We start from the raw sequence: 225376 nt of genomic DNA on the forward strand, positions 1-225376 counted from the left end.
GCCGTGGCCACTGAGTGCTGCACGTCGCCCGTCTGAGCGCGGGGGGCCAGGTCGTTGATTTCTGCCCCACTCGAGAGTGAAACCATCATTTTGAAAAGCCTGAATACAGAACAGAATCCACAGAGCCGAGCGGTATGATTGCAGATAAATTCATACTTATTTGAAAATAACATGTTTATTTATTTCTGAAGTGCTCGAATGTTAACACGCAGAAATCTACCTGTGGAAAATCAGGTATCTGAAATCACACAGGTTGTCAGTGTCAGCCCCCTGTTGTCAGACGACTTGGTTTGGTCCTTTGTTTGGCAGCGTCCATAAAAATAGGCTCCACCTTCAGTTTTGGACGCCCCTCGGTTTGCCAGATATGAGAGCAGTTATCAGGTCAAACCAACAGGTGTTGCAGCGATGGAAGCGGGCAAGAGAAGTGGTTCAGATAGAAGTGATTGTACTCGACCTAAAAAGCTTCTGCATGTTTCTAATAAGCTCCACGAGCAGAAACGTGCTCAAACTAGGATCAATATTGGAGATGTTTTTGAAAAATGGAGAGAGGTTAGAACACAGAAAGGTTTACAGACCGATGCAGAGCTGGATAAACACTGAAGCTTCAGAGTCCACCACATGGAAACCTGCGTGAGCATCAACTCTCTACAATATTTAGAATTTAGACTGAAATACCCATTTTAAACACTAGGTGTCAGAGTTACATGTTGCTCCTTTAAGTGATGACGATGTGTCAGGAAGGATTTCTTTTTCACATTTTGGATATTTAATCATAAAACTGAGAAAGCATTGATGCTCCCTTCACTGTTCTGCTTCTGAATCTTCGTCATCGTGAGAAAACTCTGCAGCAAAGACTGAAATCCATGATTTCAAAGATTTCAAATGTACGTGTTCACTTAAGGAAAGAATATTCTCTCTCATCTCTCAGGCAGTCTAAGACTGGGGTGAGTTTTGTGTTGTGTGAGCAGGTGTTTCTTTATTCAATCAGAGTTCTTTTCATCTCAGAGAGAAGCTGCAATATGAGTTATAATAACTGAGAGGGAAACTGTCACCGCAGTCTGAGCTGCAACATGATCCACAGAGACAGGAAGAACCACACAGTCATGAGAGACTGTTTTCAAATAATATCCATGTGACCCTCTGAACCACAAACAATACCAGAGATTCATTACAAGTTAAAAAATATTAAAAGCTTATGAAACAAGTGTCCTCAGATTTTGATCCAAATATTGCAGAATCTAATTTCGCCCGGAGGTGACTTCACCTTCGAGCCTGAAATAATGATCATTTTGTTACTGGGAGTTTCATCATTTATCTTCATTAAGGAGCAAATTCAACTTCCTGTTTTTCTAAATCTGTCAGTCAGCTCGTTTCATTTATGTCGCTAATCACTACCGCCATGTTTCGTTTGGGGGACAGTTTCCAGATTTGAAACATTTTTCATATGTTCACCCACAAGTGTCGGTATTTCAGGCAAAGAACTGTTTTCTGTCTGTTCTGATAAACCGCTCGAAGGAGTTAAACCTTAACTGGAACACGCCCACCAGGAACCTCACTCAAATTTCCCTGTGACTGCAAACAGAGCTGGCCATTTGAAGGAAAGTGGGCACTAAGGAGGCGGAGCCTTAAAGAGACAGTAACTGAAATGAAGCGTTTCAGGCAGAGGCTGAAATGAGAGATTTTACTGACGCCAGCATCAGATAAATAAGGAGGTTTTTCAGCTGCTCAAAAGGTGTCCCAGACTGACATCACTAATGGTGACAGTGGGTTTAATAGATCTCCTTAACCAACCACCATCAGCAAACACGTCCTCATCTTCACAGCTGTCACTCAGAATGTACGTGATAGAAGCAGACTAGCAGAGCTCAGCCCTCCCTTTCTTTTACATTAAAGAAGAGAAAATGAATCGCTCACATTTTGGTTGAACCTGCAGTAGCAACCGAACCTAAAAGTTACCATAAAAAACACCAAATATGTCTGAATGGGCGGATTTATTGTAGAACCCAAGCACTGAATCAGTTAGCATTAGCGTTAGCTCCCTGTATTCTTCTGTGGCTCTGAAACTTTCTTTGACCTCAAGTTATTTTAAGAACACACTCACTTAGAGAGAGAGAGAGAGAGAGAGAGAGAGAGAGACACAGAGGGAGAGAGGTCGGCTTGTCATGTCTGTCCTCAACCTCACACCTGGCCTGCACACACACACACACATGCACACGCACACACACACAAATGCGGACCCACATACAAACCTACACACACACACACACACACACACACACACACACACACACACACACACACACACACACACACACACACACACACACACAATAATATTCACTCATATGCACACTCATGAAAACACACTCACATGCACACACACACTCACATGAACACTCACACACAGATCGATAGAGACACACTTGGTATTTAGCAGCATTGACATTCCTCTCATGCGCTTTCCTTGAAGCCCCTCATGGCGACGTCTGCCCTGCTCCTGCCCCGCCGATGCAAACACCCAGCGGCCCCCAGGCATCAAATGTCACGGCCTGAGGACTGAGTGCTCAGAACGCCTCAGCACAGCACGGCTCTGTGTGCCTCAGGTCCAAAAAAGACCAAACAGAACCTTCAGTTTGTGACAGAGCAGAGGAGGCTGACGCGCTCCCCCTGTGCGCAGAACATCATTTATAACTTCAGATCTATGATGACCTGTCTGTTGTCGAGGGTTACAGGAGCATGCTGCTCTGCAGGAAAGTGCTTTTACATGTTAGTGTTAGCTTTAAGATTCATTCTTGCTATTAGATGCTATGTAGATTTGGCTCAATGGAATATGTGACGGTTTTTCAACATCTTACAGATAACAGGGCTCTGGTTGTCTTTGGCGTTTTTTTCTCCAACACAGCTGAGACTCAATGGGCTTCATCCAGAATCAAAACTCCTTAAGAGGGTGTAAACCACCTGCCCTCACAGTCCCACAGTGTTTTTAAATCTCTGCCCAAACCAGATAATCTTATGCGTTAAAAATGACTTAGACGTTTCAAGAATGGAGGTTTAAGTTCCCTTCTTATCACGAGGCAGATATATAAGTATGTGTGGGTTGCTTTCCATCACAGGCACATGGAAGTAACCCCCATGGGTCCTCTCTGTTCCTCATCACTGAACATTAAAGACCACAGGCAGACCTGACCGGGCTTCAGAAACAGTTTGAGTGGATGAGCAGGTCCTGGTTCAGGAGGATTAACGTGCTCCTTCTCCTAAAACAAACAATATAAAAACTGATGAGCACAGCAGACATCACTCCGTGTCGTCATCTGTCCTTTTAGAAACTGTGAAGAGTCTTTGGAGCAGCCACAGCCAATCAGGAGGCAGCTAGTCTTTGTTTACTTCAGGGAGTTTTACCAACAAGAAATCCTGACCAATCAGAGAGCATTTTCCTCACGCATCACACATGTTGGTCCACTTCAAATGTCCCCGTGTGCACACAGGCCAAACTTGAGGTAATTATACAACAATGAAACAAAATTGGTCGATGATTCAGACCAGAGCAAACGATCTACAGGCTTGAAAACGCCCTTGGAATAACAATGTGAGCCTGTCAGGGACAAAAACAACAAAACAACTTGGATCAGATAAATTTGCCCTGAAAGATTTCCTGCAGTCATGACCAACAGTTTCACTGCTGCAGGCTGAAGCAATCTACTGGAGCAACGCCAAATCTGTTTGTCCCTGTCAGTCATTACTGCAGGAGGCCCAGGAGCAGAAATAACAACTATTCATAATAAACATTACATCTAGAAATGTCTTTTATAGGCTGATATGAACTTAATACAATCAGTAAGTAAGCAGTCATCATGACAGAAAAAAAGGTGCAATGTTTTTGGGCTTTATTTTGTTTTGTTTGTTATATTTAAAGACAGAAGGAGCAGCAGGAGGATGCTTTCTCTTCTTCTACTCTTTAAATAAATGCAGTTCTACAATGATAGAGATTAATCTGAGCCAGCTGAGGATCAGGTTATTGTCACAGCGCAGGATACTGAGACGTCCCAGTGTGTGAGTCATACTGATTTACCCACAGACAAGGCGACCAACACACACACACACACACACACACACACACACACACACACACACACACACACACACACACACACACACACACAGTACACAACAGTGTGCACACATACACACTCATAAAGTTCAGCATACGAGCTGAAGTCTCTGTGGGGTTGACCAGCTGGCAGCAGTTATCTCTCCCCACAGAGCCGCAGCGCTAATCACACATATGGATCTCTGTGTAGCACACATACACACACACACACACACAGACACACACACACACACACACACACACACACACACACACACACAGAGCTTCCACACTGTACAAAAAAGCAGTAAGGACATCAAACGTGAGGAACAATTAGTTATGGGTGGACTAACTGGTCACTGGCCAACACACACACACACCACATGGTCGTAGGATTATAGCAGACCTCCCGGGGAGCTGATCCGTCTTGCCCTCAGCTGACAGACACACGTCGAGTTAAAACGAGGAGATTAAAGAGACAGCGTTAAAACTCTTCTGTGATTCTTCAAGAACGCAAATTTATATTTTATTGTTTGAATCAACCAAAACCAAAACACCAGATCACATGTTAGAGAGAAAGAAATACAGAACCCAGTCAACCCCAGAAGATAAATTAGTAAGAGAGATATGTCTGAAATAAAAAGTTCTGCAGTTGAAACCACGTATGGCGATGGAAAGGGCGCATGTGTGAACACAAACAGCTGAATGTTTCTCTCTTCACTCAGAGTTTCTCCTCCAGCCTCCTCGTGTTTATTCTGCAGAAAGTCAGAGTGATCTGATGTGAGAACGCAGCAGGATATAATCAGGAGAATTCACCTGGAGCGAGTGGGAGGGGGTGGTGACGTTTATTCCCTGTGATCGCTGCACGACCATAGACTGTCTGCAGGGATAATCTCCCTCTGTGAAGTGCATGTGTGAACAGAGAGGTCAGGAGCAGTCCTCCTGAAATTATCTTGATATTTGCCTTCTTACTGACCTAAAACCTGCAAAGGCTCTGAAATGTACCCCTGTACATGTACCGGCTTCCTGATGAGATACTTCTGGATCAAAGTGTTGGATGGACACACCGACGTCGGCGGCATCCTGCAGCTGAATGAGTCATAAATCATTTAACTCCACAGTGACAGTTTGAATGTTGTTGGTGTCACACACAGACCTCTCCTCCCTATAACCCGCTTTATTAGACCCGTCTGTCCTTTAGTCTCATCATTCACCGAATAACAAACTGTGTCACCTTTTATTTCCTTTTCTCTCTCTTTCAAAATAAAAGTCTTTACATGTGTCAGTTTAGAACTGCTTAATCATTCTTTAACAACAGAAAAAAAGCTTTTTTCAGCTCCAGTTAACACAAATTATGGAAGTTTAAAACACACTGGGAGATTAAATAATGACTGTGCTGTGATTCATAATTCATGGATTTCTGCTGGTGCTCTGAGCTCTCGGCAACAACATTTACACCGAATAAATCCAGAGAATCTAGCATAATTTTTCATCTTGTTTTCACTCAGTCCTGACCGTGAATGTTAGGTTTAACAGACGCACAGATGGATGTACGTATCAATAAGTCCTCCAACCTATACGGCCGTAAAGTTGATTTCTCCCGAACATAAAATACGACCTCCAGGTAAATTATGTTACTGCAGAGCAACGCTTTAAAAATCAACCTGTTTGCTAGAATTCACCTATATTCCCATATAAATTCACCTCAGGTTTAGATACCCTGTACCCGGTCTGTTAAAGCGTGCTGGAGTTTATATCCTGCAAACGCTGCGTGACCGGTTCGATCTTCATGCATCCTGTGCAACTTTTGTTTCAAAGCTGAGCTGGCCGTCGTCGATTTTCTTACATGCCATCTAATCACAATGGAGAAGAGATTAATTAAGGAAAGCTATACTGTCGTACAACAAGTAATTAAATTATTGGAAGAATGTGCCACAGATCTTTCTGCATTAAAGGCGGAGTCAGGAGCATTTTGTGTTGCAGCTTGTTGGCCCCTCCTCCTCGGCTTATCACCCCCCCATAAGCTCACACTCACTGCAGGAAACGCATCCAATTGCTGAATTTGATCAATTCCTAAACTCACAAGTACGCTGCCATTGGCTGGTCAAATGTGAGTTGGTTGCATCTTTCATTCATCTGACCAGCAGAGTTTTAAGGAGCGTTTCAAAGTTTGTCAATCAAACTTAAAGCTGTGTGTGTGTGTTTGTTCGTCATCTGTCGGGTATCCTCCGTAAATCCGCTGAAATCCTTTCCTCTTGCCATATTTAGATCTGAGGTGTCAGTAAATATTTCGTCTGGCTCGATCCTCGTCCACAATTATCCTCGTTATCCTATTTGACAGGCCTGTGATGACGTCAGCTGTCTCCTGGAACCCTCAACGTGTTCTTAAAACGTGTGATTTAGTCGATGTTTCACCATGAAATGTGTCGCCGTCCCTCTCTGAAGGTGACACCGGGTGCGTTCTCTGACTCTGTGCCGGTCTGTCGTAGTCTGATGTGTGGATGCCTGCAGCACAGGGCGGTTAGAAAATTTAAAATGGGAGTTATTGTTCGTCATTAAATTGTTTGACTTGAATTTGGATTCCCACAGACGAGGTGATTTAGAGGTTATTCAGAAAGCCGAGGTTATTATTCCTGAGCGTATCACAGCTGAGAGCACACGGGCCGGGAGAAAAGACTCACAGATAACGCTGCGTTGTTCTCAACTGAATTACCTTCTGAAAACGACATTAACTCAGCACCTCCAGCAGAATGAATCCCACCCAGCCAGAGTGCTCGCCTTTGATTCATTTACTCTCCGTATCACTTATGCCCATTACCAACTTCCAGCTTAAAATTACTTTCAACTTCAGTTTGGTCTCTGTGTGAAAATCAATCAGGCATGCAGCTCCGCTCTCTTCATTTCTGACTGAACTTCCTAGAAGGAGTTCGTTTCACTTTCATTGCTTTCTGTTTGTGAAGAGAAAAGTTGAAAACTCTCTTTTTTACTCTTTCTTCCCTTCCTCGACTTTTTTCACAAACTTTTCATCGAGCTCTCCAACTTTTGATTTGTTAGTTTTCTTTTTAGGAAACACTTTTGGCCTGAACAGAACACCACACTTTCCCAAGCATTCCTGTTTATATTTTATAATAGTAAAACGTGCACCAACAACATGTCGGGTCCTGTGATCCCAAAGGACTCAGGTTTAAAGGTCACATGTTCTCCTCCTCATCAACCGGTGTAAAGAAGTCTCAGAGCTCCTCAAAACATGTATGTGAAGTTTCTTGTTCTAAATCCACTCTGATCCTGTATTTGATCATGTCTATAAACCCCTCTATTTCAGCCCTGCTCAGAACAGGCTGTTTCTGTGTCTGTACCTTTAAATGTAAATGAGCTGTGTCTGACCACGCCCCCTCTCTGGAAGGGCTTGGGTGTCGCCGGTTTTCTGGCTCCATGTCCTATTGTTTACGATGAGAAGGCAGACTCAGAGGGCAGAACAAACACCTAGCTGTGGGAGTGTCACCCACCTGGGGGAGGGGTTACTGCCCTTTGTGATGTCATGAAGGGAAAATCTCCAAACGGTATGTTTGAGCACACATTTTCTGAAAAGTGGAGCAGGCAAAAGACAGAGAGGATGGACTTTTCATATATTCTTACAGCATCTTACATATAAGGCTGAAGATACGGAGTACCTGTGGGGTGGAGGGAGAGAGAGACTTGTCTGCTTTGTAATTCTGAGAATTGTGATGAGCAACCTCAGTCACCTGATTTCCAGATGGACGCCATCAGCACTGTCCCCACTCCTTTTCTCCGACATGTTCCTCCGTGCAGGGACGTGACAGTCCAGGACTTGTTTCTGTTGAGCTTTGCAGGATTCAGTGTCGACTTCTAAACCTTTCTGTCCCAGCTTTTTTGACAGACGTGTTTGTGTCTGTGGAGTGACAAAGAGAATTGTGGCTTGTTTCCAAAACTGTCTTTCAGTGTTGTCCCCGCTGCTGTGTCGATTCTGTCACATCCGCTCTGCCTCCACACTGCCCCCCACTGTTTATGTGCATACTTGCGGGCTTGTCAACATAAATCCTTTTAAGGCATGCACAGCTGACGCTCCAAACAAATGCAGGGAGCTCTGGGCAGCCAGCATGCACACATGAACGCGTGTCTTCAGCCTTGTGAGGGAAACGGACCTCAGATCATTAAATGATTCACTGTATCGCTAAATGGACGTGTGATGAACTTCAACCTTTTTTCATTTATCTTTAAGCTGTAAGTCGGGGTCACTGGGGGCTGAAGCTGACGCAGCTGTCATTGGACGAGAGGCGGGGTCACACCCTGGACTGTTCACCAGCCAATCACAGGGCTGACATCTAGAGACAGACAACCAGCCACACTCACATCTAACTCACACACCTAACAAGCTCCGGAGTACCCGGAGAGAACCCACACATGCACGGGGAGAACATGCAGACTCCACACAGAGAGGCTCCTGTCAGGCGGGGATCGAACCAGGACCTTTGTGCAACCGTGCATACTACTAAAAAGTTCAGTTCCATGACTTAATTAGTCTATGATACCTAAAAAGCATCATATCAAACAGAACTCAAGATAATTCCTCATTGAGATGTTAGAATAGTCAGCAGCCTTGAATGAAAGCTGCAAGGAGTTAAAAACATCAACAGATGATTTAAGATTCACGTTGGTCCCAAATACAGTAAAATCCAAAACGACTGCGATGGGATTAAAGCGACACATAAACACTCAGAGAGGGACGACGCATGACGGTGATGAAGGTAAAGAATACAGGGAGGAAAGCTGCAGCAAACATCACACAGTCTACAGCATGAGGGGGTGTACACGGGGGTGTGTGGTATGTCAATCATCCCTCTGTGTGTGTGTGTGTGTGTGTGTGTGTGTGTGTGTGTTCATACAGTGTGTGTATTTGTGTGTGTGTGTCCGTGCAGTGTGTGTGGGAGCTGCTGTGGGCTGCAGGGACAGAGCCTGAACACGATGTGGGCTGAAGTGAAACGGAGGTCAAACTGTGTTTAAGAGGGAGAGAAAGAGGAAAGAGAGACTGACATTATGGAGAGAGTGACGTTCAAAGACACACACGCATATTACAGGGTTAGCTCATAGATCTGTAAAGAACAACAGGTAGCCCTTAAAGGGACGGTTGTGTATTTTTGATGTGGGGTTGTCTGAGGTCTTTATCAACAGTCAGTACATTAGCCAGCGGGGATGTTGGTCAGCTCGGCCCCTCTGTTGAGAAAACAGCGAGGAGAAGCGAGGCTATATGTTCTAGCAGACGGGAACATTTGAGCCGCGTTTTGCTTCAGCCTCAGATTTCTGACTCTATCTGTGTCCTATCTCTAAATAAAGGGAGAAAAATAAACCTTTAAAAAATAATAGAAGACGAAAAGGGCACCAGTGACAATGAGACATCATGGAAGATTTGCTTTGAGCTGAAGTCTGACCTTTGACCTCTGACAGCCTCACAAATAGCCCTGTGCTGCAGGGTCGCTCTGTTTTCGCATGTTTTCTCTTTCTTATTCTCAGTAAACGTAAAGCTGACCGGACGGCGCCTGTTCTGTACAGTCAGTGTTTGTGCTCGTTACGCTTCATTTAAAACCTCAAGTTTGTTTGTGTGTGTGTGTGTGTGTCTGTGTGTGTGTGTGTGTGTGTGTGTGTGTGCGTGTGTGTGTGCGTGCGTGTTAATCACATTCGCAGAGTTTGGGCTGTAAGCATGTGAAATAGGTCATACGTGACCCTGCAGGGCTTCCTCGCTGGACGCCGCCCTGACCAGTGGTCTCGTAACGCCGCAGCTCGACCGGAATAATGAGCAGCCGACGGGGTTTCAGACTTTCAGCGCGTTGCATAATGTTATTTACCGAGCGTCTGTCTTTGAAGGAGGGAAAACTTGCTGAGATGGTTGTTGGAGAAAAAGGAAGCGGAGGGGAGGGAAGTCACGGGGGAAATTATGAATATGAGGAGTTTCACGCTGAAGACGGATATCGACTGTTTGAGAAACTCCACACGTACTCTGACAGATTGACCGCCGGCATGAAAGAGAAAAAAATCCCTTCAGAGTGTGTTTCTAGGAGCAGCCTGTCCTCAAAAAAACAATAACTCTTAAAGAACGTCCTTCCTCTTCCTCCACAGCGCTCATCCTGTGCAGGTCGCAGGGGGCCGAAGCTTTACCCAGCATGCACTGGGAGGATCCAGACAGGTTCTGTTAGGGAGCGTGCGCATCTAATTTTAGAGGAGAGAATCTTGATTGTGTTCATAATGGCATTTTAAAGCCGCCTTCTTCTTCCTGCAGAGTATTGGAGCGCACGTTTCTTTGGCATTGTCGGGGATTCCTGACTCGTAATTAGAGCGGCCCAGATTATCGTGGCTCCGATTCAAAACGCTGCAGATTTGTCAGCTAAACATTCACTCTGTCAACACTTCCCCTGCACAGTGTAACAGAAACAGGCTTCATGATTAGTTCTGCTGCTCCCGCCAAAACTCCAGTCCTACCTGTGTTATGTAACGTGAAGGAAAAAGAAGCACCAGATGATTTTGAGCCTCTTTTTATGGGCGGATTGTAAACAAGTCATCGTGTTGGGTTTTATTTCAGGATGATGAAGACACATGGAGAATAATTAGATCAAAACAGAAAGCACGTTTCCGCATTACTGCACTTACCAAATGCTGCCAGGATTCTTTTGACCTTTCTATCGTTTTAAAATGGCTTCAAAATGTATAAAACCGTGTAACTGCGGTTCTTACTTTGTGCAGCTCATGCCTACTTTAGTAGAAGTTCCACCTGATTGGTCCAAAATGCAGTGTGAGAACAAATGTGAGATCTTCAGTTTGCCACAAAAACCTGCATGTCGTGCTGATTCAGGAAAAATCTACAGTCTGCATCACACCAGTCTCCCTCGCGTACTGTTTCCCACAATGCAAAGCGTGCAGGTCAGAGATTGACATGACGGACAGCGACGTCCATCGTAACAGAGGAAATAATCACAATCAGAGCGACTCACACAAAGAGACCACCAGTTATCTTTCTTGATTCTCCAAATCATGAAAATCTAAATGAATCTCTCCAGAGACCAGAAACCAGTTTTCTGCATACTGCAGAATAACCACCGACTGGAGGTCACACCGCATCGAGATAATCCAGACAGGAAGTGATGAAAGCGTGTGAGAGAGATTCTGCTACAGGGTCTGTGAGTGATGGCCGTCCTCTTTAATGTTGACCGTTTCTCCATCTGCAGTGGCCATTCTGGAGTCAATTGGGGCCCGGGGCACAACATTAAGAGGGGGCCCCCCCCAAACAGCCTCGGGCCGACTCAGGAATGGCCACTGCAGATGGAGAAGCGGTCGACATTGAGGGGAAGATCTTAGAGGCCACAACCATGAGCTCTGTTTAAGAAGGAGTCAATGATCCCTTTTAACACTTTAACCTACGAGTGATGTCACTCAAGTCCTGAATGTTTACCACATTCTGTCGCTGTATAAGTCAGTCACATTTAACTTGTCTTAATTGGAGAATAAAGAACCCTAAATACATCTTCTAGAATAATATCTAAAGCTCACAGATTGTTCATGCGACTGTGACAAATGAAAGAAGATTCATTTCTAATGTTTATTTAATGAGTAGCTGCAGACTGACTGTGTATCTGTGATTATTATCTCCTCTCTGAGTCTGCACCAGAGGAGGATTTCTTCAGGGTCTGTTTTTACTCCCTGTTCTCTGGAAGAGGATCCTGCTGATGTTGAAAGAGGAAAGATTTCACTCGGCTGATTGGGATTCTGCAACAGCACCGTTAGAATCTACGCCTTCGCGCTTACACATCTTCAGTGTCCCAGCGTGTGGATTCACTTTGCATCACGGCGCCGGCTGACCGCTCCGCCTCCGTTCATGGCAGGTGAGATGTGACGCGGGCTTGAGTATCACGTCTTGAACTGACAGTGTGTGGAGAGGATTCTCTGATTATCATTAACAGCTCTCCAGGCGCTCTCCGAGGTTCAGACCTGACGGCGTTACTGCTGTCGACATGCGTGACACTCTGACACTGTTTGTCCCTCACTGACCTCCACACCCCCGAGCAACGCTCTGACAATCCGTCTGCAGCGACAGGCTCACTAATCGGATAAAGACCTGCCTCCTTTAACACAAAGACGCCGTAATTAGACGGCTTTATGAAGGGCTCCTGAGGGACACACACACACACACACACACACACAGTCAGGGTCCTAACAAGCACACACACCAACATGTTTCAACCATTTTTACTTTGACATATTTGACTTTAATAAATACTAATTTCATATCGATCTTATTCAGAAATGGTTTTATTTCCATCTTAAAGAGCGTTTCTGTTTCAGTTTTTATGGACAAGTTTTGTGATTGTAACATGTGAACCATTACGTGCAGTTACAGATTGAGTTTTTTTCTTTTTGTCCCTCCTCTGCTTCCATAGCTGAAGTCAGAGGAGTGTGAGTGCAGCAGAGGGGTGGAGGTGACGGCTTGTGCAACACTTACAGTATTTGGCTTTGACTACAGTGGGAGGGGATCCTCCTCCTCCTCCTCCTCCTCCTCCTCCTCCTCTCGAAGACCATTTGACCTCTGAGTGTGTGTGTGTGTATGTGAGTGTGTGTGTGTGTGTGTTGGGGGGGCTTAACGGGGTGTGTCTGTGTGTGTGCTCAGAATGTGAGCTATTCCTGACCTCAGGGACAGACTTAACAACGTGTGTGTGTGCTTTGTCTAGCCTCATTAGGAGGCGTGTGTAGTGGGAATGAGTAGGGGGGCCGGTTGGAGGTTTGTTTGTTTGGGTGGGTGGGTCGGGTCGGTCGGGTGGGGGGGGGGGGGGGGGGGGGGGGGGGATTTCCAGCCTGTTGAGTGTGATCTCCAGAGAGAAGCTGTGATTGGACGGGAACAGTACGGGAGCCGGCTGATCAATATTTGAGAGTGCGCTTGTCTCCAAAATAAGATGGCTGTCATGTGAGACGGACGAGCGGGGGGGGGGGGGGGGAGGGGAGGGAGGGTCCTGGAGGAGCCCCTCATTACTGAACATTAGCGCTTCATTAGCTCTCAGAAGAGCTCTGCTGCAGAAAAGTGGGATTTTGGGATTAAAGCATCAGTGCTTCTGAAGGATGTTTGTGACTGACTGCTGCAGAGAGCGTTTCCCACTAGACAGCTCTCACGGCAGAAATGTTTCATTTAATGTGGACTAAACGCAGACGATACTTCTTAATTCTTCAGATCTGTGCGGCGGTTCCTTCATTTAAAAAAAAGACGATAATCCTCTGATCACTTTCACAAAGACATGTCATCGAGGAATATGAAAACCAGAGACACATTACGGATGAAAACCTGCGAGAACGGGAACATGATTTAAAGCAGTCCGAAGCTTTTGATTTGATTTCTGAGAAAAAGACAAACTGGAGACGGGACACAAGAAGAGAAACCTCTACATGTTCAGGATGGTGAAGGGACAAAAAGGACGACTGAGTTGTTGGATAAGAATTAGTTTGCTTTCGCTCTCACACTCTCTAAGAATCAAAACAGGTTTTTCATCACATCAATATCTCTCTGTATTTCTTTTTCAGATATCTTGGGAGGCCATTTTTTTGCCTTTATTAGATCCGACAGCTAAGGAGAGACAGGGAACGTTGGGAGGAGAGAGAGAGGGAGGGGACGACGTACAGCAAAGGGCAAAGGTCGGGTTCGAACCCAAGGCCACTGCAATGAGGACTACAGCCTCTGTACATGGGATGTGCGACATAACCGCTAGGCTATCGGCGCTCCGTCTTTGTTGTTTTTTTGAATAAATGTTTCCTGTTCTCCAGAATGTTCTTCTCCACTCTTTAGTTCACATTGAAATTCTGTTCGACTACACGCAGCGTTGATAGAAAGATAAATATTCTCATTATGGCGTCTTGTAGAGGACTCTGCTGCTTCGAGCGCCACAACCTTTTGGTTGAAACTCCTCGTTCCTCGATTAGAGCTCCAGCGACCTGAAGAATCTGAGAGGCTGGTTTGAAATCTGTTCATCTTAACGACCACCATTTCTCTTTATAAATGAAGCCTCTCATGTCTGCAGCAGATGGGTTTGTAAATAACACATGAAGAAGAGTAAGGAAGCCGTGTGTGCTGCGAGTATGAAATATGCACTGCATGCATGTCATATAGATTCCCTAAGAAGGTTAAAAAAAAAAAAAAAATGCCTGCATGAATAATTACTTCTTCATACCAACGGCACATGGACTCTGCTGTTTGACTCAAACCTCTTCTTCTCACGCGTCAGACCTCTCTACTTGGATGTTTGGTCGTTATTTAGCTCGTCTTGTATCTGAGATGAAGCTGCTTTTCTGTCCCCAGGGACTAAATGGGATCTTCTGATGATCTTCTGATGGTGTCGTCACTTTTTTTGAGCTGCTTGATCACGTTTTCTGTATAAAACCAATTCGCTCTCTGCAAAGTGTTTCACATCCACACGCCCGACCCTTCAAATACATCTTTATTGAGACCTGATTTGTCACCGACTGAGCTTCTCTTTGCTTACAATAACACGACTTCTACCACTCTCTGTAAATGTGACGCCACCGTTTCCCACAACAATAAAGCAACTCAAAGAGCGACACAGGGTCCATGTCTGGGCAGGTTGTCAGTCCTCTAGGTCAGGTCATGTGATATTTGTTATAAATACGTTTGGTTATTTTTGTTTGAATGATATGAGAGTATAGTAGAGAATAGTTGTGTTTATCTTGTGAATATTGATGAATATTTACTGTCACTATTCCTGTATTATTTTGAAGATTTGTTGTCATTCTGTAACACATGCGTAGTCATGTGATCTGGAAACAGGAAGTGAAATGTGTTAGTTACACTCTAGTGATGGCGGGGCAACGCGGTAGTTTTACCGTGGACACGGGAACATGTGCATCAAGCCGACTCAACGCCTAAACTTTGTCATGTGTTCACTCTGGAGGGGTTAAGAAAGAAGTATGTTGATGAAACAGAAGAATTACTAAGAAGACAGAAGATAACCACAACCATTTGGATCAAGCTTCAAATAATAGGGCGGGACCGATACGAGATTTTTGAGACCGATAACGGAACCGATATCTTTCTTGGATCTGCCTCCGATCTTTAAAGAGTGACAGATAACTATACAAACACATTTATTTTGTTGATCCCTCAAACGCGGTTATCAAACACCTGTGGAAAAGATTTTCACAGTTGAACAAAAGCCGTTAAAGGCCAGAAAAACAGCAGTGCACTCAAACACTCACTTAGAAATTATTAAAAAAAATTAAACTGAATAGAAATAAATAAGAATCGAATAAATCTGCTGATACCAATAGTGACGTCACTGGCTATGCTATTAAATATCTGTTCCTGGATTTCTTCGTCAGTAACATTTGGATTTATGAGGCGCAACATGCCCAGGGATTGGTTGGATGATTGACAGATTATAAACTCACAGTTGAGCCCTGAAGCACGCTCTGGCAGCGCGTGCAGGAATCACACTTATAGTGAACTTTCTTTTGGGCCAATTTAGTCAAACACACACACACACACACGTCAGCAGAAAAAACACCCACCGACTCCTTTAACTTGGCAGAAAATCATTCCCTGTGTCTCTATCCTCCTCTGGGCGCGCTCCCATCTCCAGTAAGCGCGCACATGCGGAATCCGTCGGTCGCGCGCCTGGCACGGCGCCGCGCACTCCAGCCCCTGTGTGTAGTAACCAGAGCAGAGTAGCTCTCAGCTAGACATGGCGGCGGACCCGAAGCCGGACTGGCTCTCCTGCCTTCCCTCTTCTTGGAGTTATGGGGTGACGCGGGATGGACGCATATTCTTCATCAAGTAAATATCACGCGGACACGTGGATTTATGGATACGCACTGCTTATTTCTCCGACGCATTTTTCCTGTTTGTCTTTTTTCGGCTTCTCTGTTCACCTTTCCCCCGTTTTCTTCCACCAACAGCGAAGAAGCAAAGAGTACAACCTGGCTGCATCCTGTTACTGGAGAGGCTGTGATCACGGGCCACAGAAAAACTCCAGGTAAACAATCTTGAGAATGTTTTTTTCTTCAATCCCTGCTAAAATACGCACTCGCACGCGCGCACTCCGTGACTGGGAAAGGTTATCTGCGCGTCACGGCGTAAGAAAAAGGGGGCGACAAGTTGCTGGGAGAGCCGTGGAAGACGATGAGGGGGAGATTTCTTCTCGCTGCAGCAAAAGCAACAGCCTCTTGTGCTCCTCTCTGCTCTCCTCTGGCGGACCATTACGCACGGCGTCCCGTCCCCCCCCCCCCCGGCCTCCCCCTGCTCGCTCCACCTGGACACTTTGCGACACACTTTTTAAAAGTTCCGTCACGTAGGCGTGTGCCGATTTCAGAGCCGATTCCCTGCAGTGACATTTGACACATTTCCCCTGAAATCCGCCCATTGCTGCAGAAACGCAGCGTTTCAGAGCCCGTATCTGCACCGAGCTGCTTTCACAACAATGCAGCGCGTTTTGTGCGTCGGTGCAAAGCCGCTATTCTAAAATGAAACACACATCTGCCGCGAGAGAAAGAGGGCGGGAGGGCATCTTTATATTGCAGGCTGCAGATCAGTGTTCACACAGCTGGAGGCTGAGACAGGATGATTGAGTAATCCTTGAATATCTCCTCCGCTTATTGGGGAGGGGGGGGGGGGCGGAATGCATTAAAGAGCACAAGCCAATTGAGCTATTTGTAGTCCAGACACTACATTGCTGTGCAGGTGTGTGTGTGTGTGTGTGTGTGTGTATTAAAAGGCTTTATTTCTCTGCTCAGCACCTTATATATCTGTGTTTTCTCCCCCCCCCCCCCCCCCCCCTTCCTCTGCACTCACAGATTTACCAACAGGATGGGAGGAAGGATACACATTCGAGGGAGCTCGCTGCTTCATCAAGTGAGTTGAGAATGTGGAAAAAAGAAAGAGAGAGATGGTCTGAGTCTGAGGTGGTGAGGGGCTGCTTTGTTTTGTTGAGGCAGAGATTTCCCTCCACTCTCATGTTCACCCACCTCTGCCTGTGTGCCTGCTGCAGGAATCCACAAATACCTGCTTCTCTCTCACTCACACACACTCACAGAACACACACACACAGAACACACACGCAGAAAATCTGTGAAAAGACTCCGTTTTGACTTCTTCCTGCTGCTGTTGAGCCTTTCTCCTTCTATCAGTCATGCTCTCGTCCTTCACCTCTCTCTCTCTCTCTCTCTAACACACACCCTCTCTCTCTCTCTCTCTCTCTCTCTCTCCCATCTCTCTCTCTCTTTCTATCAAACACTCCCTCTCTCTCTCTCTCTCTCATGGAGGGATTTGCTCTATGCTGTATGTGAGACACAACTTTGACAAGCGAGTGTGACTCAGGCTCCTCATTGCTGAACAGGCTTTACTTGTTGGCGCGCTGCGTGTGCGTGCACGTGTGTGTGTGTGTGTGTGTGTGTGTGTGTGTGTGTGTGTGTGTGTGTGTGTTTTGGCGGATTATTAGTGACTCCGACTCCTTGTGCACGTTTGCTTACATGTATATTTTGTGGACCTGTTTGACAACAGAAAATGCCCTGCAGCTCCAGGCCTCTCTCACACACCGACAGCTGGCACACACACACACACACACACTCTTTTCGTTGGGTCTACCTACTTTGCCACCTAGTTCTCCTGCTCGTGCTGTCTGAGGCCATTTTGAGAGCAGCAGCTGACACATATGGTGAGCTAATATAGCTGCTCTATAAATAGCCTCAGAACCGCTGCTCATTGGTATGTATGAATGCATGCAGGATGTTTGCACACACACACACACACACACACACACACACACACACACACACACACACACACACACACACACACACACACACACACACACACACTCTGCAGGCATGCATACAGGTAAACACACTGGAGCATGTTTCTGGGGGTTAAGAGCTGGCGTGCAAACAGAGATACAGGATCAGATGTGACAAGTGGACAGCAGCACTGAGGGCAGGTGCGAATGAACACCTGAGGGAGTGTGGGGATCAGAGGAGGACGGGAGAGGAGTTGGGGGGGAGAGATTGTGTGCAGCTGCAGGGATTGACAAAAACAACCAGCAGGATTAATTAAAAACAAAGTAATTTGGAGAAGCAGAGGCAAAAAAAAAAAAAAAGCCTTGGGGAAAATGCTCAGCCACCCATCTGTGTGTTTACATCTTTGTCTTCAAGTTCCCATTGAGTTGTGTGCAAGCATCAGACATGTAGACCATAACAGATTCACAGCAAGACCCAGAGACCAATCATCTGCCGGAATAATAATCTGCTGACCCCAGCTTCTCTCTGTGTGTCTGTGGTTATTTGGTTTAAGACATCTTAAGTGATGTGTATCATACCTGGAGTTAAAAGTAGCTTTTGACTCAGGGCCCTCTAAAAGTCTGAGTCACATTAAGGACAATTCATTGATCAAGAAGGGCGAGGCTTTGTCTTCCTCGGAGGTTGTCAAAATTAGATTTGCACATGCAAACTAAAATCCATTTTGTACACTTACTGGATCGTTTAGACGAAGGTCTTTTGGTCGGAGAAATTGTGCAGCTTTTCTATCTTAGGGGGCTCCAAGGAAAAATGTTAGAACCCACTGCATCCCCCTGCAGTGTTCTGCGGCATGTTTTTCACATCATGTCCGACCTCCTGAGACCCCCGCCCCTCCCCCCATCTGACAGTTGATCTCCTGCTGTGAGAGACGTTTGTGAAAGAGAAACTCGGGCAGGTTTTAGGGGCAGCCTGTCCTCAAATCTCCTACAAATGTTCAGGATTGCATGTTTGTAAAGGGCTTCCGTTTGTATTTTTACTCAGCTGGTCCATGTTCCCAGAGCCAATGACACATCAAGGAAACTGGCCCACACTTAATCAACATGCGGTGAAGTTTGGGGTCTCTGGTCCCCGTCTGGCTCTCTGGCCTTGGCAGCTTTTATATCTTCATGAATCAGGGTGCTTTCCTTGGAGGAGAGAACTCAGCCGTCTGAGTCTCCGTCTGCAGCATGAACAGCCTGATATAAAATACAGTCCCCGTCCTGAGATGGGCTTTTTATTTACAATGCTTGGAGATAAACAAAAATCCACAGGAGAGAGCGTCTGAATACAAATCTGAACGATAAATATGTAAATAAAGAACTCCAAGTTCTGAGTGTGTAGAGGAGGATTCTGCCTTCAGCTTATTTCTTGATGAATAGTGATGTACTCGCTCACAGATGGACCAACGCTCTGTGACGAGGGGTCGAAGGTGACTCTGATTGAAATGAAGATCTGAACCATAAATGAACTTTTCCATCGTCTTTAGGACCTGCCTCTTGTCATGTCAAGTTCTTTTTATTATCATATTGTCATACTGGTGGCGTTACACACGGACACTTGTTCCTTCACTATCTAAACGGGCTGTTTCAGTGTCGAGGGGAAACGTGCCAACGCTAGAAATAGCTTCTTCATAGTCCGGAGTGGCCGCTGCGTGATCTCAACACGCCGCCATCTTGGCTCCTTATAACTAAAAATGTGAGAATCAGACCTGAAAAATGAGAGTTTACTTTTGCTTTGTCAGTCATGGATAGAGCAAAACATGACTTCTCTTTCTCCTTCCCTTTATGCATCCACTGGGTGTTTACCATATCTGCAAATCTTTCTCCCTTTCTGTTGTTTTGTTATTCCTCATCATTGTTTTGTTTCTTCTTTCTTTTTTTTATGATTTATTTTTGGGGCTTTTTTGCCTTTTATTTGTTTGGACAGTGGATAGAGTACCTGTCAGAGAGCGAGAGTGAGGAATGACATGAAGGAAAAGGAGTCGTTAGGTCGGATCTGAACCGGGGCTGTCCACTTGGAGAAAGATAGCCTCCACACATGGGGCGCGACCTAACCGCTAGGCCATCGGCGCCCCATGTATTGTTTCTTTTGCCAAACCATGTCGGGTGCAGAATTCTGTGCAGTCAACAAGTCGATATTGCTTTCATTTCTTGTGTAACCTTTTAGAGGTTTATTTTGGACTTTTCATGCCTGTCTTATTTTAGAGACAGGAGGACGATAGAGACAAAAAGCAGAGAGAGAGGAATTACGTGCAGGAAAGGAGACACAGGTTGGATTTGAATCCGGGCGGCTTGCTTGGAGGACTATAGCCTCTGTACATGGGGTGGCACATTAACCACTAGGCTACCGGTGCCCTGGTATGACCTTTTTGAAACTAGGTTTTACAGTATTGCAACTGAATAAAACCAAATGCGTCAAAAAGAGAGACGACCTCATCTAAACCCGAGGAGAGGCACCGACACTCTGCCTCAATGTGTTCTCTTTCTCTGTGCATCGGCAGACAACATGAGATTTGTATGATGGAAACATTTTTGTTCGATGTGTTCACTGTGAAGATGTGCATGGATAGAGGACGTTGGGTTTCAGACTGATGCTCACATACTGCTGATTTCTGTTATTGGCTGACTCAGATTCACATTCTTCAACACAATGAGCTTCATTTGTCTCCGAACAATTAAGCACAGTCTCATATTCGAGGCACAGCGCTGCTTCATCACCACTTCTTCAAATCCTTCACATTCCTCCAGAATTCCTGCTCGGTCACTTTTTCTATCGGCTCATTATTGGACTCGTGGCCTCGCTGCTCCCTCCTCACTGATGCTTCTTCCACCCTCTGAATGCCCGCTGACAGGCGGCCCCTCCCCACGCTCAAGCCTTCAGGGTCAAACCTCTCCAGGCTTTGCAGGTTTCCTTTTTGAGGCTGTTTCTAACCTCAGTCTCGTTGTTTAGTCGCTTTAACAACTTTTAACGGAGACATATTTGAGTGTTAACGACTCCTCGGCTGAAACTGTCCCTCTGAGACATTTAAGATTCAACATTTAGTTTAGAACCTCTCTGACTCAACAGGATGCTGCCATCCTGATTTCAAGGCGCGCAAACCCTCAGTGCAATATGAGGAAGAGATATTACTGCTGGTTCGTGCTTTGTGATGACTGTGTCTGCAGTCTGAACCACAGTTTGTTTCAGGGAGAACTGAAAGACGGACGAATGACTGACCGACCACGTTTTAGTGTCATGTGTCTCATTTAGAATCTGATTTGCAATCTCCTCCGAATGCCTTTCGATGATTTTTCCTTTGGTTGCTGAGATTTTGAAGTGCTGCCAGGGTGTTTAGCTCTGCACGGCTGACTAATTGCTCCTGCAGCCACCCATGGAGCGTGAAAGGAGTCCTGGCTTTGGAGCGAGGCTCTCGTGTGTCGGGGTAGAGAGTTGTTGTTGATGTGTTGGACCCAAAAGTGTCAGCAGTGGGATAGATTAAGGAAAGACTGACACTTTTCAATCAAGGCAAAGACACTAAAAAACCTACTTTATGCTAGTGGTGGGCGATATAACGATCTTAGATCGTCAAGGAATTTAATTGGCTGACGATCTGCCAAAGCAGAGAGATCGTAGAACCGGGCTGATGTGTTTATTCTATCATGCTGCAGTTTATGCTCCGACACAGACGCGTCTCCCCCTCTTTTGCTCCGCAGCGGTGAAAACGAAACTTAAAACTGAAGTCCGCAAAAACAACTCCAACCCGGTTTTATGCAACTGTTCTGATATTTTTCCAAACCGACACGGCGTGAGCGACAGTTAACTTATCCGCATAGTGTGCATAGTTAAGTTTACATCTCAAATAGCGACACAAGAAACCGTTTAACGAGCCCGAGAGACGTTAACAGTCTGCAGAGAGTCAGACAGAGAGGAGCTCAGACAGACAGTCAGTGGAGATATAACCCCGGTGTTTAAAATGTTGCTGTCGGTGTTTTCTGCTCTCTCTCAGTTTTTAAAAGTTACTATCAAGCTTCTCCACCCGAAGCTCACCTGTTGTCATTACCAAATTTATAGGGATTACACGAAACGACATTACAAAGCAGCAGGCAGGTGAGAGTGAGTAACCATGGTGACTGTCAATCAACGATGTCCCACCCCGTCTGTGAATTAAACTCTTATGTCAGTAAAACTTAGGGTGCGTTCGAATTGTCCCTCCTATCTCCTTTCACTATCCACTTTACCTCCCCCCCGGAAGCAGTTAAGTGGCGGCCATGATAAGAGCCGTTCGAATTCTCTAAAAGTTAAGGAAAGGTGGGTCAATGCTTCCTTTATAACCTCCTTTAGCATAGGATACACTGGACCATCCTTTACCAAAGGAGATGAGATATGCCGCCCCACAATTCCTTGCGGCCGCAACATTTAAAGGGAGTCGCGCACCCGACCGTTCTTGAACATTAACAATGAAGTGACACAGATCATGTAAGAGATAAAAAGATAGGAGACATTTTTATCAACATGTGATGTTTTATTCAACGTATTTCATTCACTTAAGAATGCTTTGTGCAGTTGTACATTTGTATGCTTAAAACATTATGTGTAGGCTATATCTTGCATAAATTTAACAATTAACTTAATATTTATGTTGATGTTGATTTCTGAGTGGACAGGAAGGTGATGGTTTCACTTTTCTTACTTGTAGCTTACTTGTTCTTACTCTATATTTATTTTATATCAATTCCAACCTTGTGGTAATTAGGATTATTTCACCGGTAAGAATGCACAGGGGAAAGTTTTTTAGATGCACTTTTTGTAGTCCATTTTCTGAACATTGTAGTTTCAACACGGCAGACCCACGTCATTAACCTCTGCCGGCCCGTCGCATTTAATGACGTGGCCTAGTGGAAATGTGGTCGGATTGTCAGAGCAACGAGATCGCCTTTCCCTAAATCCTTTATGAATTCTCCTAACATCTTTCCTTAACCTCATGACGTTTTCCCCCGGGGTTAAGGTAAAGTGGATAGTGAAAGGAGATAGGAGGGACAATTCGAACGCACCCTTCCTTTGATCATGTGTCACAGAATGAACAGATTCTGTATTATGTTTGATTATATATAAACAAAACTAAAGTTAGTCCAATGATGTCATAAAAAAACTCTGCAGAGCTAAAATAGAACAGAAACACAAGAACTTGAAGTCTACATGTTTTTAAATGAATAACTGCGTGAAAATGTTCCTGATGAACGTAAAAAGAGGACACATAACTAAATCATAATTTCAAAGTGGTGCAGAAAACCTTCAAATTGTTCATAAATTTTGATCAAATTGAGGGAAAGACATTTCTGTTGCTAAAAATGTTCTGGGTGAGACCTCCATGTTTTTCAAATATAATAAACTTGTCAGCTTAGCTTTTGTGCATTTAAAAACATTATAGAGGGAAATAAGTTTGGTTGAACTGGTCAGTAACTTACAAATTTGTCTAGAGATCAGTATGAAAAAAATCGTGATAAAATCGTGATCGGGATTTTGCCAAAAGAAAATCATGATATGATATTTTTGAGATTATAGAGCAGGCGGGGCCTTTGTGTGCTGCCCTCCTCTGACACACTCGTTGGTGTTGTTTCCTTTGACTTTCCGTTTAGTCCGAAAGCTTTGGAGGAAACATCTTTGAGACGATCAGCAGAACTACACGTCTCCACACTTCACCACTTAGCTGTTGTGGTCGCTTTGCGTGCTGGAATCTGGAACTGATCGGCATGTGACCCACTTCCACTTTCACTTCCACCAGACAGGGTGGTGAATCTAATGTGCCTCCTCGGTGCTGTATGACACTGTAGTTCTTTAGCTTTGGTGTGTTTCATGGTTCTGCTGGTTACACAATCGAGGGAAAAAGTCCATGTGGTGTCTTATTTCTGCATCAGGAGGAGCTGGAGAAGGTTTAGAGCTGGAACGTGAAGCAGCAGTGAAGTGATTGGGCAGATAATTTATTAATGTTTTATTAGTTTGAGGAAGTTCTGCTAAACTATAACTTCTTAAATTTAGGATGTATCTTTAGGTTTCTTTCCTCTGTGACACTAAACTGATCTTTTATTTGTGAACAAAAAAATACATTTGAAGACTTCCTTTTGGACATTATGCAGATCTGACGTCTTTAGTCGCGCAGGTGACCTGTGGGATCGTGGTGCTCCAGACCCCCGCAGTGTGATTTTGTGGCATGTTTGATATTTGGGTCGTCCGACTTCACACACTCGCTTAGTGAGAGCAGAGCCGCGAACCAAATTCCTTTTGGTTTTTTCAAAATCTTGATCGCAACTATGCCGAAACTGTCAGTCAGCGTCTCCACATCGCCATGGCAACATCAGGCATGCCTGTATGACGAGTCTTGCCCTCCCCTCCGATCACAAAAGACACGTTGGCAGGAAATATCTTCAGACCTCCAGCTGACAGGGAACTTATTTAGCTGCTAGTTAGCTTGTGTGTATGTGCGAGTGTGTGTGTGAGACAGTTTCTGACTGTATTTGAGACTTGAATCCAAGACACCTGAATTACAGATCTGACTTCAGCTCGGTGCTGATGTTACTCGTTCAGTGTGAGCACATATATCGTGTGCTGTGGTCGTGGGTCGTAAACGATTCAGTCGTACAGAGCGAGCTGACTTTCCACCACATGACTTTTATTCAGTTGCCCAGCGTATGCCGGGCATTAGTTATACGTACACCACCTGACATGTGCAATGCTGCAGGTGTTATGAGCGTGTTCAGGGCTCCATAGAGTCTATGGTATTTGATGTTTGTCCTTGAATTTACACAGGTTTGTCCCTAATTTAGTCTCCAGTGCATCCAGCCTCCAGAGCTGATGTATGACTGTTGCTTCGTCTGTGTTTCTCTCTCTCTCTCTCTCTCTCTCTCTCTCTCTCTCTCTCTATCCCTCTCTCTCTCTCTTCACTCTCTCTTCCTCTCTCTCGTCCCTCTCTCTATCCCTCTCTCTCTCTCTCTCTTCACTCTCTCTTCCTCTCTCTCGTCCCTCTCTCTATCCCTCTCTCTCTCTCTCTCTTCCTCTCTCTCGATCCCTCCCTCTCTCTCTCTCTCTATCCCTCTTTTTCTCTCTTCACTCTCTCTTCCTCTCTCTTGTCCCTCTCTCTATCCCTCTCTCTCTCTCTATCCCTCTCTCTCTCTCTCTCTCTCCACTCTCTCTTCCTCTCTCTCGTCCCTCTCTCTATCCCTCTCTCTCTCTTCACTCTCTCTTCCTCTCTCTCGTCCCTCTCTCTATCCCTCTCTCTTCACTCTCTCTTCCTCTCTCTCTCTCTCTCTCTCTTCACTCTCTCTTCCTCTCTTCACTCTCTCTTCCTCTCTCTCGCTCTCTTCCTCTCTCCCTCTCTCTCTCTCTCTCTCTCTCTCTCTCTCGTCCCTCTGGGTGCTGTTAGCAGACCTCTGTGTCAGATGTGAAGGAGTGACTGTGGTGGGAAAACAGCAGATTTGAAACTCGCCCAGTTCTCATGTCGGTTTATTCACGAGGGGCCATGTGAATTTTATTTTAATGACTATTTTAGCCTCCAACATTAAAACAATCTGACTGTGAATGTGTAGCACGCCGTGTGACAATGATGCCGCTTGTTTCAAGTTGTCGAGGGCGTCCCTCTCTGAACAGTGGCGCCTTTCTCTTCTGACTTTAAAATTAAAGTCATGCTGCGAGGAGATGAACAACACCTTTATCTGATGGCACAAAGGAAATGAAAGGTAGCGTTTATTTAGGAAGGTGCTGACGACTGAAACAGCGTCCTGATGATGATGGTGGTCTTTATTTAAGTCTCATTCTTATCTGCTGTGAATGAGACGTGTATCCTCATGAACTGTTCATGTTCTTTACCGACGTCTCAAACATTCAGCAGCCGTCACCTTCGCTCTCAAGGACTCGTCACGTTTTATCAGGTTGGAGGTTTCTAAACCCACGACTAAGGATCACTTGACGACTGTGTGTACATTTCTTTCAAACTGATGTAGTTCATCGCCCTGACTGCAGTACAGCGCCCTCTGTGGCAGCTGTTTGTTGTCGCTGAACTCACAGCGCTCTCAGTTGAAAACACTTGACCAATCAAAATCAGGACGGTGCGGGACTTCTGATATCAGCTTAATTTGTCTACAACAAAGTGCGGAGGACTCCTTTACATCGTCTTCTTGTTTTCTTGATGAATTAAATCAAATATAAAACTCACGGAGCTAAAGCACACCTAACCGACGTTACAGAGGGAAGCAGAAGTTAACTTTAGTAACCTTGGCGACAATGAGCGATGGTGAGAAGCGCTCTGAAACAGAGGTGGCGAGTGCTTCCAGCACAAAAAGCGCCGTCTGTGGACGCAGGTCAAAAATGGACTAAACCTGTTACATTTATTTTTGTTGAGTTCTTACATTACCTCAGACATTTCCAACAGTTGTCATAGCCAGAGAAATCCTTCACTCTATGGTTGCGATGGAACGTGTTGGGGCGACGCCATGACAGACACGTCATGTTTATCGTTGCTGTGGAAACACCGGATGTTACGCTAAAGGCCGCTGCACAATGGAGAGCTTTAAGAGCTCCGAAATATCAATAATAACTTGCTTTGCATAATAAGTGTACAGCAGGAGAAAGAACACGTACAGATTATCATTTCAAAACAAAAAAAGTTCAAGTCAAAACTTTCCAGCAGACGATCACTTTTTTTGTTTCAGTAAATTAAAACGTCGACAGTTAAAAGGTTTTTCTGTCAGTGACAACAATGAGGGAGCGATCCAGAGGACACGAGGATAAAGAAAGCAATTTCTAGTGTGAGCTTCTACTGAAAGCTGCCGTACTGTTGCTGTTTGTGCTGCTGTGATAAAAACATCATGTTGATTATACCTGGATACATTAGCTCGTCTCTAAACATATTCTCTTCCTCAGGTCGGTTTTGCCTGGTCGTCATGACTACGGTCAACTCGGAGGTCGTTTTAACCCCTCATTTTAAGGGTTAAAAAGTGAACTTTGGGTGTCAGCACGATCTCTCTATATTTTCTGACTCACCTCACAGTCCTTCTTCTAACTGATTTTCAGTTTGCAGTCGACCCTCTGCCTGAATCCGTATAAATGCAGCAGAAACTCCACGCCAGGCTGAGGCGTGATTAGTTAGACTCAAGACGGGATCATCCTGTAATCCTGTGAAATCATCATGATTGTGATTTTTTTTTTTTCTTCCCCATAATCCCGCAGTCTAATGAACACCAGCGTCACAAACAGTTCAATGTTTGTAGATCTGCCAAACTGTGACATCCCTGCTAACACGTTTCTGTTTCTGTCACGAGGCGGGACGCTTTAGGAGAGTTTTCTCCAGCAGTATTTTTTTTTGTTGTAAGAATGATTTTCAGATCCTGTCGTATCCTCCAGCTGCAGGAGGAAAAGTTTTACAATGTTTTTGGGTTTTTTTTACACGCAAGCATCCAACCTCTGGATTTAAACTCTACAAGCTATTGTAATCAAACCACCCTGATTACATCCTGTTGATGCTCATGTAAGGAAACAAAGAATACACAAAACTTCCAGTAAGACCCTCCTCAAGGTTTTGGGACTTAATGAAGACCCAGTAGAGTTTAAAAAAAAAAAAAAGAAAAAAAAGAGAGATCTGTTTTCAGGGTTTTGTTCAGGAATAGTCTCAGTTCGGTTTTCCTCCCCTCTGTGCTGCAGCTCGGCAGGAGTTCAGAGAGTGACGGACAGAGTCGGATGTAACGCTGCGTGTTTACATCATGTGGAATGACTTGCAGAGATCGCAAAGATTCCACTGTGTGACCTTTTACGTCATGGCACGACTCAAGCTGGTCGAGTGACATCGGAGCAGCTGAATCCAGAAAATGACGCACTCAGGGTGACGCCACGTGTTCCTATTTGTTCACCAAATTATTCCAAATCCAAAAGTTTCCACAGAAATCAGAGTTTCCTGTGAGAGAAGGCGTGTGTGTACATTCCTTTTCTATCAGATGTGTGTGTTTCTGTGTGTGTGTGTGTGTGTGTGGTGTGTGTGTTTCTGTGGTGTGTCTGTGTGTGTGTGTGTGTGTGTGTGTGTGTGTGTGTGTGTGTTTTTTGGACCCTTCCTCCTCAGTGGCTGCCCTCCTCACTCTTCGCAAGTCTCAAATCCCAGGAGAGATCTCCGGCTTCTCTTTGGTCGTCACTCTCTCTCTCTCTCAACCCCTCTTTCTCTTTCTCCCCTGCTAGTGTGTGTGTGTGTGTGTGTGTGTGTGTGTGTGTGTGTGTGTGTGTGTGTGTGTGTGTGTGTGTGTGTGTGTGTGTGTGTGTGTGTGTGTGTGTGTGTGTGTGTGTGTGTGTGTGTGTGTGTGTGTGTGTGTGTGTGTGTGTGTGTGTGTGTGTGTGTGTGTGTGTGTGTGTGTGTGTGTGTGTGTGTGTGTGTGTGTGTGTGTGTGTGTGTGTGTGTGTGTGTCCTCTCTGTCTCTCCTCCTTGGCTGGAGCTGTTTGATGTTTGCTCCCTGCTTCACCGAGCACTCCCTTAAGCCTTTACCAGCTCGTCCTGTCTCTGTGTGTGCGTGTCTCCTCGCAGGACCTATCCTCTGAATCTCAATGTGTGCATCTGTATGTGTGTGTGTGTGTGTGTGTGTTTGTGTGTGTGTGTGTGTGTGTGTGTGTTTGATTGCACACTTTAAGCTTGACCTCTCCTCTGAATTTGTTCCTTTATTTGTGATGTTTTTTGCCTGGCAGGTTTCAGACGTGTGACTTTTCTGCTCCCACACTTGCTCTGTTTATACGGTTTTGTGTGTGTGTGTGTGTGGGTGTAGGTGTGTGTGTGGGTGTAGGTGTGTGTGTGGGTGTAGGTGTGTCTTACTTCTTCTCTGCTTGACTGTTGACATCCTAAAAAATATTCGCCTTGATGCGATTAGATTCCTGAGCTATCTTTCTGCTGTGTGCACCAAATCACTTAATATTCAGCTCAGGACACAAACACCTTCTCACACACACACACACACACACACACACACACACACACACACACACACACACACACACACACACACACACACACACCCCTGAGTCGTCAGCTGTTGTGTGTGTGTGCGCAGCTCGGGGGGGGGGGTTTAATTCCCGCCCTGTGTGTGCTGAGGTGTGCGGCTGGTCTTGAGCAGATTTACAGCAGCGGAGGAGCAGAGGAGGTCTGTATCCATGCACGATGAGAACAGCTGATGGAGGTTACCGTGGTGATGTGTAGCCGAGGGGGAGGGAGGAGAAGGACAGGACACACGCAGGACGACCGCTAAGCGCTGCGTTCAATGACCGCAGGGAGCTGACAGGAATCCTCGCTGCAAACATGAACGATGACAAGACAGCAGAGAGAAATGACAGATTATTTAATTCCCAACATGTGAACCGCGCTTTGAATATCTCGTTCATGTTTTGTTGGTAGAGATGAGATTTTTAAACCGCGGTGGCTGACGAGGACAAACGCACTGAGGAGAAAAATCCTTAAGAATGCAAAAAGAAGCCAATCCAAAAATAAATACAACAAAAGTATTTGTTGCATGCTGCAGAACGCCAAAACAAATATCTAAAACAATGAGCTGCAAATTCATCAAAGATTCAACGTTCAAAATACACAAACAAACACATACAACAAACGCTGCACTGAATGATTCTCTTGTTGCCGACGAAGCAGCGGGAGCAACTTGGGGTTAAGTGTCTTGCCCGAGGACACATCGGACATGTTGCTGCAGGAGCTGGGGATCGAACCCCCGACCCTCGGAGAGATTTCCAATCCACCTGAAATCTTCTAGAAATCTTCTAGTTTTGACCTTAAAAAACAAAATTATCCGACACGTAATGTTTGCAAACAGTCGCTCTAGTTTTTCCTTGAATATGCAAATTAAATCCCCCCCTCTCAGCCAATAAGCTGCAGGGGCAGTGTGTTCACTTCCTGTCTCTCGTGTTATTGTTACATCAAACAGTTTGCAGAGAACCTACCGCACGCATGTACAAAGAAACCTGGAGCTAGTCTGGAGAGTAACAACCTTATCACAGCCGAGGATGTTAATGAGCTGCTTAATGCCAAAGAGCTCTGAGAATCAGTGAGAACAAGGCATGGGAAACGCTGGATCCTTGTTTTCCTCTGGACACATTTTTATCTTCTTGTTCATCTTCGACTCAAAGCTGCGTTAACAAAAAAAAAAAACACGGAGCACCGGCCTGCCGTCGTTGGCTTTGTGTTGTAGCCAAGGGAAAACAAGCAGATAAAGGTTTGTGCCTTTCTGTCAGAACAACATGTGGCATGCTGCTGCGATGCATTGTCTGTTGTTGAGGTCTAGAAATTGCTTTCTTTATCCTCGTGTCCTCTGGATCGCTCCCTCATTGTTGTCACTGACAGAAAAACCTTTTAACTGTCGACGTTTTAATTTACTGAAACAAAAAAAGTGATCGTCTGCTGGAAAGTTTTGACTTTAACTTTTTTTTTTTTTGTTTTGAAATGATAATCTGTATGTGTTCTTTCTCCTGCTGTGCACAAAAAAAAACAACAACTTGTTATTGATGTTTCAGAGCTCTTAAAGCTCTCCAACATATAAAGTATGTGTTGTGGAAACATGAGAAAAGGCTTCCTCTCCGAGCAGCGTGGATTTGAATATTTCCCTCTGCTAGCGTCACACAGCGCTCATGTTGTGTGCAGACAGAGCCGGGGAAGACTTGAAGGAAGTCAAAAGGTTCAAGAGGTCAAAAAACGACATCCTTGGCTGCTGGAATCTGACTTTACCCGCTCTGACTTGCAGCTGACCTTTGGCCCTGGCGGTTGGACGGTTAACAGACGGAGGGGCTGATTTGTGGAGTTGTCAGTTAGCCCTGAAGCTACGAAGAGATGAAAGAGAGCAGGAGAGGTTATCAAAGGCTGAGTGAGCCGCATGATGCTCGGCTTCTATACATCACACACACACACACACACACACACACACACACGTGAGATAAATAAAAAATGAGCAGAAAACGATGCAGGAATGAACCGAGAGAGAAACGGAGCGAAAGGTGGAGCTGACACTGAGCAGAGCGGAGGGCAAGTGGTCACACGAGGCCACCCCAACTGTCTCTGGCTGTTTCTCTCGCCCCTTTTTTAACTTTGTTTACATGCCTCTCTCTCCCTCTCCCTCTCTCTCTCTCTCTCTTTTCCCCACTGTTTTTGTGTGTGTGTGTGTGTGTGTGGTTTAGCTTGGCAGCTGTTCAGATCTCGCTTTGGAAACGCCACAAAATAAACAGTTAGAGTAACATGAACGTAGCCTCGTTGCTCGCCGCCCACCAGAAAGCCCGACTGCGTGCATCTGCCGCTGCTGCTGCTGTGTAAAACTCAATGATGCTCATCAGGACAGTAAAACTCTGCAAAGTACTCTTCTACTCCAAGTGCGTAAGTGCTTTAGTTTGTGTGTAGAGGCGGGAAATATGGTTAAAATCTCTGCTATTTTAAGGAAGTGGGCTCTTCTTCAGCAGACTGTTGGCTGCATGCGTGTCCACTTAGCTGCCATGCTCAGATCACCGTTCGCAGTATCTGATATCATTTCAGAGATGAAGAGTAAGATGTTTATTTGAAAGCCAGAAACAGCCGCGACATCACTCTTTTCAGAGCCGCCAGTCTCCATTGACAAAAATAGAGATTCTACCGCGCAAATGACCTTTACTGCGACCTTCAAACGGTTTGTTTTTTGTCTTACTGTGTGTTGCGCAAATTGTATGTGGGATCTAAACTAACTTTTTGGAACACCAGGGTCACACAGTAACACAACCAAACAAATCGAAAAAAAGGCCCCAAGAGTCCAGTTACTGTCCTGTGTCCTGCAAAGTAAAATGAGTGTTTTTGTAAATGGAGTCTGGTGGCTTTTAAGAGAGTGATGTAGCAGCTATTTGTAGGTTATAAGGATCCTACTCTTCAACGTTTTTACAGCAGCGGTGAGACTGAGCCGGCACGGTGAAGCTGTGAGATGTAAAATCTGAAACACTTCTTTAGGAGAGGCTGAAACGCTCCTTAGAGGTGAACGGCGGCGTTAAAGGAAGAGGGCAGAGCGGCGGCATGCAGAGACACATTCACCAGCACAGAACAGGTTTGGAGAGCAAGCGAGGATTAAAACCACTGAGAGTGACGGATGTGTCTGGTTACAGCGAGCAGGGCTGTGTTCGTATCTGCTGTGTCGCCGTCTGTGGTCGACGAAATGTAGCCCCGTCATGTCCGACCACATTCATCAGGCGGCGGAGGTTTCAGTCTGTAACACGTCCGTTGGCCACAGAGGAGCCGTAACTTCCAGACGAGGCAGCGCTGTTTTATGAGTTACTGCGACACGAAGAGACGCGTACTGTGATTTATCTGTCTTGTCTACAAACAAATAAACCATAAAACACAGATTTTACAGCATTCCAGGGGAGATAAAAGTCTTTTGCAATTTGAGAACTAAAAGCAGAGTTAGTGAGGGGGGAGGTTTGTGGGGTCGTGTATAAAAACTGTCTGAACCAAACAAAACGCTTCTTCTCGGTTTCAATCAGCTGCTCCAACTCTGCTGGAATGCAAACTGTTCATTGTGTGCAATTATTTGCCTTTATGGGCTTTCATTTTTTTTTTTTGTAATGCACATAATCATTTAGCAGTTTTTTTTTTCCCCGCGTCACTCTCACTGGGGATTCCTCTGCTCTGAAGCTAAAAGGGGCTGCGTGATGGTGCAGGGGTTAGCACTGTTGTTTCAGAGTGAGACGGTTGCTGGTTTGAATCCCCCGTCGGACAGGAGACAGTCTGCATGTTCTCCCCGTGCATGTGTGGGTTCTCTCCGGGTACTCCGTCTTCCTCCCGCAGTCCAAGGACATGCGCGTTAGGTCAACTGGTGACACTAAATTGACCTCCAGCCCCCCTGAACGGGAAAAGCGGTATAGATAAAGCGTCACTCTCAGTGCTGTAGCTCATCTCAAAGTGTGCATGTGACCCTCTGTGTGATTTGCCTTCAAATATGACCACGACACCTCACTGTATGTTTCATGAGCTGCAGGAGAACTTCGTGTTGTGTTTTGTTTGCCCTGACTTTTGCCTCCAAGGCTGCAGAAAACTCTTGCCTGGATGCAGGTGGACACATTTATCCTTTATTCTATGTTTTTCTCAGATTCTAAAAGCCTTATTTGGTTGTTTTCGTTTTCATTGATAGGAATTCTTGGGGCACCTTTGCAGCCATATGATTGCAACGTTAAGACTCCAATCTGGAACCTTTGTTGCTTTTCTCTCTGACCACATTAACGTTCTGCATACTCCCCCCCTCCCTCTGTCCGATTAATAAAGTAAAGAAAGAAGGAAAGCTAAATTCTTCGACACTTTGTTGGATTTTAGACTCAGATTTCTTCAGAGGATCTTCGAGATGTCTCGCCCTCCTTCTGCCTGATGGGTAGATGATAAGAAGTGCAACAAGACAGAAGAAGACACGACTCGGGGGGCCAAAGAAGATCTTCTCTTTCAAGTGTTGGAAAAGAAAACATGTTCGTAAAGAGCGTGTGTGAAACCGTGACAGTGGTGTTTATTTAGATAAAGGAACCAAAGAGGGAGATCTGAGGCCTCGTTTAAGGGAAGCCTGAGGTCGAGTCTTTAACTGGTTTTAGCTTGAGCTCTGAATCTTCTGTCTCCCATGTGAGACTCAGCGGTTATCACTGACTCAGAGGGCGTGTGTGTGTGTGTGTGTGTGTGTGTGTGTGTTGTGTGGTGAACAGATCATATGATTCAGGGAGAGATAGGAGGAAAGGAAATGAAGAGATTGAAGGAGCGAGAAGAGACAGAGGTGAAGAGGACATGTCACTCAGTCACACACAGTGCAGGTGTTTCCATTTTAACAAACAGTGCTGACAACAGTGTTTGTGTGTGTGTGTGTGTGTGTGTGTGTGTGTGTGTGTGTTTGTGCGTGTGTGTGCTTCCTCTATTATCGCTCGCTCTGTGATATCATGACTGTAGTGTGTTTTTTTTTAATGGGACAGAGACTTCCTAAGTGGGTCGTTTTCTGGGTGGAGCAGGACTAGTTTCTCACACAATCTAACACACACACACACACACACACACACACACACACACCCACACACATGCAGCTCTGCATTAAAGAGTTTTCAGGAGTTACTCGATGTCCTGTGCGTGTGATCTTTGTGCTCTGACAGTTTGTTGTCATGTGTTCGGCTCTTTCTCACTCGACGTGTTTCTTTCAGAGATTCATGTTGAGAGATCAGAACGTTTGATGTTGGCGTCGTGCCTGAGGGGGAACAGAGCGGCTGCAGGAGCAAAGAGATAACCTGTCATTAATGGCATTGATGTCATATAAAGAAATCTTAATTTATGAAAAGCTCCTCAGTGAACGTCCTGTGTTCAGCAGAGACTCGTGTGCCATCCTGCTGACATATTTGTCGAGTTGATGCAAACTCCTGGATTCCCCTGCACGCTCACGTTTCAAACTTCGACTCTTCAGGTGAAGAGTGTCGCTGCACAGGTGCTTTCTGATTCAAATCTCCTGCTGAAGCGAGGGGTCTTTGTGCACTTTCCTAAAATCAGAGATTCAAACTGATCCTGCTTGAGCCGGGTTATATGAAATATTTGGAAGGTAATAACTGTTTTTAAAATTGCAACGATACCAACAAAGAAACCTGAACCTGAAACCAGCGCTGAGTTTTCAGTTCAGAAAGTGAGAGATATGATTAGCATGACGAATGTTTGAACCCCAAGTTTAGTTTGTCCTGCAAGAACTGCTAGAAAAGAGTCCTGAAGACCCTAAAAACCACAACAAAGATGCAAAATAGACTTTGCACTCTTAATAAGTCACCATCTTTTGTGCATGGGAAAAAAACTGCTTCACTTGTTTCCCAGAAGGCGTCATGATTCCTTTTAATACGATGAATGAGTCAGACTTTTCTTCGAAGATTAAGCGACACCTTCCCTCCCACAGGTAGAAACATGTCTGCGAGTGATGATGTCAGTGTGTCTGACGGCAGGAAGTCTCCGAAAATGCATCACCAATAAATCGCTTTTGGATGAGCAGCCACAGAAATAGAAATCGATGTGTTTTGGTGTCGATCCAGATCGGAGAGTTCCCCCATTAAACAATTATCGATCGGTGCAATAACTGTGAGACTAATTGAGACCGGGCTTTGCTTTGAATCCTCAGAGGGGCGTTTGCCAAGACGAGAAATCAATTCAACCTCAAATTGAAGCCACGAGAGTGATGTGTTCGAGTGCTGGAGTAAATTGGAGAATTATTGCCTGTTGATGAAGTTAGATCTCTCCGAGTGACTCTATTCTTTTTTTTTTTTTTTTTTTAAAGGAGGAATTGCTTTTTTAATTAGTTTATTTTATTTGGTTGTTTCACTTCAGGAGTAAATTGTTGAATCTAACGCTGAGATGTTCATGGTCGTCGGTGTGTGTTTGGCTCTGCATGCTCTGACTCCGCCTCCTCCGACTGTCTGCACGCTCATCTCTGACCCTAAAACAGGAACGACCCCCGCTGCTCACTCCCTGAAGACGCTGACCCCGTTCAACCCGACGCTCTCTAAAAATCATAGTCCTGTTATTCCGGCTCGGTTGATCTCAGGCGTCCAGATCTGAGCATGTAGGCCGCTGAAACCCAGAGGGAGGGGGGGTTTAAATTCTGTGATGCAGCGCTACGGGTTGGATGGCGTGAGCACACAAATACCAGCAAGCTGCAAACATTCACCATCCAGATCCATCCATCCATGTTTTCTCCCTCTTCTCCAAGGTCGGGTCAAGGTGGCAACCCAGACTTCCTTCTCCCCAGCTCGTCGTCCTGGGGGGATTCTGAGGCGTCCCCAGGCTAGACGGCATATATAATCCAGCGAACTCTGGGTCTACCCCGGGGGGGGGGGTCTCCTCCCAGTTTGGTGGCATTCTCAGTCACACGTAGAAGTTGAAGTCCGGCTCGTCACAGGTTCTGTCGGCCTTTCCTGAAGCTGTTTTTGTTGTCTGCAAAAAAACTGCAGCAGAATGAAATGTGTAAACATATTTCTCCTTTTAGCATTTATTCAACTGTTTGACTCGCAGACCTGCATCACCGCAAACAGAAACATGCAGTTTCTTTCAGCTTTTATTCTCAGGAGATGATTTATTGACAGTGAATAAGAAACTTTTTATGAGTCACCTGGAGAGAGGAGAGAGAGAGGAGGAGTGAGAGAGGAGGAGGAGGCTGGATTGATTGAATTGAGTTTGAGTCTGCTGCTCAGTGATGAAGAAATGTGGAGACTCGTGGAGAGAGAGAGAGAGAGAGGGAGCGAGGTCGACTTTCCGACAGATTCAGACTTCAGGACTGAATTATTTAAAAATGCAAATTCATGAAACTTTGCTTTGATTAGTTTGTCACGTTTGTGATATTTTGTTTAGTTTGTTTCTTTATTTGAGTCATAGCTGCACGTTTCAGTCTCTATTTAATCCTGCTCACCTCCTGAAGGCTGCTTTTCTTTAGACCAGTCGTGTTTCGGGTCGACTTTCTTCACTGTGATTTAAGATCTCAAACTAATTCAACACGAACATGAGCTTCACTGAAGACTTTTGGGTTCTACCTTCAGTCGTTTAACAAAAAAACAAACGAAAACAGGATGAGAGGCGCTATCCTCCAAGGAAACAACATGAAGCTCCTCCATGAATCCATATATTTCACTCTGATCGTCTTTTTCAGCGTCAGTTTTCAGAGTCTGTAATTTTGCAGAAAAAAAGCGACATATTTTTTTTTTATATAAGATCTAGCTGCAGGGATCTCAACTTGTTTGTCTGAATAAATCCTCATTATGAAGTCTCTAGACAAACTTTTTAAATATTTATTTTCAGTCGTTTCCTCTGAGCTTTGACATCGACCTGTTTATTTTCTTAAAGCATCTTTTCAGAATCAAACGCTTTAAAAGGCGTATGGTCGGTGGGGTCGATCCATTTTAAAAAAGTTTAAATCTTGTTATTTAGCTCTCTCTCGTCACCGGATTATTCGTGTTTACCTTTCAAACATATGTGGAGAGGGTTCAGTTTCAGGTCACATGTTTCAGGTGTCTCATGTCGTCTGACTTTGTTGACGTTTGGATTAAAGACGAAGCTTTTAAGTTCTTCCTGTTTCCTGCAGACTCTTTCGCCCCGAGGGCACGAACGCCCGACGCCCACCCTGACTCGTGACGTCTGAACGACGGCTCGGTGGTATAACTGACAGCTCTCTCTGCACAAATGCTCAACGATGCATCAACAACAGAGATAAACAAACAAACAAGCTGCAGAAGTTCCTCAAGATGGAGGACGTTTTTATCTTTCCAGGAGAAACGACGTGAAAACAGAGTGAATTAATCCCCTTCTTAAAGACTTTCAGGGAGTGGGTTTGATTGACGGAGCTGTGAAATGTCTTTGTTTTTCTTTTAGTTCCAACCCTCAGTGGTTCACACACACACACACACACACACACACACACACACACACACACACACACACACACACACACACACACACACACACACACACACACACACACACACACACACACACGGCGTCATCCCCCGGCCTTTTACTGCAGCGACGCTGTGATTCCTGGTGGAGCGAGAAGAAAGCTTTCTGTCTGCACTCGGCCGTCCTGACCTCTCTGTCTCAGCCGCTCACTAATGCACGGGGTCAGATTGAGAGTGTGTGTGTGTGTGTGTGTGTGTGTGTGTGTGTGTGTGTGTGTGTGTGTGTGTGTGTGTGTGTGTGTGTGTGTGTGTGTGTGTGTGTGTGTGTGTGTGTGTGTGTGTGTGTGTGTGTGTGTGTGTGTGTGTGTGTGTGTGTGTGTGTGTGTGTGTGTGTGTGTGTGTGTGTGTGTGTGTGTGTGTTGTCGGAGGTGTTTTGTTCCAGAGTAATGTGAGGACGTTCAGCCTGCACACAGAACAGAACGGTACACGATGAATCTCAGAGACAGAGCTGCCAAAAAATCCGACCGAAACAAGGCAGAGTTTTGCTCGGATGATCATCGAAGGGACGGTGTGAGCGCGCAGTGCATTGTGGGGGATTTTTTTTCGAGTGGCTGAGGTGGAAGTCTGCTTGATTATTCCAGACAGTTTCAAAAACATTCTACGGAAGTCGAGGTGGAGCGGGGTCGTCTTCTAATTGGTCGGTTGTTGGTTTGATGCTGGATATCAAAGTGTCCTCGGTTGCGCCTCTGAAACGCGGCGGCTCAGCCATCAGTGTTAACAAGTGACCTGCAGAGGAGCGCTTGGAGGACTAGAAAGGCTTTAACAAGTGCAGATTGTTCACCATATTGTTCTTAAAGCTTTGAGCTTCTGCAATGATCGGTTGGTTTGGTGACCTCAGCTGTGAAATGTTGTTCAACTTGGCCAAAAGATTGTTGCCGTTGACTTGAACGATCTAATTTAGAGCCGCTCAGATGGAAGACCCTCACCACCCTCTTGATGCAGAGTTTAGTCTTCAGCCAACAGAACGGGAAATCAAACGTATACCTCTTGTCATTGTTTGGACTCTTCACCGGGCCGTGGGGATTTTTTTTCCACTGCACATCAACGACGGACTGTTGGACTTCATGTAACGTGTCTAACTGCATGCTTATGACATCCATGAGACTCTACTCCGGATCGATCTGCCTTCAAGGGTCTGAACTAACTCCTCACTGCGTCGCCTTCTGCAATGAGCTAGCTAACTACGTAGCATCTGATAGCACCAGTCTACTCAAATCTATCTATTAACGGTTGTGGTCAATGTATACCTAACATAGCAACAGACTCTAAAGGGGTTTCTGAGAATGTGTTGGCTCCATGTTGACATACACAGTGTAATGATGTGGTTGAAGTGTGGAATTTCACTCCTTCAGCTAAAAGGGTCGAAGAAAACAGGACGACATTCTGTCCTCATTCTGAAAGAGCACGTACCTGAAGTATTCCATCCGTCCCGTCGTGCAGGAAAACAAACACTGAGACCGTGTTTCAATGCAAAAGAGAGAGAGAGAGCTGATTTAATGGGGTCCTGGTGACACACACACAGACCCTCTGCAGACAACATGAACTATCCAAGGTGGAGCAGCTTAAGTGATACCGCGGCGTGACTTTGAATGACCTCTGCATCGTTTCCTGTGCGGGGCTGTGTGTGATATGTGATTCCAGGCTCTGTTTGTCTCATACCTGCACCACCTGGAATAATCCTGACATGTGCTTTGTGTTTGTGTGAGTGTGGTAACAGACTGGAGGTCAGTGTAGGAAACACACACACACACACACACACACACACACACACACACACACACACACACACACACACACACACACACACACACACACACAGGAGGAGACGAGTGCAGGGCTGGAGTCATGCAGCAAAAAGAAAAGCTGAAAGATTGAAACTCTGATACATTATTCCTTATCTGCTCTCTCTGCTCCAGTCGGGAGGTTTGCTCAGCCCCTTTCCTCTGCGGCCTGATAAGACTTTTGGAGGGAATAGATTTTGAGAGGTGGCGGGTTCAGAGGAAGCGAGGAGGAGGTCTGTGTGGGACTTCAGAGGTCTGTATTTCCACCTTTAAAAAAAAAAAAAAAAAGGAATGATGAAAGTGTTGGCTCACCTCGGAATAAGTGTTGGGACGGGTGTCTGAGTGCTCCCTGAGTTGAGGATTATTCTCTCTCTCTCAGCCTGGATTTGGTCCGTCTTCATGCTGCTGCTGATGTTGTTTTCTTTTTCACCTTTTCTGCTGCAGAATGGGAAACATGAAGTGTCCGTACTGCAGGAGCACAAAGGACACATTATCTGTTATCACTACAAGTCTGTGTTTTGAAAGCTTTTTGAAGCAGCAGACACGACATGTTGGACTCAGTTTTCTAACGGGTGTAAGTTATTCTGAACCTGGATGGAATAATTCAACTTGTGTTGTGCACATAATGAGCTCTAGTATTCAATTTGGGATATTGAGATCGGATCGAGGTCGGTTCCTGTTCTTACAGTCAAAAAAAAATCATTATTTGTTTAGCGCCAATTCATAACAGGTGTCTCGAGGCGCTTTACAAAAGAGCATATGGGATAAGATGCAGGAAGGATCTCTCCTTTGCATGCCTCACGTTCCTGTTGTCCACACTTCCTCGCTGCTGAGGTGGAGGTCGGAGCAGGCCGCGCATGAATGAGGTGGCTGTTGGGGACGACACAGTCCGATGGTGGCGGCTGGGCGTCAGGGACGTCGGGTGGTTCTTACTACAAACGGAACGAACTGCAGCACAGTCTGAAAAAGAGCAGAACAAGACCCACCTCTTCAAGCGGTCTCTGTATGGTTGTTTGGTCCACACCAGGGTTTGATTGACAGCTGAACGAAGCGCACTAACTCTGCAAACAGACTCGAGTTTGTTTAAGTCGTATATTTCCTGCCATGTTAGCCAGTAGTGGATCTTCATTAGACCCTTTAACCAAGATGAATGTCCACGTCACCTGAACTCTCTGATGCATGCACAAGTACAGGTAGTGTTAGTCTACTTGAAAATGTTCAGCCGCCCTCCACAGTCTCATTCTGTGGGCATAGTCTGAGCCTGGCTCCTCATTTCTTATCTTGCAGATTTACATCCAGCAGAGTATATATCTTTTTAAATATTTGTGTCTCCAAGGTAAAGTCTATAAAAGCCCTCAGAGACACAGAACACATTCTCCACCACGAGGTGAGAAAAGCGGTTTTAAGTGACTCTTACTTTTTTTTTTTTTTAAATCATTGAAAGCATTCACGATGTGAATAAACGATCAACGTTCATCTCCAGTGTCAGGCTGGTATGACTGTTTGGTCCTCATTAAAGGGCTCTCCTCAGGAAGTGAGGTCACAGGAAACGCACTCATGTGTTTCCTGGACACAGTCTCGACACACACACACACACACACACACACACACACACACACACACACACACACACACACACACACACACACACACACACACACACACATACATACCCCCCCTGTTTTCATCTGTCCTCTCCTGCGTGCCTCGAATGCAGAATTCTCCATGTTCACCACATTTTGTTTACCCTCTCCCTGTCAGGACACTGTGGTTGTTCTTTCTCTCTTAACACAAACACACACTCTGAGTATTTGTGTGTATTTTCAGTGTGTTTGTGTGTGTGTGTGTGTGTGTGTGTGTGTGTGTGTGTGTGTGCAGCCTCTGACCCTGACAGTCTGTCTGCTGACAGTTTGTCCTCACCAAACTTTCTCTGTCTGTCTGATTGGAATCATCTTAGAACACTTTCCTCATGTTCCTCACACTCTCTGAGCCCAGAAGCTACACACTCACACACTCATCGTCTGTCCCCGTCAGGGTGTAACTCTCTGCTCTTCATCATCACAGTTTGTTTCTGCATAGCCTGATATAAGAATAATGCTGGTGTGTGTGTGTGTGTGTGTGTGTGTGTGTGTGTGTGTGTGTGTGTGTGTGTGTGTGTGTGTGTGTGTGTGTGTGTGTGTGTGTGTGTGTGTGTGTGTGTGTGTGTGTGTGTGTGTGTGTGTGTGTGTGTGTGTGTGTGTGTGTGTGTGTGTGTGTGTGTGTGTGTGTGTGTGTGTGTGTGTGTGTGTGTGTGTGTGTGTGATGCAGGTAGGAGTCAATCCATAAATAATGAATAATGAATATGTGTTATCTGAGTTGTTCCCCTGGAGTTGTGGCCGACGTGGTCTTCTCTGTGAGAACATAAAAACAGCTGAACGGATCCTCGCTGAGCTCGGAGTTTATCAGGACTGTCGGCGTCCGTCGGGAGGGATTTGAATGCACCGTCGAGCAGTTGGTATCTCAACAGTAAGCGAGGATTCTCTCCTCGGCCTCTGCGGTGCGACTGCTGCTGTCGAGTTATCACACCGATGTGTCGACTCTCGACACTTGGATGCACACTTCAGGCCTTTTTCTGCACCCTGCGTGTGTTCTCCTGTGTAGCTGATGACATGATGATGATGATGATGAAATGTCACTAATTAAGATCCACATTCAAAGAGAATAACGAGCTAGTCACAACTCTACAGCTGTACGTGCAAGTGTGAATTCATTCAAACTGCATCACAGACACACGATTGTATCGCTGTGCAGCTGTGGCTCAGTGGTAGAGTCGATTGTCTTTCAACAAGAAGGTCAGGGGGTTCGATCCCCCAGTTCCTGCAGCCACATGTCTGATGTGTCCTTGGGGAAATCACCCCGAGTCGCTCCTGCTGTTTCATATTGACACTTCACACAGCAGCCTCTACCATCAGTGTGTATGTGTGACCTGCTCTCTGAAGTCCCTTATTCTTGTCTTGAACTTCTGAAAAAAAAAAAAATATTATATATATATTTGATATTATTGGGAGTTTTCCAAACAGGAAGCAGCAAACGGATAAGAAGGCAGATATGGAGGGGACTCCCTGGATGATAGCTATCACTCCGTCTGCACTGATTGTTACGCGATGTTTGACCTTTGATCGCTTTTCAGCTCACAGTGTTAGCTGTGGCAGCGGATAGCTCAGGGGAAAGTTTGAAATAAGGAGAGAGGAAATGTCTCGCTGGGTTCCTCGAGGTTGTCACATTATTGCCTCAATCAGGTCAGAAATAAAAATAAAAAAACCTCTGCAGGCATGGAGAGTGGCTTAAAGCTGCTTCTGTTTCGGCTCCATTGTGTGGTTTTTTTTTTTCACATGAGCATGAGGGGAAATCATCTCAACAGGAATTCTCTTGTCAAAAGTGACCCGGAAAAACCGTATTGTCTCTCTTCAGTCAAAGTCTTTCAAAGTGTCAGCGTGAGGAATAACAGCCTGGAGCTGAAAACATGAGCTCAGGATGTGTTGAGAGATGTTTTCTCACATGCCTGCTTAATGATTTCCCCAAAAAAAAATAACGTTGCACTCCATGAATCCTCACCTGAGCAGGATCAGTGTAATTATTCTGATGTGAGAGGCGACACATGATGTGGAGTTGGCGGTGTGTTTTCAGTCAGTCGGTCTGACACTCCGTCTCACACGCAGCCTGTTAGTGAGCCAATGAGTCTCAGGGCTTGTCTCTTTCTATGAACCTGCAGTCAGGCAGACGAGCAGAACGCCGCTGACACATTTACCCAAACGCCGCTCTGAGGAGAGAGCGAGACGAAGAGTGTAAGCCTCCGTCTGCCGTCAGGGAGAAGAACTCACACGCGGCGGAGGCTTTCGCAGAGCGCGAGTTATCCGCTTGACGAGCACAGTTATCACTTTTGGGAGACCCAGGCGTCGCAGACTGCAGGTGAACTGTGGGACGATGTGAATCATGCTGCATGAGTGAACTGTGAAGAGGCACAGGACATGCAGGAGTACACCTTAGCTGAAAAAGAAACCGATTTTGAAGGAACCCTGATGATGAAAGTATTTGTCGACGGCCTCACGGGTGTGAAAAGGGTTTTCATGTCGACATTATAAACTAGTTTAGAGGTTCTCTTTTCCCCAGTCGTCACTGGTCACAACAGCAGACGGTTACATTACAGAAGCCCGAACAAATCAGACGCAGTAATCAGAAAGCAGGATACGAGTATTTAACATTTGTCATGTGTACAGGGAAAAGAACGACCAGGTTTATCTCTGTGTGCATGTAAACAGCATATCCTGAATAAAAACCAGGATAAGACTCATAACCGGGAATTTCAACGTCCATGTCAGAGTTCACTAACCCGACTCTCTAATGACTCAGAAGAAACTTAAAACCTCGGGACAAGTACAAACTGTCTCAAACTAGAAAGAACTCTGCAGAAGTTTAAAGTCCTCCTAAACATGGCCGTACAAATTACATCTGTGTGTTCTTTGATTCACAGGCTCATATCTCTAATATGAGAAACTGTAGAAATGTGTAGACTAGAGACCCGCTCACACCTGCAGGCGGACGGACGGGTGAAGTTATTTCTGCTGATTTAGCTCTGAAACAAACACACACAGTCACAGCCTAATCATAGTCATCCTGTCAGTAATAACAACATGTGGATTAATATAAGGGTGTGTGTGTGTGTGTGTGTGTGTGTGTCTGTGTGATGCCGAGTCAGCAGTCGTGGCTGTGTCATTAGCGCTGCAGTCACTGTCGTGTGTCATCAGCTCTGATTGTCTGCAGCCGTCCGTGTGACAGCAGCAGCTCGTGTCCTGAGCTGACGTAACGTTACCGAGGAGAAAATGTTCTGATTCAACAAACTGCCGGTCTGTGAAAAACAATCTTCTGGTTGTTTGTGTTGGTGTATTGTACCTGCAAACTTAGAATTCATGGGGTTAGAAATCCGAAATGTTTTGAACGTCAGCATGTTTTTTCAGTTTTCGGTGCCTCTATCTGGACGTAGCGCCTCGGATATATTTACAGTCTAATATATTCTCTCCTCTATTCAACTTTTTTATGATCTTAAAGTGTACAAACAAACAATAGATGAGCAAAAGACGAGAGAGCTCAGGTGTCCAAGGCGGTCTGGTGTTACAATGCTTGAAGTGTGAAGTGAAATGAAACTCTTGTGTTTGAATCCTAACGACCGACGATGTACTAGTGAAAAATAAATGTTACTTTTAAAATGTGGTCAAAGAAACAACCTTAAGGGATCGGTTTTGAATTTTGATGCATCTCAGTTCTGAGTCCAGACAGTTTATCTTTTGTTGCACAGACGATTGTTGGTAAAAGTTGAGGTTGTCAGAAGTTTGGAAACTTATTCCTGATTGTGTTGACTTTAAAAATAAGAGCATGACTTTCTCACTTTTCCTCAGGCTTTTTATTTCCACCTCTAGCTGGCTTTTTAGACTTGGTACCCTACTTGAGTGTATGCTTTAAAAAAAGGAGGAAAGAAAATAAGAAGGTCGTAGACCATTTAGTCAAATTAATCAAAACTGATGGTCATGAATAAATCAGTAACTTGGTAAAATTAAACACGAGCCTCTGATGTTTAGTGTGATTTAAAGATAATCATGATTACAGTTTATACAAAAACAACACACAGAAGAAAAACTGAATCTGTGTGTGTGTGTGTGTGGGCGGAAGATCAGCAGATGTTCGACAAAGTTCACATATTCATGAGTAAACTCTTTCAAACTTGCATGCTGTAATTTCCTAAATGTCCCATCTGGCTCCCCGTCCCTCCTCAGCGTGCCCCTGGCTCTCACATGGATGCCGATGGTGGTGGGACTAGTCGGTGCGATGGATGCCCGCTGGCTGCAGAGAGAGAGAGAGAGGTGGACGTTTCTGCTGCATCGGCTGAGGCTCTTCTTCCTCAGCCATCTGCTCGTTCTCTCTCTCTCTCTCTCTCTCTCTCTCTCTCTCTCTCTGCCTCCTCGCTAACATCGATGGAGGGAGTTACAAAAAAAGGAATCAAACACGCAGGGCTGCCGGCGCTCAGTTCGTGTCAGGACGGATTACGTCACGTTTACACCCGTGAGGCGGAGAGGCTCCGACGGTCACAACAAATCACAGGAGCTCTGTTACAGCCGAGGCCTGCAGGTTAATTTATACAAAAGAGCGACTCCAGCAGGGATCAGTTACAGAGATCCTGAAAAATCAAAACATTGCAGGGAGCTGCCCCCCCCCGGAGTCAGTGCTCATGCAGGTTGGACACTGAAGCTTTTGTGTTTAGCCAGCTCTGCATCGGTCTGTAAACCTTTCTGCATTCTGACCTCTCTCCATTTTTCAAATGGATTCTTTCTGCAGGCTGAAACAATCTACTGTAGTAACTCCAGAACTTTAAGACCCTAAAAACTTTAAAAGGTCGAGGTCATGATTTCAAAGGTCATATATTCTCCTCCTCTTCAACCAGTTAAAATAAGTCTCAGAGCTCTCCAAAACATGTCTGTGAAGTTTCTTGTTCTAAATCCACTCTGATCCTGTGTTTGATCATGTTTATAAACCCCTCTATTTCAGCCCTGCTCAGAACAGGCTGTTTCTGTGTCTGTACCTTTAAATGTAAATGAGCTGTGTCTGACCACGCCCCCTCTCTGGAAGGGCTTGGCTGGCTCGGGCTTTCTCGCTCCATGTCTTATTGATTACAGTGAGAAGGCAGACTCAGAGGGCAGAACGAACACCTAGCTGTGGGAGTGTCACCCACCTGGGGGAGGGGCTACTACCCTTTGTGATGTCATGAAGGGAAAATATCTAAACGGCCTGTTTGAGCACACATTTTCTGAAAAGTGGAGCAGGCAAAAGACGGAGAGGATGAACTTTTCTCATCATTGGGGGGTTTGTAGACAGAGTAGGGACACATGTTAGAGTTAGAGAAACATGGTGAAGTGGACTTTACAATATTTGACCTACTGTTGTTTCCTTTAAATTTAAAGGAAAGCTGTAACCGTTTATTCCTGCCCTTTCCCCGTTTTCTTTCTACTGAGGAGTTTCTCTTTTTTAACTTTCCAAGCCGCTGCAGTGGGCTAGCAGGCTAATCCACACCGCAGCTCCCCTGTGCCTCGGAGCTGGCACTCTGCCGTCTCTCTCCTCTCTCCGTTAGGCTAATCTCCCATCATGCTTCAGGCAGGATGAATAGGTAATCTACTAGTGAGGCTGCCCAGGATTACAATGATGGAGAGGATCTGTGCTGTTCTGTGCCAACATTATGAAATTCTCTCATTCCACGCTGGCAGCATCCGGGCCTCTCTCTCCGCGCTAATGTTCCCAATCTGCGTTAGAAGAGCCGAGCTCAAGCCCAACAATCCCCTCTTCATTGTGTGTTTGTGTGTGTCCGTGCACACTAGGGTGTGTGTGTCCGTGTGTGTTTGTGTGTGTGTGTGTGTGTGTGTGTGTGTGAGACAAACATAAACATGAATAGGATTTCCGAGGTGAGCCTGCTGCTCTGGAGTCAGAGGAGGCTTATGTTTGGTTTATGATTATGAATTTAAAAACGGCAGCACAAACAGGATTGTGTGAACACAAAAGTTTGCTTTTTTTTTTAATGCGACTGTTTAGAAATGTTTCTGTTTTTAGAGCAGCAGGAGCGGACAGTGTACTCAGGCAGCTTCAGTGACACCAAAGTAAAGTTTTCCTCTGTTCCAGTTTGTCCCTACACACACACACACATACACACCCCTAAGTGGATGATGTGGAGCCGGTGTTATGGAGCATTGTGTTCCCCGCTGCAGAGTGTTCCCCTGCCTCACACTAAAGCCATAAATCGGATGAAGTAAGCAGAGCGCTGTTGGTCCAGATGCAGGTCGAGCTGTGAGGACAAATACCTCCACTGCTGCACAAATACTGATTATTTTAATGCCGTTTTCGCTCCGAGGACACAAACTGGGCTGAAGGCGTCAAGAAGCGCTGTGAAGGAGGAAGGGAAGTGAGCAGCGAGGCCGCGAATCACACGTCATGTTTGGTCTGAAGGAGTTTGTTTTCTGTGCACACAGCTGCACTCTGAGGACGGACACTGAACATCATAAATGTTTCATTTTGTTCTGAGATATCTGAGCAAACACACACCAGCTTATTGCAAAGAATTCACACCAGAGTTTTATATCAAAAACCTCTTTATTTATCTGATACTGGCGTCAGTAAAATCCCTCATTTCAGCCTCTGCCTGAAACGCTTCATTTTCAGCTACTGTCTCTTTAAGGCTCGCCCTCTCCACCTGCCCACTTTCCTCTGATTGGCCAGCTCTGTTTGCAGTCGCAGGGAAACTTGAGTGAGCTTCCAGGTGGGCGTTTCCCCGAAAGAGCTGTCGGGGTGGGCGTGTCCTACAACTTCGCTCCAATACATCATGCCAAGTGTCTTGCCGCTGTCTGCTAGTTATAACCTCACCTAGTTCAGTCACTGAACTTTGACCTCTAGGCCGGGTTTGTAATATTTGGGTCTTCATGAGAAATAAGTAAAAGTTTCCTCGTTGTGCGATATCTCCCCACAGTGCGTCTTTCCACTGCAGGCAGCTCATCACACAGACGTCAATCATGCTCTGTCAGGTATCAATAATGTTCTTGGTGGTTATAAAACAACATCTGCCAGCCTGTTTTCTTTTCAATCCGTGCACATCCAATGTCGTTGTCTAATGTTCCAGTCAGGATGCTCCCCTGGCGACTCTTTTTCAGAGGCTCGTCTCCGCCCTTGTTCTCTCTGTGGCCTTCTCCACATCATAAACATGTTTTTTCGGCAAACAGCACAAATCTGCACGGGCTCATTTTTCAAATCCAGCGTGTGGAACAGAACCTGCAGGTCCTAACACTTTGTCACTGCGGTTGTCCTTGTTAAAAAATAATTTATACAAGGTGACAGAAAGCATTTATTCCCAGCGGCGGGGGAGAGGAGCAGAGGAGCTCGCTGCCTGTCTGTTGTAAATTCAGCCTGCGAGGGTGTGAATGTACTTAATGTGTGCAGAGATGCGATCTGACAGGATTAGAAATAGTCTGTCACAGATTATGAATGGATTAGTTTGCAGCAGTGAATATTATAAGAGGAAACGTGATGAAAGTAACTGTGTTGGAGATCTGAGCTCTATATCGGCAGAGAAACCGATCTGACTTCACTCCCTCTGAATGATCTCACCTTCCCCCCATTAGCAGCACTCAGGCATCATTTATGTGGGACTTTGTTAGATGTTTGTTGCAGGTAGCAGCCTGTTAATTACTTTTAATTATTCAGATCATCTGAATGATTACCTGCTTGTTCATGCATGTGTATGAACGTGGTCTTATTTGTTAAGTGTGTGTGTGTGTGTGTGTGTGTGTGTGTGTGTGTGTGTGTGTGTGTGTGTGTGTGTGTGTGTGTGTGTGTGTGTGTGTGTGTGTGTGTGTGTGTGTGTGTGTGTGTGTGTGTGTGTGTGTGTGTGTGTGTGTGTGTGTGTGTGTGTGTGTGTGTGTGTGTGTGTGTGTGTGCGCGCGCTCTGCAGGTGCTTCTTTACCTGATAGCATCATCTGAATATTTAACCGGCAGGCTGCTCTTTGCGCTGCTGTGTTGCGTGTTCAGACTGCAGAATGCCGCTTGTTAACATTCAGTTTAAAAGTGAATCATGAATGTTGCATGAAGAACAAACACACGGCGCCAACAGGTCACCTGATGAAGAAGAAACAGAACAAATCATGCGTGGACGTGGCCTTTCAGCTGGGTTATCACGGCTCATCATCATGCCTACTGTCAGAGCTCACTTGGGCAAGAGGGAGACTACATTTCCCACCCTGCTTTGCATACATATATTTACAGTCGCACAGACTTCACCGCCATGAACAACCTTTAGTTCCTCATCCTGCAGCCCCCATGCTCAATAAATCAAAAAGTGAATTCATCCGACACTAAAAATAGTCCCAACAGGAAACGCTTAATTTCCTCCTATTTCAGGAAGGGTGTCATGAATCCAGCGAGCAGGTGTGTGAGGTAGACTCTTCAGCCATAGACCGACTGGCAAGAAGTATTCAGGGCGCCCAAGTACGCTTGACCCCCAAAGTCCAGTTCGTTTGACTGGTGTGAGTGCCCTGTTCTTCCTTGGTCCTGACCAAGGGGCAACCTCCGGTCTCGAAAAATGAAGCCTATGCGGAAGTACAAAAAACTGCAGTTCCTCGAGGTTCCGCTTGAGGCTGGCTGCAGAAGCGCCGGAAGTGCCATAAGCCCACAGCCAAAAAAGCCCGTTTTTACCACAGGAATCAACATGTTTACAGCCTGGTTCAAAAAACGAGATGTATCTGAGAAGTTGACGGCCCCTTCTCCTCACACTGTGGGGGGGGTGAATTTTTTTATAACTCATCGGATTTTATTCTATTAAGGAAAACGACTATGCCCATATTTGGTTGTGTCAGATTTGATTGACAGCTGTGCGCGCTGCATCTGTCTGTCAGGTCAGCAGGTCAGGAGGCTAACAGCTTGATCCGTCTGATTTCTCCTCTTTCTTACTTCGTTTGGAGAGTTTTTTAACACATATCTGACAACATACATGGCTTGCTGTGCGGTTAACAGACCATCCAACAAGTTGATGCTTCAGTTTTTTTCGGTAAGTGATATAGTAGTGTTATATTTACTGCTTACTCATGTGTTTATATTTACGGACCTAGCTTGTTTAGCGTTAGCTTGTAAACCAGTCGGCTAACTGTGTAGCTCATTATTTACATTATTTACATTATTTACGGTCAATGGTTTAGAAATGTTTGTTGTTAAGATGTTGTTGTTGAAAATAATGAGTTTGTGTGATGTTAGAAGCTAAAGGTTCACCTCGGTGGTTAACCACAGACTGTAAATATGGTTATCTGACGTTATGATGAATGTTATACTCCACGTAAATGTGGACATTAAAAAACAAACTGTGTGTAGTAATTATCCGTCAGTAACATAAACTGAACTGAACCTAATGTGCTGTCTTAAGATTTGAGCAAACTGTTAACAACTTTAAAAAACTTCACTTTGTAAGAGCATCTGTAACCATTAAGAACTATATTAATAACCATATTAATTTTCACTGAACTCATACACAGAATATAGCTGTAGAAATATAAAATATAAATAACATGGAATGAAAATAAGATTTAAAGCACATAGATATAAAGTATAAGAAATAGTTTGAAGAATACAGCCATGTACTGAGCTCATGTTAATAATAAATGAGTTACTGTATGTTCTGTACTAAAGAACAGAGTGTTGGGACCTGTTAATGATTTAAATAATTCAGGTTATATTTGTTTCATGTTAAGATGAAGTACTATCCACAATAAATTGCTTCATTTTTCCTCACACAAAATCTGAGACCATTTAATGTGGAATATCATTGTGTGAGTGAGAGATGATGATTACAATAATGTTTATCTTCTTAACTTTGAATAGATGTTGATTACCTGAATACTTGACCTTTGTTGTCTGGGTAGTACACTGTTGAATTTATAAATGTGTTCTTACACACAGATGAATACAGAAAAATAGATGAGAACAAACAAAATGATTTAATGAATAACTGATATTTTCTCTCTTTCTTTGCCATCCTGAAGACCTCTCACTAAAAGTCCATGTTCTCCTGGATCCATGTCACATGCTCGAGCTTCTTCAGAATGACTTTTCAACAGTCAAAGTTCTGGTGAGAGAAGATGGCCAGCAGATAAGACAGCAGTACATGAAGGAGCTCCACAGGCTTCAGGAGGAAGAGGAGGGTTTGCACCTTGGAAGACTGTATTCATGCTGTTCAAATAAAACTAGATCTCCTCCAAACAACTTGCAATCAAACCATTTTCTTCCCATTTTAAAACCCTTTGTCCAGTTTAGATGGGAGAAGTTGATATTATGTGATATTGATCAGGGAAGACTACATTTCTAAATCATTTTTAACTGTGTTTTTATTCACAAGTTATTGATCTTATTTACTCTCCATGTATCTTGATTTAAGAATGGGGCTGTGTTTAAGGGCAAATTTTTGCAATGACTCTGTTCCATCCCACTTTCAGAAATGAACTACATTAGTATTTATCAAAAGAATAAGAAGTTGTGTAAAAGTAGACTTCCTTCCCTAAGCTATTGAGTTGAGCATTAATCTGAAATGTATACTCATAAGTAGACATAAAGGAGTGCATTTATATAGAAATATTTATTTAATCTGAAAAACAACATTAAAAAAAGTCTGTTTTTACAGCAGAGATGAACATGTTTACAGCTTGGTACAAAACAAACAAATAGGTCTGATTAGCTCATGTCTCGATGGACACACACTGTACGGGGGGGGGGGGGGGGGGGGGGTGAATGTTTTGATGAAGGATAAGAGTTATTCACAATAAGGCGTGTAGCTGACCAGCTTGACAGGTGGGCGCAGTGTAATGGTTTGTCAAAAGGCTTAAAACCCGTCTCAGCTCTCAGCCTGTGGGTGTCATCACTCAGGCCATCCGGGGGAGACCTCCCTCACAGCGAGCTGTTGAAGAGAAGCAACTGAAGTCCACCTCAGAAGAACCAACAAATGCAGATGTTGTTGAGGCTCAGGTTTCTTCCTCTGTCTCTGCAGCTCTCTGGGCACCTCGACGGACCAGTCACCAATAATCCACACTGTGTCTATAGGAGAAATACAAAGGTGTTCAATTAATGCCTCAGACAAGACAAAATGTACAGTTAACTACATGTGACAGCTCAGGGTGTTTTTTTGTTATGAGCCACATCTGCAGGAATAATATTGAACAAGGTAGCTGCAACTCATCATAATAGATGCCAGTCTTAAACACTATTTTTTCTAATACTTAAAGTTTTTGGTGTGAAGCTGACACTGTCCACAGACTCCATGACTTCACAGGGTTCAATAGAAAACAAATATCTTATAATAAATACTAAATAATTATTTTTCAATTGTCATGTTCACCTCATCGCTGTTGACATCAGTGAATATAAGACTCAGACATTCCTCTTTTTGTCAGAACAGTAACATGAACTGTATGCTTTGTAATATTGATTTCTTCTGGATGTCTCATTTATTTACAGTTTATGGATAAAACTTTGTTAATGTATTTCTCTGCTAACACTGACAAAGTCTAACTTCTCTAACAAATAACTCATAAACATAATTGTATATTTAAAAAAGTGTAGTTTTAAGACTTTAATTAAATATTTGTGTTGAATATAATTCGTTTTAACTGTGTTGTAGAAAAGTTAAATGTTAACTTACTGTTTGTAGAGTTTTCTCAGGACGAGCAGGAATAGTTGATGATAGCAGCCTAGCTGTTAGCTATGCTGTGAAGTGGACTGCTAACGTCGAGCTGAATGGGCGGAGCTAAGTCCCGCCGGTCCCGCCTTACTGCTGTCGCTAGGTTGATCCGAAGTTAGGTTGAGACTGCAAATCCAATATGGATGCGGCCGTCGATTGGACTCATTTTCTGCCTATGTCACAGACGGGTCAGGGTTCGTCCAGTAATATTTACAGTCTATGGTCCTGACACGGATGGACTAGATGGGGTGCTGAATTTTGCTCATGCATGCTCACAAGCCACGGGCGCACAACGTGGAAACACTCATCGAGAAATTTTGAAGTGTTCTGTCTGTATCTGACCAAAATGACTGAAAATAAGCCTCAAAGTCAGTAAAGTATCTTGTCACGTTCTTTGATTTGGGTTTTGTAGACTTGACCGCACGTCCCTTATTTTTTTTCTTTGAGTCCGTCTTGTTAACTGAGCACGCTTCATTAATACGTAAAGCCATGCAGGTGTTGTATCACAACATTAAATACAAATGGTAACCGTGGTTAGTCTTGGCGCAGTGTGAGTGCAGGCCAGCGGGGGGAATGGGGCTTCGGATACATTCGGATTTGTCGACAAAACAATAAAAAAAAAAAAACAGACTACTTAACCTTCACATCAAATGTTTTTTTTTCCGACACAGCTCCGTTCCAGCCGTGTTTGCACTCTGCAAATTTGATGCTCTGCATTTTGATTGGCCGGCTGCAGAGTACACTGTGGTTTAAAAATCACGTGATTGTTTTTCACAGCCTCTATCACACTCTACAGGTCGCCGCGATCCACACACTGTCCTCTGTTCATGACAAAGCAGAGCAGGTTTGTAGTAAACGCAGCTCCCGCTTCATTCCTCACACTCGATGTCTCACCCTGCATGTGAACAGATGGACTCAGAACAAAGTGAGTGAATTCACACAGGATGTAGGCTGAATGTAAAAATCTACTGGACTGTAGATATTTTACAGCATGTTTACATAGCATGTTTAAGGAGTAGATTCCCCCCCCCCCCCAGCACATTTCAGCCATTCTGTAGAAAAGGTACAAACGCCTAACAGGAAGAAGGCGTGTAAAGTGGGGGGGGGGAAACGGGTCAGGGCCGTGATGCTTCAAGAGGCAGAAAATGTAACAGACGGTTGAAAAATGTTGAAAGATTTGAGGGGTAACAACGTCCAGGAGCACCTTACCCTCCACGAAGAGGATAACAAAATCAGACTCCGAACAAAGGTAGATTAGCTACTGAGCTGATGGTGCGTGATCACTCTGCACAGACCGGGGGCAGATTTATGAAGGTAATTATTATTATTAGGTTTAAGATAAAAAGCGTCTTAAATGGTGAGTTGTTTAAACATTCAGCCCGCACAGTCGTCATGAAGAGAGAAATGAGCTGTAGAGACCAAAACTGTTTTTGTACCAGACTGTAAAAACATGTTTATATCTGCTGTAAAGATGGACATGTTAACATGGGGCTCTATGGGGACTGACTCACTGCAGGAGACAGACTCTAGTGGACACTGGAGGAACTGCTGTTCTGTGCATTTTTGCATGGGCTTCATTTTGCAGGCCTGCAGGCTGCTGACTGGTTTCTTATGGTCATGCTTGACTGAAATGATTGAGTTACTTTAGTTAAAAGGGATTTTAAATATACAGTAAGTTGTAGCAGACCTTTGCATCATTGCATGGCACATTTACTTCAGAAAAGGATCTGTACGCTCTCTAAGCTCTGTTGAAAACATGAAGTGTGTTGCATTAACTCAAATGGGCGTTGAGGCCCCGGTCAGAATAACCACAAAATGTTTATCACGTGATTCAGTACATGATGATAGCTCAGCGTCGTGCGTGTGTGTGCGCGTGTGCGTGTGTGTCACTGCCATTAAGGGACAGTCCTCCACCCGTCATTTGTGATGACTATCCAAGCAGATCCAAGGTCAGCTCAAGACGTCCACTTGGCATAATATCCGTGTAAGCTGCCAGCTGATGAACGTCTGTACTGAAGATGAGCGCAGCAGCCTGTGTGATCTACTTACATGATGCTGTTCGTGCCAAACACACACACGCCACACACACACACACACACACACACACACACACAGGAGATCAGTAACACACACATTCATTTCTGCTCTAGCCTAACTTCTGGATTTCTTTCTCCCAGTCAGTCTCACTATGTCAGAAATCTTTGACTGGGGACTAAAGTTTTGGCTCAGGTGTTTCAGCGTGCAGCTGTAGATCAGTGTGCAGTCGCTGCAATGTGACCTTTAGGGGGAAAACCTTATCAAGGTAAAGCATGTGAAGCTTTTTGTAATCAGACTGCTATGTTTTGCATCTTTCAACACTACCAGAATCCATTGACAGAAACACACATTTAACCTCAGTGAACATGAGGGGCCGCTGCTCTAAGGTGGGCACTGATTGGTTACTCTGTGGGGTTTGGTGTTTTAGCCCGTGTCCACAGATGGCAGCGCTCACCACCGGCGTTTCAGAGCGCGTCTCTCCAGCAGCTCCTTGTGTTCAGGTTAGGAAGGTTAACTTCTGCTTCCCTCTGTAATGTGGCTCAGACCTTTTCAAGAAAATGTCACCAAGAAAACATGAAGACGATGTATAGGAGTTGTGTCCTGACATCAGCAGCAGCTCTACAACCTCCAGCCCCCCTCGACTCCTGTTCGCACGATGTAGTTAGGAATTAGACAAACCATAATTAAGCACCATTGAGTGCAAGAGGAGGACAAAACAGTCCTTTACTCGAGCTGCAGTCACCTGTGTCCTGCATTGTTGTGTTAGCATGCTAATGTTAGCGCTCTTTAGTTAACTCGTAGCTTCACATTGCATGTAAAACTGAAACAGAATGAGCGTGATCTAAAAGCTCTTACTAACATCCAAATAATCAGTGAGTATGTTCTTCTTCTTCTTCTCTCTTGTCCTTGACTAAAACAGCTTTTATACACAAGGGGAGGAGGAGCTGGCCGTCCCGTTCATGTAAACATGGCTCTGACAACAACACAGCCAGCGGGACTCGAGCTTCTCACTCATTGTAGACAGTCATGACTCAGAGACACATTCACACAGGAGATACTGGATTTATGATTTATTTATGGGTAACATGTCACACATTCTGCCTTTAAAGCCTCTTAAACACACATCTCTCCGTACTCAGATTAAATGAATTAGCACTTCTTGGTGCTTCTGCTGCATCAAAGCTGCATCATCCTGGGACTGCTGTCACATACCCCCCCCCCCCCCCCCCCCCCCCCCCCCCCCCATCTCTTCAATCTTTACTGCTTAATAAGACATGAGATCAGAAAAACATCCTCTTTATGAAGTGAGAGATTGGGGCCTTCCTGTTCCTCCCAGTAAAACACCACATGCCCTTGGGCTGACTTTGAACAAGTTGGTCCCCGTGCTGCTCGACTGTAGCAGCTCCGTCTCTGTCTCTGTTTGCAGTCCGTGGAGAGAAACACATCTGCCGCTCAGCGCTCCATTCAGGTGAAAAACAAATGTTAGCGCGCTCTGTACTCATTAGCATTCCCAAATTGAATAAGCAGTGCATTAATAAGCACAAAACTGCCGTGCTCTCTGGTGCAGCTGTAACACAGGAAAGAGATCCTCCGCTCTGCAGGGAGCGGTGGTGCAGCGTGCTGCTACATTTCAAAGTTTACCTTCTCGATGCATCGGAATAAATTTAAAGAGCGTCACCATCGTCTCATGGCTCTGATATCTGAGCAGCTGAACTGTTAGTTCAAGTTTTCTGATAGAGATTCAGGGTACATGTCTGCAAAGTTTGAGGTGGGTGAAAATATCACTGACCTTTCTGTACAGGTTAGAAACATTCAGGTGAGCAGGAATCGATCATTGATTAAGCTCTCGCTCTCTCTCGCTCTCTCTCTCTCTCTCTCTCTCTGTCTCTCTCTCTCTCTCCTGCTTATAAAAACACTTCAAGGCTTCAAGTGTGGAGCAGGTGGGAAGATAGACTCAGTTAAATCATGAAATATCCATTGAGTTTCAAGAATTCAGCACTTGTTGCAAACTTCTGGTCTTATATATCAACTCTTCATCATAGATGTCGGTAAAAAGCACATATTTCACCTGTATTACTGAGCAAAACAAGATGATATTAGCAAGGTAACATTTTAGTGTGCATGACCTTCTGAGACGCCCTCTGTGGGAGTAAAACATCCTGGAAAAGGATGCAAATGTGTCACATCGTCCTTTATGTTTGAAATGTAAATATGTAAGCTTTAAATGTCACGACTAGACCTCCGCTTCTCCTTCTCCGCTGTCCGGCTACATTCCTTTCCTGTCCAATCTCCGTCCAGATCTTCTGTTGTAGTTGTCTTTTTACCTAACGTAATATCGCTTCATTTTTAGCTCTGTAGGTCTCGTTATCTTCCTCAGCTGCCCGTGGCGTTGTGTGTGTGTGCGTGTGGTCGTTGGTGTGGCGTGCAAGGCTACAGCTGCACCCTAATCCAAGTTCTCACCCTGCAGGGGGGTTATTGTGGTCGCATGTTGACGACTGAGACCTGAAGATGTCCTAGCATGAACACTGTACCCTCTGTCTCTGTCTGCATATCGGACATCGACCATAACGGAGCCTTTAAGAGTCGTGCCCTGAGGAACCCCGCCATTAGTCGTGCTAGTTTAGCTGATCAGAGTCTCTACTGGCGGTACCGCTAACTGTTGAGTTTGTTTGTAATAATTGCTTCAGGCTGAATTATTTGTAAGCACATGCGAGACTAAGATGAGTATTATTTGCTTCAGCCTGCAGACGTGCACACGCTGTAACATTTTAATACAAAGCAGAATGTGTATTCAACGAGAACCCAAAGACGGAGACACTTTGATTGGAGACTTTCTCTGCTATCACTCAGGGACGTTTAGTTCATGTTGGGAGCACAGATGTGTCATCAGAGCTGGAAAGACTCTGATGTCATGTCGATTTTATTTTTTTGGTTTGGGAAAAGTTTCTTAGATGCAGCAGCTTCAGACGGAGCCTGCGCTGACCTCATGATTTCCCCCCTTTTGTGTTAATCTGTTTGCCACTTATTTGTGACTCGTGCATTCGGTTCTGCATGCGTCTCGCCTGTTGGTGCACCAGCAGAACTACCGACCACGTGCTTCTGCGACCAGTGTGTCGGGGCTACATGTGCGGTAAATGTGTCGTGGGAATAAGCGTAGTAAAGCTGTAGTAACACATGGAGAGAAAGGACGTGCGTGGTGTGAAACCAACGTGAGGCTGTTTCTGCAGAGATGATGATGTTCAGTTCAGCCCACGCTCTGCAGGCGATCTGAATGCACAAGTGATGTCTATTGTTTGTTTTCAATATGCTGACACACACACACACACACACATCTAATGACAAACACAAAACAAACATCCAAGGATGAGCAGAATTAGCCACAGTGCAGGTATTAATACACACACACACACACACACACACACATGCTGCTGCATCTGGTTCAGATTAGCATGACTGCAGATTGTCAACAGGATTTGTTCTGTTTGTGATACAAAGATTTACAGTACATGGAATATGTACACTGTGTGTGTGTGCGTGTGGAATAATCTCATTACTCACTGACAAGAATCATGAAAAGACATGACTACAGATCCAGTTGAGAGTTTCTTTTTCCTTTTTAAGTTATTTTGTAGACAAAGACATGAAATCACATCCTCAGAAAAATCTTAGATTATGTAATAATGCTTCATTTTCTAAAGTGCAGCCGACACTGAAATGTGTGTGTGTGTGTGTCTCATGCAGCACAAATATATCTGCACTGTGAGTCCCCGTTTGTCCTCTTGAGAGAGAAAGTTGCTGTGCTGATCACGTTTCATGTCTTGTCTTATGATGCCGTATCTTTAAGTTGTTTTGGGTCGCATGTTTCCGGAAGTGATCGGCCTCATGGGGTGACAAGATTAAAAGACGAGGAGATATCTGTAAATCTTGCTTGACTTTGAAGTATTGTTCCAGCGCCAAAACGTGAATAAGAATGGAAACCTTATAAAGGTGAAGAACCTGTGAAAGGCGGGATAACTGTGGATGTCTGCAGAAGCTCGTGATACCCGGATGTCTCTGGGCTGATTTGAAAAAAAGCGTAAAAGAAAAGTATGATGTTGTGTGTCAGGTCTCCTCTTCATATGTCCTCCAGCTTGCATTTTCTTAGGCTTTAAGTCGTTGATGCTGAAGCTTCTAGTGAAAAAGTGATATCACTCTACATGATCTGATCTAGCAGAGAGGTCCAGATATTTCACTAATCGATATCTCTGGACTCTCTCTGCGTCCCACCATAGCATAGGGTCGTCATGATACCAGAATTTAAAATGTAGATACGATAAAAAGTGACAACCAGACAATATCGATACCTGTTTCGATACCACGGTAACAAAACAGAAATTGTATAGGCAACAAATCGGGTTATTGTCCAGTTTGTATAACCTGAACTTGCCAGCAAACTCCTGCACACTTTCTTAAGGCGCACTCACACTGGTCAGACGAACTGGACGTTAGGGGAGAAGCGTGCTTAGTCACAGTACAGATTGCCCCGTGTGAGTGCGTCCCCTAAATTGCACTTGAAAGAGCGCCCGAGCAATCGGTATTTGGCGCCTCGACAGTGCTCAGGAAGTGACCTGGCTCCTCTCGAGCTACCAGACCAACTTCCAGACCTGAACGGGAATCCCCTCCACTTCTCAAACCCAAGTCCCTGCAGACTTGAGCTACGTTTCTTTTCCTCACTAATGAAACAAGAGAGAATCTGCTTCTCGTCAACCCTTTAACTAAATCTCTGAATTGGGATCTCAGAGTTGCAGAGGTTGCACATTTGCTGCAGGATTTCTGAGGCTTTCTAAAGAATCGGCTCGAGACGTCGTGTATTCCAATTCCACGGATATCAAAAGAGACACATTTCTTCTCCTGACCAAACGCCGCCGGAGGAGGGGGAACTTGTAAAGCAAAGAAAGGAAGCAGAGATTGTATAATGAGCGGAGGAGGATTAATAGGAGGAGAAGAAAAGGAGTTAAAGAAGGAAATGAAGCAGCTCAGAGGAAGAAATCAGCTTTTGTAACAGATGATAATGTTCTTCTGTGTCAGCTTAGTGTCACCTCCCTCTCCTCCTCCTCTATCTCCTGCTCTTCATCTCGATCTGTGCTGTAATCTTTCTCCTCCCCCTCCTCCTCCTCCTCTTCATCTTCCTCCCCCTCCTCCTCCTTCCCCTCCTCCTCCTCCTCCTCCTGCTCCTCTGAATTAGCTGGCATTACATTTTCCTCACCCGTGGGTGTCTAAATATTGTGAGATGCCACTTCCTTCCTTGGCTGATTGCTTTATATAAGAGGTGAAATCTGTGTGTAGGCAGAGGAACAGTGGAATTAGGAGCGAGTCTTAACATTGTTCCTGCAGAATAAAGGAAGCACCTGGACTAATGACTTTATGTAAGATGGTAAATCTGTGAGGGGGAGGAGAGAGGATAGGGATGAGGAGCGCAGAGGTGAGCAGAGGAGGAAACCAAGGATTAAAAGAGACGACGTTAAAGGATCGCTCTGACATTTTAGAAAGGTGAAGGATCAATTCAAGTATTTCAGAGTGGAGGTTTGGTACATTTGTAAGCTCTAAAAACTGTCTGAAGAGAAACTCGACGTCTGAAATCCGTCCTCTGAAACCGACAAACATCGTCTTTTTGTAATTTGGCTTTTCATGGATCTCTGTAGACGAATACCTGCCGATTAATCCGGTCGTTACAACTTGCCGTTTTCACAACTGCGCTCCTGAAAATATCGAGATAATTTCAGGAGGACTGCTCCGGATGTTCTTCTGACCTGGTTGTTCACACATGCATCTCACAGCGGGAGACTATCCCTGTCAGACAGGAGGGGAGGTGGTGGGGGGGGGGGGGGGTCTCCTGAGGTAAGATGTGATGGGAAATAAAGGAAAGAGAATTTTTCAGGCGTTTTCTGCAGGTGTGAGAGCACTAGCTGTGATATTTTTTAGGCCAGGTGTATGATTAATAATGAACACAGCCCTCTGCAGTGTCTCTGACAGCTGCATGGAAGAATAGTGAGACCACAGGTTGAGAGAAAACAGCTGAGCACAGAACTCAGTCAAACTTTACGAGTTACACGTTGGTTGCATCAACCATTTCTAATATTCAGTGTTCAGATAATCATCGAGCTCAGTGACAGCGACTATTTAAAACAGAAGCTCAGTGTCCCAGACTTTCCACTAGCACATAACGAATCCGAAACTCAACTTTTCCATCCTGAAGCACAAACTGGTTTTATTTTCCATCTTTACTGAACGAGGAGATACGAGACAAGAAGCTCCAGTTGAAAAGTTTGAGGGAGAAGAGGCCGGGAAACTTTTAAGAGTCATTTCTGAAGAGCAAAGACGTCTGAGAGGGGGGAAGGAGAGGTGGAACATGAGACGGAAGAGAGGCAGAGAAGAGGGGAGGGCAGGAAGGGTACAGGATGAAGAGGAGGGTCCTTCTCTCAGGAGAGGAGGAGAGAGTCACTTGATGAGGAGGAGAGGAGTCATTTTGGAAAAGAGTCGAGGACAGATAAATGTGTTGGTGGAGAGGAGGAGTTCCAACAGGAGAGGACATAAGTAGCACCACTTGTAAAATCAAATTGCTGAATTGAGTGGAAAGGCGAGGGAGAGGAGAGAGCAAGGAGCCGAAGGAGAGGAGAGAGGGGGAGGAGGGAGGGAGAGAAGAGAGAGAGAGAGGGAGAGGAAAGGGCAATGAGTGAAGGAGAGGGGAGAGGGGGAGGATGGAGGGAGAGGACGGAGGGAGGGAGAGGAAAGAGCAGGGAGGGAAGGAGAGGAGAGAGCAAGGAGTGAAGGAGAGGAGGGAGAGAGAGGAGAGAGGGAGAGGAGGGAGGGAGAGGAAAGAGCAAGGAGGGAAGGAGAGGAGAGAGCAAGGAGCAAAGGAGAGGAGGGAGGGAGAGGAAAGAGCAAGAAGAGAGGGGGAGGAGGGAGGGAGAGGAGAGAGCAAGGAGCGAAGGAGAGGAGGAAGGGAGAGGAGAGGAGCGAATGAGTGAGGGGGATGAGGGAAGGAGAGGAGAGAGGAGAGGATGAGCAGGAGAGGAGACGACAGGAGGAGATTTGGAGAAGGAGGAGAAAGCATGTGCTCTGCTCATGACTCGTCTCTTTGCCTTAATCCGCTCAGATGGTGTGTGTGTGTGTGTGTGTGTGTGTGTGTGTGTGTGTGTGTCTGTGTGAGAGTGTGTCTGTGTGAGAGTGTGTGACTGTGTGTGTGAGTGTGCATGTCCTTATATGTGTGTGTGCTGGCATCACACACTGCCAGAGCTGTGTGAAAGTGTTGCTACATGCAGCAGTGTTTGTTTTCCGTGCTGTGTGTATTCTTGCTCGCCTGTTTACAGTATATGAAGACAAACTTGGCTCCGTGCGACTCCTCCTCTGCCAAACATCGTCCCTGAAGTTCAGACCGAGCCAGGACTCGACGCTCACATCTCAGATGTACGGCGAGAACACTGCAGATTCTCCTCAGTGTGGACGTGCTCGCCGTGCAGCGGGCTGCAGCACATTAGCTTTCATTCATTGGAGCGCGTGTAGGCGGGGAATAAAACCACTGGAGCACCGCTGCTGCAGAAAAACGTAAAGAGATGAGAAAGTCAACATAATCCAGCTCTCGTTTCTTCTCAAACATGTGGGCTGTGTGTGCAGAATCAGAGCCTGTCATAACACAAGTATTAACTCAAAACATGTCCGCATGCCAAAGTTTATCTCCGCCAAAGCAGGAGGGATGTTGACTCCGGACCAGAAGTGTAGTTAAGGAAATATTCTCATCGTGTTGTCGACATGCTTTTGATTCCTCCCTGAGAGTTTAAGACAGAAGGAAAGAATGAATATTTATTCACAGCAGCATGTCCAGACTCTGCGTGGTAGCAATAGAGATACATTCATTAAACACAAACACAAGAAGCTAAATGTTTAAAAGAAATATGATAACACACAACAACGAGTTGGTTTGAATAAAGCCTCAATCATCTCGATGAACGTCTCTACTAACATACTGTGACTGTGATGAAACACAAACATGCAGGGCGACAGATGGACTAGTGGTTATGTTGCGCGCCCCGTGTGCACAGGCTGTGGTCCTTGTTGCAGCGGCTGTGGGTTCAATTCCGACCTCTGCCCTTTGCTGCATGTCGCCCCACTCTCTCTCTCTCTCTCTCTCTCTCTCTCTCTCTCTCTCTCTCTCTCTCTCTCTCCTCCTAACCCGTCCTCTCTCTCTCTCTCTCTCTCTCTCTTCAGCTGTCCAAACTAATAACGGCAAAAAAAAAAAATGGCCCAAAAAATAAACACACTTATTCCCTGGTTTTGCAGTATATTTGTTTTCAATTTGATGCAAAAGAATAATGAATTGAGTCGTAATAATAATAAAGCATTACAAAAAGAAGCTCTTCTTGTCCGTGATGTGTCTTAACTTTGTGAAAATGAAGATTTGTGATGACAGTATAGTTTTTATCATTTTGTGCAGGATGCTAGAAAAACATAGAATTTAAGCGCTGGAGTTATTACTGAGGGAACTCAGAAACGGGGGGGGGGGGGGGGGTGGGGGGGGGAGGAGGGAGGGTACAGGGCCTGTATATCTCTTGATATGATGATTTTGTGAAATGTCAACGGAGGATTTAAACAGGGAATTTCACTTCAGGAACCAGAGCGGCTGAAAAAGTTCTAATGACATTTACACTTTTCTCCCTTACCTCTCTTTCACTTTCTGCACAGCTGTACAGTTCTCTCATGACTCCTTTTGCACATATTTGTATTATCATGCTTTATATTATAGATTTTTTTATTGTTTCATTTATCTCCTGGCTTTTTTTAAAAGCGATTCAGCTCACATTTTGTCTCTCTCTCTTCTTTTTTTCATGTTCATCTCCTCCACGACCACGTCACCTCCTCACCAGGTAAGACTTTTCTTTTCTCTTCATGTGTCGTGTGTTATTGTTCTACCAGACGCCTGATGTCGTCGACGTTGTTGTTGGTGTTTTTTTTTACTGTAATGGGTTTCTGCCCAGGTGCTCAGGCCTGGTGCATGCTGGGAGATAAATTGTGGCTTTGTTTGAAGGAGAGCAAAGCGTTTATTTTAGTATTTTAAAGTCCAGTCACATTTGTTTGAGAACATGCAGCTGCATGGCGGTGCTGCTGCTCCAAAGCGTGTGCGTCTGCGTCTGCGTGAAGGTCACGCGTCTTTGAATAGAGGACGATCCTGTCAGAAGAACAGAGAGGAGCGGTTTGAAATGGTAGCTACATGCTGTGTTGGTCAGAATACCCTGGATTTACACTTAGAAAATGACTTAGAAATGAGGATAGCGAGTCCGAGCACAGTGAAATGAGACATAATGATCCATCAGGTGTCACAGTGAAGGCGTGTTTCTGACTGCGTTTGAAGGCGTGTTCAGTTTTCAGTTCAGCCGAGCCTCATTGTGATTATAAAGATGACATCAAATTAACCTGCGGCTTTGCTCTTCAACGGCTTCAAAGCAACACATGGCGTGGTTCTTTTCAGGCCGGTTACTTTGAGTAATTTCATTTTGTCGACAGAAAGATTAATGAACTGTAATCATCTCTTCTTTAGTTGACTTGGCGTGCAGGATAACTGGAATAACTCTCCGTGTTTAAAAGAAGAACAAGACGATCGTTTTCTTTTCCTAATACTGAAATGTGTGTTTCCACATTTTTTGCAAGGATGGTCAGTTTGCCCAACATGAAGGCTCAGGTTGATCTAACATTAAAGGAGCAGTATCTAACTCTGACATCTAGTGGTTAAAGTGGGTACAGTCTAAATTCTAAACATTGTAGAGAGCCGTCTCCCCCCCGCCCCCTCCTCTCTAGAGTCGATGCTCACGCAGGTTGCCATGTGGTGGACACTGAAGCTTCAGTGTTTATCCAGCTCTGCATCGGTCTGTAAACCTTTCTGCGTTCTAACCTCTCTCCATTTTTCAAAAAGCATCTCCAATATTGATCCTAGTTTGAGCACGTTTCTGCTCGTGGAGCTTATTAGAAACATGCAGAGGCTTTTTAGGTCGGGTACAATCACTTCTATCTGAACCACTTCTCTTGCCCGCTTCCATCACTGCAACACCTGTTGGTTTGACCTGATAACTGCTCTCATATCTGACAAACTGAGGGGCGTCCAAAACGGCCGTGTGGGGGTGCCTTAAAACCGTCTACCTTCTCTGGTCCAAACAAATCCAGAGCATTCAGGAGCAGAATATAGCATGTTTCCTTAATGTCTGATCATATAGTAAGCTCACTTTATCATTTCACTCACTATACATCTCACTGATTGGACCTTTAAATTGGTATCTATTATGTTTGTTTGGCCTTTGTAAGATTGTATGTGATAAGATGAATATTTGTGTGTTCGAAGGACCTTTTATGTCGTAGATTTGTTCTTTCTTGTCCCCTCTGGGTCTCCGTAGAATGCCGGGTGTTGATTTTTATTCTTCTTGTGTTGAATTCCCAGAATAACTTTTTTAACCCGAAGAGAAAAGAGCAAAACAATGTCAACTTCTTACATCATCCTAGAAGAGAGAAACAAAGCATTGTGTTGCATCGCTGTTGCAAAAACACACAACATATCCTGAGGTTGCAATGCATGCTGGTTTATAGAGGCTGCACACGCACTGATGACAGCTTCAGGGCTACAATTTAATTCAAGACCAAATCCCGTAGTGTGCTTCCAATAGCTCTAAAGTCGCATGAAACAATTTTTCTTTATTTTAAACGTAATTATACTACATTAACCAGCTCCTGTGTCTCACACTGAAATCTGCAGAGAGTCGAGACAAGAGCAGGAAACGGTGTGCTCCTCTCCTCATTGGTCGGAGCGTTTCGTGGTTCCCTGCAGAGAACACACAAGGACGAGAACAAAGACAAGGACGAGTGTAATCTCTTTTCAGTGCTGACATCAAAAAACCAAAATCAGGTCCAGAGCACAGCGTCCAATAATTCCACGAGAGAGACGGGGGAAATAAATCGACTTCAAAAGACAGAGTTTACGAGAGAACGAGAGAGAACAATGAGCGCCGACGCACAGAGAGAGAGAGATGCTTTACTCCAGGCCTGTGTGTGCGTGCGTGTGTGTGTGTGTGTTGCAAGTAGATGCCCATATATGGTTGAGCAGCTTTTGTTTAGGAGTGAATTATTGCCTCCATGATTCCATCAGCAGCACAACAAGGTCACTTATATCCCCCTATTTTCATTTGTGTGTGTGTGTGTGTGTGTGTGTGTGTGTGTGTGTGTGTGTGTGTGTGTGTGTGTGTGTGTGTGTGTGTGTGTGTGTGTGTGTGTGTGTGTGTGTGTGTGTGTGTGTGTGTGTGTGTGTGTGTGTGTGTGTGTGTGTGTGTGTGTGTGTGTGTGTGTGTGTGTGGTTATTTAGCGTAAACATGGCTTGTGACCTTGTTAACCTGCTGCTGGTTAATTGCCCCGCAGGGCCTCTGGCTGTTTGTCATATGTGCTCAGGTGACATTCGTTTGTGTGTGTGTGTGATGGAGTCTTCAGCAGGTATTGAAGACTTGTTTTTTGAATTCTGTTCCTGTCACTGGATTGCTCTTCCCTTTGGGGCTTCATTGATTGCAGCATTAATTTGTGGGCTGCAGCAACTTTGTTTCCCGTCCCCGTGGAGATTTCTAAAAAGTTTCTAACGTCTGTGTCGAGGCTTTAGTCGTTGCAGACTCCTCGAAAAAAGGAAATTAGCATTTAAATGCAGCTTTTGTTTTGGTGAAGTCAAATATGACAGTTAGAGGAGGCCAGCTTCTAATGGAGCAGTGAGTTTTAATAATCCAGGAAAGGATGACCGCATTTAATAGAAGTGTAAAGGTCATTTATAATATTGGATAGTATCGACGTCATGATTACCTCACAACTGTTGAGTTTGCATTCTGTTGGACATTTTAACATGGGGCTCTATGGGGACTGACTCACTGCAGGAGACAGCCTCTAGTGGACACTGGAGGAACTGCAGCTGTAAAGTTGAATTGTGTTCCATCCATCCATTATCTATACCATTTTTCCAGTATGTGGTCACGGGGGGACTGGAGCCGATCCCAGCTGACATTGGGTAAGAGGCGGGTCACATGGGCTGGTCATAGGTCAATCACAGGGCTGAATTGTGTTCCATCATATCTGTTGACATTTAAATGCCTGCTCAGATAGCTTTGTTTAAACTGGGATATGAAATCATGACGGTCAGAACTGACTCTGAAACTCATGTTCAGATTATTAAGAGTTGATGCTGACGTGCTGAGATGATAAAACCCGTTTCATGAATAATGCCCCTTTTTCCCCTCGACCTCCCCGCAGAGATTCACCGTTGCCGTCGTTTCTCTGAAGCTCTGTCGTCCGGTGAGAGCGATAAACACAGCCCGTCAGAGAGCAGACATGATGAAGCTGCTAATGAGCTCGTCTCTCTTTGTTTCACTCGGCCCCTCCGAGGGAGAAGTGGAGCAAAACTATATTTAGGGCCGTTTTAAGAACCACCTGACGGACGCTGGCTGCAGGGAACTGATTAACACACACTGACAAAAAAAGCCAAACCAAATGAATGAACTCTTGAGTGGAGGAAGAAGCTTCTGGCCACGTAAATAATAATCATTTGAAGATAATTGAAGCTGAGTTATTGCCTGTTGTTTGGATGCACATTTTCAACAAACTGCATTCACCTCGTTGCCTTCAAGGTCAAGACTGAGTGAAAACAGGACTCAAATTATTCTAAATTATCTGGATTTGTTCGGCGTGAATTTAGTTACAAAGAGCTCGGAGCACCAGCAGAAATCCATGAATTATAAATCACAGCACAGTCATTATTTAATCTCGCAGTGTGTGTTTTAAACTTCCATAATTTGTGTTAACTGGAGCTGAAAAAGCTTCTTTCTTTTTTTCCTCTTGTTAAAAAATGATTAAGCAGTTCTAAACTGACACATGTAAAGACTTTTATTTTGAAAGAGGGAGAAAAGGAAATAAAAGGTGACACAGTTTGTTATTCGGTGAATGATGAGACTAAAGGACAGACGGGTCTAATAAAGCGGGTTATAGGGAGGAGAGGTCTGTGTGTGACACCAACAACATTAAAACTGTCACTGTGGAGTTAAATGATTTATGACTCATTCACCTGCAGGATGCCGCCGACGTCGGTTTGCTATCTCAATATTTACTGGCCATATTGACGACTAATTTGCTGCGAATATTGATCGGAATCAGAAAATAGATTTTCTACCACCTCTGGTGACCCTTGAAGACTGTTTTCATGGCAGCAATGAAAATGACTCGGCTGTTATCTTAGTAGAAGACGGATCGCTCGTCACAGTCGTCTAGACGTTGTGGGTTTAAGGTCGGACTCTTTAATGCAGCCAAATGTGAATGGTGTAACAGTTTAAATCCAGGAGGTATGCTGCCTGCTCCGGCCTGCTGAACACTGCTGCCTTCACTTGTGTGGTTCTCAGAGACTCACATTAGTCATCATAACGAGCACCGGGATGAAAGGCGAGCTCTCCCCTCAGGTTGAATCACCCGGTGTGGGAAAGTGAGAAATGAAGTTGGAGCTCGAGTTATAAAACTAAATCACTTTGTTCATTATGTGCACTGCGGTTAGACCTTTTTCGATTCAGACAGGATCGCTTTGAAATTTGAAGGACATCGCCTTTTTTTTAATTTTTTTTTTTTTTTTTTATGCAAAACTTTCAAGGATCTGAGCCGAAAACCTGCGCTCGACGTGATTCATCCCACTTCATTTGCAAGTTCTTTACAGAAACTAAATCTCACCAGAGATTCACGCTGTGAAGCTGCTCTCACCTCACCTGGAAATATCTAGAGAGTTTCAGGAGGACCGTCCCTGAAATCCTCCTGACCTGGTTGTTCACACATGCACCTCACAGCGGGAGACTATCCCTGTCAGACTGTAAGGGGGGGGGGGGGGGCGGGGGGCCGGGGAGTCCGCTATATGACGCACTTTGAATATAATACACTCTCCTGACAGGTTGGGCCGTGCTGACGTTGTATATAAGCCCCGCGCTGGTAATTAGTGTCGTGTCAGCTGCAGGCACTTCAGCCGTCGCTTCAACTCTCAACTCTCTTGAAGATTTCCTCCTGTTTACTTTGCTGCGGTGAACCACGTACTACAAACCCGTCTTTTTCCTGAAGCGAGGCCCTCTCTTGGCGCTGGTTTTTGTTTATAAGAACGAGCGATAACCTTTGATTTTGCGTGGCACTGATAAGCAGTCGCTGCGTCTCGCCCTTTTTTTTTTTTGAAGACGGAAGCAGGCAGAGGGAAGAACCCTCAGATCAAACTGAAGCGTGCGAAGCCGTCGCCAGAAGTCTGTTTAGGCTCGGCGTCACATTCAAAGAGAGGACATGAAACTGTTCTCAACGAGGCTGTGGCTCTCCCATTATCCTCCGCTCTTGACAGCTGTTGTTTTCTGTGTTTAACATCTACGTGTCTCCGACTGATGGATGGATTCAATCAAGCGGCTTTTCTCCCTTTTTTCTTGTCAATCCTCTCTCCTGTATCTTCTTCTCCATGTTCTTCTTTCTCCTGCAGTCTATTTTCCACCCCCTCTTCCACTCATCCCTCGCTCTCTTTCCAGTGTATATTCAGTCTGTTCCAGCTGACTTGTCCCTGTAGACTCACAGCCTTACATGGAGACAGAGAGAGAGAGGGATCAGGCTGACAGGTACACAGAAGCAGAAGAGTCCTGACCTCTGGCAGCTGCAGCCGGCAGTGGTTGTTTTAAGCGAGCAGCTCCCAGCGTGAATGTGTCTTAACAGTGTGAAGCTGCAAGAAGATGAATGCTTTGTCAGGCCGTCACGGATCAATAAAGACCAGAGCCTCAGGAGGGCGATCACCAAAACACAGGGTTCATGTGAGATTGAGTCCATCGCAGTGCTGCTAGCTTGTAAAAACAGACCTGCACTTCTTCATCAAAGTGTGAAGCAGCCAAAGAGCCTTTGATATTAGCTGTAAGATCTGTGGCGGTAAAAAAAAAAAAAACCTCCTTTCTGCTCCCAGCAAACACGACAGCAGTTTGTTTTTCTGCTCGAAAGTATTCAAGCCCAGGGGTGAGGATGTCATGCCGTCAGATGGTCTGCCCCTCGGCAAAAAAATAATAAACTTGTTGAAAAAGTTGCGAGAAACGCTTGTGACAATTTCCTGGAGCCCAAACTGATGTTTACAAAAACCTCATTTTGTCTCGCGGCAACTCTTACATGGAGATTTTTAGGATACAGATTGAGGACATGCAGCAAAGGGCCGAGGTCGGGTTTCGAACCCACTGGCACGGCAATGAGGACTGTAGTCGCCGTACATGGGGTGTGCAACATGACCGCTAGGCTATCAGGCACACCAAGAGATGTGAGCCCCAGAGGTCTCACAAACTTTAAACCAAAGCAGCGGCCCAAGAAGTGCAAATTTTGCAATGACAGTATAGGAAACCTACCTGAGGGGGGGCCCCATCCGACAGCACTCGTTCTCGTTTTCCCGCTAAGCGTTGCTGCCTTATCGCTGTGCAAAAACAAAAAGTTTGTCCATTAAAGTGAACAAAGAGAAAGGCAGAGGAATTATCCGTCTATAGGAGAGGGAAAAAAGGGGAAGAGGATTAAGCGTCGGGGCGCTGGCAGACATGACGGTGATGAACGCTGGTTGGAGGGCGCCCAATTATTTTATTCCTCGGGCCCCATCAGACTCTAAAATCGCAGCTGGACGTCTGCACAGAATAAGAATAACAACAAAGGAGTTCATACCAACAGATTTATACACATTAGAAATCAATACACGAGTCAGAAATATGAAATGAGTGGCGCTGTGACGATAAACGGTTTGATTAGAGAATGCTGGCAGTAATTACTCAGCTGATTATAAACATGATAGATGTCATAATGTTCATTTTCTGAAGCTCTTATTGCTTTAACTTGTCATGAGGATAGAAAGCAACGCACACATTAGTCTGTACTGAAAATAATCATGATAAGAAACTAAAGGAGGAGGAGCTTCACAGTAAGAACGAGCGGTAATTAAGAACTGTAAAGACGCCGTTCAGAGGTCACGTTTCAGGGCGACACAGCTGCACCGTTTTCCGCTGACAGATATCCAATGTGCAAGTGAAACTATCTTGCAACCTAACATCCGTTCATTTAGTTGCCATTTAAAACGCTTTTTTTTTTAGTGTTTTCGTAATCCGAGTCTGAAGAAAGGACTTCCATGTCAAACCTCTCCGCAGCTCCTCAGGTCCGAGCGTCTGCAGGCAGTGACCTGTTGCTCTCTAAATATTCACGATGCTCGTTTTCCGCTCGACCGCTGAGGTTTTACCGCCGTCTAACTGGAGATGTTAAAAGAATCGAGCAGCGAGACAACCCCGAGAGCGTGCTGAGAAGAGCTCGGCTATTGATCTGTGTGGGGTGTGTGAGTGTATTCCTGCGTGCATGCCTGTGTGTGTGGACGACTAAATGAAGAGAATACTTTCAGTTTTAGGATATTTAACATTTACAAACATAGGACAGTTGGAACATATTGATGTGTGTGCGTGTGCGTGTGTGTGTGTGTATGAGCCTGAGTCTGAGTTATCCAGAGAGATCAACAGATGTAGAGTTAGCCACAGGTCGTACGGTGGCTGTGTGTGTGTGTGTGCCAGCTCCTGCAGGGTGAACAAATTGAAAACAAACAGGCAGTGTGATACAATAGCCAACATGTGGGAGGTGTGTGTGTGTGTGTGTATGTGTTTGCGCGTGTGTGTGTGTGTGTGCGTGCGTGCATGTGTGCATGTCAGCACCCTGCAGACGGGCGTGTACTGCTGTGGACTGTCACAGCGTGGCTGACCCGCCTTCCTGGAGTTTTCTCATTATTCTTTTGTTCTCCGTAATAAAAACAGCTGACCCGTGGTCAGTGGAGGTTTATATTAAAGCGTAATCATTTCTTTCATTCATTTAGTTTAGTCTAGATGATGATTGCTTATTTACACATTATTTACACAACTGTTGTTGATATATATCACTCGAGTCTTGGAAGAGATTTGGCCTAAACTACGAGAGTAAGCCGCCGTGTGTGTGCGACAGAAAAACCTTTGAGGCTGCGATCAGTGGCGGGATCTGTAACGTAGCTTAGCGTTAGCCTGGCAGAGCTCCTTTAATTGATACTGTCAGAGATAATTGTTGTTTCTAGAGATTAGGTTTGCTGTGTAGTGATGTCGTCTCTCTGTGTGTCAGCCTGCTGCACATCTTAATCCCCCCCGTTTGTGTTTTTACTGCTCACAAATGTCAGTTAAACGTTTTGTTTTACGTCAGCTGACGTGTGCAATGCACTGAAACATGTGCCTTTTAAGGAAGAATAAACTCAGCTCTGGATATGTCATTGAATTTCTTTTTCATCCTGCATCCTTCCTGTCCCTGCAGCTCTTGATATCTGAAGTGAAGTCGCTGCTCTCGTCGTGTTTTTTTTGTTGTTGCAGGTTTTCAGATGGGGTGCAGATGGGACTCTTGGACGGTTATGTAAAAGCGCCTCTGTTGTGTTGGAGCTCAAAGTATTGGCCTCGCATTAGATTTGAAATAAGGTGGTCGAGGCTTAGGAACTAATTTTACAGCGTGCAGAGAGAGCGGCACACAACATGGGAATTTAAAAAAAGCGCAGGAACGGCTTTGAGGCCAACAGAGGAAGAGTGCAGACACACACACACACACACACACACACACACGACCTGCAGAGTCTGTGATCAGAGCTGCTTCTAAAAAATGGTCTGCAGCAGTTTACCTTGAATAAATACATTATTAGATAATAGCATGTAGAGAATTGGCAGTGTGTTGAGATAAAAAAAAAAAAAAAAAAAAAAGCTTTAAAGAATCCTCTATTCAGCGGGCCGTGGTTATATTTGCTGGTGTTGAGGTTTCTGTCGGTTTGATGTCATATTCTCTCTCTCTCTCTCCCTTTGTCTCCTTATTTTGCCTCCGTTCCATCGTTTATCCAGTGAAGCTGCAAATGCCACAAAAATACACTTAAAAAACTGTGGACCAGCTTCCAGGGGGCTGCACGCCCTCTAAACATCACTGACTCAGATCCAGACAGGAGAAGTCTGTAGCGTGAGCTTTATGATGTCACACTATCCGACCATCAACAGTAGATTACAGGTTCAGTCATGGATTAAAGAAGCTACTGTCCTGTTTCAAAGTGACCTTTTAAGTGTCAGCGTGCAGATCCTTGGAAACGTGCACGGGGAACGTTCAGACTCCTGTGTTTCTGCAGCCAGCCTCTAGTGGACACTCGAGGAACTGCAGGATTTTGCGCTTCAGCTTCACCTTTTAACACCAGAGGTTGCTGCTTGGTTTAGACGGAGCCCGGAGGAGATGTTGCTTTTCAAATCTTGCTCGATGTCAACCCTGCCTTCAACTGGTGATGTGTGACTTGCACAAATGATAACAGTACAGCGCTAAGAAGAGTGACCTTTGACCTGTCAGGATGTGATCTAGTGTGTGATAAAAACAATAATAAAACTTTATATCAGTGGTGTCAAACTTTAAATAATCCTCTGCCAGTCCCTAGAATTAAGACCCAAAACAAAGGAAGGTACCCAGCATGCCACACACACACACGCACACACACACACACACACACACACACACACACACACACACACACACACACACACACACACACACACACACACACAGACATATACATCTCCCGGTAATTTTCTAACAAGATTCATGAGACAGAGAGTCAGAGTCGGAGTCACTGCTGCGACATAAACAGAGCTGATATAAAGTAGCTTTGTTGTGTCGCACACTGTGATACAAACTGTGTGTTATTATGCGCTGTGTGTGTGTGCTTGTGTGTGTTTGTGTGTGTGTGTGTGTGTGTGTGTGTGTGTGTGTGTGTGTGTGTGTGTCCCTGCCCCTAACTAAGGCAAACACAGCAGCAGCTCTCATTCTCTCTCACATCTCAGCAGCATCCCTGGAGAGAGAGAGAAACTGCTGAAGGATACACACACACAACCCCACACACACACACACACACACACACACACACACAGAAGACTCTTGACTTCTATGTGTGAGGCGGAGAACGAGAGAGTCAGGATGTTCTGTCCTAGAAAGTGTCACCTGATTGCTGTACGCTTGCACATCGGTGTGTGCTTCATAGTGTGTGTGAGTGTGTGTGTGTGTGTGTGTGTGTGTGTGTGTGTGTGTGTGTGTGTGTGTGTGTGTGTGTGTGTGTGTGTGTGTGTGTGTGTGTGTGTGTGTGTGTGTGTGTGTGTGTGTGTGTGTGTGTGTGTGTGTGTGTGTGTCTATCTTGGTTTGTGTGTGTGTGTACGTGCAGGCATATCAACTGTCTGTGCTTGTATTTTCATTGGTGGTGGTCTTGTGTTTGGGAAAGAAGTCACGCACTCTTCTCTTACCCACCCATTATCTCACACATGCACGCACACACACACGTGCACGCACACACACACGTGCACGCACACGCACACACTTGGTGGATGTGTCAGACCTCTGACTTGAATTGGAGGGGGTAATTACAGGAAAGAGCTTTTTGGCTCTGAATGCTGTTTGATTCCTCTGCCTCTTCCTCTGCAGCTAGTCAAGAGAGCCTGTTGACTGCCTGTGTGTGTGTGTGTGTTTTTGTGTGTGAGGGTTAATGTAGGCACGTGTGTGTGTGTGTGTGTGTTGCCATGGGAACCCGGGAGGAAGGAGGTGTCAGTGTGTGTGTGATTTGTGAAGACGATATATCCCAAACTGCATAAACTCAGAGAAAGGGAAAGATGTAAAGTTCAGGCTGACGCGGTCTCGTTCATCATCAGCAGAGTCAAAGATCCCTCGACTCGTTATTTTGTCCCTCTGCATGATATGCGTCTTGATCCTGTGTATCAAAGTGAGAGTCACATACAACATTATGAGACAGTGTACGCCGTGCTGGTGCATGCATGCGTTGTTTTAAACTGTGTCTGCAGCAGAGCAGCTGGGAGACGAGCTGTAAGCTTTAATTAAACGGCCATGAAGCTATGAGCTGTTAAAGTACTTTATACGACGAGTCGACGACACTTCAGCACTTCAGTAAGTAGCTGAGTCATTATGACCAAAGTGTAAAGAACGGCTTATTTTTCTCTGCTGGAGATCATTTTAACCACACATAATGTGCAAACTGAACATGTCTCATCGGTCTCTGGATGTGTTGACATGTTTCACTCCCTTTGTCTCCATTAATTGACCCTTCCGATGGCTCTCTTGATTGGTCCGCTGACTCACCAATCAGAGAGCCATCTCCTGGCAACCGTTGCTGGGCTACTTCCGGTTAGACAAAGTTTCTCCTGCTCAAAGCCTTTTCAGTGTGACTCAGTTGCAATGTGACCTTAAATTAGTTACTAAACGTGGTTAAAAGGAGCCCGAGGTGTCTGACAGAGGGACTCTGAATATCCACGGCTGGATCCGGGACGTTTGTTTCTCATCCCGCCGTATCTGCAGCGTTTAGCTCTCAGTGATGTCGCTATGATTGTCACATTCTGCTCATAACTCTCAGCTGCGTATTGACGGTCCTGTTGGAGACATTTAGAGGACGTTTCAGACCCGTGGCTCCAAAAATGATCACTGATAGAGGTCAGACGGTAGAGGAGAGACGGCGAGCAGCCACAGGAGGACCGCTAACGTTAGCCGACATCGGTAGCATCAGACATGGATCATATTTTAATTGATTTAAACACGCTTCTAGAGACGCAAGAGTTCTCCTCATACACCCTGCTGTGTCTCTGTCCTTTTTCTTTCACTGAGGAAGAGTTCAGAAAATAATCTCATGACCCTGCATGCGTGCGTGTGTGTGAGGACAGTTTGCCATAGACGACTTTCTGTCCTATTAAAAAAAAATTATAATTCCTTAAACCAGCCTTCCCTTAATTCCCCTTTTTTCTCTAATCACATGTCTTTTCCTGGATTATCCTGTTTACACCTCTCTGAGGGGAACAGGTTTGCTTTCAGGAGTACGATAAGAAAAATACAAATGCTGTGTAAACCTTTAACCCCCCCCCCCTTTTTAAATCTCACTTTACATAATAAATCCTGGTGGGCCGAGTGGGACCTGATCTCTCGGAGTCCCGCCTGGTTTACTTTGGGCCCACTTCTCTTCCTGCTAGTTAAAATAGATGTATGTTTGTAGAAATGTGTGTGGTCTCTCCTGCTGCCAGTGGGACAAACTTTGTTCTCGTTAGCGTCATAATCACTATCTCAGGTCACTTCTCCTCAGTTTGAGTCGCTCTGTGTGCTCTGGTGTCGGGATGTTTGTTGCAGAGAGGTGCAGTCCGTCTGTGAGTTTGTTGTCACATCTGCACAGGGTGAACCTGCAGAACTGATTTCTCATTACCTCATTGTTGTGATCTTTTGTTTGGAGGTAATCCTGGGTGTGGACACTGTCAGATCTGTTGGCCCAGTTTGCTCGATGCTGCTGTGCAGAGCTTCTCCCTGTAGCCGGCACTCCTAACAGACGACGGTTAGACATTCAAAGTGCCTGAAACTGGGGATCTACTGTTTGCTAAAACCATTGTCTGCAAGTTGTCTTTGTTGTGCCGCGATCTGCTCTGTCAGGGGAAACATCCGCTGTTTTATTTTATGAGCACAACTCACACAGCTTGGGATTAATGTGCATTGTAAGCACTATTGTCTACATTAGTCGTCTTTCTGTTTGAGATTTGTGTTGAAGCGATGTGCCAAAAATAATGTGGTGACAAGAAATATCCAAACTCGAATAGTTCAGTCTGACATCCTCTCACATCTTTAAGACTTTTCAGCCACTGAAATCAGATTTTCAAAAGACTAGAAATCCTGCAGGGTCACTTCTTATTTCCCATCATGTTTCTGCTGGAAAATGTACAAGAAGAAAAGCTAAAGTGCTCATGATGGATAGGCCGGATCTTTGTAACATAACAATGAGTAAGGTCTTTTTACCTGCTCTTTCGTAATGTTAACAGACAATGAGTAAGGTATTTTACCTGCTTTTTGTAAAGTGTCTTGAGATAACACTTGTTCTGAGTTGACGTTATACAAAAATAAATTGAATTGAATTGAACTGAAAAGCGATGTGGAGCTGAAACTGAAGCAGCTGTCTTTTCAGCCACCCTCGCTCTGCATGCCGTGGTTTATCTGATCTGTAGTGATTCATTCATGCTTCTTATTCAAGTGAGGATCCTCCAAACACCTCGTGCGAAATACAGATGTAAAATAATACAACGATAATCTCATGTCTCATTCTGCATGCTGCATGTTTCCTTGAGAAATAGAAACCCATGTGTGCTGCTTCTGGCTCTTCAGTTGTTTTTGTTGTGTTATCAGAGCGTTGTGTGTTTTGCTGCTTTGTGTGGAGATATTCTCGTTTGGTCGGATACTTCTGCGGTGTGTTTTTTGGCACACTCTGATGTTGTTGTTTATGAGCACTAGTAAGGTGTGATGTCAGTCACATTGTCGAATCTCTCATGTTATGACACCGAGTTACAGGCACTCAGAACTTTTTTTTGTCACCACAGAAATAAAGTGTGCATGTGAAGACATCTTATCTAGAAAATCCATGGTGGCTTTTTTAAAGTTATTTTTGGAGAGCGACTGTTTTTGTCTTCATTTTGTCTCCGCTGAAGAGAGACAGTGAATTGTTTGGGAGGAGAGAGAGGGGGATGACTTACAGTGAAGGGCCGAGGTCAGATTTGAACCCACGGCGGAAGCAGTGAGGATGATAGGCCCCTGTACATAAAGCGCACAGTGTAACCACTAGGCCCCCCCACAGTGGCTTCTTGATGATTGTTGAATCATTGCAAAGTAAATGTCAGCAAAGATTACTATCCAGATCTTGAACTTTTTTTTTTCTTTATTTAGAGACAGGACAGAGGAGAGAATCAGAAATCAGGGAGAGAGAGAGAGAGAGAGAGAGAGTTGGAATTGACGTGCGGGAAAGGAGCCACAGGTCAGATTTGAACCCGGGGCCGCCTGCTTGGAGGACTCCAGCCTCAGCACATGGGGCAGATTTGCACCCTTGTTGTTTTCTTGTACTATCTAAGATATTCTGTTCATCGACTTTATCTCTTCTTTTATTCGTTCTCTATTGATCCCGGCTCGTAACAGCACACATAATCACGTCTTCGCTGTGTAGGAGACGCAGTAACATCGTGTGTGTGTGCGCGCCCTTCAGTCCTGCCGTGTGTTCATGAGCTTCTTGTGTGTCCCTCAGTCCTGGTGGCTGCTGGCTGAGCGGCTCTGTCATTAGAGACACCACACACTAAAACTGTGTGACGACTGGAAGGGTTTTAAAACCCTCGAAAACTTGTCTCGACAAGGCTTGTTTGAAAGTGACACCAGCGTTGTGATTGTTTTAAATGAAACATGCGTTCAATGTGAAGTTGTGAGCAATGAATCAGAGCATCAGTGTGTGCAAAGAGAAGAAGTACACACTGAATGTTACCATGCGAAACGTCTCATTAAGAGTCCGTGGGCTCGGAGCGTTAAAGCTTTCCTTTTCATCACTGCTTCCAGTCTTAATTTGAACACGTTCAAAACTTGGATACAATTAAATATTTAACTGTTGAAACTATTTGATAACTAAAAAGCTGCAACTATCACATGAATAAATGATTCGTGTGTCAATCATTTTCCAGCTGCAGGGCGGAAAATAGGCAATATCCAGGAGAGAATGAGTAACAGCTCGTTGGTGTTTATAATGAAGTCTATAATGAGAAACTAATTCCTGCTCACTTCAGAGTTTTTGTCCGTTTGATTTCGGGAGCCTGCAGCAGGAAGTGTGCATCAGGTCATGGAGAAGTTTCCTGCCCCCTGATTGTGTTTATTATTCATGACAGTTTGGCAGAGACCCAAAAGGCAAAACTTTGCACATTATTGCTTTTTAAAAATATATATATTTATGGGCTTCAGTGTGAAGTCTCAAGTAGGTCGAGGACTCAGCAGATGAGTTCAAGTCTCAGAAATGGTCCTTTTATGGCTGTGAGGGCACGAGCTGGCTCCATCATCTCTCAACATGAACTCTGAACCGGTGAGATGTTTGTGTTCTCTGTAATCTCCTCCACAGATTCTCTTAAACACGTCTGTGTGAATTTTTTTTTAACTTTCGGCTCCGGCTGATGTAGTGCTGTGAAAGGGCGGTTTGATTTGATGCGTTGATAATTCCAGGAGAGATGGATCTCCAAAGTCAGAAATGTATCTGAACCACTCCTGCGAACAGTCCCCCCATAATGCAAGGCTTTATGGGTAGAAGATGATGGATGCTGAAGCCGACAGCCTGCAGCTGTTTGAGCTTTTCAAGTCTTGTATAATAAATAGAAGTGAGGACAAACTGCTCTGCGGTGCAGCTGTCTTAGGAGATCTTTTATTTCTGATGTTTCTGACACCTTAAGATGAGTTACAGTATATTACCGTACATGCACTACCCAAACGCAGATTACACCTGCCCATTCACATCTGAGTATTTACAGATCCTATCAACATGTACAATCTGTACTAACTGGTTGTGGTTATTGTTTTTTTTTTTAAGATTTGTTTTTTTGGCTTTTTGTGCCTTTATTTGAGAGAGAGTGCATTGAGAAATCAGGGAGAGAGAGGGAAAAGACATGTGGGAAAGGAGCCACAGTGATGTGCCTTTAATGTCCCGTTAATAAACTTTATTAACACTGCGCACTCCTGAAGCCCCTTCAACGACTCCCAGACATTCATTTAGCAGCGACTGTAATTTGCCCAGCTCGGTTTTTATATGACACACGCTGATCGTCCCAGTATGCCGATGGACTCTGACTGGTTTTAATGGGATGCAGTGACTCAGAGATTCTCATTCATGTCCTGAAAACAAACATTTCTCAGGAGAAGTGACCCTCCATCCTCACAGGCTCAGCAGTGTTATCAGGCCGTATTAAAGCTGTCGAACAGGGTGGCCTGGAGTCCCCCCCCCCCCCCCATACTGTCTCCGCTCCCATTACCCCCCCACTACACCTCCCATTAACTCACGCAATTACAGGGAGAAGGGCAGCGCCTCAGTCTACAACCGCAAATTACAGACTCAATGATGGAATAAAGTAAATTACGCTCCCTCTGGTTTCTCTTACAAATAAAAGAATTACTCAGCTCCTGGTCCGGTTTTAGAGCTTCTAAGAAATGAGCAGAAATATTTACAGTCCATGAAAATACTGCCTGATGGTTTCCCGTCATCTTTAACATTTTGACGTCGAGTGGTGTTGAACTCTTGGTATCAAGACCGGTCTCAAGACCACTATTTGAAGGTCTCGGTCTCTTCTTGGAATGTTTACACTCCCTTGTCTCTTCACGCCCTGTCTTGGTCTTGGTCTTGTCTCGGCCCGATCCCTAAATGTCTTGGTCTCGGAGCACTCTGGTCTTGGGTTTGTCTTGGTCTCAGTTAATGTGGTCTTGACGACTAATAAGTAGAAAGGTTAATTGTCAAAATATTTGATACGTTTTCATACCAACCATTGTAAAATTATATGATCTCTGTTACTTTAATGATCGATAGAATCAAAGGGTACCAAAGATTTAACAAACAAAACCTGCATCTACTTCATAACACAGGCGTGCAGGAGAGGAATGAGTCCATCCTAACTTTACAACAACCCCTACCACAAGGAGGCTGAGATAAACGGGTCGTTTTTGGAAGGAAACATTTAATGGACATTTTCGGTTTGGTGTCCTTCTTTCAATAATCTACCGGACAATCTGACGCTACAAGGCAAAACGTTTTGCCTCCCAAGTTTGTGATTTTCAGGTTTTCAGATAAAGAAAGTAATAATGTGCTGACATTTTTCCAGGTCGACCTGCTCGTCTCTGTCACTCTCTGCTTTGTCATGTATTTATATACTAACAGATTCTCTTTCTCTCTTTTTTTTTTCTCTTTCCATGTCCATCCACTGCCCGACTCCTCACCAGGTAAGACATTTGTTGTTTTCTTCACCTGCCTGTTTTGTGTTCTAGCAAAAGGCTGCTTGGCCTTCCTCTATAATGGATTTCTGCCCAGGTGCTCAGCCCTGGTGCATGCTGGGGGATAGAATGTGGCTTTGTTTGCAGTTGGAGCAGCTGCCTTTGTTTTGGTTTGACGGTCGGGTCACATTGGTGTGGACGTGTGCAGCAGTGTGCTCTGGCTTGTTAAACTCAGTGTTCGTGTTGAAAGCGTGTTGCTTCAGTCTCTAAAGTCAAGAATATAAAAAAACCCGACAAACTCGTATTCACATCCAGTCGTAGAGACTCTGCTGCTTTGGATTGCTTTTCATGATCCATGCTGGAGGATGGACTCTGCTCAGTTGTCTGTAGTGAAATTATGATTATGATAAATATAAATTATTTATGTATTTATGTAGAAATCATGTTCAGCAGTCCAACTCCGGAGCGTGCCAGCGGCGCCACTTTGCTCTGCTCCGTTCTGAATATGCTGCGAGTCTATATTCGACGTGGCTCGATGCAAGCACGCAACAAGCTGAACAGATTAGATCGATCTGGACAGGAAGTCCGACAAAATGACGCACAGAGTGTCTGGTCAGTTTCAAAATAAAACAACATACAGACTCCTGATCGGGTTGAACATGTTGTTTGTATGTTATTCTTCTTATTATCATGTGGTCATCAGTGATCTTGTGATCCCGCTGCGGAATCAGACCCGGTGGGGCAGGGCGTGCGCTGATGGAACGCAGCGTGCACGCCACTTTGTGGAAATTGGGTGGATTTTAAGCTGCACTTGTGTGCCGATGTCTGTCTGCCCCCTTTTACTCACCTGGACTGTTTTCCTGTCTCGACTTATTCTCTGTAACAAAGCTGTTCAACTTGGACGGCATGATTTTGTGAGAGATTGTCTTTATGAATCACACCAAGAGGAGTTTCAGGAGTTCATATGAATAATTGAAGCTTCTCAACTTTAAAGATGTTAGTGTGGACCTTCAGTCTCAGGGAACTGAAAAGTTCAGCCACAATCACACGGCAATAGTTGTTATTCCAGCCAGGTTTTCTTTGTAACATAAAGATGTATAAAAAAGTAAGTGCTGGATAAGACTTTGTATGATTTCATAATAATATAAATCATAGTAAGGACTCTGAGATGAAGATTCACTCTGGAAGATTTTCATTTAAGCTCTGTGGTTAAAGGAGAATTTAATATCATCAACATATCAACGTGATCAGAGAGACTAGAATGTAGGGGCTTTCCTGAGGCATTCTGCAGGGGCTCCCCTGGGTTTGCATTATGGTACTTTATTTGAGGGTGTGTGTGTGTGTGAGTGTGTGTGTCCACGCTGAGCTTGCACAACATGTGTGTGAGTGCTTTTGTTGAACCTGAAAGACTGGCTCCATCCGCCCCCTCAGCTCAGCGTGAGAGCTCTTAGTGAAATGTTTGGGCTTGAAGGATAAACCCATAAAAATAAAAAAAAAACCAAGGACGTGTTCCTGTGTTGTTTCTGTTTTTTTAGCCGTTTTCCCCGAGCGGGGACACTTTGGCAGGAAGATTTGATTGAGTGTGTGATATAGAGGAACAGAGCGTAAGCATCTCATGCCCTCCTTCTGTCTTTCTAATAATAACTTTATGCTTTATTGTTTTGTCTATTTATGATGCCGGCCTCCATAATGTTGTGCTGAATGGTCGGGTGGGGTTGGGTTTTGAATAAAGCAGCAAACACGAGGGCAGGAATACAGACCTGGCCTCTGCGGACAGGAGGGTTGTATCGCCGTGTTGTTTGCCGCTCGCCTTCAGAGGACGGAGACGGAACAGCTCAATGATCTGTGACATCATGACCTCGCTTCATGTTGGCGCTGCACAGTCATGGCAGCGAAAAAGACGCTGCTCCTGATCTGAGAGTGTTTCCAGGACGGCTGTTTGTTGTGCTGCTCAAAGCATTTTTCACCGTCGTCAGCTTGGATGTAATGTAGAGGCTGTGTTTGGTGAAGTGTTAGCATAGATAGAGTGTCATTAAATCTGTACCAGACATAATTCAAGGCTCCATACGGCACATTATTAACAATGCAGCCAGATTCTATTGTGCTAAGAATACCTGAATGAAACTTGCTTATGGTTGTCATAAATGAATATTTACTTTCGAGCAATTTAAAGGGTTGTCACCAAGCAGCAACCTCCAGTCTCGAAAAATGAAGCTGATGCTGAAGTGTAAAATCCTGCAGTTCCTCAAGTGTCCACTAGAGGCTGGCTGCAGAAGCACAGGAAGTCACATACACACCCATTCAAAAAAGTCTGTTTTTACAGCAGAGATTAACATGTTTGCAGCCTGGTTAAAAAAAAAAAAAAATAGGTGTGATTAGCTCATGTCTCGATCGGCACACACTGTACGGGGGGGGGGTGAATGTTTTGATGACTCATCAGTTTTGATTTTTGTTTTAATCCTAGAGGAGTTTTTCACTCTGAGAGCGGTTCTCATTAAGTACACTGTAACACCCATGGGTGGCTCCCAGGATGAATCACCCACTGCCCAAAGAACTGACCTGCTCTCAGATTACATCTCCATATCCTGCTTTAATCCTGAGCAGGGAGCAACCCAGAGGCGAGCAGCAGTCAGCCAGCAGAGACTCTGATCTCACAATCTGACATCTGTGGCAGTCACGTAACTGTTTCCTGTCCACACACCCCGTCACTGAGAGGCTCGGATATTTACTCTGACTAAAACATGGAGCTCACAGCCACGTCTCTGCCAAGTGAAGGCTTGCTGACATTTCTTAATATGAGCTGGTGATTTTCTGTGGCACTGCTGCCAGAGTCAGACATTTCAGCTCATATTGTGTGATTGGCAGCGACAAGACAAAATATGTTTATCAAATCATTCCAAGAAAAGACATATTCTCATATTTTAGAGTGGGTAGGCATGTCCCATCTCCTGTTAAAGGTCCAATCAGTGAGATGTGTAGCGAGGGAAATGATGAAGTGACCTGACTATATGATCAGACATTAAGGAAACATGCTATGTTGAAGTGCTGGCTTCTCTGACAACAATGCAGCAGCCAGAATGTCCTCCTTCTAACTTTAGATTCTGCTCCTGAATGCTCTGGATTTGTTTGGACCAGAGAAGGTAGGCGGTTTTAAGGCACCCCCACACAACCGTTTTGGACGCCCCTCGGTTTGTCAGATATGAGAGCAGTTATCAGGTCAAACCAACAGGTGTTGCAGCGATGGAAGCGGGCAAGAGAAGTGGTTCAGATAGAAGTGATTGTACCCGACCTAAAAAGCCTCTGCATGTTTCTAATAAGCTCCACGAGCAGAAACGTGCTCAAACTAGGATCAATATTGGAGATGCTTTTGAAAAATGGAGAGAGGTTAGAACGCAGAAAGGTTTACAGACTGATGCAGAGCTGGATAAACACTGAAGCTTCAGTGTCCACCACATGGCAACCTGCGTGAGCATGGACTCTAGAGAGGAGGGGGGGAGACAGCTCTCTACAATGTTTAGAATTTGGACTGCAGTACCCATTTGAAACACTAGGTGTCAGTGTTACATATTGCTCCTTTAATGTTTGGTTTTAAAGTTAATGTCTGATAAGATTCATGCATTTTGAATCAAAGGCTCAAGTGCAACTTCAATAAAATCTCCTAAAACAGGATTTACAGATAATTGGAGGGTCATTGCCTGTCATTAGCTTCGAAATACTCCTAACATCTACCCATTACTGTTTTCTTACTGTTTCCTGAAGTGAGGTAATCTGACAGTTGGCTCAAACTGCACTTTGTGTTGGGACTTTGTCTTCAGTGAGATAAAGACGAGGACTCAGAGAGGGAGTCGACGAGCTGATTGTGATGTTTGGTGTGAGCTGTTGTCTGCTTGTTAGCCTTGAACTCTGCATATCATCCTGGACGTGTTCCTGCACTTCAGGATAGAGAACTTTCTGTGTGTGTGTGTGTGTGTGTGTGTGTGTGTGTGTGTGTGTGTGTGTGTGTGTGTGTGTGTGTGTGTGTGTGTGTGTGTGTGTGTGTGTGTGTGTGTGTGTGTGTGTGTGTGTGTGTGTGTGTGTGTGTGTGTGTGTGTGTGTGTGTGTGTGTGTGTGTGTGTGTGTGTGTGTGTTCCCCTGGTGTCCCTGAGATTATATCCAAGCGGGACAAACACCAACATGAGCTGCCGTCTCCATAACATGACAGAATTCTGAGGAGATAAAGTCCTCTCTGAGCTGTCTGTCGAGGACTGAGGCTGCTTTCCTCTTATTTAGCATGGATGACCTGACCACCGAGACCTCAGAGATATGACTTTATCAGCAGGAAAAATAAACCTCTGAAGCATCTTTATTGACTTTTCCATCCGCGGCCGGCTGGGTTAGTATCGTCTCTCCTTCTGGCAGCTGGAGGAACGGCTCGTCTTCCATCCAAAACATTTCTGCAAGCTTCCCTCCAAACACACATCAGCCTGAAGTCACAGCGCTCTCTGTGTGTGTGTGTGTGTGTGTGTGTGTGTGTGTGTGTGTGTGTGTGTGTGTGTGTGTGTGTGTGTGTGTGTGTGTGTGTGTGTGTGTGTGTGTGTGTGTGTGTGTGTGTGTGTGTGTGTGTGTGTGTGTGTGTGTGTGTGTGTGTGTGTGTGTGTGTGTGTGTGTGTGTGTGTGTGTGTCCTCACATTAACTCATCGATGTCAGCCAATCAGATATCCTTATTTCTGTGTGTCACGATGTGTGTATTTATCTTCTGCTCAGTCTAGGCTGCTGCAGATTCTGCAGTGTAACAGGAGAACTGGTCCCCCCCCCCCCTTCCTTTTTGGACCAGGTTGTGTTTGTCTTTTGGTTCCTAACCTCGAGAGGAGCACCTCAGTGATGAGATTATGAAACGGAGAGAAGGAAATACCAAGAAGAAGAAGAAGAGTGTTATTGAGAGGCAGAGAGAATAAAAGAAACTAGACGGAGGAGAATAAGAGGATGAAGGGAAGAGGAAGAGACATGATAGTGAAGTTAAAATACAGCAGGAGGATAAAGGGTGTGACCAGTGATTATTTGGCTCAAACATTTTAAGTCAACAAAAAAATTTCTGGGTGTAACCTGATGTTTTGGTTTGACAAGAGATTTCATTCTGCAGCTTAACTCTTCAGCCTGAGCGTCAGTGAGGAAGCTTCACAGATCTGCCAGCTCTCTCACAAAGAAAAAAGAAAGAGTTAAAAGCTCTTTCTTCCTCATTGTTTTTTTTACATCAAGTCTCACCTCAGGAGACCCCCCTTTTTTTCCCTGTTCTGAGTTCGAGCACTCTCAGATGTGTCGTGACTCAGACATCTCAGTTCCAGCAGTGACAGCTCCTCTCTGCTCCGAGGCCGCTGACCCGTGTCGACTTATCGGACCGTCTCTGTTTCTTTTCTGCCTCTCTGACTGCAGGTTTATTGACAGTAATGCAGCGGTGTGAAATGGCAGCTGTCAGTGCGATACCTTCATTCACTCACTGAGCGGCTGACGTCGGCAACACGACTCTGTTTGCTGCAGCAGTTTGAGAGGAGGAGAACGAGGAGGGGCCGAAAACACACACATGGGTTAGGATGGTGTGTGTGTGTGTGAGAGAGAGAGAGGGAGAGAGAGAGCAGTGTTGGGCCAACCGTCTGTTTCCTAATTGAAATCTCTCAAAGGTGCTCAGCTAGACGCTAGACCACTTATTGGTCATGCTCACACACACACAAACACACACTCACACTCACTGAAGTTGGTCCTGGGCCAGCGACCTGAGCCAACTCCCCACCAGCACAACACACACACACACACACACACACACACACACACACACACACACACACACACACACACACACACACACACACACACACACACACACACACACAGACAGACACACACACACACACACACACACACACACACACACACAGACAGAAACATGCTCTGATGTCAGTGCCAGGCCAGCAGAGCTAGGAGAAAATGTTGTGTCATGTTTTGTGCAGAGAGGATCAGACACACAGAGCTGGTGGTCCGTGACCCCTCACACCTGAACTGTTCAGGTGTGTTTGTATGAAAATAGAGCCGTGCTGCTTTCACTCTGAATGTCTGAGCTGTGTTCGAGAAGTAGTCCCTGTTAGGATACATGATATATGTGATGAGCATCAGCATTAAAAACCAAAACAAACTTCTGTTTGGCCACACCTCCTCCATACTGAAGCCTCCGCTCTCCTCCAGAGACGCACCTCCAAACTCCCTCCACTCGGGTTTTGCACAAAATTTAGTGCAAGCTGCAGGCAAAATTGTCCTCTGCTCGAGCTGCAATCACCTTTGTCCTGCATTGTTGTGTTAGCATGCTAATGTTAGCGCTCTTTAGTTAGCTCGTAGCTTCACATTGCATGTAAACTGACACAGAATGATCGTGATCTAAAAACTCTTACGTCACATCCAAATAATCAGCGAGTATGTTCTTCTTCTTCTCTCTTGTCCTTGACTAAAACAGCTTTAGGGGAGGAGCCGGCCGTCCCGTCCATGTAAACACGGCTCTGACAACAACACAGCCAGCAGGACTCAAGCTTCTCACTCATTGTAGACAGTCATGACTCAGAGACACATTTACACAGGAGATACTGGATATATTTATGTGTCCAATGCCAATCATTCTTCCAACAATGAAGCAGAGAGTTAAAGACGGTGACACCGAGGTCGACCTGAAACAACAGCTTGGCTGCAGAGATGCTGTGTGTGTGTGTGTGTGTGTGTGTGTGTGTGTGTGTGTGTGTGTGTGTGTGTGTGTGTGTGTGTGTGTGTGTGTGTGTGTGTGTGTGTGTGTGTGTGTGTGTGTGTGTGTGTGTGTGTGTGTGTGTGTGTGTGTGTGTGTGTGTGTGTGTGTGTGTGTGTGTGTGTGTGTGTGTGCGTGTGTGCGTGCGTGCGTGCGTGTGTGTGTTTGTGCGAGGAGCTGCAGATGTGAGCCGTCTGCGTCAGCTGATGTTTGTATCTTTCATATATTAGAGCGACTGGAGGAGCCTGTGGAGAGGGGGCAGACCTCTGTGAGCCGCTCTTATCACAGGGAAGCTAAATCCGGTCAAACTGTTCCATCTTCTGATAAGAGGCTCGTCTGACGGACTCGGAGGCCGCCGACAGACGAGGCTAAACAACTCTGAATAATTTAAATCGCCCACAAACACAGAAAATAAGACGAAAACAGGCGGCTTATTACTGGAACTTCAATGGCACCATTTTCTCTTTTATTTTGTTCAAACTAATCATAACAGCTGCATGCACTGTAGACCTTTCATCATTTCAGCGTTAGCTCCTTTCACCCTCTCGTTAAGATGCACATCACTGTTGCCTAGAAACGGCTGCAACAATATCTTCTGGTTATTAAACTTTGGCTTTAGATTCTGGCTTAAACCGAGGAGGAACCTTTGCCCTTAAACAACCCAGTGCCTTATTAACGAGAGACAGCTTTAATGAAGCGCTGTGATTGTGAGCTCACCTTTTAGTTTATCTGGTTCTTATTTCTCAGCATGTTGTTGCTCATATTAAATCAATGTCGCTCTGTTTTGTCTCTTCCTTGTTTTTTCCGCTGTTCATGATTGTTTTTCTGTGATGATCAGAACAGCTGTGTGGGCCGTTTTAAGGTGTATTATTGTGCAAATAGAAAGGTTTAATTTACATTTAAATACGGAATGGGAACATTTTTACGAGTATAACTTAAAATCATATGAAGAATAAGTTACTTCCAATTAGTCAATAAAAATAATCATGAAAGACCTTACTTGACTTGTACAGTATGTGCAGATCCCTTTGTGTTAATTGACACGTTCTTTACATTCATCACATTAGGAGTGAGTCATTATGATCCTTTCTTTTGCATTTTGTATTCTGTCATGCAGATTATATTCATAGATTGAGTAGTTGGCTTCTTCAGGGCTGGGACCGCCTATAAGCCTTGAGACGGTTTGTAGCAGAGTGCGAAGCGGGTGGGATGAGGGTCAGGACCTCCAAGTCCTGGACGTTGGCTTGCTCCATCCGGGTGGGGAGTGTGAGTCTTTGCCCCCCCGTGAAAGAGTTTTAAGTATCTCGGGGTCTTGTTCACGAGTAAGTGCAAAATGTAAGGTGAGATCGACAGGCATATTGTTGCAGCGTCGGCAGTAATGCAGGTGTTGTACCCGATCATCGACTCACCTGTGGTCATGAGCTTCAGGTAGTGAGCAACGGAATGAGATCTGGAATACAAGCAGCCGAAATGAGTTTCCTCTGGAGGGTGTCAGGGCTCAGCCTTAGAGAGAGAGGGAGGAGCTCAGACATCCGGGAGAGTTACTCCTTCACTAAGATAGGAGCCAGTTGATGCGGTTCAGGCATCTGATTAAGATCCTCCTGGACGCCTCCCTTTGGAGGTTTTCCAGGCACACCCAACTGGGAGGAGATCTCAGAGCAGACCCAGAGCTCACTGGAGGGATTATATATCCTTGTCTGTCCGGGGAACGCCTCAGAATCCCCCAGGAGGATCTGCAACACGTTCAGGGGGGGAGAGAAGTCTGGGGTGACTTGCTTAGACTGCTGCAAGCGAGACCCGAGCTCGGATAAGAGGAAGAAAATAAATGGAAGTAAGGGAGTATATGCAAATAACGCATGATGAATGAATGACAGACATGTCCATTCTAGTAGTTATAATTCAGGTAGTTCACTGCATTTATCTGTGTGTGTGTGTGTGTTCCCTCAGTGCCTTAAGCCTCTCAGCAACAGTGCTGAAGACCTGCCAGGCCCATCTTAGCAACTGTCTGCCACCCACACACACACACACACACACACACACACACACACACACACACACACACACTGGCACACTTCATCAAACACTAAAGGGATTCATGCGGTCCCTCCACAGCTAATTGAAATTATCTGGGCTGAAATGAATGGGCCTGTGTGTGTATGTGTGTATGTGTGTATGTGTGTGTGTGTGTGTGTGTGTGTGTGTGCGCGTGTGTGTGTGCCTGCTTGCACTTTTCCCCCTTGTTTACTTGAGGAAAGACAAACCACACAGTGAGGAGGGTAATATTAAGGCTCGGTTCTCCTGCAGGAGTTTTCCATTTAGAGCCGAGCCACCCTGAACTGTTTACTACTACACCCCAAATTACACAGAGAAAACTGAACTCATTTACCTCCGTGGTTACCAACCTGAAGGACGGACCCCCCCCCCCCTGAGGAGCTGATGAGCGGTTCTGAGAAGTCACAGGTTGTTCAGCAAGACGGAGGGGAAGGAAAGAAACTTGATGCAATCTCTATGCAAGACCACACGGGGTGCTTTGCATAAAGAAGAGAAGTCTAAATATCTTGAAATATTTTAAGATTTAAAATCTCTCCCTTTAGAGCTGGGTTGTTACATCATAATTAAACACATAGATGGCAAGTTAAACCCACAGCTTTATTTAACGCAGATACAGCACCCCCTAAACCTACAAAATAAACTAACCTGAGAGGAAACAAACGACTGAAAGCAGGAGTACCGGGGATCTCCAGCCCAAACTAAAACAACATAAACCAGCAACTTTAAGACAATGCTGAGTGTGTCCTGCTCGGGGGGGGAGGTTAAGAGGAAACAAGCCCCAGCATGCATCTGCCCAGTGTGTGTGTTTTTGAGAGACACTGCCACTCTAAATCTCCTCCTCCTACCTGCACTCAGGTGAGCAGTTAGCAGAGAGAGATTGACGGTACGGCTCTGCAGCTTCAGGCGAGGATGCTAAGGATCGCGCCGGAGCACTCAACCCGCCGCTTGATGGACTGGACCACTCCACCAACTCTTGAAAGCAGAGTTGTAAATAAAAATGAATGTCACCTGATTGGATAAACACGCGGCTCGTGTGGGCGACTCCTGAACTCAATGCATAGAATAGAGCTTTGTTCTTTTCTTCTCCTACGATCCCATATGCCACTGACCAGGCATCAAGAAACTGGCGTCGGGGTCCAAATCGGCTGGATCCCATTTCCCTTTATGCATACACTGACACGTGTTAAAGTAATGGGGTTTGAATCTGATGGTCGCAAAATAATTAAAGTTCCAATGTTGATTCATCAGCCTTTTTATTCGTTTTTTCGAAAGATGCATCCAACAATCGACACCCCAGTCCTCCATGACTTACCCGTTCACCTGCTCCTCCTCTCCGACCTCCCAGCTCTCTTTAAATTTGTCCTTTTTTTTTTCTGTAAAACTCTGAGCGTCTTGTTTGCACAGTAAAGAAAAATTAGGTCACATTTCTCTACAAATAGAACGTGTTAGCATGGGGTTAAAACTGGAGGCTGGCAACCTGCTGATGAATGCAGGGCATGTCTCTAACACAGACGTTCACACACACAAGGAGCCCACAGTTCCTCCCCTGTCACAAGTCTGTGCGTGTGCGTGTGTGTGTGTGTGTGTGTGTCTCTTTGGTTAGCAGAGGAGGAAGATGGAGCTCACACTCTGCAGTGTTTCTTTGTGAATGAGCAGAGAGATCCTGGTTCTGTGCAGCTGACTCTCCAAAGCTCACGGGGACGAGTTAAGCTGCAGAACTAAATCTCTTTTTAAAGCAGAATCTGCTCTGAACCTTTTACTGAAGTCTGGCTCTGTACGCTAAAACTGGTCAGAAAGTTGAAACTGTCAAAAGTAAAGTTGTGCCGTATTATTCTGAGCTGACGGAACACATTTTTGAATCCATAGTGGACATAATGAAAGTAATTTGAGCCTTTGTTTCTTCAGCTTGTGCAGAACTACAGCTAGTCCAACAATTGAACATTATCTACAAAGCATATCGTCTTGTAATACATAGTACCAGCTAACGTCACAGCATGCTAGCGTCACAGCCTGTTAATGTAATTGTGTTTCCCAACCCAAGTCCCTACACAGGCTGAGCTGCTGCCGCCCTCATGTTAAAGTAATGTCAGCTTCCATCAGCATGGTGATTGGATATTAACTCACAGGCAGGAGTTTCCTTATCCCAGCGTGTGGACTCACAGGCTCAATATTGTATTTGGAAAGTTTGCATACCGAATGGGTTGATTGATTCTGACTGAAATGCATCCTGGGAGTTTGAGTTTTCATCGTTGTAATATCCGTAGGCTTGTATATTTCTCACCCTGCCGTCCATCTTTTGTCCCAGAGAAATCAGCCCGCTCTCAGGTTGATATAAGCCTTTAAGAGCTTCCACTGACATTTGTACGTTTGGATTTAGGCCGCCTGTTTGAATATAATCCTTGTAAGGATTGTTCAATCTGTATTAGCTCTCAGAAAGGACACAACCCCTGTTTCTTTTCACATATATTTGGTTCTTAGGGATTTTAGACAAGCTCTTTCCTTTGTTTTCATTTGGATAAAAGCACATTAGCTGATAATCTTCAGCAAAGAGAACTTAATGATCGCTTTAAAAAAAAGTCACTTTCTATTTTCATCCTCCCTAATGGATCCTCTTTTCATTCATATTTCTGTGTGTGTGTGAGCGCCTTCAGAAGTTTGGATTGACGTTTGAATGAAAGCGAAGCCTCCGTCTGTGTCTGCGTCTCCCTCCTCTGTCACACTGATGTTTAATTCACATCTCTGTGGAAAATCTCAGACACACTCAGCGGCAGAGCGCTGCATATTTCAGCTCAGCGAGGCCCCCCCCCCATCCCGAAACTCTGAAGTATCTCACGGCTACAAAGACAGAATCTCTTCCGCCTCATCCACACTGGGTCATTAAATATTGAACGGCTTGTCAGAGGCATGAACCTGCTCTTTCTTTGGGACGTCCTTTGGATATGGATACGTCGGCGTTATCACTGTAACAGAATCCCAGAAGTCCACATTAAATTGTCCTCGACACACTCCTCCGTCTGCCTGAGTGAAGACACTGAAGGAGTGACTTTTTATTTAGAGAAAAACTTCATTTAAACATTTTACAACCGGATTCATGAACATTTCTCTGCATCTTTATGCGTTCTGCATTCTTCATCTCAAGGTTTTTAAGGTTTACCACATGAAATGAGTCATTTGCTTTGTAGTGAGGTGCTGTTTGTTCCTGCAGGTTCAGAGAGTGATGGAGGAGCTCTGTTGATCGTAGCTCTTCATGTTTCATTTACGACCTTTTCTTCTGTTGGGCAGAGTGAATCTAAAACACGTCGAGTATGTGCTGAAAACACACAAACAAACTCGGCTGTGTTCTGAGAACGTTTCCAACTGAAGGAAACAAAACTCAAACTTACAAGGTCAGGACAAACAAGAACTTCAGTCCGGCTCTGCAGAGATCCTGTGAGAGTGTAAAGAACTGCATTTACTGTACCTCGGCACTCGGCTCTCAAAGCTGGGAATGACGTCACACCCGAGTTAATCGCAACACGTCGGACAAGCAACATGAACGCCTCCAGGAGTACCTTTGTTTTTGTTCGCGATTACCATGACAACATGTCCACAGATCGAACTTGCACGATACTGTCAGTGTTATCGATTTAATTGCACAAAAAGAGGGCTAAGTTGCTAATAAACACAACAGTTACAGCATAATGTTGCTGTTGATGCACCGAGCAGCCATGTTGGATTTTAAACGAAGCTTCTCCAAATTTCCATGTCGGAATTCTGACTTCAGGGGGGAGTTCCTGATGTCCGGCAACTCGGACTTTCCGCCTTCTGAGATAAAATGGAACACAGACAAAATAATTAATAATCAGTCCCCCCCTCACCTCAGCACCCAGTTCTCATCAATACCCAAGCAGTGGAAATACTAAACAGTTTCAAATACCTCAGAGTAACACTAGACAGTCAACTCAGTTTTAAACAGCACACCAGTGACATCCAAAGAGCCATCAAAGACTGCCAGCCATCCGCAAACTGAAATGACTCTACATTGCCCTCCATCTCCTCCTGCAGCTATATCAGAGCATGATCCAGCTCATAATGTGCTGTTCCACCTGCTTCTTTAACATCTGTAAAAAAAAAACAAGGCCAAACTCACATGCATCACAACCACAGCTGCCAGAATAACCTGTCTCCCCACACCCGACCTGACAGAACTCAACAACAGGGCCATCACATGCATTGCAACCTCAATAGAACAGGACATCACACATCCAGTGAACACTCACCTCGCCCCACTCCCATCGGGACGGAGCTATAGAGCAACGAGGTGAAGAAAGGCACGCCTGGGGCGGAGCCCGATCCCTGCTGTTATAGCGGCCCTAAACAAATGACTCGTTGAACAGGCGTGGGAACTTTTGATTGTTGTCTTACGGTCGGGACAACGAAGGCCGTTCTGCTCGTGAATACTCTTCAAGTTAAAGCACGATGATGCTTCTCCACTTCAGGTTTGATGTGAACACCTGACACAGGAAGTGAATGTTGTTAAAATATGTCGTCCTGCAGTCAGAGGGGATGGACGCTCTGTTTTTTGCCCATTTCTGTGATTTATAACTGCACTTTTTTTTTACAAGCTGCAGAGCATTGTGGGTCGTAAGTCTGAGGTTGTAACTATCACAGAGTCATTTCTAACAATGATTACAGACAGGCAGCAGCGAGGGGAGCAGAGGTCAGACGCTCTGCACACTCTGAATTATCTCTAATGTCCGGCTGTTAGGCCGCACTTGAACGTGTTTAAAGTCGTCATTACGGTCGGGTCGGGGTGGAATCACAGACATTAACAGGACACATCAGTCCACTGCATCATTTCTGCAAATGGTGCCATTTTCCTCCAGACGTGGTCGGGCGGCGGCAGCGTGTTGATTCTGACAGAAACATGGAACACACCCGTGCTGTCTGACATGTTTCCTGCTCGTCCTCGCTCTGAAGACTCGTGTAGAAGTTTCACAGACACGAGAGGTCGCGTTCGTCCACAGTGACAGTGAATTACTCTATTTTCACCTGAGGGGACCTGAGGATCCTCTTGTGCCTGTTTTCAAAAGAGAGAGTTTGATGCTGCTTCTTTTTTACTCATACCAAGTTAACTGACTGACTTTGAGTTATGAATGCAGCGCTGACGTTTCATTGGCTGTTATATTTGTTTCTTCTATTTTCTTCCTAACTGCCAGTTTCTTGTAGTTCTCCTGTGATCTTGGAGTTCGCCTCTGATTTTTTAGTTCTCCGGTGATCTTGTAGTTCTCTTGTGATCTTGTAGTTCTCCTGTGATGTTGTAGTTCCCCTCTGATATTGTAGTTCCCCTCTGATCTTGTAGTTCTCCTGTGATCTTGTAATTATCCCGTGATCTTGTAGTTCCCCTCTGATCTTGTAGTTCTCCTGTGATCTTGTAGTTCTCCTTTGATCTTGTGGTTCCCCTCTGATCTTGTAGTTCTCCTGTGATCTTGTAGTTCTCTTGTGATCTTGTAGTTCTCCTTTGATCTTGTAGTTCTCTTGTGAGCTTGTAGATCTCCCGTGATCTTATAGTCTTCCTTTGATCTTGTAGTTCCCCTCTGATCTTGTAGTTCCCCTCTGATCTTGTAATTCCCCTCTGATCTTGTAGTTCTCCTGTGATCTTGTAGTTCTCTTGTGAGCTTGTAGTTCCCCTCTGATCTTGTAGTTCTCCTGTGATCTTGTAGTTCTCTTGTAGTTCCCCTCTGATCTTGTAGTTCTCCTGTGCTGTGTGTGCAGCTGCTCAAATTGGCAGTAATTGCCCTTCTAAAAAAGCCTTCTGTGTGTCTTATAATCCAGAAGATATTGGGTTAATTTGGTCCAACGTTCACTTGGATGACTCCAATCTGAGCTCACAATCACTCCTTCTGTTTACGTGAAAAGACTCGAGACCTGCTGCTAATCACATGAAGGGGCCGTCTCCTCTCTGAACCATCTCTGTTTAAGTGATTATCGTTTGTTTGTTTTTGTTCAAACAACAAACACATGACCATGATGCAGACATACCTGAGTACGAGTGAGAGAGTGAAAGCATGCATGCAGACATCTTTCAAGAACTTTTATAGGACATCAACACGAGCTCACCTCTAATAACTAGTTCAGTCGGATTTTAAAAACGTTACACTTGGTAGTGAGTACAAACCGCCTATTGAAGGGTCAGATTTGTTTTCAGAGCGCTCACACCGCTGTTCCTCCAAATGTGCTGTGTGCTGCATTACTGGTCAGTACAGTTTCCATCCAAACCACAGTGAAAATCAGGCAATTTCAGCATGAAGTTCGAGTCCTTCATTCTGCTGCAAGGAAACACTTGAGCGTGTGTGTGTATGTGTGTTCACACTGGGCTCAACCATGTGTGTTTCATTTACGCACATTATTATTCCTTCTAACCAAATCGACGCCCACATTCCCACATCCCACCAAACACACGCTAAAATGTCAGTTCCACTTTATGTTCTTTCTTTCTTCCCTTATTTCCTTCTCACTTTCCTCCTCTCTCCTTGTCTCCTTTTCTCCTCCCTCGGTAAGTTACATTCAAGCTTTCTCGTCTCAGTTTGCAGCTCGCTTCAGCTACTGAATGCAAAACAGGCTTTAAAAACTCTTTCTTTAAGGGAAAACAAACACACATGCACACTCACACACACAGTCTTTCGAAGAGGACATTCAGGGTCTCCTGATCCCAAACCCTGAAGTAGCAGCTCGTGAAAAAGTTTCCCTAATGACCTGACTTTTTGCTCTGACTGCAGTTTTAGAAAATTAAAATTCACTTAAAGCTGACGTCCTTTCCTCTGCTCTTCTTTAAATTTTCCTACAGAGAAAATAAGCATTTCTTAACCCACAACCCAAGCATTTTTACTTCATTTCTCTCGTGCATTTCACATAATTTGGTCCCACACAAACCGCAGACCTGCAGTATGTTGATGTCTGCATGCCCTGAGGCTGTACGACCACACACTCCTGCAGACAAAGTTTTAAAAAACTGGTGTTGTGGTCATAAAGACGGGAGAAACTTCTATATAAAGTGTTCTAACTGTTGTCTATTACACTCTGCTAATGAAAGGCGTTTGATCCAACCTTCACAACAGGGTCCTGAGTCTCTTCTCTTTCTCCTCTGTCGCCCCCCGGTGGTGAAACTAACTACCAAACTCCATTTGATCTGCAGAGTCCTTTGCACCTTTAAGAAAAAGCTAAAGACCCAGCTCTTTATGAGCACCTACGACCTTAATGATGATGATGGTGACGATATTTAGGATGTTTGATGCTGATTAGAATTCTCGACAACAGCTGTCAATGTTGTGCTCTGTCTCTGGTCACTTCCTGTCAGCACCTCTGGTCACTTTCAGCACCTGTGTGCCCGATCTGACTTGAAGCTTATTGTTTGCACTTCCTGATGTTGTCTCCTCTCTAGATCCTTGCTTGTGTTCTTCTTACTCTCTGATGTTCGTCGCTTTGCATAAAAGCGTCTGATAAATTAATTGTAGACATGTTGGTATTCTTCCTTCTGTTTCTTTAAGGCTCTGTTTTAATATATTTGAGTAAATCACTGTAAATCACGCTTCAATGCATAAAGGTTTTGCTCCTGTGGATCGCTTCTGTTGGCAGCCTTTAAACAGGCTCTAAAGGTCGAACACGACCAAAGTACCTCCCCTAAAATGTGTTGTTTTTGTCCCTGACAGGCTCCGGTTGTTATTCTAAGTGTGTGACAACATTACAGAAAGGATCCCTGGAGAGAAAGACCTTTTTGTTTTTTTAACCTGGTTAAAAGCCACCAAAGATTAGATTTTAGATTTAGATTTTTCATGCTAATAAGCAGCCAGTATGCTCCTAGTTAAAATGCTAATAAGTAGCCAGTGTGCTCCTAGTTAACATGCTAATAAGAAGCCATTATGCTCATGGTTAATATGCTAATAACCGGCCAGTATGCTGCTAGTTAAAATGCTAATAACCAGCCAGTATGCTGCTAGTTAAAATGCTAATAACCGGCCAGTATGCTGTTAGTTAAAATGCTAATAACCAGCCAGTATGCTGCTAGTTAAAATGCTAATAACCGGCCAGTATGCTCCTAGTTAATATGCTAATAACCAGCCAGTATGCAGCTAGTTAAAATGCTAATAAGCAGCCAGTATGCTACTAGTTAGCATGGTAGTGCTAACTAGTAACTAGTAACTAGTTAATGGTAAATATTGTATCCTAAATTTAAAGTGTTGTTGAGTGGTTCAAATTGTTCTTTTAGATCCCAAAGAACATTTGATGACACAAAAACGTAGAAATGCAGAAAGAGCGTTCTGAAAGGTAAATTTACTGTTTTCATCAGCAGAGTTCTGGTGGCTTTGAAGAAAGTGATACGTCACTTTCACAGCTGATTCTGTTTTTAAAAAAGGAGCATCTAACACTTACGTCTCTGTAAGGATCCTTTTTATTCTTTAGTCAGTCACTGAAGTGATTTCAGACTGTCTTAAACATAAACAAACTCTAAAAGAACACAATGTCCTTTATGTCTTTTATCACATAGAAAAGGATTACCTTGCAGGAATTTCAACTGATCTGTAACTGCGGGGATGATGCATCCTCCTTGAGATGTTCCAAAAAAAAATATTTTAATAGTTAAAGGATGGCTGGTTGGAAAGCTGGTACCCATCCCCAGACATTAGTCAGGATGCAGCACCAGTCCATGCAGGGTTGTCCATCATTTCACAGATTGTAGAAGAGTAACATGTGGGTGGTAGGAGTTTAATTTCCCTCGTTGGGTTGTTGAGAGTCTGGATCGGAGCTCCTGCCAAGCCCAGCGGGCAGCACATGAGATATTTACTGCACCAACATGGAGACGCTTTGTGTGCGATGTGAAAGAGGTGCTTGTTTGCTCTCCCCCTGCAGATATCGGGTTGATTTAGAGTGCAGCGATGGTGGGCGTCAGAATGCATGTTTTTGAATTAAGGTTGCAGCTTAAACAGGGTGATAATCTTAACTTTAAAAACTGTAAACGTGGTAATAATGAGTAATGAGGTTTTTGGCTGCTGTCTGTGAAAACCGTAAACAGCGGCCAAAACATAAAACAGAACGTCTTAAGCTCGATGAAAACCAAAGATATCTGCATGTTGGGGGTTCATTTTCGCGCCCTCCAACTATCGGAAAGAAAGAGTTCACGGTCAGCTCAACTGGTCAACTGTCACTTTAAGTTTCTCTTCTCACCACCCTGTTCGTCCTGTAAATCTGAAGAAGAGTCTTTGGGTTACAGTAACTGACAATTTCCACACCACGGTTTTGCTCAATTGGATTTCCTCTGTTGATTTTTTTTTTTGCATTTTTAAGCTGTTGGTATTGCACGTCAGAGCAGCTGAAAGGCATATCCTGTTTTTTCTTATAAACATCAGAAAGTTGGACATAAAGCAGTTTCAGAGTAAAAACATTCTCCATGATCACCTCATGATTTAATATCGTGATGATGAACCAGAACAGTCGAGGGGATCCCCGTATCTCTGAAAGTAACCTGATGGATTGTGATCATGATTTTGTGAAGTGACTTTCACTGCAGATCTCTTTGTCCATGTGTGCTTCAGACTTCCTCTGCCCTCTAGTGGTCATACTTTTCAAATCCTTTTACTTCTTGTGGAACAAAAAACGTCGAGTCATTGCTTCATCTGTCCCATTGAAAACTGTCTTTTTATCTTTTTAAAGTCTGCAGTTTGGAGCGGGCGGAGACAGCAGCACTTTTTTGAGATATTCAGAATGCTGCACGGTTGAGAGACGTGTTGCTTTAGTGTGAGTTCATGTTTCACTTTACAAACCACAAATCAGTGTGCAACAGCTCTGCCAGATGAAATGAGCTGCTCTGCTGAAACGTTCATGGCGTTTGACGAACGGATCCAGACGAGTTTCTGTCAGACATCCTGGTTGAAGAAATCTCTGCAGCAGAGTGAGCATGCAGACTCAAACTCTCTCTCTCTCTGTGTTTAGAGGAATAGTGGACACAAAACCCTCTCCGAACTCAAGCTGCTTGCTTTATGTGTTTTATTAAGTGCTCATGGGTAATGGAGTGTATTGCCTCCCTCAGCTGAAGGAGCTGCTGATGGATGTGGGAATACCGGAGCGAGTCGGTTCACTTGTCGTCCTCCTCCGTCTGCCCTCGGGAGCAGCCCGGGGAAAAACGTGTGTAACAAACCAACACTGTCACACTGAGAAGGGAACAAGACCACGACCATTTATTTTGTATAAGTACATGTCAGAGAGAGAGGCACTTTATTCACAGGATGTAATGAACGCAGGCATTTTTCATGATGACAGAATAATTCTGCCGAGCAGAGAGCATCAGTCACACGGAGAGAGAGTCTTGTACACGAGAGGATTGAATCCCATTTATTATGCATGTGACTTATTGTCCTGTTAGCAACATGCTAACTGACGTCTTCTTTGACTGACTGATTATAACAGCAACAGAAGCATATACAAGATTTGAATTCATCTGATTATTTTCAAGGCTGACTGATTTCAAACCCGTCCTGCTTCGACCTTATAGACATTTTAGCTGATTCAGCTTTTATGTTGTCGTCGATCAAAAACTTGAAGGTCCAATCAGGGAGATGTGTAGTGAGTGAAATGATAAAGTGACCTTACTATATGATCAGACATTAAGGAAACATGCTATGTTGAAGTGCTGGCTTCTCTGACAACAATGCAGCAGCCAGTATGTCCTCCTTCTAACTTTAGATTCTGCTCCTGAATGCTCTGGATTTGTTTGGACCAGAGAAGGTAGGCGGTTTTAAGGCACCCCCACACGGCTGTTTTGGACGCCCCTCGGTTTGTCAGATATGAGAGCAGTTATCAGGTCAAACCAACAGGTGTTGCAGCGATGGAAGCGGACAAGAGAAGTGGTTCAGATAGAAGTGATTGTACCCGACCTAAAAAGCCTCTGCATGTTTCTAATAAGCTCCACGAGCAGAAACGTGCTCAAACTAGGATCAATATTGGAGATGCTTTTAAAAAATGGAGAGAGGTTAGAACACAGAAAGGTTTACAGACCGATGCAGAGCTGGATAAACACTGAAGCTTCAGTGTCCACCACATGGCGACCTGTGTGAGCATGGACTCTAGAGAGGAGGGGGCGAAGGGAGACAGCTGTCTACAATGTTTAGAATTTGAACTGCAGTACCCATTTTGAACACTAGTTGTCAGAGCTACATATTGCTCCTTTAATTTTTTACAGATCTTGCTGTTTAATCACATGAAATAGTTAACCGTAGAATCCTTTTGCACTTAACAAGCTTTTAAAACCGTTTGGAGTATATGTTTAACTCGTGAGGATTAAGGCCTGTTTTTTGTTACAAACAGAAAAAAGTAGAGAAACTTGAGATCTTCTAAACTTCCTCCAGTAGTCAGAAATCTGAGTGATGCTGCGCGATGTAGTAGCAAGACGTCCTCGCTCTCCTCTCTCATCTCTCTGTGTTTCACCCTCAGTCTCTTCCTCCTCTCATCTCCTCCCTCCCCCTGCAGCTCCTCCTTCTCACACTGAGCAGAGTCATCGGAGGAAGGGTGGGGGGGGAGCTGCTGCCGGCGCTGGGTGCAGCGAGCAGCGTGTCTGGGCCGGCTTTGATCCCTGCGCTCTCCGGGGACACAGACAGAAGTGTTCGGCACTTTTCTGCTCTTGTCTTCTTTTAATTAATGGAGGCTGCACGCTCGGCTGCAACACATCACACAGTCTGAGGAGGAGGAGGAGGAGGATGATCCCACCCTCCATCTCCTCCTCTCATCACAACCTCCCACCCCTCCACCAGCCTCCTCTCGGTCATACTGATCACTGACTTCATCATCATTTCTTTCTTTGCTCTTTTTCTCTCACTGTTTTCTTTGCGCTTACTGAAGACTTTTCTTTCACTCTCGCTCCTTCTTTGTGCTGTCGTATTTTGATTTTTCCTGATGGTTTTTTGTCATCATCAGAATCTGAAATTCAGCGATGGCAGACGGAGCTGACACTGTTCAAACTGCAGACAGCTGTTTATGGAAAACGTTGAAGTTGTTCAAGAGAAGTTTCTGCGCTCAGTCGAGACAGTTTCAAACTCTTTCCTTGTGTTGTTAGAATCTTGTCATTTTAGGGCCATAAAAGGTGGTTTGTAGATGTAAGTGTGTATTTTATATAAATCACCTCACACTCTGGAGCTGTTGTGTCTGGCTTTGCAACTTCTGAATTATAATTGTTGCTAAAGCAGAGTTAGATCACCAATAAAGTGTTGTGTTAGGAGCTGGTTTACAATAATTTGCAGGCTTAAGTTTTAAATAACTATTCGACTAACATAGATCGACTAGATTTTCTAAAAAATGTGGTTCAAGCTTTCACAATTACAGAAAACTCTTTCTCAAGTTTTCTGTGTCAGCTGCATGTGTGAACCAAGCGGCAACCTCAGGTGTTGAAGAATGAAGCCGATGCTGAAGTGCAAAATTCCTGCAGTTCCTCGAGTGGCCACTAGAGGCTGGCTACTGAAGCACAGGAAGGCACATACACACCCTTTCCAAAAAAGCCTTTCACCTTCTTTGAGAGCTGCAATGTCTCTTTTACGTCATGTCTTGCCTCCTGAGAAAAAAACGTGCACCCAATTCTGAAGGAAACTCAACTTTTTATTGAGCATTCCTCTTGATGAGCTGAATCCAAAGTTGTTGTTTATTCCTTCCCTCGTCAGGGCGTCCACCATCCAGCTTCTTTAAGGAAATTATTTTCTGTTTCTACGTTCAGTTTGTCCGTCTCCCTCTGCATGATGGATACCGTAAAATCTAAATATAAACTTGAAATGTGAAGCCTCTGAACCCTCGCTGAGATCACTTTGATGACCATCAGGAGACTCTGCTGAGTCACTCCTCGTCTGATGCTGCTGTGAACAGCCTCCATCAGCAACACGTCACACACACCCATCAAACTCTGCGGACATATTTCTGACTCAGTGGTCTGTCTCTGCTCTGACACGCTACTCTTCTCCCTTATTATCAGAAACCTTCCTGTTTTCATACATCACCTGGAGCTGTTTCTAAACTCTCCTGTGAGACGTTTAGTGACTTAAAGCGAATAAAACGTCTGAATTAGACCTTCCTCAAACCGGACTGAAGCGATCATGAAAGCACCCTGAGGGAATCCAAATCCTCCCTTTGTGAAAAAAGGATTTCTGAATTTCATTTTCAGCCTCTTTAATTCTATTTAACATAATTACAGAGCTGTTTAATCCTATTCTCCCGTGCCCGCAGAGAGCAGGGTCAGACGGTGGTCTGGTCCTGACAGAGTCTGTTACAGCAGTCAGGAGCTGAACTATGCAGGAACCCCTGGTTTTTGTTTGCCCTTTTAAAAGTCAGGGGTATCGTGTCAGTTTGTGGCCACTAGAGGGAGACAAAGCTCCACAGCTCTTCAGGGAGAGTGCTCAGACACAGAGTGTGAGGGTCTTTGACGGCAAGGCCCTGAGCTGGCAGCTTCCCAGGTCACGTGAATGCAGCACAGAGAGACACCTTAACACTTGAACGTAACACGCTGGCACCAGGAAGCGATGCATTCGACCCGCTCGTTTAGCAACACTGCAAGTGTGAGAGCAACACGCCGTATTGACTCCGAGCTGCACATGTTGGACTTAATGGTGGCCGTGATGAGCTCATTCCAGCTGATTGTGTTTGGCTCCGTCTCAAAGATCACTAAACATTTATCGGAGATCCATTAGCTGCTCGGAAAAACTCCTCGCCAGGCGTTAACTGTTAACTGGAGGTGGCGTGGGTGTGAACGGGCCCACACACATTTCTCTCTCTCTCGTCTCTTCTCTTTGTCCCTGACGGGCTCCGGTCGTGTCTGACAACATTGCAGAAAGCATCTACACAGAGATGGAGCTTTTTGTTGAAGAACTTTTATTTTTTTTGACGCACATCACTCTCTCTGTAAGCCATCAGACTCTTAACAGCTCCTTGTTCACATACCATGAGATACGCAGCTCTACAGCTCCCTCTACCTTTGTGTTATTCTGTGTCTTTTTGTTTTAAAGGTTTGTTTAGGGATATTATCTGTGGCACACAACAATTTACAGATTGAGGCGGCAGAATGAACACTAAGACGCTGAGTGAACATTATGTTCTTTGTCGAAGAAGTCTCTCATTTACAAATTCAATGTTTCTATTTCTTCATCTATTTTGCTTTAATCATGGATTATGGGTGACAGAACAGGCTGTTTCTGTGTCTGTACCTTTAAATGTAAATGAGCTGTGTCTGACCACGCCCCCTCTCTGGAAGGGCTTGGGTGTCTCGGGCTTTCTCGCTCCATGTTCTATTGTTTATGGTGAGAAGGGAGACTCAGAGGGCAGAACAAACACCTAGCTGTGGGAGTGTCACCCACCTGGGGGAGGGGTTACTGCCCTTTGTGATGTCATGAAGGGAAAATCTCCAAACGGCCTGTTTGAGAACACATTTTCTGAAAAGTGAAGCAGGCAAAAGACAGAGAGGATTAACTTTTCTCATCATTGGGGGGTTTGTAGACGGACTAGAGACACATATAAGAGTTAGAGGATCATGGAGGATTTTGTATAATATGTGACCTTTAAATTTGAACGAGATCCACAAAAAATCAACACATTTTTACACCAGATTAATGTCAGGACGTGTTCCTTTGTCCTTGCTCAGTCTTGATCCTTCAGGTAGCTTTTATGTTGCCTGACAGTCCAAACCCAGGGTTAAACAATGTTTCATTCTGTTGAGACGAATGATAAACATTGACCTGGACAGTCAGAGAAAGTGAAGTTCTTCCCCCATGTTTTCTGTTTGTCTTCTCGTTGAATGCTGCATCATGTAAGCCACAGAGAGATGGTGGTTCAGTTGAAGCTGTGCAGGGCAGGAGGGTGGGAGAAAGTAACTGAGTGTTCAGGCTGCAGTTCAGTGTCTGAGTGTAAGGGGGCAGTGTTGAGCTTAGTTTGGGATCAGACTTTTGGATAAGCCTTATTTCAAACTGAAGGTGTCTGTTTGATTCATGACATCACCAGGTGGTAATGATGTCGTTCTCTTCATCCCTGCTGCAGCGCACCTTAACTTCAAGAAATCATGATTTCACTAAAGGTCAAGATTACAGTTAAAGTTTGACTGAGCAATGATTGAAACAAGCATCATTTATTCACATGTCTAGAATAGCTTTACAGTCTTGATACGTGTTTTACAGCTGCATCATTAAATCATAAGAGAGTATAACATTTACTGTGATCTCAGAGTTGTCAACATGCTCGTATATTTCCAGGTTTGGGGAGTAAACGTCCTGCATAGGTTAGTTAATGTATTTAGTCTCTACAGTGTGAACTCTGTAATGTCTGATAAATGTCCTCGAGTGATGTCACTTGAGTCGGTGTCTGTTTGGACTGAAATGATCTGGAAGAAGAGAGCGTACCTGTCTCCGGCTGCTTATCACTGCTTCCTGTATGTGCTAGCAGCTGCAGGCTACATAAACTGCACTAAAACATCCAAATCTCCGCCTGGACCGTGCGAAGGGTTGTTGCATTCTGGTTAATGTAGGCAGCACTTACTTTTTAGATTTATTCCTTAGGCCTTTATTTTAGAAACAGGACAGTGGATAGAGACAGAAACTTAGGAGAGAGAGAGAGAGAAAGAGAGAGAGCGGGGAAAGAAGCCATATGTCGGATTCATACCCGGGTCGCCCGCCCTCTAGGACTGAAGTCTCTGTGCTCGGGGCTCGTGCACTTACTGCTAGACTACTGGCGCCCCACATAGGACTGGGAATCTTTATGTGTCTCATGATTCGATTTGATTTCCATTCTTGGGGTCACTCACGATTCGATTAAGAATCTATTTTCGATCAGAAAATCTAAACGATTCTGGAGTCATGATTCATGATTCATGAGCTAGCCTTGGCAATTAGCAGTGAGTGGCTTATTACTTACTTATATGTTATTAACGTATTTAAAGTCTCAGAAGATAAGAATCTCGAAGGAAGAAGAATGCATGATCTCAAAATGAAGGCGTCCATGCTGCATACATTTTGATCCAGTATCGGGCCTTGAGTGTAAACTATGAAGCATCCATGTTGGCTGCAGGAGATGCAATCAAATCAATTTAATGAATCAACAATGAAAATGTTTACTGTGTTCCTGAGCTTGAAGTCATATTGATCTGATCCAATGGTATTATTTTTTATTTGGTTGTTCCGGCTAAGCGAGGAAGCTAACAGATTATTGTCTTTTCTTTCCATGTTCCTCTCTTCTCCTTCTTCTCCTCCTCACCAGGTAAGACATTTGCTTTATTTCCTCTAAATGTCTGATTTCTTGGACTTCTGCAGGTTCTCCGGTTTGGGTCATAGTTGTTGATAACTTGTGGTTTTGTTTGTTGACTTTATTTAAAAAATGTTTTAAAGCATGATAGTTGTGTTGGAGTTTTCTGCTTTGAAGCTTCACCCTCGGTCTGTGACTAAAAGGATATTCTTCCATGTTTATTCATTGCATAAGTCATGAACCAGAGCCCCCCCCCCCCCCCCCCCCTCGGCTGCCCCCTTCCCCGAGACATAATCACATCTCCGTGTGTCGCTCTGAGTCTTCTGAAAGTCACGCTGCGTCGCTGCTGTGACATTTGAAGCTTCCTCATCACTTCTTTGAGTGACCACGAGCTGCGGACACTTCCTGCGATAGATTGTGTGTTTCCCCTGTGGCTGTTTAATGTGTTTGAATTGTCTCAGATTGGACGGGGCTGATGGGAGGACGTCTTGATGGACGAACGGGGGAATTCGACCCGTCAGTTTGTCTTCTCGTCTCGCTCCGTCCATCAGCGGAGCGCCTTCGCCCTCTTCTGCCTCCTTTGTTTGTCTCTCCGTCATGCATTCTCTTTGCTGCTCCTTCTTCTTCTCTGTTTGGTATGCAAACAGTGTGTGTGTGTGTGTGTGTGTGTGTGTGTGTGTGTGTGTGTGTGTGTGTGTGTGTGTGTGTGTGTGTGTGTGTGTGTGTGTGTGTGTGTGTGTGTGTGTGTGTGTGTGTGTGTGAGAGAGAGAGAGAGTATCTGTGCTTGCCCATGTGTGTACAAATATAGTATGTGTGGAGATGGGTAACCATGACAACAGCAGCCTGAAGTGTGAGTGCTTGTGGCAGCAGAGCTCAGTGCCCTCTCTGCAGACACAGATACCTCGTCTCTCCTCTCTCCCTCTCATCGCTCCGCACTCTCGCCAAACATGTTCTTTCCATTTAGAGATCATGTGCAGCTCTCAGAAACTCTCCCGTCAGTCACTGCTGTTCAGAAAGGACGCTCGCTCAAGGTCAGACTCAGCCGATGAAGATCGAGTCAGCTGTTTGTTTTAGCCTTTAAATGCTCCTCCAGTGTGCAGAATCAATGACTGTCCCAGTTTGATTAAAGATCTCCTACTTGTAGAAACATCTTCTTGTCAAATGTATCGTCTGTGTGATTACTGTGTGAGAAATCGTTTGTGTTGGTACGCTTGTCTGCCCCCGTGAATAGGCTCCAAGTGAGCAACACTGAACAGTTCCAACCCTCTGTGTCATACACAGACGCATAGAGTTTTACAAATCTCTATTAACAGATTCTGAAGATGCAGCATGCGTACTCTGAGTTGTGGGTTTAGATATGACAAATGTTCTGCTTTCTGTTTGTAGTCGGAGCATCAATCAATCATTATTTGTATATCTCGAGACGCTTTGCAAAAGAGCAGGTAGAGACCTTACTCCTTGTTAAGAAAAATGGGACAGGGGGAGATGGGATAATCTGCAGGAAGGATTTCTCCTTTGTATTCCTCGCGTTCCTGTTGTCCACGCTTCCTTGCCGCTGAGGTGGAGGTCGGAGCAGGCCGTGCATGAATGAGGACGGCGGTGGTTGTAGGGGGCGACACAGTCAGATGGTGGGGGCTGGGCGTCAGGGACGTCGGGGGGGGGTTGTAGTGTCAGATCACCTCAGTGAAGGTTGGGGGGAGCTCCGCCTACTCGAGAGCCTGGCTTCTGCTGGAGGCCTTGTCTTGGTTTTGAGTAGTATTGACCAATCATATATCAGCAGGCTTGAGTGTTATGCAGGAGTGGGGAGGGGTTACTGCCCTTTGTGATGTCATGAAGGGAAAATCTCCAAACAGCCTGTTTGAGCACACATTTTCTGAGGCAGAAGACGGAGAGGACGGACTTTTCTCATCATTTGGGGGTTTGTAGACAGACTAGAGACACATATTAGAGTTAGAGGAACATGGTGAAGTGGATTTTACAGAATATGTGACCTGTGATTTTAAAGGTACAGGTCCAGTGTATCAGCAGTTTCTTCATCTTTCTTCTCCAATAAACTTGTATTCATGTGCATTTCAATTTTTTTTAAAACCCTCCATTAGTATTTGTGCTCCCTGCAGCTCTGTGTGCTGCATGCAGTCACCATGTTGGCATGTTTGCCAGCACACAATAAGTGTGTGTGCAGTCACACAGCAGGAACGCAGAAGCCTCACTCCTGCCTGCAGCTGCAACAGAGGCATCATGGGTGCATTTTTTATTTTTTATTTTTTCCCCAAAATGTCAGCTGAGTTGCTGAGTTTGAGCATCCCTCAGCTTCTGTCTGAGAGCGGCTACAAACTGACCCAGTTTGGCTCCGCTGCTGCTGCTGTCAATGTCAAGAGTGTTTTGGTGTTGGTGTGCGAGTCCGTGTAGGTGTGTATGTGGGACAAAAAAAAAAAAAAAGCAGGCGGGCAAGCACTTCCTGTTTAAACACCTCAAGAGAGCTGCAGAGACAGGCGGCTGCAGCAGGTAAACATCTCTCTCTCCTCTGTGTTCCCAGCATGCATTGTGGTCATGGTGAGCTCCGGACGCGTCTTGACTTAATATTCGGCTGTTTAGATCCTGTTTGATATTCATCCAGAGTACAAGAGCTGCAGGACACAGCGAGCTGAAACTGAAGATTTCTGTGTCGGAGGTCTGAAGATTCAGATTTTCATGGCTGTTGTCTTGATTGTTTGTCGTCTACATTCATCCCATTTGTTTATCACATCATGTTCTTCCAGCCTGCTGACACTGTAACAGGAGGTTAGAGAGATTTCTGGAGCGAGGAACTGGAAAGGTTTCTGCAGAAATGTTTTTTTATGACAGACACTCATACCAGCAGTGAACAGATATTCAGATGTAAATCATTCAGTGGGATCAGAGCAGCTTGCAAAGTTGAACATGTTCATCCACCGCCCTGCTTGTCGGGATGTTCCAGCAGTGGGTAGTTTTTTTTAAAAATGTTTTCTGCACACGGCTAGGACTTCCTCACTGTTTGGTTCTGGAGAACAGGCCAGACGTAAACCTGGACTAAAATAAAGCATGTTGCTACACATCAAGTGTGGAAGGCTTATTTCCTCATAATTAAAGGTGGGACAATGGCCTTGATATTTGTGTCCAGATGTTTTCAGGAGAACAGGACTCTTACTGAGGTGTAACTCTCTCATATCTCGTGGGAGATATGAGAGCAAATTCTGGGAGCAAATTGGACTCAGAATTTTTGAGTAACAACGATTTTAAGTATGAGAAATATCCATGAGGATCCTTTGAGGTGTCCTGTAATTGTTCGTTTTTTGTTTTTTTTTGTTCGTTCCTACTTTAAGACTTCAGATTAAATTTAGCTTTTGTGCTAATTCCGCATTAGTATTAGTATTTAAGTATCCACATGGATGCTATTTGCTGATATGTTAATTCATGTGCTCTGTGCTAATTCAATAAATAAATAAATGAAAAGTCAGCAATTTGAAGATGGCGTATGCAGCTGGATGTCGTATGCAGCTGGACGTCGTATGCAGCTGGATGGCGCATGCAGCTGGATGGTGTATGCAGCTGGATGGCGCATGCAGCTGGATGGTTAATAGCGTAAAAAATGGCGTCTGCAGCAGAAAAGTCAGCTGTGCAAAGATGCCGTCTGCAGCAGGAAGTGCAACGGTGTGAAGATACAAAACAAAGCTTGAGAAGCGCGTCATCTTCCTCTGGGTAAATAAAGCAGAGATGGATCCAAAGTGACCCTCTGCCAGCCTGCGTCTTATCTCAGTGAGATAATGATGTCATACATCACGCCGACACTCTTCCAAGTCGTTCTTCTATGAGCTCCTCTCTGAGCGACATCCTCGTATATGTGACTATCTCCGCTGCATCTGCATTAGAAACACTCTAGGACTTCTGTTTCTCTCAGAGTCATCATCTTAATACATCACAGCTTATACAGCATCACTTTGTTGGTTTTTGTTTATTTCATTTCCCCTTTTAGCTGCAGCAGGAGAGAAGCTAGTTTCCTCACATCTGCAGGGCACGCCATTTCAAATCCAATGAATACACTTATCTGATCGTTCAGGCCCAGCTGATCATTGACTTTGAAGATGTTGAACAACCTTCGGTGTACAAATTCATCCCGATGAGTACGCTTATGTTTTGATTTAGATCTTCAAAGGTTAGGTTCTTGAGGCTAACAGGAACAGAGGCGAGGAAATACAATCACAAAGACGCATAAATCTTAAGAAATACAACCCGACATAACTGAATGTAGCCGGCAATGAGGATAAAATCAAAGCCTGCAAGATGCTGAGTGATTTCAAACTGGCAAGGGCACATCAGGGTGATATAATCAGGGATGTTGGAGACGTCATTACAGAGTACGATTAGCATTTGCAGCTGTGCATATATTATAAAAAGGTTCGATTGATAGGTGAGCAAACTATCCCTACAGTGGCTGCTGCACCGCTAACACGTCGCGGCAACTTCCTCAGATCCTGAGACTCAGATCCAGACAGACATTCACGACTCTCCTACTGCTAAAGCTAACATTAAACAACATCTCTCTGTCACCAGTTACAGAGCCAGCTGTGTACAAACAAAAGAACGAACAGCTTGCATCTGTTGAGGAGAAATTCGCTGGATTACAATGAACCACCCCCGCCCTTATTTAGCTCTATATTTATGCGAGCACGCTGAGCAATCCCAAATCAAAGCCACCTGTGATATTCATGACAACAGGTGCATGCTAACATGCTCATGATGGAATCCTCCGGGGACGGCTTCTGTTTTCAGAAACACTTAAACACAAACTTCCTCTCTCTGCTTCTCCCTCTGTGACTGTGTGAAGTGTCTGCAGCAGCGTGACTGATGCGATGTCGTTGCAGGTTGTTGCTCCGACTGATATGTCGTTGGCTTTAATGCAGAACTCCTCTGCGCTGCCGCCTCATCCAGGCGAGCAGAAGTCGCGATAAGAGGGAGCAGATAGCAGGGAGGAGAGAGTTCAACATTTTCACCTGTGAATGTGATAACGACACACCTGAGAGAGAGAGAGAGAGAGAGAGAGAGAGAGGCTGTGCAGAAACGGCTTCACAGATCTGGACTGAGAAGAGTGGGAAGAGGAGAGACGGACGTGGGGATGCAGAGGGATTCATTCAGTGATGGCTCGTCATTCTCTCGCTGACAGCTGACAAGCGCGCGCACACACACACACACACACACACACACACACACAATACAGAGCCAGCACCACCACAGAGCCAGGAGCGTGGAGTATGTGTGTTCAGCGCTCGCTCAGCCAAGGAGCAGAGCTGCTGTTGGCTGATTCCCCTCACACTGCTGAATCACCTCTGTGACACAGAGTTAGAGAGGAACCTCCGCGCTGCCTCTCTCTCTCTGTCTCTCTCTCTCTCTCTCTCTCTCTCTCTCTCTCTCTCTCTCTCTCTCTCTCTCTCTCTCTCTCTGACTCTCTGACTCTAAATCTGTTCATCTCCCTCCGTCCAAATTCAGTTTTTAATTCCTCACAGCCCCTCCGGCTCCAATTCCAACAGCTTCACCTTCAACTCCAATTGACACGGCCATATCTTCTACTCTGCCGCTCTCCTGCTGAACGTCTGCTCGGCATGGGAGAGACGATTCAAACGAAACCACTCCACTCAACCGTACGATTACACACTCATATGTGTGCAAAAGATTCAGCGTATAGAAGCCTGCCCGACTATAACACGGGCTCCACTCTCTTCTTCGAGCATTGTGTATCTACCTGAGGTGAACAGATGCTGACATTTGCACACTCAGATTAAGGAGAGAGGAATCATTAAAGCTCGCTCTGTGTCAGCGTTTACTCTTCTCTCTCGGATCATCTCATCCTCGACGTGTAGAAGTCACATTTTCTGGAAAGAATCCCCCCCCGCTGTCTGTGAAGAGTTTCTCTGTGAGGCTTTGCTGTGGGAAACGTTTCTGCAGCGTGCTGTCGATCTCCAGTCTTACACCGATTTGGTGACAGCGGCTGCAGATATTCAACATATCCATTCATCCATTCCATTTTCTCCCGCTAGTTGCCCCAGACTTCCCTCTCCTCAGCAACGCCTCCCAGCTTCTCCCGGAGGTGTTAACAGGCCAGACGGGTTATATAATCCCTCCAGTGAGCTCTGGGTCTACCCTGGGGGCCTCCTCCATGTTGGGCATGCCCGTAAGACCTCCAAAGGGAGGCGTCCAGGTGGCATCCAGATCAGCTGGCTCATTTCAGTGTAGCGGCTCTAGCTCGAACTCCCCCTGAATGTCTGACCTCCTCACCCTGTCTCTAAAGCTGATCCCAGACACCCTCCAGAGGAAACTCATTTCGGCCGCTTGTATCCGCGACCTCATTCTTTCGGTCGCTAACCACGGCTCATGACCGCAGATGAGGGAAACATTTCACCGTTCCTTTGAGCTGTTCAACTTTAGTTTTCCATCTCTAACCTTTTTCTGCGCTTCATTAAATAAATGTTGTTACCCTCGATCTTCCAAAATGTTCATTATTTTCTTTCAAAATAAAAGCAGGTTTGAATCCCAATCTGAAGTAAAAAACCCTCGAAGACAAATACAGAACAAAAGTTTCAAAATATAAGCCCGACAAAAACTGTTTTTAAATGCACATAATGGAATTTCAAACGTGATTAAAAATGTGATAAACAGCTGGAATCCAATGATTAGTCGTGATTAAAAAATGAATCGCTTGACATCCCCGTGTAATTGTACAAACTTAGAGATGACTGTAATTTGTCCTGACATTTAAAACTTCAAATACTTAAAACTTCCAGCTTCACACGGACGTCAAAGGTTTTATGTGAGATCTTTGTAAACAGAAAGTTGTGAAACAGAAGCTGCAGGGGCCTCCTTTTCAAAAGGGGCTATCTTATTGGATAGCTGAGATTTATTACAGTTGAAGCCTGATGGTAGTCTGGACCTGTCAGGTTTAAGGAAGCAACACTGGAACTTCAAACACATCCTCAGCGCTGAACCTCGTCAAACATGCATGTACCAAAGATTCAACAGAACGAGGACAACATCCTAATCCCTCTCCGTGAAAAGAATTCAGTGGTTTATATAAGAGTGCAGAGGACTGTTATAGGCTGTAAACATTTTATAAATCCAGAGTAATTAATCCACGTGTCAACAATAAGGCTCTGAAGACACAATCATCACGTTACACACTTCTGCATCCTGCCAGAGAACCCAAACAAACCGTCATCCATCTAATTACAGCGAGAAACACCAGCACCTTAATCTGTCCTTTAGTCTGAGAGGGAGGTCAGCACACACACACACACACACACACACACGCACGATGCTCACTGTGGAGGTAATCATTTTCCTCTCCTTCTCCTCCTTCATTATCTCATCCCCCTCTCCTCTCCTCTCCTCTCCTCCGTCGGTTCGTCCCTTCAGCTCGGGCCACGAATTCACCGCCTCAATTAGACGGGGGTTTAATGAACATGTCCAGCCAATATGATTACATAATTAACTCTGCGTCGGCTGAGGACAGGGGAGGGAGGGAGAGAGAGAGAGAGAGAGAGGGGCGCATGGGGACAGGCAGGAGCTGTTTTAGGTTTAAGAAAAGAAAAGTCTGAATCCTGCTGACACGTCCAGAAAAAAAAAAAAAAAGCTGCAGAACGACTCGATTCAACATGAAGTCAGCTGGTTGTTCAGAAATATGACAAGACATTTGTCGCCTTTAAATCTCCCATCGGAAGCTCAACCGTCAATCCCAGGTGCAAACTTTACCTCAATATAACACCAAGAAAGAAGTTTGAAGTTTGAAGCTAACAATCCTTGCCTAAAACAGCATCGGGATGTTTCTGGGCAGAGAGCTGGTGTGTTTCCTCCAGCCAATGAGAGCGCAGCAGGTGAGTTTAGGAGAGGATACAATTCAGGGATTGGATGATTCAAACCGGTGAATATGATGGACGTGGACGTAGCAGCAAAGAAGAGAAAATATAATCAGAGTGAGGAGAAACACCAAGTGGATAAAGCTCGTTCTAAAACGAGGGTGAACCTTGTGTTGTCTTTTACCCGTGGACGTGGAGTTGTTCTGCTTCCTGTTGGACAGGCAGGTGACAAACACCGGCGGTTAGCTTGTGCTAGCGTTGTGTTAGCTTGCAGTGTAGGTAGAAGCAGTAAACGCACACACTACGTCCTGCAGAGAGGGTGAACTTCTGGAGGAGGAGGGGCCCAGTTTGAATTGTTGTGTTTACAAACCTACCTTCAACAAGATGAAAAGCAAATATATGGTGATATTGTCTTTGATCGATGAATCCATCGATTAATTATTAGTTGCAGCTTTGTTGTTTGTTGTGAGCTCAGACTGTGTGAAGTGAAAGTTTGATGTCAGTGGAGCACCGATCAGCCTTCAGCCGGCTTGGTGATCCTGCAGGATGTGACAGAGCAGCTGTAAAAGGCAGCAGGATGATGATGGACACGCTTTGTCATTTGGCCTGACATTTGTGTGTGTGTGTGTGTGTGTGTGTGTGTGTGTGTGTGTGTGTGTGCGCTTCTCAGAGTTGGTGACCTTATGTATGATTTGTGCCACACACCCTTGGTTCTGTGCGTGTGCGTGTGTGTGTGTGTGTGTGTGTGTGTGTGTGTGTGTGTGTGTGTGTGTGTGTGTGTGTGTGTGTGTGTGTGTGTGTGTGTGTGTGTGTGTGTGTGTGTGTGTGTGTGTGTGTGTGTGTGTGTGTGTGTGTGTGTGTGTGTGTGTGTGTGTGTGTGTGTGTGTGGGGCTCAGAGGAAGGTGAAGCTCTGTGATGATCCGTCAGTCTGGCGGTCACACTCTGCCCCTCCGTCCCACCGCATCAAACCATGTGTCATTTCACATCACGGCAGAAATGCAACGAGGCCATGATGTCCCTATGTGTCCTTGTGTGTGTGTGTGTGTGTGTGTGTGTTTTATTGTGTTCGGCTAGCTGAGTGCCCACTTGTTACTGGTCATGTGAAGGCCTTGCAGAGCGCCGGCGGTCTCTGTGCAGAAACACGACTCTGAGCTCGTCACTCATGTAAAGCCCCCCAGGAGGCTCAAAGAAAACCAGCGAGTGCTCCAGTTTTAATACGAGCCTGCAGCACACCGCAGCGCGGTTAGCTACGTCATGCTAACATTCAGACTGAGGATATTGTACACGGCAGTCTTTGCATGTTCCAGGAAGCCGCAGAGCTCCTGGAAGTTTATCGGTTTTCACAGTCACATGTCTGCAGGAATAAACTCACAAATAGTGAGTCCACCAGCTGAAAGAGAGACAGCTTTGTTTGACTCTGAAAGTATTTCCAGAGCCTCCTGATCTCAACATAGAAGAGCTTGTTATCCTTCTGTAGACCAAAAGTGCTTGAAGAAATCCCTCTAATGCAGAAAAACTGGTGGTTACACACAGAGAAATCCAATATGTTAAACAATCACACAAAAACTGGTGTCTCATTGAAGACAAATATGTCGTTTCATTGTTCATCTCAGATCAGTTTTTCTGCATTTACTACTTTTACAGCCCAATCACAAGGATTTCCTATGTCAGTAACTACTGGAATCTACGGTGGCTGACGAGGACAATCCTTCTGCAACAGGTCAAAATATTCCCACAAAAAGAAACAGGCTGCAAAAACTAAAAAACATGTAGAAACAATACAACAAATGCATTGACAGAAATATGTCGTAAATTAAAGATCGTTCTGCAAAAAGATGAAACAGCTTGTCGAGCCGTGTCATCCCCGCTGTCAGTGTCCACGTCTGACTGAGCTCTGAATTCTAACGTTACTAGCCGGCGTCGAAAATTTTCCACTTTCCCGTCTCTACTATAAAGTCTCTGCCTCGTCTCCCTCTTTCCCCGGTCAATAACAAAGTGTTCGTCTCGGCGCCCTCTACAGGCCTGTAGCACTTGGCGTCGTCATAGCTGTATTTGCAGATTTTTTTTCTTTTGCACTTGTTTCCTATCTTCTGTGTTGTCGATTGTTCTTTTTTTTTTAGATTTATTCTCGGGCTTTTTGTGCCTTTTTAATGGGAAAGGAGCCACAGGTGGGATTTGAACCTGGGCCGCCTGCTTGGAGGACCATGGCCCTCTATACATGGGGCACGCGCACTAACCACTGCACCACCAGCGCCCCCATTGTTCCCATCTTTAAAATATTTGCAGCGAAATGCGGTTCTACATGCAGTTGTTTCTACTTTTTGAAACACGTTCTTTCCTTTGCAGCACATTTCGGTCGTTGCATTTGTTTTGGACTTTTGGAAGTTTTTCTTTTATATCGTCTGCTGACACACAGAAAAAAGATCAAAGAGTTTAAAGTAAATGCAGAAAAACTGATCTCAGATTAACTTTACAAGTGACAAATAATAAGACAAAACATCGCAGTCATGGCAACCATTTGCTTCCCATCTCTCATGATCCCTTGCATCAGTCAGACCAGGAAATATGTGCTTGATTTTTTGCACGAGCCTTCCACTTTTCTTCCTAAAAGCGGAGCGACTCTGTGGCCTGCTGATTTAAAGCCAGAAGCTGTTTATTTTTCTCTTAAGGGAAATGTGTGCAGAAAAAAACAAACCCAATTTACAGAGAGAGTAATGTGGTAAAAAGCTCTAAATTGGGCAGCACTCAAGACTTCTCTGCAAGGCGGTAGCAGCCGCTCCTTAAGAAGTTGCGTCACATTAATAGAATTAATTTGCGGCCTGTAGAGTTCGCAGAGATGGGAGGTGTTTGTGAATTTCTCAGCGGACTCAGACGTGTCATGTGCAGATGAATGTGGGGCTCAGATCCTCCCCCTCTCCGAGAAGCAGGCGGGTTTAAAAATACCACCGACACAAACCTCCCAGGATGCTACTGGAGAGCAGAGGCTGGCCATTTAAAGTGGAAAGGCAGCAAAAATGGGGGGAAATCATTCCTTTAGGGCAACGCTGATAAATACAAAGCACAGTGAGATGTTACAGGAAGAGAGTTAAGAGGAGAGTAAGTCAAAGAAAGAGAGAAGAAGAATTACAGAGTGATAGTAGAGAAGACAAAGAGAAGTAAATAATTTGTACACCTCAATTTTTTCCGACATTTGCTCTTACATCTAGTGTTCAAAATGGGTACTGCAGTCCAAATTCTTCACATTGTAGAGAGCTGTCTCCCCCCCCCCCCCCCTCCTCTCTAGAGTCCATGCTCACGCAGGTTGCCATGTGGTGGACACTGAAGCTTCAGTGTTTAGCCAGCTCTGCATCGGTCTGTAAACCTTTCTGTGTTCTAACCTCTCTCCATTTTTCAAAAGCATCTCCAATATTGATCCTAGTTTGAGCACGTTTCTGCTCGAGGAGCTTATTAGAAACATGCAGAGGCTTTTTAGGTCGGGTACAATCACTTCTATCTGAACCACTTCTCTTGCCCGCTTCCATCGCTGCAACACCTGTTGACCTGATAACTGCTCTCATATCTGACAAACCGTGTGGGGGTGCCTTAAAACCGCCTACCTTCTCTGGTCCAAACAAATCCAGAGCATTCAGGAGCAGAATCTAAAGTTAGAAGGAGGACATACTGGCTGCTGCATTGTTGTCAGAGAAGCCAGCACTTCAACATAGCATGTTTCCTTAATGTCTGCATATATAATTAGAATCACATATGTGTTTCCCGTCTGCTACGTCTTTTTCTTATTTTAAGCCATGAAACTCTGTGGAGGTCAGCATTAAGTACTCCTTCTTTAGAGGTGAGATGCATTTGCTCTCAGAGCATCAGCACTGACATTTTTATGACATTAACATGGAACAGGAAGTGACCAGTGGTCTCCTCCTTCTTCTGACACATTTTAGCAACGCATCCATCCCTCCTGGTTCTCTTCCCTCTGGAGTCTCATGTCCATGTTTTTAATTCACAAACGACTGATGCTGCTCTGTCTCTGGAGGGGACAGATGGAGTCCGTCCTTTCTTTTATTTGGAGTACAGTTGTTGTTTATTTCTCGTCGTAAAATGTCACGCATGAGTGGAGACTCACTAAAGAACATTTTGCACTGAATGCAAAAACAAACACAAAGACATGAGATGCATCACTGCATGGAAAGCTCAATGATTGTGCATAGTTACATTTTGTTCCTTAAATGTCATATATTAGTGGAAAGGATATGAAATCACTTCCCTGGTTCAATGGCTCGAGACACATTTCACGGCACTGATAGTGACTCCTAACACCCCGCAGTGATGTCGAGTCTCTGCTTTCCTTTTATGGCAGGAGATTTAAAAAAAAAAAAGAAAAAAGAAAAACCATCTTTCTGCCATATTATAAAAACAGAAAGTGACACATCACTGTGTGGCTCACACATCATCCTTAACTAATCACAAACGAGAGGAAGGATTTATTCTGCAGACAAGGTTCAGCCTGCAGCATCATCATCATCATCATCATCTTCATCATCACTCACAGATTCATTATCAGCATCTTTACAGGAATGTAATCCTCCTCTCTCTCTCTCTCTCTCTCTCTCTCTCTCTCTCTCTCTCTCCTCTGTGGAGCTGCCAAACCGCTGCTCTCAGACCAGCTCGCATCATCAGAACGCCGCCATGAATCCTTTTGTACACACCAGCGGATTCTGCCTTTGTTGCCAGGCAACACAAAAAGGACGTGTCAGAGGTTGCTGTTGTTGTTTTTTGTTCACACAGCTGTGAGGATGAGTGGCTCGACGGCGAACTTGTTGGCTGCCAATTAGAGATCACCATTTTACAGCGCTCGTCATGACATAAGCCGGATTTATCCAACAGGTGATTCAGGGGCGAAATACCCCCTAACCCGGTCTGGTTACCCTTCACAAGAACAACCAGCTGTACACAACTGAAAGAGGAAGCTGTTATTGGCCAGTCAGAGTGGGTTGTTATAAATTCCCTGTGTTTTCAAGCGATTTCAAGTTCCGTCTCTTTAAGATGAATTCATCTTATTGTCCAGATAAAGATCCATTTACTCATCAAACAGAGTACTGCTCAGCCTTTGAGGACGTGATCTGAATTTATCCTGTGAATCCACGAAGCCTTTGTCAAATCTGACAAAATAATCCCGCTCGTTTCAAAGCGATGTCATCAGGGTTACTGCAGCTCGGGCTTGTTCTGCGGTCCATTGAAAAAATGACGACCTCCGGCATGGAAAGCTGCAGCTAACCCGTCATTCAGCTCTGTTTTCCAAGTCACAAAGCTCGCTCAAATCCCTCCAGCTTGAGTTTGCCAACAAGCACGCGAGACTTAGTGACCTTCTAACCCCTCTTTTACTTCCTGTAGCGTTTGTGTTTGTGTTGTGAAACCTGCTGCCACGTCTCCGTAGACACTTTATTCACTCAGTTAGTCGACATCGAGACGCCAGCCTGTCTTTTATTGTTTCTTTAAAGAGGTTTACATCCCCTAAGCCTGAGTTTAGAAGATGTTCAAGTTCAGAGACTTGACATTCAAACATTGGGCATAAAGATGTACTGAGAGGATGCATTTAGATAAGAAGTTATGGATTGCAATGGAGCGCATCGTTTCTGAATTTCTATGAAAAGGTCTGCAGAAGAATAGCAGAGTGTGCACTTTAAAGTATAATTATGATAACCGGTTAGGTTGGGTCCAAGCGGCAACCTCCAGTGTTGAAAAATGAAGCCAATGTGGATGTGTAAAATCCTGCAGTTCCTCAAGTGTCCACTAGAGGCTGGCTGCGGAAGCACAGGAAGTCATTAAATCCAACTGATTGTTTACCTTCTTCCTCACACTGCTACACATGCTGGCCTCTCTCTCTCTCTCTCTCAGATGCTTGAAGAGGTTCTACCTGATAGTCTGACCTTAGTGCACCTACAGTAAAGGTACAGAGTTACAGTAACCTCAAACCTTCTACAGTCCATTACAGCAAAGAAGTAAAGTAAAGTGGAGTGCCCTTGTTAGAAAACACTTTGCACACAGGTAACTTTGGCTGCTCTCTCTCTCTCTCTCTCTCTCTCTCTCTCTCTCTCTCCCACACATCGATAAGCACAGAGGACATTTCCCCTGTTGTCTTGGTAACATGAATTAAACGTGACAGGCCTGAGATACACTTAATGTGTGTGAAGAGCGCAGCAAAGTGGCTAACAGCCGCGCACAAGCGGGTCGAGTGAACTCCCTCCTCCTCCCTGCTCCTCGTGTGCCGTTTCGAGACGAAGCGTTTGTGTGAGGACGGCTGCTGGCCGGGGCTGCAGGTGTGCTGGGCAAGCTCCTTGTAAACAGAGTGTGTGAATGCTTCTGGATTGAACGTGTTGTGCCAAATGTTTTTTGGAGCTGGACTGTTGTTGTTGTTGTTGTTGGATGCATTTATTGCCAAAATATGGTATTTCTGCAGGCAGGAGTTTTCCAGCTATAGCCAGACGTGCATCCAATGTTGAGCAAACTTTAAAACACTCGATTTCTGTTCATTTTCCTTCAGACTTCTTTGCATCCATTCTCAGTTCAAATCAATCCATTCTGTCACTTAATGCACTACCTCTGACATCTCCTGTGCATTCAGTCTGTACACGTTTAACGAGCACTCCACTTACAGTATCGAGCGTGCTCCCTGACTCAAAACAGACTGTTTTTTAAATAAAGCATTGAAATCTGTTCACACACCATGATCCTCGAAGGTACGCTGTGCTGCTGCTTCCCTTTGGTTCCTGTTTCACACCATAGACCTTCGATTATACCTCACATTTAAGAAATTTAGATTTTAAAGATTTACAACTGCAGAATCTCAGGACTGGCCTCCTAAATTCTGCAGATCCGGGATAAAGATACTTAAGTAGGAGTATAGGGTATCTTATTAGCTGTTCATTGCAGTAAATGTATCAATTTGCTCCACTTTTCAGAAAATGTGTGCTCAAACAGGCCGTTTGGAGATTTTCCCTTCATGACATCACAAAGGGCAGTATCCCCTCCCCCAGGTGGGTGACACTCCCACAGCTAGGTGTTTGTTCTGCCCTCTGAGTCTGCCTTCTCACCGTAAGCAATAGGACATGGAGCAAGAAAGCACAGAGACGCCCTTCCAGAGAGGGGGCGTGGTCAGACACAGGTCATTTACATATTTAAAGGTACAGACACAGAAACAGCCTGTTCTGAGCAGGGCTGAAATAGAGGGGTTTATAGACATGATCAAATACAGGATCAGAGTGGATTTAGAACAAGAAACTTCACACACATGTTTTGAGGAGCTCTGAGACTTAATACTTGGATAAAAATGTGTTAGACTAAAGAATTGGAATTGAATTTTTGAAGAGGCTTTTAGCAAGGATTGATTTCATGTGTGAGTTATAAACTGTTAATAATCTTTCTCGTAATCATAAATGTTCTGACTAATTACCGGCTGTGCGGCTGCAAAGTTAAATGGATTTGGAAGAAACATGAAAATATGCAACCATTCTCTCATCTTGTTTATAAGAATCAGAAACATTTAATTAATCCCCAGAGGGAATTAGGTTGTTACAGTTTCTCTTACATACCATATAGCAGTATTAACTGTGGGATATTACAGGATTATTGCACAGGTTGTTTCAGTATTGCACATTGCGTTAATAGATTCCAGAGGTAATTCATGTCATCATTTTCAGAACTAGTTTCTATCCCACCATCATCTTTCTTTGGGCCGTCTCCTCTCTGTGAGCATGGACACTAAAGACCCTGTTAGCAGGCTGCAGCTCCACTAAGTGTGTGTATGCTCGTTTCCCCGTGCCATATCTGTCACCCACACACAAACACACATGCCCCCCCCCCCCACCCCCCACTCTTCATTCAGACACCAATATCTCAGCTAATGTGTTTCCACTCTCGCTGTCCCCTCCACCTGCCATTTCCTCCCACTGCATGCTCTATTCTTAATGCACTGCATGTGCTCCATCCACCGTGGCTCTGCAGACTAAGTGCATGGTACACTTTCAAGGACCCAAACTCATCACATCAGACCACCCTCGGCTCCTCAGGAGTGTCCCTTTTACCGCCGTCTCGTAGAAATGGAAGCAGGGAAAAACACGGCTTCCCTCGTCCCGAATACCCGACTATTTTAGTCCCTGAACAGAGCAGTCTAAGGTTTGTGTTTACCTGCTCTCACTGTCTGACTCCTTCACTGGATCGCCGATACATTTCATAAGCTCGGGTGGGATGTGCTCAGGAGTTGTTGCAGCGAGTTGCGTCCCAACGGTGCCTGTGAGGCTAACTTAACCAAACTTTCTGCATTTTAGATGTAAGAGATAAAGACGGAGAGAAGAAAACAGCCCGACATCAAAGATGTCACAGTGAGAAGCAAACGAGAAGAGAGAGTTTTACAAACATTAAAGAGAAACTTGAAGTTTGACCTTCATGTGTTGAGACAAAGACGCTTCTCTTCTCTCCTGACCGGTCCACTGATAAAATATACAGGTTTCCTTAAATCTCTTTATTTAACAAGAGCAGATAAAAGTCACCACAATATTTACATGCAATACATATTTGCATGGGAGCTCCTGAGCTCTCGTGCCTGCAGCGTTGTTAGATGCCCAGGAGGCCTTGTCTCGGCAGCAGAGGCCGGGCTCCCGAGTGACTCCCGCAACCTTCACTGAGGTGATCTGACACTACTACCACCCGACGTCCCTGACGCCCAGCCACCACCATCTGACTGTGTCGTCCCCTACAACCACCGCCGTCCTCATTCATGCACGGCCTGCTCCGACCTCCACCTCAGCCGCAAGGAAGCGTGGACAACAGGAACGCCAGGAATACAAAGGAGAAATCCTTCCTGCGTCTTTTGTAAAGCGTCTCGGGATAACACTTGTCATGAATTGGCGCGATACAAATAATTGTCGATTGAAAATATTCTCCTCTTCAAACCAGAGGCGTCTCCTAATCGTCACTGTTTACTTATTAGCATGGACAAAACTACTTTTATCGTCAGTGTTTCTAAGTTTTGCTCGGCATGCTCTTGAAGATGTTTAGCATTCGGTGAATTGCATTGAAGGGTATTGTTATTTTTTTCATCCCAAAATGGTTTCCTCTGCATGCACGGCCCGGTCTCGCTTTTCATGATCTAATTAAAAGTCAGGAAATTAACACCCCGGGACACCATTTTAAAAAAAAAAAAAAAAAAAAAAAAGCGATTGAATCATTTTTTTTGCTCAGCTCTTTAATGAGAGAGCATCGCTAACGTTTATGTGCCTTAACCAAACAATCCAAGCATTTTTTTAATGGTCAACTCACTTTCGGTAACTGTGGCTCTGCAGCAGACTGATTGTGCAGTTTGTGTCAGGAGAGGCATGGACGCAGGCTTAAAGAAGATCTATGATGCTGAATCACCTTTGAATACTCACACATGTAACGATGGTGGATGTCCAAACTAAACCTCGGCAATGGTTGTTGGCGTCATCCATCCCAACAATTAGCGGCACAGGCAAACTGTGTTGTAAACTGCCATTCTCCTCCTGGTATCTTGGAAATTCAGTCGTTTACGGGGTTGATAATCTGTTTTTTTGCAGCCTGCTCTTCGATTTTTCAGTTGCTTCATTTGATTTGGATCTTTTGTACGAGTTTTCTGTATTTGTTGTTTCTTAATTTGCAGCCCGTCTCTCTTCACAGGTTTGGCATGTTGCAGCGTGATTGCCTTTGTCGGCCACTGCAGAAGCAGAATCAGTTCAGAGATAAGACCTTGGTACCGACTGCTGTTACTCTACTCTCTGCTTTAATAATCTCTGATATATCAGTGCAGGGCTCCAAATTAAGAGCAGTGTATATCGTGTAAAACAAGCGCAGAATGAGATGATATAACAGTTCTCGGATGGTGCTGCTTTTTTATCACACTCTCACTTTCCTCTGAATGTTACATTGAGCAGGAGAATCCTCTGAAGCGGTATGAAGCCGCAGAACGCTGCAACAAAAGTGCCTTTAAAGAGAGTGAATGTGCAGCCTTCATCCCACTGTGATCTAACCGAGTCTGTGTGGAGGCGGCGGGTTACCTCTTTGACTTGTTTGTAAGGTTCAGCCTCGGAGCTAACAGTGTACTTGTTTAATGAGTCTTTGAATTCTAACAGATTCTCACCTGCGACATCTGTTCTGTATTGTAAAGTGACAGATAAAGGAGCCGACTGTGAGGATCGTTCATTTAGCCGCTGAATAAAAGGAACACCCGATAGCAGGACAGCCATCGGGAGGAACGCCATCAGAGCGTATTCATGCTACAGGAACGAGCTTCTCTCCTGCTGCAGACTTAAAGGAGATGTGTGGAAGAAGAGAAGTGCACACAAACCGCTGCAGCTGGTTGAGCTCTTCAGTCGCGAGCAGAAATCTTCACACCTGAGCGTCAGCTTTAATCTCCCATAATCCTCTTTGTGTGTGCGTATGAGTGTTGATGACGTTAAACATGGCGGAGTGGAGAAGTTGACTCCAGGGAGCTTGTAATTAGTGTGGACTCTGCTTACACTAAATCCTGTTTCTGACTGTAGTACATCGTCCTCTCGTGTTTGAGCAGCAGCTCTGCAGACGTTCACTTTGATCAGTTCTGAGGTTGAACGCTCGAGATGTACGAACTCAGCCGTCTTCTTTATGTCGCTCTCAGTCGGTTATTTAGTCCCACTAACACTTATTGCTCAAGGCATCTTGAGTTGTTTCCTTCATGTTTCCTTTACATGTTTCCTTAATTTCCTTCACAGTCATTCAGATGTTTTTTCCCTTGCTTCCTTCACTTGCTTCTTTCACTTGTTTCCTTAACACATTTCCCTCATGTTTCCTTCACATGTTTCTTTCTTATATTTCTTTCACTTGCTTCCTTCACTTGTTTCCTTCACTTGTTTCCTTCACATATTTCCCTCACGTTTCCTTCACTTGCTTCTTTCTTATATTTCCTTCACTTGCTTCCTTCACCTGCTTCTTTCACTTGTTCCTTTCACTTGTTTCCTTCACATATTTCCTTCACCTTTCTTCTCGTTTCCTTCACTTGTTTCCTTCAAATGATTCCGTCACATATTTCCTTTACTTGTTTCCTTCATGTTTCCCTCACTTGCTTCCTTCACTTGTTTCCTTTACATATTTCCTTCACATGTTTCCTTCCCTTGTTTCCTTCAAATTTCCTTCACTTGCCTCCTTCACTTGTTTCCTTCACATCTTTCCTTCACTTGTTTCCTTGCTCTGATTAGTTTTTGCATGACGTTATTTTTTTCTGTTAACACTGGTGACGCTGCTGCTGGAGATCAAAAAGGACAAAGACTCGTCTTCCTCTGAAAACCTGATGAATGTAGTTGCTGTTTTCCCTCTGATGTCTAACTCAGGTTTTGGTCACCACCACACAAACATTTCGGCTCCGTTATCTTATGAACGCTCCCGTTAATCCCCGGCTCATATCTAACAGCGTCTGTCTGTTCTCTGCAGAGCTGAACGTTTTGTTTTTCATATTTCTAAAGACAGCTGCTGTCTGCAGCTGGACACGATGTTAAACGCTGATTAAAGCCTCTTCAATCAGCCGCTCCGGCAGCGTCAGCCCACACTGAAATATATTCATATCTTGTTGTTTACAGGATTGTCTGGAAAGTTTATTACGCATCCATAATTAAGGTTACAGAAATGAATCCTTTTCTCTTTTTGTTATGTTTGAAGAGCACCTCTCGTTTCCTCGGAGCCTCAAACTCTGATTGCTTCTTGATGTTTTCAGTTTTACTTCCATGCATACGTCACTCCTGCTCTCCCACGCTGAAATTAACGGGTTATTGAACGCACTCAGAAAGAGAAGTGTCAGTATCGTGACGTGCTGCTTTGACGACAATTACCATGTCATAACCTTGATGTTTTAGAAAGGAGGAAAAGATGCTAAAGTGACACGACCAAGCGCTTTCATATGACAACTTTGGAAGACAAATTGTTGCGTTCAGTTTTAACACAGACATGCTGTCCGGACCGCCACGTCCTTTCTCAGCTGAATGATTTTGAAGCTCTGTGTCTGTGGCTCATGCTGCAGGAAACATGGCGGCTTCTTCAGGAATATCAGAAGGTAGAAGAAAGACAACATGTCAATGACGGCTGTCAGACGATTACACTATTTGATCACATTATTTTGCATTTCAAAACCGTTTCAGTCAGGCTTTTATTTTGAAGGTTTGTACTGTCTTAAGCTTAACTTCCTGTTTGGTTACAAACCTGCTTTTGTTTTGAAGTAAAATAAGGAACTTCCAGTATAGGTCGAAGGCTATGAAATTGTATAAACTGTAAAAAAAAAAAAAAAAAGGGACTGGTGGCAGATTGAGTAAAACAATTTAGTGGTAAAAAGTTAATTTTAAAGGAAATGAGCTGTTATGCGATGGCTTGCGTACGGTGCACCTAAACGGACCAATCTAGTGATTAATGCGATTCAAAAAATGAACAGGTCAAATTTTAGACCTGAACAGCATTGTGAGTAACATGTTAATGCTTACAGCCCAACAGTTTATCCTGCTGCCACCAGGTGGCCAAAAAAGTCAGGTTTAGGTTTGGTGAAGTTTTGCGACATGTTACACATAAATAAATCATAAATCCAGTCTATCCTGTGTAAATGTGTCTCTGAGTCATGACTGTCTACAATGAGTGAAAAGCTTGAGTCCTGCTGGCTGTGTTGTTGTCACTCCCCTTGTGTATAAAAGCTGTTTTAGTCAAGGACTAGAGAAAAGAAGAACAACATACTCACTGATTATTTGGATGTTAGTAAGAGTTTTTAGATCACAGTCATTCTGTGTCAGTTTACATGCAATGTGAAGCTACAAGCTAACTAAAGAGCGCTAACATTAGCATGCTAACACAACAATGAAGGACACGGGTGACTGCAGCTCGAGACAAGGACCATTTTGTCTGCAGCTTGTGCTTGACTCCTTCTTGAGCAGAGGGGGTTGGAGGTGCGTCTCTGGAGGAGAGCGGAGGCTTCAGTATGGAGGAGGCGTGGCCTAACAGCAGTTTGTTTTGGTTTCATGCTGGTGCTCAAGGGCGACATCTACTGGATCAAACAGTCATAATTCGTCCTTTAATAACTACATGTTGCTGCTACAAATACAGTCAGTACAGAGGTTAGGAGGAGCAGTACAGTGATTTATGTCTGTGCATGCAGCCTCAAATCTTCAAAGTCTAGGAGAGATGGACCCTCTGAGGTCTCTCTTCCTCTGCCACCATCCAGCAAATACAGATACCGTCATTGTTTTTATGCATCTAAATATTCAGAATGAAGATAAATATATAACGCAACAATGGCCTTCTGCAAAGAAGTGTGTTTGATATATGAAATGACGTCATTCATCTTGGGAGAAGGTGTTGCATGTTTTAGGAGGGAGCAATGAAAGAGCTGAGATATTAGTAATCCAAGGAGATGTGATGATGAAGTATAAATATTGACAACCTGTTTCATGCCCCTGAAGGCGGTGCATCACTGTGTCACAGTCATATTCTCCTTCCTGACATGCGAACGGTCTGCCCGGCTCTGCTGCCCGCACAGGGACATCCTCGTGGGGAAACCTCTCCACGCTGACACATCTGTCCGATATCAGCGGCGGAGCGGCGCAGGCAGAGCAGGGGAGAGAGAAAGTGAGTGAGGGAGGGAGGGAGGGAGGGAGGGGTGTTTAGCAGCTCTCGCACAGTCAGAGCTGCTGCCTTCACCCGGAGCCGAGCCTGTGGACGAGGCAGCGGTGCTCCTCCTGCTCCTCCTGCTCCTCCTGCTCCTCCTGCTTCTCCTGTAACTCCTGCTTCTGCTCCTCTGGTGAGTCAACAAGCTGTGGACTTTATCCGTTATGTTTCCTGTATTTCTCCCGGTGCAGGCAGTGTGCATATTCAGTGTGTACATGCAGCACGGTGTTGCTTATGCAGAGAGGATATTTCTTGGCCGTGTGGATTGCGATGCTTGTCGTTGCCAGGGCTTTTCTTTGAAAATGAAACGAGCCGCCTCACCGTGGCTGCGAGCTGTTTGTGTGCTGATACAGCTCGCTGATTCAGAGGTGTCATTTACGAACAGCGGCTAATATCATCACGGCTGCAGGACGAGCGGTCACTGCTTGATTAAGATTATGGGCTGCAGATTGTATTTGTGGATGTGTATCGACATCAGAGCCAGATATTTGTTTCTCTTCGGCTCTCTGTTCTGTAAGCGGTGAAAGTAAAGGGTTAAATCTAAGTGGAAGGGATTCCTGGAGGTAAAATATGAACGATCAGATTCTATCTTTTCTTTCTGTTCTGTGTTGAGAGTATCTAATATTCTTGATTTGCTGTGACTCTGATGTGGAAAATGTCAAACTACATTTTCCCTTCGGTACAATAGAAATGTATTTTCTTCATCTTTAAGGCTCCACATTTAAAAATGCTTTTCCTCCCGCCTGGCAAAACATGCTCCTAATCACAACATACATCTGTTTCAATTAATCACTGAAAATAAATTGGAAAAAGGAAGCTGTGTTACATGTCAAACTTGATCTATTTCCCATATTTAGGATGATTTTTATGTTTTCAGCCCGGACGTTTTTTTCCAGGATTTTTTATGCCTTTATATTTAGAGACAGGACCGAGGATAGAGAGAGAGAGAGAGAGAGAGAGAGGGGAAAGGAGCCACAGGTCAGACCTGAACCTGGGCCACCTGCCTGGTGGTAGTGCTTTAGTACTCGAAATTGGTCTTGGTCTCAAGACCACTTTTTGAAGGTCTCGATCTCGTCCTCAGAATTTAAAGCATTTTTACTCGGTCTTGTCTCGGTCTCAGACTGGGCAGAGGCAGACTATGGATTTTAAATCCAGACCGGTCAAGACCACCACTGAGAGGCTATTTCTCCACGTCATCATTGTGATTAGAAGGAAAATGCCTCTTTCTAAAAGAATGAATAACGCGTCTCCGCTCATATCTGGCTTGTTTGGCGTTCTGTCTGCTCGCCTCTATCGGTGACCTCACTCACACTGCAATCAGAAGCTTTTAGGATAAATACTAGGGATGCATCGGTTCGGCCGTGTGGACAGACATCAGGGCATCGTAAAATAATATGGCATGAACCAACCTCAGTAGTCAAATCAATTAATGCTGACATCTAGAACACCTGACTACTGATTCAGAGAGGAGGATTTAATCCGGCAGGTGAAGTCACCTTTGCTGAGTGGATGATCAAAAATAGGATCAATAATCTGATCAAAACAGCAGCAGCCCAGAGTCACTCGAGGTTACTTTGAGAACGAGGACCAAACCAAAAACAGTTCTGAAGGTGATGAGGAAGAGGAGTGTTGGTGATGAGGAAGAGGAGGTGATGAGGAAGAGGAGTGGAGGTGATGAGGAAGAGGAAGAGGAGTGAAGGTGATGAGGAAGAGGAGTGAAGGTGATGAGGAAGAGGAGTGTTGGTGATGAGGAAGAGGAGTGGAGGTGATGAGGAAGAGGAGTGTTGGTGATGAGGAAGAGGAGTGGAGGTGATGAGGAAGAGGAGTGTTGGTGATGAGGAAGAGGAAGAGGAGGTGATGAGGAAGAGGAGTGAAGGTGATGAGGAAGAGGAGTGTTGGTGATGAGGAAGAGGAGTGGAGGTGATGAGGAAGAGGAGTGTTGGTGATGAGGAAGAGGAAGAGGAGGTGATGAGGAAGAGGAGTGGAGGTGATGAGGAAGAGGAAGAGGAGTGAAGGTGATGAGGAAGAGGAGTGAAGGTGATGAGGAAGAGGAGTGTTGGTGATGAGGAAGAGGAGTGTTGGTGATGAGGAAGAGGAGTGGAGGTGATGAGGAAGAGGAGTGTTGGTGATGAGGAAGAGGAGTGAAGGTGATGAGGAAGAGGAAGAGGAGTGTTGGTGATGAGGAAGAGGAGTGAAGGTGATGAGGAAGAGGAGTGTTGGTGATGAGGAAGAGGAGTGGAGGTGATGAGGAAGAGGAGTGTTGGTGATGAGGAAGAGGAGTGGAGGTGATGAGGAAGAGGAGTGTTGGTGATGAGGAAGAGGAAGAGGAGGTGATGAGGAAGAGGAGTGAAGGTGATGAGGAAGAGGAGTGTTGGTGATGAGGAAGAGGAGTGGAGGTGATGAGGAAGAGGAGTGTTGGTGATGAGGAAGAGGAAGAGGAGGTGATGAGGAAGAGGAGTGGAGGTGATGAGGAAGAGGAAGAGGAGTGAAGGTGATGAGGAAGAGGAGTGAAGGTGATGAGGAAGAGGAGTGTTGGTGATGAGGAAGAGGAGTGTTGGTGATGAGGAAGAGGAGTGGAGGTGATGAGGAAGAGGAGTGTTGGTGATGAGGAAGAGGAGTGAAGGTGATGAGGAAGAGGAAGAGGAGTGTTGGTGATGAGGAAGAGGAGTGTTGGTGATGAGGAAGAGGAGTGGAGGTGATGAGGAAGAGGAGTGAAGGTGATGAGGAAGAGGAGTGTTGGTGATGAGGAAGAGGAGTGAAGGTGATGAGGAAGAGGAAGAGGAGTGTTGGTGATGAGGAAGAGGAGTGTTGGTGATGAGGAAGAGGAGTGAAGGTGATGAGGAAGAGGAAGAGGAGTGAAGGTGAGGAAGAGGAGTGTTGGTGATGAGGAAGAGGAGTGTTGGTGATGAGGAAGAGGAGTGAAGGTGATGAGGAAGAGGAGTGTTGGTGATGAGGAAGAGGAGTGAAGGTGATGAGGAAGAGGAGTGAAGGTGATGAGGAAGAGGAGTGAGGGATGTTTGAGCTGATGTTGACGGAGGAAGTCGGAGTAAACTTTTCCAATGAAACATAAACAGAACAGGAAGTGTATCGAAGCTGCTCCTTCCCTGCGACCGGAAAACAACATTTTTTTTGTTTTTCTCTAAGAAACCGAACAGACTTCAGTACTTTTTTACGCAAACACGTTGACGGGAAGTGACTCGGAAACGAAAGTCGACACGAGCTGGAAATGATGACGAACATCAAGCGAGTTAATTCTGCCACATGGCTTACAAACTGAGTGAGAAGTGAGCATGCCGAGTGTTTGACCTGTTTGTGTCGCTGCTCATCTGTGCCTGCGCGTCCACACAGCGGTGTCCTATATGTAAGTAAGTAAAGGCCTGAAGAAGAATATATATAATGTATACATAGTCACATCCTGTTAGTGCCTCTTATCCTCCTCGCTCTCATCTCCTGCTGTGTTTGTTATTTTCTCTCATGTGCTCGTCCTCCTGCTGGACTCAAGGAGGCTGCACGCTGCTTTCACGCACATCACTATTTAATCTCAGGTTTCTCGCCTCGTTCGATGTGATTGTAGGGATGTCGCTTTCAGTCCATCCATCCATTTTCTTCTGCTTATCCGAGGTGGGGTCATGGTGTTTGCAGGCGAAGTAAGTCAACCTGGCCTCCCATTTCCCTGTGAATGTTTCCCAGATCCTCCTGGGGGGTACTGAGCGACCCAACGCAGGATATATAATCCCTCCAGCAAACACTGGGTCTACCCTGGGGTCTCCTCCCAGTTGCCTGTAAAACCTCCAAAGCGAGGCGTCCAGGAGGCATCCTGATCAGATGCAACCTCAACTGGCTCCTTTTGATATGAAGGAGTAGCGGCTCTACTCCAAGCTCCTCCCCTCTCTCTAAGGCTGAGCCAGTTTCTGTCACAACAAAGACATCCTAAACAATGTCGACTTTGCATTAAAGGATCGAATGACAACAATCATGATTATTCGTAAAGCCTCCTTCAGTTTAATGTCAGGTGACATGTCATGGTCACATGGTTATGACGCCGTCAGGTCAGTCTTATGCGTACTCCTTCAAATATAGTTTTACCAAAATGTATTTCTTCAGATATTAGTGAGAAAAGAGGAGTTACAGTGCTGCTTGTAGCACCTTTAATACATCATAAATGTGCCTGGTTTAAACCCGTGTCTGATGTTTCTGTACGTCTGTGTGGACGTGTAAAGTGCTGTGTACATAATGTATACGACTTCATCGTGCGGCGGCAGGCTCCTCTGCAGCTTCTCGCTCTAAAAGGAATCTTAAAGCTTCAGTCGGTGTAACCTGTCGGCCAAACACTTGAAGTGTAAAAATGTTAAGTGAGTGGGTTTTTTGTCTGGCTAAAGGCTGGGAGGAGGATTAAATTGTCGGCCTTTTTCATGCACTGAGAGGCGGTGGGCGTCGAGGCTAACGGCAGCTGACGGAGACGGCGAGGAGGATGGTGGAGAGGAAGACGAGGAGAGGAATAGAGAGAGAGAGAGAGAGAGAGATTTGGATTGTCTCTGGTGGAATCCGCGCCCGGCTGATCGCAATCGACTCCCGGGACCGTCATCACAATCTCAATCCCATCAGCCATCTGTCGCCGTTGCCGATAGCAACGAGGGAGCCAATTCAGGAGTCTGGGAGCGATATGAGTGATGTGCTGTGTGCCTCGGCTCCAATCCTCAGGGTTTGTTTTTGTGTTACATAACTCAAGGTCATTTAGTGAGAACGGGCTCAACATGTGCACCGGCTCCTCTGCCTGTGCGGCTCGTTTAGAGGGATTTAAACTTCACAAAATCAAACATTCTTCCAGCTCCTTCTCGTGTAATGATTTTAGAAACATGGAGAGGTAATAGGGAGCAAAATGGACAGACTTGAAACTGTCTGTTTCTACCTTTTAGCTGGTTTTGGAAGGACGCACTGTTACTGTGGGGGTCGAATACATGAAATAAAAAATCTGCCTAGAGCCAAATCACAATTTCCACATTCTCTGTGCACCTCTGTGGTCCGTCAGCACCGCGCACGAGGCCGCCGCTCGCTGCCACTTAAGTCAAGGCTCCTGTTTCCACAGCGAGCGCCGCGGTCCGTCTCTGGAGCGTGCCAGCAGCGCGACTACGCTCTGTTTCGCTGCGAGTCTATTTGCGACGTATCGTGCCGCAAGAGCGTTACTTGAGAAGAGTTAGCTCGTTGCTTACTTTCATGCTGGCAGGTATAAAGCTTGTTTCATGTCTTTTTTTTTTTTTATCAAATGTGATACCTGCATTAACGATCACCTTCAAAGTCAAATAAAAGGATCCAGGCTCAGAAGGATCTCAATAACAATCCCCCCCCCCCCCCCCCCCCCATGGTTTCTACCACAAAGCTTTTCAAGCAGATCTTAGTCGTGTGTTTTCTCAGCAGTTTGACAAATGACCATGAATTCAAATTGAACCACGCTGCACAGCTGCAACTTCTTGTCATTCATGAACGCACCACCGCAGACCCGAGACATAACCCACAGGTAAGCAGACGTGGCCAGCAGCACGCCGCGGCTCTCTCCGCTAACCTGATTAAGACTCTTCCCGCTCGTAATAACACGAGAGACGAATTGCTTTCTGATTGAGCAACAAAAAGGCGATTTGTTGTGCTGCCGGGGCCCCTTCTTGTTTGCGAGCAGCTTTTGGCTCGTCGCTGGTTGAATGTGTTGGCACGCTCGTCTGGGCGGATTTGTGTGAGTGGAACAGCACTTTACCTCGACAGGCCTGGCCGATGCTGTCGGAGGTAGACTGGGCAGGAGTTTGCGCATGGTGGAGCGTGAGCAGTGCTGGAAAAATACTCTGGGCGGATTTGGTACGGATGTGCTTTGTTAGACTCAGCTTTTCTTTGCATTTCTGTTTCTGCTGCTTTTGTAGTTTGAGGCCCAAAACATTTGTCAAAGTGATCGACCTCCTTTGTCAGTCGGATTTGTGAGCAACAAATGACTATGGCAGGTAAAATATTGAATAGCACACAAAACCAGATTTCCAAATATTGTTGCATAAAATAGTTCAGCATTAGGAGACACCTTTAGATCGGTGAGACTCTCTGCTGCTCACAGGCACTTTCACCTCTTCTGTTATTAAACTTAAAGCAGGTTGTTCAGTTTCTTTTTGAAGGCAGGTAAAGTGTTAATCCTTTTTCCAACAAGGCACAAAAGAGGAAACTACACTTTCGTCACTGAATATTTCCATTTTAACGTTAGCTTTTAGCCTTTGCACGATTGATGTGTGTTTCCTCCTCCTCTTGAGGCAGCCATGTTTGAACGTTAGCGAGCGACCTGTGCAGGCAGAGACAGAGGAAGAGAAAGGTGACTGCAGAGTGAGGAATGGAGGAGGAGGAGGTGAGAGGAAGAGGAGGAGGAAATGGAAAAGGTCAGACGGGAGGAAGAGGAGAGCAGCTGAGAGCTAAATGAGACGCTAAAGAAGAAAATGAGGGAGAAGGTCGGGAGGGGGCAGAGAGAAGAAAGACGTAAAAGAAAACCTAGAAAGAGGGTGAAGAATGAAGTAGAAAAGGGAAGGGTGTGTGTGTGTGTGTGTGTGTGTGTGTGTGTGTGTGTGTGTGTGTGTGTGTGTGTGTGTGTGTGTGTGTGTGTGTGTGTGTGTGTGTGTGTGTGTGTGTGTGTGTGTGTGTGTGTGTGTGTGTGTGTGTGTGTGTGTGTGTGTGTGTGTGTGTGTGTGTGTGTGTGTGTGTGTGTGTTGGGGGCTTCAGAACTGGTGGCCTTTCTGAAAGGTTAGCGGCCTGGCCTGAGGGAGGGACTCTGAATGGCAGGCGCTCTATTGGGAGGAGGAGAGGGGGGCCGTGGTCAGCTAACACACACACACACACACACACACACACACACACACGTCATCTGACCACAGGGCAGCTTTTTCTCATGGTATTTAAAGCACGTTGGTCCACTCTGAGGATTAATGACATTAAACATGAGCTGACATTTCACATGATCTCAGCTTATTATTGTTCCATTGTTCAGAGAGGGGTGTGTGTGTGTGTGTGTGTGTGTTTGTCTTCCACCGTACCCTGTGCTGTGTCATGTGCATGTGTGTGACGTAAGGCCACAACCTAGGATGACTAAATAAATATTTTAGTCCATAAAATGTCAGAAACAAAAGGTGAAAAAGCTCCTCAGGATTTCTCTACGTCTGTGTATGACGTATGCAGATTGCTCATTTTGTCAAACCAGCGGTCCAGAGCACAAAGGGGCCGACCTCACAAGACGCGTCACCAGCAAATCCACTGTTTCCTCTGGTACAGTGTGCTTGCCGATGTTCTTCTCTGCTGCTGAGGGACCCGTTTTCCAAGTGGTTTTAGGGCGGGCGTGTAAAGGTAAAACATTTTCACCTTTTTAATCTTAAGACACGGAGTCGCAGCGCCCGGGCGAGACACCTCTCTATGATGTTTTGAAATGGGACTGAAGTACCCATTTTAAACACTAGGTGTCAGAGTTACTTATTGCTCCTGTAAGAAAGATGCAAAAATGCCGTGGATATCCCCCCCCCCCGCTAAGATTCTGTAAACAGTTTTATCCACGTTTCTCCGTCGTACATCGTAGTGGTATGTCGGCCTCCACAGGTCTTTTTTTTTTTTTTCACCAGGATGTTGTCATGAGAGGATTTATCCTTTGGCTCAGAAGAGAACAGATGGCGATAGTGGGACATGATACCAAACAGCAGCAGCTCCAAAAGTAACGTTTGAGTTCTGCGAGGAACAGTCTCTGCTACTTCTGTTGGCATGATTTTCTCTCTAATTCTTCAACCATTCAATTCAAAAAAATGGCTGACAACTTAAATCTTTTCTGTAATTTCCACACAAACAGCCACCATGCTGCTTCAGATCTCATCCAGATCCTCACAGTCCATACAAAACAAATCAAAACATTTGGTCGTTAATTGGACGGACCTTGACGCCGCAGAGAGCTTCTTCTTTCTGCCTCAGCGTCTTCTGACTCCCCTCCCAGCTTCCTCGTTGTCCTCGTCTTTCCTCCGATCACTTTCTTGTTTTTTGAAAAGTCTGGATCCAGACCAGGAGGCTGCTGTGAGTTGGCTCTCTGTTTGTCTTTGTTTATTCCGTGGTTTAGTCTTGGCCTCCCATCATTTACAGTTTGTTTCTCGCCTCCTCTTCTCCCCCTGTATCTTTTATTGTTTTGTTTCTGTCACAACAACATGATGGCCTCTCTCTCTCTCTCTCTCTCTCTCTCTCTCTCTCTCTCTCTCTCTCTCTCTCTCTCTCTCTCTCTCCCCCTCTCTTTCTCTCTAAGCTTCATTTTTAACAGCTAACAAGGTCTCTGAGGTGGAATCATCGGCTGGTGCAGAGACTTTTTTAGTGTAGTACCTTTATGCTGCACTGGGGTGTTAGACATCAGAATGTGTTCAGGGCCGTGAAGAGAACAACAGCTGCATCTTGTTTCTTAATATTCACGTTCTGGGTGTGAGGTGTATGGAGAACTGATGCTGATGTTGTCAGGTCCATGTGAAGTTTGTTATCAGTTTGGAGCACAGAGATACGAATATAAGGTCACTTCTCTTCAGAGAAGTTGTGGTTGAATGTCGGCTCCCTCTGTACGACTGAATGGATAACCACGCACGACCAGAGCTCACCATTCATGTGCTCGCATTGTACGACTTGAGAGGTCACACTGTACGAGTGAAATCAAGACGGAGCGTTCACATGGAGGTTGATTTGTCTGATATGCACGGCTCAGATTTACACAACGGCAAAAAACGCTCGTCGTCATGTCAGCTGGCAGCTAAATCAGAACATATGTTCTCTGTCAGCTGGAGGTCTGCAGATATTTCGTGACAGGTTAAGATTAAACAAACATGCCTGTTGTTGCCATGGTGATTTCAGCCGCTGTCGGTCAGTTTGTGCAGACACAATCAGTGGATAAAAAGTCCTGAAGTCGGGGAATCTGCTCGTGGCTCTGCTCTCACTGTGAGGGTTTGTGCAAAATATCAAACATGCTGGAAAATCATCCGACCGGTCATGAGCAGCTGATCGGGTCGTGATCGGTCGTCGTGTCTCAGTAAACTGCAAGACGAAATTCTGACTGTCTTCAAATTAGTCTTAGGTTTAAAAAAGCTGGCTTGAGTTATTTTAAATGGAATCAGAAATACCTTGTCTTCGGGGTAAGGAAATATTAAAACTAGGAAGTCAGGTGTGAAAAGAAAAAACGGAGAATTGGCGTCAGGAGGTGATTGGCTGATTATAGAAATACACTGAAGTCATATTAAATCAAAGTGCGTTCATCCAAAACTCTAGAATAAGACACTCAAAGGTTTGTGTCTCCCAGCAGGATTTCAGCCTCTGTCAAGTTCTGTGAGCAAGGGTGCAATAAGAAATATACAGACAGTTTGTCAGGACTTTCAAAATACAACAATCAAGTTATGAAAGATAATAAATAGAAGGATGAACTCGCTGCCCGGGGGGGGGGGGGGGGGGGGGTTGGTCATAAAGTGAACAAGGTGCTCCTGTGGGGGGGGTTATAAAACAGACTTATATTAATCCTGATGTCTCTTTATGACCTATAAAAACAAACAGGACCGTCAGGAATAAGACTTAACTATTTGTTATATGCAGGGTCTGTAACTGCTGACACTGGTTTAGTTATAAGTTTATACACTACTGATAAAGGACAACAGGAGGAGAATGTTCATCAGGAAACACAGTTTACAAAACATACAGGACAAGATCAGTTAAGAGAGAAGAGGTACTGATTTGTTCACAGGGGTCACCAACAGATACATTTCCTTACGGCAGGTTTAACTGATACAAGCATGGTACCAAACATGACTTTGTCTTCTTCTTCTCTTCTTCTTCATGGCTAACGAGGCGCACAGGACTAGGGCCAGGATGGTGAGACGTTGAAGGCTGCAGGTCAACATGAGTCCCTGTTTTGAGTTTGTCTCGTTCTCTGTCTCGTCTCCTGCCACAGGAACATGCTGACGTTACTTTAACCACAGAACATGAATTTGTGTTGCAGTCGGCCTTAAACCTTTTCATGCAAAGGTTGATTGGATGAAAGCAATCTTCAGACGGCTGCTGCAGGTTGTTTGTATTTGCATCGGTCGGGGCATAGGGCATTTTGAAATACGCAGTAATGAAATTCTATTTGTACTTGTAACCGGACGAACACGGCGTGTGCAGAGCAGCGGTCCACAACAGGCTGACATCAGAGCATGCAACACGTTATCATTGATTCTAAAAACATCAACATGAGGAGGTGATTTGTTTCAAAAATCATCCGAATGAAGTCTGCAGCCGAGATAAGCTGTGTGGAAGATGTAACAGTTTTCTGTCTCTGCTGCTCTTCGTGTTTCATTCTCTCTCTTGTGATAATGAGAAAAATGAACCCGTGAGTGACTCAAGGTGACTCAGACCACCTCTCCTCTCTCGTCCCTCCTGAGATGTGGCTTCAGTCAAAGCGGGATAAGGTACAGTTCACGCCGAGTCCAAGCGCTCGATGCAGAGCGGTGATTCGTCTCGCTGCAGATCTGGAACTGAGCGCAATGATACCGTCTGGTTTGAAATGCTGCTTTAAGTTGGAGCTGAAAGCCTGTTGAAAAGCACTCTGGTGGTTTATTCACTGTTTTTTTCCCCCCTGCTTGTTATCAGAGGCAGATATGTTTCAGCTCCCTCCGCTTTACTCGTCTTTTATTCTCAAAAAGACCACAAAAGATGTTCTGTTCTTATTATTTGCAGTCAAACGTCTGAGTTTATTTGACTTTACAGACACAGATGAACAATATTGAGGAGAAGTCTTTCAGATGTTTTCTTCACACACACACACACACACACACACACACACACACATATATTTCTGTGTGTGTGTTAGAGTCCCTGTGTTCTCGCCCGGGTGGTCCCTTCGATCCTCTGGCCTGGCTCTCCTCCATCTGCAGGGGAGCAGAGCAGCAGAGCTCTCCCAGCGATGGTGCTGCTCAGCTGGGCAGATTAGACCCAGGAGGTGCGCCCCCCCCCCCCCCCTCCCTGCAGCTCCTGCACATCTGCTGTCCCCAGATGTAGGTGTGAAAACAGGGAACTCACTCAGCCTCCATCTGCCCCCCTCACACATGCCAACACCCCCAGAGAGAGCCCCCAGAGAGTTTATTTAAGGACTCGGGAGTAAGACTGCTCACCTTTTTGTTTTGTTTTTATCATGAAATTTAATAATTTACAGTTTTGAATGCATCACAGTCAGACCAAGCGGCAACCTCCGGTGTTTAGAAAATTAAATGCTAAAGTGTAAAATCCTGCAGTTCCTCGAGTGTCCACTAGAGGCTGGCTGCAGAAGCAGAGAAAATCACATACACACCCATTCTAAAAAGCCTGTTTTTCCAGCAGAAATTAACATGTTTACAGCCTGGTTAAAAAAAAAACAAATATGTTTCTGATTAGCTCATGTCTCCATCACACACTGCACGGGGGGGGGGGGGGATAGCTCACCTGATTGACAGGCGGGCGCGGTGTAACGGTTTGTCAGGAGGCTTAAAACCCGCCTCAGCTCTCAGCCTGGCATTAGGTTGACTGATCGCGTTGTGGCTTCCTCAGGTTAGCTCTGAGGAAGCTTACCCGGATGTGCCTCCAACACTTCAAACCCTCCTAGCCCTTCAAACCGTCTCCATCTCTCTGAACACACAGGAGCAGGAGTGCAGGAGGTTCAACATAAGCACTGAATTTGTTGGTGGCAGCAATGCTTCATTTACTTCATTACTACCGTATTTTCCGCGCTATAAGGCGCACCGGATTATAAGACGCACTGTCGTTTTTTGAGAAAATTAAAGGCTTTTAAGTGCGCCTTATAGTGCGGAAAATACGGTATTTTCAGCTCTTAATTAGTTTGACAAAAACTTCAAATAAAATCTTGTATTCGTTGATTAGAGTGTGTATAAAAACAGGTTAAGCTATTTTCCTCCTCAGCTCAGCAAGTTTCAGCACTTTCACTGCTGCTGCCATCGTCGACAGACTGAGCGTGCAAATGTGTGTGTGTGTGTGTGTGTGTGTGTGTGTGTGTGTGCGTGTGTGTGTGCGTGTGTGTGTGTACCAACACTGCATAGGAATTTGGGCTGACGTGTTATAGAGGATGAACAGACTTCTTTTCTTTCTCTCTTTCACCCTGTCAGCTTTTGCGTCACCTCCTGCTGTTTATAATGAGACTGTCCTATATACTGACTGTGTGTGTGCGTGCATGCGAGTTATAGTGTTCACGCTACACAACTGAATGGCAGGGAAGTGGATCATATTAAAGTCAGGGAGGAAAATGAGTCTTTAAGTGTGTGTGTGTGTGGCGATCTTTTCTCAGCTAACTGTGATGATGTCATTGTCAGTGTGTTTTCACAGTCGATGAAAGCTGCTGTTTTGTGAGAAGGATGTAAAGGAGTCAACAGTTTTCTGGGAACGCAGAATGTAGTTCGATGGATGAGAAGGGTTTTTTCTGCATCTTCGTCCCCATATCTCGTCCGTCATTCTGTCTCCGACCTGCGAATTGATCTCAGTGAACCATCTTGTCGGATGTCTCAATTCAAAAAATGCGTCTTGAGGATAGAGGAGGAGGCTTGTTGAAGGAAATGTGAGAGAGGATGCACGGGTGTGTCCTTTGCAAAGTTTTCTTTTTACGCATGCATTAATATACTTTTTTTAACATTTGAAATAGTCATGAACACTGTTCTGCTCATTCCACTGAAATAATAGAATATAGTGCACGTCATATTTAGATGATGTGACTTGAAGAAGGCAGCAGAAGCAGAGAAGTTTCCTTACAGCATGTGAACGCATCGGCGGCTATTGTATGGTTCTCCTGGGGTGGGGGGTAATTTCTCAGTTTCAGATGGACTGGACGGATACATAAGTTTGTTAGCTTGATGCTAAAACATACTGGAATTTTTACAAAGGAAAATCAACACCATGCACACTCATACTTACAGGCATATGTTTCCTAAACTCTGGAGACAAACTTTAAAAAAAAAACTGCTGACTCATGCTCTGCTGCTCTGACGAATCCTTATAAACAAACTGCGTTCATTATGTCTCCAAAAATATCTCCTTTCTCCTCGTGTTACTTCCTCATCTCCTGTGCTCTCATCTCGGGGTTGAAAGGACTCAAGGAGAGGAGGCAAGGAAAGGGAAGGAGGATGCAGAGAGTGAGAACACCTGAGATGAGTTCGTCTGATGTAGCCGGTCAGAGTGGTTAAGGTAATAAGGTGACTTACATTAAAGGAAGAATATGCAACTTTTAGCATATTCTTCCTTTAATGTTCCTGCAGATTTTTGTTTTGGCTCCAGTAACGTAAATCCGGGAAAAAGTGGGTTAAACCCGTCCGACCGCTGCTCATGTTCGAGTCCATGTTGTCTTCTTAATGAGCATAAGCAGTGATGAAGACGATAAAGACTTCCTCCTCTGATAAATCCTCCTCTCTTAATGTAATCCAATCAACGTAAACTGCAGGAGATTAACCAAAAAAAAAAAAACAAAGAACAGAAAAAGGAGTCACAGATTTTTGGGCTTTAATCTGAGGGATTTTCTTTGATGTCATCTCTGAGCAAATCTCGACGCGTTAAGCCGGAAACAGCTGTGCAGCATCATGTCCACGATCACCTGTGTGGTCCCGCTCTGAATGCAACCAGGGACTCTGTGTTCTTGTTTTTGAAAGAGTGACAACCAACAGAGGAAGTTTATCCCTCATGTAATGACAGACCTCTGTTTTCATATGCCTGAGCCCTCGTTACAGGTTTACAGAGGTGATACAAATCCAGCCTGTTGAAATGAGGGGACAGAACCTGGTAGACAACAGACATAGACGGAAGAGGGACTAAATGACAGGGATCAATAGTTTAAGATGGAAAGATACAGGAAATGTAGATTTATGTGTGCTATCAGCATGTCAGCACCAAGTCTAGTCTAGCAAATAAGTGCTAAAATATCAGGGCCTGTGTCCACCTGGCGTTTCTCCTGAAGTGTCGGTTTCTGTTCAGTTGTTCCCGATGAGCAGAAGAGCGTATGCGTAGCATCAGACGAGTGTTCATAAAAAAATGCACAGCGGCCAGAATCCTTTATTCCGAGGGCTTCGCCTTTTGAGTGAGGTCGCTCTGAGCGCTTCTCGTTGAACATCTTCCAGATGTTGAGAAGGCCGCTGTTGACGTCACTGTCGCTCTTTTTAAAATTATTTAATTGGATATTCCCCTGTATTTTGTCTCATTTAATACATTTAATATTCTTTGAGGAATATTTCATAAAATGTATAAAAAAAACAAAAAACAAACGTACTGTCTGGATTAGTTTAGGTGACTTAAGCGGGGTACACACTACAAGATAATCGGGCCGATTTTGGGTCTGATTCCCCCCTTCCGACCAAAGTCAGCAAAGGCCCGGCTATGTGATGTTCCAAAGATTATCTTGCCAGATTCTCCTGTGGTGTGAGGTGTGAGTGATTTTAACCTCCCCGATCTGCCCGGAAGACGATCGGGGGCGTCCCCAATTTGAAATCGTAAATATTAAACTCTGTGAATTGTCACGTGGAACGGAACAATAGCCAATAGGGAAGCAAGCTGACTGAAGCGGGAAGCCCAACAAACATTACCATGGCGACAAAAGCATTTGCTAAGCATAAAGTTAAATGGATGTGATAAATTCAGGGCCAACTTGTTGATTTGTGACAACAACACGAGCTGATAACTTTACGAGCTGTAATGTTGGACATTTTAACGTGGGGCTCTGTGAGGACTGACTCGCTGCAGGAGACAGACTCTAGTGGACACTGGAGGAACTGCGTTTTTTTGGGCACTTCTGCATCGGCTTGATTTGGTAGCCCGCGAGTTTTCTGCCTGAGGGAGCATGATTAGGGGAGAAAGACAAAAGAAAGAAGGGAAAGGGGGAAGACAGGAAGTGACACTGAGGCTGAGAAAAAAGAAGAGAGAGAGAGAGAGAGAGAGTTTATCAGTTCTCTTCTGTTCTGCAGTCTCTTTCACACAGTCCACTCTGCCGAGGACTCAACTGGATACAGAAGATTGCACAGTTCCTGACTTGCTTGTTTGAGGAGGATTTTTGTTCATTTGTTTGTTTGTTTGTTTGTTTTTACCCGCAACTACTTTTTCTGATCTCACATCACATGATGCTGAAGTTCAGCGTCACTCACCGCTCCAGGTGTGTTGATGAGTCGCCTGCTGTGGTGTGATCATCAGGATTTCACTTTGTTCTGTCTCCATATTTTCAGCTCTCCGTCTATTTCACGTCTCAGCAGTGATATAAAGCTCTCTGCTTTATTGTCTTTTCTAATCTCGTCCTCTTCTCTCTTTCTCTGCAGCCACAATGAGCGGAAGGTGACCTGTAAGCACCCGGTGTCAGGCGTCCCCTCCCAAGACAACTGCATCTTTGTCGTAAATGAACAGTAAGTCTCTCTGCACGCCGACACACCCGCTCAGCATTGTGTACCGCTGATTTCTGCACTGATTACAAAGGTTGCTTATTCCCTGACACACTGCTGCGGCTGTACGCCGCAGCTGTGTCATTGTGTGGATTTACTGTATGAGTCTTTATGTGGAGACTCGCCAATATACCAGACCAGACAAGAAGCAGGAAAAACAGAAGCAGGAGGAGTCAGTCTATTGGGCGTTCATGGTTCCCAAAGTAAATGTCCCTTTATTGAACGCTCGCTTAGCATTTGACTTAGCATCGATCTCAACTTCTACAGTCACTTTAATATTTGTTTTTTTTTTTAGTCACATTTTGGACACAATGTGTTATAAATGTCATCTTACTTCTTCTACCGTCATTATTGTGTCATTGTCTGAGTCATCGCATCTAGAGGGTATTAAAGGTGCAATATGTAACTCTGACACCTCGTGTTTAAAATGGGTACTGTAGTTCAGTTTCAAAACACTGTAGAGATCTGTCTCCCCCCCGCCCCCTCCTCTCTAGAGTCGAGGTTCACACAGGTCGCCATGTGGTGGACTCTGAAGCTTCAGTGTTTAGCCAGCTCTGCATCGGTCTGTAAACCTTTCTGCGTTCTAACCTCTCTCCATTTTTTAAAAGCATCTCCAACATTGATCCTAGTTTATTAGTTATAAAGTAGTTATATAGTTATTAGAAACATGCAGAGGCTTTTTAGGTCTTTTTCATAGTTCTAGGAACTGTTGGAAACCTCCCCCTTTTTTATCGATTCCCCACTCAGGAACTATGAACTAATTAAGTTTAGAGGAACCTTTTAAGCTCCTGCTTCAGAGTAGGGACTTTTTGAGCGCTAGAGGGACTTACAGACCGAAGTGAACGGTGATTGGTCGACCACAAGAGCCAATCCAGAACCAACAACCTCCATTTTTAAATATCACTGTAAACATTTGCGAATAACAGTAAATAATAGTCGGTAAAAGCTCTTAAAATCATTAAAAAGGGGGGGGGAATGGACATCGACATTCGGGCTTATGTAACGCTGGAAGTACAACACGATTTTGACTCATCAAAGCGGAATATAAAAATATTTTAAAGTATTTCCTGCCAGCTTGCTACATTGGGTTCATCATATAGTGAAGCGGTGCCGTGAGAAGATGAAGAATCGGAAACAAGACTACAAAAAATGAATTGCCATGAGCCAACTTTTGTCACTTTCATCAGTCGTCACCATGGCGATGTGAATGCAGACAGAAAGAAAGTACCTATGGTGTGTAGTTCTCAGGGAACTCTCGAGAGGATAGCTCAGGAACTTTTTGTAGACCGCTTTATGTGTGGTCCAGATGTAGAAAGATCTACTTCTTTGTTTCCTGTGAGGTTCTTGTTCTGGATTCAGCTGCAGACTGACACGTCTGTTGGACATCGTTGCCTAGTTACTGACTGCGTTTGTGAGGTTTTCTGTCAGACGGTAAATCCTTCCTGATCCTGTTGCTGTTGAATGTTCGAGTCTGATTCACTGAGGATGTTTTAATCTGTGAATGCCATCACTGATTAGTCGCTCATCCATCCTCAAATGTTTCTTCTATCATGCATCTCTCTGTGCCGCTCTGTCTGTATCACTGCAGCTCTGTTCGGTTTGTTTACAGCCGCCACGTAACAAACTCACAACCCAAAACAGAAGAACTCTATGAATGTTTGTTTTTTCCTCGATCCCAGCTGTCAGAATGACTGACAGCCGAGCTCTCTCTACACGCCGGCTCCAAAATGGGATCCATTCTGTGGTCCACACACACACACTCTCGACTCCCGTGGTGAGAAAGTAGAAAACAACAAAAAGTCAGGACGACGGCGAAATGAAATTTAGGACCCGAGCTTCTGAAACAGACAAACAAACTGCAGCAATTACACGCTCCACCTCCAATAAAGTGGTCAGGACAGTGTTTCAATCCTCCTCGTCTCTGAGCTGTGAGGCCGAGATACAGACCCACACACACACACACACACACACACACACACACACACACACACACACACACACACACACACACATTTACACACACACACACACACACACACATTTTACCACTCTCTGTTTTACTGCTAACACGTTCAGCAGGGCTGCACTCTCTGTGGCAGTGTCTTCTCTTTCACACACTCTCTCCCTCACTTTCACACACCTCATTCATCTCCCATCCCAATTATCTCCTCTGTCACACAGCTCATGTGTGTGTGTGTGTGTGTGTGTGTGTGTGTGTGTGTGTGTGTGTGTGTGTGTGTGTGTGTGTGTGTGTGTGTGTGTGTGTGTGTGTGTGTGTGTGTGTGTGTGTGTGTGTGTGTGTGTGTGTGTGTGTGTGTGTGTGTGTGTGTGTGTGTGTGTGTTAGTTATGTAAATGAGGTTTGTATTTTTAAACTTGTTGAGCTGAGATTAGGTGAGAGAGCTTCGGCTGTTTAACTGCAGTGAAGCTGTTAATGACAGTTTCACCTCTTTCCGCCCTGACTGGTGTGAAGATGACGTCTGAAAGTGAAATGTCTTTGCTTTAAAGTTTAATCAAAGTAGACACACGCACACGCACACACACACACACATAAAGGCCTTCGGCTGCTGATTATTTCTCAAGCTTTAGTGGATCTTGTGATCTTCATAAAACTAAAAAAAAATGAAATGTTCTTCTGGAAACAACTTGAAGGGTTTCCAGCCCTGCACAAACAAGGAGGTAAAAACTGTCGTTCCATAAATGTTTTCTATTTTCAAAAAGCAGTCGAAGACAAAAACTCAGGACTAAGCAGGATTGTTAGCTAACAGGTCATCAAACTGGGACCTGGTAGGCCTACTGATCCTAGCTAACAGGTCATCAAACTGGGACCTGGTACTGATCCTAGCTAACTGGTCATCAAACTGGGACCTGGTAGGCCTACTGATCCTAGCTAACAGGTCATCAAACTGGGACCTGGTACTGATCCCAGCTAACAGGTCATCAAACTGGGACCTGGTACTGATCCCAGCTAACAGGTCATCAAACTGGGACCTGGTACTGATCCTAGCTAACAGGTCATCAAACTGGGACCTGGTACTGATCCTAGCTAACAGGTCATCAAACTGGGACCTGGTACTGATCCCAGCTAACAGGTCATCAAACTGGGACCTGGTACTGATCCTAGCTAACAGGTCATCAAACTGGGACCTGGTACTGATCCCAGCTAACAGGTCATCAAACTGGGACCTGGTACTGATCCTAGCTAACAGGTCATCAAACTGGGACCTGGTACTGATCCCAGCTAACAGGTCATCAAACTGGGACCTGGTACTGATCCTAGCTAACAGGTCATCAGACTGGGACCTGGTACTGATCCTAGCTAACAGGTCGTCAGACTGGGACCTGGTACTGATCCTAGCTTACAGGTCATCAAACTGGGACCTGGTACTGATCCTTGCTAACACTTCCAGTTCACACAGTAATCCAGGGATATGCACCTGAATGTCTGTGATTGGCCAACGTGATGTGTTGCAGCAAAAGTTGACGCTGTTTCATGTCCATGAGGAGCTGCAGTTTTTACGTTGGCTACCATGTTTACATTCATCATGGTGCTGTGTTTGGTGGCTTGTACGGCGCTCCCTGCCTCTGCCAGAAGTGGGGCCCTTTTAATGAACTGGTGAGGAGTTCTTCTGTGCCCTCTGCTTTGGAAACCTGCAGCACACACACGCTGCCTTTGTCTATAAAGGAGTCTTAGTGCCGCATGAGCCCTCAAGCCTGTTCACTTCGTCTCCCTTCCTCTCAAACTTTTAAATGAATATGAAAATAAATGAGCAGAAGCCCTGAGCCTCCCCGTCGGCCTCAGGATGTTCTTCTCAGTCTGAGAGAACTCCTCAGATTTTCCCTGAACACAACAGAGGTGATTCAAACGACCATCGAGGAGCTGCTGAAAACACACTCGGTTCAGTCTCAGCGGCTCCTGGATGCGACTGCACAGTGAATAATCACACTTTTATGACCAAGGAGTTTCTTTTTTTTTAGGTGTGTGCAGTGTGTTTGAAATACAGGGACAATTTTCTCTCAGGTGCATTTATAAAAACAGACATTAAAGCATCTTTTTATTAGTCAGCCTCTTGCAAAGCGCCATCTATATCAACAGATTTCATCTTAGATTAAAATCTCTATTGTTGCATTTTTAGATGCCATGATATAAGTATTAGATTCGTTGAGAAATATATCAAACCCGTTAGCCACATCCAAGGCCAAATTGAGTAAGCCAGCTGTGATAAATCAGTTTTTGCTCCTCCAGCATTGAAGAGAATTTAATATGATGCCAAAAGACAAGTAAAGATGTTGGAGTTAGAGTTTTTTAAAGTAAGCAGTGGGAGTCTTTGCTCAGCTTTTGCTCTGTTGGTTTTCATGGCACAAACATCATATCAAAACATGTCCACAAAACAGAACTAGAAAAACACATGAAATCCATGTTTACAGATGTTCTCAGAGCCCTGATGCAATCACTCGCAATCAGACGAGCCACTCCAGTACTTCTTGCAAAATGCTCAGCGTCCATTTATCTGACCCGGGCTCCTCACGGTGAAAATCGATGGCAGGTATTCCTCCAACGAGCCGGCCTGTCCTCTGGCACTCAGCCGCACATTCAGTGATTTCCAGTAATCCCCCTTCAGCTTCTTTACAGCAGAAAAAGCTTCACTGAGAATCAGCAGAGCATTGTTTTCCTCACATTGATGCTGCTGTGAATATTGTACAGAGGGTTAATACAGTCTTAATGTCAAACTTAAGTTGACAACAAACATCTTTGTTGTTGAATGAAAATGAAAATCTGGGAAGATGATCAACACAATGTTGGCCGAAGGCAAGTTAATACCGACAGGACTCAACGTATCATTCCACGTGGACATAAACTGAACCTGACAGTGTTTGGGTTCTCAGTCATCCAGGTCATAGCAAATCAAATCTTGATCCAAAGGCAACTGGACTTGGTTACTTGAAGATGTTTCGCCTCTATCCTCTTCTGAAAGGCTTCTTCAGTTTTTACCAAACTGGTCGACAAAGCTTGAAATTTAAGCCTCTGAAGAAGCCTTTCAGAGGAGGAGAAGTGAAAAGTCTTCATGATCTTCAACCAAGTCCGAAGAGGGACTAATCGGACTGAACACCGGTGAAAGGAGGTTCCCACTTAACAGCCCCGCTGATTACTGAAGTGACTGGTGATCAGATTTGAAAAGGAAATCAGAGAGCATTTTCCTCATGTATCACACATGTTGGTCCTCTTGTAAACGTCCCCGTGTGAACACAGACCAAACTTGAGGTAATTACGCAACAATGTGACTAATTGGTCGATGAGTCAGACCAGAGCAAACGATCTAGAGGTGTGAAAATCTGGTTATCACGATTAATTCCCTGGTTTTTATATTTTTAATAACACCTTGACATTATTTTTACCGAGCTGTAAAGCGCTTGGTTATTTCCTCTCTCCATTGTTGACCGTCTCCTGCCGCATCATCAGTCTGTCACAGATGAATTCTCTCCTCCTGCTCTGCCTCAGGCTCTTCAGTTAAATTCATCTCTCTTTGCAGATCCTCCCCCATTCACTCATCACTCACCGAGGAGAAGTTTAAATGAAGACTTTTATAAAAACACATGCAGAAAGTTTCTTTCAGCCCCCTGAGGGAAGTTTCCCTCCTCTCATCTCATCAGGGTGTTCTGTTCTCCTCTGCAGCTCCTGCTTTTATTAATGACTGTCTGCTCTCCTCTTTCCTCCTGCTTTGTGATATTTTCATCTCGCTAATATCTTGTTCTGTTCGTCTCCCTGGTGTTTAGTTAAAGCTCTCTGCTCTCTCCATCCTCACAAGTTAAGAACGAGGAGGAGGAGGTTTAAAAGAAGTGTGGAGCTCATCTGGCTCGGCTCAGACTGCTTCCAACGCTCGGCCCTTTCTCTGTCTCTCTTCCTGCTTCCTCCATCTGTCTCCTCGATTAATTATTTACACATCACGCTCTGATGTCTGATTGTTTAAACAACAGAAAGATATGGCCGAAAAATGATAACAGACAGACCCACAAGAAGGACTGAAATCAGAAAGAAAGAGTGACAAAGGGGCTCTCTCTCTCGTGGTGATGGCGGGCTGATGGGCCGGTCAAAGCCATGTCGGGGAGTCGCTGATGGAAAAATAGCCCGGGTTTAAATTAATAATCGGATCGCCTGGAGCGAGACACGGCTAGATTGATATTTGGAAGAACAAAGACGTCTGGGTTCAACAACCAAAGCTTCCTGTTTTCCGGTCATGTGAGGCCACTGAGAAATGGAGACGATCACAAGAGCAAATCTCAACGACAACTATCGCCGGATTTATTTATACATCAGTAAACGTGCAGAAAGAAGAAACGATATTTCAGTTACAGAGTGATGCTTAGTATTTGACCTTTTGTTTTTGTTCAGCCCAATCATGTCCTGTGAGGGACTTTCAGTTTGTGTTGATATTAGCGCCCCCTTTAGTTTGTGTTGATGTTAGCATCCCCTTTAGTTTGTGTTGACGTTAGCGTCCCCTTTAGTATGTGTTGATATTAGCGTCCCCTTTAGTATGTGTTGATGTTAGCGTCCCCTTTAGTATGTGTTGATATTAGCGTCCCCTTTAGTTTGTGTTGACGTTAGCGTCCCCTTTAGTATGTGTTGATATTAGCGTCCCCTTTAGTATGTGTTGATATTAGCGTCCCCTTTAGTATGTGTTGATGTTAGCGCCCCTTTTAGTTTGTGTTGATATTGGCGCCCCCTTTGGACAAATCAAGACATCTTGTCTCTTTGCTATATCGTCCTGTGGATGTAAACTTTTGTAAACTGACACTTCTCTTGAAGACTCGTCTTTTTTTTTACCTTTTGACCTTCACAGACTTCATATTAACTCGACTTAAACTGCTGTAACATGTGAGAGACGACCCCGTGTTATCTTTTCGACGATGCATGACCTTTCATTTACACAAACAGTGCAAAGATATTTCAGTAGAGTATATGTTAAGAAGTTTTCTCAATGTTTTGATTTCTGTCATGATTTATTTCACGTTGCTTTGACTTCTTATTATTTTGTGGTTCTCTCCCTCCTTTGTTCTGTTTCCAGCATGAGTTGTGGAAAGCTTGTCCACCCTGACAAGCCCACAGAGGCTCTCGACAGGTAAAGATCCCTCACACCGCTGGACAAGCTGCTTCAGCTTTAACGCTTTGAATACTCACGTTTGCTTTTGTCAGACACTAAAACCTCACGTAGCTGCATGGATGTGTCGCTCACAGCGAGTCCCTTCGTTTGAGGAAGTTCACTTGTTTGCCGTCTTGAATCCTCTTTTGAAGTAACTTAAGTTTGTAGTGTGTTTGTTCGGACATTAAATTGATTATTTAAGGTCACATATTCTGTAAAATCCACTTCTCCGTGTTCGTCTAACTCTTATATGTGTCTCTAGTCTGTCTACAAACCTCCAATGATGAGAAAAGTCCATCCTCTCCGTCTTTTGCCTGCTCCACTTTTCAGAAAATGTGTGCTCAAACAGGCCGTTTGGAGATTTTCCCTTCATGACATCACAAAGGGCAGTAGCCCCTCCCCCAGGTGGGTGACACTCCTACAGCTAGGTGTTTGTTCTGCCCTCTGAGTCTGCCTTCTCACCATAAACAATAGGACATGGAGCGAGAAAGCCCGAGTACACCCAAGCCCTTCCAGAGAGGGGGCGTGGTCAGACACAGCTCATCTACATTTAAAGGTACAGACACAGGTATCCATATCGTTTGACCTTTTACTAAATTCATAACAAAGTTTCACAATTCTGGTAACCAGGACAACCCTAACTCCTGTTTATGACGCTTAACTAGCTTAACGTATTCTAGACAAACAGACATGATCTTGATCCTTTATGTCACCCTGAAAGACGGCAAACAAGTCGTTCTGTTTCTTGAATGTAATCAGATCTAGTTTCCCCCCCGCTTTTCTAGCGCTGAGTAACATGACGATCGCACATGTCAGGACGCCTCCTCCAGCTCCGCCTTCATCTTTAATTCACGGCTTCATTCCTCTGTGTGAGAATTGCTGTATTCTTGTTTCTGCCTCTCGCTAACACTAACTTTATTTCACACTCTGCGTGAGTTGTGTGATGAGCCGCCGTGCTACACTAATGCCGAGATGATATTGTGGATGATTGATGTGTTGTGTCTGCGGCGTGGGAAAGGGAGCGTTCGCTCTCTGAGTAATAACTCTGTGTTGGGTTTAATAGGAAGTACCTCTTTTTTTGTTTCCTTCTGATCAAATTAAATTTGCTTTTTTCCTTCGGCGTTGGCTTTTATTACCTCTGAAATGAAGAAATGAAATCAGATGTCAGGCTGCCTCTGCAGCTATGCAGACGAGCGGGCGACGGGTTCTGTCTCCCAGCTAAAGCTTTGAACTGTCTCATACTTAAGTGTGACTCCAACAAAGAAACCTGAGAAATATACCTTAAGTCATTCTCACAACCAACAAAACACAGTTCCTCCCGAGTGATCGTGTCCTTTATTTGCCCTCGACTAAAGGAACAGGCATGTACATTAGTAGTATAAATTGGAGAGGCATACATCCACATGTTAGCCCAAAGGTGACCAATCGTGACAGATTTATTGTCCAATCACAAGAGATTTCTCTTTTGAAACGTCTGTGGTTTCGTCCAGTTAATTACAGGCGTTCGAGGGGAGAAGCCCCCAGCCTGTCCATACATGAGTGGTGGTGACTGTGTCTGCAGAGACTCTGTCCTCTGACTGGATTTCACTGTTCTGCTTTGTACTGGTTGACTCGGGACGTTTCTGGGCAGAGCTGGTGTGTTTCCTCCAGCCAATGACAGCGCAGCAGATGAGTTTAGGAGAGGATACAATTCAGTGATTGGACGCCATTCAAACCGGTGAATATGACGGACGTGGACGTAGCAGCAAAGAAGAGAAAATATAATCACAGTGAGGAGAAACACCGAGTGGATAAAGCTCGTTCTAAAACGAGGGTGAACCTTGTGTTGTCTTTTACCCGTGGACGTGGAGTTGTTCTGCTTCCTGTTGGACAGGCAGGTGACAAACACCAGCGGTTAGCTTGTGCTAGCGTGTGTTAGCTTGCAGTGTAGGTACAAGCAGTAAACATACACACTACGTCCTGCAGAGAGGGTGAGCTTCTAGAGGAGGAGGGGCCCAGTTTGAATGTTGTGTTTACAAACTGCAATGAAAAAAAAATGTCAGGGACTCCAACTTTGAGAAACTTTATTTGATTAAAACCACACAGAGAATCAAATCAATCCGTCACTCAAACCTTTATTTATCCGTGAAAGGACATTGAGGTTTCCCTCCTTTCCAATGCCGTCGCGGTCGCAAGCACATTTAAAACAAGCACAGAAACAACAACTTTTATAATCAATTACAAAGACAAAAGCAATCAATTAAAACACGACTGGAAACAAAGCGGCTACAAATCAGAATCCTGAAATCTGAAAGAGAGTGAAGAACTCCAATCTTCAGAGGTTGCTGGAGGGCGCTCCACGAGTTTGGGACATCAAAAGAAAATTTACCCAATTTAGTGAAAGCTCGAGGGACTTCAAGAACGTGCCAATCAGAAGAGAGGGTCATGTAGGTGCCTGAAGTCCACTCCAGCAGGTCTCTTATGTAAGGTGTTTGCTGCCGACCGACTGTCTCATACAGGTCACAGCGCTGAGTGCCCGATCCCTCACCAGTTATAAATCTGAGGGCGGAGTGATGGACAGCGTCCAGAGGCTTTAGATGTATCACACAGAGCTGAGTCATCCCCAACATCACATCATCACATTCAGAGAATATAAACATGGACGCTCACAGTGCGGAGGAAGCCAAACCGCAAACAAACGGATCGGGGGGAAAGACTACATTATAACAGAGCTCTCTGCCACTGTTTAGATGTCTGAGTTACAACAATCCCACGCCAAACGCTTTCATCAGAGAAAATGAGAACAAACAGGAAAAGAGACAAGTTGATGGCGGGGAGGTTAAGAAAGGATCCGGTTAACGTGAGAGTGAGAGATGAAAAAGCAGACGAGATGAGACAGCGGGGAAACAGGAAGACAGGGAAACACGGATTGGCTGGGCGATCAGTGGATGATTCTTGATTTGCGTGTGCGTGTGCGTGTGTTAGTCAGCCTACTTCAGATGTAGGGCTCTCGTTACTGGAGGCGAGGGAAGGCCTTCTCTCTCACTCTCAGTCAATTGGCCGGCGATTCAGTGTCACTGACAGAGCCACGAAATGGGAGCAATTTCACAACATCCGCCTCTGGCAACAATACCGCTCTGTGTTCTAACGGCTAAATGCCTTCATTGTCACACACACTCACACACACGCACACACGCGCACACACACACACACACACACACACACACACACACACACACACACACACTCTTGGGAGTTTTTGTGAATGTTGCCATCTCAGCTGAAAATCACTTCCTAATCATTTGATTCCCGCTCTGCATTCTTGAGCTTATCCAGTGAAGTCAGGAAGGTTTCCAGGGTGCTTTTGGCAGACTGGCATTTCTGCACCCACGTCCAGGTTTTCTTAGACATTTGAATATCTCAGAAACACTGAAATAAAATATAATGCACCACGGTCAATATAACGTCAGTGTAGCACATAGCATTTGCCGTTTTGGTTGCACTTCCAGTGAATGAGGTTTTAATCTTCGGTGATGTTTCTTCAACTTCAAATACTCTGACAGGAAGTCGAGACAAGGAAACGCAAAGAGCATCCGGTCAATTTCAAAATAAAACACAGTATACAGACTCCTGATCGTATATTCCAACACTTCTTAAACAACAAGTCAACAAACTTAGAGGCGCCAATTAGCATAACCCTAATGTCTTTAGACTGTTGGAGGACGCCAGAGTTTCCAAGAGAGAGCCAGGCAGGCACAGGGAGCACGCCGAAACCTTCCAACGACGATCCCGGATCTGCAAAACTTTCTTTAGAAAAGGAAAACGTTGAATACTGAGTGCAAGACAATCCGAAAGCTAGAAAGTAGTGGATGCAAGAAATCCAAAAACAATGACGCTTCTTTCGACTTTGAACCTCCCGCTGTGATACGTTCTCCCCCGGACGGACCAGTTAGAAGACGTGTTCCTGATGTGAGCAGGAGACGTGTGACTTTGAGCTTTTATGCATTCAGTTAGATTTTGATATGAAGCTCTGTGAAATCCCCCATTAAAGAAGAACCAAAGCTTTAATTAGAACAACAGAGCGGGGGAACAGCAAGACAAAATGAGAAAGGTCTCTGAAGCACTCTAAAAGGCGTACTTAGCCTGTAAGTGTGTTTACAAAACTTTAATTCACCTCTGCAGATCCCTTAGCTAATATCCACCCTCCATTTACAGCTGTGCATCAAGTGCAACAAGACAACACACCCACAAGTGTTGTCATCCAAACTCAGGGATGGATTACTGCAGGGAGCATCCAGAACCTTCTATTATCAAAATAAATAAATAAATATAATTCTCACTGCACATAACCTTTACTACTTTACAGACTTCCTAAATCCACTTTTAGTATTCCACCACTAGGGGGCTCTGAATCAGAAAAATTAAAGATGACGTCGAGGCTGGTGGGGAATCATGGGAGTGATTCCCTCCATTATCCCCCAACCTTCCGTTGAAAACTCCGAAGTTGACTGTAGTCATGACGACCAGGTGAAATCGACCCTGAGGAAGAGAATATGTTTACAGACGAGTTAATGTATCCGAGTACTTTGCCGTAACATCCGGTGTTTCCACGGCAACGATAAACACGTCATGTCTGTCTTGGCAGTATCTGCTTCTCGGGAGGTCATCTCCAGCTTTAAAAAGTACTCGTATCATTGTCTGTTTCTATTTGATGCGTACGTTTATCCAACCTTTCATTTTCAGAGTTTGATGTTTTTCCCTTCGCCTTCAGCGAGCTGAAAGTCGCTGAGTCGGCTGAAATACAGCAGAGTTGATTATCACAGCTGCCAAAGTCGAGAATGTAGAAGAGCTGCTGCAGGGCGTTGAAATGGTCGACATGCCAATTACTCTCCTCGTGGCGTGCCGATCTGATGAAGTTACAGTTTCCTTTAGTACGTGGTAAATTATGGGTGATAAAGTGTGCTTCTATTTCAGAGTGGTGCTGTGCAGGATAAAATATGATACAGTACAGGGATGATGTTTCACTGAGAGTTATTATGAAGAAGAGATAAAGAAGTCTTTGCGTTTGTCGACCTGCAACAGAGCGGCGTTTCTGATCAGCAGCACTCGACGTGTGATGCGATCTAAAAGATTTGGACACACGCTGAGGAAACACGGGTGTTCATAAGTTCTGGTGAAAGTTCAGGCAAAAACAAATCTCCCTGACAAGTTCATCCAGACTTTAAAACACACCTTTACACGTCTTTACAAACTAGAGCTCATGAAAGTGGGACGCCGTTTGTTGTGATCTGATCTCCCCTCCTATTGGACACGCGGAGGTGATGTGAGAGAGCGCTGTGCCAGAGTTGAAAGTGTTTTTTTCTCATTTTTGCAAGAACGGCAATCAGGACCCCTGCACACCCACGTACTATCTGAAAGGCCCTTAAGGAATAATATCTTGAACGCCCTGGTCGGAGCCTGCAGGTGCATGCTGGGATTGAACGTAGGAGCTCTTTTTTTTTTCGGTATTGTGGTCTGGGAGCAGCGCAGGAAACAACAGAGCAGAGGGAGACAACAGGAGTCTTGCAGCTTAAATAGACCAACACACTGTGTGGATGTATTGGCAGGTGATTGTGGAGAATGCCTCCATGTAACACGTAGCTTTTAGTCATTTCTTATTGTGTAAAAAATTTGGGCAAGCGATAATTTTAGAGGGGAACCCTCCCGGGCTGACTCCAGGAGTATCCAAAGAAAGTCGTGCATAGTTAGAAATACAAATTGTCTAAAGTGGTCGACATTGAAATCCTTGTTTTGTGAGTTATTAAAGCTGCATGAAATCATTTCCTGTCCACTCGGGGAGTAGAATTCTGCAACAAGCTAAAAACATCATCTGACAATCAAACACTGTTTTGTTTATTTCTTTCAGATCAAAAACCGTTTTCATGTTAATGCAATCAGCAGAAAACAGCTACAACATGAATCTCAGTTCAATATGAGCTTCCTTTTTTTTTTAGCTCGGTGGCTCTCTGTAGCTGCTGGATGCTGCAGATCAAAGTTGTATTTCTTGAACTGCAGATTTGATGATTCTTCCCGGAGGATGCATCACTACGGATGACTTTAAAATCATAAAGTGAGATCTCTGTTAAGATGCACCAGCACAGACAGTCTTCAGTATCACCTGGGGGGGGACTGGCAGCAGCCTCACCTCTGCAGAAGTCATAATAAAACCAGGTGTGCTGTGTGCCGTTAACAACAAGGTGGACAAAGAGTTTCTTTGACCTGAGAAGCTTCTGCTCTTCTGTTCCGCTGACCTCGGGGAGCAGAGATAAAGCTGTCACCGTGAGGAAGTTTTAATCAGACTCTCAAACCTTGAACTTTCTTCTCCTCACATTAGCTGTTGTCCTTCTCCCAGATGGAGGGGCAAAAACTTTGAGCCGGTTCAATTTGTCAGGCCGAGCTGGCAGGCCATTTAAATTGCTTGGACTTGGAGGCATACATCAGAGGTGACACCCGGAGAATAATGGCTGTGATTCATGCGTCCAACTCTCTTCCTTCACATTCTCACTTTCTTTATCTCTTCCTCTCCGGCTCTCGTCTCTGTTACCTCCCTCTCTCATTCACACCACGCCACCCTGCCTCTCCATCTCAGCGTCCCTCGCTTTAATGACCCTAACAGAGATATCGTGTCATTAAGACAGAGAAGATAGGGTCTGCTTGATGAGATAGCGGGGTTGGGCTAATTGGCTGGTTGGATTGTTGTGGAGACAAATTCTGCCTTTGGGATTACCGAATCCTCTCCGTCATCTTGGAGGGACAATCAGTTAAGATACAGCAAGCGGCGTCGCTCCCACCTGCACACATCCACCAATTATTCTGACTGAATGAACTCATTTGACCAAGGGCACGTTCACCTCCCGCGGTCCATCACACTTTGCAGTGTTTACGTCTTCTTTGTTTTATCCCAGAATTCTGTGAATCTTCAAGTGTACAAAGTCTGAAATTCACTGAAAGGTGACGCGTCATGTAGCCAGCATAAAGCAGGTAACATACTATAAGATGATTTTGTTCCTGATTCTCCTTTTCCAACAAAACCTTTTTTTTATGGTTCTAAATCTCTTTTCTTGACAGACTTTCCTGTGGAGTGAGGTGTGTTTAGAGTGATTTTACTTCCCAGTGGCCAGTTGTTAAAAATCAAATCATAAATATGAAACCATATTTAAAATAATGAAATACCAAGGATGGCAACAGGGAAGCAAGCTGACTGAAGAGAGAGAGAGAGAAAGAGAAGAGGCTTGATTACAGAGTAAAAGCAGTTTTGTTCACAGGTGAGCTGAGCTTGACGAGGTGGGCGTGGCCGGCAGACATGTAGCTTGATACTATTTTGTAGTATGGGGTTGTTTTTTTGACTGAAGTGATTGTGCAGTCTGAACTTTCCACGTCTGCAGCAGTGATTTGGTGGCACTTAAGCCTGACTCTGATTAACCCGACCTCTCACCTGGCAGGGGGGGAAATGACTCGTCTGCAAAAGCAAAGAAACCTAAGTCAGGTCATTTGTTTTGCTCCTGGGCTGCAGAAACAGTATCAGTAGAAACAGAATCTCCTCTGTTTCTACTTTGGTTTGAAAGACCACACACACCACTTCTCACTTTCCAAGATGTCCACTTGTAATTTATTGATTTATAAACTTTTCTTGTCTCTCCAGCTTTGACACTCGTTTTTTTTTATTAATGGCAAATCAATGATCGGAAGAAAGAGACTTATGAAGAAGGAGAAATATGTGTTGTTTAAAGTCACACTTTGTTCTTGACCTTTTGAGAACATTGACACGGCAGTAATTGTTGAAGGAGATGGATGTTGACTTCTGACTGTCAGCTTCTCCTCCCGCTCGGGGCGATGCACTGAAGTGTCAAAACACAACCTGGACTGACCGGACTGTGATTTTCTACTCGCTGACCACCTTCTTTACCCACCTGCTGCTCTTTATTTGTCAACTTCTGTCACCCTTAAAAGTGTTGCATGGTTTACACTTAGTGTCACATCAAAGGCTAAATGCTAAGCTAACTCCCTCTCTCCTTCTCTCTCTATGTCTCTCGCCCTGTCGCAGGCCGGCTCCGAAGGCGTCGTCAGAGCAGGGCAGCAGCAGTGACAAGAAGGAACGTCCCATGAGCACCATGAGCGAAGCATCAAACTACACAGGTGGCTCCGACTACAGCACCTTCCCCGGCAGCCCCACCACCGCCGTCACCACGGGAACCACCACCACCACCTGCACGTCATCTACACGGGTCAGTCTCCGTCCAAACACGTCTGAAACTTTGACGTGGTCAGTGTCGATTCTTGAGTCTGTCGGGGCCCTGGGTGAAAATTCATTGGGGGCCCCTCCAACCAGCGTTCATCCCCGTTAAGTCTGCCACCGTCCAGACGATTACTCCTCCTCTTCTTTTTTCCAATTTCCTTTTACTCTCCCACACAGATAACTCCTCTTCTTTTTCACAGCAGTAATGCATTCAGTGAAGCTTTGCCGGGCATGGAGGGAGGGCTGTCAGGTGGGGCCCCCTTAGGGAGGTTTCCTACAGTCTTTGCAACAAAGAGAGTCTTTCAATGTATTTCAAAAATGAAATATCATAGCAGCTATTGGATTTTTTGAAATGCTCCACAGAAATTTAGATTTAGATTTGAAGTATTTGTGACCTGAGAAAAATGATTCAAATTGCAAATGAGTGTTTCTAATGCGTCAAACTTTTCCTTTAAATCAGTGAACTAGGAATTCAAGTCTAAAGGAAGAAGCGAGCTAGCGAGAATAAAAATGGTGGACCTGCTCAAAAGTTTTGTTCTAGGCTGGGGGTGGAGTCCATGGGTGGAGATACCAGGGGAGGGGAGGGGATTCTTTTACCAGAATCCCACTGTGACATCACAAGGAGAGCACATTTGAAACGGAGCATTTTTCTCTGTGTTGTAAGCCTTATGCAGACCACAAACAAAGGACTGGATGGGTTTATTTCACATTTTGTGGGTGGGTAGACACTCAGGTTACCCAAATATATGTTCAAAAAACACTGTAGAAGTGTTCATAATATGTCCCCTTTAAAGTGTGAGTGCAGCCATTAACAACCCTGAAAGAGATGATTTGTTGTTCCCATGATGCTCTGCTGGAGGTCAACCTGAGTTCATTAATAACGTCAAGTCGTCCATGACTCCCAGTGATCAGTGGCTGTCCTGGAAAGCGTCCATGTTGTGTCAGTTTGTCTCATCTCGGAGTGAAGAAGGCGGAGTTGAAAGCAGGCTCACAGTGAGTGTGTCGCGTACGCAGGTCACTGCACTGAGCGATCCAACGGAAACGTCACAAACACACAAAGTAAACGTGCATGAGTCGATCAAACCAGAAGTGCTGTGCTCTCATGAATAAGTGAAGGCTCTACTATTATTACTTCTGCTTACACCGACCAAAGGAAAGGGTTACACTTCATATCTTCATGTATTCATGAGAAGTCATTATTTATAACCCCGCTGTACGAGTCCTGCACCGTGCTCCGCCTGACAAACATCCCACAGAGAGAGGCGATGGATGAAGGAGCCTTTGAGGAAAAAAGGTCAAAGCAGAGCTGAAGAAGTTTGTATTTTTCAGCGTTAATAAGTTAAAATGCCAAACAGTGACAACATGCAAAGAAGCTCTGCTGCAGAAGAAGCGTGCGCTGAACTGAAGGACTTCAAACTCTTACAAGATGAAGATTTTTAGGAATGTGTGTTTCAGTTAGAAATCTTTGGGACGTCTCAATTAGCCTGGCCTAAAAGGAGACAAAAAATAAAAATGGGGAGTTTGCAAATCTTTTTTTCCAAGATTCCAGATGAAGTACGGTAGTTTTGAAGTCAAGACCACAGTAACCGAGACTGAGACATACCAGAGACCAGAGTGCTTAGAGGCCGAGACATTTAGGGATCAAAACCGACACCAAGACCGGGGCAGAGTGAGTCCCAGTCAAAACCAAGATTGCAACCCGAGGTAACGCCCTGGGTCTCAATGATCCGCCTTAATTCCATCAAAATGTGTCCGTTAGTTTCTGCAAGCCTTCATAAATTTCCTTGTTGAAGAGGTTTTTCTTCTTTGGAATATGAAACTGAACAATGATCCTCTGATGTGAATGCATGTCGCCTGCAGACATTCAGACTGGATTAGTTTCCTCAAACGATTTGTTGTCACCTGTAATTTATCCTGTTTGTCTTAAATTTAGACTTAAAGATCGTCTTCCGCCCTCCGGCTTGTTGCCTGAAATAAAGCAGATTTTCATGCTGCAGCGCTGCGTTGTTTTTTTTGTTTTTTTTTCAATAAGTGAGCTGTGATGTATGGGGGGATGTGAAATATGTCTTTTGTTTAATGAGCTGCAAACATCTGCCTCTCTCTCTCTCGCTGCTTTTTATAGCCGCTGTTTTAGTATACGAGCATCTTTACAAGTAATGCACCAAACACATGTCACGTCGTGTTCGAGATGAGGAGGGAAAAGATGGTATTCTGGGTTCTTTTTCCTCTGTGGAGTTCTCCCTGTTGGGTTCCCTCTGTAGGAAACACAAGACAGAATCACGAGCACGTTTGGATTTTGTTTTTTTTCCACAAAGTTTAGCAAATATGTTGTGCTGTTGATGTGTGTGTGTTTGAATACCTGTAATGTGAATGTTTCCTCAGCAGTGCTTCCTGTTTTGTGTGTTCACAGCCCTCCAGGTCTTCCAAAAAAATCCACAACTTTGGAAAGAGGTCCAACTCCATCAAGAGGAACCCCAATGCTCCGGTGGTGAAGAGCAACTGGCTTTACAAACAGGTACGGCTGGACGGCGGTTTCACTTCTCAGATTAAAGATTACTGGATGTGTTTGAGTGTTTATGGGGCCAGCACTGAGCGGAGGAGGGAATGAATACTGTCACTAAAGATATCAAAGAGGAATAGTGCACACGGACATACCAACAGTTTACAGAAAGTATCATTATATGTATTTTATATCGCGGCTGAACGTCGGTGGCAGAGTTTGCAAGTTAGCTCCCCCAGAAAATGAACATTTCCAGACAAAGCTTTACTTTTTCACATCTGCTGTGAATAAAAACATCACTGACCCTCGTTCTTCAAGCACAATGCTTTAATGTGATCGTAATCAAAAGGCCACTGATGCACCATGCCGATGTGCTCCTTTTCTGCCTCGCTCTTGCCCTGGTGAAAAACCACATCCCCACCGCGGTGCACGCTGGTCCTCTACCTGCATACCTTCCTTCATCACCTCAGGTTACACACAGTGTTGCACGATTACCAAAAGAAAACAGCGATTATGCACTACTAAATATAATAAGATATTTCATCCAGGGATGTGAGAGGTTGTGAAGTTGTTAAGATTCCTCTGCTCTTTGCTAATTCTCCCAACAAACACAGACCGCAGGAGGTTCGTATAAAGTTTTCTAGTCTCGTAATATTTTGGACCTCTGCAGCTTCTGTTGTTTTTGAAACATTGCGTCCCGCTGCTGCCTGCTGAACTGGAGGAAATTGGAGGATCCAGTTCCTGCTGTGGACTTTGACATAACGTTCGCTAACCTAGCTTGAGGCTCAGCTTGTTCGCTCATTACCTTTCCACCCACTCGCTGCAAGTTGAGCAATTTTCTTCACCCTGCAGAGATCTACTGTAGCTCAATATTTCAACCTCTGACCGCGGAACGGCTCCCTGAAGACGGCCTCATCGAGCAGCGTTCAACTCAGCTTTTAGACCTCGATTACAGCCGCTGTCAATAACCTCCGTCTCAGCCTCGGCCCCTGCGTCGCCGCTCAATCGATTCACTTCACACCAGCTCTACCGCGGCCTCCTCCCCACAGACCTGTCAGGCAAAGTGCTCGCTCACAGAAGAAATGTCATCAGTGTTTACCCCGAGCTCGAGGTCTGTGGACGGACGAGACACTTTGCAAACAGAGGGGGGAAAAAAAAGAACCCAAAGTGAGGGAACCGTCTGAAAAAAACGTGTTATTGTCGCTGCAGTCATTACGAGACCAAAGAGGGAGGGGAGAAAGACAAGAACGAGGGAAGCAGCGTGCAGAACAAAGCCCAAGCCTTCGCCTCGAGCACCACAGACGCAAATTTGTCAGCGCGCTCTGAAGAGATAAAACACAGCAATTTGTCTCAGAGGAGGAGATAGAAGCTGGTTAATAGAAGCAGCCGCAGGGAGAAACAGTGAGGGGATCAAGAGGAAGGAAGTGAGGGGGGGATCAAAAAAGAGAGGAATTACTTGTTTTGTGTGTGAGAGAGTGAGAGTGTGTGTGTGTGAGAGAGAGAGAGAGAGAGAGAGAGAGAGAGAGAGAGAGAGAGAGAGAGAGAGAGAGAGAGAGAGTGTAATAATTACTCTTCTTTGACTGAATGCCTGATGATCTGTGACGTTTGCCCCCTGCAGGACAGCACAGGCATGAAGCTGTGGAAGAAGAGGTGGTTTGTTCTCTGTGACATGTGCCTCTTCTACTACAGAGGTGAGGACGCACACACACAAACACACACACACACACACACCAATCGAGAATATTGCTCCGTCTAGGTGAGGAGTGAAGCCTCAGGTAAAGACTTTCTTGTACACGAGTGAGGGTAAGATGGACCATGAGATCGACAGTTGAATTGTTGCAGCGTCAGCAGTAATGGGGGCGTTGAACCCGACCATCGTTGTGAAGAGGGAGCTGTAGATATTGGAGGAGTTTTGGGAGGAGACCCCCGGTTTCTGGAGGGATTATATATCCCTGTTGGTCTGTGAACGCCTCAGAATCCCCCATTAGGAGCTGGAAACGGAGCTGGAAGATGGACATATCGGGCATTTTGCTTAGCCTGCTCGTGTTATCATCAGCCCTCGTGCCTCAGTGTTCATTGCACGACTGATCATTTCAAAATCATTCCCACAATTTAGAAATCATGTTGAAATCAGCCTGAAATGAAACAGTGTACATCCGGCTTATCAGATTACTTTCAGCAGCCGTTTGGTTTGAACAAAAAGGAAACGAGCCGTAAAGAGAGTTGAGTCTTTCTTTGAATCATTTCCACAACTGGCAGTTTGTGAATCTTTAATACACACGAGAACAAGATAAATAAATCTGTTCCCTTTTCTTCATACACAGTCACACGATGGAAAAAAAAAAAAAAAAGAATTAAAAAAAAGATGAATGGTTCTTGGAAAAGAGCAGAGCTTTAAAATCCGTCTCCCTTCTAAGAGCTGTTATTCCCCTCACGAGCGACCGGCGCAGCGTGATGAAAAAAAGCCGTTTGGGCGAGAGGAACAGGCGCCTTAAAGGAGGATTACTGCTCAGAGAATGTGTCTGTGATTACTGTGATTACAGCTCATTCTCAACAAACTTCTCAGCAAATTAATAAAACACACATGAAGGAGCTTTGAAACCGACGTCGGCAGTTCTTCTGCAGCTACTGAAGAACGAGAGACTTTGAGACGTTTGGTCTCAACTCTCATAAAACACCGACTACATCACCTTCAATTCTGTGGAGGGCCGAGAGCCTCGTGGAAGGTGGCGAGCATGGAGCATATTCAGACACTGGCGCGCTTTGATATTAAGCTGTTTCTATCGCTTCATCAGGAGCCGTGTTTTAGATAACATCAGGGTTCATCAGGAGCTGTGTTTTAGATAACATCAGGGTTCTTCAGGAGCCGTGTTTCAGGTCACATCAGGGTTCTTCTGGAGCCGTGTTTCAGGTCACATCAGGGTTCATCAGGAGCTGTGTTTCAGGTCACATCAGGGTTCTTCTGGAGCCGTGTTTCAGATCACATCAGGGTTCTTCTGGAGCCGTGTTTCAGATCACATCAGGGTTCTTCTGGAGCCGTGTTTCAGATCACATCAGGGTTCTTCTGGAGCCGTGTTTCAGATCACATCAGGGTTCTTCTGGAGCCAAGTTTCAGGTCACATCAGGGTTCTTCTGGAGCCGTGTTTCAGATCACATCAGGGTTCATCAGGAGCCGTGTTTCAGGTCACATCAGGGTTCATCAGGAGCCGTGTTTCAGGTCACATCAGGGTTCTTCAGGAGCCGTGTTTCAGGTCACATCAGGGTTCTAAGGGAGCCGTGTTTCAGGTCACATCAGGGTTCTAAGGGAGCCGTGTTTCAGGTCACATCAGGGTTCTTCAGGGTCAAGTGGCCTGACAGTTGAAGTGTTTCGTCCTTGTTTTCACTCCCGCTCTGCAGCACCGCTCGTTTAAAACTTTATGTTCACCAAATCTCATCTCTTCCTCCTCCGTGTCTCCTAAACCCTTTTTTTTCTTCTATCTCCATAAATTGACAAATTAGCCGCTCCCAGAGCGCAATCAGCGGCTGCTTTCATGACAAACCCGAGGGAAAATTGGATGTTTATTGGCTTATACAGCCGGAGACAAGAGAGAGAGAGAGAGAGAGGAGGCGTCCTCAGGAAGGACAATGACGTGCTCGGCTTTCCAATAATAACCTCTTCTTTTTCCATTTCTCCTGCTCTATCTCTTTTTTTCTTAGCGCCTCCTGTCACTCAGGTGGGAGGTGTCTGCAGAGTTTGGAGTTTCACATCCTTCTTTTTCTTTTCTTTTTTATAAGCAGCCAAGATAAGAAATCCTCCTACTGAGAATCGTATCCATACGCGCTAAGTCAGCGTGTTCACATGCTGTCTCATAATTCCATTATCACCACAGAGGAACACTAATGATAACAGCTGCCATGTAAACACAGGCTGTGTATGCAGAAAGACAACTAGATAAACAGAGTCCAGCAGAAGAAGCATGCAAGAAAAGTTCTTGATGACATTTTCTTCAAGTAAATAAAGAAAACTTGTTCAGTTGCAAACACTTACACAAAGCCTCAGACAACGTCTCTGTGGAGAAATAGTTGCTGTCTTATAAATATTGTAAATATTTCCAGGGGAGGGCAGACAGCTAGGTTGTGGGCTCTGTCAGCAGTATTCAGGAGAAAGCTTTGCCCCTGTGCATTCATTCTCGTGTTGGTTGTGTTTTAGGGTAGGAACAAACAGTCCATGGAGAACATTTTTGATTTTTGCTAGTTTCGCGAAAAACTTAATAACTAACAGACCCAAAAATGCTCACTCAAGGCAGGATGCAATAAAAGGGCAGAGTTTATTAAACAGTCCAGGTCGGTGCACAGGTAATCCAAAAACAGAGAAGCAAACAAATCCAGGAGGGGCGGGCAAAATTCAAGAAGACAGGCAATGATAAAAGTAGAATAAACTCAGGGGATAACGAGACACAGTTGAGCACGATCAGGGCAGGAAAACATGAAGAGCAGGATCCGACAATACTACTAAAATAAATGGGCAGAAACAAAACATGCCCTGAGGAAACTTGACGGGTTGTGTCAATAACTGGAGACACGGGTTATTATGATGTCCAACAGGAATATTACTTTGTGGGCGCAGATGTTTCTCTTGAAATAACTTTTATGAAAAAGGTTTGGATCTGATATTTCGGGTGCACAAGAAGAAAAGGTGAGGATCCTTGCGGCCGAAATGGATTTCTCTTTTATCCCAGTGAGCATTCTCCATTCTATTACGTGTGTTAGTTTTGTTTAGTTGTTTGTGTTGAGAGCTCCTCTGATCAAACAGAAGTTTCCGCTGCCTCCTCAAAACCTGCTGCAGATTTCTGAAACGTCAGCTGTTCTGAGGAAGGACCGCCTCGCGCTGCAGTGTATACCAACAGCCTCTCTCCTCCTCGCCGCTTTTCCGAGCGTGTTCTGTGTCTCAATAATTCAGGAGCAAGGATGGAGCCGGAGGAGCTGCGGGGCTCACAGCGCTCCGGCTCGGCTAAAGCAAACAGCAGCGCTGACTCGGGGGCTCTGTAGGTTTATATGCAGCTGGTGCACCACACGTGTTCCTGCCTGCACGGTGCTGCCTGCAGCTTGGAGGCTAGCTGCATCAGAGCTCCGAGCATGGACGAATGAAGCAGTCAGAACCGTCCCAGTATGATGCCGATCAAACTGTTGTTTCAGGGCTTTAAATGTGGCATCAAAGAATATGAACTTTGTAAGACGAGTCGACTTTAATGCATTCACGGCTGCGCGCCACAGCTTTTGTACTTTGCAGCTGTTTCGCTTCTGAATGTGAAACACAAAAAAAGTTTGTGTCTGTGTTTCTTGCTTTGTACCTCACACAGGGAGCAGAACAAGATTTGAGCTCACAAGAAAACAAACCACAACATCCACCATTTTCATCTCAATCTTTTTCTCTGTCTTTGTCTAAAAGGATTTTTTAGATCATCATTTGTCTTCTTGACACAATCATCAAAGTCGAACCTGTTTGTCCTCAAAGTCAGTTTGCTATGCATTCACTTCAGATTTCAACCTCCGCTAATTATGTGCAATTTCCCGAAATTCAGCAAAAATAGAGCCCCGGTGAGCTCTGAGAGTGGATCAAGTGACTTATGAATTTGCTGACTCTGCTGTATCAGAACAAAAGATTGTGTATATATATGTTGACATATTTTTCGTGCTCTTTGGTGCAGATGACAAGGAGGACAGCATCCTGGGAAGCATCCTGCTGCCTAGTTTCCACATCTCCATGTTGTCAGTGGACGACCACATCAGCAGGAAGTACGCTTTCAAGGTAAAACGCTGCAACAGCTCAGTTTCCATAAATTTCTTATTGGTTGAGATCAAGATTATTAAGCTCACCGGGGGCTTTTTTTTAGTGTAGTTTAGTTTTGGTTTGGGTTGGTTTGGGTTGGTTTGGTTGGTTGGGTTACCCTCTGCCTCCAGTCTTTATGCTATGCTAAGCTAGCTTCTCTCTGTGCAAACAAACTAGATGGGTATCAATCTTCACTCTCACACACTTCAGTGTCATTCTTATTTATGCAGCTGTACCTGCTAAGACACACAGAGAGGATCCCTGAAGACCCTCACACTGTGGTGTTTTCACACTTCAGCAGAAGCAAACAGAAACACACACACACACACACACACACACACACTCATACTGTACACAAACACACACACACTCATACAGTACACACACACACACACACACACACACACGTACTTTACACACACACACACACACACACACACACACACACACTCATACTGTACACACACACACACACACTCATACAGTACACACACACACACTCATACTGTACACAAACACAAACACACACACACACACACACACACACACACACACACACTCATACTGTACACAAACACACACACACTCATACAGTACACACACACACACACACACACACACACGTACTTTACACACAAACACACACACACACACACACACACACACACACACTCATACTGTACACAAACACACCTCTCTGCCAACAGGAGTGATATAAAGACTCCCTGCTGGTATCTCAAGGTCACATCCAGAGCTGTTTCTCACTGCTGTTTTCCTCTCTGCCTCCTCCTCCTCCTTTTTATCTATCTCCCCCCATCAATACCTCCACCTCTCTCACCACAAGGCCACTCACCCCAACATGCGGACATACTACTTCTGTACTGACACAGCCAAAGAGATGGAGTCGTGGATGAAAGTCATGACGGATGCTGCTCTCGTGCACAGTGAGCCGGTCAGGAGGTCCGTATACTCTCTGCAGAAACTCGCCCACACACAAGAATACACACATCAGATGGTTGTAAGAGGAAATCTGAGAGACACAGTCACCATGTTGGAACCACATATTCTCCAGCACTGTAATATTCATGAAGTGTTTTATCATATCCCAAGAGTTCTCCTAAATGCCTCTAAAAGTGTCGAGTTTAGAGTTTCCTCGTGTTCAGAATCCCTCCGCTGAGAGCTGCAGAGAAGTTGAGCTTCAATCATGGGAGATATCGAGTTACATGAAGGAGCTTTCTATTTTTTATTCCTTTCAATGAGCACGAAAATATGATTTAAATGGCAATCGAGCCCAATTAAATACAACTAACTACCCCATTTGTAAACATGATATTGCTGACATGACTACAAAGAAGTGGTACGACTCGTCAGGGGTTAAAGGGAATTTCCACAATGTTTTTTTATGTCTCTCCGACCCCTAAAATAACAATCCCAGAGACATGGGACACTGTTTTATGTAGATGTTCAATCAGTGTTGATCGTAAATGTAGTCAAATTAGGCAGTAAATAACTCAGTGCTGCTCTACTGACAAAGGAAGCCGAGTTCTCCTGATTCTCAAGCCATGCCAGCATTGCCTATAAGTCCCAGAATGCATTTATTAGCCCTAATACTCGAACAGAGAAGTAGAACCAAACTCATTGTTGAACAGCCATCTTCCAAAAAAAAGGGGGCAAGAAATAGGGATGAAGGGAGAGGCCAAATAGGCGTTAAAAAATTGAGCCGATGCTGAAGTGTAAAATCCTGCAGTTCCATGAGTGTCCACTAGAGGCTGGCTGCAGAAGCACAGGAAGTCACATACACACAGCCATTCTAAAAAGCCTGTTTTTACAGCAGAGATTAACATGTTTACAGCCTGGTTCAAAAAAACAAATAGGTCTGATTAGCTCATGTCTCGATCGACAGGGGGTGAATGTTTTGATGACTCATCAGTTTTGATTTGATGAAGGATAAGAGTTATTCACAATAAGGCGTGTAGCTGACCTGATTGACAGGTGGGCGCGGTGTAACGGTTTGTCAGGAGGCTTAAAACCCGCCTCAGCTCCAGCTCTCAGTCTGTCGTTAGGTTGACTGAAAGTTAGACTGAGAGTATTTCCAGCATAGAGACCGCCATCGATAGGACTCCAGCGCCCCCTGCAGGAACTGATGGATAACGTCACTCAGGCTTCGTAAAATCAATATTTTACAGTCTTTGGGATAAACAGGTGACTTGTTTACTAATGTGAGTTATGTCACTTCCATCCGTGATCTCAGCCATTCAGAGTTTGGAAGTTAAACTTTTTCTCCTCCAGACACAACAAAAGATCATTTTTCAGCGTTAGCCGCGACTCTTTGACATCTGTAATCCTTCACAGTTGTTAACCCAGACAGGCCTCAGTCCTGCCCCCTCAGGGGTTCACACTGAGATCAGAAACTTCTTAGAAGGGGAAGGTCAGAAAATCAGACAGTCAGAACAAACACAAGACTTCAGACACTCCAGGTGTCTTTGAAAACTCTTAGAAAACTCTTTTCTTTATTCTCTCCCTTCTCTTTCTTTCCCAGAATGGACAAGTTGAAAGTGGACCAGCGGACGCCTCAGGAGTTGAACAACCTACTGAACCACAGAGTCCTGACCCGGCCCGAGATCCAGAACAATGAACGCAACCGCGAGCCCCTGCGACAACACTCGCTGTCTCGAGTGGACGACAAACGGAAGAAAGAGGAAAAACACAACAGCCAGAGGGAGCGAGAGTACTACACCTTGCAGAGAGACGGGGAGAGGTACTCGCTAAAGAAAGACGGTGTAAGCTACATGCTCCAGAAGGACGGAGAGAGGTATCTCCTCCACAAGGATGGAGAGAAGTATCTGCTGCGGAAAGATGGAGAGAAGACCTATCTGCATAAAGACGGGGAGGTGTGCGCCATTCACAGGGAGCTGGAGAAGTACGCTGTGCAGAAAGTGGATGAAAAGTACACAGTGACGCCGACAGACGAGAGATACGCTCCGTCTAAAGATGGAGAGAAGTACCTGCTCACTAAGGATGGAGAAAAATATGCACTGCAGAAAGTAGGAGACAGGCACATGCTCCAGAAGGACTTACAGAAACCTGCTCCTCATAAGGAGGTGAGGAGACAGCTGTCGTTAAAGGAGACGGAGAGGTATGGTACGATGAAGGCCGACAGTAAATATGGAACCTTACAGGTAATGGATAAATACGGCACTGTGAGGGAGGTGAAGAAGTACGCAACGCTACGAGAAGGAGATAAGTACTCAATGCTCAGAGACGCAGAGAAGTACGCTACAGTCCGGGCAGGAGATAAATACGGCTTCCAGAGGGATCCGAGTGCAGAGCGGACTCTGACCAAAATCAGCAGCATCAAGCTGCAGCCGGCTCAGGCCGCCGCCATCGCAGCCGCCGTCTCTGCATCCCGCCAGGCCAGCCTCAACACCCACAAACCTGTGCAGGTAAACGGCTCGGGTTCTGCGCAGGGGGAGCTGATGGGAGACTGCAGTCCAGCTGAGGTGGATGCCAGCCAAACTGGGGGTCCAGTGAAGTCCCCTGTTCCAGTCCAGGAGCCGGGAACAGGTCTGTCCAGGACCAACTCCATGCAGCAACTGGAGCACTGGGTCCGCACGCAGAGGACGAGAGGAGTGGACGACGACGCCAGGAGGTGAGACCGACTGAATGTGTGCTTGTGTTGTTTCTTTTTCTTAGGCTCCTCAGACTTTTGCATCTTAAAAAACAAAGTCTGGCAGGTAATATGATATTGCATTGGTTAATTTCTACCGATTCATACAACCAAAGTCACACAACAACAAACATAAAGTCACACAGGATGACTGAGAACCGACACAGACAAACATAAAGTTACTATCAGGCAGTTGTTGACCAGTGTCTCCTGAGTTCTGCACAATAAAATGATTGTTTGGTGGCTTTAAAGAGAGCGATGTAGCGTAGGTTTCTGATTTAAAAGATCAACCTCCTCTGTGACAAAAAGTTCTATCTCTGCAGGGATCCTTTACGTAATGTTGTCTGACACCTCTAAGCCTGTCAGGGGAAAAAACAACAACTCTAAGTAAATGGACTGTAAAAAAGGAGCATGGCCCTCAAGGGTTATGTTGCAGCTATTACAGCTAACCCTAACCCAGCTGCAGGCTGAAACTCTCAGCCAAGTCCAATACTTAAAGTGAGCGTATGAGGGACGACCAAGTCAACTTTTACATCACCTGAACCAATCTGACAGCAGTGAACTTCACATCCCAAATGAACATGTGTTACAGGTAATAGAAAAATTAGCAGTTGTCAAACTTTATTGTAAACATGTAATGAAAGGATTAAGATATGTAGTGAGTGAAATGATAAAGTGACCTTACTATATGATCAGACATTAAGGAAACATGCTATGTTGAAGTGCTGGCTTCTCTGACAACAATGCAGCAGCCAGTATGTCCTCCTTCTAACTTTAGATTCTGCTCCTGAATGCTCTGGATTTGTTTGGACCAGAGAAGGTAGGCGGTTTTAAGGCACCCCCACACGGCCGTTTTGGATGCCCCTCAGTTTGTCAGATATGAGAGCAGTTATCAGGTCAAACCAACAGGTGTTGCAGTGATGGAAGCGGGCAAGAGAAGTGGTTCAGATAGAAGTGATTGTACCCGACCTAAAAAGCTTCTGCATGTTTCTAATAAGCTCCACGAGCAGAAACGTGCTCAAACTAGGATCAATATTGGAGATGCTTTTTGAAAAATGGAGAGAGGTTAGAACACAGAAAGGTTTACAGACCGATGCAGAGCTGGATAAACACTGAAGCTTCAGTGTCCACCACATGGAAACCTGCGTGAGCATCGACTCTAGAGAGGAGGGGGCGGGGGGAGACAGCTATCTACAATGTTTAGAATTTAGACTGCAGTACCCATTTTAAACACTAGGTGTCAGTGTTACATATTGCTCCTTTAACCTTCTCAAAACAAATTATGCTTAACTTGTCAAATAGATGTTAATTCCTGTTTTTTTGTGCTAATTCAGTAATTAGATAACTTTAGCTACAGAAGAGGCTGACCTCTCATCCCAACAGCTCTGCTCCTCCACAAGATTCAAACAATTATTCCTCAATCATCCCCCTTCCTTCCTCCCTCCCTCCCTCCCTCCCTCGCTGTGCATCCTCCTCCGTCCTTGCTGTGACCTTGCGGGACGCGGGGAGCTGAAAGCTTTTTGTGTCACAACAGATGTGTGTCTCATTTGGGAGCGCTGGCGTTTAGTTGGCGTTTAGCCGGCTGTACGGGGGGACGCAGCGGAACAGAAGTGCAGAGCGCAGCCGCTCGTCGTGCTGTCAGCGCTTCCCCTCTCCGTCTGCTGCCATGAATAAGTCATAGAGACGGGAGCGTAATGAGAGCGAGCTGAGCGCCGCCGAGCCACATTTGTCATCTTTATCAGCTGTGGGTGCAAACGAGGGGAAGAAAGAAACTTTGTTGTTGGACTGACTGTTATTGTTGTTAACAAGGAGAGTTCTGCTAACAGCCGTGTTATTGACGGCGAGCAGACAGAGTTACAAAGTGCACCGAGGATTGAGCTGAAAACCGCCATGTAAAGCAGCGTGAGGTATTCATACCCGACCTGACGTGTTTGTTTTCGATTTCCTGTCTCTCTTAGGATCCAAATCTTGTTCGCTCTGCTCGTCTCCTTAGCTAAATGTTCACACTCACTCGGAGAGAGTCCGGTCTTTGTTTCATTGTTTTGGTATCAACAAGAAAATAATGTTTTTAGTGTATGAAGCAGAAAAAAAAGGAAAGAAGTGTTGTGTCAAAAGCAAATCAATAAACAGCCTGTGAGTACAGAAGTGATCTATGTTACGGGGATGTTGTTCCAAAGTGTCTCTGGAGCTAATTGTTCCGACACTGACTAAAGTTTAAGTCGACCTATTTTGATGATCGCCCGTTTTAAAACTCACATTTAGTGTTACCATGCTGGATGTTAGAACTAAACGTCTCTCAATAAGAGACTGATGAAGATCACAGGACAGACTGAGGAAGACTTTCGTTTTGGTTAAAGGTGAATTCTTTGTCCCGTCCCCCCCCCCCCTTTACAACAGACTCAGTAATAACATCAAATTTGAGATTATCATCCAAATACGTACCCAAGTATTTTAATGACATTTCCATTCGTAATGATTCCCTCCTGGCTGCTTCTCTCCTTTTTTATAAAGATTTATTTTGGTGCATTTTGTGCATGTAATGTAGAGAGAGGACAGTGGATAGAGTCAGAAATCAGGGAGATAGAGAGCGGGGAATGACGTGCAGGAAAGGAGCCACAGGTTGGATTCGAACCTGGGCCGCCCGCTTGGAGGACTATAGCCTCCGTACATGGGGCGCGCGCACTAACCACAGCGCCACCAGCGCCCCGACTGCTTGTCTCCTACGTCTGAAATCAACATCTAGTTCCTTGCTTTAAGAAATGTTCAAGTCTAAAATGTTGTTATCACACCAAGCTTCCTTTCACTCATCGGCTAAAGGTCCTGACACGCCAAGCAGACCAAGAACTAGTAACGACGAAGGCCGACTGTGACGTCACCTCATGACGCCTTTTGTCTTTGCAAAAACGTTGCACTTGAACACACCGGAAAGACTACAGCCAACGACAACCACCAAGTACGTACTGCGCATGCGTGAGAGGAAATAACTCTCCATGCCAGCAGGCGGCGGTAGTCTGTAATCGTCAATCCAAAAAGTGGAAACGGGAAGAGGACGAGGACGGAGAAGAATGCGGATAAATACACCGTTGTTGTGATACGAGAAGACCATTTTAACACATCGCTGTGGCTCACCACTCGTGATATAGGTACTTCTAATCCAGAATAATGTCTGATTAAAAAGTTGTTTACTTGGCTTTCCTCACTTCCCTTTTTCTTCCTCGTGCACTGATTCGCTTAGCTAAACAGCCTATCAGAGAGATTCCTCTCACCAACCACGCTGCATTTTGACCGGCGCTTATTCAACATGTCGAATCGACAGAAAAAAGGTAGAGGAGGGCCGACGGGTAGCGACGGTATTAAACTAGGGCAACGATCACTCACGGTCGGTCCTGGCCGTCGACCTCCTTTGTGTATCAGGGACCTAAACCGACTTCTTGCAGAGATTTTCCTGGCAGAAGAAAGACTTTTGTGCAAGTGTAAAAAGGATATTTGACTCTCATGGTATGCAAGCTTCAGGTCAGGGCGGGCGCTCCTCTCTCTCCTGAATGTAAAGGTTAAACGAGATGAACAAAGAGCGACTCATCCAGGTGACGGATGGTGATGGTGCAGTCCCAGTGACAAAGACTCTAATAAATCCCCCTGTGGACCCGTGAGGTCGCAGTCCTGCAGAGTCGAGGCGTCCTCTTTATGATTACCTCTAATGTCTGTAACGATGACGAGCTCGTCGGGACTCAGTGTCCTCGGGGTCAAAGTGAAAGTGAGGGGAAAGTTCTGTGAACAGAAAGTAGTTTGATAATTAAAGGCAGCCATGCGCACTGAGCATGTCGAGGCTCACACATACAGATAATTAAGCGGGTTCCTTCTCAGTACGCTCTGATTAAACGCACTGATTGACTGATGCAGGATAAGCATGTGCAGCATGTGCAGGTGTTTGTGGGTCGTTCTGTCTGTCCTTTCTCTAAACATGTGTGGGCTGTGTGTGACCCCACCTTAAATGTCAACGCCTCGACTTTAATGTCAGCTGTGGTTTTTGTTCTCTTGATTGCTGCAAAGGAAGTAAATGTCTTTTTTAGCATAAAACACAGGCGACATGTTTTTTCTACGAGCTGGTCTCCTGCTGCAGCAGAGGAGGGTCTGGACGCTGCAACATTCATGAGTCACTGCCTGCTTTAAAGAATGACTCATTCCTCCGTGTATTCACTTATTTGCACATTTATTAGTTTCTGAAAAGTTCACCGCTGCCATCTTCCTCCATAACACCGAGAGAAGAAATGGCCGCCGCCACCGTCCTTTGCTAATTTATCGCAGTGCTTTTTAGCAGAGCGTCGCAGGAATGTGCTCTGGATTCTTCGACTCGCAGCTCTAAACCTCTCATCACAGCTTTCTTTATAGTTTAGAGAAGCCATATTTTATACTCTTTTTGAAAGTCTTTCTTCTGATGACAAGGTTACATCCTGGTGTCCTGACTGAGCCGTGTGAAGTGTAGCCCATGATGACAAGGTCCTCCCAAGAACAACTTTTAAGAACATGCATGAAAAGAATGAAGAGTAGAGTCGAGGATTTAAATTTCATGATGAAAAAATTATTAAAATATGGACTCTTATAAATGATCATTTCCTTGCTTCTCTATTGATTTGCAACTGGAGAGACCTTGGATAGTTTAAATACGGAGGGACGTCGGCTCATAATTCAAGAAAAGACATAAACATATTTGTTCAGCAAAGGCATACATTTGAAATATCGTTATTTTAGCTTAAATGTGTTGAATCTAGACGTTTGCTACAGCTCAAGTTGTGTGTTAAGCGGGGTACACACTACAATTGGCCCGATTCCCCTCTTCAGAACAAAGTCAGCAAATGCCCGACTATCTGATGGACACAAAGATTATCTTTCCAGACTCTCCTGAGGTGTGATTCAGAGTGATTTCTAACGTTCCCGATCTGCTCAGAAGACGATAGGGGGCGCCAATAAATATGAAATGGTTCAATATTTACGATTAGAAATCCTGTTGTGTGGGGCGAACACAGAGGACGGCCCAGGACGGGCTCTGTGGTTTGTTATGTGGAAGGGAACAATAGCCAATTGGGAAAGCAAGCTGACATTACCATGACGACGACAGCAAAATGCAAAGCACAAAAGTCACGTGGGTGTCATAAATTCAGGACCAACTTGTTGATTTCAATCCTGTTTCAGAGGAGGTACTCTCCCTACACAAGTGGGATTGTAGAATGTTTTTATGTTCTCCTACCCATAATCCCCCACAGCCATATACGAGGAAATCTGAATTGTCATGTGATCACTGCATTAGAATTGTCATCAATACAAGAGTCCTTAAATGAAGACCTTAATGATGAAGCCATTTGTGCTTGGTCTGTATTTGAGTATTTTTTGAAAGTGTATTTACTTTTTCAAAGATCCGAACCCTTTCTCCAAGGTGAGGGGTTTGTGTCAGAGCCTCAGTCAGCTGCAGTGGTCCAGATTTAAAGTTGTTGACAACTAATGATGAAGTGGCCTGATATAAAAGATCTCTGAGCTGGAGGAGTCTGAGATCAACGAGCGTCTGTCCTGCTCAAGTGTTCCTGAGCCCAGACTGATTCTGTTTCAGATTCAAGGTTATAACTCTCCTGAAGCTCGGCAGTTAAGCTGTCCACCTGAAAACCATGTGTCCTGAAAAGATACTGGATCACTCATGTTAGAACCTCTTTACAGACAGCATGTTGTTGGAGTGTATATAGAGCTTCCTTTGTACATCAGCTGTTTAAAGGTGAATGTGCCATAAATGGAACCAGTTTCTAGAGTACCATAGGTCTATTGTGATGCATTTATTAGCCGGTCCAACATGCAAAGCTTCAGAGTCAGATGCGACCTTTCCTAACTTAAGCTGGCTACATGCTAGGCAATTTTAGCGCCTGATTCTGGGCCTGATTTGCCACCTTCAACAATCAGGGGCGTGGTCCCATTCAAGGCTTGTCGAAACCGATTTTTTTGTCCAAATAATTCTCAAGTGTGTGGTGTCACTACGATTATTTTACTGCTCCCGATCGATTCCGAGCCTCCCCGATCTGGAATCATCCGTTCCATATCGTACTGCCTCAGCCTGAAAACCCCCAATAGCCAATGAGAAGTGTCACCAAACGGCTCGCCCTCAGCTCAAGCTGCAAATTGTTTTTAGCTGCACATAATCAGTCCTCTCAGCCAGGATTCCATCCTATTGTTTTTCGCTGCCAAACTGAACACACAGCAGGACAGACAGTTGACGATGTCTAACGATGTCTAGTCAAGCGAGTTTCTCAGAGATCTTGCGACTGTGAAATTTTTCTTCAAACTAATTGCAGGTGCGTGGTCTCGTATTTTGTGTGTTCGGAGGATTATAACATTAAAAAACAGTTGAAACTATCCTCATGTCTGTTGTCTCCAACGTTTTAAAAACCCATGTAAGATAAAATCATTGAATTGTGTAGCCAGCTTTAGAAACCTACCAAATCTTGCTTCCTCTCCAGGGTTGTCTGCTGTTTCTCTTCAGACTTCTGGGGCTCTATTTTTGCTGCGGCAGAAAAAGCAGCACTCCCACAGTTTGGTGCTTTGCAGAACTTGAAATGTTCTTTGCAAACAGAAAGAAAGTTTGTTTGCATGAGGCAGAGCCAAGAGTGTTGTTTGCATGTTGGTGACATCTCAGAACCACATCTGAACAAAAAGCCTCAAACATGTTTGCATTCATGGTTATGAGTTTATCATTAAAACAAGAGACCCTGACGTGGTAAATAATCAGCTGAAGATCAAGATAACAGAGTTTTACACTTTTTATTTAATTAAAAAAATAAATATATGTCACTCTTTTCCTCCCTGAAGACTGAAAGTCCAGATACGGATCAAAACCACACAAATATACTCCTGATCTTGCTGTTAATGCTGAGCTTTAAAAAATATCCTTGACCCTACGTGATGATGAGAACTTGTATCTCACAGTTTGTTGTGTTTCCTCTCCCAGTGTGACGTCCTACCAGACCTTACCCAGGAACATGCCGAGCCACCGTAATCAAATCGTGCCCCGCTACCCCGAGGGTTACCGCACGCTGCCCCGCAACAGTATAATGAGGCCCGACAGCATCTGCAGCGTGGCTGGGTCCATGTACGACCGAGCTCTCCGTCCCGCCTCCACCAGCACCGTCATGTCCACGGCGGAGAAGAGGAGGTCGATGAGGGACGACACCATGTGGCAGCTGTACGAGTGGCAGCAGAGGCAGGCCTTCTCCAGGCATAGTCTGGCTCAGCCAACAGGTACAGAGACCAGAGAGAGAGAGAGAGAGAGAGAGAACTGTCCTACAGGGAGAGCATGAGAGGGACAAGTATGAGAGTTTGTCACAGCGAGGCAGGGGTTACACCCTGGACTGGTCACCCGTCAATCACAGGACAGACAACCAGCTACACTCACATTAGGTGTTAGGTGTTTGTTCTGCCCTCTGAGTCTGCCTTCTCACCGTAAACAATAGGACATGGAGCGAGAACGTACAGAGACACACAAGCCCTTCCAGAGAGGCGGTGTGGTCAGACACAGCTCATTTACATTTAAAGGTACAGATACAGAAACAGCCTGTTCTGAGCAAGGCTGAAATAGAGGGGTTTATAGGCATGATCAAATACAGGATCAGAGTGGATTTAGAATAAGAGACTTCACACATATGTTTTGAGGAGCTCTGAGACTTATTTAAACTGGTTTGAGAGGAGGAGGATATGTGACCTTTAAGTGAAAATATCACAAACTGCATTTCTTTCTTTTCCCCCTTTTGTGATTCTCCTTTATCTCAGTGATAGTTCGTTTCTCCTTCTCATTATAAATACTCACTGTGCTGACCATAAACTCTGCAAAAACCTTGAAGCTGAGATAACACATTTCGTTTTTTTAAAGCTACAAATTCAGTGCCTGGTTTGAAACTTTGTGCACTAAGTAAACAAACTCCTCCCTCAACCTTCAATGTGGGGCTCCTCACAGCTGTGGAGTGTCACTGGATGGTATCAACAGCATTATTATTATAAGTGTGCTGCAGAAAATGACAGCCTCAAAGTGTTACCTGATGTGCTTTTAGGCTCAGTAAGAGCTCCATAATCATTTTTATATCATGTCATCATTTTTTAAAGATCACATTTTGGAATATGGCGGCAATTTTTTTTACCACCACAGAAAATGTTTCAGGCTTGGAAAGCATCTGACTCCACTCTGCCTCTCCTCTCTCCTCCTGCCGCCTCCAGCTGTCAGCCATTATGGCACTCTGCCCAGCACAAAGACCATGGGCAACATCTCCGAACACGCCGTGGCACACTCCATCCCCACCTCTCCGTCTCACGGCTCCCTGGCTCTCTACAGCACCTTCTCCCCTCCTCGCCAGCAGGTCGCTCACAACCCCAGCACCACCCCCCACTCGGAGGTGTCCTCACCCGTCTTCATGGGGGACGTGACGCTGGACCCCCGGCACAGAGCACAGCTCACAAAGGTAAAGGGCAAGGCTTTATAGATACATTAAAAGGTGCAAAAAGGAGGACCATTACAACCTAAAAGCAACATTTAAATCCACATTCTCAAATCTACAGAGGCTGTTATTGACCTTTGAGGCACAGGAACTAAATGCATCATAAACATTAGCTTCTTAAGTTCTCGACTGAGAGGCAGTTCATGTGTGAGAGGCAGCAGAGCACTGTGCTTAGTTAGGATTTTCAAGAAATGCTCAAAGCAACTTTATGTTCTTAGAAGACTCGATGGCCTCGGTGTTAGCCAACAACTTGTTTAGAAACTCAACTTCTAGGAAAGCGTGCTTCGTCTCTAAAGCCGGTTTCTGAAGTTAAAGACTCCCTGCAGCTTCTGCGAGTCTGTTTAAGAAGTCCTTCATTACAAGCACTATCAATATTCTCCACTCCACAAACTGACACAGAAACGTATTCCACATGAAATATGTTGAATGCAGAGAGTGACCTTTTGGTGTTTGATGTGTTTGGTGAGCCGGAGACGAACTTCCACCCAGCTTTACAACTCAGGTATAATCTACGATATCCTTTTTTAATGGTAGTTTGATTTATTGTAAGGTGTGAAAGTGAACACTGGGGGCTGTCTTTCTTTCAATCAAAATCAAATTCAAAATATGACAGGAATGTTGGATGACATTCAACCACCATTTTCATTACTTCACTTTACCGTTTCGTTAATGAGCCTAAAACCAGCAGCCTGTCGACAATCCTAAAGGACCGACCTATTTAATTTTATTTACAATATTACCTGACACTCGTTCAGAGTGTACAGCCGTTCCTGGTGCACACAGATATTTGCGAGCCAGCTTGTAGAGTTGCAGGTTTGTAGCAACTCATGTCTCACCACCAATCAGTGGTGGAGAGACATGGCACATGACTGTAAGAAAGCCAGTGGTATGATGATATGTTTGGTTACTGTCAACATGCCAGGGACTCGCTTGGTGATATGATGACAGATATGCATTCTGCCAAATCGAGTGAGTTTCCAGCTTTGAAGATCTAGTTACCGCTTTCAGTGTCCATCTCTCAGTTACCATCAACGGATTATCATTGGCTGCACCTGTAGTTAAAGAAAATGAAAGCATTCAGCATCACTCAAGACTTCTCGTCATTGTGATGTCTGATTCGAGGTTTGAAGAGAAAACAAGCACATTTCCTGAGCCTGAGGATCAGTCGATTCATCGTGTGAATCAAAGAGCTTAAATGCAGATAGAAAAACGCTGGAAATGACGCTCTGTTTGCACTTTTGTCATTCACATTTCCCCCCTAGATGATGAAAATTAGACTCAATACAGCTCACTCCTTTTTGAAACACTCTGAATGCGCTTGGCATCCCGTCCCCCGTCGATGAGGAGGTCCTTGTCAGAGATGGAAGTAGGCCTGAATCTGAAGAGTCCACAGATGTTCCTCCTCATTTCCCCACGAGAGTTTGGCAGGAAGCAGAGATGAGTTTGCACTCAGTGAATCATTCACACTTCAATAAACGAGTCCAATCCTCCTGTCACACGTCTGAAGCCCAAGTCCGATCCCCCGTCCCCAAGTGATGAGCCACATAGACACCTCAGATCCAGTTTGTACTCTGAGCCACGTAAGACAGCTCAGGTGAATCCACTGGGCGACGTACGATCTGCTCGCTATTCACAGTGAGAGAGATGAGCAAGACGCAGAGAACACCTGTATATAAAAAAAACACTCAGATGGTGCGAAGGAAAACAAAAGGAAGTTAGCGTCTGGCAGCTATTAGGACACACTGTTAGAGAAGACTTTGATACGATACTTGTAGAAAACAAATAAGTCTGATAACTGTTTCAATACCATTGGAACAAAGATAAAAGTCCAAGGCAAACGATATTGAGTCATTCCAACAGCTTGAGACACTCGTTCTCTTGCAGCAGCTTTTTTAAAATAAGACCAAAGAAGTGTTTTAAGAAGTGTTTTTAAGGCCTCTGTTCTTTTGGATACCGCCAATCAACAAGGCAACAGAGATTGCTTTAAACTTAGTGTCACTGCATTTTTTGTTCAGCTCTTTGGTTTGAATATAATTTTAAATGGCTTGAAGAGATTTTCTTTGGTTTGGTAAAGTCCTGCGTCCGTACGGTGAATGTTTCAGCGGCTGTATTAAATTAAACCGACAATAATTTGAGTCCACCCGTCGCTCTTTGTTTGTTGACAAAGAAAGCAGATGTTGGCAGAGAGATAGCTGCATTCAAATATATGACTTAATGATTCCTTTTGTTGAATTCTCATTTGACTAATGTTTGTCTTTTCCTGCTGCATTGTTCCTCGGTCACGTCACAGAATAAACTCAATAAAAGCAATTAAGAAGCTTCTGCTTGAAGGAGCTAATGACTGTAAATCAGGCATGCTTCAAAACACAACTGAAAAACATTCCATGCTGAAAAGCCCTCATCTTTAGTTTTAAATATATGTTGTTGTAAGACGGCTCTGGAGTCTGACTCACATGTTGTGTATGTGTGCAATCTGTTTGTTTTTAACGAGGGTCCTGGCTGCAGCAGATCCAAACTTTAGGAGGTGATCATTCTCGTGTGTATTAGGGGACGGGGCATTGAGACGCCAGACAAAGCAAAGCAGGAAAACACTCTGCGGTTGTCCCAGGAGAGAAATGTTTTGAGCTTGGCATTGTTCTCGTAGCGAGGCCGTGTCAAAAATAAATCAGGTTTTATCAAGTTATATTGAGAAAATGAACCACAAAGTTATGGTTTTGGGGATGAAGTACAATGCTACAAACCAAGTAAAGCCATCCCCACACTTCACATGGATAAATAGTCTTTGTCAGACATGGTGGAGACACTGAGGGAAACTTATTCAAAGCAGAATGGAGGAGTTTGAGAAACATGGCAGGAAAAGACAAGAACTGTGCTCTGCATGCTGCCTTAACTGCGGCCCCCTGGTGGACAGAGTTCACATCACTCGCCCCCGCAGAAGCCCACTTTCTGTGTTTGGCGACTGACTTCATGTAATTCTGTCAAAGTGGTAATGAGGGCTACGGGATAAGACTTGCAACTGGTCTGGTATAAATCCGGTCCTTGATCAAGATGTCTGCTGATCTGACCCGTCTGTCGGAACTGGGACGGACCTTTACTTTTTTGCCGTTAGGCCACTGCACACTGGGCAGTTGAGGATCCATAACAAGGACTATTATGTTTTTGTTCACGAAATATTAAAATCCTGCAGTTCCTCGAGTGTCCACTAGAGGCTGGCTGCAGAAGCACAGGAAGTCACATACACACCCATTCAAAAAAGCCTGTTTTTACAGCAGAGATTAACATGTTTACAGCCTGGTTCAAAAAACCAAACAGGTCTGATTAGCTCATGTCTCGATCGACACACACTGTACGGGGGGTGAATGTTTTGATGACTCATCAGTTTTGATTTGATGAAGGATAAGAGTTATTCACAATAAGGCGTCAGGAGGCTTAAAACCCGCCTCAGCTCCAGCTCTCAGCCTGTCGTTAGGTTGACTGAAAGTTAGACTGAGAGCATTTCCAGCATGAAGTCCGCCATTGATGGGACTCCAGCGCCCCCTGCAGGAACAGACGGGTGACGTCACTCAGGATTCAAACATGAATATTTACAGTCTGTGTTCTGCACACATATTCATCCTCTCCTCATTACCTCTCTAAGATGTTACATCCCTAAAATAAAGCCATGAATACTTCCCATGTTTGTCGAGCTTCGTTTTGGATGTTATTTAGTCCAACAATCATGTTTCCAAAAGAAGCAGTTTGTGTTCCCTTTTCTGTCTTAACTTATTTTATTCTCATCCCTCTACCCCGACAGTACGGCTTCCAAGCGGACCGACGATCCATTGCGGGCAGCGTCCCCGCCCCTGCCCCCGCTCAGACCATCACTGCCCAGTCTCTGCAAGGCAAGACGGTGAGTGTCCCAGTGCGACCCCTCTCCTCCAAAACACTCCATACGCTGACATACAGTCCTATAGTTTCATTGAACTCTTACAGGAAGTGAGCGTTTACGCAAATAAACTAAAGAACAGCCTGTGCTGTCTATCAATAACATTCACACACTGATGTACACACAGCTCACACGTCTCTCGAAGTCATGTTTTGTTCACAGCTGCTTCTTACAGCTTGTTTGTCCACTTGTCTCTGCAGGACCAATCTAATTATTGAGTATGCCATTGTCTCTGAATAACAGCACACACACACACACACACAGAATGAAATTGTCTTTGCTCTCAAATTGAAGCAACAACAATCACGAGCGCGGGCTGATATTTCTCTTTGAAGCGAGCTGTGAATAATGTCGTGATTGCTCGTCGGCAGTCGAGTGCTTCGGCAACTTGATGAGAAAAATGCATCCAGTAATTTTCCACGCGGCTTTCTGCACAGCGCTGTTTTGTCACAGTCACAGCGGCTCCGTTCCTTGACTTCACAATGTCACAAAATGATGAAATGCTGTGTTTCATGTGTGGCTATGCTTTTGTATTTGCGTCTTTCCGGGTGTGTTTAAGTGTACTAGGCCGTCTTTAAATCTTTAATTGAGATTACTTGCTCGCTCTTCACCCTCATCTAGGATCGTCTTTTAACTGTTGATGACAAACACGTATTTTGCCTCGTAGTAAATCAAGCAGCTTATTGACGGTTTGCCGTTGCAAAGCCAAAAGGTCGTAGAAAGGTTGAACCATTTTCAGAAACATTTCCTCACCGCTGACATTATAGTCATGTCGAATGCAGGAGCCTTTTCAGATTTGAAAGATGTAGAAAAGTCAGTTTCAGGTAACAGTACAGACAGACAAACCGCCGTGGAAGCGATTTAAGGACAAGTGTGTCTGTCACACTGATGACGATGTGCTAATGTTTCTACACGCTGTTTGGAGGAAATGTACTCATACACTTATAGGAATAGTCTGTCAGCTCCTCTAGGAACAAAGCAATGACGAGCGCTCTATGTTAACTCAAATCCCTTTTTCCTATTTAGTTTATTTGGTTGACCAGAGTGCTCACACACAGGCCCTCCCAGCTGTTTTTCCCCCAGATGCGTTCAGGCGTTTTTGGAGCGGCCTCACCTAGCGTGACGTGTCTCTGTGTGATCAGGCTCTTAGCTTGATAGTTTCTCAAATCTAAAGATTTCCCTCTCAGGTCCTCCGCTCATTCTTTCTTAAATAGATCTGAAGTTGTCTCTTCCTCCATGCAGTAAAGTGTAGAACATATTGATATTCACACATAGTTCTGGATTGATTTATCTGCTTATGCTGAGCTTTCTGTTTGCAATGTTTCTGTGTGTAATTAACTTGACAATGTTTATTTCTTTGAGATATCCCAGATGAACTTTTGCTGAACTAACAAACTCAACCAGAAGAAGAAATGTGTGGATTTCTGCTGAAATGTCTGCTGCTGCATTTGAACATACATCACATAGTCGTCAGCATATAGTGTAACTCTGCCTCCAGTTTGAGAACTGGGACATCAAACGTTTGACCATTTTAGTGTTATTAAGTCAATTTCAGAACTGTGTCTTCTCCTTAAGTTCATCAGAGTCACTGAAAGACTCAACCAGTAAACAGTGCCCATGGATTTCATCGTCTGAGTGGCGGTTTGATTCTCTCTTCTGTGTGTTGCTGTGTGCAGCCGGAGGAGCTGACCCTGATGCTGATCAAGCTCCGCCGGCAGCAGGCGGAGCTCAACAGCCTGCGGGAACACACAGTAGCTCAGCTAATGGCCCTCGGTTTGGAGGGGCCCAACCCTAAGGTCAGCACTGTGTGTGTACAGTTCATGTGTGTGCATGGACGCATTTGTGCTTCCCAGTTGTGCATTCAGAATCCTTTAATCTGTGGGTAGAGGAGGTGCTTTACAACCGGCTTACCCCAAATGAAATTGTTTTTGGTGTGTTCTGTAGGATTCTGTGAGCTAAAGCTAATGCTCACTTTGACTCCAAATCTTTCTATTTGTGTTTGAAGCCAATGGTCCACCACTTAAATATCTTCTCGATTCATGTTTATTGGATTGTCATGAAATTTGGTAGAGACATTCATGGTCCAAAGAGAATGAAATATAATGAATTTTAAGTTACCTTAACTTTAACATTTGTGCCATGATGACGTTATGGGACCGAACAAGAAAACCTCGACAGCAGCGATGACAGAACGTCCCCCCCAAACTCCAAAAGTTCAAACACAAATCAGAAAAAGATATTCCAGTCAGATTAAATGTTTCACCTGCAACAAGTTTTGTTGAATTTGGGATATTTTCCAATCATTTGTCCGACTGAACACCCAATTCAGTTTCTTTGGGGGTATTGTGTGAGTTCATGCTGGTGGAGGCTGCTTTTGGTTGGGGAGTGATGCTGGGTTCTCTGGGCTGTCCTTTGCACAGGTGTGTGTGTGTGTGTGTGTGTGTGTGTGTGTGTGTGTGTGTGTGTGTGTGTGTTTGAGCGTGTTAATTTTTTGCATCGTTTCTATTCTCCTGCATATGCATGTTGGCTTGAGGTCACTTGGTGGTCGTGAACCAACAGAGCATGAATGCATTGCAGCTGATGCATCAAAACAACGTTGCATCTGTCGTGTTTTGTAAGCTTGATGTACAAACAACATGACTGCTGGTTTGAAACCATCGCAGTGCTGTTTTTTTTATTTTTGCACACATTTGATATTAACCTCACTAGGTGTGATATTGCTCATTTAGTGATGTTCAGAAGTTATTCATAATGCACGTACAAGATTGTCAGCATGTCAGATACACAAGGTTTGAAATGCAGCATGTTGACTTGTGTTTAAGGTCGACTGAAAACTAATTAGAGATAAGAAACTTGCATGAGTCAAGAGCTGACCATTCAAATATCAGACTGATCCAAATTTAGATTTGGATAACGGGCTAAGATGACAGTTGTGAGGCTTGCTAAGAGCATTGGTTCCCAACCTGGGGCCCAGGCCCCCCAGAGAGGGGCCACCAAAGATCACGGGGGTGTGAAGCTCTGTCTGCTCTCAGCCTTGCACATATGAGTAAATATGCGTGATAAAACATTTCTTGGTTAGTTTAGGTAGATGTCTTATTGCAAGAACTTGTCTGTAGGCACCTTCTGTTGAGATTTTACAAATGAAAAACTTTTAAAATTAAAACAGTTGTTTTTTTAACTTGTGGGCCTTTGGGGGGCTCAGCTTTTCTTAGATAAAAGTAGGGGGGCTCCAAGGACAAAAGGTTGGGAAACACTGATTTAGGATAGGGACCTGGGCCCGGATCTGAGTATGCTTGACCCCAAATCCGGTTCATTTGATCATTGTTAACACAAATGTACTGTACATGTGGACGTAAAAAGAGGGTCGTTGTTGGCGTCTCAAAAATTAAAAAAAACATCCACAGTTAGCAGGGTGGACTCAACCTGCGAGTAGTTGCCATGGTTGCTTCTTTTCCTTTTTTGGTTTTGGCCAATGCAATCCAACTATGTGTAAACCGCCACCTTCTGTATCGGTCTGTGTACATACACAAGTATACTCGGGTACAGAACAATGTTACTAATATGAACCAAACATTGGTGCCTATGTGAACACTCCCTTAGCGTATTCATCAGTGAAAGTTCTGATATTGTTGCAACAAGTCCTCACACTAAACTCGTCAAATATGTGTCTCTACGCTTAAAAATATGACGAGATGGGAGGGAAGATTGGCTACATGTCCACAAACAGCTGGAAATGGATCTGGATCTAAATGTCTTCTGAGAAATCAGGGTTAGGGTTGGGAATGCATGAGCATCGAACGTCATGCATCTTTTGATTCTTCAGTTTATTTGAACTTCATGGTACTGTGCTGTTTTTTGGGGTGGATTTTTGGTCAAGCTATGGCAAATTATGGGGGGAAACTGGAAAACTATCATTATCCCAGTAAATATATAAACAATGATAGATGATTGAATCTGAAGCTCTTCCTCTTAAATCATCCTCTTATCTCCACATCCCCATCTGCTTTATTAATAATCTCTTCCTTCCTCTTTGAGTGCCTTTAACTCGCTTTCCTTCCCTGACACCGTTCTCTCCTTCCTGCTTCCTGCTTCTCTCTCTCTTCCTGCTTCTTATTCTTCTTCTTCTGCCGCTGCTCCTGCAGACTGATGTTCTTTCACATCACCTCCAGAGGAACCTCATTTACCTGGAGAGCCAGGTGAGGCCTGTCTGTGTCCGTCTCAGACTGCTTGGTGGAGACTTTCCTTTCTAGCTTAGTGGACGCTAACGATAACTCGTATGTTTTAACGAATTAACTTGTGTTTCATGCACGTCCATTCAGAATCAAGATTGTATATTTTCTTATCTTCTTTTTCTGCCTTTTCTCTGCTCAATGTTCTGTTCTTTTACCTCTTTGCTCCAAATCTAAACCCTTCATCGATCTAGGCGCTTCACATTTGGAACATTTGTTCAGTTTTAGCCCTCTGCTGCTATCGAAGCTTGTCATTGATTTCCTGCATTGACTTTATAAATAAAGAAACATGTAGAAAACAAGGAGTAATTCAATGTGAAGCCGCTGACTTTGGTGTTTAGCTACTGGTTGAAGAAGTTATTTAATAATGACGAGGGATTCTTATCTGACACATTTCTACCAGAGTAGGAACCTTTTGGATGTTTCCACTGGAGTCATGTCAGCATTGGTTTTGCCCACGCCTGCTGATGGCTCACAGAGGCACATCAGGATCCTGGCAGGCATCCAAATGTGCAGTTTATTTTTCGCCTGTAGGTTAGAAGCACTTCCTACATTATAGATACCACTGCTCCGTTCTGGAAAGGACGTGTGCTTCAGGAAGAAAACTAGACATGTTGTAGGAGCGAGTGGCTGGAAGTTTGAATGCAAATATAAAACTTAAACACAAACAGATCTGTCTCAGAGAAGGTCTCAAGCTTCTTACTACCAGCCTTTAAAAACGGTGCAGTGTATTTAAGCACTTTGTACAGCTGTGTGATTACACCCTTGTATCCTCTTTCTCCTCTGCGTTCGGCTAGACGAAGGAGAGTGAGCCTCTAATCTTCATGATTCACACTATGATCGAGAACTCGGCACCCAGGCCGCAACTCTACCAGCAAGTAAGGTCTTTGGCAGGTTCTGGTTTGAGTCAGATTCATCAGCACACTCCATGATCAAACCTCATGAGACAAGCTGGGAATCACTTTTTTATACCGTTAAGGAATCTTGACAAATGGCCTTGTACAAAGTTAGAAGCTTGAACCAAAGGCAACTGGACTGGTTGAAGATCTAGAAGTTGCCTTTGGATCAAGCTTTGGATTCTCAATGACCTGGAGACTGAGAACCTACACAGACATCTTGTACAAAGTCGAAACTGCTGATGACTACTGTGACTGTGATTGGCAGTCGAGAGCGGGCAGATACCACCAAAACATTGGGAGTGCTGGTAGTCCCAGCTCTGTTGGCGATCATGAAATGATGAGTTCAACCATCATTAAATGTTTGTCCAATTTTAATAAACTTTGGGAAACTGATTGAAGTGCAGCTGACTCAAACCAGACCGTTCCCCTCAGTGGCCCAGTGGTTGTGTTTCCACGTCCTCCCCTTCACCATCGACCTTTTTGTTTCACCACTTTGGATGCCGTCAGTCCCCTCCATGACCCATCCAGTTATTTATCAGCAGACTGTCACAGATTCTGTCCCAGCACCTTTTTGAGTCTATATGAATATATTTTTTACGGTTCCAACACATCTCATGTCATTGCTTTCTGTTGGACGCTGTGGGATGTGACCTGAAGTGAGCATGGCTTATGGTGTAATGCTGCACAGCCGTGACGTCCACCTGCCACCTCCAGTCTTTATAAAGTACTGTTCATTGTTGAGTACATGATCTTCCAGTTTGTGTTTTTTAAAGGTTAATGGAACCTTCTGGATTCTCTCTGCGTGGGTTTGCACCATCATCTCTTCGCTGTATTTCCTGGAACAGACCATAATAATGTGCTCTGTAAGATTCAGTGGTGGAAAAAGTCAGACGACTTTATCTCTGAACTCCAGACCGCTTTTAAAAAATCCTCCTCTGTCCTCTCCCCTCCGTCTCCTCTGTCTGTTTTTCATTTATTGTGGAGGAGGTGGCAGAGGGTCCATCAGTCATCCGACTTTTATGTTCATGCTGTAAGAGAAAAAAACAACTCGCAGCTTTAAATAGAGAGCTTTCAGTCAGCAGTTTTTTAGGCAGGGTGTATTGAATCTTTTTTTCCCCCCACAGTGTCTCTGTGTTTGCATTTTTATATACTGTGCACGCTGTAGCTGTGGAGACTGAGCTCTCACACGGAGATCAATAAGGTTGTTGTTTTTTCTGTGACAGTGCTGCCGAAGGGTTTTTCTCTAAGTCAGTTATTTTTATGAAAACACACCCAAAGAATTTTCAGTCAGTCTTGGTCTGTTTCTTCACAGAAAAGTTTTCCAAACAACCTTCACCTGTAAAATAAACCCTGTTTTCACAAGTTCTGAACATTAAGGACAGGAGGAAACTGTGAAAAGTGAGAACAAATCAGATCTCCTACTCGCTGCAGACAGAAACAAATCATCAATGAATAGGAAATAAGGCAGCACGGCATCAATTAGAGTAAGTACAACACAAGCAAAGATCTAGAGAGGAGGAAACAACATCAGGAAGTGCAAACAAACAGCTTTAAGTCTGACCGGACACACCGGTGCTGACAGGAAGTGACCAGAGGCAGAGCACAGGTGCTGACAGGAAGTGACCAGAGGCAGAGCACAGGTGCTGACAGGAAGTGACCAGAGGCAGAGCATGACATCAACAGCTGTTCTTGAGAGTTTTAATCAGCATCTAAACCATCCTAAATATCGTCATCATCATCGTCATCATTATTGTCATCATAATGTCCAAGCTGGGTCTTTAGCTGTTTCTTAAAGGTGCAAAGGGACTTTGCGGATCAAATGGAGTTTAGTGGTTCCACCACCAGAGGAGAAGAGTCTAGCTGCTTCTTTCTGCCTTAGCTGAAGTGTCCTTTTGTTACAGGAAAGAAATCAACTCATGGTAAAGAAAAAAATATGAGTTTAATGCGTTTTCCTTCAAGAAAATGTGCAGCAGTGAATAATTTAAAAAGTGCGAGCGCTTCATGTTTGGCTCCAACAACCACAAGGCAGCCTTAAGAGGTTGAGCCTCTGCCTGAGAGGCAAAATCCAGGACAAAAAAACTAACCTCAGACAGTATAAATAACTGTGTCTATGCCTTTATCATTTTGTCCTCCAACTTTGTTAAGAGTTCACCGAGATCCTGAGTGATTATATCAGACGGAAACATTCAGAGCCGAGAAGATGGAGGTATATGCTGCACAATGGTGCATGTATAAAGTAGTTTGGGGCTTAATTTGATGTGTAACAGTGTGCATCTGTCCTCGCAGGCTGTGCATCGCTGCATCTGTCTCTACTTTATAATGCTCAGTCACTAATTCCCTGGTAACACCTGGGTAAACAGCTTCAAGGGAAATTAAACAGGCTTAGTGAATAAGCACAGAGCGTTCATCCCTTCATCCCCGTGCCCTCCTCCCTCTGGAATGAAAAACAGGATAATATGTCTTTCTCCATAAAACCCGGCAGAATTTGGGTGGGAGGGAATGACCTTTGACACCATGAAAAAAAAACATGGTTTATATCACAAAAATGATGAATTCATGGTATTTTTTAAATTGAAGTCAGATAAATCATTCCGTTGGTTTTGACAGGCAGATTCATCTTTGCATTGGAAACAAGTTAAGCAGAAAATTAAGATGTCAGGTCATTCTCCTCCCCCCCCCCCCCCCCCCCCCCCCCAAAATCGCATAAGGTAGCATTTTGGTGAACAGCTCTAAATGGCTGGAGGTCTCAGCTCATCATGCCCAACAGATGTGCTGTTGTCGCCCCCTGCTGGCCGTCTCTAACTCTGCGTCCTCGTTTCAGATCAGCCCAGACGACTACAAGGACGGCTCCTTCGCCCAGCGCACAGAGGAGGCCGACATAGACGTAAGACAAGCACGGATAACGGTGAAAAACGATGGTAGCAAAAGACAGAGTTTAGTTCATGAGTGCGCGTGTTCGTGTGTTTTGTAGACTAAGCTGAGCAGACTGTGCGAGCAGGACAAGGCGGTAAGGATGCAGGAGGAGAAGCTGCAGCAGCTCCACAGAGAGAAGGTACGTCTGAAAGTGTGTGTTTGAAAGTTTCTGTGTGTGTGTGTGTACGATATGTATACGCATACACAAAATGTTGTCTTGTGTGTCCGTTGTGTTGCAGCACACTCTGGAGACGGCGCTGCTGTCGGCCAGTCAGGAGCTGAGCGAGCAGAGCGGCGCGGACGCTGCAGCCATGCAGAGTCTGGTCCAGCAGAGAGACGTGCTGCAGAACGGTCTGCTCAGCACCTGCAGGGAGATCACCAGAGTCAGCACTGTGAGCACACACACCGACACACGCCGACTCGTTTTGACTAGTCCTGCTTACATGTCGTCTTAATCTCGGCCTCTCTATTTTAAAAACCAGGACGTAGGACAGAGACAGTTAGCCCTTTCATAGCATCGAGCTCAAGCAACATAGGATACTCCTGTGTGTCCTCGCTCTTAGCTCTCTAAAGATTAAAGTGCATTTTTGTTTTTGTTGTTTTATTTTGAAGTCATAAGAGGGATTGAGTAAGTCTGAATAGATTTTTTTGGGAAGCAGACTTTTGGGCACACACACATTCACACATTCACTCAAGCCTCGTGCACACGGTCCCATGACCCTCCTGTTGGTGTGTGTTCTGGTGTCAGGAGTTGGAGCGCTCCTGGAGGGAGTACGACAGGTTGGGCGCAGACGTCACGCTGGCTAAATCCAACCTGCTGGAGCAGCTGGAGGCCCTGGGCAGCCCACAGGTAAGACACATAAAAAACCCACAACACACACACACACACACATTCACAGACACTCTCCAGATCAAGCCTGTGTGTGTGTGTGTGTGTGTGTGTGTGTGTGTGTGTGCGCGTGCCCTCAGACGGAGCCTCCGAGCCAGCGGCACATCCAGATCCAGAAGGAGCTGTGGAGGATCCAGGACGTGATGGAGGCTCTGGCCAAAAACAAACCACAGCGCAGCACAGACAGCGGTGAGAGACTCCATAGACTCTTCAATAATATGCTGAGAAACTGTGGAGAGAATTTCAGGGACATTTATTGCTCAACAGATTTGCTGCTTCACTCCATTGTGGATCTAAAAAGCTCGGCTGTATCCGAGCTCATGACTAGAAGAAGAAAAAAAAAAAAGAAGCTTTGTCAGGCGTCTCTTTGTTCTGGAAAACGTTTAACTCTCCCTGTTCTCGTGTTCTCGGCAGGTTTTCCTGGTTCCAAGCCGCTCTCCAGCCAACAGAAGAATGAGGTGAGAGCACACATGAATACTAACATCCGTACCTCGCTCACTCTGTGAAGTCTTAAACGTCCTCTCTGCAGAGCCAATGACTCTGATTCTGGCAGAGGGAACAACAGGAGTGTTCAGAGCAGAAGACAAAGACAAACTAAAGACACAGTGATGAGATCATTTGCATAATTTGTACATTTGTGACGGATGAATTTCTCAATTCAGGCGAGACATTTGAAGACTTTCCTGACGTTGCATCAGGGAGGGTTGATCAAACAGGAAACAGGCCTTGCTGAGATCTTTGCTTATCTTCTTACTGAACACTTTCTGTCCCGCACTAAACTGCAGAGACGCACAGTTTGCACCCTGACACGGTGCCGTTACGTGATTCAGACCAGCTGTTTTACCTGTCAACAGGCAGTGACGCTGCTGCCGCTCAGTCCCTTAAATGAGGGCGACAGCGTGCCCCCTCGCCCGCCCCTCCCTCAGTACTACGACTCTACAGAGCGCCCCCCTCACGTGCCCCCGCACCACCCACACCCTGGCGGCCGACTGACCCCTCACACGCACCGCCCCGAGGACCGTAAGGCCGGCTCCAGGAACGGAGCGCACAGCGTAAGAACGCCTGAAAAGCTCCATGCCCACCTCCATGTCCGCCCCCCACCCCCACCATCCAACCTCAGCATCAGAACGCTTACATTCATTTTCATCATTTCCACATCTCAACTCCATCCTGAAGGCTGAATTCATCTTGGCTGGCAGAGACTCATTCCTCAACAAGTCCCGTTTTTGGATCCCTGTCATTTATCCCTGTGTGTGTGTGTGTGTGTGTGTGTGTGTGTGTGTGTGTGTGTGTGTGTGTGTGTGTGTGTGTGTGTGTGTGTGTGTGTGTGTGTGTGTGTGTGTGTGTGTGTGTGTGTGTGTGTGTGTGTGTGTGTGTGTGTGTGTGTGTGTGTGTGTGTGTGTGTGTGTGTGTGTGTGTGTGTGTGTGTGTGTGTGTGTGTGTGCGCGCTTTTTTTTCACTCCTGCGGTCCATCCTCCATCACCTGCAGAGTCACTTCCAGACCCAAACATGGATCCACTCATGAACTTCACTGTGAACAGAGTGATGTGGTTGGTGTGTGTGTGTGTTTGCATTTGAAGGTTTTTAATGCCACTAGGCCTGAAGTGAACTTTGTGTTGCTGTAAAGAATACTTTCAGAGAGGATCTGAGTAAACAAGAATTTCTCTACAACAATGTATTTGATGTTAAGAGGCATTTTTTGTCAAATCAAAGTCAAACGTCACATCTCCAAGTCTTCAACTCCTCTCGTCAGTTTAAAAAAAATATATATATTACATCCTGCCAAATGTCTTCCAAGAAATTTACAATTTTACCATTAGTTCTAACGGCCTGATGTCGGTAAAACATCAAAAATGTCAAAGTGTTGGGGCGCTGGTGGCGCAGTGGTTAGTGCACGCGCCCCATGTATGGAGGCTGTAGTCTTCCAAGCGGGCGGCCTGGGTTCAAATCGTCCCCACTCTCTGTCTCCCTGATTTCCAACTCTATACATTGTCCTATCTCTCAAATAAAGGCACAAAATGATTCTTAAAAAAAAGAATGTCAAGGTGCTTATCCATTACGTAGACTGGAGTGGCCAAGCTGGAGCACTGGGTGGCTTTAGGAAATTTGCAGAGTCGCGACCCGGCTCTTAAGGCCTGACAAAAACAAGGTGAACGTACGGTTCAACTAAACTGTGCAAACGTTTATCAAACAAGAAACCAAAGATAACAATTTACAAAGAGAGTGAGGTGTGTTTGTCAGCGAGTCAGAGTGTCGGCTGTTGTGTGAGTGTGTGGTGTGAAACCAAACTAACATCGGCAATCTGCTTTGTCTCGACTTGAAAAATGTCTAAAGATAAGGAGGACGTATGAGAAGAGACTTCTGTGCGTTCCCTCTTGACTTCTCTTAACATTTTCTTAGATTTTACGATTTCCTTTCCTAATCTCTCTCAAAGATCCGATTTGTATTCTCGCTGCTTCCAAAGTTCTTCGACCTTTATTCTAAAACTTAAACCCTGAGAAGTTGACATTCATGGAGAAACAAAGTTTTCACCGAGCAGCAGCAGCAGCACAACAACACGTTCGTTCTTCGGTTATTTTAAGAAAAGGCTCAGGTGTTTGTGTACAGATCCTCCGAGGCAGACAAAGAAACTCCAACGAACTCTGCTCTATAAAAGTTTGTTTGTGTGTGTGTGTGTGTGTGCGTTTGTGTTTCTAAACAGTGTGTGTGTCCTCTCCCTCACAGCAAGCTCCAGACTACCGGCTGTACAAGAGCGAGCCGGAGCTGACCACGGTGAAGGAGGAGGTGGACGAGGCCAACGGGGAGGACAAGGACAAGACGGAGACGTCTGCAGAGGGTAAAGACCCCGCAGCTCCCAAAGGTACAAAGTCAGGACACAGGAAGTTAACTTAAAGAGGCGTTAGGAGTTGGAAGTTTGACGGGACTGCTGAGACCGGGCATCTTTGACTTCTTTGCACGACTACAGCTAGATTTCTGTCGGGATTTTTCCCAGCATCCTCCTGATGGAAGACGAAAACTCTGAGAAGTAGGATCTCTTTATCACAGACTTCAATTCAATCAGACTTCAGAGAGAAAAACTCCCCCTGCTGGCATTGATTTATCGTTTGCAGGCAGTGAAAAGAATGTTAACGCATCAAACTGATTATTTAAAATGTCTAACTTGCTAAAAACAGCTCAGACGTCCCTCACTGTCCTCCTCGTTTCAACATGTTTCACTTCTTTTTGTGCCATCATGCACTACTTGAACATTTAGCCCGACTGCCGTGTTTGTTTGCTAATGTGCAAAGTGACAACAGCACCCCCGTTCCTCCCCCTCAGCTCCCCCCTACCCGGTGGGCATCATTCCTCCAAGGACCAAATCTCCCATGAGCCCTCCCGAGTCCTCCACCATCGCCTCCTACGTCACCCTGAGGAAGACCAAGAAGCCCGAATCCAGATCGGTAAGTTTGGCCCTTTGGCGTCAACACACATAACACAGCTTTGAATGAAAAGTGTGAGAATGCGCCTGAAGGAGAGCTGCTGTTTTTGTTGTTGTTGTTGTTGTTGTTGTTTTTCTGTGTTTTTTATTTGCAGCGCTCTAGATTTGTCCCGCTGACAGGAATATATAAATCTGCATTTTCAATGACACGTCGTTTTATCTGACACATTCAGAGACGACGTGCTCGGCTCGAGGAAACATTTTTTATTCCCACATATCGCGTGTTTACAAGTGTTGCCTTCAGGTTCAAAGCCTCTCCGAGCTGAACGTCTCGTCGTGTGCTCTGAGTTGATTTAACGAGCAAACACGCCGTCGACTTTTTCATTTTTTTCCTGCAAGATATGAAAAGTACCTTTTATTTTCCTTTCAAGTGTCACTTTTTATTTAGCAGTTTTTGTGTCGGAGGTTTCTGCCCCAGTTAATGTTGACTTGCTGCTGCTTTGAGTTAAAGTAAATATACAAGACAGAAAAGTTTTTATAGCAGATTCTCTTTATGGATGTGACTGCAGGGAGACACAGACTCCGTCTTTTATCAGTAAAGGACTCTACGATGCTATACTGCAAAGAATAATTCCCTTTATGGCTTTACTTTATTTAAAGGTCCAATCAGTGAGATGTGTAGAGAGTGAAATGATAAAGTGACCTTACTATATGATCAGACATTAAGGAAACATGCTATGTTGAAGTGCTGGCTTCTCTGACAACAATGCAGCAGTCAGTATGTCCTCCTTCTAACTTTAGATTCTGCTCCTGAATGCTCTGGATTTGTTTGCACCAGAGAAGGTAGGCGGTTTTAAGGCACCCCCACACGGCTGTTTTGGACGCCCCTCGGTTTGTCAGATATGAGAGCAGTTATCAGGTCAAACCAACAGGTGTTGCAGCGATGGAAGCGGGCAAGAGAAGTGGTTCAGATAGAAGTGATTGTACCCGACCTAAAAAGCCTCTGCATGTTTCTAATAAGCTCCACGAGCAGAAACGTGCTCAAACTAGGATCAATATTGGAGATGCTTTTGAAAAATGGAGAGAGGTTAGAACACAGAAAGGTTTACAGACCGATGCAGAGCTGGATAAACACTGAAGCTTCAGTGTCCACCACATGGCAACCTGCGTGAGCATGGACTCTAGAGAGGAGGGGGTGGGGGGAAACAGCTCTCTAATGTTTAGAATTTGGACTGCAGTACCCATTTTAACCACTAGGGGTCAGAGTTACATTTGATTTAAACCTGTAGATGTTGACTGAATAGTTTCATCTTCAGTTTGAGGAGTTTCAGCAGCGTGCAGGGATGTTACAGAGATCTTCTCTCGGCTTAATCTGCCACATAAAGGTTCGACATTTGAGTCTGTTGTAGCTGCAGAGAAAGCTTTGACAGATTTCCTCAAACACAGGATCTGATGTAACGTTTCCTCCTGGCTGTTCTACCCACATTACACCCACACTCATCCACATTACACCCACTCTGCGTCCACACAGCCGACATAAGATGCAGACAATCCAAAAGCTCAAATGTGCAGAAACGAGAAGACTTCAGGTTCCTCTCTTGACAGCTTCTTCATCACATGACGTTTAAGTGAAATGCAGGAGGGTTACATCTCTCTGATCCTCGTCCTGTGCAGGATCGGCCCAGGAGCGCCCTGGATCAGATGGGGTTCGGGGAGCGGGAGGTGGGCAGGACGAGGATGAGCGTGGAGGAGCAGCTGGAGAGGATGAGGAGGAACGCGGAGGCCTCGACGCTCCGGGAGAAGAGGAGAGAAACCCCGTCTCGATCGCCCTCCTTCAACAAAGACAACCCTTTCCTCACCCTGCAGGTGAAGTGTCTTCCAAAACGACCAACACTGGATCTCAGGCTCTCTTTTTCTTTAATAAGATCTTAATGAGTATCTTAAATACATTTCCTCTCTTTTAAAATCCCCCATCTTTTCTCCTTCACCATCTAAAGCCAACAACGTGAACATTATGATTCCTTCCAATCAACTGATACTTACACAGTGGCGTTACTATGGTGGCTAAGAGGGTCAAAACTATTTCCATAAGAAGAAACTGGCTGCACATTCTGAAACAAATGCAAAGACACGAACAGCTTGCAGAAGAAACTACGGTGGCCTACAGGGTCAATCCTGGGATCCCTAACCTCTTCCTGTTTCTGTGCTTAACTTCATGTCCTAACCTTCCATCTACCAGAAGCTCCTTACTGTATTTCAAAATAAAAGCATGGTTGAATTCAAATAGCAAAGTAGTCTCAGCTTAAGACCGTTTCACATTTCAAAATAAAAGCCAAACTATTTTTATTTTTAAATGCAAAACAATTAAAAAAGTGATTATTGATTAGCTATTGAAATTTAGCGATTGATCATAGTTAAGGTAATTGTTTGGCAGCCAATATCAGTCATCAAATACAACTTCACCATATTTCCTCTCTTTGGACGTCACCTGTTTTGTCTGTGTCACTCTTTCACTTACAATTCCATCTTTAGATCTTTACAGAGAAATTTCCCAGGTACCATTACTACGGTGGCCCACAGGGTCAATCCTGCTGCGACCGCTCAAGCTATTCCCACAAGGAGAACCAAGCTGCAAATTTTGAAGCAAATACAAAAGTTCAAAACAGAACACATGAAACCCCTCAAAAATCCTCAAAGCATATGGACAGGTTTTCTGTTATTTCGTTTTCATGATCAATCAGTTTTAGGGCCTTGAAAACGTTTTTAATCTGACGTTCTTTTTCCAGAGTCTGTGTGTACAACAGTGTGTGTTCTCTGTGTTGTTTGTGCAGAGTCGGGCGCAGGTGGAGGGGGCTTGTGCGGACCCTGTGGAGCTGGAGGCGGCTCTGCAGCAGCTGAAGGTGTCTCACCTGGAGCGGAGCGGGGAAGCTGCGGAGGAGGCGGAGGAGACCAACACAGAACAAACATCACAGGTTTGTGAAGAGGGAGTTCATTTGAATGGTTTATATTCAGGTTACAAACAAATCCACGAGGCTGCAAACGTTTCTCTTCTGTTCATCGAATCGACAGAGGCGCTCTCTTTTAGACCATCTTTACTGTCATGGCGTCGTCACACATTAGAGAGGGTCGATTTGATCTATATTCCATTAAAAACAGACCATAAAGCTAGCTCTTATAGAGTCAAGGGAGGGAAACCTTTACATTTAAACATCAGAATGACCAAAAAATGGAGATTAATATATAAATGAATCTGAAGAATCAGGCTATTGCTTCTAGGCTATTGACGTCTTTGCCACTCAAATTAGAGTGAGCAATGGCATCATCCCGATCCCAAAACGTCTATCTTCGCACTTCTGCGCTTAATGGATACCTGTGTTAGCTTTTCAGGTTATTAGGTAAATTAGGATAAGAGATATCATCTAAGGTCGACCTACACTTCCTACGCATTTCACCCTTAAAGAGAGAGAGCAACTCAGAATACTTGACCATGAAGGCATGACCATGGGAAACAGTAGAGTAACTGGGATGTAAGATACAGCTGTTAGATTCATGCAGATACAACGAGCTCATGTAAAAAGATTAACTCATGTCAATCTTTAAGGATTTATGAAGCAGTAATTCGACTTTTCATGACCTGATTCCAGCCTGTGCTTTTATTTTGAAAGGTGTTGAGCTTCTGATTAGATACAGTTTGTGTGATTTAACTCTTACATGTTGACGTCAGTGCATCCTCTACTGTTGTATAAAAAGCTCATATGTGTGTTTCTGACATTGACTGTGAACGCAGCTCCTCACATGGTTTCTATTTAACGGCCCTTAGGAGGTGCAGAGAGCGGAGGAGGTGAAAAATGAGGAGTGTGAGGAGGTGCAGCCGGACGAGGACGTGACCCTGCAGAGTGAGATGGAGCCGCAGGCGGAGACCAACAGCATCGATGACGAGGTGCTGAAACGGCGCAGCGCGGGGAACAGACGGACTCTTCATATTCTGTCAGTTTCATAAACATAATACCTCTCTGTGTGTGTGTGTGTGTGTGTGTGTGTGTGTGTGTGTGTGTGTGTGTGTGTGTGTGTGTGTGTGTGTGTGTGTGTGTGTGTGTGTGTGTGTGTGTGTGTGTGTGTGTGTGTGTGTGTGTGTGTGTGTGTGTGTGTGTGTGTGTGTGTGTGTGTGTGTGTGTGTGTGTGTGTGTTTCAGCGCTGTGAGAGCCAGAGGGTGGTGATCCTGGACCTGCACACGGAGCCCCGGCGTGTGGAGATCGTGAACTTTCAGCCCTTCGAGGATGACGAGAGCAGAGACCAAGACCTGACCAGCTCGCCGACAAACACGACCACCGAAAGCAGGTGTGTGTCCGTCACCTGCTCGACTCGTACCTGAAGTTATTAACAAACTGTGGTGACTGAAAACCCCCGAAACAAAATGGTGATCTTTTTTTTTTTTTTTAGAACAAACAGGTCATGGGAGTACTTTTAAATCTGTTTGCATTCACACAAAGAACGCTGAGGTGACATCGGCCTGCAGGTGAAAGGTTTCTGAACGCCAAACACAGGAAGTACAAGATGATGGGGGGAGTCGTATGCTTATTGTGTGTCGTGGGGGGAAACCTACTCTGAAGAAAAGGGTTTTAAAATCTCTCTTAAGACCTCTGGAAACCCAAATCCACAAAAAGCTTTTAGCTCTATTTATTCTGATCTAATTTACTTTAAAATGAACTCTCTGAAAGTGTTGCCTTCCCACCGTTTTTTTGTGTTAAGTTTTGGAACGTTTATGGATGTTGGGTGTCGAGGTGGTCGGGGTTGACATACTGGAAAAGGAGCCACAGGATGGACTCGAACCTGGGCTGCCTGCTTGAGGACTAAAGCCTCTAAATATTGGGCTCGACATAACCACTAGGCCATCTGCGTCCAAAGAAACATTACATTTTGATATCACATATTTTAATATTTCAAGTCAGGTGTCCACGGTCTCCTCGCACGTCTCTTTCTCATCCTTCATACTTCTGTCTCTTCTGTGACTCTTTCTACGTCTCCTGATTGTAGCTTCCAGACTCCGGAGCCCGAGACGCCGAGCCCGGAGCCTCGAGAGGAGGAGACGAACGTGACGCAGCAAAACATCAGAGAGAAGATGGAGAAAAGTCTGGACTCCAACAACCAGCTGACAGCGGAGGACAAGAAACACAACAACAACAACAACAACATGTTGGCTGGTAGGTGGAGAACCTCACCTGTCACTGCTGAACTGACAGCTGTGGCCGTCAAAACTGAGACGGAATATTTACAAAACAGTGTCTGAAGAAACCCAACTTTTTATAAAAACATTTCAGTCAGCTCTGACATTATAAAACCTGTTTTAGAGAAACATTCATTCAAGACAGATGTTTGTCTCTGTTGAAGCAGAATGTGTACAAAATCCATCCATCCATTATCTTTACCCGCTTTTCCTGTTGTCGTGGGGGGCTGGAGCAGATCCCAGCTGTCATTGGACGAGAGGCGGGGCTACACCCTGAACTGTTCACCAGCCAATCACAGGGCTGACATATAGAGACAGACAACCAGCCACACTCACATTCACACCTACAGACAATTTAGAGTCACCAGTTTACCTAATGAGCATGTGTTTGGACTGTGGGAGGAAGCCGGAGTACCCGGAGAGAACCCACATATGCACGGGGAGAACATGCAGACTCCACACAGAGAGGCTCCTGTCAGACGGGGATTCAAACCCAGAACCTCCTCGCTGTGAGGGGACAGCGCTAACCACTGCACGGTGTAGCCCAATTAAACTAAATCTAAAATAATATAAATTATTATTATTATTTTTTTATGTTAAACATGATAAAAGCTTGTTGACTGACGTTTGTTCAGGTAAATCCCTGCTGCTCGCCTGCAGAGAGAATTCACCTCCCTGTCTCTTTTCACACGCACACATACACACACACCTCCCGAGGCTGAAGTGCGCCCTCACAGATGTGTTTGAAGTTTACTAAAGAGGAATCAGACTGTCAAGAGAACATGTTTGAACCCATCTCATTCTTTGTTTTTTCGACTCTTTGCTGAGAATAATTCCGTTATTTTGAACCCTGGCTGTGATTTGTTTTGAACTTTCTGGGTCTAAAAGACTCAAAGGTTTTTGGAAAAGCTCGAGTGGACGGCTCAAAATGTAACTCTGCCGGTCTGACAGAAAAGGATTACTTCAGAGGGAGAACATTTCAGTTGATAAAAAAAGATGCTTTCTTTTAACAGAAATAGTCCAACTCCACGTCCACGTGTAAAAGCCAACACAAGGTTCACCCTCGTTTTAGAACGAGCTTTATCCACTTGGTGTTTCACCTCACTGTGATTATATTTTCTCTTCTTTACTGCTACGTCCACATCCACTGTTATCATGAGTCTGAACAACATTCATTAGTTGAATTATATCCACTTCTAACTCACCTGCTGCGCTGTCATTAGCTGGAGAAAACACACCACGCTTTACTTTAGAGAAGTCTGTATTTTATTTTTGGAGTTGGCGGCGAGTCCTGAGGCTCGACGGCTTTAGAAGCACTGGTTTAAAGGATGTATATTTTGAGTATTAGCAGGCGATTAAACAGCTGACCCACATGAGAAGTCTTTGAGCCCTGCAGGTAAACACATAAAAGCATTACGGTGCAACAACAGGCTTCATTCATCAACTTCTAATAAAACCCTCTGATAGAGAGATTCTGACATTATCGCTGTTTTCTATTTTGCATGTGATTTTTAGTAAATCCCAGAATGTATACACACTCAAAAGCAAACATTAGCACATGTAAATGATGCCATGTTTGTGCACAAATTGCATTTCCTGTAAGCTTAACAAACACTGCCATCTAGTGGTAATTAATGGAACTGAAGTACCTTCAAAATTGGACTTTAGGATTACAGATATTCAGTTTTTTGTTTGTAGCCTGAGGCGAGCTTTAAGTGGCTATATGGCTTTTTTTTGCTTCATATATATTTATAGATATATATGTATATCTATATATATATATATATATATATAGATATATATATATATATATAGATAGATATATATATATATTCAGTTGCACACATTTAGGCGGTTTGTATCCTGTCCTGGAAAAATGTGTGAGCAGAGAAATGTTTATAAGATCTGATGTAGAATATTCTCATTGCATCAGAATGTTCTCTTTGAACCGTGCAACCTTTAGCTTTCTCTCAGCTCTATAAGATGATATGACCCCTCAAGCTTTGAAGGTGTTTTTTATTTTGCCTGTAAATAATTTAGAGAGCAAACCAGAGCTGTTCCTTTAAAAGTTGACTGTGAGCATGAATACTTAATGCACAAGAAGCTCCACACCTGCGGCAAAGACAAAAAACAGTGTGGTCTCTCACTTTCTCAAATTTGTACAATCCATCAAAAAGCTGGAACACAGTGCAGATTTCACAGCATTTAGGTTTTAAAGGTCACATATCCTCCTCCTCTTCAACCAGTGTAAATAAGTCTCAGAGCTCCTCAAAACATGTGTGTGAAGTTTCTTGTTCTAAATCCACTCTGGTCCTGTATTTCATCATGTTTATAAACCCCTCTATTTCAGTGTCTGTACCTTTAAATATGTAAATGAGCTGTGTCTGACCACGCCCCCTCTTTGAAAGGGCTTGGGTGTCTCTGGCTTTCTCGCCCTATTGTTTACAATGAGAAGGCAGACTCAGAGGGCAGAACAAACACCTAGCTGTGGGAGTGTCACCCACCTGGGGGAGGGGTTACTGCCCTTTGTGATGTCATGAAGGGAAAATCTCCAAACGGCCTGTTTGAGCACACATTTTCTGAAAAGTGGAGCAGGCAAAAGACAGAGAGGATGAACTTTTCTCATCATTGGGGGGTTTGTAGACAGACTAGAGACACATATAAGAGTTAGAGGAACATGAAGTGTGTTTTGTATATGTGACCTTGGAGGATATTTTAGTTTTATTCAACTTTCGGTCTAACAATCCAGTGAAGAACACACCCAAAAGAGTGGTAACAGTTAAGTATTTTGTATTACTATTGAATGTCTGACTCACTGTCCTTTAATCACTCTTCTTCTTCTTCTTCTTCTTCTTCTTCTTCTTCTTCTTCTTCTTCTTCTTCTTCTTCTTCTTTACAGCACAGACGTTCACCTTGGTGAGCAGCGACACGTGAGCGATGCCGGCCGACCTCGACGTCCCTTAAAAGCCCAAATGTAGCCAGCCTGCACCGAGCATGCTCCATGGCTTCCTGCGTTTACAACAGAACTACTTTGATACTACTGTTACCATGCCCACAAGGAGACTGAGACCAAGAGGATGGCCGCCCCGAGAATCAGACTGAGCACTGAGACGGGCCGCCGTCACACCCTGACAGAGAGAGGCTGACGTACTGTACCTTTAGCTCCTGTTAGATCTATCCATTCTGTATGTCCCTGAGCTAAACAACGAGCCTATGGAGGCCTATCTGTCCCACAACATTTCTGTGTAGAAGAAGCATTGTGAAATGGTTTAGCTTTAAAATAAATAGCCCAAATACAATGTACATGTGCACTCCGTTAGCAAGAACGTTTTCAGAAAGAGGTCCAACATTCAGGAAAACAGTTTAAATTAGGGGATGGGTCTTCATTCCTGTTTCAGACACCTTTGTGTCTGTTTAGATAATCTAATTTAAGGAAAGGTTGTTTTTAGAGTTTTTAATTAAATCTGCTAATCGAGTTTTTAAAACAGATGAAGGATCGGAGCTGGAGATTAGCGCTGGCTTAGTTAGCTATTTTACAGCTGAGCTCTGGATTTGGATGCTAGTTTTGGTTAGCATGAAACAAAATGCTAGAAACAAAAACTTCTTACTGGGAAAATAACGGCTGACTCCTCAGTGTCCTTTAGTGCATCCTTACCGAACACTGAGCGAGATACTTATCGGAGCTCTGTGACAGGTAGCCCCGCCCTAACTCCTCCCCGTTTGAGGTCTCTTTGACTCTTAAGCGGGACAATAATTTACTAAACTAACATCACGCTGTGTTGAAGAAGACTTGAAACTAGAGTTTGACCCCCCCCGTGCCCACATTCTCCTGATTGGCCATCTCTTTGGCGCTGCAGGGCTGCTCTCCAGTGCTGGAGAAACTCTTCGTTTCATATCGGGGAACTATGGCGTGATTTGCAGAACAAGCCGTTTAGCGCCCTCTGCAGACTCATCCTGGGATTACTCCAAAATACGTTTACCTCATGATCTGAAACTTTGCCCACATTTAGTTAAATTCAGCATTGTGACACTACATGAGAGTGAAAATGAAGATCAGCCGATTAGGTCGACTCTAAATGAAATGTTTAGATGCATGTCCACGTTTAGTGATCACACGATCAGAGCTTCAAACGTGTCGTACTTTCTCAAACCATTTCACAATCTGTACGTTGGACTTGTTCCGTGGGCGATAGAGCTCCATAGAAATGTGTTTTTCTGACACATACACACACACACACCTGAATATACCGAACTTTTGCTAAGTATTAAAATCATCTTAACGTTATAATTGTTAGAGTATTCTACTGATCTCGAGGAGGGATATGAGCTGTTACCAGGTCGCTGGAGGAGGTGTACAGCTGTATATAGGAGCTGATGATGATGATGATGATGATGATGGGCTAAGCACCAAATCTCGACACACATGCAGTGCTTTACTTTAACCCCAAAGTGACCGCCGACGCTCTTGGTTTGTTTAACCTGCTCTGAGTTTGAGTCTGTGTGTTGGTTTGAGAGCGGAGGCGCCCTTATCGCTCTGTTTCCACATCCTTTGCAACATTACACTTCTTTGGATTTACATATATAAATATATAAAAAGTATATATATGAACATAAAGCATATTTTTACTTCAACAAGGTGCCACTTCATGCTGCTGTTTTTCTCTTTTTTTTGTTGGACGGACAGAACTCAGTATTTTGCGGAGGTTGTGAGTATTTATGTTGAGCACACACCACCACGGTATGTGAACGTTTTGTGTCTCTTTCTGTTTATTTCTCTCTCTCTCTTTGGTTTACACGACGGAGGAGGTCGACAGTGAAGACGCCGAGGACGGGACACAGATGAAGACATTTTTTAGCGTTAGACTCTTATGTCTTATGTGGTGAAGAGTCTGAGAATAGCACACGTACGAAGCAATAAGTCGGACTTTGGAGCTCCAGGACATTAAAAAAAAAAAAAAAAAGAGAAATTTAAAAGAGATGTATAAACTGTAAAAAAAAAAAAAGAGGAAGAGGAAGAAAAGAAGTTAAATCGAGATAACATAATTTATGTACACACTGAAAGAAGAGCAGATATTATAACTATAAGAGGTTATTATTAATATTATTAGGGTCGATATGCAAAAAGTTCATACCCCATCTGTTTTATATCATGTGAAATAAATGTTGATGTTCTTAAAGCGTGCGCGTCGCTGCATTTCTTTCTTTGTTGTTTGTCTGCAGGGGAAATACGATTTTGATTATAGGTGTAACGCTGCATTCAGGTGGCGTCGGAAAAAATCGGAGAAACAAGTTTCCAAGTTGGAAAATGCATGTTAATTGCCTGCTGAAGTCGGAACAATAAGAAGGAAAATGATTAGTTGCTCGACTTGACATCATGCATGTGAAATAAGATTTTGCTTTCAGGTTTAACGCTGCATTCATGCGGCGTCAGAAACATTGGAGAAACAAGTTTCCTTTTTTTTTAAAGATTTATTTTGGGGCTTTTTGTGCCTTTAATGGAGCGATAGGACAGTGGATAGAGTTCAAAATCAGGGAGAGAGAGAGAGAGTGGGGAATGACATGCGGGGAAAGGAGCCACAGGTGGGATTTGAACCTGGGCCGCCCACTTGGAGGACCATAGCCTCCATACATTGGGCGCGCACTAACCACTGCGCCACCAGCGTCCTGAGAAACAAGTTTCTGAGTCAGAAAATGCACCTGAATGCCTGCTCCAGTCGGAACAACTCGGGACTCAATAAGGGCCCCGGATTGCCGACTTGACGTCATATTCGTCATCAACATGGCGGGCAAAATATGTTTGGTTAATGTTAAGATACTGTTGCTCAAGTAACAGAGACATTCACACGTCGTCTTCTTAGCATGTACACTGTTAGTTGTTGACTTCCCAACTCGTTCACTGGGACAAGCCGAGGAGCACCTGAACACATCATTCTCTCTCACTTCTTTTTCTCTGTTTGTCTCAGGGCAAAGTACGGTGGCCGAGAGGTTGTAAAGGCTCGGCAACGTCTGAAACAACAGAAATTATATTAAGAGAAAGGTGCAGCAGATTCAGAAAATGCTTTTAAAACGCTGTAAATGCATTGCTGTTGCGTTTGTTTTTGTAGTTTATTGCAAAGGAGTTCCAGGACATAAAAATCCTTCTCAGACACATCAGTCACATTTAGCTTAATGGCTAAATCTTTCCACTGTTTGTCATTATTACTGATTTTCTGTCTGTTCACATTTCTTTTTGTCAACATGTTAATTTATGGTGTAAAAACAGGCTTTTTTTGAATGGGTTCGTATGTGACTTCCTGTGCTTCTGTAACCAGCCTCTAGTGGACACTTGATGAACTGCAGGATTTTTGCATTCCAGCATTGCCTTAATTTTTCAACACTGGAGGTTGCTGCTGGGTTGGGAAGAAGAGAAAAAAACTAGTTAGATCAAAACAGCCGGAATAAACTTGTTATCACGCGAAAACCAGAGTGGTTAGGTCGAGATCTCGAGAAAACAAACAAACTGTACTTATTATGACGGAAAACTGAGTAAAATAAAATGTAGTCCTGTGGAAGTGTGTCTGCTTTGGGCCGTAGTTTCATAAATGAGACGGAGAAAGACGCTTTCCTTTCTGTAGCCTGTAGAAATATCATTTATGTTTAGTGTTTGTGTCTGCAAATTAAATTAACCATTTTTTACCATCTTATTAGCACAGTTAACATCCAGGGGTGCCCTACAGGGGAGGAAAGTTGGGACGAATCTCCGGCTCCTGCAAATCTGGGATGGGTTAACAGATCATAAATTCATGAATCTTACATAAATACAAATCTGCTACACGCTTAAAAACGGTCCCAATGCCAGAACTGATATAACATAGTTTAATTCATTATAGAGTTTCTAGTTTTCCTCGACTTCTTTAAAGCTGTTCAGTCGTTTTAAAACAAAATAACTCGCCTATAATGACTCGCTTAATGTCAGGAGTGATATAAAGATAGTGATCAGGTCACTTTCAGAGTATATAAAGGGCAGTTATTATTTATTTTAACTTTTTGTGTTCTTTTTTTTTTTTTTTACATTTGAGGGTGTGGTTTGTTGTGCATGGTCACTTTGGGCTGTGGTGGGGGGGCTTTTTGTGATCATCTTTCACGACGACCACTAGCAGCGCCCCTGCTCGTTCATCTAATTGACTGTGAGATGTAAGGCTGAGAGAAACCATTTAGTCTCATAATCGAATAATCTAATGAATACTTTCGATGTATCATGAACCATGAAAAGCGGGACTTATGGTCTACTGGTAAACAATGACAAAGGAGCTTAATGCACGTTTTTTTTCTGGCTGCAGCACAACAGGCCTTGGTTTCAATGCAACAAGTCGGTGAGTGATGTGAGTACGGTTCCTGGTCTCCTCAGACACCCAGAGAGAGTTCACGGAGCTTTCGTTCAGGAGGAGACCGGCCGCAGGAGTCGCGCAGGCTGAAGCCGCCTCACGGGAGCGGCGGGGCGCGCAGGAATATGCACCTTGCTGAGATAAAAAACGTGCCTTTTCAGCACTTTTTGAGTTGGATCATTTTTCTGTTTGTTCGAACACGTGGAGCTGAGAGGCCACAAAGCCGGAGATCGTCTATGTTGACGAAGATGGCTCACTCGTTAAGAAAGAAAAAAAAGTTCAAACTGCACCTCCTAGTGGTGATTTTGTTTAACCAACCTTAATATCTTTTCACCTGATATTGTGAAACCACTTTTAACTGTATCGCTTAAAAATCTTAATTTGTGGGGCGGAAAGGTGGTAAGTGCATGCAACCAAGGGCGGAGGCCTGGAGTCCTCCAGCTGGGCGATCCAAGTTCAAATCGACCTGTGGCACCTTTCCAGTATGTCGCTCTCTTTACTCTACATATGCCTGATTTCTGACACTATCCACTGTCCTAGCTCTACAATAAAGGCACAAAAAGCACCAAAATAAAATAAATGTATCTTCAAATTTCTTAAAATGTCGTCTGTAGCATGCATCCATATTTTTGTGAACTCTTTTTTGTCGTGATAAAGAATAATTCTTGTATGTTGCAAAAGCACAAAACAGAAATAGGCTTAATTACTCACATCAGTATGGGTGACGGCAGCATGGCATGTCATGGTCTGGCTTATTATCTCAGGAAAGTAAAGTTAAATAAAACATGTGGATACATGTTCACTTAGGGCAGTAGTTCCCAACATATTTTGGCTTGTCTAACTTCACAAAACTCCGGGGACTCCAGACATCCAAAACACAAACAGCTATTTGCTAAAACGAATAATTTATCAACCATGTGATCGCTTTTCTACTGTATTGCAAGTAAGCTCTCATTTTAGACCACTTTAATGATATTCCATGTAAAATTGTAGGCAGAGGCAGAAGAGCCCGGATGAGACTTTGTTTTTCTGTGCACAGCTAGGTGAGCTCGTTAACAAGGCTGGAAATGAATATTGGACACATGACTCAAGGATGAGATACAGACAGATATACTGCAAGTTTGTTTTAAGCATAGAACACTAAAATTAAACTGGATAACATCTCTGACTAACAGTGCTACAATGACCAACAATTCAGACTTTTTAAATGTATTCTCATATCTTTTCTCACACTTCTTTTGATACCGTGTTACACTCAAAGTTATGCTATTTCGGGTTTGAGTATTGAGTGAGCCATCCTCTCGAATAGACCAGCTCGTGTAGATGCAGAGCCTCGACGTCATGCAAACCCCCTGCTGTGTTTTACGCTTGAAGCGGAGAGTGTGAGTGGAGGAAGAAGGGCAGCCTGGGGCAACTTTTCGAGAGGAACAACACAAAAATAGCTTCTCGTGCTGCTCGGAAATGCCTCAAATAACGAGCGAAGGGGCCGAACAAGATTCCCAACCGACGTCCGATCAAAACGACACCGGTGAGACAGCAGAAACCGGCGAGGAGGGACAGGCCGTGCCGGACCCCAAACGGGAACCGGGCGACAACAACGAGAACAGAGAAGGAATGGACGCGAACAGTGGTCGTGGTGCTGCTGCTGCTGCTGCGGCGGCGGCGGCGGCGGAGGAGGAGGACGGCGGGGACAACCCGTCTTCTGTTCCCCACACCGACAAAGAAACAGCGTTGCCGAGCGAAAACACGGACAAAGATGAGGGTGAACCCGGCTGTGAACTATCTGAACCGGGGAAAAGTCCCGTGCAGGGGAGTTTGGCGAGTAGCACTGATTCCGCACAAGAGGGCTCCCGGGTGCTGAAACAAGAACAAAGAGAGGGGGAGAGCGTGTCCTCCTCGCCGCCTGCCGACCGCACAAAGACCGCGGAGAAAGCCGAGCACGGCACCAAGAGGCGGGCCAGCGTGGAGCTCACCTCGTCGGATGGAGAGCCGCTGAGCCGGATGGATTCAGAGGACAGGTCTGTTTGATAAGAGAGCAGTGTGAGGAAGAGCACAGAGGCCTTACTCTGCTGCCTAACGGAGGGGGGGAGAGAGAGAGGTCACGACACGATGCCGGGTTCACTGTTTCACATCAAACTCCCTTAACTGGAAGACATTGTTTCCCACGAAACACGTTCGAGTCGTGCGACGTTCCACGAAAGTTAGCCAAACGACACGGCAGCGTTCTAGAACGTTCCTGAGTCCAATATAAGTGTTAAAACCCGTTCTGGAACGTAGAAGTAAAGGAACCGTTCTAGAACGTCCCCGTGTTTATCGAAGTTTTGAACATTCTAGAACGTTCAGTTTTAGTTACAATATGGGAATTTCAGCATTACACATCGTGGAAACGTCCTCCTTTCTCCGGTTAACGTGAACAGAGGGGAGGGGGGGGGTCGTTTTGGTTCGTGGCAGCAGGGGGGTCCCTTGTGTTTAAGTGTGGCTCCTACGACAAGCAGCACATGGCAGCGTTCATCTGTTGTACTCGTTGATTTTCTTCTGCTCACACTTACTTTACGCCCTGGTCTTCAGTCACAGCAGCTGTTTGTGACTGATGTGGAAATACGTGGTGTGTTATTATCAGTTTGTGCCGACATAACTCTCCTTAAAGGAGGTGATTGTGATCTCGTCTCACGTACAGACTGTGACTGTGTCAGGTTCAGGTGACTGTATTTGGACATTTGTTGTGCTGCTGGTGAGACCGGGACACACAGATTACAAAACAGATGTAACAGGAAACAAGAGATTATTAGAGAGAAGGCAAACTATTTCAAACCTACTAAAACAATATTAAAAACCCTTAAAATTAATGAATAAAGGTATGCTACTTGATTATCACCACACATTATTCAAAATGATAGCTATAAAGTTATTTGAACATCTGGTAGGGCTCATGGCCCTGATGTTATTCGAGGGGTGATGAAGCCCCCCCTGAACGGGTCTAAAATCCCCATTGATTTCACACAACATAAATCCTTGATGTCTGATCCTGAAGCAGCTTTGATTGTTTCTTTATTTATAGTTATTTTTTTTGCCTTTATTAGACAGGACAGCTGAAGGGGGGGGATGACATGTTGGGAGGAGAGAGTGGGGCAAAGGTCAGAGGTCAGATTCGAACCCAAGGCTGCTGCAAGAGGACTATAGCCTCCGTCCATGGGGCGTGCAACACGACTGCTAGGCTATTTATTAGTTCCAAAATCTTTTAGACTTTTATTTTCAGGCTGTATTTCAGAGAGTCGGAAATCAGGAGAGAGAGAGGAAGAGTGGGGAATGATTTACAGGAAAGGAGCCACAGGTCCACTCATTTCTATTTGTAAATTCCTTTCAGACTCTTGATTTTGTATTCCCCGTTCTATTCCTTGCGACAGACATCACCGGCGTGCTCTGAGGGATCGTTGTTTATTGATCGTGTTTGCATCATTAAGATGACTTTGTTGGCGTTTGCTCACGGACTCGATGCCTGTTGTTGAGTTTATTTCCTCTGTTCCATGTCGAGTCTCTTACAGCAATCCACTCAAAAATTCCCAAAGTTTATCATTGATAAACAGTTTTTCTCATTACCCGACATCGAGGTCTTTTAGCGGCCGGGTTTTTAATTTTTGTAACAGACCACAAACTAGACATGAAAGGAAACTTTGAAGGAAATTGCGGTGAGCACAGAAGACAGGATCCGATCCAGTTTACAGTCACTTTCCTCTCCCTTCATTCTGAACTTGAAACGCTTTGTGGATCCATTAGAAAGTGACCTCCCCCCCCCCCCCCCCCCCCTTGAGGTGTCGGTGACAGATTGAAACTGTGTGAATCATTCCGAGTGATACTGCGAGGTACATCGTGAAACCTCTGCCAGAACTCGTTTCACCACGCTCAAGAGCGTCAGTCGTGCCAACAAGGTGGGAGATGACTAAAAGCTGAACCATGCACTCCTACACGGCTGCTCTCGGGCACAGAATGAGTAACAGCTTTCAATCACTGGAAGCTCCACCGCTCGCGTTCCCGTCTTCAACAACTTGTTTGTGGGGAATTATTGTGAAAACGTTCACCCGGTCTTTTCTCATTTAGCAGCTGTAAGATGTGGATTATTGTCAGGGAACATTTGATCTGATGGTGAGCGACACGTTTGACTTCAGCTCAGTCACTGTGTGACGGGGAACCACCTACTGAAAGCTTTCACAATTTTTAAAAAATAACACAAGAAGCAGATACGTCTGTGACTCAGAAGAACTAAACAGATTTACTTTTGATTCTTGACTTTCTCAGAATCAGTAGACATTTTTACATTTTCTTATGAGGTATTTTTTTTACGCCTTTTATTTCGAGATAAGACAGTGGATGGAGTCTGAAATCAGAGAGAGAGAGAGAGAGAGGCCATCTGCGCCCAGTTTTAGCCGATTTTTATCATCATAATATTTGAATCCAGTTGTTGAAGAATGTTTAAAATTGCATGCTCACAGGAACACGCCTCTGACCTGAGACGGTCACATGTTACGCTAGATCTTGAATGAGAGACTTTCTGCACACCTGGCAGCGTCTCAACTTCTGCTAATCCTGCTGTGGCGGCAGCTGGAAGACTTCACTGAAACTTTTGTCCAACACGCCGAGCAGAGCGGCAGCTGGAAGTTCGTGTGTGTGTGTGTCAGGGGTGTCAGACCTCTTGTAAGGGGTGTAAGCAGAGCCCCCATCGAGAGCCAGTATGGACATGGCTAGAGCAGATGGTCTCACACACACACACACACACACACACACACACACACACACACACAGACACAGACACAGACACACACACACAGACACACACACACAGACACACACATACACACTCTCAGGCACATGCACGTATGCAGCACTGAGCAGTTTTTAGATGTTGTGTTTCAGCATTAGTATGATAGAAATGTTTCAGAGTTAAAAATCCGACTGAATATCTGAAGTTTGTTTTGAAGTTTTTCTACTTTACGGTGATTAAAATAACCGCCATTTTTATAGAGTTGAAAACTTAATATCAGCGCTGGACAATTCACCAAGTTTCATTGCGATTTTTGCTTCCCGTGATGATGACAACAAGATCATCGAGATTACCAACTTGTTTCTTGTTGTTCAGAGTGTTTAAGGCCTCGTGTTCACCTGGCGCTTTTTTTTTTTTTTCCTCTGAGCACCAGAATCTTTTTGTGTTCCCAATGAGTAGAGACAGCGCAGGAGTAGGCGACCACCCGTAGAAACAGCGCAGCCCGAGCACTCCGCCTTTTCAGAAAGGTGCTGTCGACATCACCAGCGCTCTTTTCAATTTGTCCTATGTTCCCCCGTAGTTTTGTCTCCTACAGATCGTGCCGTGTACTCACATCCTCGTCGCTCCTTGACGACAAACCTCCTCCGTTTGATGCTCAAAGTGAAGGAATAAAAACGATCTCAGATATAAAACATGTAGTTAAAACCAACAGAGCCGTTCATACAGCGGCCTTTTTTAAGAGACTGTTAAGAGGATACACGTGCAGCGCTTTTATTCTTACGTCGTATCTGAAACTTTTGACGCCCTTATAAGGTCGTGACGTCAGGTGTGTTTTCCTCTCCCTGTATGTTTGACTTTAACACTGTCTCGATGTCTCTGTCATGTGTTTTCTTCTGCAGTATCAGCAGCACCCTGATGGACATGGAGAGCACGGCGTCCAGCGGTCGCTCCACCCCGGCCATGCTGAACGGTCACAGTGGCGGTTCTGTGGCGGGGAGCGGCTCGGTGCCAGCTGGGGGGAAGTGTCTGAGCTACACGTGCTGCTGGGATAACTGCCAGGTGCTCTTCCCCAGCAGCCCCGACCTCGCCGAACACATCCGAGCAACGCACGTGGACGGCCAGAGAGGAGGGGTACGTGTCTCACTGTCAGGGTCCTGAATGCGTGTGCATCGTGTGTGAACGTTGTTGCAAAGCTGAAGGCTGCAAGGTGAAGTCCAGAGGTATCAAATAACTGCAGGTGTTAGTCGTGAATGAAAATCCCCGTTAGGGAACGTTATCTGATTCAACCACACAATGAAGCAGGAAGAAATCGACAGATGTTACGGTGACATCCGATCAGGTGGAGATAAATCCTCGGGGGGGGGGGGGGGGGGGGGGGGGGGGGGGGTCAAGACATGATGTAAGAAGAACAACGAACGAATAACAGAGTCCTCTATACGACTCTATAATGAGAATATTTGTCTTTCTATCAATGCTACGTGTAGTTGATCAGGATCTCAATGTGAACTAAAGAGTGGAGAAGAACATTCTGGAGAACAGGAAACATAATGCAGCAGGTTCATTAGAGCACGGAGATGGTAGAGGTGGCGTGCAGACAGTCTATGGTCGTGCGGCGATCACGGAATAAACGTCACCGCCCCCTCCCACTCGCTCCAGGTGAATGGGTTGCGTTCTGACTTCATGTGGAAAAAATACGATGAGGCTGGCAGAAGAAACTGCCCGAAGAAGTTTGGCTGTTTGCGTTCACACATGCAGCTCCTCCTGCAAATATCAGGAGTTTTTCTGGAAGTGTGAAAGCGCTATCCGAGTAACCACAGACCAATCTCAAACCTTTTTGTGCGTCTTTAACCCTCCAATCCACTCATGTTAATGAGTGTGGAGCTTTGACATCATTGGATCTCACAAGGCAGCTGATTTAAAAATATCTAAACATTCAGATTCGTTCCCCAGCTCCTGTAGCAACATGTCCAGTGTGTCCTCGGGCAAGGAGCTTAACCCCAAATTTCTCCCGCTTTTTTGTCTGCGGCGTGTTAATGTGTATGAATGGCTGAGTTAATACTGATGGACTCTTTACTCAGCAGCCTCTACCATCAGGGTGTGAATGTGTAGGTGTGACCTGCAGTGTAAAAGCTCTTTGAGGAGTCAGAAGACTAGAAAAGAAATATACAAGCTCAAGTCCATTTACCATCTCATCATTCATCCAAAAACACGTGTTCATCTCAGCCTCGATATGATCAGCAGTGGATGAATCTTCTCACTAAGAGGCGAGCGATGATGTAAGACGGAGAAGGACAGGCTTACATCATCGTTTTATCAGAGCTCTGTTTTCCCAGCACACTAAAACACCACACAGACGGGTATCAACCCTAGATATATAGTGATGACTAAGGAGTTTTTACATGTAGAATGATTTATCTAACTGAACAGCGCCTAGAACTCTTGAACTCAAACTAAACGGAGGACTTAAAGTGCAGTCCATGTTTCATTTTCAAGACGTGCAGAATGGTTGAATTTTTTTGAACTTTCCTCTCACTCTAAATGCTTTGGTGTTATAAAATGAACTAAGAATGACTTTCCTCACTTGTGTTCTCTGTTTTTGTATCAAAAAGCAGAAAATGTTTTTTTTCTAATTTCAGTTTAAGAGGGCGTGAAAGACGTCAAGCTCATGGAGGAAATTTGAGCGCCCTAGGCTTAAGCGCAAGGAAAACTGTTTGAATATATCATTGCACTCAAACACTGTAGGAGCAATATGTAACTCTGTTTAAACTGTTTAAAATGGGTACTGCAGTCCAAATTGTAGAGATCTGTCTCCCCCCGCGCCCCCCCCCCCCCCCCCCCTTCTCCTCTTGAGAGTCGATGCTCACGCAGGTTGCCATGTGGTGGACTCTGTTTAGCCAGCTCTGCATCGGTCTGTAAACCTTTCTGTGTTCTAACCTCTCTTCATTTTTCAAAAGCATCTCCAATATTGATCCTAGTTTGAGCACGTTTCTGCTCGTGGAGCTTATTAGAAACATGCAGAGGCTTTTTAGGTCGGGTACAATCACTTCTATCTGAACCACTTCTCTTGCCCGCTTCCATCGCTGCAACACCTGTTGGTTTGACCTGATAACTGCTCTCATATCTGGCAAACCGAGGGGCATCCAAAATGGCCGTGTGGGGGGTGCCTTAAAACCGCCTACCTTCTCTGGTCCAAACAAATCCAGAGCATTCAGGAGCAGAATCTAAAGTTAGAAGGAGGACATACTGGCTGCTGCATTGTTGTCAGAGAAGCCAGCACTTCAACATAGCATGTTACATTTCCTTTTGTCAGATCCAAAGTCCAGGAAGCCCGAAATAAGTTGTCCACATCCGCTTCACTGTAGTTGTAGATTTAAACTTGATTCAACAAATTTTGTTATACAAACAGCTGTTGGAGAAAGAGCATCTTCTGTTTCTATCTTGTTAATCAGTTTCTCTGTGTGTTTGTGTTTTGTTTTTCCACACAGGTGTTTGTGTGTATGTGGAAGGGCTGCAAGGTGTACAAGACACCGTCCACAAGTCAGAGTTGGCTGCAGAGACACATGCTGACACACAGCGGGGACAAGCCATTCAAGGTGAAAACACACACACACACACACTGTCATGGCATGGCTCTTCATCCCTGCTGCAGTCATAAATAGACAACAATCATGCATCATTAACATTAAAGGTCACATATTATATAAAATCCACGTCACCATGTTTCTCTAACTCTTATGTGTCCCTAGTCTTTCTACAAACCCCCCAATTGTAAGAAAAGTCCATCCTCTCCGTCTTTTACCTGCTCCACTTTTCAGAAAACGTGTGCTCAAACAGAACGTTTGGAGATTTTCCCTTCATGACATCACAAAGGGCAGTAGCCCCTCCCCCAGGTGGGTGACACTCCCACAGCTAGGTGTTTGTTCTGCCCTCTGAGTCTGCCTTCTCACTGTAAACAATAGGACATGGAGCGAGAAAGCCCGAGACACACAAGCCCTTCCAGAGAGGGGGCGTGGTCAGACACAGCTCATTTACATATTTAAAGGTACAGACACAGAAACAGCCTGTTCTGAGCAGGGCTGAAATAGAGGGGTTTATAGACATGATAACACCTCTGTATGAATCTTTTTGTGTGTCCCCTCAGTGTGTGGTGGGGGGCTGCAACGCCACGTTTGCCTCTCAGGGGGGGCTAGCCAGACATGTCCCCACCCACTTCAGCTCCCAGAGTTCGTCCAAGATGTCCAATCAGGGCAAAGTGAAGGAGGAGTCTCCGTCCAAGGCCGGACTCAACAAGAGGAGGAAAATGAAGAACAAACACAAGCGCTCCCTACGTACGTTACACACATACACATACTGTTTTTGACTCTGTGTTTGTACTTATTGGGATATTTCATATAATATTTTAACTTTTTAGTGACTTTTCCAGCTCGACCTCACGACTTCTTTGATGCTCAGACAATGGACGCCATCCGCCATCGAGCAATCTGCCTCAACCTGGCAACACACATCGAGAGTCTGGGCAACGGACACAGTGTGGTCTTCCACAGCACGGTGGGGGCACGCACACGCACACGCACACGCACACATTGTGAGCAGCAGCTTTATCCGTGTGTTTGTGTTTTCAGGTAATAGCGAGGAGGAAAGAGGATTCCGGAAAAGTGAAGGTCTTGTTACACTGGGCACCAGAGGACATGTAAGTACTGCTCCTCCTCTTCCCCCTCTTCTTCTTTTTTGTCCTCCTCCTCCTATTCTTTTTTTCTCCTCTTCTTCTTCCCCATCTATTTTCTCCTCCTCCTCTTCTTTTCCTCCTCTTCTTTTTCCCCCTCCTCCTGTTCTCCTCCTATTTCTCCTCTTTTCATCCCTCCTCTGCTCCAGTCTCCCTCTTGTGGCATTGAAACGGAATTACACACAAAGATTTCACAGCTGAAGATCCCCTCAGTTTTTTGATTTGTGGTACAGCTGATGTGGTACCACGCAAAATCCAGAAATCATAAATTAGTATTTGACATGTGAGGAGGAAAGCAGATGTGACGTGATGTTTTTTTTTTTATTCAGAGCGCAGAAACAAATGTTGTCTTTTGTCTATCAGACTGCCAGATGTTTGGGTGAACGAGAGCGACAGACTGCAGCAGAAGACAAAAGTGGTTCATCTGTCCCAACTGCCCACAGACACGGCTGTGCTCCTGGACCCCAACATCTACAGGTGTGTGTGTGTGTGTGTGTGTGTGGTGTGGGGGGGGGGGATGTGTGTGTATGTGTGTGTATGTGTATGTGTGTGTATGCAAACTTTTGGATGTTTTCTGCTTCAATCTCTGCACAACAGCGGCACCAGTCCCATGTGAAGAAGCCAGTGTACTTAAATAAAATCATCTTTATATTTAGTTCAGATTTTCTCAATGAAATGTAGGTATTGTACAGGACGATGTTGAAGTTAAATAACCCAAAGTCATATAATAGTGTGTTTATATGTTTACCTTTCCATTTCTACATGTTTGTTAAAAAAAAAAAAAAAAAGAGGAAAATATCTGACTATTTTTCCTCCCACAGGATGTTTTTCTAACCCCCTCCAGAGGAACTCCATCCCTTTCCACTAATTCATCATCATTGAGGAGGGAACGCCTCCATCTTGACCTTCCTCTCCTCCCTCCTCTCTCAGAGGATGCTGGGAGTTTAGTGGCGTACTCGTGGAGGCCGTCTTAGGCCTCCGGTGTCGTCTCCTTTAGGTGCTGAAGTATACTGAAGACGCGTTGCTCGTTTTAGGAAACAACTAGACTGAAAACTAACTGACAGAGCTGTAGACAGTTAGACACACATGTAGAGAAAAGCTGTCTTTGTAAATAACTGAGATTTGTAATATATTTTTATACTTTGATATTTTGTACTGTACTGTAGATAGATGTCTTTTTTCAGCCAAACATTTTTAAATAGATCTTTAAAAACACTGATGATATTGATCATGTGCATATAGCTGGCATTGCTGTGGTTTGACGTCATTAAAGTTTCTAAAATCCTCTCCGTCTGAAGTCTTTACCTGCTACTGAGTTTCACGAGTACAGGCTGGTTGTGTGTTGTAGGCCACAGTTTTGGCCACCAGGGGGAGCCATATCATGAGAAAAGCTAAGGAAGGGTTGACTGCAAATGAACAGAAGGTCAAACTCTTCATGGAGCTTTATCTGGGACCTGATCACTCCGAGTGAAGACGGGACCACCAAGACACCCATCAATAGTTGACATCTGGTAAATGTTTACATGAAGTACAATTGGATATGATAGATGAAAGTGAGTCTAGGGTTGAACCACATACATTTAATTTAAAACATTGATAAATGGGGGTGATGTTGGCGTTTAGTTCAAGCCCCATGTACGGAATCATATGTTTAAAATGCTGGAGTTTACTTTGTCGACAATAATGAAATCTTTTAGGGTAAATTCCTTCCTGATTCTGATGAAACATTTCCTGTTTTTCCCTGAATTTTACTGAACTCAGCCCGATCTCAGATTCAGGAAAGTTAACTTTTGAAAAAGTAAGTTTAATATTGTATGTAAATATATCAAAAGGTTCAAATTAAAATAAAAAAAACTTACCATTATTGTTTAATTTATGCAACAACAAAAAAAACGTTCAGTATTAACAGATCAAATAAATACAAAATACTTTCATACAGTATATCTCACTCCCAGGCCATTATATGATCCGACAGTTTTCTCGGATGAAAACAAATTGATTAAATAATCAAAACTTTTTATTTTAAATAAGTGACAACACAATTTAAAAAAAAAACACGAAGATAAGCAAAACAGAAAAGAAACAAACAATATTCAACCATGTAAAACTATTTAGATATATACATAGCGGTATCGAAAATACAGAATTAAAGTAAAATATTTAAGTTCTTATGTTTTCTCTGCTTTCAGTCTGTTGTAAAGACTGAATGTAGTTTTCTATATCTATTTGAATTGTTGTATTTTGGGTATTTTTTAATTCCATGTGAATGTAATATTTACCAAACAAAATCAATACATTTAAGATTGTTTACAGTGAGTTCCCATCGTGGAAAAAAACAAAAAAAACAAAAACAGTTTCTGGTTCAGTTGGTGACGTCACTTTAAATACCCGGAAGTTGTCGACGGATCCGGAAGCCGTGTCCACAGAGGAGAATGGCTGGTCTGTTGAAGAAGGTACGTGTAGAGGTCATGTTTTTGATTTAGTGAGTAGAATACATCACATACATCCTACATTTCCAGCTCAGTTTATACTCCTTAAGCTACTTCCTGACTGAGTATCTGCGATGTTAGTTCCGTTTGTAGTTTGAAGGAGACGCTGCTATGTGTTAGCTTGTTAGCTGTTCTGTTAGCCCTGAGGCTAGGTGAGGCTGGAGGAGACATAGTGGTTAAATTCTTCTGATTTTAGGTTTTTAATGACCCGTTTTAAAGGCAGTTGAGTGACTTTCCTGGGATATTATGTTGTAACAATAGGTAATACAAGTCTCTAGATTTTCTAACATGGCTCCAAACATCAGTAAATATCTGTTTACATGCTAATATCTTAAATTATACACCAACTCCACACAAACACTGCTGTTTCTGACAGATAGATAGACAATTCATCCCCTCAGGAGTGTCCCATAGCTCACAAGTTAGAAAAACAGAACAAACAGTGAAAAAACAAAACAATAATATTAATGTAAAAAACTGTATAGATATTAACAGATTGTTAAAATACTAAAAGTGCTTCTTTTTATGGCACAAATCCCCAGGGTCCTCTAATCTGTCTAATTGTGATCAGTAGTTTAAATTGTAAAGAGTTTATTGTTTTTCATTCTTATTCATGCACGGGTTCATTTAAATGATCTTGGTACAGGTCTTAGGAGTCCCAGGTCAGGACTTTGTATATGGAAACCACTAGCCCACCTGTGCCCCAATAAATGTTTTATCCAATGTGTTTTTTTTGATAATCTGCTACTGGATGCTTTGAATTTCCCTCAGGATAAATAGAGAGATAGATATTTAACAGGGAAGAGGCACAAACAGGGTTTGAATCCGAGCTTTGATCAAACGAAGAGAGCAGTTCACTTTGTTAATAAAGGTAGAATGATATTATTTAAGTACTTCACTATTTAAAAGTTCAATCAAAAAACCTGCTCTACTGATAAACTCGTAGGAATTAGTTTATTGTTTAAAGTGTGAATGTTTTATTTATTTATTATTTTACTATGGTGGATAGAAGCGTTCTTCATTCACATCAGACGTGTTGATCAGAAACAAGTTTAACGTTTATATGTTGAAAAGTGATTCAGAGTTAAAAAGCATCTTTCCTCCTCTTCTTCTCCTCCAGACGACGGGCCTGGTCGGCCTGGCCGTGTCCCAGAATCCACATGAGGTGAGCGCGCGCGCACACACACACACACACACACACACACACACACACACACACACACACACACACACACACACACACACACACACACAGTTGCATTTTGATGTTGTTCATGTCTATATTTCAAATAAAGAGCTTGATAACCTTACTACAACTTTCACTTTGTGAGTATTTTTAAACTGACCATCTTCTCCGTTCTTCTCTCAGCGTCTGAGGATTCTGTACTCAAAGATTCTGGCGTCCGTGCAGACCATGCCACAGGACGCAGCCTACAGGAAGTACACGGAGCAGCTGGTCAGCGAGAGGTTCAACCACGTTAAAGCAGTAAGTCATTAGTTTTTACAAACTGCATCGTCTGAATCAGCGGCTTCTCCTTTGACTGAAAGCAGAGATGCTGCATTTAGTTTAGGTATCAGTGCAGTTGCCTTTGTGTCCATCTGAACATGACCGCGGTAATTCATTCTTGCGGTTACCACGGCAGCCTTACATTTGAGTCCACAGATCTGCAGACTTTCTGATTGGGACTTTTTCCATGTTTATAGTGATTTGATGACGTTCTGCCCCCTCTTAAGTTAACTTTAATGTACGCGTGCTGCCGTTTGTTCCACAGAAGTTAACCTGCATGTGACAAAAACGGGTTTCTCACTGTTGCAGCGATGTATCACACGTTTGTCGTGTTGTTGGTGAGGATTTACATGATGGCTTTCTGATTTAGTAGTTTAATTACATATATAAAAACCTTTATGTCACAAACACACACTGCACGTGTTGATTTCGTCCCTTTAAACTCTTGCTGATGCTTGTCTCCAGGCCACTTGTAATAGTTTTGTTATTTTTCCTCCTTTTTATACAAACCTGAGCCCTCACTGACCCGCCCACGAACACAGAACACTCCTGACACAGGTTCAGTCTGAGTTTTAGTCCGTCTTGGTTTAGTGCGCCGGTCTAAGATGGAGATTAGGTCATCAAGAAAAACGTCTTCAAACATCTTTAAAAAATATTTGGAAAAAATAACAACACAAGACAGCGTTTTGTTGAGATACAATTTTATTCAAATTTCAGTAAAATGTTCTGAAATATTCTTTTCACATGTTTGTGTGTTATTATCTTAGTTCTGCATGATCACTTTTTGTGTGTGTGTTTTTAAGGATTTTGTAGTTTGTTCTGTTTTTCTCTATGACTGACGTGTTTCTCTCTCCTCAGGAGCCCGATGTGGAGAAACTGGAGAAGAAGATCAACTGTGGGCAGATTGAAGAAGTCATTTTCCAGGTAGGTCACCGTCGCAATGTTTATCCCACACGGTCAGCTGGTGGACTGAGTATATCGAACACCTTTGATGGTTTCAGGAGGCTGTTTAGTGATATGACTCTGATCACATTCTGCCTGTTGTTCAGTAAAGGTGTTGAGTCTTTTATGTATTCACTGAAGCTCATGTCGTTTACCCAGCTGGAGCTCTAATTAAAGACGTGTCATGGTTGTCTTCACAGCCCTGGTGTTTTTATTGCTAAATCTTTGAGTGATCCTGTCCTACTTAATGCACACTTCAAGTACTGGTGTGATACATCCGTTTAGCTTAGTGTATTTGAGATGAAGGGATCTCTGATGCATGGCTGATTTGGATATAGATCTTGAGCTTTAATTTTCATCCACACAGTAAAAACAAATGGTCAGACACGCAGAGGAATAAGTAAGAAAGATGTGTTTACATTTGAGACATGTTGTTTCTTTATAGTTTTGAAACTCCTACTTGGAAACAGTTTTGCTTTCCAGCCTTGTATCTTCTCTTAGTATTACTGTATATATGTATATATGTATATTAAGTCTGTGTGTTTCCTGTGTGCAGGCGGAGTGTGAGCTGGCTCTGTCCAGGAAGATGTCGGAGTGGAAGCCCTGGGAGCCGCTGATCGAGGAGCCTCCTCCTAACCAGTGGAAATGGCCCATCTGAATACACCCTGTGTATACATACTGTGTGTGTGTGTGTTTTCCGAACCCCTGCTTCCAATGAAGTACTGTACAAAATAAAAATCCTTCAATATACCCCCATGTATTCTCCAGTGTCTTCAATTAACATCTCACAGATTAATTTACACACACGATTACACAAGTCCAATCATAACACACAGGTCAAGAGTATACTGAAAGAAACATGTCAAGGATCAAAACTTGGAAGCAGTGTTGTACCTGCACATAGGCCTCCAGAGCGCCCCTACGAGTGGAACAGAGGGAGCACTACATGATAATATGTACCATGTGCTATAGCCAAATAAATCATGACCTGCAAAGAGCAGTTGATTTTACATGCAGACAACAGGTTCAAGATGAGCAGAGGAGTTCCTTACAACTCAAATATATGTTAACGTTAGTTAGTTAATGTGTGTGTGTTTGTGTACATACATGCACATATAAACATACATGCATGCATACATTCATTCCTTCCTTATGTCGAAAATTGGAAAAAAAGACGTACATACCTGTATTCATACATGCATACGTGGGTACATACATATATATATATATACTGTACATAAATGCATACATTCATTCATGCATACTTACACAGACATGAACATTTTTTTTTTCCGACGTATGTATGCCATTTATTAGACTTTTTTTCTTTCTTTTTTTTGGACGGATTACTCCCTTCCTTTTGTTTTTTCATTTTGTAATTTTTCCGATGTATGTCGTTTTCCCCCAGATATCGACATAGGTTGTATGCCTTTTTTTTTTCCAATTTTCGACATAGGTATGTATGTCGTTTTCTCCAATTTTCGACATAGGTATGTATGTCGTTTTTTTTCAAATTTTGACATACGGTAAATTTCAAATATTTACATAGGTATGTATGTTGTTTTTCTTCATACATCGACATAGGTATGTATGTCGTTTTCTCCAAATTTCGACATAGGTTGTATGCGTTTTTTTCAAATTTTCTCTAGATTTCCACATGGATATGTATGTTGTTTTTCTCCAGATTTCGAAATAGATATGTATGTCGTCTTTCCCCAGATTTCGACATAGGTATGTATGTCGTTTTTCTCCAAATTTCGACATAGGTTGTATGCCGTTTTTTCTTTGAATATCAACATATGTATGTATGTCGTTTTCTTCAATTTTCGACATAGGTATGTATGCCGTTTTCTTCAAATATCGACATAGGTATGTATGCCGTTTTCTTCAAATATCGACATAGGTATGTATGCCGTTTTCTTCAAATATCGACATAGGTATGTATGTATGTGTTTGTCCTTTTATCACCGCTGACGCACAGGAAGTGAAGATTGCACTTGTTTCGATTTATTAACCAATTTCTAACATAGGTATGTATGTCGTTTTCTCCAAATTTCGACATAGGTTGTATGCCGTTTTTTCTTTGAATATCAACATAGGTATGTATGTCGTTTTCTTCAATTTTCGACATAGGTATGTATGTCGTCTTTCCCCAGATTTCGACATAGATATGTATGTCGGTTTCTTCAATTTTCGACATAGGTTGTATGCTGTTTTTTCGAATTTCGACATAGGTATGTATGTATGTGTTTGTCCTTTTATCACCGCTGACGCACAGGAAGTGAAGATTGCACTTGTTTCGATTTATTAACCAATTTCTAACATAGGTATGTATGTCGTCTTTCTTCATACATCGACATCGACACAGGTACAACACTGCTTCCATAGTATGTCGTTTTCTCCAAATTTCGACATAGGTATGTATGTCGTTTTCTCCAAATTTCGACATAGGTATGTATGTCGTTTTTTCCCAATTTTCGACATAGTTATGTATGTCGTCTTTCCCCAGATTTCGACATTGGTATGTATGTCGTTTTTCCCCAGATTTCGACATTGGTATGTATGTCGTTTTTTCCCAATTTTCGACATAGTTATGTATGTCGTCTTTCCCCAGATTTCGACATAGTTATGTATGTCGTTTTTCCCCAGATTTCGACATTGGTATGTATGTCGTTTTTCTTCAAATATCGACATAGGCTGTACGCGTTTTTTTCAAATTTTCGACATAGGTATGTGTTTGTCCTTTTATCACCGCTGACGCACAGGAAATGAAGATTGCGCTTGTTTCGATTTATTATCCAATTTCTAACATAGGTATGTATGTCGTCTTTCCCCAGATTTCGACATAGGTATGTATGTTGTTTTCTCCAAATTTCAACATAGGTATGTATGTCCTTTTCTTCAATTTTCTCCAAATTTCGACATAAATTAAAAACATCCGGAATCCAAACTAACTACATAAAAACAGTAAGATAAGAAACTGTAATTCAACACCCACAGAACCTCCTGCACATGTAAAAACTAATTGTATGTCGTTCTTTTTCCAATTTTCGACATAGGTATGTATGCCGTCTTTCCCCAGATTTCAACATAGGTTGTATGCCGTTTTTCTCCAAATTTCGACATAGGTATGCATGTCGTTTTTTTTCAGATTTCGACAGGTACAGTTGTGCTCATAAGTTTACATACCCTGGCAGAATTTGTGATTTTTTGGTCATTTTTCAGAGAATATGAATGATAATACAAAAACTTTTCTTTCACTCATGGTTAGTGGTTGTGTGAAGCCATTTATTATCAAACAATTGTGTTTGTTCTTTTTAAATCATAATGACAACAGAAACTACCCAAATGACACTCGTCAAAAGTTTACATACCCTAGTTCTTAATACCATGTATTGCCCCCTTTGACATCAATTACAGCTTGAAGTCTTTTGTGGTAGTTGTGGATGAGGCACTTAATTTTCTCAGATGGTAAAGCTGCCCATTCTTCTTGGCAAAAAGCCTCCATGCAGGGGTAAATTCTTGGGCTGTCTTCCATGAACTGCACGTTTGAGATCTTCCCAAAGTGGCTCAATGATATTGAGGTCAGGAGACTGAGATGGCCACTCCAGAACCTTCACTTTTTTCTGCTGTAGCCAATGACATGTCGACTTGGCCTTGTGTTTTGGATCATTGTCATGTTGGTACTTCCAAGTACACCCCATGCTCAGCTTCCGGGCTGATGAGTGCAAATTTTCCTCCAGTATTTTCTAATAACATGCTGCATTCATCTTGCCATCAATTTTGACCAAGTTGCCTGTGCCTTTGTAGCTCACACAACATCAGCGAGCCACCTCCGTGTTTC

At 44.6% G+C, this 225376-nt stretch overlaps 3 protein-coding genes and 2 long non-coding RNA genes across 18 annotated transcripts; 4 read left to right on the top strand and 1 right to left on the bottom strand.

Moving 5' to 3' along the window:
• Positions 1-15771: 15771 nt before the first annotated feature.
• Positions 15772-204928, top strand: plekha5 (pleckstrin homology domain containing, family A member 5). 13 transcript variants are annotated; one of them, XM_020644649.3, is made up of 32 exons: positions 15772-15923; positions 16046-16122; positions 16940-16997; positions 142246-142329; positions 149428-149481; positions 157565-157745; positions 160167-160271; positions 161875-161947; positions 165944-166044; positions 166910-167025; positions 168605-169714; positions 176718-177007; positions 177977-178218; positions 182048-182143; positions 183856-183975; positions 186322-186375; positions 187206-187286; positions 190129-190191; positions 190279-190359; positions 190460-190612; positions 190969-191070; positions 191190-191298; positions 191524-191567; positions 191964-192161; positions 193834-193969; positions 194428-194549; positions 196202-196393; positions 197359-197499; positions 198348-198467; positions 198720-198865; positions 199562-199728; positions 202651-204928. In XM_020644649.3, exons 1-32 carry the CDS (start codon positions 15832-15834, stop codon positions 202683-202685), a joined length of 4743 nt encoding a protein of 1580 aa, XP_020500305.1. In that variant the 5' UTR covers positions 15772-15831; the 3' UTR covers positions 202686-204928. The 13 variants fall into 13 exon arrangements, with proteins under 13 accessions (XP_020500305.1, XP_065807479.1, XP_020500311.1 ...); XM_065951407.1 differs by lacking the exon at positions 196202-196393; XM_020644655.3 differs by lacking the exon at positions 191964-192161.
• On the top strand, positions 49259-51383 carry LOC136177667 (uncharacterized). The gene is made up of 2 exons (XR_010665177.1): positions 49259-49753; positions 50739-51383. It is a non-coding gene; the product is annotated as an uncharacterized lncRNA (long non-coding RNA).
• On the bottom strand, positions 144581-146075 carry LOC136177648 (uncharacterized). The gene is made up of 2 exons (XR_010665155.1): positions 145232-146075; positions 144581-145192 (listed from the first exon to the last, which is right to left on the bottom strand). It is a non-coding gene; the product is annotated as an uncharacterized lncRNA (long non-coding RNA).
• Positions 204929-208444: 3516 nt separating the features above from the next.
• On the top strand, positions 208445-217880 carry aebp2 (AE binding protein 2). 2 transcript variants are annotated; one of them, XM_020644676.3, is made up of 8 exons: positions 208445-209133; positions 212771-213002; positions 215357-215464; positions 216013-216199; positions 216283-216419; positions 216494-216561; positions 216958-217071; positions 217416-217880. In XM_020644676.3, exons 1-8 carry the CDS (start codon positions 208577-208579, stop codon positions 217426-217428), a joined length of 1416 nt encoding a protein of 471 aa, XP_020500332.2. In that variant the 5' UTR covers positions 208445-208576; the 3' UTR covers positions 217429-217880. The 2 variants fall into 2 exon arrangements, with proteins under 2 accessions (XP_020500332.2, XP_020500333.2); XM_020644677.3 differs by having other exon boundaries at positions 208446-209133; positions 216295-216419.
• Positions 217881-218946: 1066 nt separating this feature from the next.
• ndufa5 (NADH:ubiquinone oxidoreductase subunit A5) lies at positions 218947-222282 on the top strand. Its single transcript, XM_020644693.3, has 5 exons — positions 218947-219047; positions 220204-220248; positions 220453-220569; positions 221449-221514; positions 222089-222282. The coding sequence occupies exons 1-5, from the start codon at positions 219027-219029 to the stop codon at positions 222188-222190; spliced, it is 351 nt and encodes a 116-aa protein (XP_020500349.1). The 5' UTR covers positions 218947-219026; the 3' UTR covers positions 222191-222282.
• The last annotated feature ends 3094 nt before the right edge of the window (positions 222283-225376 follow it).

This window comes from Labrus bergylta, chromosome 23 (genome assembly GCF_963930695.1).
Source record: "Labrus bergylta chromosome 23, fLabBer1.1, whole genome shotgun sequence".
Classification (NCBI taxonomy): domain Eukaryota; kingdom Metazoa; phylum Chordata; class Actinopteri; order Labriformes; family Labridae; genus Labrus; species Labrus bergylta.

Coding starts and splice junctions, on each gene's coding strand:
- plekha5 (XM_020644649.3), top strand. CDS start 15,832: ATGGCGGCGGACCCGAAGCCGGACTGGCTCTCCTGCCTTCCCTCTTCT. Junction 183,976..186,321: donor TGGAGGGGCCCAACCCTAAG/GTCAGCACTGTG, acceptor CTGCTCCTGCAG/ACTGATGTTCTTTCACATCA. Junction 186,376..187,205: donor TCATTTACCTGGAGAGCCAG/GTGAGGCCTGTC, acceptor GCGTTCGGCTAG/ACGAAGGAGAGTGAGCCTCT.
- aebp2 (XM_020644676.3), top strand. CDS start 208,577: ATGCCTCAAATAACGAGCGAAGGGGCCGAACAAGATTCCCAACCGACG. Junction 215,465..216,012: donor GCGGGGACAAGCCATTCAAG/GTGAAAACACAC, acceptor GTGTCCCCTCAG/TGTGTGGTGGGGGGCTGCAA. Junction 216,562..216,957: donor CACTGGGCACCAGAGGACAT/GTAAGTACTGCT, acceptor TTTGTCTATCAG/ACTGCCAGATGTTTGGGTGA.
- ndufa5 (XM_020644693.3), top strand. CDS start 219,027: ATGGCTGGTCTGTTGAAGAAG. Junction 219,048..220,203: donor TGGCTGGTCTGTTGAAGAAG/GTACGTGTAGAG, acceptor CTTCTCCTCCAG/ACGACGGGCCTGGTCGGCCT. Junction 220,570..221,448: donor GGTTCAACCACGTTAAAGCA/GTAAGTCATTAG, acceptor CTCTCTCCTCAG/GAGCCCGATGTGGAGAAACT.